Here is a 288,358-nt window from a genome sequence, read left to right on the forward strand (position 1 = left end):
AAGGGGTCAGTCGAAGGACTATGGGCCTGTTTCCCGGATACAGTCCTGCAATAAAAAAGCAAGATCAAAGGAGAATCTCCATTGAAAATGTTTTTTAGTCCAGAATAAGGCTTAATCCGTGTCCGGGAAACCACACCAATATGTTTTGAACTACAAATGCAACTGAAAAGTTAGTGCACTAAATTATGACACCATGAAGTCTACACACTGCTTTACACGTTTGTGAAATCCCTACTACAATCTAATGGGCCACGCATTTGCAGGAAACATCAGGACAGAAGACATGGGAAACTAGAGCCTCATTAAACTTCAATGACATTCTTCATCAATGAGAGATGTTTTCTGGCTATGTTATTGTGCACTGCAGCCTATCCAGGCACGCACACACACACACACACACACACACACACACACACACACACACACACACACACATACACACACACACACACACACACACACACACACACACACACACACACACACACTGAGTGTGCACTGCAGCCTATCCAGGCCTGTTATTGGAGAGTGAGCGCTTACAGTAAACATGCTGGCACACACGTGTGTTATTGTCTGCCTGCAGGACTCAGAGTAGGAACACTGAGTCTCTCCAGGACTGGTTGGATGGCTGCTAGCTAGTCGTTTTTGATGTCTCAGCCAGAACTCTCAGTTCACCATATAGAGCAGAGTGCTGATCTGGGATCAGGTCCTCTCTGTCCATATAATATTATTCATTAGTTTGTTTAGCTGGAATTGAATGTTTGTATCCTGATCACTGTATCTCTCTTTCATCTCTCTCTTTCTGACACGTGGTGATGATGTCACCTACCTGACGTATTCTGGCAGGACAGAGGCGTGATCGTTGATCAGCAGGTCCTTCACCTGGTTCATGATGGCGTACTTCCAGTTGTCCAGCACCTGGGTCAGGTTGGAGCAGATCTTAGTCTGGCTTTTATCTGCTGGAGATGACATGGGAATGTTCATTCACCCCTCAGAAACACAAGGTAGACTTTACTGTACTGTACCACTGGCTGATCATGTCTTGAACATAACAAGCTGTTAGAACACAATATCATTCAATATTTATGGATGTATAGAACATACTGCTTGAAGTGTGCTACATAAGAGACTCTACAAACACATGCAGGAAGTAGATGACATACTAGTGACTGTGTCTGTTCTACTTCACCTCTATCGTTTGTAAATTACGTCTGAGTGTTGGAGTGTGCCCCTGACTATCCGTCAATAAAAAAAATAAAAGGAAATTGTGCTGTCTGGTTTGCTTTATATAAGGAATTTGAAATGATTTATACTTTTACTTTAGATTCTTAAGTACATTTTAGCAATTCCATTTAGTTTTGAGACTTAAGTATTTTTAAAACCAAATACTTTTAGACTTTTACTCAAGTAGTATTATACTGGGTGACCTTTAGTTTTACTTGAGACATTTTCTATTAAGGTATCTTTACTTTTACTCAAGTATGATATTTGGGTACTTTTTCCACCACTGCATACAGGAAGACTACATACCAGTGATTGTGTCTGGGCTGTTTTACTGTACCTCTATCAAAGAGACTCTACACATGCAGGAAGTAGACGACATACTAGTGACAGTGACTGGTCTGCCTTACCTCTATGAAACTACAAATACAGGAAGTAAATGACATACTAGTGCTTGTGTCTGGTCTCCCATACCTCTACCTTTACCAAAGAGTCTTTACACATACAGGAAGTAGATTACATACTAGTGACTGTGTCTGGTCTACCTTACCTCTATCAGACTCTACACATACAGAAAGAAGATTACATACTAGTGACTGTGTCTGTTCTATCTTACCTCTATCAAAGAGACTCTACACATACAGGAAGTAGATTACATACTAGTGACTGTGTCTGGTCTGCCTTACCTCTTTCCCACTCTGATGTCTCCTGCTTCCACTTCTGAGAGACACACAGAGAAAGCAGGGACAGCAGGGCTACAGCCCTCCTCATCGTCATCTTCATCAGAAAAACAAATCAAATGTAATTGGTCACATGCGGCGAATACAACAGTTGTAGACTTTAGAGTGACATGATTACTTATGAGCTCATTCCCAACAACAACTTCGTCATCATCATCAGTCATTCAACCCCTCCACTATGTCCAACAGAGACAAGTCTACATGTGAGGATCTGGAACCAGTGTCACCTCAGGACAACCACTCAGTGACAACAGGTGCAGAACACAGTACAAACATCATACTTGTTTTTATTTGACCTTTATTTAACTAGGCAAGTCAGTTAAGAACAAATTCTTATTTACAATGACAGCCTAGGAACAGAACGACAGATCTTTACCATGTCAGCTCGGGAGTTTGATCTAGCAACCTTTCGGTTCCTGGCCCAATGCTCTAACCACTAGGCTACCTGCCACCACTTCCTGTTAACATCCCATCGTTGATGACTAGATGAGATTGGACCTGGTTCTGTAGACGATTAGTCGGAGTCTTTGTAGTCCAACACTCAGACCCGAGTGGTGATTATTAGAGAATCGTCTGTCTGTGCAAAAGCAGATAAAACACCATCATTATGTGATGGTGTAACTGGAAGTTGTTACTGCAGCTTGGCACAGAATAACCCCCCGTCAGTTAGATGAAGAATCAATATAATATCTGAAGTTGATGTCAGACTGGCATATTATTTACACATTCATTCATTTCAGACGAGTTCATGTTCACATTCCATTTGACCTGCAGATGTCCAGTGGATGATGGTTTCACAATAGAAAACATTTTCCTCTGTAAATACATCTAATATCAATCAATCAATATTGAATATTGATCACTAATATATCTGCTAGTGAATCTGTAGATACTCAATCAATCAATCAATCATTAAACTGTATATATTTTTTACATCAGCCGATTTCACAAAGTACCATACAGAAAACCAGCCTAAAACCCCAAACAGCAGCAATGCAGATGTAGAAGATCCTCTACCTGACTGTGAAGCTGAGCTGTGAGCTGGTTTATCCCCAGACCAGATTAGACCAGACTAGAGCAGACCAGTGTGAGGTAGTAATCCAGTATGACTGAAGCTCTGCAGGAAAACAGGATGTGGACAGCTCTCTAATAAACTCCCTAAACCATCCCCCACCTGCTGGGCTCCTCCCCTTTATAACCAGGACACCACTCTGTAAACACACACACACACACACACACACACACACACACACACACACACACACACACACACACACACACACACACACACACACACACACACACACACACACACACACACACACACACGGAAAGAAAGAAACGCTGGTCTGGAGGTCTGTAGTGTTACAGTGAAATGTAATCTCTAAAGGATGTCTGGAGGTCTGTATTGTTACAGTGAAATGTCATCTCTAAAGGCTGTCTGGAGGTCTGTAGTGTTACAGTGAAATGTAATCTCTAAAGGATGTCTGGAGGTCTGTATTGTTACAGTGAAATGTCATCTCTAAAGGCTGTCTGGAGGTCTGTAGTGTTACAGTGAAATGTCATCTCTAAAGGCTGTCTGGAGGTCTGTAGTGTTACAGTGAAATGTCATCTCTAAAGGCTGTCTGGAGGTCTGTAGTGTTACAGTGAAATGTCATCTCTAAAGGCTGTCTGGAGGTCTGTAGTGTTACAGTGAAATGTCATCTCTAAAGGCTGTCTGGAGGTCTGTAGTGTTACAGTGAAATGGCATCTCTAAAGGCTGTCTGGAGGTCTGTTGTGTTACAGTGAAATGTCATCTCTAAAGGCTGTCTGGAGGTCTGTTGTGTTACAGTGAAATGTCATCTCTAAAAGCTGTCTGGAGGTCTGTATTGTTACAGTGAAATGTCATCTCTAAAGGCTGTCTGGAGGTCTGTAGTGTTATAGTGAAATGTCATCTCTAAAGGCTCTCTGGAGGTCTGTAGTGTTACAGTGAAATGTCATCTCTAAAGGCTGTCTGGAGGTCTGTAGTGTTACAGTGAAATGTCATCTCTAAAGGCTGTCTGGAGGTCTGTAGTGTTACAGTGAAATGTCATCTCTAAAGGCTGTCTGGAGGTCTGTAGTGTTACAGTGAAATGTCATCTCTAAAGGCTGTCTGGAGGTCTGTAGTGTTACAGTGAAATGTCATCTCTAAAGGCTGTCTGGAGGTCTGTAGTGTTACAGTGAAATGTCATCTCTAAAGGCTGTCTGGAGGTCTGTAGTGTTACAGTGAAATGTCATCTCTAAAGGCTGTCTGGAGGTCTGTATTGTTATAGTGAAATGTCATCTCTAAAGGCTGTCTGGAGGTCTGTAGTGTTACAGTGAAATGTCATCTCTAAAGGCTGTCTGGAGGTCTGTAGTGTTACAGTGAAATGACATCTCTAAAGGCTGTCTGGAGGTCTGTTGTGTTACAGTGAAATTACATCTCTAAAGGCTGTCTGGAGGTCTGTAGTGTTACAGTGAAATGTCATCTCTAAAGGCTGTCTGGAGGTCTGTAGTGTTACAGTGAAATGTCATCTCTAAAGGCTGTCTGGAGGTCTGTATTGTTACAGTGAAATGTCATCTCTAAAGGCTGTCTGGAGGTCTGTAGTGTTACAGTGAAATGTCATCTCTAAAGGCTCTCTGGAGGTCTGTAGTGTTATAGTGAAATGACATCTCTAAAGGCTGTCTGGAGGTCTGTATTGTTATAGTGAAATGTCATCTCTAAAGGCTGTCTGGAGGTCTGTAGTGTTACAGTGAAATGTCATCTCTAAAGGCTGTCTGGAGGTCTGTAGTGTTACAGTGAAATGACATCTCTAAAGGCTGTCTGGAGGTCTGTTGTGTTACAGTGAAATTACATCTCTAAAGGCTGTCTGGAGGTCTGTAGTGTTACAGTGAAATGTCATCTCTAAAGGCTGTCTGGAGGTCTGTAGTGTTACAGTGAAATGTCATCTCTAAAGGCTGTCTGGAGGTCTGTATTGTTACAGTGAAATGTCATCTCTAAAGGCTGTCTGGAGGTCTGTAGTGTTACAGTGAAATGTCATCTCTAAAGGCTGTCTGGAGGTCTGTAGTGTTACAGTGAAATGTCATCTCTAAAGGCTGTCTGGAGGTCTGTAGTGTTACAGTGAAATGACATCTCTAAAGGCTGTCTGGAGGTCTGTAGTGTTACAGTGAAATGACATCTCTAAAGGCTGTCTGGAGGTCTGTTGTGTTACAGTGAAATGACATCTCTAAAGGCTGTCTGGAGGTCTGTAGTGTTACAGTGAAATGTCATCTCTAAAGGCTGTCTGGAGGTCTGTAGTGTTACAGTGAAATTACATCTCTAAAGGCTGTCTGGAGGTCTGTTGTGTTACAGTGAAATGTCATCTCTAAAGGCTGTCTGGAGGTCTGTATTGTTATAGTGAAATGTCATCTCTAAAGGCTGTCTGGAGGTCTGTTGTGTTACAGTGAAATGTCATCTCTAAAGGCTGTCTGGAGGTCTGTAGTGTTACAGTGAAATGTCATCTCTAAAGGCTGTCTGGAGGTCTGTTGTGTTACAGTGAAATGTCATCTCTAAAGTCTGGCCCCAGATACAGTGGAGGTATTTGATGTGGAAGCAGCATCCCTCCTCCTCCCCCCTCCTGCTTCCCCCTCCTCCTTCCTCCTCCTCCTCTTCCTCCAGTACTACATTCCTGAAGCCTACAGTAGCCTACAGTAATCATCTGTGGAACATCTGGGCTCTGCCTGCAGCCCGACCAGCTCCGACCCCTCTCTAATACACTTTTCACACTACTGAACTGAACTGAACTGAGCCAAACCAAGCCGAGACAAGCTGAGCGTTAACCCAGTCTTACAACCTGGGAATCACATACACACACTGGCAGCTCATAAAGTTAGAATCAAAACATTATCCAGCCAGTAAACTTAGGAGAATAATACGTTACATCATTGTTTGGGCCGAGTCTGAATCATGTGATGGAGCAATGAAACACGTAACAATTTATTGAAAAAACGACACGTATACACAGTGTTCACAGAAAAGAATACACTTTGTTGCTGTCATGTTGTTGCAGTTTCCATGGTTATACACAGTGTTGCCTCATATTCCAGATGATGTAATAACCTATAGTTCATAACCTATAGTTCAAACCAGATGATTTAATAGACTATAGTTCAATAATGATCCCATGGAGTTAACCTGACATAATGACAGAAACCAGATGATTTAATAGACTATAGTTCAATAAAGATCCCATGGAGTTAACCTGACATAATGACAGAAACCAGATGATGTAATAACCTATAGTTCAATAAAGATCCCATGGAGTTAACCTGACATAATGACAGAAACCAGATGATTTAATAGACTATAGTTCAATAAAGATCCCATGGAGTTAACCTGACATAATGACAGAAACCAGATGATGTAATAAGCTATAGTTCAATAAAGATCCCATGGAGTTAACCTGACATCATGACAGAAACCAGATGATTTAATAGACTATAGTTCAATAAAGATCCCATGGAGTTAACCTGACATAATGACAGAAACCAGATGATTTAATAGACTATAGTTCAATAAAGATCCCATGGAGTTAACCTGACATCATGACAGAAACCAGATGATTTAATAGACTATAGTTCAATAAAGATTCCATGGAGTTAACCTGACATCATGACAGAAACCAGATTATTTAATAGACTATAGTTCAATAAAGATCCCATGGAGTTAACCTGACATCATGACAGAAACCAGATGATTTATTAGACTATAGTTCAATAAAGATCCCATGGAGTTAACCTAACATCATGATAGAAACCAGATGATTTAATAGACTATAGTTCAATAAAGATCCCATGGAGTTAACCTGACATCATTACAGAAACCAGATGATAGACTATAGTTCAATAAAGATCCCATGGAGTTAACCTGACATCATTACAGAAACCAGATGATAGACTATAGTTCAATAAAGATTCCATGGAGTTAACCTGACATCATTACAGAAACCAGATGATAGACTATAGTTCAATAAAGATTCCATGGAATTAAACTCACATCATTACAGAAACCAGATGATAGACTATAATTCAATAAAAATTCCATGGAGTTAACCTGACATCATGACAGAAACCAGATGATTTAATAGACTATAGTTCAATAAAGATCCCATGGAGTTAACCTGACATCATGACAGAAACCAGATGATAGACTATAGTTCAATAAAGATCCCATGGAGTTAACCTGACATCATTAGAGAAACCAGATGATAGACTATAGTTCAATAAAGATCCCATGGAGTTAACCTGACATCATTACAGAAACCAGATGATAGACTATAGTTCAATAAAGATTCTATGGAGTTAACCTGACATCATTACAGAAACCAGATGATAGACTATAGTTCAATAAAGATTCCATGGAGTTAACCTGACATCATTACAGAACCCAGATTATTTAATAGACTATAGTTCAATAAAGATCCCGTGGAGTTAACCTGACATCATGACAGAAACCAGATGGTTTAATAGACTATAGTTCAATAAAGATATCATGGAGTTAACCTGACATCATTACAGAAACCAGATTATTTAATAGACTATAGTTCAATAAAGATCCCGTGGAGTTAACCTGACATCATGACAGAAACCAGTACAGAAACACACAGCTTGTTTATTACTCATGGTAGCATGTGATCATCCTGGCACAGTTATAAATGGATCTAATGATCTTGACATAACATGTTTTTATTCAAACATTAACCAGAAAAACAGAGATTCGTTCCCTCTGGAGCTGTGCTGAGGAGAGGAGAGGAGGAGAGGTGAGGGGGGCGGAGGGGAGGGGAGAGGAGAGGTGAGGAGGGGAGGTGAGGGGGGAGGGGAGAGGAGTGGCAAGGAGGGGAGGGGAGAGAAGAGGAGAGGAGAGAAGAGGAGGGGAGAGGTGAGGAGGGGAGAGGAGAGGAGGAGAGGTGATGGGGAGGAGGGGAGGGGAGGGGAGAGGAGAGGTGAGGAGGGGAGGAAGGGAGGGGAGAGGAGTGGCATGGAGGGGAGGGGAGAGGAGAGAAGAGGATGGGTGGGGAGGGGAGGGGAGAGGTGGGGAGAGGAGAGAAGAGAAGGGGAGAGGTGAGGAGGGGAGAGGAGAGGTGAGGAGAGGAGGGGTGGGGAGGGGAGGGGTGGGGAGGGGAGGGGAGGGGAGAGGTGGGGAGAGGAGAGTCTGTGGCCAGCCAGCCCAGAGTCTGAGCCAGCTGGGTCTGGAGATCCCTGCAGAGCAGAGAGCCATGATGCAGTAACGAGAAGAGATTCATGGCTCCTGTGAGATATACTGTTGGTCTTCTATGTTTCTAGACTCTGAAATGTTACAAACAGGTGTAGGAACTTTCAAGGAGAGAAAAGTAAGAAACAGTTTTGATTAAACTTCTCACCAGATAACAGTATTGATGTATTTGAATCTCACAGACCAATGCTCTCTTTGGGACAGTTGAATGTTGACACTAACCTTTTTTGACACAGGAACCAAAGCACTGACTGGAACCAAAATGTTTGTTCCTAACAGAGACTCAATAAAATAGACCATGTATCAGTGAAACACAGTCTCTATTGAAATAGCAGGGAAGGGGAAACATTTTGCCACCCTACAACATTTTAATAGCAGGGAAGGGAAAACATTTAGCCACCCTACAGCACTTTTAATAGCAGGGAAGGGGAAACATTTTGCCACCCTACAGCACTTTAATAGCAGGGAAGGGGAAACATTTAGCCACCCTACAACATTTTAATAGCAGGGAAGGGGAAACATTTAGCCACCCTACAACATTTTAATAGCAGGGAAGGGGAAACATTTAGCCACCCTACAACATTTTAATAGCAGGGAAGGGGAAACATTTAGCCACCCTACAACATTTTAATAGCAGGGAAGGGGAAACATTTAGCCACCCTACAACACTTTAATAGCAGGGAAGGGGAAACATTTAGCCACCCTACAACACTTTAATAGCAGGGAAGGGGAAACATTTAGCCACCCTACAACACTTTTAATAGCAGGCGGATGGGAAACATTTAACCACCCTACAACATTTTAATAGCAGGGAAGGGAAAACATTTTGCCACCCTACAACATTTTAATAGCAGGGAAGGGGAAACATTTAGCCACCCTACAACACTTTTAATAGCAGGGATGGGAAACATTTAGCCACCCTACAACATTTTAATAGCAGGGATGGGAAACATTTAGCCACCCTACAACATTTTAATAGCAGGGAAGGGGAAACATTTAGCCACCCTACAACATTTTAATAGCAGGGAAGGGGAAACATTTAGCCACCCTACAACACTTTAATAGCAGGGAAGGGGAAACATTTAGCCACCCTACAACACTTTAATAGCAGGGAAGGGGAAACATTTAGCCACCCTACAACACTTTTAATAGCAGGCGGATGGGAAACATTTAACCACCCTACAACATTTTAATAGCAGGGAAGGGAAAACATTTTGCCACCCTACAACATTTTAATAGCAGGGAAGGGGAAACATTTAGCCACCCTACAACACTTTTAATAGCAGGGATGGGAAACATTTAGCCACCCTACAACATTTTAATAGCAGGGATGGGAAACATTTAGCCACCCTACAACATTTTAATAGCAGGGAAGGGGAAACATTTAGCCACCCTACAACATTTTAATAGCAGGGAAGGGGAAACATTTAACCACCCTACAACACTTTAATAGCAGGCGGATGGGAAACATTTAGCCACCCTACAACACTTTAATAGCAGGGAAGGGGAAACATTTAGCCACCCTACAACACTTTAATAGCAGGGAAGGGGAAACATTTAGTCACCCTACAACACTTTTAATAGCAGGGAAGGGGAAACATTTAACCACCCTACAACACTTTTAATAGCAGGCGGATGGGAAACATTTAACCAGCGTCCATCACTTATTACGACCAAAGGTTTACAATCTTATGATGATTTATCACAGAAAAGTGTATTACTGTAAGGTAATGACCAGTGATTACAAGAATAAGCTTTGTTGGTAAAAGCTTTTCAGGTAATTTGCGATCAAAAATATTGCCCCTTTGACTGCATTCAGGTTATTCTACTGGCAGAATATTCCTCTACTGAGAGACCAGAGATGTAGAAACAGATAGAACCCATTCCATGCAGCCACGTGCGGTAGAAATAACCTGATCCCATTTATCACACACACACACACACACGCACGCACGCACACACACACACACACACACACACACACACCAGAGAAAGCTAGGTGCAGGTGAAGGCATTCTACACATCAATATAACTAGATAAGGTGTAGCTGGAGTGAGATTGAGAGGGCCTGAGACGCCCTCTGGAACGGAATTAAATGCATCATGTTTTCTCAAAATGTGAAATTCCTCCAAACATTTAAAGTCTCTTCCTATGGTCAAAATTACAAAAGTTTACATTATATAATGCACAAATATCATCTTTACATCCACCAATCACCCCTACAGAACACCAGAGCCAATGGTGATATACTGAGAGGCTGAAGGCGTTTAAACAGGTTCAAAACAGAGAAACTACTGCTGCCATTCATCTCGTAATATCTGAATATGAAAGTGGGAATACCTGACATCCAGCCAGGAGAACTGGGAATTCACCCTGTTAGCCAGCACAGTACATAACTATGATGAGAGGAGGAGAGAGGAAGAGGGAGAGGGAGAGGGGGAAAGGGAATAGAGAGAGAGAGAAATAGAGTGAGTGAGTGAGAGAGAACGGAACTGTACTGATATGTATTGAAAATGATTCCACACGTCAGAATGTGTGGAAAACAGACTACGCTTCAAAGCTATGCTTATTTATCCACAGATACGACAAGCTAAGACGAGATAAACTAACTGTATACTTCTCCAAAACATTGGCCCTGTTGTCCACTGAGATGGTTCACCTCTAGCTCATAACACATGACGACTGGGTTCTGTCCACTGGCCCTGTGGACCACTGAGATGTACCATACACATGATGACTGGGTTCTGTCCACTGGCCCTGTGGACCACTGAGATGTACCGGACACATGATGACTGGGTTCTGTCCACTGGTCCTGTGGACCACTGAGATGTACCGGACACATGATGACTGGGTTCTGTCCACTGGCCCTGTGGACCACTGAGATGTACCGGACACATGATGACTGGGTTCTGTCCACTGGCCCTGTGGACCACTGAGATGTACCGGACACATGATGACTGGGTTCTGTCCACTGGTTCTGTGGACCACTGAGATGTACCGGACACATGATGACTGGGTTCTGTCCACTGGCCCTGTGGACCACTGAGATGTACCGGAGACATGATGACTGGGTTCTGTCCACTGGTTCTGTGGACCACTGAGATGTACCGGACACATGTTGGAGGCAGGGAGGAGGGAGGTGTGTTGTGTTCCAGTCGAGGACAGACACTGAGACATGTGTGTGAAGGAACATATCCAGACCTGCTGTGGGTGACAGACATGTATTACCTGCTGTTTCAACACTAGTGAGATTTCATGAAGACTTAATAAGGAGAGAAGGGTTATACCATCATTATAACAAAGCATTGCAGCTTATTTCAAAATCATTTACTTTTCCACTCATTTTAACAGCTAGGACAACGTGACTATAACGTATCTATGATCATACAGAAAACCTTCCTTACGCCAAGATACTTCAACTGGTAAATATCATCCCTTACCCCAGGATACTTCAACTGGTAACTATCATCCCTTACCCCAGGATACTTCAACTGGTAAATATCATCCCATACCCCAGGATACTTCAACTGGTAAATATCATCCCTTAACCCAGGATACTTCAACTGGTGACTATCATCCCTTACCCCAGGATACTTCAACTGGTAAATATCATCCCTTACCCCAGGATACTTCAACTGGTGACTATCATCCCTTATCCCAGGATTCTTCAACTGGTAAATATCATTCCTTACCCCAGGATACTTCAACTGGTAAATATCATCCCTTACCCCAGGATACTTCAACTGGTGACTATCATCCCTTACCCCAGGATACTTCAACTGGTAATTATCATCCCTTACCCCAGGATACTTCAACTGGTAAATATCATCCCTTACCCCAGGATACTTCAACTGGTGACTATCATCCCTTTTCCCAGGATACTTCAACTGGTAACTATCATCCCTTACCCCAGGATACTTCAACTGGTAACTATCGTATCTTACCCCAGGATACTTCAACTGGTAACTATCATTCCTTACCCCAGGACACTTCAACTGGTAACTATCGTATCTTTCCCCAGGATACTTCAATTGGTAACTATCATTCCTTACCCCAGGACACTTCAACTGGTAAATATCATCCCTTACCCCAGGATACTTCAACTGGTGACTATCATCCCTTATCCCAGGATACTTCAACTGGTAACTATCATTCCTTACCCCAGGACACTTCAACTGGTAACTATCATTCCTTACCCCAGGACACATCAACTGGTAACTATCGTATCTTACCCCAGGATACTTCAACTGGTAACTATCATTCCTTACCCCAGGACACTTCAACTGGTAACTATCATTCCTTACCCCAGGATACTTCAACTGGTAACTATCGTATCTTTCCCCAGGATACTTCAACTGGTAACTATCATTCCTTACACCAGGATATTTCAACTGGTAACTATCATTCTTTACCCCAGGACACTTCAACTGGTAACTATCGTATCTTACCCCAGGATACTTCAACTGGTAACTATCATCCCATACCCCAGGATACTACAACTGGTAAATATCATTCTTTACCCCAGGATACTTCAATTGGTGACTATCATTCCTTACCCCAGGATATTTCAACTGGTGACTATCATTCCTTACCCCAGGATACTTCAACTGGTGACTATCATTCCTTACCCCAGGATACTTCAACTGGTAACTATCATCCCTTACCCCAGGATACTTCAACTGGTAACTATCGTATCTTACCCCAGGATACTTCCACTGGTAACTATCATTCCTTACCCCAGGATATTTCCACTGGTAACTATCATCCCTTACCCCAGGATACTTCAACTGGTAAATATCATCCCATACCCCAGGATACTACAACTGGTAAATATCATTCTTTACCCCAGGATACTTCAACTGGTGACTATCATTCCTTACCCCAGGATATTTCAACTGGTGACTATCATTCCTTACCCCAGGATACTTCCACTGGTAACTATCATTCCTTACCCCAGGATATTTCCACTGGTAACTATCATCCCTTACCCCAGGATACTTCAACTGGTAACTATCATCCCTTACCCCAGGATACTTCAACTGGTGACTATCGGGATCATAAAGAAAAAGGAGCACTCTGTTGCTGGGTAGATCTGATAGATTTATTGATGGGACAAGTAAACAATCGGCTGATGTTACAGCATGAATCACCTTCATTAGAGCCTATCTATGATCATCAATATGAATGAGGTGTGAGGCACAGGGAGTCCAGCCCTGGTTCTTCCAACCCTGGCCTGAGCTGGTGGTTCTTCCAACCCTGGCCTGCTTGATCCTGAGCAGTAAAACTATAATCCCTTCCAGAGCCCTGGGTGCAGGGCCAGCTCCAGCAGCTTCATCAAGTACCTCCCTACAGCCCAATCCAACACAGCACAGCCCTGAATGGGGAAAGAATGACAGCACAGGACCAAGGTGCCAAGGAGAAGGGGGATATCACACCATCTCTTTCGCTCTCATATTGTTCACTTTACCTTCTCTCCATCTCTCTCTGTCTCTCATCATGCTCCTGTTTGTTGCTGATGGCAAGACATCTCAGTCTAGCTGATGGATATAACAGACTTATAAAACTAGGTCTCAGTCCTGTACTGGAAAACAATATCCTCTGTGTTCTAACTCTGGGGACCCAGGCAGCCTCTGTGTTCTAACTCTGGGGGCCCAGGCAGCCTCTGTGTTCTAACTCTGGGCCCCAGGCAGCCTCTGTGTTCTAACTCTGGGGGCCCAGGCAGCCTCTGTTTTCTAACTCTGGGGGCCCAGGCAGCATCTGTGTTCTAACTCTGGGGACCCAGGCAGCATCTGTGCTCTAACTCTGGGGGCCCAGGCAGCCTCTATGTTCTAAATCTGGGGACCCAGGAAGCCTCTGTGTTCTAACTCTGGGACCCAAGCAACCTCTGTGTTCTAACTCTGGTGGCTAAGAAAGCCTCTGTGCTCTCACTCTGGGGGCTCAGGCAGCATCTGTGCTCTAACTCTCGGGGCCCAGGTCGCCTCTGTGTTCTAACTCTGGGGGCCCAGGCAACATCTTCGCTCTCTTTCTGGGGGCCCAGGCAGCACACGAGAAGACACACAGATCAGCAGAGACCCAGGCCTCTCCTCCTATTCCATATTTGACTATGTTTGACCAGGGCCCAAAGAAGGGAAATGCCAGATTGAGGCCAGATAGAAATGGACACCTGTGACATATGGTGGAGGATTTTCCATAACCCTGGACTAATCCTACACACACAGGAATACACAGTACTACACAGGAAGGGACAATACCACACAAGAAGAGACAGTACTAATCAAATCAAATCAAATTTATTTATATAGCCCTTCGTACATCAGCTGATATCTCAAAGTGCTGTACAGAAACCCAGCCTAAAACCACAAACAGCAAGCAATGCAGGTGTAGAAGCACGGTGGCTAGGAAAAGCTCCCTAGAAAGGCCAAAACCTAGGAAGAAACCTAGAGAGGAACCAGGCTATGAGGGGTGGCCAGTCCTCTTCTGGCTGTGCCGGGTGGATTTTATAACAGAACATGGCCAAGATGTTCAAATGTTCATAAATGACCAGCATGGTCAAATAATAATAATCACAGTAGTTGTTGAGGGTGTAGCAAGTCAGTCCCTCAGGAGTAAATGTCAGTTGGCTTTTCATAGCCAATCATTAAGAGTATCTCTACCGCTCCTGCTGTCTCTGGAGAGTTGAAAACAGCAGGTCTGGGACAGATAGCACGTCCGGTGGACAGGTCAGGGTTCCATAGCCGCAGGCAGAACAGTTGAAACTGGAACAGCAGCAAGGCCAGGTGGACTGGGGACAGAAAGGAGTCATCATGCCAGGTAGTCCTGACGCATGGTCCTAGGGCTCAGGTCCTCCGAGAGAGAGAAAGAAAGAGAGAAGGAGAGAATTAGAGAGAGGATACTTAAATTCACACAGGAATTCACACTTAAATACTACACAGGAAGAGACAGGTCTACACAGGAAGAGACGGTAATACACAGGAAGAGACAGTACTACACAGGAAGAAACATTAATACACAGGAAGAGACAGTACTACACAGGAAGACACATTAATACACAGGAAGAGACAGGTCTACACAGGAAGAGACGGTAATACACAGGAAGAGACAGTACTACACAGGAAGAGACGGTAATACACAGGAAGAGACAGTACTACACAGGAAGAGATAGTACTACACAGGAAGAGACAAAGGAGCTGATCATAGACAACAGGAAAAGGCGGGCCGAACAGGCCCCCATTAACATCGACGGGGCTGTAGTGGAGCGGGTCGAGAGTTTCAAGTTCCTTGATGTCCACATCACCAATGAACTATCATGGACCAAACACACCAAGACAGTTGTGAAGAGTGCATGACAAAACATTTTCCCCCTCAGGAGACTGAAAAGATTTGGCATGGGTCCCCAGATCCTCAAAAAGTTCTATAGCTGCACCATCGAGAGCATCCTGACCGTTTGCATCACCGCCTGGTATGGCAACTGCTCGGCATCTGACCATAAGGCATGACAGAGGGTAGTGCGTACGGCCCAGTATATCACTAGGGCCAAGCTTCCTGCCATCCTGGACCTATATTATAGACAGTGTCAGAGGAAAGCCCATAAAATTGTCATAGACTCCAGTCACCCAAGTCATAGACTGTTTTCTCTGCTACCGCACAGTAAGCGGTACCGGAGCGCCAAGTCTAGGACCAAAAGGCTCCTTAACAGCTTCTAAGACTGCTGAACAATTAATCAAATGTTCACCGGACTATTTCCATTGAAATTAGTTTTGTACACTGCTACTAGTGTTTATTATCTATGCATAGTCACTTCACCCCTACCTACATGTACAAATGACCTCAACTAACCTGTACCCCTGCACAATGACTCGGTACCGGTACCCCCTGTATATAACCTTGTTATTGTGTAACTTTCATTGTGTAACTTTTTATAATTGCATTTTTCTAAATTTTTGTATTTAAAAAAAAAAATATCGCAATCTTTATATATATATATATATTTCAATATTTTATTTTTTTACTTTAGTTTATTTCGTAAATATTTTCTTAACTCTTCTTAAACTCCACTGTTGGGCTTGTAAGTAGCATTTCACAGTAAGGTCTAAGCATTTCACAGTAAGGTCTACACTTGTTGTTGTTGTATTTGGCGCATGTGACAAATAAAGTTTGATTTGATTTGATTTACTACACAGGAAGAGAATTCCTCCTTTGGAGAGAGCAGGTAGGTCAGCTACTGTAATCACCAACAGATTAATTCTCCAATATGATAATGTACAGTCCTGTGTGTGTGTGTGCGTGTGTGTTGGGGAGGGAGAAGAGTCCATATAGTATAGAAATAATTTTTCCCTCGTTCCCAAAGGTCCATTATAAAGAATGGACCACTAGATTGTAGAGTGTGTAAATAATTGAACGTTTTGTTTACAGTCAAATTCTAATTTGTTCACATCGGAAGCATCTGAAGACTAGACTGATTAAATGGTTCAGGTGTTGATGTTGTGAAATATTGCAAACCCTGTTGAAGAGTTGAACAGAGTGAGGAGACCTGTGGGAGCTGCTAATAGAAATCAGTATGGAGTAATGGAGTTGTTTATGTCCTCCTCTGAAGGAGCACTGAGCTGCATAGTGCACACACACACACACACACACACACACACACACACACACACACACACACACACACACACACACACACACACACACACACACACACATGCACACACACACGCGCACACACACACACGCACACGCACACGCACACGCACACGCACACGCACACGCACACGCACACACACACACACACACACACACACACACACACACACACACACCACACACACCACACACACCACACACACACCACACACACACACACACACACACACACACACACACACACACACACACACACACACACACACACACTGCATGGGTTCTGGAGTCAGACAGGTTCCATGCTGAGAGGTGATTAGCTGTTTACCATGTTCATATACAGTTGCTATAACAACACACACCAAAGTCAGCTGTTTACCATGTTCATATACAGTTGCTACAACAACACACCCCAGTCAGCTCTGTAACATGTTCATAGACAGTTGCTATAACAACACACCCCAGTCAGCTATGTAACATGTTCATAGACGGTTGCCATAACAACACACACCAAAGTTAGCCGTTTCGACAGCTCTTGATAGCTGTTTGGACCCCTTCGTTCTATGGGTGGAAAAGTGTGTGACTGTGGTGGTCTCAGTGGAAACTCTCTGTCATTCACTGGCGAGTTGAGCCCGTAATTCCAGTAGAATAATTGTCTTATTAGAGCAGAATGAATCTGGTCACTGTAACTCACGTTCACCTCAAATCATTTATGGTCAATTGGAGGGACAATCTGTTCCAGAAAGAGTATAATCTACGAATTTCATGACTCTAGGTGACTGGCCATGAGGAGGAAGGTGTTGAGTTGTCCAGCCGTCCCAGAACAGCAGAAAACATTTAAAAAGCTGGAAGATCTGCACATATTCCTCTCCTCAGGATATCTACCTCGCCTGCACTGAGATACTCTGAACCAAAACAGGATCCAAAGCAACAAGAAGATCCAAGACAAATAAAGGATGGGAGGCCTGGGAGTAAAACTACAGGAGACCTGGACCTGAGACATACCAGCTACCTACTGGGACAAACCTGGACCTGAGACCAACCAGCTACCTACTGGGACAAACCTGGACCTGAGACCTACCAGCTACCCACTGGGACAAACCTGGACCTGAGACCTACCAGCTACCTACTGGGACAAACCTGGACCTGAGACCTACCAGCTACCTACTGGGACAAACCTGGACCTGAGACCTATCAGCTACCTACTGGGACAAACTTGGACCTGAGACTAACCAGCTACCTACTGGAACAAACCTGGCCTTGGAGCCTGGAGGTGTCAACTCTGAGGTGATGGATGACTGGATCTCAGAGGTGGACTGCAGCACTTCAAATACAATGCTACTCCTGATTCCGATATAAACATGCTTCTGAATACATTAAATACATGAATCCATTGCAGCCCTAGATTGGTGTTGTGGGATTGACAGTGTTAAAAATGTGTAACCACTGATTGACATTGTTCACAATGTGTAACCACTGATTGACAGTGTTAACAATGTGTAACCACTGATTGACAGTGTTAACAATGTGTAACCACTGATTGACAGTGTTAACAATGTGTAACCACTGATTGACATTGTTAACAATGTGTAACCACTGATTGGCAGTGTTAACAATGTGTAACCACTGATTGACAGTGTTAACAATGTGTAATCATTGATTGACAGTGTTAAAAATGTGTAACCACTGATTGACAGTGTTAAAAATGTGTAACCACTGATTGACAGTGTTAACAATGTGTAACCACTGATTGACAGTGTTAACAATGTGTAACCACTGATTGACAGTGTTAACAATGTGTAACCACTGATTGACAGTGTTAAAAATGTGTAACCACTGATTGACAGTGTTAACAATGTGTAACCACTGATTGACAGTGTTAAAAATGTGTAACCACTGATTGACATTGTTCACAATGTGTAACCACTGATTGACAGTGTTAACAATGTGTAACCACTGATTGACAGTGTTAACAATGTGTAACCACTGATTGACAGTGTTAACAATGTGTAACCACTGATTGACATTGTTAACAATGTGTAACCACTGATTGGCAGTGTTAACAATGTGTAACCACTGATTGACAGTGTTAACAATGTGTAATCATTGATTGACAGTGTTAAAAATGTGTAACCACTGATTGACAGTGTTAAAAATGTGTAACCACTGATTGACAGTGTTAACAATGTGTAACCACTGATTGACAGTGTTAACAATGTGTAACCACTGATTGACAGTGTTAACAATGTGTAACCACTGATTGACAGTGTTAAAAATGTGTAACCACTGATTGACAGTGTTAACAATGTGTAATCTCTGATTGACAGTGTTAACAATGTGTAACCACTGATTGACAGTGTTAAAAATGTGTAACCACTGATTGACAGTGTTAACAATGTGTAACCACTGATTGACAGTGTTAACAATGTGTAACCACTGATTGACAGTGTTAACAATGTGTAACCACTGATTGACAGTGTTAAAAATGTGTAACCACTGATTGACAGTGTTAACAATGTGTAATCTCTGATTGACAGTGTTAACAATGTGTAATCACTGATTGACAGTGTTAACAATGTGTAATCACTGATTGACAGTGTTAACAATGTGTAACCACTGATTGACAGTGTTAACAATGTGTAATCTCTGATTGACAGTGTTAACAATGTGTAACCACTGATTGACAGTGTTAACAATGTGTAACCACTGATTGACAGTGTTAACAATGTGTAACCACTGATTGACAGTGTTAAAAATGTGTAACCACTGATTGACAGTGTTAACAATGTGTAATCTCTGATTGACAGTGTTAACAATGTGTAATCACTGATTGACAGTGTTAACAATGTGTAACCACTGATTGACAGTGTTAACAATGTGTAATCTCTGATTGACAGTGTTAACAATGTGTAATCTCTGATTGACAGTGTTAACAATGTGTAACCACTGATTGACAGTGTTAACAATGTGTAATCTCTGATTGACAGTGTTAACATTTACATTTACATTTAAGTCATTTAGCAGACGCTCTTATCCAGAGCGACTTACAAATTGGTGCATTCACCTTATGATATCCAGTGGAACAACCACTTTACAATAGTGCATCTAACTCTTTTAAGGGGGGGGAGGGGGGGGTTAGAAGGATTACTTTATCCTATCCTAGGTATTCCTTAAAGAGGTGGGGTTTCAGGTGTCTCCGGAAGGTGGTGATTGACTCCGCTGACCTGGCGTCGTGAGGGAGTTTGTTCCACCATTGGGGTGCCAGAGCAGCGAACAGTTTTGACTGGGCTGAGCGGGAACTGTACTTCCTCAGAGGTAGGGAGGCGAGCAGGCCAGAGGTGGATGAACGCAGTGCCCTTGTTTGGGTGTAGGGCCTGATCAGAGCCTGAAGGTACGGAGGTGCCGTTCCCCTCACAGCTCCGTAGGCAAGCACCATGGTCTTGTAGCGGATGCGAGCTTCAACTGGAAGCCAGTGGAGAGAGCGGAGGAGCGGGGTGACGTGAGAGAACTTGGGAAAGTTGAACACCAGACGGGCTGCGGCGTTCTGGATGAGTTGTAGGGGTTTAATGGCACAGGCAGGGAGCCCAGCCAACAGCGAGTTGCAGTAATCCAGACGGGAGATGACAAGTGCCTGGATTAGGACCTGCGCCGCTTCCTGCGTGAGGCAGGGTCGTACTCTGCGAATGTTGTAGAGCATGAACCTACAGGAACGGGTCACCGCCTTGATGTTAGTTGAGAACGACAGGGTGTTGTCCAGGATCACGCCAAGGTTCTTAGCACTCTGGGAGGAGGACACAATGGAGTTGTCAACCGTGATGGCGAGATCATGGAACGGGCAGTCCTTCCCCGGGAGGAAGAGCAGCTCCGTCTTGCCGAGGTTCAGCTTGAGGTGGTAATCACTGATTGACAGTGTTAACAATGTGTAACCACTGATTGACAGTGTTCACAACAGAGATAAAGTAGATATGTAAATACTGTGTTGTTGACTGACTGATTATTGAAGCAGAACAACAGAATACCTCTGAGCAGCTCCTGTGGAGGCCATCTACAGTCACTACAAGCTGTTAGGTTAGCACTGCTGCCCCCTGCAGGTGATATGAAGGAAGTGTTACTTCAATTGTACTACTGAAACTGATCACTATCAGTCCTCCAACAGGCCAGGTAGAAGTTCATAGACTTCACATACAGCATCATAATAAATTACTTTCATACACTCTTATACTCCCTCGATCTCTATTATTCAGATGAACTATCTGTTGGGACTGAGTCCAATCTGACCGCCTCTGATAGTTTCATGATTTTGGGGTGGCAGGTAGCCTAGCGTTTAGAGCCAGTAACCAAAAGGTTGCTGGATCGAATCCCCGAGCTGACAAGGTAAAAATCTGTCTTTTGCCCCTGAACAAGGCAGTTAACCCACTGATATCATTTATAGAGGATGCTTTTTATTATGGGCTGGCATATCTAACCAGGCCCAGAGCTTCATAAATGGCACAACACCCACGCACACACACACACACACACACCGGTTTAAGATTGTGACATTATATAGTTTATAGATTTTATAAGAGACTCACATTTTCTGCCAAAGTATATTTTAAAGGAGACAAGGTATTAGAGGTATTTTACTGCATAGAGAGAGAAATAGACCACATCCCTGACCATACTGTTATAAAATGAAACCTTTCCTCCTCCTTACCCTACAGATCCTTAACGAGCTGGAATTGATTTTTGTTGTGTCCAGGGGTGGAATTCAAAAAGTTATTCTGGAAACTCAGCACTGTAAATTAAATAAACATGGGAATTCAACGAAAAAAATATACTAAAAATAATATTTTGTGTCTATATGTGGCTTTGGGATATTGGTTTCCATGCTTTCCCTCCATTTCCACCCCTGGTTGTGTCTAAATGTGGCTTTGGGATATTGGTTTCCATGCTTTCCCTCCATTTCCACCCCTGGTTGTGTCTATATGTGGCTTTGGGATATTGGTTTCCATGCTTTCCCTCCATTTCCACCCCTGGTTGTGTCTATATGTGGCTTTAGGATATTGGTTTCCATGCTTTCCCTCCATTTCCACCCCTGGTTGTGTCTAAATGTGGCTTTAGGATATTGGTTTCCATGCTTTCTCTCCATTTCCACCCCTGGTTGTGTCTATATGTGGCTTTGGGATATTGGTTTCCATGCTTTCCCTCCATTTCCACCCCTGGTTGTGTCTATATGTGGCTTTGGGATATTGGTTTCCATGCTTTCCCTCCATTTCCACCCCTGGTTGTGTCTAAATGTGGCTTTAGGATATTGGTTTCCATGCTTTCTCTCCATTTCCACCCCTGGTTGTGTCTATATGTGGCTTTAGGATATTGGTTTCCATGCGTTCCCTCCATTTCCACCCCTGGTTGTGTCTAAATGTGGCTTTGGGATATTGGTTTCCATGCTTTCTCTCCATTTCCACCCCTGGTTGTGTCTAAATGTGGCTTTAGGATATTGGTTTCCATGCTTTCTCTCCATTTCCACCCCTGGTTGTGTCTATATGTGGCTTTAGGATATTGGTTTCCATGCGTTCCCTCCATTTCCACCCCTGGTTGTGTCTATATGTGGTTTTAGGATATTGGTTTCCATGCTTTCCCTCCATTTCCACCCCTGGTTGTGTCTAAATGTGGCTTTGGGATATTGGTTTCCATGCTTTCCCTCCATTTCCACCCCTGGTTGTGTCTATATGTGTCTTTAGGATATTGGTTTCCATGTTTTCCCTCCATTTCCACCCCTGGTTGTGTCTAAATGTGGCTTTAGGATATTGGTTTCCATGCTTTCTCTCCATTTCCACCCCTGGTTGTGTTTATATGTGTCTTTGGGATATTGGTTTCCATGCTTTCCCTCCATTTCCACCCCTGGTTGTGTCTAAATGTGTCTTTAGGATATTGGTTTCCATGCTTTCCCTCCATTTCCACCCCTGGTTGTGTCTAAATGTGGCTTTGGGATATTGGTTTCCATGCGTTCCCTCCATTTCCACCCCTGGTTGTGTCTATATGTGGCTTTGGGATATTGGTTTCCATGCGTTCCCTCCATTTCCACCCCTGGTTGTGTCTATATGTGGCTTTGGGATATTGGTTTCCATGCTTTCCCTCCATTTCCACCCCTGGTTGTGTCTAAATGTGGCTTTAGGATATTGGTTTCCATGCTTTCTCTCCATTTCCACCCCTGGTTGTGTCTATATGTGGCTTTAGGATATTGGTTTCCATGCGTTCCCTCCATTTCCACCCCTGGTTGTGTCTAAATGTGGCTTTGGGATATTGGTTTCCATGCTTTCTCTCCATTTCCACCCCTGGTTGTGTCTAAATGTGGCTTTAGGATATTGGTTTCCATGCTTTCTCTCCATTTCCACCCCTGGTTGTGTCTATATGTGGCTTTGGGATATTGGTTTCCATGCTTTCCCTCCATTTCCACCCCTGGTTGTGTCTATATGTGGTTTTAGGATATTGGTTTCCATGCTTTCCCTCCATTTCCACCCCTGGTTGTGTCTATATGTGGCTTTGGGATATTGGTTTCCATGCTTTCCCTCCATTTCCACCCCTGGTTGTGTCTAAATGTGGCTTTAGGATATTGGTTTCCATGCGTTCCCTCCATTTCCACCCCTGGTTGTGTTTATATGTGTCTTTGGGATATTGGTTTCCATGCTTTCCCTCCATTCCCACCCCTGGTTGTGTCTATATGTGGCTTTAGGATATTGGTTTCCATGCTTTCCCTCCATTTCCACCCCTGGTTGTGTCTAAATGTGGCTTTGGGATATTGGTTTCCATGCTTTCCCTCCATTTCCACCCCTGGTTGTGTCTATATGTGTCTTTAGGATATTGGTTTCCATGCTTTCCCTCCATTCCCACCCCTGGTTGTGTCTATATGTGGCTTTAGGATATTGGTTTCCATGCTTTCCCTCCATTTCCACCCCTGGTTGTGTCTATATGTGGCTTTAGGATATTGGTTTCCATGCTTTCCCTCCATTTCCACCCCTGGTTGTGTCTATATGTGGCTTTAGGATATTGGTTTCCATGCTTTCCCTCCATTCCCACCCCTGGTTGTGTCTATATGTGGCTTTAGGATATTGGTTTCCATGCTTTCTCTCCATTCCCACCCCTGGTTGTGTCTATATGTGGCTTTAGGATATTGGTTTCCATGCTTTCCCTCCATTTCCACCCCTGGTTGTGTCTATATGTGGCTTTAGGATATTGGTTTCCATGCTTTCCCTCCATTTCCACCCCTGGTTGTGTCTATATGTGGCTTTGGGATATTGGTTTCCATGCTTTCCCTCCATTTCCACCCCTGGTTGTGTCTATATGTGGCTTTGGGATATTGGTTTCCATGCTTTCCCTCCATTTCCACCCCTGGTTGTGTCTATATGTGGCTTTAGGATATTGGTTTCCATGCGTTCCCTCCATTTCCACCCCTGGTTGTGTCTATATGTGACTTTAGGATATTGGTTTCCATGCTTTCCCTCCATTTCCACCCCTGGTTGTGTCTATATGTGACTTTAGGATATTGGTTTCCATGCTTTCCCTCCATTTCCACCCCTGGTTGTGTCTAAATGTGTCTTTAGGATATTGGTTTCCATGCTTTCCCTCCATTTCCACCCCTGGTTGTGTTTATATGTGTCTTTGGGATATTGGTTTCCATGCTTTCCCTCCATTTCCACCCCTGGTTGTGTCTATATGTGACTTTGGGATATTGGTTTCCATGCTTTCCCTCCATTTCCACCCCTGGTTGTGTCTATATGTGACTTTGGGATATTGGTTTCCATGCGTTCCCTCCATTTCCACCCCTGGTTGTGTCTATATGTGACTTTGGGATATTGGTTTCCATGCTTTCCCTCCATTTCCACCCCTGGTTGTGTCTGTATGTGACTTTGGGATATTGGTTTCCATGCGTTCCCTCCATTTCCACCCCTGGTTGTGTCTATATGTTTTATTTATTTTTATTTTATTTCACCTTTATTTAACCAGGTAGGCAAATTGAGAACATGTTCTCATTTACAATTGCGACCTGGCCAAGATAAAGCAAAGCAGTTCGACACATACAACAACACATAGTTACACATGGAGTAAAACAAACATACAGTCAATAATACAGTGAAAAATAAGTCTATATACAATATGAGCAAGTGAGGTGAGATAAGGGAGGTGAAGGCAAACAAAATATATAAATAAATAAACTAAAAATATAAAAAGGCCATGGTGGCGAAGTAAATACAATATAGCAAGTAAAAAAAAATAAAAAAAAAATAAATAAAAAAAGTAGAGATAGTAGAGATAGAAAAAAGTAGAGATAGAAATAATGGGAATAATGGGGTGCAAAGGAGCAAAATAAATAAATAAATAAATACAGTAGGTAAAGAGGTAGTTGTTTGGGCTAAATTATAGATGGGCTATGTACAGGTGCAGTAATCTATGAGCTGCTCTGACAGCTGGTGCTTAAAGCTAGTGAGGGAGATAAGTGTTTACAGTTTCAGAGATTTTTGTAGTTCGTTCCAGTCATTGGCAGCAGAGAACTGGAAGGAGAGGCGGCCAAAGGAAGAATTGGCTTTGGGGGTGACCAGAGAGATATACCTGCTGGAGCGCGTGCTACAGGTAGGTGCTGCTATGGTGACCAGCGAGCTGAGATAAGGGGGGACTTTACCTAGCAGGGTCTTGTAGATGACCTGGAGCCAGTGGGTTTGGCGACGAGTATGAAGCGAGGGCCAGCCAACGAGAGTGTACAGGTCGCAGTGGTGGGTAGTATATGGGGCTTTGGTGACAAAACGGATGGCACTGTGATAGACTGCATCCAATTTATTGAGTAGGGTTTTGGAGGCTATTTTGTAAATGACATCACCGAAGTCGAGGATTGGTAGGATGGTCAGTTTTACAAGGGTATGTTTGGCAGCATGAGTGAAGGATGCTTTGTTGCGGAATAGGAAGCCAATTCTAGATTTAACTTTGGATTGGAGATGTTTGATGTGAGTCTGGAAGGAGAGTTTACAGTCTAACCAGACACCTAGGTATTTGTAGTTGTCCACATATTCTAAGTCAGAGCCATCCAGAGTACTGATGTTGGACAGGCGGGCAGGTGCAGGCAGCGATCGGTTGAAGAGCATGCATTTAGTTTTACTTGTATTTAAGAGCAAATGGAGGCCACGGAAGGAGAGTTGTATGGCATTGAAGCTCGCCTGGAGGGTTGTTAACACAGTGTCAAAAGAAGGGCCAGAAGTATACAGAATAGTGTCGTCTGCGTAGAGATGGATCAGAGAATCACCAGCAGCAAGAGCGACATCATTGATGTATACAGAGAAGAGAGTCGGTCCAAGAATTGAACCCTGTGGCACCCCCATAGAGACTGCCAGAGGCCCGGACAACAGACCCTCCGATTTGACACACTGAACTCGATCAGAGAAGTAGTTGGTGAACCAGGCGAGGCAATCATTAGAGAAACCAAGGCTGTCGAGTCTGCCGATGAGGATGTGGTGATTGACAGAGTCAAAAGCCTTGGCCAGGTCAATGAATACGGCTGCACAGTATTGTTTCCTATCGATGGCGGTTAAGATATCGTTTATGACCTTGAGCGTGGCTGAGGTGCACCCATGACCAGCTCTGAAACCAGATTGCATAGCGGAGAAGGTATGGTGGGATTCGAAATGGTCGGTAATCTGTTTGTTGACTTGGCTTTCGAAGACCTTAGAAAGGCAGGGTAGGATAGATATAGGTCTGTAGCTGTTAGGGTCAAGAGTGTCCCCCCCTTTGAAGAGGGGGATAACCGCAGCTGCTTTCCAATCTTTGGGAATCTCAGATGACACGAAAGAGAGGTTGAAAAGGCTAGTAATAGGGGTGGCAACAATTTCAGCAGATAGTTTTAGAAAGAAAGGGTCCAGATTATCTAGCCCGGCTGATTTGTAAGGGTCCAGATTTTGCAGCTCTTTCAGAACATCAGCTGACTGTATTTGGGAGAAAGAGAAATGGGGAAGGCTTGGGCGAGTAGCAGAGGGGAGGGCAGTGCTGTTGACCGGGGTAGGGGTAGCCAGATGGAAAGCATGGCCAGCCGTAGAAAAATGCTTATTGAAATTCTCAATTATAGTGGATTTGTCGGTGGTGACAGTGTTTCCTATCTTCAGTGCAGTTGGAAGCTGGGAGGAGGTGTTCTTATTCTCCATGGACTTTACAGTGTCCCAGAACTTTTTTGAATTTGTGTTGCAGGAAGCAAATTTCTGCTTGAAAAAGCTAGCCTTGGCTTTTCTAACTGCCTGTGTATATTGGTTTCTAGCTTCCCTGAAAAGTTGCATATCACGGGGGCTGTTCGATGCTAATGCAGAACGCCATAGGATGTTTTTCTGTTGGTTAAGGGCAGTCAGGTCAGGAGAGAACCAAGGGCTATATCTGTTCCTGGTTCTAAATTTCTTGAATGGGGCATGCTTATTCAAGATGGTGAGGAAGGCATTTTTTTTTAAATATCCAGGCATCCTCTACTGACGGGATGAGATCAATATCCTTCCAGGATACCTCGGCCAGGTCGATCAGAAAGGCCTGCTCGCTGAAGTGTTTCAGGGAGCGTTTGACAGTGATGAGTGGAGGTCGTTTGACCGCTGACCCATTACGGATGCAGGCAATGAGGCAGTGATCGCTGAGATCTTGGTTGAAAACAGCAGAGGTGTATTTGGAGGGCAAGTTGGTTAGGATGATATCTATGAGGGTGCCCGTGTTTACGGAATTGGGGTGGTACCTGGTAGGTTCATTGATAATTTGTGTGAGATTGAGGGCATCAAGCTTAGATTGTAGGATGGCTGGGGAGTTAAGCATGTTCCAATTTAGGTCGCCTAGCAGCACGAGCTCTGAAGATAGATGGGGAGGCAATCAGTTCACATATGGTGTCCAGAGCACAGCTGGGGGCAGAGGGTGGTCTATAGCAGGCGGCAACGGTGAGAGACTTGTTTTTAGAGAGGTGGATTTTTAAAAGTAGAAGTTCAAATTGTTTGGGAACAGACCTGGATAGTAAAACAGAACTCTGCAGGCAATCTTTGCAGTAGATTGCAACACCGCCCCCTTTGGCCGTTCTATCTTGTCTGAAAATCTTGTAGTTGGGGATGAAAATGTCAGAATTTTTGGTGGTCTTTCTAAGCCAGGATTCAGACACGGCTAAAACATCCGGGTTGGCAGAGTGTGCTAAAGCGGTGAACAAAACAAACTTAGGGAGGAGGCTTCTAATGTTAACATGCATGAAACCAAGGCTATTACGTTTACAGAAGTCATCAAAAGAGAGCGCCTGGGGAATAGGAGTGGAGCTAGGTACTGCAGGGCCTGGATTCACCTCTACATCACCAGAGGAACAGAGGAGGAGTAGGATAAGGGTACGGCTAAAAGCTATGAGAATTGGTCGTCTAGAACGTCTAGAACAGAGAGTAAAAGGACGTTTCTGGGGGCGATAAAATAGCTTCAAGGAATAATGTACAGACAAAGGTATGGTAGGATGTGAATACAGTGGAGGTAAACCTAGGTATTGAGTGATGATGAGAGAGATATTGTCTCTAGAAACATCATTGAAACCAGGTGATGTCATCGCATATGTGGGTGGTGGAACTGAAAGGTTGGATATGGTATAGTGAGCAGGGCTAGAGGCCCTACAGTGAAATAAGCCAATAAACACTAACCAGAACAGCAATGGACAAGGCATATTTACATTAAGGAGAGGCATGCTTAATCGAGTGATCAATAAGGGTCCAGTGAGTAGAGGTTGGTTGGGGTCACGGCGATCCAGACAGCTGGCCGGGTAGATGGCTATCGGTAGCAAGATAGCATAGGATGGAGGTCTATTTTTAGACACCTCGTGCGTTTCCGTCGGTAGATTAGTGGGGTTCCGTGTCTTGTAGAGGGGATCAATCCAATTGGCAAAATAGATATAGTGACCCAAGAAAAAATAAAAAAAATAAAAAAATAAAAAAATTGTGGCTTTAGGATATTGGTTTCCGTGCTTTCCCTCCATTTCCAGTAGATTTTTGAAGAGACAAGGTATTTAGAGGTATTTTACTGCATAGAGAGAGAAATAGACCACATCCCTAACCATACTGTGATAAAATTAAACCTTTCCTCCTCCCTACCCTACAGATCCTTAACGCGCTGGAATTTATTTTTGTTGTGTCCAGGGGTGGAATTAAAAAAGTTATTCTGGAAACTCAGTACTGTAAAATAAATAACCATGGGAATTCAACTAAAGAATCTACAAAAAATAATATTTTGTGTCTAAATGTGTCTTTGGGATATTGGTTTCCATGCTTTCCCTCCATTCCCACCCCTGGTTGTGTCTATATGTTTTCCCCACTAATGGTTAAGCTTAGGATTGGGGAGGGTAGGCTGATCTTAGATCTGTACCTAAGGGAAATTTCACCCTGGAGTGTAACAGTCATTGAGGCGTGATCTGATTACTTCTTAATCGCCTGCACTGTGACTCTCACATGATGTTGCTGGAATCCCTGGGAGCCCTGGGCTTTATTCATTAGGAACCAAACAAAAGCAACGGTCCAAAACAGGGAGTGTTCTACATGAATTTGACCAATAAGAAACTCTCGTTCCGTTACAAGTTATTTTGCTACAGTGTAGATGAATGAATACACTCTTCTGTCTGTTGGAGCCCTAAGCTAACTACCCACCCACCACACCACACTGCATAGAGCTCTACTGACCTGGCTTCCGCCACCTCAACTCTCTCCCTTTCCCCTCAGACAGTCTCCTCTCCTTTTCTCTCCTCTAGTCTCGTAAACTGACCGGAAGACGGGGAGATCCGCCTCTCACACACTGATTAGCTGAGGACAAGGGGAGAATCGTCCATCACACATTGATTCGTTGAGAGGACAGTGGAAGAATAGTTTCTGAGAGGACAGGAGAATAATATCTTCTGAGAGGACAAGGGAAGAATAGTTTCTGAGAGGACAGGAGAAGAATATCTTCTGAGAGGACAAGGGAAGAATAGTTTCTGAGAGGACAGAGGGAGAACCGTTTCCTGGCTGCTAGGAAGATGAGGAGGTTGCAGTCCATGAGATGGTTTTGTTTTCCCTGGTTGAGGAGAGAGACCTCACAGACTGAGACCAGCCCACTCATACCAAAGGTACAGTAACTGTATGTCCGTCTGACAACCTGTATACTGTTAGTTATGTACTCACTGTACATCATATTGAATAGAGTTTACAGTTCAATGTTGCAAGCATAGAAAAATAAATGAATAAAAGGACATGCAACCTTTAACCCTGTCAGTTTGACGGGTAAAGTCATGCACAAACTCCAATGGCTACCAGTCCACCCATTATGCCATTCTTGACTTGGATGAGGAGACCCGTTCTATAGATTCTAATTCTATGGTTGCAAGTAGGCTAAACCTAAAGACAATGACCACTACAGACTGAACTTGATGAGTTGTTTTTGTCTCAGTGAAATCTCATTGTTTATTGTCTGTCCTGTTTCCTCTTTGAAGACAGACACAGATAGAGAGTTGTCAGGAGTCCTTCAGGGGACTGATGAGAGCAGCACAGAAGAACAGGCTCCAGAACCAGGACCGAATGATGGACCAGAGAACCAGGGTAGAACCAGGGAGGTAAAACCCAGAGCCCGTAGCAGGCCCTTCTCCCTGAGAGACTGTCTTCTCAAGTACCTCCTGTTCTTCAGCAACCTCCTCTTCACGGTGCTAGGCCTGGTGGTCCTGGCCCTGGGACTGTGGGGCCTCATCAACAAGGAATCCTTCGCTCAGGAGAAAATAGGACAGATCAGCACCGACCCCATGCTGGTGTTTGTGATACTGGGCTTGGTGCTGTCTACCCTCTGCCTGTCAGGCTGTGTGGGGGCTCTGAGAGAGAACTGCTGCCTGCTCCAGGTCTTCTCAGCCACCGTGCTGGTCCTGGTAGCAGCCCAGGTCCTAGCGGCCATCGTGGCATACAGCCTGCAGGGACAGATAGAGGGATACCTGAGGTCAGGTATGCTGGCTGCCATGGTACGTTACCAGGATGACCTGGACCTGAGGTTCATCACAGATGAGATCCAGATAGGACTGCAGTGCTGCGGGGCCGACAACTACAGAGACTGGGAGGTCAACATGTGAGTGAGATGTGACTGACCAGACCATTGACATGATGACTTGTGATGACATGGTCCATTGACTGACACACAGCCTTGTGAACTGATGTCTGTCAACGGGGGTTGTTACTATCATTTTGATAGTTTTATTAGTTATGAGCAGGTCTCTCTTGTAAAATAGAGTTCATCTCAGAGAATAACATGTATGAACAAAGATAAAATAAAATGTATAAAATATAAATCTGTCAAAGATGATATGTTACATAACTAGGGTTATTGCTTTTATGTCACATAACATTATCCACGCAGACAATTGAATTGGTTACTGTCCTTGCTTCTCCCCTCCCATGTCCTCCTCCTCCCAGGTACTATAACTGCTCTGCCCCGGGGGTGCTGTCCTGTGGGGTCCCTGCTACCTGCTGTGTGGACCCCCTGGAGAACGGCACCGTGTGGAACTCCCAGTGTGGAGTAGGATCCCAGCAGCTGGATGAGTTCTCTGCTCAGAGCGTCATCTTCCTGGGGGGCTGTCTGGGGGGCATGTCCCGCTGGATAGAGCAGCACACAGGCCTGATAGGAGCCGTGGGTATCGTCCTACTGGGGATTCAGATCATCACTCTGTTCATCACCACACGACTGATGGATAAAATCCAGTGCAGTAAAGCTACAAGTTAATAAGACCTAGTGGAGTAAAGCTACAAGATAACATCTGGTGGAGTAAAGCTACAAGATAATAACATCTAGTGGAGTAAAGCTACAAGATAATAAAATATAGTGGAGTAAAGCTACAAGATAATAACATCTAGTGGAGTAAAGCTACAAGATAACATCTGGTGGAGTAAAGCTACAAGATAATAACATCTAGTGGAGTAAAGCTACAAGATAACATCTGGTGGAGTAAAGCTACAAGATAATAACATCTAGTGGAGTAAAGCTACAAGATAACATCTGGTGGAGTAAAGCTACAAGATAATAACATCTAGTGGAGTAAAGCTACAAGATAATAACATCTAGTGGAGTAAAGCTACAAGATAACATATAGTGGAGTAAAGCTACAAGATAATAACATCTAGTGGAGTAAAGCTACAAGATAACATCTGGTGGAGTAAAGCTACAAGATAATAACATCTAGTGGAGTAAAGCTACAAGATAATAACATCTAGTGGAGTATAGCTACAAGATAACAAATAGTGGAGTAAAGCTACAAGATAATAACATCTAGGGGAGTAAAGCTACAAGATAACATCTAGTGGCGTAAAGCTACAAGATAACATATAGTGGAGTAAAGCTACAAGATAACATATAGTGGAGTAAAGCTACAAGATAATAACATCTAGTTGAGTAAAGCTACACGATAACATATAGCGGAGTAAAGCTACAAGATAACAACATCTAGGGGAGTAAAGCTACAAGATAACATCTAGTGGAGTAAAGCTACAAGATAACATCTAGTGGAGTAAAGCTACAAGATAATAACATATAGTGGACTAAAGCTACAAGATAACATATAGTGGAGTAAAGCTACAAGATAACATCAAGTGGAGTAAAGCTACAAGATAACATATAGTTGAGTAAAGCTATAAGATAATAACATCTAGTGGACTAAAGCTACAAGATAACATATAGTGGAGTAAAGCTACAAGATAACATATAGTGGAGTAAAGCTACAAGATAATAACATCTAGTTGAGTAAAGCTACACGATAACATATAGCGGAGTAAAGCTACAAGATAACATCTAGTAGAGTAAAGCTACAAGATAACATCTAGTAGAGTAAAGCTACAAGATAACATCTAGTGGAGTAAAGCTACAAGATAATAACATCTAGTGGAGTAAAGTTACAAGATAACATATAGTGGAGTAAAGCTACAAGATAACATCTAGTGGAGTAAAGCTACAAGATAATAATATCTAGTTGAGTAAAGCTACAAGATAATAACATCTAGTGGACTAAAGCTACAAGATAACATCTAGTAGAGTAAAGCTACAAGATAACATCTAGTAGAGTAAAGCTACAAGATAATAACATCTAGTGGAGTAAAGCTACAAGATAACATCTAGTGGAGTAAAGCTACAAGATAAGAACATCTAGTGGAGTAAAACTACAAGATAACATCTAGTGGAGTAAAGCTACAAGATAAGAACATCTAGTGGAGTAAAGCTACAAGATAAGAACATCTACTGGAGTAAAGTTACAAGATAACATATAGTGGAGTAAAGCTACAAGATAATAACATATAGTGGAGTAAAGCTACAAGATAATAACATCTAGGGCAGTAAAGCTACAAGATAATAACATATAGGGGAGTAAAGCTACAAGATAACATCTAGTGGAGTAAAGCTACAAGTTAATAACATATAGTGGAGTAAAGCTACAAGATAAGAACATCTACTGGAGTAAAGTTACAAGATAACATATAGCGGAGTAAAGCTACAAGATAACATCTAGTAGAGTAAAGCTACAAGATAACATCTAGTGGAGTAAAGCTACAAGTTAATAACATATAGTGGAGTAAAGCTACAAGATAATAACATCTAGTTGAGTAAAGCTACACGATAACATATAGCGGAGTAAAGCTACAAGATAACAACATCTAGTGGACTAAAGCTACAAGATAACATATAGTGGAGTAAAGCTACAAGATAACATATAGTGGAGTAAAGCTACAAGATAATAACATCTAGTTGAGTAAAGCTACACGATAACATATAGCGGAGTAAAGCTACAAGATAACATCTAGTAGAGTAAAGCTACAAGATAACATCTAGTGGAGTAAAGCTACAAGTTAATAACATATAGTGGAGTAAAGCTACAAGATAATAACATCTAGTGGAGTAAAGCTACATGATAACATCTAGTGGAGTAAAGCTACAAGATAACATCTAGTGGAGTAAAGCTACAAGATAACATATAGTGGAGTAAAGCTACAAGATAACATATAGTGGAGTAAAGCTACAAGATAACATATAGTGGAGTAAAGCTACAAGATAATAACATCTAGTTGAGTAAAGCTACACGATAACATATAGCGGAGTAAAGCTACAAGATAACATCTAGTAGAGTAAAGCTACAAGATAACATCTAGTGGAGTAAAGCTACAAGTTAATAACATATAGTGGAGTAAAGCTACAAGATAATAACATCTAGTGGAGTAAAGCTACATGATAACATCTAGTGGAGTAAAGCTACAAGATAACATCTAGTGGAGTAAAGCTACAAGATAACATATAGTGGAGTAAAGCTACAAGATAACATATAGTGGAGTAAAGCTACAAGATAACATATAGTGGAGTAAAGCTACAAGATAATAACATCTAGTTGAGTAAAGCTACACGATAACATATAGCGGAGTAAAGCTACAAGATAACAACATCTAGTGGACTAAAGCTACAAGATAACATATAGTGGAGTAAAGCTACAAGATAACATATAGTGGAGTAAAGCTACAAGATAATAACATCTAGTTGAGTAAAGCTACACGATAACATATAGCGGAGTAAAGCTACAAGATAACAACATCTAGTGGACTAAAGCTACAAGATAACATATAGTGGAGTAAAGCTACAAGATAACATATAGTGGAGTAAAGCTACAAGATAATAACATCTAGTGGACTAAAGCTACAAGATAACATATAGTGGAGTAAAGCTACAAGATAACATATAGTGGAGTAAAGCTACAAGATAATAACATCTAGTTGAGTAAAGCTACACGATAACATATAGCGGAGTAAAGCTACAAGATAACATCTAGTAGAGTAAAGCTACAAGATAACATCTAGTGGAGTAAAGCTACAAGATAATAACATCTAGTGGAGTAAAGTTACAAGATAACATATAGTGGAGTAAAGCTACAAGATAACATCTAGTGGAGTAAAGCTACAAGATAATAATATCTAGTTGAGTAAAGCTACAAGATAATAACATCTAGTGGACTAAAGCTACAAGATAACATCTAGTAGAGTAAAGCTACAAGATAACATCTAGTAGAGTAAAGCTACAAGATAACATCTAGTGGAGTAAAGCTACAAGATAATAACATCTAGTGGAGTAAAGCTACAAGATAACATCTAGTGGAGTAAAGCTACAAGATAACATGTAGTGGAGTAAAGCTACAAGATAACATGTAGTGGAGTAAAGCTACAAGATAACATGTAGTGGAGTAAAGCTACAAGATAACATATAGTGGAGTAAAGCTACAAGATAATAACATATAGTGGAGTAAAGTTACAAGATAATAACATCTAGTGGAGTAAAGCTACAAGATAACATCTAGTGGAGTAAAGCTACAAGATAACATATAGTGGAGTAAAGCTACAAGATAATAACATATAGTGGAGTAAAGCTACAAGATAATAACATATAGTGGAGTAAAGCTACAAGATAACATCTAGTGGAGTAAAGCTACAAGATAATAACATCTAGTGGAGTAAAGCTACAAGATAACATATAGTGGAGTAAAGCTACAATATAACATATAGTGGAGTAAAGCTACAAGATAACATATAGTGGAGTAAAGCTACAAGATAACATATAGTGGAGTAAAGCTACAAGATAATAACATCTAGTGGAGTAAAGTTACAAGATAACATATAGTGGAGTAAAGCTACAAGATAACATGTAGTGGAGTAAAGCTACAAGATAATAACATATAGTGGAGTAAAGCTACAAGATAACATCTGGTAGAGTAAAGCTACAAGATAATAACATATAGTGGAGTAAAGCTACAAGATAATAACATCTAGTAGAGTAAAGCTACAAGATAACATCCATAATGCAAGCTGGACTCTTATTATCACTATGTACTGATGGATAAAACTGTAACCATGGACATGTATTATTATTATTATACAGTAAATGTCCTGGCTAGTGTGTTAGTGGAACACTACAATGTATTGGCTAGTGTGTTAGAGAAACACTACAATGTATTGGCTAGTGTGTGTGTTGTAATAGTGCAATAGAGCAGTGTTCATTTAGGATTCAGTTAGAATTCAGTTAGGAATTCAACATGAATTTCCATCTACGTTGGAAACAAGTTGAATCTTGTTGTTAAAGACAGGAAGCTGTAATAGTCTAGAATGTGTCTGCCAACAGAGAGATCTTACCAGTACCAAGATGATCCATCCCTGGAATATCATATCCAAACCTGAGGAAAACAATCAACATCACTTTGTTGTTATAGAGCATTATCAGAACGACCAGATCATCAACTGTAAACCATCTAAGTGGTGTCACTGTTGAGGTTGTATGGCTGAACATGAATTGTATCACACTGTATGTTCTAATCATTATTCAAATAATAATTTATTCACCAGTGGTGGCTAGTAGGCAGAGATATCGGAGGATCAGCTCATCGCAATCAATTACATTTCAGCCATTAGAATAAACCTGTACTCCTATATCATCACCCACCAGCCTCCTCTGTTCTCTACCCACAAACACATTGAGTACCACTGAATTACCTTGTAAAGAAATCAAATGAATAGTGCTGGAGTCAGGTGTAGTGGTAACACTGCTGACTAGAATAGTGCTGGAGTCAGGTCTAGTGGTAACACTGCTGACTAGAATAGTGCTGGAGTCAGGTGTAGTGGTAACACTGCTGACTAGAATAGTGCTGGAGTCAGGTCTAGTGGTAACACTGCTGACTAGAATAGTGCTGGAGTCAGGTGTAGTGGTAACACTGCTGACTAGAATAATGCTGGAGTCAGGTCTAGTGGTAACACTGCTGACTAGAATAGTGCTGGAGTCAGGTCTCGTGGTAACACTGCTGACTAGAATAGTGCTGGAGTCAGGTGTAGTGGTAACACTGTTGACTAGAATAGTGCTGGAGTCAGGTCTAGTGGTAACACTGTTGACTAGAATAGTGCTGGAGTCGTGTGTAGTTGTAACACTGTTGACTAGAATAGTGCTGGAGTCGTGTGTAGTGGTAACACTGCTGACTAAAATAGTGCTGGAGTCGTGTGTAGTTGTAACACTGTTGACTAGAATAGTGCTGGAGTCAGGTCTCGTGGTAACACTGCTGACAAGAATAGTGCTGGAGTCGTGTGTAGTTGTAACACTGTTGACTAGAATAGTGCTGGAGTCAGGTCTCGTGGTAACACTGCTGACTCCAGATCACACACAGAACCACTGGAGATGGGGTTACTAATCCTGCCTCAGCCCCCACTCTCTGTATCCCTCTCTACCTTACCACTGTCACTGACCTTAAACAATACAATATAAAATGTATATATGTAAAAAATCTAAATAAATCAGAGATAAAATTAGAAATACATTTGGAAATGTTTAGAAATCTTTATTTTAGAACTAAATCAAATGAATAGTGACTCATCCAATGACCCCCCTCTGGGAATGCTTTTAAACTGGAGAGTGTAACTCTGTGTCACGTTCTTGACCTGTTTTATGTTATTTTTGTATGTGTTTAGTTGGTCAGGGCGTGAGTTGGGGTGGGCATTCTATGTTTTGTGTTTCTATGTTTAGGTCACTTGTAATTAGCCTTATATGGTTCTCAATCAGGGACAGGTGTTTGACGTTTTCCTCTGATTGAGAACCATATATAGGTTGGCTGTTCACACTGTTTGTTTGTGGGTGATTGTCTTCCGTGTCTGTGTCTGTGCACCAAACGGGACTGTTTCGGTTTGTTCGTTCGTTTGATGTAGTCTGTTCCTGTTCGTGAGTTCTTCGTGTATTTATGTAAGTTCCATGTCCAGGTCTGTCTACGTCGTTTTATTATTTTGTAGTGTATTATCAAGTGTTATTTTCGTGTTTCGTCATTTGTTGAATAAACTTCATTATGTATTCACAACCCGCTGCATTTTGGTCCTCCGATCCTTCTCTCCTCTCCTCGTCGGAGGAGGAGGAAGAACTAGACACCCGTTACAGAATCACCCACCAACCTAGGACCAAGCGACGGGGGAGAGCGCAACAGCGAAACCAGGACTCATGGACATGGGAGGAAATATTGGCTGGAAAAGGACCCTGGGCTCAGACAGGAGAGAATCGCCGCTCTCGGGAAGAGAGGGAGGCAGCTAAAGCCCAGGAGCGGTGGTATGAGGAGGCAGCAAGGAGACGTGGCTGGAAACCCGAAAAGCCTGTGAGTAAACCCCAAAAATTTCTTGGGGGGGGGGGCTTAAAGGGAGAGTGGCGAAGTCAGGTAGGAGACCTGCGCCCACTCCCTGTACTTACCATGGAGAGCGAGAGTACGGGCAGACACCGTGTTACACAGTAGAGCGCATGGTGTCTCCTGTACGGGTGCACAGCCCGGTGCGGTACATTCCAGCTCCACGTATCGGCCGGGCTAGATTGAGTATTGAGCCGGATGTCATGAAGCCGGCCCTACATATCTGGCCACCAGTACGTCTCCTCGGGCCGGCTTACATGGCACCAGCCTTACGCATGGTGTCCCCGGTTCGCCTACATAGCCCTGTGCGGGTTATTCCACCTCCCCGCACTGGTCTGGCGATGGGGAGCATACAACCAGGTAAGGTTGGGCAGGCTCAGTGCTCAAGGGAGCCAGTACGCCTGCACATTCCGGTATTTCCGGCGCCACCTCCTCGCTCCAGGCCAGTACCACCAGTGCCTACACCACGCACCAGGCTTCCAGTGCGTATCCAGAGCCCTGTTCCTCCTCCACGCACTCTTCCTGTGGTGCGTGTCTCCAGCCCAGTGCCTCCAGTCCCGGCACCACGCATCAAGCCTCATGTGCGTATCCAGAGCCCTGTACGCACTGATTTTTCTCCCCGCACTCTTTCTGAGGTGCGTGCCCTCAGCCCGGTACCACCAGTCCCGGTACCACGCACCAGTCCTATAGTGCGCTTTGAGAACTCAGTGTGTCCTGTTCCCGCTCCCCGCACTAGCCTGAAGGTGCGTAGCTTTAGCCCGGTACCTCCAGTTCCGGCACCACGCACCAGGCCTACAGTGCGTCTCAGCCGGCCAGAGTCTGCCGTCTGCCCAACGGCGCCTGAACCGCCCGTCTGCCCAACGGCGCCTGAACCGCCCGTCTGCCCAACGGCGCCTGAACTGCCCGTCTGCCCAACGGCGCCTGAACTGCCCGTCTGCCCAACGGCGCCTGAACTGCCCGTCTGCCCAACGGCACCTGAACTGCCCGTCTGCCCAACGCCGTCTGAACTGTCCGTCTGCCCAACGCCGTCTGAACTGTCCGTCTGCCAAGCGCCGCATGAACTGCCCGTCTGTACTGAGCCTTCAAAGCCGCCCGTCTGTACTGAGCCTGCAAAGCCGCCCGTCTGCCATGAGCCTTCAGAGCCATCCGCCAGACAGGAGCCGCTAGAGCCTTCCGCCAGACAGGAGCCGCTAGAGCCTTCCGCCAGACAGGAGCCGCTAGAGCCTTCCGCCAGACAGGATCAGCCAGAGCCTTCCGCCAGACAGGATCAGCCAGAGCCTTCCGCCAGACAGGATCAGCCAGAGCCTTCCGCCAGACAGGAACAGCCAGAGCCTTCCGCCAGACAGGAACAGCCAGAGCCTTCCGCCAGACAGGATCAGCCAGAGCCTTCCGCCAGACAGGATCAGCCAGAGCCGTCAGCGAGCCATGACCAGCCAGAGCCGTCATCCAGCCATGACCAGCCAGAGCCGTCATCCAGCCATGACCAGCCAGAGCCGTCATCCAGCCATGACCAGCCAGAGCCGTCATCCAGCCAGGATCCGCCAGAGCCAGCCTACCAGGTTCCGCCAGAGCCAGCCTACCAGGTTCCGCCAGAGCCAGCCTACCAGGTTCCGCCAGAGCCAGCCTGCCAGGATCCGCCAGAGCCAGCCTGCCAGGATCCGCCAGAGCCAGCCTGCCAGGATCCGCCAGAGCCAGCCTGCCAGGATCCGCCAGAGCCAGCCAGCCAGGATCCGCCAGAGCCAGCCAGCCAGGATCCGCCAGAGCCAGCCAGCCAGGATCCGGCCAGAGCCAGCCAGCCAGGATCCGGCCAGAGCCAGCCAGCCAGGATCCGGCCAGAGCCAGCCAGCCAGGATCCGGCCAGAGCCAGCCAGCCAGGATCCGGCCAGAGCCAGCCAGCCAGGATCCGCCAGAGCCAGCCAGCCAGGATCCGCCAGTCATTCTGGTGTTGCCCCTCAGTCTGGTGTTGCCCCTCATTCTGGTGTTGCCCCTCATTCTGGTGTTGCCCCTCATTCCGGTGTTGCCCCTCATTCCGGTGCTGCTCCTTATCCTGGTGATGCCCCTTAATTTAGGTGGGGTTATTTGGAGGGTGGTCATTGTGAGGTGGATAAAGAAGCGGGGATTTATTATGGTGGGATGGGAACCACGCCCAGAGCCTGAGCCACCACCGTGGACAGATGCCCACCCAGACCCTCCCCTAGACTTTTGGTGGTGCGTCCGGAGTTCGCACCTTGAGGGGGGGGGTTCTGTCACGTTCCTGACCTGTTTTATGTTATTTTTGTATGTGTTTAGTTGGTCAGGGCGTGAGTTGGGGTGGGCATTCTATGTTTTGTGTTTCTATGTTTAGGTCACTTGTAATTAGCCTTATATGGTTCTCAATCAGGGACAGGTGTTTGACGTTTTCCTCTGATTGAGAACCATATATAGGTTGGCTGTTCACACTGTTTGTTTGTGGGTGATTGTCTTCCGTGTCTGTGTCTGTGCACCACACGGGACTGTTTCGGTTTGTTCGTTCGTTTGATGTAGTCTGTTCCTGTTCGTGAGTTCTTCGTGTATTTATGTAAGTTCCATGTCCAGGTCTGTCTACGTCGTTTTATTATTTTGTAGTGTATTATCAAGTGTTATTTTCGTGTTTCGTCATTTGTTGAATAAACTTCATTATGTATTCACAACCCGCTGCATTTTGGTCCTCCGATCCTTCTCTCCTCTCCTCGTCCGAGGAGGAGGAAGAACTAGACACCCGTTACACTCTGTTTGAACTTGGGGGGCCCCTTGGTTGGGGAGCGAGAACAGGTGACTCGGATGGTGCCCAGGTTATTCATGGTTCTGTTGGTCTCTGTGGGGACACTGGGTCTGTAGACTGTCTGTCTGTGGTGGTTTCTGGTTTGGTTACACTGATGAAATGTAGATGAGAAGGGATGTCAGGTATCTTGTATAGTTTGAATAAATACCTATGGCACTTAATATAATTCATTTGGATGAGATGGGGCATCTCAAGAGAACTAATCTGAAAAATGTAAAATAAATAACTAAATATTATCCCTCTCATAGACCTTTAAACTATTCTAAACTAGGCATTCCTTATCACCACTGAACATATAGTAGTGCCACAGACATATGACCCCCCCCCCCCCCCCCCCCCCCCCACACACACACACATACCCCCCCCCCCCCCACACACATACAGTTCTGAGAGGAGATAAAATAACCCCTTAATTTACATGAAGCTATAAATAAGGAGAGGAGGAGGAGGGGAGGGGAAGCAGGTGTGTCCTGGGGGGGAAGGGGAACAACACATCACTGCCTGTAACTCAGTGTCAGATCTAGAACACGTCCCTGGTGAATGACTCTGATAACTAGAGATAGTAGACATGAAACCATCAGCTGTTCTTTGGGTGGGACTGAAACCAGTGGTCTACAGACAGCTGTTCCTGTTGTAAAGTACATGTAGATCTTTCCTCAGTCATTATTGGTGGTCCTATGTCCTCCTCTGCTGTACGTTGACAGAACTGCAGCCTCTGTTCTGATCACTGATGCAGAATATGAAACACAGCCTGACATGACTCTCTCTATATGTTGGACCAATCCTAACTTCCACTTAATAAGGGGATACTTTACCAGCCATTCTAATTTTGGCAATGAGGCCCTTTATATACTTCCCCATAGTCAGATGGACTTGTTCATACCATTTGTATTTCTCTGTGTCCAGTTTGAAGGAAGTTAGTTAGTTTAGTCAGTCAATGTTAACTAGCGTTTCCCATAGACTTCCAGTCATTGTGCGATCTTCATCTGACTCTGGGGAAGAAGATAAAGGACCTCATTGAGTGTTTACTTAGTCATGGATGGATGTCAAAGGGAGACTAAGTGAAGACCAGACCTATACAGTTGTAATAATGCTGAAATGATACTGAGTCCAACATCTAATGTTAATACTAGAGCACAGTCAACTGTTAGGTCATCTATGGTTGGTCAGAATCCTTCTTATGATAATAAACCAGGTAAGGATTCTGGGCTCTTCTGTCTTGGTTGAATTTAATCAGTCATTATCCAGATTCCCCCTCGTTTAGTGCTGCTAACACTGAAACTCATCAACATGCTCAAATACAAACACTTGTTCTTTAGAATGTTCTTTATTTAATATCCACAATACAGCAAAGCTACAACTATTCCTCTATTATACATTAGTAATTCAATTCATTTCACAACAGTAGAGAGGTATAGTCATCATGACAGTGTTTCAGATGTAATGTTTTAGAGAACATGATGCTGGTACAGTGAATGCATCAATAGTAACTTGTCATGAGAAGCAACCCTCAACAACTATTTGACTTTACATTGGTTATTGTCATACTATTCACTGCTGCATTCAGCCCAACTTCAGCCCAATATCATCCATGTGGTTAAGATTTTAACTTCTATATTTAACAGCAAAGCAAGGATCAAAACATCACTTAAACGTTCTAACGAAATAACAGCTGCACTCTTTGTGAAGCTATAACAAACTACCAGTTGTATTGATTGTCTGAAACTATTGATTTACAGACTACAACTAGTCTTTCTGATCTCTTTCTCAGAGAATGTTGACCCCAACGACACTTTACATGTGAACACCAGGTCCTTGTCCCAGTCTGCAGTCTGAATGGTCAGATAGCTGCTGATCTTGAAGGTTTTGTCTGGTTGCTGCTCAGCAGGGCTGGTAGAAACATCTTCTGTCACTGATTCACCATTAGACATCCAGCTGACATCTGCCAACCCCTTGGACTTCTGAGACAGGTTACTAGTCAGACACACCAGTGTTGCTCTGCTGGACTTGAGGTCTTCAGTGGATGGAGGGAACAGAGTCACAGCAGGTGTAGCAAGATCTCCATCTGTAGAAAGTAGTCAACGGATGGGATGAGAAGAAAACACAATGGATAACAGTTTATATTTCAGTACATGTGGGTATCATTACCAATACACCCTGCATTAAGAGCAATTATATAGAGAACTGCTCTTCATGATGTTTACAATGATATTGATAGAAGTCATGATACGGTGTTAAAATGTTATTTTCCATGGATCAGAGAGACAGACACATGTCAGGATACATTATTTATAATATTACTTCACAGTCCTGGAAGACTAACATGCTAAAAGATGAATGAAATGTGCACATTGTTAAAATAAAATAAAAATAATTGAGAAATAAATGTAATTGTTTAAATGTATATTCTGAGAATTTGATCTGGATGAAACCCTTTGAGATGAAATATCTCCTTTACATTGAGTTATACAGACAACAGAAAGACAAGATATTAATGATTAAACATGAACAGAGCAGACCAACCAGAGACATTAACACAGTCATCAAAATGTTTCTGGACTTAAAAGAATTTAAAAGAATTTACAAACAACAGAAAGGATATAAGCAGGTGCTAAATATTAAGTCAGTAAATATAGTTAACATTTTATGAATTAAAACATAAAACATATCTGACCAACACTATATTAGAAACAAAACATATTCAGTAGATTAAAACATTAGAAGGGTACTCACCAGTAACAATGAGCTTGGTTCCTGGTCCGAATACCACAGTGATTCAGTTTGTATACACGGCCGTACAAAAACCTCCTCACTCTCTCTACTGAGAGGACAGGAACTGAAACATCCCTTCAGACAGAGCTTCACTCTCTCTACTGAGAGGACAGGAAATGAAACATCCCATTCAGACAGAGCTTCACTCTCTCTACTGAGAGGACAGGAACTGAAACATCCCATTCAGACAGAGCTTCACTCTCTCTACTGAGAGGACAGTAACTGAAACATCCCATTCAGACAGAGCTTCACTCTCTCTACTGAGAGGACAGGAACTGAAACATCCCATTCAGGCAGAGCTTCACTCTCTCTACTGAGAGGACAGGAACTGAAACATCCCATTCAGACAGAGCTTCACTCTCTCTACTGAGAGGACAGTAACTGAAACATCCCATTCAGACAGAGCTTCACTCTCTCTACTGAGAGGACAGGAACTGAAACATCCCATTCAGACAGAGCTTCACTCTCTCTACTGAGAGGACAGTAACTGAAACATCCCATTCAGACAGAGCTTCACTCTCTCTACTGAGAGGACAGGAACTGAAACATCCCATTCAGACAGAGCTTCACTCTCTCTACTGAGAGGACAGTAACTGAAACATCCCATTCAGACAGAGCTTCACTCTCTCTACTGAGAGGACAGGAACTGAAACATCCCATTCAGACAGAGCTTCACTCTCTCTACTGAGAGGACAGTAACTGAAACATCCCATTCAGACAGAGCTTCACTCTCTCTACTGAGAGGACAGGAACTGAAACATCCCATTCAGACAGAGCTTCACTCTCTCTACTGAGAGGACAGTAACTGAAACATCCCATTCAGACAGAGCTTCACTCTCTCTACTGAGAGGACAGGAACTGAAACATCCCATTCAGACAGAGCTTCACTCTCTCTACTGAGAGGACAGTAACTGAAACATCCCATTCAGACAGAGCTTCACTCTCTCTACTGAGAGGACAGGAACTGAAACATCCCATTCAGACAGAGCTTCACTCTCTCTACTGAGAGGACAGGAACTGAAACATCCCATTCAGACAGAGCTTCACTCTCTCTACTGAGAGGACAGGAACTGAAACATCCCATTCAGACAGAGCTTCACTCTCTCTACTGAGAGGACAGTAACTGAAACATCCCATTCAGACAGAGCTTCACTCTCTCTACTGAGAGGACAGGAACTGAAACATCCCATTCAGACAGAGCTTCACTCTCTCTACTGAGAGGACAGTAACTGAAACATCCCATTCAGACAGAGCTTCACTCTCTCTACTGAGAGGACAGGAACTGAAACATCCCATTCAGACAGAGCTTCACTCTCTCTACTGAGAGGACAGTAACTGAAACATCCCATTCAGACAGAGCTTCACTCTCTCTACTGAGAGGACAGGAACTGAAACATCCCATTCAGACAGAGCTTCACTCTCTCTACTGAGAGGACAGTAACTGAAACATCCCATTCAGACAGAGCTTCACTCTCTCTACTGAGAGGACAGGAACTGAAACATCCCATTCAGACAGAGCTTCACTCTCTCTACTGAGAGGACAGTAACTGAAACATCCCATTCAGACAGAGCTTCACTCTCTCTACTGAGAGGACAGTAACTGAAACACCCATTCAGACAGAGCTTCACTCTCTCTACTGAGAGGACAGGAACTGAAACATCCCATTCAGACAGAGCTTCACTCTCTCTACTGAGAGGACAGGAACTGAAACATCCATTCAGACAGAGCTTCACTCTCTCTACAAACATGTCAGGTTTTTCTAGAGTTCCTCTCTATGAAGTAACAGTATATAGTATAGCATCATATTCTGCTGTTGGTGTCTGGTCCTTTTGAATCCATCAGTTAAAGCAATATCCAGATGATGACGTGTTGACTTGATGATGATGTTCAGACAATGTCTTTGAATGATCCTTTATCTCATTGTAATCAATAATCACTGATTCACTTGAACTGAAACGTCTGATTAATGGCTTGTCCCTCTTTCAGTCAAGAAGCAGAAGTGTTGCAGTCAGAGGTTTTTGTCATTGTGTAAATCACTGTGATACGAACGCTTCAGCAGATTCATCATATGTCTGACAGTAATACACTGCTGAGTCTCCTGCCTGTACCTGTTTAATGATGAACTGATAATCTAAGTCTGAGGTGGATTCAGAGTTGAACCGACTAGAGGAGAAACCTGGCCCATAATATTCAGAAGAACTGTCACCGTAGATAAAGCTCAGAACATATTGAGGAACCCCACCAGGAACCTGTTTATACCAATGGACATAGTTTCCATCAAATCTGCCAATGTTACAGTCCATAGTGACCTCCTCTCCTGTGGTTTTGGTCTGGACAGACGGCTTCTGGGTCAACACAATGACACCATGAACACCTGTTGACACATCACAATCACCATGAGACAAATATATGTAAATATATAAGGTATGACTCAAAGTTAAAAATATAAACGTTAATGAAAACATACATGTTAGAGCAGTGATGAGAGTGCAGAGTGTCCCCAGCATCTTGTCAGAGTGTGGTGTGAACGGCCCTCACTGTCCAGCTGAGAGATGAGCAGGGTTGGAGTGTGAGGAGAGGAGAGGCTGCAGGACCCACCTATAAGGAGACAGACAGGGAGGAACAGAGGGAGGGGCCTCTATATCTCACCCTATCAGCTTCTGTAATGACGGACTTCTGATGAATTTATATTACTGTAACTATTAAATTATCAAAAATATATATATTTTATATTGGACTAACAAAAATCATGTGTGATCATTTTGGTTACACTGAAAAGAGCAGTAATTAGTTTCATGTGAGTTATGTTGGTAAGTTTCCTTAAAATCAGCATGTCATAATATAGATAATAACATCATAATATTATCTGGACCTGATAGTGGGGTTCTGAACTAACAGTACGTCACTAAATGACTGTTGATGTAATATGTCTCTACTGTAAACCAGGGGACTGACTATCATGGAGGTTGTCTGATACATGGAGTCTTCTGTTAGGACTGAACCTTCTGGAATATCACTATCATTCATGCTTTGTGACAACTAGGTGTAATTGTTAATGACAACATTCTAGTAAATGTGTGAAGGGTTTTGTGTAAAACACAAGCATGGAATGTTCTCCTACTGCAGACACACTGGTTCAGGATGACTTGACATTCAGTTAGTGTCTATATTCAGAACATCTGAAAGCAGAAGTGAGTGTGTTTGGTGAGGAGGTTTTTGTCATGGTGTATATCACTGTGATACTTCCTCTTTAACAGAGCTGTCATATGTATGACAATAATACACTGCTGAGTCTGTCTCCTCCACAGTATTAATAATCAAACGATAATCTGATTTAGACTGATGATTAGATGTGAATTTAGGAGAGGAGAAACCAGAGCCATAGGTAGGATCACTATTACCATGGTAGAACCTTATCACGTACTGAGGAACTCCTCCTGGAACCTGTTTATACCAACGAGCAGCACTATTCTGAACAGTCCCCAGGTTACAGTCCAGAGGGGCCGTCTCTCCTTTGCTCACTGTCACAACAGGAGGCTTCTGTGTCACCACAGTCACACCACTGACACCTGGGAAATAAGAAGATGACATGTAGTAAAGAGAAACATACAGACTCATTAATAATAAAACAGGAAGTTAAACCTCCAGGAAGTCAGACTCCTTACATGTTAGAGCAGTGATGAGAGTGCAGAGTGTCCCCAGCATGTTGTCAGTGTGTGGTGTGAACGGCCCTTACTGTCCAGCTGAGAGATGAGCAGGGTTGGAGTGTGAGGAGAGGAGAGGCTGCAGAACCCACCTATAAGGAGACAGACAGGGAGGAGCAGAGGGAGGGGCCTCTATATCTAAGCCTATCAGCAAGCCACGTAGGACCAGAGGGAGGGGCCTCTACAATCACCAGCTACTCTCATAGTTGATTGACATGTCTGGGAGTTAACAGACTTCCGCAGTTCTAATAATACTATTATAATTATTGATCTTTACTCTTAACACACTGACCTACAAGTCACTTTAAATGTGTCCCAACTATTTAAGCAAATGGGCTGTATGACAAACTATCTCAAATATATTCGTTATGCATTTGACCCTCCACCCTCCTCTACCCTCATCACAGCTCCAATATATAATCCATGATGTTTAAATTAATCCCCACATATCCTCTACCCTCCTCCATTATATAATCCATGATGTTTATATTAATCACATATCCTCTACCCTCCTCCATTATATAATCCATGATGTTAATATTAATCACCACATATCCTCTACCCTCCTCCATTATATAATCCATGATGTTTATATTAATCACCACATATCCTCTACCCTCCTCCATTATATAATCCATGATGTTTATATTAATCACCACATATCCTCTATCCTCCTCCATTATATAATCCAGGATGTTTATATTAATCACTACATATCCTCTACCCTCCTCCATTATATAATCCATGATGTTTATATTAATCACTACATATCCTCTGCCCTCCTCCATTATATAATCCAGGATGTTTATATTAATCACTACATATCCTCTGCCCTCCTCCATTATATAATCCAGGATGTTTATATTAATCACTACATATCCTCTGCCCTCCTCCATTATATATGATGCTTATATTAATCACTACATATCCTCTACCCTCCTCCATTATATAATCCATGATGTTTATATTAATCACTACATATCCTCTAACCTCCTCCATTATATATGATGTTTAGATTGATCACTACATATCCTCTATCCTCCTCCATTATATAATCCATGATGTTTATATTAATCACTACATATCCTCTAACCTCCTCCATTATATATGATGTTTAGATTGATCACTACATATCCTCTATCCTCCTCCATTATATAATCCATGATGTTTACATTAATCACCACATATCCTCTACCCTCCTCCATTATATAATCCATGATGTTTATATTAATCACCACATATCCTCTACCCTCCTCCATTATATAATCCATGATGTTTATATTAATCACCACATATCCTCTACCCTCCTCCATTATATAATCCAGGATGTTTATATTAATCACCACATATCCTCTACCCTCCTCCATTTTATAATCCATGATGTTTATATTAATCACCACATATCCTCTACCCTCCATTATATAATCCATGATGTTTATATTAATCACCACATATCCTCTACCCTCCTCCATTATATAATCCAGGATGTTTATATTAATCACCACATATCCTCTACCCTCCTCCATTATATAATCCAGGATGTTTATATTAATCACCACATATCCTCTACCCTCCTCCATTATATAATCCAGGATGTTTATATTAATCACCACATATCCTCTACCCTCCTCCATTATATAATCCATGATGTTTATATTAATCACCACATATCCTCTACCCTCCTCCATTATATAATCCATGATGTTTATATTAATCACCACATATCCTCTACCCTCCTCCATTATATAATCCATGATGTTTATATTAATCACCACATATCCTCTACCCTCCTCCATTATATAATCCATGATGTTTATATTAATCACCACATATCCTCTACCCTCCTCCATTATATAATCCATGATGTTTATATTAATCACCACATATCCTCTCCCCTCCTCCATTATATAATCCATGATGTTTATATTAATCACTACATATCCTCTACCCTCCTCCATTATATATGATGTTTATATTAATCACCACATATCCTCTACCCTCCTCCATTATATAATCCATGATGTTTATATTAATCACTACATATCCTCTAACCTCCTCCATTATATATGATGTTTAGATTAATCACCACATATCCTCTACCCTCCTCCATTATATAATCCATGATGTTTATATTAATCACCACATATCCTCTACCCTCCTCCATTATATAATCCATGATGTTTATATTAATCACCACATATCCTCTACCCTCCTCCATTATATAATCCATGGTTTATATTAATCACCACATATCCTCTACCCTCCTCCATTATATATGATGTTTATATTAATCACCACATATCCTCTACCCTCCTCCATTATATAATCCATGATGTTTATATTAATCACCACATATCCTCTACCCTCCTCCATTATATAATCCATGATGTTTATATTAATCACCACATATCCTCTACCCTCCTCCATTATATATGATGTTTATATTAATCACCACATATCCTCTACCCTCCTCCATTATATAATCTAGGATGTTTATATTAATCACTACATATCCTCTGCCCTCCTCCATTATATATGATGCTTATATTAATCACTACATATCCTCTGCCCTCCTCCATTATATAATCCATGGTTTATATTAATCCCCACATATCCTCTACCCTCCTCCATTATATATGATGTTTATATTAATCACCACATATCCTCTACCCTCCTCCATTATATAATCCATGATGTTTATATTAATCACCACATATCCTCTGACCTCCTCCATTATATATGATGTTTATATTAATCACCACATATCCTCTACCCTCCTCCATTATATAATCCATGATGTTTATATTAATCCCCACATATCCTCTACCCTCCTCCATTATATAATCCATGATGTTTATATTAATCACTACATATCCTCTACCCTCCTCCATTATATAATCCATGATGTTTATATTAATCCCCACATATCCTCTACCCTCCTCCATTATATAATCCATGATGTTTATATTAATCACCACATATCCTCTACCCTCCTCCATTATATAATCCATGATGTTTATTTTAATCACCACATATCCTCTACCCTCCTCCATTATATAATCCAGGATGTTTATTTTAATCACCACATATCCTCTACCCTCCTCCATTATATAATCCATGATGTTTATTTTAATCACCACATATCCTCTACCCTCCTCCATTATATAATCCATGATGTTTATATTAATCCCCACATATCCTCTACCCTCCTCCATTATATAATCCATGATGTTTATATTAATCACTACATATCCTCTACCCTCCTCCATTATATAATCCATGATGTTTATATTAATCCCCACATATACTCTACCCTCCTCCATTATATAATCCATGAAGTTTATATTAATCACCACATATCCTCTACCCTCCTCCATTATATAATCCATGATGTTTATTTTAATCACCACATATCCTCTACCCTCCTACCTTTTTATAAAATGTTTATATTAATTGAAAACAGAAAGAAAAATGCAGCACACTGCTGCTCATGCTCCCAGGTGATTTTATTATAACAACGTTTCGACCCTTATGTCTTCATCAGGCATCCATATCCCCGGTGGGGGTGGAAGGTCCTATATATAGGGGCAGTACTCAGTGACATCACTTCCTGAAACAGGAGGTACAAAAAATATAACATATGTTCACAGTCCTAAACATTCAATGTATAAAAATATATGATCGTACACAAGGAATGTGATCAATATTTACAGTAGTATATGTATACATACACATACAGTATTAGGATAATATTTGGATAAAATAACATCATTTTGACATTTTCAAACTATAAAAATGGTTTCAAGTCAAACTCCTCGTTAAGGCCAAGAAGAGACAGTGTGTTGAGCCTGTGGATCCAGAAAGATTCCCTTTGAAGAAGTTTCCTCTCGTTGTCCCCTCCCCTGCCTGACATCTTCACCATTTCTATTCCAAATGTATCTCAGAGAACTAATAGAATGTCCAGCTTGTACAACCAGATTTTCTGTCTCACCTGTCCGTATATTGCAGCGGTGTTCAATGATCCGTGTCTTAAGGCTTCTACGGGTTTACCCTATGTAAGACAGACCACGAGGATATGTCAACATGTAAATAACATTGGTGGACATGCAGGTAATCAGGCCTTTGATCTTAAATCTCTGTCCTGTGCAGGGGTGGGTAAATGAGTTGCATGTGTAGGTGAAGCTGCATTGAGCACATTGGCAACATTTGTAATTACCCTCCGGAAACTTGTCCAAGAAAGTTTCCCTTTTCTCTGGTGGATAATCAGATTTGACCACAATGTCTCTCACGTTAGGCAGTCTTTTAAGGACCAAACGTGGGGGATATTTAAAAATGAGTTTCAATTGTGGGTCAGTATCAATAATGTACCAGTGCTTCCTGATAATGTCCTTAATGCCTTCCCCAATGGTGAGTATTGGGTGAAGCATGATGGGACATGTTCTGCTTTTTCTTGAACTTTTGGTTGAAGGCTTTCCAACTGTGTTAGTCCTTCAAAACAATCATTGACATGTATTACCCAATTGTCTTTGTACCCCCTTTCCTCAAACCTTTGTGTGAGGTCCGTGGTCTGTTTCTTTTAAGAGGCATCAGATCTGCACATTCTTCTGATACGGCTGAATTGACTTATAGGGAGACTTTTAATAAGTGGATGTGGATGAAAGCTGTCACCTCTAAGGAGGGTATTCCTGTCCGTAGGTTTCCTATAGAGATCTGCAGAGAGGGAGGTTTTATCCTTAATAACCATCACATCAGGAAAACGGATTTGTGAAAGGTCACAGTTAATGATGAAACAAAGGTGTTCATTCATGGAGTTTAGATAAGCATGGAATTCCAAGAGTTCTTCCTGGGTCCCTGTATAGACCATGAAAATGTCATCCAAATATCTCCAAATAAGGAGAATGTTTGCAAGAAAGGGGTTAAGGCAGGGGTGTCAAACTCATTCCACGGAGGGCCGAGTGTCTGCAGGTTTTTGGTTTTTCCTTTCAATAAAGCCCTAGACAACCAGGTGTGGGGAGTTCCTAACTAATTAGTGATGTTAATTCATCAATCAAGTACAAGGGAGGAGCGAAAACCCGCAGACACTCGGCCCTCCGTGGAATGAGTTTGACACCTGTGGGTTAAGGTCTGGATTCAGCACCACATGTTTTCAAACATTCCTAGATATAGGTTAACATAATTAGAAGCCATAGTGCTCCCCGTCGCTGTCCCTTTGGTCTGAAGGAAAAAGTCTCCTCTGAAGAGAAAATAGTTGGAGGTTAGCAGCAGTTCAGCCAAGTTCACAATACAATTGGTGCTGGGTAGAGCATTAGGAGGACGCTCACTGAGGTAGAACAGGAGGACCTCTAGGCCGCCCTGATGGGCGATGTTAGTATATAGACTGGTAACATCAAAAGTATACAGAATATACTTTTTCAGGAATAGGGTCCACAGATTTCAAAATATTAATAAAATCAATAGATTCTCTGACATACGTGGGGAGCGAGATCAACCAGGGTTTCACAAAATGGTAGAGATATTCTCTGTCAGAGATCCGTTACCACTGACAATGGGCCTGCCTGGTATAGGTGGAGTCACGCTTTTGTGAATTTTGGGGAGAGCGTACTTTATAGGGCCCTGGTCAAAGTAGTGCACTGTAAAGGGAATAGAGTGCCATTTGGGATGCAATATCAGTTTCAGCCCCCCCTTCTCCCCCCCCACACACACACAGTTCTGAGAGGAGATAAAATAAGCCCTTCATTTACATGAAGCTATAAATAAGGAGAGGAGGAGGGGAGGGGAAGCAGGTGTGTCCTGGGGGAGCAACGCATCACTGCCTGTAACTCAGTGTCAGATCTAGAACACGTCCCTGGTGAATGACTCTGATAACTAGAGATACTAGACATGAAACTATCAGCTGGTCTTTGGGTGGGACTGAAACCAGTGGTCTACAGACAGCTGTTCCTGTTGTAAAGTACATGTAGATCTTTCCTCAGTCATTATTGGTGGTCCTATGTCCTCCTCTGCTGTACGTTGACAGAACTGCAGCTTATATTATGGTCACTGATGCAGAATGTGAAACACAGCATGACATGACACTATGTGGTATTATACCGTAATAACTTCTATTAAACACTACCACTCATTGAACTATTGAGTTGCTAAGCCGCCCCACTAAAATCAGCATGCAATCCATATCAACTCCTACCCCCCTACCCATAGACACAGGCATATCAACTCCTACCCCCCTACCCATAGACACAGGCATATCAACTCCTAGCCCCCTACCCATAGACACAGGCATATCAACTCCTACCCCCCTACCCATAGACACAGGCATATCAACTCCTAGCCCCCTACCCATAGACACAGGCATATCAACTCCTACCCCCCTACCCATAGACACAGGCATATCAACTCCTACCCCCCTACCCATAGACACAGGCATATCAACTCCTACCCCCCTACCCATAGACACATGCATATCAACTCCTAGCCCCTTACCCATAGACACAAGTCTATCAACTCCTACCCCCCTACCCATAGACACATGCATATCTGAGAGGATTGAATAGGTGTCAGTAAATATGGCAGGTGTTGGGTGGGTAAGCACATGTTGTCTTCGTACTGCATTTGGAGATAGTGGCTCGGGGGCGACTGTACTCTCTGTTGGGTCCGGAGACCAAGGCTATGGAGACCTACATGGAGGACTCCCTGGCTGCAGGGTGCATCCTTCTGTCTCCCCCGCCGGCGCAGGGCTCTTCTTTGTGGAGAAGGACAAAACCCTGTGCCCGTGCATGGACTCCAGGTGGACATGGTCTCCGACCGGGGTCCTCAGTTCTCGTCCCGGTTCTGGAAGGCGTTCTGCACACTCATTGGGTCGTTGACCAGCCTGTCCTCCGGGTTCCAGTCCAACGGCCAGTCGGGGCAAGCCAATCAAAACCTGGAGACCAGTCTTCTGAATTGTGTACCATTGATGTAGTACTTCCTTGCATTGTACAAAAGGGCTTCACTGTTTTAAAGGCACTTTTATTATTTTTAACAAATGTGTTATTTAAATTTTTACCAGTGATTGCTGCTGTGAAGATGTGTAATAAATTCACATTAGAAAAGTCCATAGTTTAATTAATTACAACAGTGAAACACACCAATCGTAGCCTCCTGTACCAGAGTTGTATTCATGAGAACCAGTCCAAGCCTCCTGTACCAGAGTTGTATTGATTAGGACCAGTCCAAGCCTCCGGTACCAGGTTATATTGATTAGGACCAGTCCAAGCCTCCTGTACCAGAGTTGTATTGATTAGGACCAGTCCAAGCCTCCTGTACCAGAGTTGTATTGATTAGGACCAGTCCAAGCCTCCTGTACCAGAGTTGTATTGATTAGGACCAGTCCAAGCCTCCGGTACCAGGTTATATTGATTAGGACCAGTCCAAGCTTCCTGTACCAGAGTTGTATTTATTAGGACCAGTCCAAGCCTCCTGTACCAGAGTTGTATTCATTAGGACCAGTCCAAGCCTCCTGTACCAGAGTTGTATTCATTAGGACCAGTCCAAGCCTCCTGTACCAGAGTTGTATTCATTAGGACCAGTCCAAGCCTCCTGTACCAGAGTTGTATTGATTAGGACCAGTCCAAGCCTCCGGTACCAGAGTTGTATTCATTACGACCAGTCCAAGCCTCCTGTACCAGGTTATATTGATTAGGACCAGTCCAAGCCTCCTGTACCAGAGTTGTATTGATTAGGACCAGTCCAAGCCTCCTGTACCAGAGTTGTATTCATTACGACCAGTCCAAGCCTCCTGTACCAGGTTATATTGATTCGAACCAGTCCAAGCTTAGCTCCCGAATGGCACAGCGGTCTAAGGCACTGCATCTCAGTGCTAGAGGGGTCACTACAGATCCTGGTTCGATCCTGGGCTGTAATCACACTGTATACAATTATTAGACAATCAACGAATGACAGTGACAGGTATACGAAGACGACAATCATCAGTCTGTTGTCCTTTGCTCCAATGGGTTGAAAAAAGTATAGTAAAGTATATATCTAGATAAGTGATAACACTCTCTCAAATATAATTATTACAACACTTAGTTTTCATGAGGGTGGAAACAAGTACCAGATCTTCATCACTCACTGATAAGGTAAATGGTTTGGTCAAACTCTCACTCTCCCTAGTATGGAGTTAACTGGGGCTGAACCTGGACATCTCTCTCTCCCTAGAGTAGAGATAACTGGGGCTGAACCTGGATATCTCTCTCTCCCTAGAGTAGAGATAACTGGGACTGAAGCTGGACATCTCTCTCTCCCTAGAGTAGAGATAACTTGGGCTGAACCTGGATATCTCTCTCTCCCTAGAGTAGAGATAACTGGGGCTGAACCTGGATATCTCTCTCTCCCTAGAATAGAGATAACTGGGACTGAAGCTGGACATCTCTCTCTCCCTAGAGTAGAGATAACTTGGGCTGAACCTGGACATTTCTCTCTCCCTAGTATAGAGATAACTGGGGATGAACCTGGACATCTCTCTCTCCCGAGAGTAGAGATAACTGGGGCTGAACCTGGACATCTCTCTCTCCCTAGAGTAGAGATAACTGGGGCTGAACCTGGACATCTCTCTCCCGATAATAGAGATAACTGGGGATGAACCTGGGAGTTTCTTTCTCCCTAGAATTGAGATAACTGGGGCTGAACCTGGACATCTCTCTCTCCCTAGAGTAGAAATAACTTAGGATGAACCTGGACATCTCTCTCTCCCTAGAATAGAGATAACTGGGGATGAACCTGGACATCTCTCTCTCCCTAGAATAGAGATAACTGGGACTGAAGCTGGACATCTCTCTCTCCCTAGAATAGAGATAACTGGGGCTGAACCTGGACATTTCTCTCTCCCTAGTATAGAGATAACTGGGGATGAACCTGGTCATCTCTCTCTCCCTAGAGTAGAGATAACTGGGGCTGAACCTGGTCATCTCTCTCTCCCTAGAATAGAGTTAACTGGGGCTGAACCTGGACATGTCTCTCTCCCTAGAATAGAGATAATTGGGGCTGAACTTGGACATGTCTCTCTCCCTAGAATAGAGATAATTGGGGCTGAACCTGGACAATGTTCTGGTTTACAATAGTTTGTCATTTGTTTGTGATGTTCTAATCATAAACTGGGGAAAACAATCAAAGATACCAAGTTTTGGATTCCTCCAGTTCCATGGTTATCTACTGTTATCTGAACAGACTAGTGGATATTATAATGACAGAATATTGGATATTATAATGACAGAATATTGGATATTATAATGACAGAATAGTGCATATTATAATGACACAATAGTGGATATTATAATGATAGAATAGTGAATAATATAATGACAGAATAGTGGATATTATAATACTGGAATAGTGGATATTATAATGACAGATAGTGGATATTATAATGACAGATTAGTGGATATTTTAATGACAGAATAGTGGATATTATAATGACAGAATAGTGAATATTATAATGACAGAATAGTGGATATTATAATGACAGAATAGTGGATATTATAATGACAGAATAGTGAATATTATAATGACAGAATAATGGATATTATAATGACAGAATAGTGGATATTATAATGACAGAATAGTGGATATTATAATGACAGAATAGTGAATATTATAATGACAGAATAGTGAAAATTATAATGACAGAATAGTGAAAATTATAATGACAGAATAGTGAATATTATAATGACAGAATAGTGAATATTATAATGACAGAATAGTGGATATTATAATGACATAATAGGGGATATTATAATGACAGACTAGTGGATATTATAATACTGGAATAGTGGATATTATAATGACAGATAGTGGATATTATAATTACAGATTAGTGGATATTATAATGACAGAATAGTGGATATTATAATGACAGAATAGTAAATATTATAATGACAGAATAGTGAATATTATAATGACAGAATAGTGGATATGATAATGACAGAATAGTGGAAATTATAATGACAGAATAGTGAATATTATAATGACAGAATAGTGGATATTATAATGACAGAATAGTGGATATTATAATGACAGAATAGTGTATATTATAGTAACAGAATAGTGAATATTATAATGACAGAATAGTGTATATTATAATGACAGAATAGTGTGTATTATAATGACAGAATAGTGTGTATTATAGTAACAGAATAGTGAATATTATAATGACAGAATAGTGGATATTATAATGACAGAATAGTGAATATTATAGTAACAGAATAGTGTATATTATAATGACAGAATAGTGGATATTATAATGACAGAATAGTGTATATTATAGTAACAGAATAGTGAATATTATAATGACAGAATAGTGGATATTATAATGACAGAATAGTGAATATTATAATGACAGAATAGTGAATATTATAATGACAGAATAGTGTATATTATAATGACAGAATAGTGTGTATTATAATGTGAATACTGAATACACAGTATCACTTCCTGAAGCTGCTTGCTGCAACGTAACAAGAGTGTGTATTTACCCAGGAGTCATCATTGTACACAAACAGAAACCTAGCAGGCAAAAAATAAATGTGAATGTTTCTGTCTTTCTGGTCCTGACGAGAAAATATTAAATGTCGGGGGAGGTTCTCTTCTGTCCTGTTGAACCAATCCAGTAACTGTGGAGGAGGAGTTAAGATGTTGTGATGTTAACGTCCAAAACCGGAAGTCACGTCACAGGATCTCTTTCCATTTCCCCTGAATGTTTCTGACCCCACAGAGGGTGTTGTACCAGAGACGACAGAGAAAGGAGATTCACTAAAAACACACCACTTCAATACAGCTACGACCCCATTGAAGTTGACATTTTACACAGTTAAGGTGTGTGTGTGTGTGTGATCATAACAGCTTCCTTTTCATCTGAATAACACCCTTCTCTATGTACTGAACACAACCCCTATTACTGTACTCCATTTACTGTACTGTCATATTCTGATCAATATTAAAACATTTACACCTCTCTTCTTTCATCTGGTTGATTAACCTTTATTAGTCACATCTGTCACATGTACATTTCATTCAGTGGAATTTAGTTGATACAGAAACATGATTGTTGTGTCAAGAATTTAACATATTAACTTTTTACAGACAACAATATTTACAAACACCAAGAAGACCAATAACAACAAGATCAGTGATTTCTAAATGAAAACAGTTTTTACAACAGTGTGGTGATTCATTCTATTAATGAAGGACTCTAGTTGACAATGTCTGTCAACTTCAATGGTGTGTATTCATGAATATTTACTATCATATGTTTACACACTAGAGAGATATTCTACATTGTTGCTCCAGTGTGTCTTACTGAACATGACCAGGATTAGAGTGAAACATCATGTTGTGTTTGACACAGGGACCACCTGACACAGGGACACTGAGGAGTCTTCAAACCAAACCCTAAACCCTGGATAGAGGGGCTCAGTGAATGTAGTGTGGAAAGTGTGCAGGTGGGTCAGTGAGTCAGAGGAGACTCTGTAGAAGGACAGAGTGCCGGCTGGCCAGTCCAGATACACTCCTACTCTGTGGGGGCTGGAGGGGGGGACGTCTATGGTAGTGGGATTATTGTTGTGCCAGGCTTTGTAACTGTTGTAAGAGCAGAACAGACTCCAGGACTTGTCATTCCATCCAATCAGACAGTCCATACCCCCTCCTCTCCTGCTGATTCCTTTATATGTCACTCCTATAATTGCCACACTCCCACTCCACTCTACCTCCCAGTAACAGCGCCCAGTCAGACCCTCTCTACACAGCACCTGTCCACAGTCCTCAAATCTCTCTAGGTGATCAGGATACGGCTGCTTCTCCCTCCTCCATGTCACCTTTGTGTTTTCCTCAGACAGAGAGAGGTGTATGTTTACTGTGTTTGGGTCCAGTGTGAGATCACAGGCATCTGATGGATGAAACCAGACACAATATTAGAAATCATCATCATTCACATTAGAATGTTAACTCACTTTTCACTAATTAATTTAATGTAGATGTTTCTAGGTATCAAAAGGAGAAGTTAAGGTAACTTGAGATCATATGTGATACTGTATGGTAATATAAAACACACTTATTCCCATTGATTACTCACACACACACACACACACACACACACACACACACACACACACACACACACACACACACACACACACACACACACACACACACACACACACACACACACACACACACACACACACACACACTTCTTATGTAGCACAAACACGGCACACACATACACAGACACACACATTGTCAAAGCAACTCTTTCTAAATGTTGGTGTCCCTGATTTCTGCTTCTGTAGAACTACAGCTTATATTTAATATGACCAAGTAAGTAATGATGGTGGTCTTTGACTTGAATTAAGACTTATTCTTAGTCATATTCTTCACAGCAGTAAACACTCACAATTTCTAAGCCCAGGTTTCATTGTGTACTCTCCACCATATTCCACACTGTATAGAGGTAAGCAGAACAGACAGTTATTGAGTGGTACACGTGAACGCACACACACACACACACACACACACACACACACACACACACACACACACACACACACACACACACACACACACACACACACACACACACACACACACACACACACACACACACACACACACACACACACACACTTTTGTCCAATTGGTGTCTTAACTAGCCTGATAACTAAAACATGTCTGATATGAACATTGACATAAACCCTCTACATACTTGAGTTTCTCCAGTCTGCAGTGTGGATCCTCCAGTCCAGCAGAGAGCAGTCTGACTCCTGAGTCTCCTGGGTGATTGTAGCTCAGATCCAGCTCTCTCAGGTGTGAGGGGTTTGACTTCAGAGCTGAGACCAGAGAAGCACAGCCTTCCTCTGTGACTAGACAGAATGACAGCCTGAAAAGAGTAACAGCACTTTAAAATCACACTGCTATTATTTTTCAACATATTCAGATACATCTGTGTCCTGAAACCTGCCATACGAATTCATAAATGACAAATGATCAAATTGTTGCTTGTAGAGACACAATGTAAAGTACAAATATTTGAGTAGACTGACCAGACCAGTTTAAAAAGTAGTTTCAGTCCAAAGACAGACAGTGAGGTATCAGATTATGATTGTATTGAGTCCACACCAAATCTATTTTGACAATGAACCTAACATTTTAAATGTGGCTCTATAATCCAGAATTTGGGATTTGATATCAACTTTTCCGATGGGGTGACAGTATATATAAACATATAAATAAATATATAACAGTATATAATGTCACATTTAAATTCAGAGTGTTTTCATACATACATACATACATACATACATGTCACCTTTTATTTGACAGTATTGTCATACATATCTATTGAACCGTTTCAGAATAAAAGCACTTTATGTATCTAGTCCCCCCATTTGAAGAAGTCAGAAGTATTCTGACCAATTCACTCATAGTGTATTAAAGTAGTCGAAAGTTTAGTATTTGTTCCCAAACTCATTGGCTGCATTAGCAGTTTGTTTTGGTTGTGTTTTGGGTTATGTTTTGCCCAATAGTAACTGAATGGTGGATGATGACTGGATTAATCTTCCGTCTAAGTGAGTAGATAACATGTTTCTAGACACTACTAAAATAATCCTGATGATTCCATGATTAAGAAAAATCATTAATCAATCCTGAAAAATGATGAGTGAAAAGTTACAGAGGATTCAACAAAACAGTTAACCTCTCAACATTCCCAATAACAGAGGGGGCATGATATTTGTTCCTCTGTAACTTGGTCATTCATCATCATTCACGATTAATTCATTATTCATAATCATGGTAGTATCCACATGAATGTAGAAGTGTTCAGAAACATCTTCTATTCTTACATACAGTACAAGTGCAGTGACTCTAAAATGACAGGACTTTATTCACCATTTAGTTTCTATTGGGAAAAACACAATCCAAAACACAACCAAAACAAACTGCATATGCATTCAACAAGTTAGTAGAATCACAAGCTTGATGTAATCACTGCAGGCAAAGAATATTTGACCAAATGCTTAACTTTTGAATAGTTTAATACACTATAAGTGAATTTGTCCAAATAATTACGACTTCTTCAAATAGAAGAATCCCAGATAAAGTGCTTTAATTTCTAAAGGGTAAAACAGATATGTATGAATACACTCATATAAAAAGGTAACATTCTGTAATGTCACCTAATATGAAACATTCTAATTTATATCAAATCCAAAATGCTGGAGCATAGCGCTTAATTTTAAACTGTAAGCTTCACTGTCCAAACACATATGGTGTGGACTAGGTGTGCCTGGTAAACACATGTGGATCTGGTGAACAGTTATCACTTGTTGACCAACTACAGGAATACTGACCTCAGAGTCTCCAGTTGACAGTGGGGATTCCCCAGTCCAGCAGAGAGCAGGTTCACTCCTGAATTGTTCAGGTCATTGTTACTCAGATCCAGCTCTCTCAGGTGTGAGGGGTTTGACTTCAGAGCTGAGACCAGAGAAGCACAGCCTTCCTCTGTGACTCCACATCCTGACAGCCTGCAAAGAGTAAAATCAATTAAAAATCGCAATGCTATTATTTGGTGGTGAATGGAGTGGCAGTATATTTTTTACAACATTTTAAATGGATGTATCATTATGAAACATTTCTAATAATCAAAGTACTGCTTGTAGAGAGAAGTATAAAACACAAATATTTGAGTAGACAGACCAGACCAGTTAACAACGCAGTATCAGTCAAAATACAGAAAGTCAGGTATCAGATTTAGATTGTTTTGAGTATACAGTCCAAACCATATCTAGTTTGACAGTGAAGCAAACATTTTGATTTGGCTCTATAATCCAGCATTTTGGATTGGAGATCAAATGTTTCATATGAGGTGACAGTATATAATGTCACCTTTTATTTGAGGATATTTTCATACATATCTTTTTCACAGTTTAGAAATTAAAGCACTTTATGTATCTAGTCCCCCCATTTGAAGAAGTCATAACTATTCTGACCAATTCACTCATAGTGTATTAAAGTCGTCAAAAGTTTAGTATTTGGCCCAAACTCGTGGGTTGCATTTGCAGTTTGTTTTGGTTGGGTTTTGGGTTATGTTTTGACCAATAGTAACTGAATGGTGGATGATGACTGGATTAATCATCTGTCTAAATGAGTAGATAACATGTTTCTAAACACTACTAAAATAATTTGATGATGCCATGATTAAGAAAATCATGTATGAATCATGAATAATAATGAGTGAGAGTTTTACAGAGGCTACAACAAAACATGCTAACCTCTCACCATTACCCTCAAATAAAAGGTAACACACTGTACTGTCGCCTAATATGAAACATTCTATGTCATATCCAAAATGCTGGAGCATAGCGACAAATGTAAAACTGTAAGCTTCACTGTCCAAACACATATGGTGTGGACTAGGTGTGCCTGGTAAACAAATGTGGATCTGGTGAACAGTTATCACTTGTTGACCAACTACAGGAATACTGACCTCAGAGTCTCCAGTTTACAGTGTGGATTCCCCAGTCCAGCAGAGAGAAGCTTCACTCCTGAATCCTTCAGGTCATTGTTACTCAGATCCAGCTCTCTCAGGTGTGAGGGGTTTGACTTCAGAGCTGAGACCAGAGAAGCACAGCCTTCCTCTGTGACTCCACAGCCTGACAGCCTGACAGAGAGATCATCATGATGTCACAAACACACTGTTAATTTAACACCAGTAGTGTAGAAGGAGAATGGTTAATTCTCTCAAACAACATATAGATTCATCTTCCTTCTACCACAAATGTATGGTCATATTGTTATAGTTATGTGAACATCAATGCATTGATTCAAAATGTTTTTCAATCTAGTTTTTCAATATCAGTTCTCTAAACGGAATATTTCTTCCTGATGATTGGTACTTAAATGTCATGTTTGTACTCACAGAGCAGCTCTGGAGGCTTTGATCACTGGCAGCAGCCTCAGAAGACCTTCCTCTGATCTGGAGTATTTCTTCATGTCAAACACATCCACCTCCTTCTCTGATGTCAGCAACACAAAGACCAGAGCTGACCACTGTGCAGGTGAGAGTTTGGCTTTTGAGACACTTCCTGATCTCAGGTAGCTTTGGATCTCCTCCACTAGAGAATGGTCATTCAGTTCATTCAGACAGTGGAACAGATTGATGCACCTCTCTGGAGAGGGATTCTCCCTGATCTTCTCCTTGATGTACTTGACTGTTTCTTCATGGCTCTGTGAGCTGCTTCTTGTCTTTGTCAGTAGACCTCGTAAGTGCTTGTGATTGGACTCCAGTGAGAGGCCCAGAAGGAAGCGGAGGAAAAGGTCCAGGTTTCCTGTCTCACTTTGTAAGGCTTTATCCACAGCACTCTTGTAGAAAGCAACTTCAGGCTTATCTCTGAACAGTGCAGTAAAGTTACTGGAAGTTGATTGCGGTTTGGCCATTAGATTCTCATTGTTGTTGATGAATGAGAGGAACACATACACAGCAGCCAGAAACTCCTGAATGCTCAGATGCACGAAGCAGTACACCTTGTCCTGGTACAGCCCACATTCCTCTTTAAAGAGCTGTGTGCACAATCCTGAGTACACTGAGGCTTCATTGACATCAATGCCAGCCTCTTTCAGGTCTTCTTCATAGAAAATCAGATTGTGATTCAGAAGCTGTTGAAAAGCCAGCTTTCCCAGTGACAGAATGCTCTCTTTATTCCAGTCAGGACCTGCCTCTTCTTTCCCAAGATACTTTTCATTCTTCCATTTGGTATGAAACACCACAAGGTGTGTGTACATCTCAGTCAGAGTCTTGGGCATCTCTTCTCTCTTATGTTTCAGCATGTGTTCAAGGACTATTGCAGAAATCCAACAGAAGACTGGAATGTGGCACATGATGTGGAGGCTCCTTGATGTCTTTATGTGTGAGATGATTCTGCTGGCCAGATCCTTATCACTGAATCTCTTCCTGAAGTACTCCTCCTTCTGTGGGTCATTGAACCCTCGTACCTCTGTCACCTGGTCAACACACCCTGAAGGGATCTTATTGGCTGCTGCAGGTCGGGTAGTTATCCAGAGGAGAGCAGAGGGAAGCAGATTTCCCTTGATGAGATTTGTCAGCAGAACATCCACAGAGGTTGACTTTGTGACGTCACAACAGATCTTGTTCTTCTGGAAGTCTAGGGGCAGTCGGCACTCATCCAGACCATCAAAGATGAACAGAACGTTGTACTTGTCGTAGTTGGAGATTCTTGAGTCTTTGGTTTCCATTGAGAAGTGATTGAGAAGATCAATCAAAGTGTGTTTTTCCCCTTTCATCAAATTCAGCTCCCGAAAAGGGAATGAAAATACAAATTGGACATCCTGATTTGCTTTTCCTTCAGCCCAGTCCAGAATGAACTTCTGCACAGAGACTGTTTTTCCAATGCCAGCGACTCCCTTTGTCAGCACAGTTCTGATAAGTTTGTCTTGTCCAGTTAACGGTTTGAAGATGTCGTTACATTTAATTGCAGTCTCTGGTCTTACTTGTTTCCTGGTTGTTGTCTCAATCTGTCTCAACTCATGTTCATTATTGACCTCTCCTGTTCCACCCTCTGTGATGTAGAGCTCTGTGTAGATCTTATTGAGAAGTGTTGGGTTTCCTTGTTTAGCGATCCCCTCAAATATACATTGAAACTTCTTCTTTAGATTAGATTTGAGTTCACGTTGGCAAATCACATCAAGCTCTACTGAATCTAAAAATAACACAGAGGATATTAATATTACGTCTGTTTTAATGCCTACAGTATTGTAGGACGGTGTTATAGTGTTGTACATTATAATAATGTATTCTCTTAACTGTCTGTATAAATGTGTAAATGTTTTCATAATGCATTACACACTGGAGTGATTGATTATATTATTATTGGTATTATTTATGGTATTATTCATGTTGTCTCTCTCTCTCTCCTCTGTCTCTCCTCTTCACTGTCTCTCTCCTCTTCTCTGTGTCTAAAATAATCAACACAACACATTCCGCTGCTACTTGATGAGGTCACTAGGTGTTGTGTTAAGGCTGTTACAATATCATTGAGTTACACAGCTACTTTAGCTGTACTTTATCTACAGTTTTTAAATGTTTGTTATAAAACAGCATTTATCGTGAGGCAGACAACTCTTACTTTTCTCCAGTGTGTCAGCAAGCTCCTTCTGGTTCATTTTCCTCAGGATGTGCAGTGTGATCTTCAGAGCCCCCTCTCTGGCACTGCTCTCCTGCTGCTCATCTTCAGCATCCACCATTTCCATATCCTGCTTCTGAAACTCAAAGCCTTCTGGGAGTTCTGGACTAAGAATCCTCTTGAACATCTTCAGCTCGTTCTTCACAAATGTCATAATATTCTCTTCAAGCAACTGAGATAAATTAAGTCATTAAGTTAAGCAAGATAATAAATGCTTTCTCATTGACATATTAATGAATGATTTACAGATCAACTTTACTTGAGGTAAACAAAAACAAATGTACATAAAAGGACCACATACACTGAATATGGAGGCCAGGTCTGTTTGATGACTCTGGGAAGACTGACCACTGAGAATCTCTGACTCTGATCTCTCCTGTTGGTAACTGTGGACAAAACATGATATTACATCTCCTCATCCAGGGAGGTCTCTCTCTCTCTCTCAAACACACACGCACGCACACACACACACAGGAAGGGAATGTTGTTTTTGTTTAATATTGTTATATGACTATGAAAATGCGAAAAAGGATTAGAATATGGATTATGAAAACAACTAAAATAAATGGGAGAAGAGAATTTACTAGAGACAGTGTTGTTTAACTCATTGACCATGACCCATGAGTTCTTCTTACCTTTGTTCAGTAGAAAAGTCTCCCTCTCTAAACGTTATAGGAGGAAACATAGACCGGTCACTCTTCATGGACATACAGCTGGGTACAGGGGAGGCTGGTCTCTTGCGCTTGATTGGGCTTCAACACAACAGAGACAAACATTTCTTCTCTCATCTACTCTGAACTCAGATAGGGAAAAATAAGAAGTTTCATTCCATTTTCAGAAATGTTGGTAAATTTGCTTTTATTGCTTTAAAGAAATTATGAAAGATATTGTTGTGTTTTTTCACTAGCTAATTATGGCATTCAATGACAGACATGAGTTTGTTTAAAATCTATCACTTGATGGTTTCATTTCAGAGAGACAAATAATCATGTTTTTAAGCTATTAAATGCTATATCAAATCAAATGTATTGGTCACATACACATGGTTAGTAGATGTTATTGCGAGTGTAGTGAAATGCTTGTGCTTCTAGCTCCGACAGTGCAGCAGTATCTAACATGTAATATCTAACAATTCCACGTCGACCACGGAGAAGGAGAGCCCACAGTCCATGGTAGCTGGCCGCGTCGGTGTCTCTGTGTTATCCTCAAAATGGGCGAAGAAGGTGTTTAGCTTGTCCGGCAGCAAGACGTCGGTGTCCGATATGGGGCTGGTTTTCCTTGTGTAGTCTGTGATTGACTGTAAACCCTGCCACATACGTCTCGTGTCTGAGCCGTTGTATCGCGACTACACTTTGTCTCGATATTAAGGTTTTCCCTGTTTGATTGCCTTGCGGAGGGAACGACTACTCTGTTTGTATTCTGCCATATTCGCCGTCACCTTGCCATGGTTAAATGCGGTGCTTCCTGCTTTCAGTTTTGTGTGAATGCTGCCATCAATCCACAGTTTCTGGTTAGGGTAGGTTTTAATAGTCACACTGGGTACAACATCTCCTATACACTTCTTGATGAAATCAGTAACCGTCTCAGTGTACACGTCAGTACTATTCTCGGAAGCTACCCGGAACATATCCCAGTCCACGTGATCAAAACAATCTTGAAGCGTGGATTCCGATTGGTCAGACCAGCACTGAATAGTCCTTGCACGGGTGCTTCCTGTTTGAGTTTCTGACTTTAGGAAGGGAGGAGCAAAATGGAGTTGTGGTCAGATTTGCCGAAAGGAGGGCGGGGGAGGGCCTTGTACGCATCCCGGAAGTTAGAGTAGCAATGGTTCAGTGTTTTTCCAGCGTGAATGCTAAAGTCAATATGCTGATAGAATTTAGGCATCCTTTTCCTCAAATTTGCTTTGTTAAAATCCCCAGCTACAATAAATGCTGCCACAGGATATATGGTTTTCAGTTTGCATAAAGTCCAGTGAAGTTCCTTGAGGGCCGTTGTGGTATTGGCTTGAGCAGGGATATACACGGCTGTGACAATAACCGAAGAGAATTCTCTTGGGAAATAATACGGTCGGCATTTGATTGTGAGGAATTCTAGGTCAGGTGAACAAAAGGACTTGAGTTCCTGTATGTTGTTACAATTACACCATGAGTCATTAGTCATGAAACATACACCCCCTTCTTCTTCTTCCCGGAGAGATGTTTATTTCTGTCATTGCGATGCACTGAGAATCCAGGTGACTGTGACAGTATATCCCGATAGAGCCATGTTTCCGTGAAACAGAGTATGTTACAATTCCTGATGTCTCTCCGGAAAGCAACTCTTCCGCTGATCCTGTCAACTTTGTTATCTAGGGACTGGACATTAGCAAGTAATATACTCGGAAGCGGTGGGTGGTGTGCGCGTCTCCTAAGTCTGACTAGAAGACCGCTCCGGCTCCCTCCTCTACGGCGGCGTTGTTTTGGGTCGGCCTCTGTTATCAATTCAAATGCCCTGGGTGGTGGTGCGGACAAAGGATCTGCTTCGGGAAAGTCATATTCCTGGTCGTAGTGCTGGTAAGTTGACGCCGCTCTGATATCCAATAGTTCTTCCCAGCTGTATGTAATAACACATACGATTTTCTGGGCTAACAATGTAAGAAATATTACATAATAAACGAAATACTGCAAAGTGTCCTAAGGACTAGAAGCAAGGCAGCCCTCTTTGTCGGCGGCATTTTTTTCTTTCTGTTGGTCTGTAATTTGTCTCAATATATTTCATTATGTGTAGCCTAACATGTGTGCAATGATGTGCCAAATCTGTGATGTAGTGCATTTTTATTGTGTAAGTGTCAGAAAAAGCCGCCTCAATATTTGCAGCTGTAGGTGTTAATATCTCTCTAGGTGCTGATCCGTCGTCAGTATTTTTAACAAATTATAAATCCTCTTAAGACTAGGGGGCGATGTTTTCGCTTTTGGCTAAAAAGGTGTACCCATTTGAAACTGCCTATTTCTCAGCCCCCGAAACTAGAATATGCATATAATAGTCAGATTAGGATTAGAAAACACTCTGAAGTTTCCAAAACTGTACATTTTTTGTCTGTGAGTTAAACAGAACTGATATTGCAGGCTAAAACCTGAGGAAAATCCAACCAGGAAGTGCCCCTGTTCTTGAGACCTCTCTGTTCCCATGCATCCCTATTGCCCATATAAAGGGATATATACCAGACTTCTTTTTCTATGTCTTCCCTAAGGTGTCAACAGCCTTTAGACATAGTTTCAGGCTTTTATTTTGAAGGATTAGCGTGAACGACCACATTGCGTAAGTGGATAGGTGGGGGCTCTCCGAGTGATTTTTGCGCAAAAGAGAAAGGCAGCCATTGTTACTCTCGGTCCTAGTGAAAAGCCAACTGTCCCGGTTGATATAGTATCGAATAGATATTTGAAAAACACCCTGAGGATGGATTATAAACTACGTTTGACATGTTTCTGTGGACATTATGGGTATAATTTTGAATTTTTTCCGGCGTTGTCGCGACCGCTCTTTCCGGTGGATTCCTGGGCTTAACGCATCAAACTAACGGAGGTATTTGGATATAAAAAAATATCTTTATGGAACAAAAGGAACATTTGCTGTCTAACTGGGAGTCTCGTGAGTGAAAACATCCGAAGATCATCAAAGGTAAACGATTAATTTGATTGCTTTTCTGATTTTCGTGACCAAGTTACCTGACGCTAGGTGTACTTATTGTTTTGTCGAGCGATCGATAAACTTACACAAACGCTTGTATTGCTTTCGCTGTAAAGCATAATTTCAAAATCTGAGACGACAGATGGATTAACAAAAGGCTAAGCTGTGTTTTGCAATATTGCACTTGTGATTTCATGAAATTATATTTTATTATATACCTGTCGCGCTAGGCTAGGCTATGCTAGTCAGCGTTTCTGATGACAAATATCCCGGATCCGGGATGGGGAGTCCAGAGAGGTTTTAAGGAAAGATTTGAATGTACAAAGCTGATCTGAGAGCAGCGCTCCCTTCCTTTCAATCCTATCAGTTTCGACACATGCTCCAAAGAGACACATAACGACTGTTTACTCTTGATGATGTTTTGGGAAAAGCATGTAACATCTTCGGCAGTTGTAGGAAAGATGCATCTTTAAAACACTCGTAAGTCTAAATTCCATCACTATCTGGAAACTGTCCCCAGAGAGACTTATAGTACAGTTGCCATATCTTCATTTGATATTCTGTTGTGAAAGAAATGTTCCTGCACTGCAGGAAAAAACATAAATGTGATAAAAATGTGGATATCGCGTTTTGGAAAAAAACATAATAAATTCTTAAACAATATTGTCATCTCACCTCTTAACTTTGATCTCATGTTCCCCAGAGAGACTCATTTTAGAGACAGGGCCCCCCTCCTCTCTCTCTCCAGAGAGACTCATTTTAGAACACGGACCCCTAAACAGAGATCCAGCATGTTGGTTGTGGTTAACACAGTGACAACTAATTCTTGAATGTCAATTGTTCTCATTTATGAGTTATCTCTTTGAGAAATAAAACATTTACAAACAGGCATATAGAAACCGTCATGTGAATTATCTCTTTGAGAAATAAAACATTTACAAACAGGCATATAGAAACCGTCATGTGAATTATCTCTTTGAGAAATAAAACATTTACAAACAGGCATATAGAAACCGTCATGTGATTTAATGCATCACATGAACATCTAGTTGATTGATATCTATTCTCCATGGTAACTGTCATTAATAATAATAATAATGTGTCACTGTTTGTCACACACACACACAGAGAGGGAATGTTGTGTTTGTTTAATATTGTTTTAGGACTAAGAAAATCGAAAAAAGTATTTTCCTATAGATTATTATAACAACAAAAATAAATGGGAAAATGGGAGAGGAGAAATGACTAGAGACAGTGTTGTTTAACTCACTGACCATGACCCATGAGTTCTTCTTACCTTTGATCAGTAGAAAAGTCTCCCTCTCTAAACATTAAAGGAGGAACCATAGACCGGTCACTCTTCATGGACATACAGCTGGGTACAGGGGAAGCTGGTCTCTCCTGCTTGATTGGGCTTCAACACAACAGAGACAAACATTCCTTCTCTCATTTACTCTGAACTCAGATAGGGAAAAATAAGAAGTTTCATTCCAAAACGCAATATATCCATTGTCAGAAATGTTGGGATATTTGATTTTATTGCTTAAAGAAATGATGAAAAAGATTGTTGTGTTTTTTCACTAGCTAATCATGGAATTCAATGACAGACACGTGTTTGTTTAATATCTATGGTTTCATTTCAGAACGACAAATAATTGTGTGTTTGTTTTCCAAAATGCTATATATCTGTCTCACTCTCAGAGAAATAAGTTGTACTGCTAGGTTTTACACAGTTAAAATGTAACAAATAGCTACATGTATAATAAAGAACTGTACAAATCATACATTTGTGACATCAGCATAATATTTATTTTTTATAATTCAATACAGTAATATAAGATCTGTATGTAAAACATATACTTTTGAATTTAGCAAATGTTTTTATCCATGGCCCGGTTTCACAAAAGCTTCTCAAGGCTAAGTTCATCATTAGAATCTTTGAAGGATCATTGTTAAAACTCTGAGCTGTTTCCCAAAACCATCATTATTAACGATGCACTTGAAAATGCTCAAAATCTAACGCCTGCCTCAGACCACTCGTAGAACAGCTGAGTCTTTAGATGCTTCTCCCCCTCCAGCATCATTTTATACACAGAAGATCTCTGCTAAAAATAGATTCACATGGTTAATCCGTCTCTCTTTGATCGCTGATAATTTCAGAACAAAGTTGACTACAAATACAAAGTTACAAATGTCTTTGTAATTGATACAAACAAGCGACATATGAAAGTATGCTTCAAATAAAAGCCCAGATGACTGCATTAAAATATTAACAGTAGTTTATAGGCCTATTTCAATCATATTGAAATACATTTAATGTTCAATCAATGGAGTTATATTGCCACTTGTAGACTACTGTCAGTAATTTGTCAATATATTTCATGCCTAACATTTGCGCAATGATGTGCCAAATCTGTGATTTAGTGCATTTTTATTGGATAAGCATTAGAATAAGGCGCCTCAATATTTTCAGGCGTAGGTGGTAATGTCTCTCTAGGAGCTGATCCATTGTCAGTATTGTGAACTAATTATAATGTTAAGAAAATATTTGAACGCAGAAAGTTGATCTGAGAGCAGGGCTCCCTTACTTTCGATCCTCTACATAACAACATGCTCCAACGAAGCACTTAGAAATCGTTCTCTCTACGTTGTGAGTGGAAAATGTATGTTACATCTTCAGCTGTTGTAGGAAAGATGCATCTTAAAACACTCGTAAACCTAAATTCCATCGCTATCGGGAAACTGGGTCCAGAGTGACTTACAATACAGTTATCGTACTGTCGTGTATTCAAGCTTTAAAAAGGCTTCTATAGTTTGTAATTTTCACTTAAAAAATGTCCAGCTTGATTTGCCCTAATGAAGAAAGGTACCAACCCCTACAAAACATATTAATGAATTATAATCCACATAATTTTCCTGCTGTGAGAAACTGGGTCAAATTAAGATATGACATCTGTAAGTGCATTCGTTTTATATACAAGACACGAACATTCTATTCAAGCTAAACAATGGATATATAGCGTTTTAAAAAATAGCAATATTGAAGGTACCCATAAGCAATCATTTATGATGAAAAAACTAAAGTGAATAAATTGTGGCTATAGTATTTTGGATATAAACTTAATTATTCTTAAACAAAATTGTCATCTCACCTCTTAGCTTTGGTGTCATGTTCCCCAGAGTGACTCATTTCAGAGGCAGGGTCCCCCTCCTCTCTCTCCCCACAGAGACTCATTTCAGAGGCAGGGTCCCCCTCCTCTCTCTCCCCGGAGAGACTCATTTCAGAGGCAGGGTCCCCCTCCTCTCTCTCCCCAGAGAGACTCATTTCAGAGGCAGGGTCCCCCTCCTCTCTCTCCCCAGAGAGACTCATTTTAGAGCACTGACCCCTAAACAGAGATCCAGCATGTTGGTTGTGGTTCACACAGTGACAATTAATTATTGAATGTCAATTGGTTTCTATTTTAATCATTCTCTCTTTGAAATAAAACATTTACTGACAGACATATCGAAACAGTCAGGCGATTCAATGCAAGCACATGAACATGTAGTTGTGACATCTCTTCTCCATGGTAACTGTCAATGAACTAATAATAAGTCACTGTTTGTAACTTCTTGTCAATAGGGGGGCGCTGTTTTCACTTTGGAAAGAATCGTGCCCAATTTAAACGGCCTCGTACTCTATTCTAGATCATACAATATGCATATTATTATTACTATTGGATAGAAAACACTCTCAAGTTTCTAAAACTGTTTGAATTATATCTGTGAGTAAAACAGAACTCATTTGGCAGCAAACTTCCATACAGGAAGTGAAAAATCTGAAAACGAGGCTCTGTTTCAGGGCCTGACTATTCAACTGGCTTTTATTTATCGATATGCATGCACTTCATACGCCTTCCACTAGATGTCAACAGGCAGTGGAAGGTGGAATGGGGTGTCTAGCTTGATCTGAGGTCGAACAAGAGCTTTTGGAGTGACAGGTCCGGTATTTTACTTTGTCCTCGAAGGCGCGCAGGGGAGCTCGACATTGTCTTCTGAAAAGCGTTCGGTATACACGGCGAATATCTCCGGCTCTGATTTTATTTGATACATATGATAATAACATCATAAAGTAGGTTTTTTTCAACCCAGTTTTATCAGTTTATTCAACGTTTATTGGGACTTTTGGAGTTTTCCGTTCTTTGCGCCAAGAGAGGGTGGGAATGTTAGCAACCTTGGCTAGCATTGTGGCGCGAATTCGACAGAAGAAATGGACATTCTAAAACCAAACAACGATTTATTCTGGACCAAGGACTCCTTGTACAACATTCTGATGGAAGCTCAGCAAAAGTAAGAAAACATTTATGATGTTATTTCGTATTTCTGTGTAAAATATTGACTCCTATTCTCCGCCGTGTTGGTTAGTGCTGTCTCACAATAACGCAAGCTGTATGTTATGGTAAAGTTATTTTAAAAAATCTAACACAGCGGTTGCATTAAGAACCAGTGTATCTTTCATTTGCCATACAACAAGTATTTTTATGTAAAGTTTATGATGAGTTCTTTGGTCAGATTAGGTGAGTGTCCAAAATATCTCTGGACATTCTGGGAAAATGTTGCTACGTATTCACAATGTATAATCAGGATTTGAAGCTCTAAATATGCACATTTTCGAACAAAACATAAATGTATTGTATAACATGATGTTATAAGACTGTCATCTGATGAAGTTGTCCAAAGGTTAGTGATTAATTTTATATCTTTTGCTGGTTTTTGCGAAAGCTACCTTTGCGGTGAATAAATGTGTTTGTGTGTTTGGCTATTGTGGTAAGCTAATATAATTCTATATTGTGTTTTCGCTGTAAAACACTTAAAAAATCGAAAATATTGGCTGGATTCACAAGATGTTTATCTTTCATTTGCTGTACACCATGTAGTTTTCATAAATGTTTTATGATGAGAATTTATGTATTTCACGTTGCTCTCTGTAATTATTCTGGCTGCTTTGGTGCTATTTTTGATGGTAGCTGCAATGTAAAACTATGATTTATACCTCAAATATGCACATTTTCGAACAAAACATAAATGTATTGTATAACATGTTATAAGTCTGTCATCTGATGAAGTTGTTTCTTGGTTAGTGACTAACTTTATCTCTATTTTGTCAGTTTTGTGAAAGCTACCTATGCGGTGGAAACATGGTGAAAATATGCGGTTGTGTGTTTGGCTATTGTGGTTAGCTAATAGAAATACATATTGTGTTTTCGCTGTAAAACATTTTAAAAATCGGAAATGATGGCTGGATTCACAAGATGTTTATCTTTCATTTGCTGTATTGGACTTGTGATTTCATGAAAATTATATTATATGATATCCCTGTCCCGTTAGGCTAGGCTATGCTAGTCTAGCTATGCTAGATGAGGAGGATCCCGGATCCGGGAGAGAGAAGTGGTAGAGGTTTTAAGGTAGTTCTAGACAGTGCAGCAACACAAGGCCATGTCTCACACTTATTTTTATTCATTAAAAGTAGGCTATTTATTGTCTTTCAATCTGTTCTTTTCTAAACGTATCTTAGAATGTAGACAGAAGGGCTAAAACAGGTATGATTGATCTGGGGGGAATCATCGATCCAATTGGAACGTTTTTTTGCAACAAGTAAGATATTATATATTATGTAAAGTAATAAAATGTATAATAGCGGTTTGTTAGTGATATGCAGATCGAGGTCTATACCTCAGCTATAGCCTACATATCCTAGATGACCAGCCTAAACCTGTTCAGATTAGTTCACATAACGTTATAGGCCTGCCAGTAGCAGGACAGAGAATGTACAGTATATCTACAAAAGTATGTGGACACCCCTTCAAATTAGTAGAATTGGCTATTTCAGCTACAGCCGTTGCTGACAGGTGTATAAGATCGAGCACACAGCCATGCAATCTCCATAGACAAACATTGGCAGTAGAATGGCCTTACTGAAGACCTCAGTGACTTTCAACGTGGCACCGTCGTAGGATAGCACCTTTCCAACTAGTCAGTTCATCAAATTTCTGCCCTGCTAGAGCTGCCCCGGTCAACTGTAAGTGCTGTTATTGTGAAGTGGAAACTTCTAGGAGCAACAACAGCTCAGCCGTATTGTGGTAGGCCACACAAGATCACAGAACGGGACCACCGAGTGCTGAAGCTCGTAATAATTGCCTGTCCTCGGTTTCAACACTCACTACCCAGTTCCAAACTGTGTCTGGAAGCAACATCAGCACAAGAACTGTTCGTCATGAAATGGGAGGTTCATGAAATTTGTTTCCATGGCCGAGCAGCCGCACACAAGCTTAAGATCACCATGCACAATGACAAGCATCGGCTGGAGTGGTGTAAAGCTCGCCGCCATTGGACTCTGGAGCAGTGGAAACGCGTTCTCTGGAGTGATGAATCACGCTTCACCATCTGGCAGTCCAATAAATCTGGGTTTGCCAGATGCCAGGAGAACGCTACTTGCCCAAATGCATAGTCCCAACTGAAAAGTTTGGTGGATGAGGTATAATTGTCTGGGGTGGTTTTTCATAGTTCAGGCTCGTCTCCTTTGTTCCAGTGAAGGGAAATCTTAACGCTACAGCATACAATGACATTGTAGACGATTCTGTGCTTCCAACTTTGTGACAACAGTTTGCAGAAGGCCGTTTTCTGTTTCAGCATGAAAATGTTCCTCGCACAAAGCGAGGTCCATACAGAAATGGCTGGTTGAGATCGGTGTGGAAGAACTTGACTGGCCTGCACAGAGCCCTGATCTCAACCCTATCAAACACCTTAAGGATGAATTGGAACGCCGACTGCGACACAGGCCTAATAGCCCAACATCAATGCCCCGCCTCCCTAATGCTCATTTTTGCGTGATTTATACTCTCTCTCCCAGATTTTCAAGGGCCAGCGAGAGCTCACCGGACACCACCGGAACCACAACGCTTTCCAGGGCTTGGGCCCTTCTCTTGGGGCGAACCCATTCCAGGGTGCCCTGCCCTTCACAAAGAAAAGAGAACTCTCCCCAGGGCTCCTGCCAGCTTCTCCGGGATCGGTCACGTTACCGGAGTGTAAGCTTCGTGGCACCCTGGAAGTAGTTTGAGGTCAGTAGGTCACAAATGTTTGAAAGTTTGAAAAATGAATGTAAAAACGTGTGAGATGAAAATGGACAAACTAAAGGGTGTGCAATGTGTAGGCCCACTGATTGCACATTCTGAACCTTGTTTGAAGTCAGTAGGTCACATGACCAAGGAGCTATTGAAATGTAACATTTTGAAAAATTTATTTAAAATCATGTGAGATGAAAATGGACAAACTAAAGGGTGTGCAATATAGAAGGGTAGTCAGTGGACATTCTGGACCTTGTTTGAGTCAAGTAGGGCACATGACCAAGGAGCGATTAAAATTCGAATGTAAAAAAAGTTTGTACTTTGTTTATGCTCCCTAACTGAATCAGCTAGGAATACAAAATGCTGTTCACATTTCCACATGTTTATTAGCTTTGGCAATTTAATGTCCAAATCGTGAAAATAAGACCTGTGTAATGTTGTGCGCAATTTTTCCAACATCATGGCACTTATTTGGAGTCTGTGGCTCTAGTGGCTTGAAAGCTATTGAGGTTTGAAAGTGTAACGGATGTGAAATGGCTAGCTAGTTAGCGGGTACGCGCTACTAGCATTTCAATCAGTTACGTCACTTGCTCTGAGACTTAAGTAGGGTTTCCCCTTGCTCTGCAAGGGCCGTGGCCTTTGTGGAGCGGTGGGTAACGATGCTTCGTGGGCGACCGTTGTTGATGTGTGCAGAGAGTCCCTGGTTCGCGCCCGTGTCGGGGCGAGAGGAAGTACTAAAGTTATACTGTGACATTGATGCTGTTGACCCGGATCACTGGTTGCTGCGGAAAAGGAGGAGGTTGAAAAGGGGGTGAGTGTAACGGATGTGAAATGGCTAGCTAGTTAGCGGGTACGCGCTACTAGCATTTCAATCAGTTACGTCACTTGCTCTGAGACTTAAGTAGGGTTTCCCCTTGCTCTGCAAGGGCCGCGGCTTTTGTGGAGCGATGGGTAACGACGCTTCGTGGGTGACTGTTGTTGACGTGTGCAGAGGGTCCCTGGTTCGCGCCCGTGTCGAGGGGACGGTTTAAAGTTATACTGTTACAAAAGCACGAATATCCGTTGAATATCCAACGTGAAACTGTCTTTACCTCGGTGGCTCAGAGGCGAGACTTCAGGGAATGCTTCACGGTTTAACTCCTTTATATAACAACAGTAAACAGAATGTGGCACTAACAGTCAGTTGCATGAAGCCCATGCCATTGCACCAAATGTTGCTCCTCCAAAATGTGAATCACTGGTGGCCTTTAATAATTGTAAGCATGCCTACAAACCAAACAGGTTTTAATTTGAAGAATGTTCATTTGTATGCCTCAAATATTAAACTGTTTTAAATATTTGATGACAAGTTGAATCAGGTGTGTAAATACTGAGTAGGAACAAAAAAAAACTAAGATAAACATAAAACCCTATAATTGAAAAGCTCCTCCACCATCTTTACCAGACGTTTGACTGATAACATGTAGGTCTACTGATTAGTTTCCACTTGAAAACTGCTGTCTGTCAGCAACTCAGCTCAAGTAGCAGTTCTACTCACTAGTAATATCTAATTCCATGTATTAATTATCTTACTCTGTCCGTTAGAATAGATTATTGTTCAGAAATACTTACTTTATTTTGTACTTCTCTGCATATAGTGTTTTCTGCTCATTCGTCTCAAAATGGATCCAGTACAAAATAACAACTTTACTTTCTGTTTCAATCAGCTATCCCCCCACTCTATTAATAGTGTTGTATTCGTATCTTCCACTAGATGACACTAAACACATGCTGTAACTAGACTTTACAACAGTATGTTTTCGGTTTCTTGGTCCTGGTGACTTCTGGTCCCCTATTCATACAGGTGTCTAAGAGGAGGAGTGCTGATATAGGATCCGGTCACCCCTCTCTGTAACGGCTTTCTTCCTGGGATGAAGGAGAGGACCAAAATGCAGCGCAGTTAGTGTTCAACATGTTTAATAAAGAATGACAATAACGTGAACACTATACAAACTACAAAATAACAAACGTGAAAGCCGAGACAGTCCTATCTGGTGCAGAACACAAACACAGAGACAGGAAACAACCACCCACAATCCCCAACACAAAACAAGCCACCTATATATGATTCTCAATCAGGGACAACGATTCACAGCTGTCTCTGATTGAGAACCATATTAGGCTGGACACAGAAACAGACGAACTAGACACACAACATAGAATTCCCACCCAGCTCACGCCCTGACCAACACCAAACAAGCAAAACACATAAGAACTCTGGTCAGGACGTTACAGTACCCCCCCCCCCCTGAGGTGTGGACTCCGAACGCACCCCTAAAACTCAAGGGGAGGGTCTGGGTGGGCATCTGTCCGCGGTGGCGGCTCCGGCGGTGGACGAGGACACCACTCCACCACTGTCTTTGTCCCCTACCTTAGCGTCCTTTGAGTGGCGACCCTCGCCCACGACCTTGGCCTAAGAATCCTCCCTAAGGCCCCCACATGATTTAGGAGGTAGCTCAGGACAGAGAGGTAGCTCAGGACAGAGAGGTAGCTCAGGACAGAGAGGTAGCTCAGGACAGAGAGGTAGCTCAGGACAGAGGGGCAGCTCCGGACTGAAGGGCAGCTCCGGACAGAGAGGCAGCTCTGGACTGGAGGGCAGCTCATGACTGGAGGGCAGCTCATGACTGGAAGGCAGCTCATGACTGGAAGGCAGCTCATGACTGGAGGGCAGCTCATGACTGGAGGGCAGCTCATGACTGGAGGGCAGCTCATGACTGGCTGGCGGCTCTGGCAGCTCCTGACTGGCTGGCGGCTCTGGCAGCTCCTGACTGGCTGGCGGCTCTGGCAGCTCCTGACTGGCTGGCGGCTCTGGCAGCTCCTGACTGGCTGGCGGCTCTGGCAGCTCCTGACTGGCTGGCGGCTCTGGCAGCTCCTGACTGGCTGGCGGCTCTGGCTGCTCCTGACTGGCTGGCGGCTCTGGCGGCTCCTGACTGGCTGGCGGCCCTGGCGGCTCCTGACTGGTTGACGGCTCTGGCGGCTCCTGACTGACGGACGGCTCTAGCGGCTCCTGACTGACGAACGGCTCTGACGGCTCGGGACAGACGGGCAGCTCTAATGGCTCGGGACAGACGGATGGCTCAGATGGCGCTGGGCAGACGGATGGCTCAGATGGCGCTGGGCAGACGGATGGCTCAGATGGCGCTGGGCAGACGGATGGCTCAGATGGCGCTGGGCATACGGATGGCTCAGATGGCGCTGGGTAGACGGATGGCTCAGATGGCGCTAAGATAATTCAAATGCTGTATTGGACTTGTTAATGTGTGAAAGTTAAATATTTCTAAAAAATATATTTTGAATTTCGCGCCCTGCACTTGAGCTGGCTGTTGTCATAAGTGTACCGGCACCGCCCTGCAGCCTGAAGAAGTTAAAAATGTTAAGGCACTTACTTTGATAGAAATGCAGCCTGGATTTGAACCAGGGTGTCTGTAGTGATGCCTCTAGCACTGAGATGCTGTTCCTTAGACCGCTGCGCCACTTGGGAGTCATAAGGCCAGGGTAGCTTCAAAATACAACAAAAGCTAATACTTCTCTGACGCAATTAGCATTGTTTTACAGAGCTAATAGAAGAATGTAGCTAGCAACATAAACACGATTGAAAATAACACAATAAAGGTTATGAAATGAGTAACGTTACCTCGCGTGTCCGCGGTTATAAGGAATATACACAAATGTATTATGCTCCATACATACAGTGAGCTGCAGTAGAAATGGTATAACACGACATACAGAAACTATTATATCGTAATAAGGCATTACTTTGATAGAAACACAGTCTGGATTTGAACCTAGCTTCTTTGGGATAGGGGGCAGTATTTTCATGTCCGGATAAAAAGCGTGCCCAAAGTAAACTGCCTGTTACCTGGCCCAGAAGCTAGGATATGCATATAATTGGTAGAGTTAGGTAGAAAACACTCTAAAGTTTCTAAAACTGTTACATTTTTGTTTGTGAGTATAACAGAACTGATATGGCAGGCGAAACTCAGAGGAAAAACCAACCCTTCCCCCCAGAAAATTCAGCTTACCACTATTTTCAATGGCTAGTACTATAATTATAAGCCCAAGTCCTCCCAGTTCCCAGGGCTTCCACTAGATGTCAACAGTCTTTAGAAAGAGTTTCAGGCTGGTTTTTGGAAAAATGACCCAGTAGTTTTTCTAGGTGGCTCCCATTTTGGCTGTATTGTTTCCAAGCGCATGGAAGAAAGCGCGTTCATTCTTATTTGTCTCCGGTAATGAACATACTATTCTCCGTCTTAAATTTTATAGTTTATTTGCGTATTAAGATACCCAAGGTTTGATTATAAACGTTGTTTGACTTGTTTGGAAAAGTTTATTAGTAACGTTTGGGATTCATTTTGTATGCATTTTGATGGAGGGAAACCGTTGGATTATTGACTGAAGCACGCCAGCTAAACTGAGATTTATTGGATATTAAGAAGGACATTATCGAACAAAAGGACCATTTGTGATGTAACTGGGACCTTTTGGAGTGCCAACAGAAGAAGATAATCAAAGGTAAGGCATTTTTTATATTGCTATTTCTGACTTTCGTGTCGCACCTGCCTGGTTGAAATATGTTTTTCATGTGTTGGTATGCGGGGCGCTGTCCTCAGATAATCGCATGGTTTGCTTTCGATGTAAAGCCTTTTTGAAATCTGACATGGCGGCTGTATTAACCTTTACAGCCCCAGCGTTCCGCTAGCGGAACTCCTCCCACATTCCACTGAAAAGGCAGAGCGCGAAATTCAAAAAATATTTTTTAGAAATATTTAACTTTCACACATTAACAAGTCCAATACAGCTAATGAAAGATACACATCTTGTGAATCCAGCCAACATGCCCGATTTTTTTTATGTTTTACAGGGAAAACACAATATATATTTATGTTAGCTCACCAACAAATAGAAAAAAGCACAGACATTTTTCACAGCACAGGTAGCATGCACAAAATCAACCAAACTAACCTAGAACAAACCAAAGAAACCAAGAAACAACTTAATCAGATGACAGTCTTATAACATGTTATACAATAAATCTATGTTTTGTTCGAAAAATGTGCATATTTCAGGTATAAATCATAGTTTACATTGCGGCTACGATCAGAAATTGCACCGAAAGCAGCCAGAATAATTACAGACACCAACGTGACATACCGAAATACTCATCATAAAACATTTCTGAAAAATACATGGTGTATAGCAAATGAAAGACAAAGATCTTGTGAATACAGCCAATATTTCCGATTTTTTAAGTGTTTTACAGCGAAAACACAATATAGCATAATATTAGCTTACTACAATAGCCTACCACACTACCGCATTCATTCATCAAGGCACGTTAGCGATAGCAATAGGCACGTTAGCGTTAGCGAATAAACCAGCAAAAGATATTACATTTCACTAACCTTCATAAACCTTCCTCAGATGACAGTCCTATAACATCAGGTTATACATACACTTATGTTTTGTTCGAAAATGTGCATATTTAGAGCTGAAATCCGTGGTTATACAACGTAGCATAACGTAGCATAACGTGCTAACGTAGCATCTTTTTCCCAGAATGTGCGGATATTTCTATTAGACTCTCACCTATTCTGACCAAATAGCTATTCATAAACATTACAAAAAAATACATGTTGTATAGGAAACGATAGATCCATTAGTTCTTAATGCAATCGCAGTGTTAGAATTCTAAAAATATCTTCATTACGACATAAGACTTAGTTATGGTAAGGGAATAACCAAAACCTGAGCGCAAAGCTACTAGTACACAGTTCGACAGATATATATGAAATAGCATCACAAAATGGTTCCTACTTTTGCTGATCTTCTATCAGAATGTTGTACCTTTGGTCCTTTGTCCAGAACCGTCTTTGTTTGGATTCAGAACGTTCTTTTTCCCTCTTGAATTAGCAAGCACACTGGCCATGCGGCGCTAAGCTCTCCAACGTCAACAAAGTCAAACAACGCAACACAACTAACGTCCCGAATAAATGTCAATAATCTAATGAAACTATATTGAAAAAACATACTTTAGGATGATATTGTAACATGTATCAAATAAAATCAAAGCCGGAGATCATATTCGTCCATAACGACTGCTTTCCAGTAGGCAATAACAGGTCCCTCCACGCGCCTTGCAGAAAACAGAAAATGGGGGACACGTTGTTCCAAGAGGGCTCATTCAACGTCAGACAGAGATAATCAACTCATTTTTCCTCTCACTTCCTCTTGACATCCGGGTGAAGGTGTATGACGTGCACGTATAGTCATACGTATAATGCCCATTTATAGGCAGTCACTTGAACAGAACATAGATTTCAGACTTTCCACTTCCTGGTCACAAAGTGTGCTGCCAAATGAGTACCCACAGACAAAATTCAAACGGTTTTAGAAACTAGAGAGTGTTTTCTATCCAATAGTAATAATAATATGCATATTGTACGAGCAAGAATTGAGTACGAGGCCGTTTAAATTGGATACGATTTTCCCCCAAAGTGAAAACAGCGCCCTCTGGTCCTCATCAGGTTAACAACAAGTTAAGCTTTATTTTAAAGTATTACACTTGTGATTTTATGAAAGTAAAATATTTATAGTAATTTAATTTGAATTTGGCGCTCTGCAATTTCACCAGATGTTGTCGAGGTGTCCCGCTAGCGGCACGCCTTTCCCAAACAGGCTAGCTACATAAGCACGATTGAATAAAACGCCATAATGGTTATGAAATGAGTAACGTTACCTCGCGTGTCAGCGGTTATAAGGAAAATACACATAAATATTATGCTCCAGTAGAAACGACATAACACGACATGCACTTACTTTGATAGAAACACACACATTTCCAAAGTTATTATTGGTAACGAAAACAACTATGACTGTGATGCAGGCAACAGAAGGGGAATGTGAACACGTGTGTGCAGGACGGGAGATGAGCAAATGTCTGCAGACTTGAACTGCACAAACAATTGGGAAGTGCTTGCGGAATTTTGTTCCGGGGTCAGAAATGTCAAAAAAATTAATTGGTCCGCAAAAGTAAAAATGACTACTTTTATATGAATGAATGAGGCGGAACTCACCTAATTTCAACCTGTTCTTAGAAAATAAAAAACTTGTTAAAAAATAATTTGAAATTGATAAGCTGGAAACTAAAAACAGGCTGCGTGCCTTGGTTTGAGGGCAGCGCGGATTAAACGTACTGTTGTGTAACAATCACATGCTGGAATGGAGAGAACGTTCTAACATCACGTGCATAAAAAACTCACGCTGGGGCGACCGTTAGAGATATTTCGAACTCACGCATGAAAGGTTAAAAAGCTGTGTTAGACAGAATTACCTACACATACTGACCAGCTCAAATATACAGAAGCGTGCTATATGGCAGACCAATCCGAACTCATCTCTCGGCATGTCCAGCCCGCTCATTATCTCAGCAAAACACGGCTAGCAGGAAGGTCACTGCCTTTTTCTGTGGCTAAACCAACTAGGGTCATAATTTTAACCATTTTATTCGTATTTACAGATGGCATACAAGTTTGTTATGAAGGCACATGAAAGTTCAAATGTTCCAGAAGGCATTTCTGCAAAAAACACATTTTGATTCAATGAATGATGGAGCTGAGTTTGCCTTTTATTCCCCAAAATGTCATTTAAGGTCATCCAAAGCTTTTTACTATCATTCTTTATATAATTTATATTTTCATAGTATAGTGCATCTTTATTAGGTTAGTCACATGATTCTTAATTTGCCATACCTTTTGCGTCATCACTCTCAACCATACATTTTTTAATTCCTCGTCAATTCAAGGGGATTTAACAGTTTTTACAGTAACTTTCTTAATGGGTGCATGCTTATTAGTAACTGGATTAAGCAATTTCATAAATATGTCAAGTGCAGCTTCTGGTTGCTCCTCATCACACAGCACAGACCAGCAAATATTCTTTACATCATCAACATATGAATCACTACAAAACCTATTGTATGAACTCTTATACACTATATTAGGCCCAGCCTTTGGAACTTTGGTTTTCCTAGATATGGTTACTATATTGTGATCACTACATCCTATGGATTTTGGATACTGCTGATTGGTTCAAACGCATTAAGAAGGAAAGAAATTCCACAAATTAACTTTCAACAAGGCACACGTTAATTGAAATAAAATATGTATACTCTATATATATTTTTTTTAAATCAATATTATTTTCATTAACCCTACCACCCCTCCCCTAATTGGAGTAAACTAATGGACAACAGCTCTTAGGCTTATACACATTTTACGGACACAGTATATTTGACAATAGTTATAATTTGTTTGTTTTTAGTCCCACCGTTCAGCTTCATTCAACCCTTCCCATCTATCTCTGAACACCATCCAGTTTTGGTCTCTATTTGCCATATAGCATTCAACTGTGATGTTTCAGAAAAGTTCTGAACCTTTCTATTCTCATAGATTCTACATATTGTACATTAAAGATAAAAAATGTTGCTAAGAGTAATATTATATTATTGATCGATAGACGTTTTTAAATCATCCAGCAGTGCTATTTGCAGAGTTAGCTCCAGGTAAATGTAGCTCCAGGTAAATGTTACAATTCTTCAGCCATTCCTGAACCTGCGACCAAAAACAAGCTACATATGGACAGTACCAAAACAAATGATCTAATGATTCTGTCTCTTCGCAGCAAAATCTGCAGAGCTGGGAGGATTGTATCCCTCGTATATATGACATTCTTTTGGTTGCAAGAATTTTGCATAATCATTTAAATTGAAAACTCTAAGTTTTGAATCCAGCGTTGTTTTGTGCCACAAAATCAGTACATCGAAAATCTCTTCCCAAATATTTTGCAATATATATGGCACAGCTGTCAATTTTTTGGTCCTGAAATGAAACTGGTATACTTTTTTTATTTATCACAATCATCTTTAACTAATTTTGGTCTTTCATGTAGGGCTGAAAGACAAGTTCCTTACTTTTTCCCCCTTCCACTTGTCTCTTCCATTTTTGCAGTATTGCTGCAATTAGTTGGATGTCATTTTGAGTAGAGCACACATTTCCATATACTTTTGTTAGCTGTATGTGTGACATAACTCCACCAGTCCTATTCATTTTTAAACATTTTTTCCCATTTCTTTTTTTTAATCAATTAGTATATTTGAGTTTAACCATAATATTTGTTGTAATATTTGTTCTGTGTTTTCTGGTGGATTAAAAAAGAAATTGCAACCAACTTTCTTTGGCTTGTTTTAAAAATAGCAATATTTTGGAGATTATTTAATTTTCAAATAACCGAAAATCAGAAGTTGTAATCTGAATAAAGGGAAAAAGACCATAATTGTACATGGGGTGAGACATTCTTGCTAATCTGCTAGACAAACAGTTCGAAAGTAACTTTCTGCCTTCCCAATACCTTCCCCCATGTCTCATATTCACTGTTATCTTTCTACCTTCCCAATACTTTCCTCCATGTCTCATATTCACTGTTATCTTTCTACCTTCCCAATACCTTCCCCCATGTCTCATATTCACTGTTATCTTTCTACCTTCCCAATACCTTCCCCCATGTCTCATATTCACTGTTATCTTTCTGCCTTCCCAATACCTTCCTCCATGTCTCATATTCACTGTTATCTTTCTACCTTCCCAATACCTTCCTCCATGTCTCATATTCACTGTTATCTTTCTGCCTTCCTCCATGTCTCATATTCACTGTTATCTTTCTACCTGCCCAATACTTTCCTCCATGTCTCATATTCACTGTTATCTTTCTACCTTCCCAATACTTTCCTCCATGTCTCTGATTGCTTTGTCTGTATGTGTGTGAGATGTAGCCTAATGGTTTATTTTAAGTGTTCACTTTTCATTTAACTATCTCATAGACTAGGACCAAGAGGCACGGAGAGGCAGCCTTTAGTTATTATGCCCCCAGCCTCTGGAATATCCTGCCAGAGAACCTGAGGGGGGCCGACACTGTGGACATACAGAAAAGGGATGTTTTTCCTTAGGGTGCTTCTTAGTCATTAATTCTGTGTCATTATTTCATTTTTATCTTATGTTCGTTGTGTAGTAAATATTGTTTTTCCCTGTAAAGCACTTTGCATTGCTTTCCATGTCTAAAATGTGATGTATAAATACAGTTTGATTTGAAGTCATTGAGATATTTTCTCTTCTGCTGAGAGAGCACCTTCCTGATGACGAGCGCTCTGTATATTGTTATACGGATGAAGCCTGAGCTAGCTTTAGAAAACCAATATATGTAGCTGCATCATAGTATATCCCTCAGGCTACGTTCAGGTTTCCGCATCAACAGCCGAGTCGTAGGCTATTACCTGTTTCGTTGCATAAACATTGCATAAACAGTTTACTCTGAATGCTGTACAACATGACCTAAACGAGTTCCGTTGCAAAGTGTTTTGCTACGGTGGGCACCAATGAATACACCCAACCTGTTTTGAGGAAGTGTAAGTTATTGTCAGTCTTTCCACAATATTTGTTAGTCTCTCTTTCACACAAAATACCTTCCTGAGTGAAAACAGTAGATTAGAAAGGGAAAATGTTTGTTAATTGGCTATCATCAACTACATGAATACACAACAATATCATCAACTATATGAATACACATAACAACATCATCAACTATATGAATACACATAACAACATCATCAACTATATGAATACACACAACAATATCATCAACTATGTGAATATGCATAACAATATCATCAACTATATGAATACACATAACAACATCATCAACTATATGAATACACATAACAATATCATCAACTATATGAATACACACAACAATATCATCAACTATGTGAATATGCATAACAATATCATCAACTATATGAATACACATAACATTATCATCAACTATATGAATACACATAACATTATCATCAACTATATGAATACACATAACAATATCATCAACTATATGAATACACACAACAATATCATCAACTATGTGAATATGCATAACAATATCATCAACTATATGAATACACATAACAACATCATCAACTATATGAATACACATAACAATATCATCAACTATATGAATACACATAACAATATCATCAACTATATGAATACACATAACAATATCATCAACTATATGAATACACATTACAACATCATCAACTATATGAATACACATTACAACATCATCAACTATATGAATACACATAACATCATCAACTATATGAATACACATAACATCATCAACTATATGAATACACATAACATCATCAACTATATGAATACACATAACAATATCATCAACTATATGAATACACATAACAATATCATCAACTATATGAATACACACAACACTATTATCAACTATATGAATACACATAACATTATCATCAACTATATGAATACACATAACAATATCATCAACTATATGAATACACACAACATTATCATCAACTATATGAATACACACAACACTATCATCAACTATATGAATACACACAACATTATCATCAACTATATGAATACACATAACAATATCATCAACTATATGAATACACATAACAATATCATCAACTATATGAATACACACAACAATATCATCAACTATATGAATACACATAACAATATCATCAACTATATGAATACACATAACAATATCATCAACTATATGAATACACATAACAATATCATCAACTATATGAATACACACAACATTATCATCAACTATATGAATACACATAACAATATCATTGTTATGACTCCCTGTTGTATCTACTCTCTACTGACTCCCTGTTAAATCTACTGACCCACTGTTGTATCTACTCTCTGCTGACTCCCTGTTGTATCTACTCTCTACTGAATCACTGTTGTATCTACTCTCTACTGACTCCCTGTTGTATCTGCTGACTCCCTGGTGTATCTTCTGACTTCCTGTTGTATCTACTCTCTACTGACCATGTGTTGTATCTACTGACTCCCTGTTGCATCTTCTGACCCCCTCTCTCTACTGACTCCCTGTTGTATCTACTTTCTACTGACTCCCTGTTGTATCTGCTGACTCCCTGGTGTATCTTCTGACTTCCTGTTGTATCTACTCTCTACTGACCATGTGTTGTATCTACTGACTCCCTGTTGTATCTACTCTCTACTGACTCCCTGTTGTATCTACTCTCTACTGACTCCCTGTTGTATCTACCATCTACTGACTCCCTGTTGTATCTACTCTCTACTGACTCCCTGTTGTATCTACTCTCTACTGACCATGTGTTGTATCTGCTGACTCCCTGGTGTATCTTCTGACTCCCTGTTGTATCTACTCTCTACTGACCATGTGTTGTATCTACTGACTCCCTGTTGTATCTACTCTCTACTGACTCCCTGTTGTATCTACTCTCTACTGACCATGTGTTGTATCTGCTGACTCCCTGGTGTATCTTCTGACTCCCTGTTGTATCTACTCTCTACTGACTATGTGTTGTATCTACTTTCTCCCTGTTGCATCTTCTGACTCCCTCTCTCTACTGACTCCCTGTTGTAGCTACTGACTCCCTGTTGTATCTTCTGACTCCCTGTTGTATCTTCTGACTCCCTGGTGTATCTTCTGACTCCCTGTTGTATCTACTCTCTACTGACTATGTGTTGTATCTACTTTCTCCCTGTTGCATCTTCTGACTCCCTCTCTCTACTGACTCCCTGTTGTAGCTACTGACTCCCTGTTGTATCTTCTGACTCCCTGTTGTATCTTCTGACTCCCTGTTGTATCTTCTGACTCCCTGTTGTATCTACTATCTACTGAATCCCTATTGTATCTACTCTCTACTGACTTCCTCTCACTACAGACTTCCTCTCACTACAGACAACCTCTTCCCACTGACTACCTGTCTCTACAGACTACCTGTCTCTACAGACTACCTCTCTCTACTGACTTCCTCTCACTACAGACTTCCTCTCACTACAGACTTCCTCTCACTACAGACTTCCTCTCACTACAGACAACCTCTTCCCACTGACTACCTCTTTCTACTGACTACCTCTTTCTACGGACTACCTCTCTCTACTGACTACCTCTCTCTACTGACTCCCTCTCTTCCTTTCTCCTGTCCCATTTTCTCTAACTCTATATCCTCCCATGTTGAATTGGTATACTGTAATTACTTCTCCACCATGGCCTATTTATTGCCTTACCTCCCTTATCTTACCTCATTTGCACACACTGTATATATACTTTTTTTCTACTGTATTATTGACTGTATGTTTTGTTTATTCCATGTGTAACTCTGTGTTGTTGTATGTGTCGAACTGCTTTGCTTTATTCTTGCCCAGGTCGCAGTTGTAAATGAGAACTTGTTCTCAACTAGCCTACCTGGTTAAATAAAGGTGAAAAAATAATAATAATCTGTCATTGTGAGACTGACATTAGTGTCTTTCTGAAGGAAGAGACATCCTTGATTTAAACATTGGTTAGTTTTAGGTGAAGATAAGACTTCTCACAGGTCCTAAACTATCCAGTCAGCTTTTCCGTTGCCTCAAACTAGTGACTACACTTAGAAAAAAAGGAGCTATCTAGAACCTAAAAGGGTTCTTTGGCTGTCCCGATAGGATAACCCTTTGAAGAAACATTTTTGGTTCCAGGTAGAACCCTTTTGGTTTAAGATAGAACCCTTTTGGGTTCCATGTTGAATCCTTTGCACAGAGTGTTCTACATGGAACCCAAAAAGGGTTCCACCTGCAACCAAAAATGGCTCCCCTATAGGGACAGCCGAAGAATCATTTTGGAAACCTTTTTCTAAGAGTTTAGTGACATCCTCGACTTTTATCAGAAGAGAGACATTTCCAAGAAACGTGTGTGTGTGTGTGTGTATGTGTGTGTGTGTGTGTGTGTGTGTGTGTGTGTGTGTGTGTGTGTGTGTGTGTGTGTGTGTGTGTGTGTGTGTGTGTGTATGTGTATGTGTGTGGGTTGAATTGGCTTTCATTGTGGCTATACAGTAGATTCTCAAACAACAGGATGTGGAACGTCTCTTACCAGAACATAATCATTTCCCAGAAACGTGTGAGTGTGAACATGCATTTACGCAGGTGTTAATGTTGCTGTGGAGGCGAAGTATGTGCCAAAACACAAAGAACTTTAAGGAAACATTTCTGACAAAACATTTTAATTGCATATCTGAAGAAGTGCAAGCTATTGTTAATCACTGCCAGGCACTTTCCCCACTGCACTAAAAACTGCGATGGTGAAACGCCTTCTGAAGAAAAGTCATCTAGATACTGTACTTCAGCTCTAAGCAGTTTTAGGCCTATCTCCATTTCATTCTTTAGCAAAATTCTGGACCACTTGGTTTTCAACAGCTAAATTATTTTTTAAGTGCCAACTCTATTTTTGAAAAATTCCAGTCTGGTTTTCATGCCCACCACTGCACAGAGACAGCCTTATTTAAAATGGTAAATGATAGCCTCTACGCTACGGGATCGATGTCCACCCCCAAGGGACGGTTGCACATACACTGCTTCCATCTAGTGGCCAACATTTTATTGCGCCTAAACCACATTGTGGCCTTTCTCTTGCATTTCAAAGATAATGATTAAAAAAATATGCATGTTTTTTTTCTATGTATTATCTTTTACCAGATCTAATGTGTTATATTCTTCGACATTAATTTCACATTTCCACAAACTTCAAAGTGTTTTATTTCAAATGGTATCAAGAATATGCATATCCTTGCTTCAGGTCCTGAGCTACAGGCAGTTAGATTTGGGTATGTCAGGTTAGGTGAAAATTGAAAAAAAGCGTCTGATCCTTAAGAGGTTTAATGCGCAGTGCCAAGCAGAGATGAATTGGGTCCCCTTCCAATCTCAGGGCCGACACCAACCCCAAGGCCACTGAGCGGATGGGCTCATTGTGCTTTATAAAAACAACCTTCGCTGCAGATTGTCAGCTATTGTAACTCAAAACTAAGGTTTTACGTTTTGTCCATCAATGATTTCACTTTGAACAGTGTTGTTTGAGGGCAGTTGCTTACCAAAACTGTCTAGTTCACTTTTACTATCTGCAAAAACATGCCTTCTGAGTTGTAAAGGGGTGGCCAGCCACATGAGTTTTAAAAGTCTCCCATGACAACAACAACTATCCCATTGACTATATCCAGTAGTAGTTTCTTACTGTTCTAGTTATGACATCACAACATAGGTATGCTACTACAATAAAGGCATAAGCCATAATCAAGGGGTATATATCATTTGAAAATGCAAACAAAATTGTCTTGAACTTGTTGCCTAATAGCACCATTTTGAAAAACACTAAAAAGGTTATGTAGATGGAGTTGAAAGGTTTTTGTTTACTGTAAGATATTACAAGCAAATTATGTATTACTTCCCAAAGTCAAATACCCTCAGAAGTCTACTGTGGTAGAGTGAGCACAATCTTGCTCTATGCTGCTAATGGTGAGAATGGGCAATTTCCGGAAAAAGCATGAATTTGAACTTTGGCCTTCTATGATGAACATGCACACTCAGTCTCAGTTGAAATTGTCAAAATTCATCATTGAAAGGGTCGCGTATTACACAGTCCGATGTGTGGTTCTGATTCACCACTGAAAGGGTCGTGTATCACACAGTCCGATGTGTGGTTCTGATTCACCACTGAAAGGGTCGTGTATCACACAGTCCGATGTGTGGTTCTGATTCACCACTGAAAGGGTTGTGTATCACACAGTACAATGTGTGGTTCTGATTCACCACTGAAAGGGTCGTGTATCACACAGTCCGATGTGTGGTTCTGATTCACCACTGAAAGGGTCGTGTATCACACAGTCCGATGTGTGGTTCTGATTCACCACTGAAAGGGTTGTGTATCACACAGTACAATGTGTGGTTCTGATTCACCACTGAAAGGGTCGTGTATCACACAGTCCGATGTGTGGTTCTGATTCACCACTGAAAGGGTTGTGTATCACACAGTCCGATGTGTGGTTCTGATTCACCACTGACAGGGTCACGTATCACACAGTCCAATGTGTGGTTCTGATTCACCACTGAAAGAGTCGCGTATCACACAGTCCGATGTGTGGTTCTGATTCACCACTGAAAGAGTTGTGTATCACACAGTCCAATGTGTGGTTCTGATTCACCACTGAAAGAGTTGCGTATCACACAGTACAATGTGTGGTTCTGATTCACCACTGAAAGAGTTGCGTATCACACAGTACAATGTGTGGTTCTGATTCACCACTGAAAGAGTTGCGTATCACACAGTACAATGTGTGGTTCTGATTCACCACTGAAACCTATTCTGTCATTATAATTCTGGATGTTTTTTTTTACCTCAATCCACAAAATCTTCACTCAATCTGGTTGACTTTTATCAAGGTGACCAATGAAGGAACAGTATCAAAGATGGTGGATAAATGAAGATGTCTTACTCGTTTACCATTGAAGGGGATCTCCCATAGGCACCAATATGATAGCAGCTGGGTCTGCTTAGTTGATTGACTGTGTAATAGATACAGTGGGGTCCCAAATTATTCACACCCTTGATAAAGATGAACAATAACGACTGTATAAAATAAATCATCCAAATACTGAGCTATATTTTAGGCAAAACAATCGGGAAATTATTTTATACTAATACAATTTCTCAGAGAAATACATTTTATTTAACAAGTAATATGTTTTTTCTTCATAAAGGTAGGGGTCAAAATTATTCACACCCTTAAAGATTATTTTAAATAAAGTAGTCAAAAGTTTAGTATTCCTAGCACTCAATGAGTACATCAAGCTTGTGACTCTACAAACTTGTTGGATGCATTTGCAGTTCGTTTTGGATGTTTTAGATATTTTTAAATGGTATATAATGTATTGTGTCATTTTGGAGTCACTTTTATTGTAAATAAGAATATAATATGTTTCTGAACATGTCTACATTAATATGGATGCTACCATGATTACGGATAATCCTGAATGAATTGTGAATAATGATGAATGTGAAAGTTCATACCCCCAAGACATGCTAACCTCTCACCATTACAATAGCAGGGGAGGTCAGCATGTCTTGGGGGTATGATCTTTGATCCTCTTGACTTCATCACTCATCATTATTTACAATTCATTTAGGACTATCTGCACACACATACACGCTACCTATACCTACCGGCAGGCCCGATGAGCCCTAAAAATCATGTGACATAGCCGACCCTCCCTTAAGGAGAGGAGGAAACATGATATAGACCTATACCCTATAGAACACATCCTTAAGGAGAGAAGGATACATGATATAGACCTATACCATATAGAACACATCCTTAAGGAGAGAAGGATACATGATATAGACCTATACCCTATAGAACACATCCTTAAGGAGAGAAGGATACATGATATAGACCTATAGCCTATAGAACACTTTGTGTAGATTGGTTCTATGTGATTGTTGTTTGATATTGATTTTAGTCCTGAATGTCTACTGTTCACTTTCTTCAACTTGATGAGATAGTATAGGCCCACTGTATTCAGGGGTCAGTGAGACAGGGACTTGCAATCCAATGCATGCCCAAAGCCCACCATTACATTGGCACCCACATGGGACCGGCCGTCACAACAACAGTGTGATGAAGGACGGGGAAGAATCTGTCCATGAGGAGGATATATCAACATATAGCAAAGTATATAGCACAGCCCAGCCCCATCTTGGCCTGTTAGCAGGGTATATAGGTTCCATCCCCATCTTGTCCTGCTATAAGGCTCTATAGGTTCCAGACCCATCTTGTCCTGCTAACAGGCTCTATAGGTTCCATCCCCATCTTGTCCTGCTAACAGACTCTATAGGTTCCAGACCCATGTTGTCCTGCTAACAGGCTCTATAGGTTCCAGCCCCATCTTGTCCTGCTAACAGGCTCTATAGGTTCCAGCCCCATCTTGTCCTGCTAACAGGCTCTATAGGTTCCAGACCCTTCCTTCAGTCTTATGAATGTCTAATGAAGCTTAATCTTGTTTTTCTAAAACCTGTGTTTTTGTGGTGGTGTTTTGACCTCAGACATCGGACCATACCGGCTTACTGAAGATGGTGGGTTAAACACTACTCTGTACAGTATTGGCCCCACCTGTTGGGTGGTTTAAGGTTTATTACTTTGTTCAGAAATAGGGTGTCCCTACTATGCTGGGTCGGCTTATTAGAGTCTATTGACGCACCGGTGCATCAATCTAAGTAACATAATGAAAACATCCCCATCAAAATGCATCAGTTTAAGTCAGACAATGAGACATCCCGAATACTGGTCTTCTCACAAAAACATATGTAGCTTCCGAACAACTTGGTCTAGATGAGACCCTCATAAACACGATGGTGTCTACCGTTTTGCACTACAACCCCCACGGGACTGTATCACGGGACTCGTTCAAAGGTGACCGGTAACGGTTTAAAAATGTAATAGAGGTAGTTTTGTGTCTTTACGGCCCCCACAAGCCCCATGGGACTCGTCTGAAGTAGGTATCGTCGAAGTGCCAACTTCTGTTTGTAGCGTCCAAAACGTATTATTTTTGGACTGTCTTTTTTTGCCATTTCTGAATAAGTTATTTAATGTGTTTCTATGGGCTATAGTAGTAAATGCCAAATTCAAAATGTTATCAAATAATTTTGTTATATTGGTTTTTGATACCTAGAGTGGTTCTACAATTCAGACATAATATTATGATAACATAATAGTGGATATTATAATGACAGAATAGTGGATATTATAAAGACAGAAAAGTGGATATTATAATGACAGAATAGTGGATATTATAATGACACAATAGTGGATATTATAAAGACAGAATAGTGGATATTATAATAACATAATAGTGGATATTATAATAACATAATAGTGGATATTATAAGGACAGAAAAGTTGATATTATAAGGTGTTACATCTGCTCCTGCCATGCCCTCTACTGCTCATCCTGTGTCTCCTTGACCTGCCATCACTCCCCCAGTACTCTCTCCATCTCCCTCTCTCTCTCTGTGTGTGTGTGTGTGTGTGTGTGTGTGTGTGATTGTGTGGGCAGAGACAGGTGTGCTGGAGTCAGAGCTGATCCCCACCAGCTGCAACCTGTTCCATAATCAAGACCTCTACAAATACTCAGCTCTCCCACTTCCACGCTGCCAGATCGTAATCTCTGCTCAGTCAGTCTACGCTTCTAGCCGTTTGTTGCTGTTAGATCCTGTTATGCTGTTGTGCCTGTTTTCCTTGCCTGATGCTGTTTTCCACCCACTCTGACTCTGGTCCCTGTCTCCAATTCCACGTCTCGTCAACCTGCTACTCTGTCCTGGATTCCCCACTCGACTACTCCCTTGGATTCCCCTCCGGACCTGCTTACCCTGTCCCAACCCCTCTCGCTCCAGCCTCAGCCTCCGCACCTGGTTTCTTTCATCCCGTCCGAACTTCCCCTGGCCTGCACTCCATCTTCCCCCTGTGTTTCAATAAATACCTTGGTTACTTCATCCCAGTCTCCTCGTCTGAGTCTGCTCTTGGGTTCCCCTGTTCCACTCTGTTTAACATAAGGACCGAATTATGAATATTATAATGACAGAATAGTGGATATTATAAGGACAATAGTCGCTATTATTATGTGAATAGTAAATGCACGGTGAAAGCAATGTCCCGGTAGGCAGCAACCATATTACTTTGACCAGTACTAAAAACATATATCATACAGTACTAAAAACATATAATGATTAGTGTGTGTGATCATCAAAGCTTACTTTTCGACTGAATAAGACCCATTTCCATGTACTGAACACAACCTATAATATGGCACTCCATTTACTGTACTGTCATACAGTAAACCTCTCTTCCTTTATTTGTTTGATTAACCTTTATCAGTCAAATCTGTCACATGTACATTTAATTCAGTGGATTGACACAGGGACCACCTGACACAGGTACACTGAACAGTCAACACAAACATAAAACCCTGGATAGAGGGGCTCAGTAAAAGTAGTGTGGAATGTGTACAGGTGGGTCAGTGTGTCAGAGGAGACTCTGTAGAAGGACAGAGTGCTGGCTGGCCAGTCCAGATACACTCCTACTCTGTGGGAGCTGGAGGAGGGGACATCTATGGTAGTGTGATTATAATTGTGCCAGGCTGTGTAACCGTCAGAGCAGTACAGACTCCAGGACTTTAATCCAATAATACAGTCCTTACCCCCTACTCTCCTGCTGATTCCTTTATATGTCACGCCTATACCAGCCCCTCTCCCACTCCACTCCACCCTCTCTACTGTGTTTGGGTCCAGTGTGAGATCACAGGCATCTGATGGTTGAAACCAGACAATATTAGAAATCATCATTCACATTAGAATGTTAACTCACTTTTCACTAATTCATTTGGAATTACCTGGATTTGATCTTCATCTAAGTCACAACAACAGACATACACAGTGTGCTTAAACTAATAACACACAAATTATTGTATGTTTCTTGTCTATATTGAATAGATCATTTAAACATTCACAGTGTAGGTTGGAAAAAGTTTGTGAACCCCCTAGGCTAATGACTTCTCCATAAGCTAATTGGAGTCAGGAGTCAGCTAACCTGGAGTCCAATCAATGAGACGAGATTGGAGATGTTGGTTAGAGCTGACTTGCCCTATAAAAAACACTCACACAATTTGAGTTTGCTATTCACAAGAAGCATTGCCTGATGTGAGCTATGCCTCGAACAAAAGAGATCTCAGAAGACCTAAGATTAAGAATTGTTGATTTGCATAAAGCTAGAAAGGGTTACAAAATAATCTCTAAAAGCCTTGAAAATTTGTCTAAAAATGGAGAAAGTTCAACACTGTTGCTACTCTCCCTAGGAGTGGTCGTCCAGCAGAATGCTTAATGAGGTTAAGAAGAATCCTAGCGTGTCAGGTAAAGACTTACAGAAATCTCTGGAACATGCTAACATCTCTGTTGTCAATGATCAGTCAATCTGTAAAACACTAAATAAGAATAGTGTTTATGGGAGGACATCACGGAAGAAGCCACTGCTGTCCAAAACAAACATTGCTGCACGTCTGAAGTTCGCAAAAGAGCACCTGGATGTTCCACAGCTTTTGGCAAAATATTCTGTGGACAGATTAAACAAAAAGTGTTGTTTCGAAGGAACACACAACACTATGTGTGGAGAAAAAAAAGGCACAGCACACCAACATCAAAACCTCATCCCAACTGTAAAGTATGGTGGAGGGAGCATCAGACATCCCAAGAATATTGCTGAACTGAAAAAGTTTTGTAAAGAGGAACTGTCCAAAATTCCTCCTGACTGTTGTGCAGGTCTGATCCGCAACAACAGAAAATGTTTGGTTGAGGTTATTGCTGCCAAAGGAGGGTCAACCAGTTATTGAATCCACAAATGTTTCCCCACCCTGCACTGTGAATGTTTACACGGTATGTTCAATAAAGACATGAAAACATATAATTGTTTGTGTCTTATTAGTTTAACCTGTCTAGGACAGGGGTTCCGCTAGCGGAACTCCGCCCACATTCCACTGAAAAGGCAGCGCGCGAAATTCATTTTTTTTTTGTAGAAATATTTAACTTTCACACATTAACAAGTCCAATACAGCAAATGAAAGATAAACATCTTGTGAATCCAGCCAACATGTCCGATTTGTTTTATGTTTTACAGCGAAAACACCACGTATATTTATGTTAGCTCACCACCAAATACAAAAAAGCACAGACATTTCTTTCACAGCACAGGTAGCTTGCACAAAACCAACCAAACTAACCAAGAACCAACCAAACTAACCAAGAAACAACTTCATCAGATTACAGTCTTATAACATGTTATACAATAAATCTATGTTTTGTTCGAAAAATGTGCATATTTCAGGTATAAATCATAGTTTTACATTGCAGCTACCATCACATATAGCACCGAAGCAGCCAGAGTAATTACAGAGACCAACGTGTAATACCTAAATACTCATCACAAAACATTTATGAAAAATACATGGTGTACAGCAAATGAAAGACAAACATCTTGTGAATCCAGCCAATATTTCAGATTTTTTAAGTGTTTTACAGCGAAAACACAATATAGCATTATATTAGCTTACCACAATAGCCAAAAACACAACCCATTTATCAGCAGCAAAAGTTAGCGATCGCAAAAAAACAGCAAAAGATATATAATTTTTCACTAACCTTGACAAGCTTCATCAGATGACGGTCCTATAACATCAGGTTATACATACACTTATGTTTTGTTCGAAAATGTGCATATTTAGAGCTGAAATCCGTGGTTATACATTGTGAAAACGTAGCAACTTTTTTCCAGAATTTCCGGATATATTTCTGACACTCACCTATTCTGACCAAATAACTCATCATAAACTTTACTAAAAAATACATGTTGTACAGCAAATGATAGATACACTAGTTCTTAATGCAATCGGCCGTGTTAGAATTCTAAAAATAACTTTAGTACGACATACAGCTTACGTTATAGCGAGACAGCGCCCAAAATCTGGGCGGAAAATAATACTAAACATTTTCGACAAAAATACGAAATAACATCATAAATGGGTCCTACTTTTGCTGAGCTTCCATCAGAATCTTGTACAAGGGGTCCTTTGTCCAGAATAATAATTCAAGGCGGCATAGAGAAATTAACATTCAATTCTCTAGCAACATCTCTGTTGGACATTCCTGCAGTCAGCATGCCCATTAAACGTTCCCTCAAAACTTCAGACATCTCTGGCATTGTGTTGTGACAAAACATTTTACAGTGGCCTTTTAATTGTCCCCAGTACAATGTGTACCTTTGTATTGATCATGCTGTTTAATCAGCTTCTTGACATGCCACACCTGTCAGGATTATCTTGGCAAAGGAGAAATGTATGGAACATTTCTGGGATCTTTTATTTCAGCTCATGAAACATGGGACCAACACTTTACATTTTGCCTTCATATTTTTATTCAGTGTATTTACAGAAATAAACTGGCCCAAACTGGTGTGTGTGTGTGTCTGGGTGTATGTGTGTGTCAAATCAAAATGTATTTGTCAAATGCTCCGAAAACAACAGGTGTAGACCTTACAATGAAATGCTTACTGTAATTACAAGCCCTTAATCAACAACGCAGTTAAGAAAAATAAATGTTAAGTCTCTTTTTTTTAAAGTAACAAATAATTAAAGAGCAGCAGTAAAATAACAATAGCGTGGCTATATGCAGGGTGTATCGGTACAGAGTCAATGTGCGGGGGCACCGGTTAGTCGAGGTAATTGAGGTAATATGTACATGTAGGTAGAGTTAAAGTGACTATGCATAGTTAATAAACAGAGAGTAGCAGCTGTGTAAAAGAGGGGGGGATGCAAATAGTCTGGTTAGCCATATGATTAGCTGTTCAGGAGCCTTATGGCTTGGGGGTAGAAGCTGTTAAGAAATCTTTTAGACTGAGCATTTTCCATACCAGGCAGTGATGCAACCAGTCAGGATGCTCTCGATGGTGCAGCTGTAGAACTTTCTGAGGATTTGAGGACCCATGCCAAATCGTTTCAGTCTCCTGAGGGGTAATATGCTTTGTCAGGGCCTCTTCACGACTGTCTTGGTGTGTTTGGACCATTCTAGTTGGTTGGCGATGTGGACACCAAGGAACGTGATGCTCTCAACCTGCTCCACTACAGCCCCGTCGATGAGAATGGAGGCGTGCTCGGTCCTCCTTTTCCTGTAGTCCACAATCCTCTCCTTTTCTTGATCACGTTGAGGGAGAGGTTGTTGTCCTGGCACCACACGGCCAGGTCTCTGACCTCCTCCCTATAGGCTGTCTCATCGTTGTCGGTGATCAGGCCTACCACTGTTGTGTCATCAGCAAACTTAATGATGGTGTTGGAGTTGTGCCTGGCCATGCAGTCAAGAGTGAACAGGGAGTACAGGAGGGGACTGAGCACGCACCCCTGCATGGCCCCCGTGTTGAGGATCAGCGTGGCGGATGTGTTGTTACCTACCCTTACCACCTGGAGGCAGAGGGAGGATCCAGTTGCAGAGGGAGGTGTTTAGTCCCAGAGTCCTTAGCTTAGTGATGAGCTTTGAGGGCACTATGGTGTTGAACGCTGAGCTCTAGTCAATGAATAGTATTCTCACATAGGTGTTCCTTTTGTCCAGGTGAGAAAGGGCAGTGTGGAGTGTAATAGAGATTGCATCATCTGTGGATCTGTTGGGGTTGGTCAGCGCATGCTTGGAGTACACGTCCTGGTAATCCGTCTGGCCCTGAGGCCTTGTGAATGTTGACCTGTTTAAAGGTTTTACTTACCTACGGAGAGCGTGATCACACAGTCATCCAAAACAGCTGATGCTCTCAGTGTGTGTGTGTGTCCAGTATGTGTGTGTATGTCCAGTGTGTGTGCGTGTCCAGTGTGTGTATGTGCAGTGTGTGTGTGTGTGAGTGTCCAGTGTGTGTGGACGTGCATTAAAATAAATATTAAACAAACAAAAATTTGACCAACTGGGGACATTTTGTTGGTCCCACGAGGTCAAATGCAATTTCTACGGGGTTTAGGGTAAGGTTATACTTAGTGTTAGGGTTAGAATTAGTTTTAGGGTAAGCTGCTAGGGTTAGGGCTAAGGTTAGAATTAAGGTAAGAGTACAGGCTAGGGTTAAGGTTATGATTAGGGTAGGAGTACAGGTTAGGGTTAAGGTTCAAGGGTTAGGGAAAATAGGATTTTGGGACGGAATGTTGTGTCCCCACAATGTTAGCTGTACAGACTGTGTGTGTGTGTGTGTGTGTGTGTCCAGTGTGTGTGTGTCCAGTGTGTATGTGTGTCCAGTTTGTGTATGAGTGTTTGTGTGTGTGTGTGTGTGTGTCCAGTTTGTGTGTGTGTGTGTGTGTGTGTGTGTGTGTGTGTGTGTGTGTGTGTGTGTGTGTGTGTGTGTGTGTGTGTGTGTGTGTGTGTGTCTGCATCTGAACCGTTCTCTCAGGTTTCAGGATCACAGAAAGAGACACACAGAGTTACCATAGTTTCTATTTACAGGAATAAACTGGATCAAACGGGTGTGTTACTCCATGTATTTAAATGTCATATTCTGTTCAAACATAAAAAACGTGATTAGAGTGAAACATCATGTGTTTGACACAGGGACCACCTGACACAGGGAAACAGAGGTGTCATCACACCAAAACCTAAACCCTGGATAGAGGGGCTCGGTGAATGTGGTGTGGAATGTGTAAAGGTGGGTCAGTGTGTCAGAGGAGACTCTGTAGAAGGACAGAGTGCCGGCTGGCCAGTCCAGATACACTCCTACTCTGTGGGATCTGGAGGAGGGGACATTTATGGTAGTGGGATCATGATTGTGCCTGGCATAGTAACTGTTCTCAGAGCAGTACAGACTCCAGGACTTGTCATTCCATCCAAGCCCACAGTCCTTACCCCTTCCTCTCCTGCTGATTCCTTTATATGTCATTCCTATAACAGCCTCTTTCCCACTCCACTCTGCCTCCCAGTAACAGCGCCCAGTCAGACCCTCTCTACACAACACCTGTTCCCAGTCTTGAAATCTCTCTTTGTGATCAGGATACGTCTGTTCCTCTCTCCTACGTGTCACCTTTCTGTTCTCCTCAGACAGAGAGAGGAGTCTGTTTACTGTGTTTGGGTCCAGTGTGAGATCACAGGCATCTGATGGATGAAACCAGACACAATATTAGGAATCATCATCATTCACTTTTCACTAATTAATTTAATGTAGATGTTTCTAGGTATCAAAGGAGAAGTTAAGGTAACTTGAGACTTGTTGAATGATCAAATGTTATACTGTATGATAATCTAAAACACACTTATTCCCATTAATTACACACACATATTCATCATGAACACACACATTTCTAATGTAAAACGAACACATACACAGACACGCAACTCTTTCTAAACTCTGGTGTCCCTGATTTCTGCTTCTGTAGAACTACAGCGTAAATCTAATATGACTAAGTAAGTAATGATGGTGGTCTTTGACTTATCTTGAATTAAGACTTATTCTTAGTCATATTTATAGATCGGCAGGTAAGGGTGCTCTCGAGCGGCTAGATGTTCTTTACCATTTGGCCATCAGATTTGCCACCAATGCTCCTTATAGGACACATCACTGCACTCTATACTCTGTAAACTGGTCATCTCTGTATACCCGTTGCAAGACCCACTGGTTGATGCTTATTTATAAAACCCTCTCAGGCCTCACTCCCCTTATCTGACAGACAGTGCCTTGCAAAAGTATTCACCCCTCTTGGCGTTTTTCCTATTTTGTTGCATTTCAACCTGTTTAATTAAATAGATTTTTATTTGGATTTCATGTAATGGACATACACAAAATAGTCCAAAATGAAATGAAAAAAAATACTTGTGAATTCACCCCCTTTGCTATGAAACCAATAAATAAGATCTGGTGCAACCAATTACCTTCAGAAGTCACATAATTAGTTAAATAAAGTCCACCTGTGTGCAATCTAAGTGTCACTTGATCTGTCACATGATCTCAGTATATATATATACATCTGTTCTGAAAGGCCCCAGAGTCTACAACATCACTAAGCAAGGGGCACCACCAAGCACTATGAAGACCAAGGAGCTCTCCAAACAGGTCAGGGACATAATTGTGTAGAAGTACAGATCAGGGTTGGGTTCTAAAAAAAGATTCTACACTTTGAACATCCCACGGAGCAACATTAAATCCATTATAAAAAAATTGAAAGAATATGGCACCACAACAAACCTGCCAAGACAGGGCCGCCCACCAAAACTCACAGACCAGGCAAGGAGGGCATTAATAATCAGAGAGGCAACAAAGAGACTAAAGATAACCCTGAAGGGGCTGCAAAGCTCCACAGCGGAGATTGGAGTATCTGTCCATAGGACCACTTTAAGCCGTACACTCCACAGAGCTGGGCTTTACAGAAGAGTTTCCAGAAATAGCCATTGCTTAAAGAAAGAAATAAGCAAACACATTTGGTGTTCGCCAAAAGGCATGTGGGAGACTCACCAAACATATGAAAAAAGGTACTCTGGTCAGATAAGACTAAAATATAGTTTTTTGGCCATCGAGGAAAACGCCATGTCTGGCGCAAACCCAACACCTCTCATCACCCCAAGAACAACATCCCCACAATGAAGCATGGTGGTGGCAGCATCATGCTGTGGGGATGTTTTTCATCGGCAGGGACTGGGAAACTGGTCAGAATTGAAGGAATGATGGATGGCACTAAATACAGGGAAATTCTTGAGGGAAACCTGTTTCAGTCTTCCAGAGATTTGAGACTGGGACGGAGGTTCATCTTCCAGCAGGACAATGACCCTAGGCATACTACTAAAGCAACACTCGAGGGGTTTAAGGGGAAACATTTAAATGTCTTGGAATGGCCTAGTCAAAGCCCAGATCTCAATCCAATTGAGAATCTGTGGTGTGACTTAAAGACTGCTGTACACCAGCGGAACCCATCTAACTTGAAGGAGCTGGAGCAGTTTTGCCTTGAAGAATGGGCAAAAATCCCAGTGGCTAAATGTGCCAAGCTTACCCCAAGAGACATGCAGCTGTAATTGCTGCAAAAGGTGTCTCTACAAAGTATTGACTTTGGGGGGGTGAATAGTTAAGCACACTTAAGTTTTGTTTTCTTGTCTTATTTCTTGTTTCACCCCCAAAAATATTTTGCATCTTCAAAGTGGTAGGCATGTTGTGTAAATCAAATGATACAAACCCCCCAAAAATCTATTTTAATTCCAGGTTGTAAGGCAACAAAGTAGGAAAAATGCCAAGAGGGTGAATACTTTCGCAAGCCACTGTCTCTGCTGCAGCCCTCATCCTCTACATACAACACCTGTTCTGCCAGTCACATTCTGTTAAAGGTCCCCAAAGCACACACATCCCTGGGTCGCACGTCTTTTCAGTTCGCTGCAGCCAGCGAACTCTCGTCGTGATGTGTTTTGTCCTATATTTAATTGTATTTGTTTTTATTTTTAATACCAGCCCCGTCCCCGCAGGAGGCCTTTTTCCTTTTGGTAGGTCGTCATTGTAAATGACAATTTGTTCTTAACTGACTTTCCTAGTTAAATAAAGGTTCAATAAAAATAAAATATTCTTCACAGCAGTCAATACTCACATTTTCTAAGCCCTGGTTTCATTGTGAACTCTCCAACATGTTCCACACTGTAGCGGTAAGCAGAAGAACAGACAGTCATTGAGTGATACACGTGAACTCACACTCACACACACACACACACACACACACACACACACACACACACACACACACACACACACACACACACACACACACACACACACACACACACACACACACACACACACACACACACACACACACACACACACACACACACACACACACACACACACATAATATAACTTTGTCCAAGTGGTGGTAAGAATGTTTGTCTTAACTAGACTGATAACTCAAACATGTCTGATATGAACATTGACGTAAACCCTCTACATACTTGAGTTTCTCCAGTCTGCAGTGTGGATCCTCCAGTCCAGCAGAGAGCAGTCTGACTCCTGAGTCTCCTGGGTGATTGTAGCTCAGATCCAGCTCTCTCAGGTGTGAGGGATTTGACTTCAGAGCTGAGACCAGAGAAGCACAGCCTTCCTCTGTGACTAGACACCATGACAGCCTGCAAAGAGTAAAATCATATTAAAAACACACTGCTATACTTTAGTGGTGAAAATAGTGGCAGTATATTTTTTCAACATATTCAGATATACAGTGGGAAGAAAAAGTATGTGAACCCTACCTTGATTTCTGCATAAATTGGTCATAATTTGATCTGATCTTCATCTAAGTCACAACAATAGACAAACACAGTCTGCTTAAACTAATAAGACACAAACAATTATGCATTTTCATGTCTTAATTGAACACACCGTGTAAACATTCACAGTGCAGGGTGGGAAAGGTATGTGAACCCTTGGATTTAATAACTGGTTGACCCTCTTTTGGCAGCAATAACCTCAACCAAATGTTTTCTGTAAAGGTGGATCAGACCTGCACAACGGGTTTTGGGTTGTTGTCCTGTTGCATCACCCAACTTCTGTTGAGCTTCAATTGGTGGACAGATAGCCTTACATTCTTCTTCAAAATGTCTTGATAAACTTGGGAATTCATTTTTCCATTGATGATAGCAAGCTGTCCAGGCCCTGAGGCAGCAAAGCAGCCCCAAACAATGATGCTCCCTCCACCATACTTAACAGTTGGGATTAGGTTTTGATGTTGGTGTGCTGTGCCTTTTATTCTCCACACATAGTGTTGTGTGTTCCTTCCAAGCAACTCAACTTTAGTTTAATCTGTCCAGAGAATATTTTGCCAGTAGTGCTGTGGAACATCCAGGTGCTCTTTTGTGAACTTCAGACGTGCAGCGATGTTTGTTTTGGACAGCAATGGCTTCTTCCGTGGTGTCCTCCCATGAACACAATTCTTGTTAGTGTTTTACGTATATTGTAGACTCGTCAACAGAGATGTTAGCATGATCAGAGATTTCTGTAAGTCTTTAGCTGACACTCTAGGATTCTTCTTAACCTCATTGAGCATTCTGCACTGTGCTCTTGCAGTCATCTTTGCTGGACGGCCACTCTTAGGGAAAGTAGCAACAGTGCTGAACATTCTCCATTTATAGACAATTTGTCTTACCGTGGACTGATGAACATCAAGGCTTTTAGCGATACTTTTGTAACCCTTTCCAGCTTTATTCAAGTGTTGGATTCGACAGTTTTAACATTGAGATGTTAAAGACATGATAGATCAGACGCATCGTATATTAAGGAGATCTGTAGAAAGACAGAGTGGCTGTGGAATGTGCTGGGTGAACGGGAGGAGCTCAAAGGATTGCTATAGGGGAGGCAGATGGACATCTATGGACTAGAAGGAAGGGTTGAGGTCAGATCCCCTGAAGGGAGTAATAAAGGTTTACTACCCTTTTCCTGTGGAACCATAAGATGTAAGGATTGGAGAGAAGGAGGATTGTCTTATATATCGGGATGGGGGTAGTGTTGGGTTGTTTGAATACAGCTGTACAGAACCTTAAGGAAGAATTCAACTTGGTTAAAGCTTCTCTAGTGTCTGTGAGTCATTTACTCAGAAAAATAAGAACCTAACACAAGTCAACAATTCTCAAGGCAGCTCTAACCAACATCTCCAATCTCGTCTCATTGATTGGACTCCAGGTTAGCTGACTCCTAACTCCAATTAGCTTTTGGTGAAGTCATTTGCCTAGGGGTTCACATACTTTTTCCAACCTACACTGTGAATGTTTAAATGATGTATTCAATATAGACAAGAAAAATGCAATAATTTGTGTGTTATTAGTTTAAGCAGACTGTGTTTGTCTATTGTTGTGACTTAGATGAAGATCAGATCAAATTGTATGATGAATTTATGCAGAAATCCAGGTAATTCCAAAGGGTTCACATACTTTTTCTTGCCACTGTATCAGTTTCCTGAAACCTGCCATATCTATTCAAAAATGAATGTATCATTATTAGAAATGACATATTATCAAAGTATTGCTTGTAGAGAGAAAAATATAAAGTACAAATATTTCAGTAGACAGACCAGACCAGTTTCAAAAAAGACAGACAGTGAGGTATTAGATGTATATTGTATGAAGTATATCGTCCACACCATATGTATTTTGACATTGAAGCTAACATTTTAAATTTGACTCTATACTCCAGAATTTTGTATTTTAGATCAAATGTTTCATGTGAAGTGACAGTATATAATGTCATCTTAAATTTGAGGGTATTTTCATACATATCCATTTCACACAACCAAATCAAGCTTAATGTAGTCATTGTGTGCAAGGAATATGGGGCCAAATACTACACTTTGACCATTTTAATATCCCTTTAAGTGAATTTGTCCTAATGATTATTACCTCTTCAAACGGGAGAACTAGATACATGAAGTGCTTTCGTTTCTAAACGGTGAAACAGATATGTATGAAAATAACCTCAAATAAAAAGTGACATTTTGTACTGTCGCCTAATATGAAACAATCTCAAATCCAAAATGCTGGAGCATAGCGCCTAATTTTAAAACTGTAAGCTTCATTGTCCAAACACATATGGTGTGGACTGGTAAACACATGTGGATCTGGTGAACAGTTATCACTTGTTGACAGCTACAGGAATACTGACCTCAGGGTCTCCAGTTTACAGTTGGGATTCCCCAGTCCAGCAGAGAGCAGCTTCACTCCTGAATCCTTCAGGTCATTGTTACTCAGATCCAGAACTCTCAGGTGTGAGGGGTTTGACCTCAGAGCTGAGACCAGAGAAGTACAGCCTTCCTCTATGACTCCACAGCCTGACAGCCTGCAAAGAGTAAAATAATTTTAAAACCACACTGCTATTCTTTGATGGTGAAAATAGTGGCAGTATATTTTTTCTATTAGTGTCCTGTAACCTGCCATATATATTAATACATGAATGTATCATGATTAAAAATGACAAATTATCTAAATATTGTTTGTAGAGAGAAAAATGTATAGTACAAATATGTGAGAAGACAGACCAGACCAGTTTAAAAAGCAGTATCCGTCAAAAGACAGACAGTGAGGTATCAGATTTAGATTGTATTGAGTATACAGTCTACACTATATCTATTTTGACAGTGAAGCAACATTTTCAATTTGGCTCTATACTCCAGCATTTTAGATTTGAGATCAAATGTTTCATATGAGGTGACATTGATGCATTTGCAGTTTGTTTTGGGTGTGTTTTGGGTGTGTTTTTCCCAATAGTAACTGAATGGTGGATGATGACTGGAGCAATTACATTTCTAAATGAGTAGATAACATGTTTTGAAACACTACTAAAATAATCCTGATTCCATGATTAAGAAAACCATGAATGAATCATGAATAATGAGTGAGAGTTACAGAGTTACAGAGGCTACAATAAAAGATGCTAATGTCACATCTACTCCCGCTCCTCCCCTTCGGCATTGCCGGTATACTAACCACCGGTCCTGGGATCCATCATTACGTACACCTGGCATCCATCATTACGTGCACCTGCAGATCATTATGAGACTCACCCGGACTCCATTACCTTCCTGATTACCTCCCCTTTATCTGTCACTCCCTTGGGTTCCTTCCTCAGTTGGTATTGTTCCTGTGTTCAGGCATTATCGCCACTGTTATGTTCTCGTTTCACGTTTGTTGTTTTACTAAAACATTTCACCTGCACCTGCTTCTCGACTCACAGCGTCAACGTTAGAGCTAACCTCTCACCATTACCCTGAAATTAAAGGTGCCATTCTGTACTGTCGCCTAAAATGAACAATCCAAAATTCTGGAGCATGTATGATCTTCATGCCTTTTTAACTTTTTCTTTCATCATTATTCACAATTAATTTCTAAATGGTGAAACAGATATGTATGAATAGCCTCAAATAAAAGGTGACATTCTGTAATGTCGTCTAATATGAAACATTCCATCTTAAATCCAAAATGCTGGAGCATAGCGCCAAATTTAAAACTGTAAGCTTCACTGTTCAAACACATATGGTGTGGACTATGTGTGTCTGGTAAATACATCTGGATCAAGTGAACAGTTATCACTTGTCGACTAACTACAGGAATACTGACCTCAGGGTCTCCAGTTTACAGTGGGGACTCTCCAGTCCAGCAGAGAGAAGTTTCACTCCTGAATCCTTCAGGTCATTGTTACTCAGGTCCAGCTCTCTCAGCAGTGAGGGGTTTGACTTCAGAGCTGAGACCAGAGAAGCACAGCCTTCCTCTGTGACTAGACAGCCTGACAGCCTGCAAAGAGTAAAATCATTTCAAATTACACTGATATTCTGTGGTGGTGAAAATACAGTGGCAGTATAATGTTTCCACATTTTCAGATATATATGGCAGGTTTAATGGACATATCATTATTAGAAAAGGCAAATTATCAAAGTATTGCTTGTAGAGAGAAAAATATAAAGTACCAATACTTGAGTAGACTGACCAACCCAGTTTATAATAAAGCAGAATCAGTCAAAAGACAGACAGTGAAGTATCAGATGTAGATTGTATTGAGTACACAGTCCACACCATATACATTTAGACAGTGAAGCCAACATTTAAAATTTGGCTCTATAATCCAGCATTTTAGATTTGAGATGAAATGTTTCATATCAGGTGACATTAAAGCATTTGCAGTTTATTTTGGTTGGTTTATGTTTTGCCCAACTATAACTGAATGGCGGATGATGACTGGAGTAATTTTCCTTCAAAATGAGTAGATAACATGTTTCTAAATACTACAAAATGTATCCTGATGATGCCATGATCAAGAAAATCACGAATGAATCATTAATAATAATGACTGAGAAAGTTACAGAGGCTACAATAAAACATGCTAACCTCTCACCATTACCAATAACAGGAGAGGTCGGCATTTTGGGTGTATGATCTTCATGCCTTTAACTTTTTCATTCATCATTATTCACAATTAATTTCTAAATGGTGAAACAGATATGTCTGAATACCCTCATAAAAGGTGACATTCTGTACTGTCGCCTAATATGAAACATTCCATCTTAAATCCAAAATGCTGGAGCATAGCGCCAAATTTAAAACTGTAAGCTTCACTGTCCAAACACATATGGTGTGGACTATGTGCGCCTGGTAAATACATGTGGATCAAGTGAACAGTTATCACTTGTCGACCAACTACAGGAATACTGACCTCAGAGTCTCCAGTTTACAGTGGGGACTCTCCAGTCCAGCAGAGAGGAGCTTCACTCCTGAATCCTTCAGATCATTGTTACTCAGATCCAGCTCTCTCAGGTATGAGGGAACTGAGCTGAGAACTGAGGGCAACACTTCACAGGATGTGTCTGTGAGTTTACAGCCAGTGAGTCTGCCAAAACAGAAGAAATACAATGACAGACAGGTTGTATTCAAATGTTACGCTTAGCTTTCCCTGCTTACACTGTAACCTGTGCACAAATAATGTGTTGGGTTTGACCTCAGAGCTGAGACCAGAGAAGCACAGCCTTCTTATGTGACCAGACAGCCTGACAGACTACAGAGAGTAAAATCATTTCAAATTACACTGCTATTCTTTGGTGGTGAAAATAAAGTGCCAGTATTTTTTCCCACATTTTCAGATATATCTATATGTCCTGAAACCTGTCATAAATATTCATAAATAAATGTATCATTATTAAAAATGACAAATGATCAAAGTACTGCTTGTAGAGAGAAAAATGTATAGTACAAATATTTGATTAGACTGACAAGACCAGTTTAAAAAGCAGTATCCGTCAAAGACAGACAGTGGGGTATCAGATTTAGATTGTATTGAGTATACAGTCCACACCATCTATTTTGACAGTGAAGCCAACATTTTAAATGTGACTCTGTACTCCAGCATTTTAGATTTGAGATCAAATATTTTATATGACGTGACATTGATGCGTTTGCAGTTTATTTTGGTTGTGTTTTGGGTTATGTTTTGCACAATAGTAAATGAATGGTGGATGATGACTGGAGTAATTTTACTTCTAAATGAGTAGATAATGTGTTTCTAAACATTACTAAATTCATCCTGATGCCATGATTAAGTAAATCATGAATGAATCATGAATAATAATGAGTAAGAAAGTTAGAGGCTACAAAAAAACCTGCTAACCTCTCACTATTACCAACAACAGGAGAGGTTGGCTTTTTGGGTGTATGATCTTTATACCTTTTTAACTTTTTCATTCATCATTATTCACAATTCATTTATAAACGGTGAAAACAGATATGTATGAATACCCTCAAATAAAAGGTGACATTCTGTACTGTCGCCTAATATGAAACATTCCATCTTAAATCCAAAATGCTGGAGCATAGCGCCAAATTTAAAACTGTAAGCTTCACTGTCCAAACAAATATGATGTGGACTATGTGCGCCTGGTAAACACGTGTGGATCTGGTGAACAGTTATCACTTGTTGACCAACTACAGGAATACTGACCTCAGAGTCTCCAGTTTACAATGGGGATTTCCCAGTCCAGCAGAGAGAAGCTTCACTCCTGAATCCTTCAGGTCATTGTTACTCAGATCCAGCTCTCTCAGGTGTGAGGGGTTTGACCTCAGAGCTGAGACCAGAGAAGTACAGCCTTCCTCTGTGACTCCACAGCCTGACAGCCTGACAGAGAGACCATCATGACTTCACAAACACACTGACATTTCTTAGGACTAGGCCCCTTTTTTCTCAATTTCCACCAGAATAACATATCCAAAGTAAACTGCCTGTTGCTCAGGCCCTGAAGCCAGGAAAAGCATATACTTGTTACCATTGGGGGAAAAAACACTTTGAAGGTTGTAGAAATGTTAAAATAATGTAGGAGAATATAACAAAATAGATATGGTAGGAGAAAATCCAAAGAAGAACCACCTGGAAATGTTTTTTTTTTGTAGACAATGCTCTTCCAATGGCAAGTATAAGGGCATACTCAATTCTATCTCCCAGGATGCAATTTCCATGGCTTCCACAGGGTGTCAGCAGTCTATGTTCATGGTTTCAGGCTTGTAACTTCCAAAATGAATAAGAAATATAAGTTTTAGTCCTGGGACACAGTCCTGGAAATTCGTGTTCGCCATGAAGACAAGACGCACCTGCTAAAATCGGTTTCCTATTGAACATACTTCTTTCCGTAAGAAATATTATAGTTTGATTACATTTTAGGGTATCTGAGGAGTTAATAGAAACCTATTTTGATTGTTGAAACAAATTTTAGGGGTAGATTTTCGGAATCTTTCTCTGCATGTTGAACGAGTGGATTACTCAAATCGATGGCGCCAACTAAACAGACTTTTTGGGAAACAAAGAAGGATTTTATCTAACAAAACGACACTACATGTTATAGCTGGGACCCTTTGGATGACAAATCAGAGGAAGATAATAATGACTGAGAAAGTTACAGAGGCTACAATAAAACATGCTAACCTCTCACCATTACCAATAACAGGAGAGGTCGGCATTTTGGGTGTAGGATCTTCATGTCTTTTTAACTTTTTCATTCATCATTATTCACAATTAATTTCATAAATAGTGAAACAGATATGTCTGAATACCCTCATAAAAGGTGACATTCTGTACTGTCGCCTAATATGAAACATTCTATCTTAAATCCAAAATGCTGGAGCATAGCACAAAATTTAAAACTGTAAGCTTCACTGTCCAAACACATATGGTGTGGACTATGTGTGCCTGGTAAATACATGTGGATCAAGTGAACAGTTATCACTTCTTGACAGCTACAGGAATACTGACCTCAGAGTCTCCAGTTTACAGTGGGGATTCTCCAGTCCATCAGAGAGCAGCTTCACTCCTGAATCCTTCAGGTCATTGTTACTCAGATCCAGAACTCTCAGGTGTGAGGGGTTTGACCTCAAAGCTGAGACCAGAGAAGCACAGCCTTCCTCTGTGACTAGACAGCCTGACAGCCTGCAAAGAGTAAAATAATTTTAAAACCACACTGCTATTCTTTGAAGGTGAAAACAGTGGCAGGATATTTTTTCCACATTTTCAGAAATCAGTGTCCTGTAACCTGTCATAATTATTAATAGATGAATGTATCATTATTAAAAATGACAAATGATCAAAGTACTGCTTGTAGAGAGAAAAATGTATAGTACAAATATTTGATTAGACTGACAAGACCAGTTTAAAAAGCAGTATCCGTCAAAGACAGACAGTGGGGTATCAGATTTAGATTGTATTGAGTATACAGTCCACACCATCTATTTTGACAGTGAAGCCAACATTTTAAATATGACTCTGTACTCCAGCATTTTAGATTTAAGATCAAATATTTCATATGACGTGACATTGATGCATTTGCAGTTTATTTTGGTTGTGTTTTGCCCAATAGTAACTGAATGGTGGATGATGACTGGACTAATTTTACTTCTAACTTAGTAGATAACATGTTTCTAAATACTACTAAATTCATCCTGATGCCATGATTAAGTAAATCATGAATGAATAAAAATGAGTAAGAAAGTTAGAGGCTACAATAAAACATGCTAACCTCTCACTATTACCAACAACAGAAGAGGTTGGCTTTTTGGGTGTATGATCTTTATACCTTTTTTACTTTTTCATTCATCATTATTCACAATTCATTTATAAACGGTGAAACAGATATGTATGAATAACCTCAAATAAAAGGTGACATTCTGTACTGTCGCCTAATATGAAACATTCCATCTTAAATCCAAAATGCTGGAGCATAGCACCAAATTTAAAACAGCTTCACTGTCCAAACACATATGGTGTGGACTATGTGTGCCTGGTAAATACATCTGGATCTAGTGAACAGTTATCACTTGTTGACCAACTACAGGAATACTGACCTCAAAGTCTCCAGTTTACAGTGGGGATTCCCCAGTCCAGCAGAGAGAAGCTTCACTCCTGAATTCTTCAGGTCATTGTCACTCAGATCCAGTTCTCTCAGGTGTGAGGGGTTTGACCTCAGAGCTGAGACCAGAGAAGCACAGCCTTCCTCTGTGACTCCACAGCCTGACAGCCTGCAAAGAGATCATCATGACTTCACTAACACACTGTTAATTTAACACCAGTGGTGTAGAAGGACAATGTCAGATGCATTTGGTTTATTCTCTCAAACAACATATTAATTAATCTTCTGTCTCCTAGAAATGTATGGTCATATTGTTGTACTAATGTGAACATCAATGCATTTATTCAATATGTTTTTCAATATAATGTTATATGTTATATACATATTATAATACATATTTTTTCCTTATGATTAGTACTTAAATGTCTTTTTATGTACTCACAAAGCAACTCTGGAGGCTTTGATCACTGGCAGCAGCCTCAGAAGACTTTCCTCTGATCTGGAGTATTTCTTCAGGTCAAACACATCCAGCTCCTTTTCTGAAGTCAACAACACAAAGACCAGAGCTGACCACTGTGCAGGTGACAGTTTGACTTCTGAGATACTTCCTGAGCTCAGGTAGCTTTGGATCTCCTCCACTAGAGAATGGTCATTCAGTTCATTCAGACAGTGGAACAGATTGATGCACCTCTCTGGAGAGGGATTCTCCCTGATTTTCTTTTTGATATACTTGACTGTTTCTTCATGACCCTGTGAGCTGCTTCTTGTCTTTGTCAGTATACTTCGTAAGTGCTTCTGATTGGACTCCAGTGAGAGGCCCAGAAGGAAGCGGAGGAAAAGGTCCAGGTTTCCAGTCTCACTTTGTAAGGCTTTATCCACAGCACTCTTGTAGGAAGTAACTTCAGGCTTGTCTCTGAACAGCGCAAAAAAGCAGCTGCACATTGATTGCGGTTTGGCCATTAGATTCTCATCGTTGTTGATGAATGAGACGAACACATATACAGCAGCCAGAAACTCCTGAATGCTCAGATGCACGAAGCAGTACACCTTGTCCTGGTACAGCCCACATTCCTCTTTAAAGAGCTGTGTGCACAATCCTGAGTACATTGAGGCTTCATTGAAGTCAATGCCAGCCTCTTTCAGGTCTTCTTCATAGAAAATCAGATTGTGATTCAGAAGCTGTTGAAAAGCCAGCTTTCCAAGTGACAGAATGCTCTCTTTATTCCAGTCAGGACCTGCCTCTTCTTTCCCAAGATACTTTTCATTCTTCTGTTTGGTATGAAACTCCAGAAGGTGTGTGTACATCTCAGTCAGAGTCTTGGGCATCTCTTCTCTCTTATGTTTCAGCATGTGTTCAAGGACTATTGCAGAAATCCAACAGAAGACTGGAATGTGGCACATGATGTGGAGGCTCCTTGATGTCTTTATGTGTGAGATGATTCTGCTGGCCAGATCCTCATCACTGAATCTCTTCCTGAAGTACTCCTCCTTCTGTGGGTCATTGAACCCTCGTACCTCTGTCACCTGGTCAACACACCCTGAAGGGATCTTATTGGCTGCTGCAGGTCGGGTAGTTATCCAGAGGAGAGCAGAGGGAAGCAGATTTCCCTTGATGAGATTTGTCAGCAGAACGTCCACTGAAGTTGACTTTGTGACGTCACAACAGATCTTGTTCTTCTGGAAGTCGAGGGGCAGTCGGCATTCATCCAGACCATCAAAGATGAACAGAACTTTGTACTTGTCGTAGTTGGCGATTCTTGATTCTTTGGTTTCCATTGAGAAGTGATTGAGAAGTTCAATCAAAGTGTGTTTTTCTCCTTTCATCAAATTCAGCTCCCGAAAAGGGAATGAAAATACAAATTGGACATCCTGATTTGCTTTTCCTTCAGCCCAGTCCAGAATGAACTTCTGCACAGAGACGGTTTTTCCAATGCCAGCGACTCCCTTTGTCAGCACAGTTCTGATAAGTTTGTCTTGTCCAGTTAAGGGTTTGAAGATGTCGTTACATTTGATTGCAGTTTCTGGTCTTGCTTGTTTCCTGGTTGTTGTCTCAATCTGTCTCAGCTCATGTTCATGATTGACCTCTCCTGTTCCACCCTCTGTGATGTAGAGCTCTGTGTAGATCTTATTGAGAAGTGTTGGGTTTCCTTGTTTAGCGATCCCCTCAAATACACATTGAAACTTCTTCTTTAGATTAGATTTGAGTTCACGTTGGCAAATCACATCAAGCTCTACTGAATCGAAAAATAACACAGAGGATATTAATATTACGTCTGTTTTAATGCCTACAGTATTTTAGGACTGTGTTTTAAAGTTTAAATAATAATAACTGCCTGTATAAATGTGTAAATGTTTTCATAATGCATTACACGCTGATTTGACTGATTCTATTATTATTGGTATTATTTATGTTCTTTCTCCAACACATCCCTGCTGCTACTTGATGAGGTCACTAGGTGTTGTGTTAAGGCTGCTACAATATCATTGAGTTACACAGCTACTTTAGCTGTACTTTATCTACAGCTTTTAAGTGTTTGTTATTAAACAGCATTCAACATGAGGCAGACAGCTCTTACTTTTCTCCATTGTGTCAGCAAGCTCCTTCTGGTTCATTTTCCTCGGGACGTCCATGTTCACAATAGGGTCACTGAACACACGCACACACACACACACACACACACACACACACACACACACACACACACACACACACACACACACACACACACACACACACACAGGTAATGTTGTGTTTGTTTAATATTGCTTTAGGACTATGTAAATGGAAAAAGGATTAGCCTATGGATTATGAAAACATCAAAATAAATGAGAAAATGGGAGAGGAGAAATGACTAGAGACAGTGTTGTTTAACTCACTGACCATGACCCAGGAGTTATTCTTACCTTCGTTCAGTAGAAAAGTCTCCCTGTCTAAAATATATAGGAGGTTCCATAGACCGGTCACTCTTCATAGACACACAGCTGGGTACAGAGGAGGCTGGTCCCTTCTGCTTGATTGGGCTTCAACACAACAGAGACAAACATTACATCTCTCTGAGCTCAGATGGTGAAACATAAGAAGAGTTTAATCCCAAAATGCAATATATCTATTTTCAGAAATGTTTGTAAATTAGCTTTAATTGTTTAAATACATTATTAAACCCCTTCAAGGCTACATAACGGCCTCTAAAGTTTGTAATTTCCACTTAAAAATGTTGCCCTAATGAAATCAACACGTACAAAAAATGTCCCCTTAATTATAATCCACATAATAATTGCTGTTGCTGCAGGATTATGACAAACTGGGTCAAATTAAGATGTCATCTGTGTGACAAACTGGGTGTCACGCTCGTCGAAATGACAGGACCAAGGTGCAGCGTGGGTGAGCGTACATTTTTCCTTTATTATGCAAATGTCGCCAACAAAACAATAATACCACAAAAACGACCGTGAAGCTACGTAAGGCTATACGTGCACAAACTAAGATAACTACCCACAACCACCAAAAGGAAAAAAGGCTGCCTAAGTATGATTCCCAATCAGAGACAACGATAGACAGCTGTCCCTGATTGAGAACCATACCCGGCCAAAACATAGAAACCAACAACATAGAATGCCCACCCCAAATCACACCCTGACCTAACCAAATAGAGAAATAAAACGGCTCTCTAAGGTCAGGGCGTGACACTGGGTCAAATTAAGATGTCATCTGAAAATGCACTTAAGGTATCTAGGTGAGACAATCAAGATCGAATCCCCGAGCTGACAAGGTAAAAAACTGTCGTTCTGCCCCTGAACAAGGCAGTTAACCCACTGTTCTCAGGCGTCAATGAAAATAAGAATTTGTTCTTAACTGACTTGCCTAGTTAAATTAAAGTAAAATAAAAAATTAAAATAAACATCCCAGTCAAATATACAGGATACGAACAATCCATTCCAACTAAACAATGGATATATAGCATTTTGCAACAAAAAAAAAAACATTTTCAATCAATTCTAAAATCTAGAACAGTTATTTTGAGCAATAATTTCTGATGAAAAAACACAAATGTGAAAAAAATGTGTATATAACGTTTTGAAATATGAATTCTTAAACAAAATTGTCATCTCACCTCTTAGCTTTGGTGTCATGTTCCCCAGAGAGATGCATTTTAGAGGCAGGGCCACCCTCCTCTCTCTCCCCAGAGAGACTCATTTTAGAGGCAGGGCCACCTTCCTCCCTCTCTCCAGAGAGACTCATTTTAGAGGCATGGCCCCTCTCCCCTCTGAGAGACTCATTTTAGAGCACTGACACCTAAACAGAGACCCAGCATGTTGCTTGTTGTTAACACAGTGACAACTAATTCTTGAATGTCAATTGTTCTCTTTTATTCATTATCTCTTAGAAATGAAACATTTACTAACAGACACATACAAACAGTCCAGTGATTTAATGCAATTACTTTTTATAGCCCAATGACTACTCAAAACCCACCCACAAGGCCTGAAAACGAGTCCAAAAAAATAGCCCCTGATAGGCTTTCATCTTAGTTCCAATAGCCTACTGTAGCCTAGATAAGATGTAGGCAAGATGTAAACTGAACGATTTAGCAGCTGGCTTAGTTCAAATAGTCAGATTAATTTATTTAACATGAATAGCAAGGCGATTTCAAGGTAAAAAGTGGTTATGTTGCAGAGTAGCCTTGGGCTCCTGAGTGGTGCAGCGGTCTAAGGCACTGCATCTCAGTGCAAGAGGCATCTCTACAGTCCCTAGTTTGAATCCAGGCTGTATCACATCCAGCTGTGATTGGGAGTCACATAGGGTGGTGCACAATTGGCCCAGCCTCGTCCGGGTTTGGCTGGGGTAGGCCCTCATTGTAAATAATAATAATGTGTTACTAACTGACTTGCCTGGTTAAATATACTTTTTTTTTTTTACTTGAAATTGTAAAACAAAAAAACTTCAAGTCGCCTTGCTACTCATGTTAAATAAATGAATGCTGAAATAGGCTACTGAGGATGGGGTCGTAATTACTGAATCAAATATGAATAATATGGATATGAACTGAATAGGCCTATGCTTGTCAACAACATTCAGGTAATTTTTTTCTTCCTGTATTCTAATCTGACTGACCGTTATCTTCAATCTAATGCATTCCAGCATCTGTTCAGCAACTGCGGTAGAACTGTGAGCATGGTCACATTGTGATAACTTGTTCAGAAATACTTAGAAATACTTACTTAATTTTTAAATCTCTCCAAATAGTGTTTTCTCGTGTCTTCTCAAAATGGATCCTGTACAAAATAACACATTTCCTTTCTGTTTCAGTTCAGTCACACCCTGATAATAAAGTGTTTAATTGGTATATTCCACAAGATGGCAGTAAACACCTGCTGTAACTGGACTTTACAACAGTGACCATGTCACACCCTAATATCCCGTTATAATTCAGATACTAAAGTATTCTGTTTTTGAGTTGACGCATAAAAACATCATATCCCGTTTACAATAACCCCAAAAAGGTTGTCTCTCGGTAATGAGAAACCCGGATATGATGCCTGGGAAATGCTGATCTTAGACGGGATACTGTGGCATGTCAACACATACTGTTTACTGTTGTTTTTCACAGCGAGCGCAGGTTATATCATTTATCATATGTGTTGTGTGACGATGCTTTCATCTGATTGTCAAACAAATCACTTCAAAAAGTAGGCTACCTGTGCAGTTTGATCCACCATAATAATTTATTTTGCTGATACTCTGTACTTGACCGTATAGCCTACTGGCTACTTTCGCCCCTAATTTAGATACGGTCCTGCTTATAATTTTTAACATTTGATATGCCATTTGTTTGTCAACTAGATACAGGCAGCTTCTCTTCTGTCATAACTTGTTGCCCTAGAAGACTAAAGTAGTGCTCAGAGGAATAATGTTGTACATTGATAGAATGAATGCATTATTAACCTAGTTAACCCTCCTGCTGTGTTCCGGTCGAAATGGACCGATTTACAAGTTCTCTCTGATGTAGTTAATTCAATCTGATTGTCATAAGGTTCCATGACTTTGTCCACACAGGGCATCTGAACACACAAAATACATTTTGATGATTTTCATTACATTTTGGGTGTTTATTTAACTTTTGTACACCTGTGGTGTTCCCGGCACATGCCCATTCATCAGATGGACACACTTCCTCTCCCAGACACCCACATGCATGTGTTTTTGAGCACACACACACACACACATGCACACCTCACTCCCCTGTGTGGCTTCCATGGCATCCCCCACGGGAACCTTTCCCCAATAGAATCTTTCCCCCACGGGAACCCCACCTGTTGGCATTCTCACAAACAATCGCAACATTGTTTCAATAATATATAGAACCTTTCTCGCAGCTCTGGTATATAAAGCTTTTTTGAGGCCTTGCTCACAATTCATTCTGTGGCAGATCAATGACCAAGCAATATACTGTATGTGAGGCTCTTGATCATATCTTTGATCATGGCACTGGTGAGGAGGAGAGAGTCCTTGTTAAACTTTGACACAAAGTAGTATGTGATAAATAGCACAATATGTTTCATCTGAGTATTTGTTATAGTCAAAATAATCCATACATTATGCTTTTTTTCTCAAAAACGAGTTGTCTGAGCTCAGGTCAATGAGGCCTACAGGCCATAAAGAGCAAATAGAAGTGCAAAACTTGTAATGTTCACAATAACTTAGGCTGATAAACAGATCTAACACATCATTAGGTGATAATATGTGTATCATTATGGATTTATAATCAGCTAAAATGGGGCGGTCATTTTGGACCGGGAACACGATCAATTAACATGAAACGAGCACAACAGGAGGGTTAAATAGAAATCTGTTCGATAGGGAGAGATTGAATATGCTACGTGGCTGGTTTTCGTTTTGTAGTTCGTGATTGTCTGTAGTCCTCTTGTGATGATTTAGATGATAACTTTAATAGCAAATTAAGTGCAACCATTGATGACATACTTCCAGTAAAGTTGAAAAAGGCCTTTTGGGAAACTAATCAATTAAAGTGAGGAAACTAATCAATTAAAGAGAAATTGCAGGAAGGCAGAGGGGAAGTGGAGAAAGTCAACGTTGCAGGTCCATTATGATATTCTGAGAGAGCAACTTGGCATGTATAACAAGGCAAATAGAAATGCCAGATGGACACATTTTTCTTACTTGGTCACTACTAACCTTGTCGGTTATGTTTACTAAGTGAAATTCAAAGTTTTCTACATTGTTGACCCCAAGTGACGGTGAAACTGAATTCTGCGGACTGCGGATTGTGCCGTTACGCACCACAGATATGTAAAAAAAACAAAAACAAAAAACATATTTGCATTAGAAAATGTATAGTTTTTGCTCCATTCTTAACAGTTTATTTGTGTATTTTTAATGGAACTTTTCATGACTACCTATTTTTCTTCTTTCAGGCTGAGTGCATGATGTGAGAGTAGAGCTCTGCCAGTGTGAGCTGGAAGCAGTGTCATTGGTCAGGTACATGAGCCAGAAGCAGTGTCATTGGTCAGGTACATGATCCAGAAGCAGTGTCATTGGTCAGGTACATGAGCCAGAAGCAGTGTCATTGGTCAGGTACATGAGCCAAAAGCAGTGTCATTGGTCAGGTACATGCTCTGGCCTTGCACACCCAGCCAGCCTCAGACTGCAGTGGTCTGCTCACTACTCAAGAAGATAACCAGCCTGCAGCTTGAGAGTGGTGTTTCACTGAGGGCCATATGCCTCATAACTAAATTCCTGTTTTGATAAACAGATCTGTCATAGAAACCATCTGCTCCTTAATTTTTTTTTACATAATGTTGCTGCTACCGTCTCTTATGACAGAAAATAACTTCTGGACATCAGAACAGCGATTACTCACCACGAAATGGAATAAACTTTTTCCTTTAACTAGTCCGACATGAAGGACATACTGCTTTCCCGGGAACAAATCCCTGTCATTTGAATGAAAAGAAAACTGAGAAAAAGGGGGTGGAGGTTGTGCTGCCTTCTGAGAATTCGTAGCCGATCGAATAAACCCCCACTGCCATCCATTCTATTGGCGAACGTGCAATCATTGGAAAATAAAATTGATGACCTACGAGCAAGATTAAACTACCAACGGGACATTAAAAACTGTAATATCTTATGTTTCACTGAGTCGTGGCTGAACGATGACATAATTAACATACAGCTGTCGGGTTATACACAGTATCGGTAGGATAGAACAGCGGCATCTGGGAAGACAAGGGGTGGTGGTCTATGTACGTATATTTGTAAACAACAGCTGGTGCACGATATCTAAGGAAGTCTCAAGGTTTTGCTCGCCTGAGGTAGAGTATCTCATGAAAAGCTGTAGACCACAATATCTACCGAGAGAGTTTTCATCTGTATTTTTCGTAGTTGTCTGCATACCACCACAGATTGATGCTGGCACTAAGACCTCACTCAATTAGCTGTATACCGCCGTAAGCAAACAGGAATACGCTCATCCAGAAGCGGCGCTCCTAGTGGCCGGGGACTTTAATGCAGGGTAACTTAAATCCTAATGTCTATCAGCATGTTAAATGTGCAACCAGAGGGGAAAAACTCTAGACCACCACACATAGAGATGCTTACAAAGCTCTCCCTCGCCCTCCATTTTGCAAATCTGACCATAATTCTATCCTCCTGATTCCTGCTAACAAGCAAAAATTAAAGCAGGAAGCACCAGTGACACGGTCAATAGAAAAGTGGTCAGATGAAGCAGATGCTAAGCTACAAGACTGTTTAGCTAGCACAGACTGGAATATGTTCCGGGATTCTTCCAAAGGCATTGAGGAGTACACCACAGTCATTGGCTTCATCAATAAGTGCATCGATGAAGTCGTCCACACAGTGACTGTAAGTACACACCTCAACCAGAAGCCATGGATTACAGGGAACATCCACACTGAACTAAAGGGTAGAGCTGCTGCTTTCAAGGAGCGGGTCTCTAACCCGGAAGCTTATAAGAAATCTTGCTATGCCCTCAGACGAACCATCAAACAGGCAAAGCGTCAATACAGGACTAAGATCGAATTGTACTACACCGGCTCTGATGCTCGTCGGATGTGGCAGGGCTTGCAAACCATTACAGACTACAAAGGGAAGCACAGCCGAGAGATGCCCAGTGACACGAGCCTACCAGACGAGCTAAACTAGTTATATGTTTGCTTCGAGGCAAATAACACTGAAACATGCATGAGAGCACCAGCTGTTCTGGAAGACTGTCTGATCACGCTCTCAGCAGCCGATGTGAGTAAGACCTTTAAACGGACGGATTACCAGCACGTGTACTGCGAGCATGCGCTGACCAACTGGCAAGTGTCTTCACTGACATGTTCAACCTCTCCCTGTCCGAGTCTGTAATACCAACATGTTTTAAGCAGACCCCCATAGTGCCTGTGCCCAAGGACACTAAGGTTACCTGCCTAAATGACTACCGACCCGTAGCACTCACGCCTGTTGCCATGAAGTGCTTTGAAAGGCTGGTCATGGCTCACATCAACACCATTATCCCAGAAACCCTAGACCCACTCCAATTTGCATACCGCCCCAACAAATCCACAGATGATGCAACTGGATCCTGGACTTCCTGACGGGCCTCCCCCAGGTGATAAGGGTAGGTAATGTCGGGTTCACCTAGGGATCATGAAAAGGGTTGTATCAAAATGTTTGATGTATTAGAATAATTTATTATTCTTATGTTGTATTAATAGAAGGGGAGGGGTTACATTTATAGGGTCCTAGACTACAGATTAACAATATATATATATTCATTGTAGAGGTTTAGTATTCCACAATTGTTTTTTAGTTCTCTCTCTCTTTCTTATAAAAAGGCCCCTCTGAGAATGTGTGACTGTGAAGAAGAAGCTATGCAGGGGAGTGGAGGAGATAAGACTAGTCAAACATTCCACAATAAAGCAACTTTGGGGAGTGGACCTTTACTGCTAAGTTTCAGATAACACTAAAAGCCATTGTTTATATAGCTTGGTAGCCAGGGTTTTGGTCTCAGGAGTAAAAAGGTAATGACGTAGGTAGTGACATCACCAGGCTAGACTGAGGGTGTAACAAAACAACTTTTTGTTTGATGCAGAACTTACTCGGAAACATGCGTGCTATGTTCCTGATTGTCAACTTCCGTCTGCAATTGCATTAATAAAGGTTTTGAATGATTTAATTAAATATATTGTCATAATGCTAATTTCACCAGTGATTGACAAGGACGAAAGGAACGAACCCTAACATTAACAACACATCCGCCACTCTTATCCTCAACACGTTAGCCCCTCAGGGGTGCGTGCTCAGTCCCCTCCTGTACTCCCTGTTCACTCATGACTGCATGGCCAGGCACAACTCCAACACCATCATTAAGTTTGCCGATGACACAACAGTGGTAGGCCTGATCACCGACAACGACGAGCCAGCCTATAGTGAGGAAGTAAGAGACCTGGCCGTGTGGTGCCAGGACAACAACCTCTCCCTCAACATGATCAAGACAAAGGAGATGATTGTTGACTACAGGAAAAAGAGGACCAAGCACGCCCCCATTCTCATTGACGGGGCTGTAGTGGAGCAGGTTGAGAGCTTCAACTTCCTTGGTGTCCACGTCACCAACAAACTAACATGGTCCAAGCACACCAAGACAGTCGTGAAGAGGGCACGACAAAACCTATTCCCCCTCAGGAGATTGAAAAGATTTGGCATGGGTCCTCAGATCCTCAAAATGTTCTACAGCTGCACCATCGAGAGCATCCTGACTGGTTGCATCACTGCCTGGTATGGCAACTGCTCGGCCTCCGACCGTAAGGCACCACAGAGGGTAGTGCGTACAGTCCAGTACATCACTGGGGCCAAGCTTCCTGCCATCCAGGACCTCTATACCAGGTGGTGTCAGAGGAAGGCCCTAAAAATTGTCAAAGACTCCAGCCACCCTAGTCCTAGACTGGATTCTCTGGAGAGAATCTTCAGTCTGCTGCTAGAATGGAGGTTCCTCTGTGGCCTGATGACAAATATGCAGGTAACATCAACATTAGGAACAAGTCAACTTATATTGTTTTTAAATGTATTTTCTTTAACCTTTATTTAACCAGGAAGGGCTCATTGAGATTTAAAATCTCTTTTTCAAGAGTGTCCTGGCCAAGATAGGCAGTGTGTGTGTGTGTGTGTGTGTGTGTGGTGCATCTGAACCGTTCTCCCAGGGTTCAGGATCACAGAAAGAGACAGACACAGAGTTACCATGGTTATTATTTACAGGAATAAACTGGTCCAAACTGATGTGTTATTCCACGTATTTAAACATCATATTCTGATCAAACATAAAACACATGGTTAGAGTGAAACATCATGTTGTGTTTGACACAGGGACCACCTGACACAGGGACACTGAGGAGTCATCACAAACACTAAACCCTGGATAGAGGGGCTCAGTGAATATGGTGTGGAATGTGTAACGGTGGGTCAGTGTGTCAGAGGAGACTCTGTAGAAGGACAGAGTGCCGGCTGGCCAGTCCAGATACACTCCTACTCTGTGGGGGCTGGAGGGGGGGACGTCTATGGTAGTGGGATTATTATTGTGATAGGCTTTGTAACTGTTGTAAGAGCAGAACAGACTCCAGGACTTGTCATTCCATCCAATCAGACAGTCCATACCCCCTCCTCTCCTGCTGATTCCTTTATATGTCACTCCTATAATTGCCACACTCCCACTCCACTCTACCTCCCAGTAACAGTGCCCAGTCAGACCCTCTCTACACAGCACATGTTCACAGTCCTCAAATTTCTCTATGTGATCAGGATACGGCTGCTTCTTCAATAGTTTTACAAGAACAAAAAGATACAAATAAGTACAGTTCTAAAAGCAAAATAACTACTTCAATGAATAACCCAAATGAATCAACCAAAATATCCTTCAGTCAGTGTCTCAACTCTTCAAACAGCAGCTATGGACAAGTATGTCACACAAAGTATACCATTTTAAATAAAATAACATTAAATAAATAATTAGTAAGTGTACTGTCATGTACTAAAAACTGAAAAATACTAAACAAAAGAACAAATATCATACTATACACCAGGGGTTCTCAAACAGGGGTCCATGGACCCCTAGGGGTCCCTGGTGTAATTGAAAGGGGTCCGTGAAATCAAAAAGTGTAATGAACGTATTCAGTACCACAAGGTTTCCAGTAACTTTACATATAATATAGAGGGGGTGGAGGTCCCTGAGGACCGCTCAAAACCTTGCCTGCCTTGCCTCAAAATATGCAGGGGTTCCAGTACCCCCAAAAAGGTTGAGAACCACTGCTATACACACTACTGAACAAAAGAACTGAACATATGTTTGTGGGTTTCAATGGATCCAACAAATTGCTGGCAGATATTTTCCCTCTTGAGACTGTCCAGCCTGTCTTTATGTACATTACAGACAACTACGCCGTTCAGTCTCTCTTGGCCCATGCTAGCCCGTAGCCAAGTCTTTAACCTGCGGAGTGCACTGAAACTCCTCTCAGCCTCACATGAAGACACTGGCACCACAAACAAAATTCTGATCAGCACCTCAACTTGGTCAAACAACCCCCGCACCTCCACTGGAAGCCTCCTGAGGACCTCTGCTGCCTCTCCACTGCTGCTACAGGGGTATTTGTTGTGAAAGAGAGGGATCTGCACTGAAAGAGAATCTATGTTCACCTCTGGGTACTGATCTAGAGACTCATCCAACTCCCCCGTGAGAAGCGCTCTTTCCAACTTTTGCAGGACGTTTAGACTGTCCTGGTCAAAACGGTCGCCAAACTGAACCTCCACACCATCCAACACTTTAAAGAATTCTGCCCTATAGTGATCCACTGCTTTGCCAGCAAATCGTCTTGAGTGCGTCTCAATGGATTCAATAGAGTCAATCAATGTTGTTGCTTTCTCATACAGTCAACGGTAGCTTTCGTCATTTCTCTTCCCCTAAGAGATGACCGCACACACTCGACTGCAGCCTGCATACCAGAGACAGTCTGAGTTTTCTTCTGCAGTGAAATGTTTAGACATTCAAGCTCTCCAAGAACAGCAGAGGCAAGTGTGAGGCCCAACACAGTCTTGCCTTTGCTGAAGTGCTCGAACAAGCCACTGGCAGTTAAAGCTGTCTTGGATGCAGATTTTGCCATCTCCTCTAGGCTGCTTAGTACCTGCTCATACTGCCCTAGCACAGCTCTAATAGCAGTATTCAGCACAGTCCACCTTGTTGGACATATGGGTTTCAGGGTGGTCAGATTTGTATCTTTGGACGTGACAATTGATTCAAACATGCTCTTAAACTTTCCTGACTGGCCATAGAGGACACCTAACTGATGGACCCAAGAGAGGGAATCCCGGATCAGTGGGGGGCTGAGCAACCAGCCTGTGTAATCAGATTTACTGTGTGCTCCACAATGTACATAGAGGGCTAATGGCTGCTGCCTCCTCACAATTGCCTGTGCACCTGTGTATTTTCCTGCCATGTTTGAGGCACCATCGTAACTCTGCCCACGTAAGCCAGACATGGGCAAATTGAGCCTCAACAACACATCAGTTGCCACTTCCGCAATGCCCTCGCCTGTTGTCTCCGACACCCTGTATAGCCCAATAAACTCCTTGTGAGGGACAAGGTCATGGTCAACATAACGCAGACAGACACTCTCCTGTTCAGCACCAGAGACATCTTGAGTACCATCAACAATTACTGAAAATTGTACAAATCGGAAGAGACCTAATCTCAGCTGCAATGGCTCGAATGACTGTATTGGCCATGATGTTCAGAATTTCATTCCGTGCTTTGGGGCCTTTGTACATTGTGGTACGCTCTGTTAACCACTTCAGTAAAATGGGATCATCCTCTTCTGCCCTAAGTTTCAAAAGCTGGTATAAATTCCCACTGTCATCCGTGTGGCCTCTAAAGGCTTGTCCCTGTCTTACTACATGCCGCACCGAACTAACAATTTTCATCAAGCAATACCTTGCGTCCTCCTGCTGTTTACCCCACGCGCTGGATAACTGGACACTGATTGGATTTAGCTGGTGTGCTGTTACAGTTACAAAGTGGCGGTGGGTTTGGCAGTTTTGATGTGCTGTGAATTTTTCAATGGCTTTTCTCCAGTTCCTAAATCCTGCACTAATGAAGGCAGCATATGCTCTTTGGCCAAAAGATGGATGGTTTGAAAACCCTTGGCTCCAGTGAAAACACAACACTCCTTTTATTGATGGATTATAATGTAGCCAGGGGAAATCGCGAAACTATCTCTTGAAACGCAACACTCTGTTGGCAAGAGTTTCGGTTCTATAAATTGTGGGTGTGGCTGATATAGTTTTGTGCCATCACTGAGGTAATTGGAAAATGCTGTGCCACTGTCCCCTATACTGGTGCTGCTGGCAACAAGGGTGACACCTGGTCCTGCCGTGGCTGTGACATTGTTCTCTGAAGTCTCTCTCCCTGGCTCTTTCCCTTTCACCACCCTCAATGACTCACAGTCTGTCTCCTAGAAAAGAAATAAGGTGTTTGCCGTACTCGTAACTACCGGTACCCAAAACTACACAATTAATCACAACAGCAATACCATTGCCTTAAACAAATCTTAGTTCAGTCACCAGTTTAAGTTGAGAGTGGGGGTATCCATGGCATTTTCCAATTATGTCCCTATTTACAAAAAACTAAATTGAGAACCTTTCATAATGTTGCCAAACACAGACTCAACAAACTTACCTGAGACTCCCTGTCTCTGCCAGTCTGTCCCTGCATATCTGTCCCCAACTCTGCTGTCTGTGTGCCATCTGTTGCCTGCTCTGCCTAATGACATCATTGTGAAACATTTCCATTAGCATTTCACTTCTTTCTTATGAACATTTTATCAACTAGTCTTTGAGATATTAGGCTACTAGGGTTCTTACTTTGCGTTTTGGTGTACTGAAAAATACTCTGATCTGCCATTTTTCTACCTGGCTGGCTGGCCACACACACACACAGTGTGTAGGTTATTTACAGGAGGAGATGGGCTTCGATCATCTTATCTTCTATCATTCTATATGTGCTTCGATCTAAAAGGTAACTAGCAAATGTTTAATGGATTGCAGTGACAAGAGTTGACAGCTGTATGAGTTCACCATTTACACAACATATGCTGCAACCTTTCGTAATTTTAATATAGTTTGTTTCATATTGGCTGGCTTCCAACAATTGCTGAATTTGAAAAGCTAGCGAGCACCAATTCCGTTTCTGTGGTGTTTGCTATAATCTTTGCTACCTGGTTAAATAAAGGTGAAATAAAATTAAAATAAAAAAGTTCACTAGCGACAATTTAGCTTTTGCAACGAGACCATTAAATATATTTAAGACAATGGTAGAAGAGAGTGTAGTTCTGTTCTGTTCAGTTTGGACTTCAGTTTATCGCTAACCTTATCGCAGGGACTTTGAAGCACTCCAGCTGCATGCTGATCTTGGAATAAACTGACGATAGCAAAGTTTCAATCTTTGACGATGCCAAATAAATGGAATAGGTACTAGCTAACATGATGGTTAATGTTTACTTTAGTTTGCGTGCTAGCTCTGTAAATTCAGCTAGTGTGTGTGAACCCTGCCAACATAAAAAAAAAAAATGATATGGCCGATTGACTAGATAAACCTCACGTCAGTTACGTGCATTGAGTGCCTTTCACACAGTAGATACGAACCCTATTTTACCTTGCAAGCTGAGGAACTGGCAGTGGATCAAACCATTGTGAGGAAAAGGGCGGGGGTCGCAATCTTTTGAAACTTAAAAACGCGCTATTAAGTGTCTATAATCAGCATAGGTGCTTTCATTGCGTATTATTAATATTATTGAAATTACATAGTTATGTTAACAGTGATATATTGGGGGGGACAAATCATATTTTTCCCAGGATGGGGGGGTCGTGTCCCCCCCCGTCCCCCCTGGGATTTCCGCCTATGCTTTATACACAAAGATTCCAAAATTCTATACCAAAATTACCAATTTTTCTGATTGAATTTAATTATCTTATTAAAACATTAACCCTAGTGAATAACAACAAGAATAACATCTTCATGAATCATTATAATCAGATATTTTCAGAATGAATATAATTGCACTTAAATTGTTTATTTTTTGTATTTTATTTTATTGATATTTATTGTATGTTTGAGTATTGTTAATACCTGTGTTTGGTTTGCTAGACATGTTTGATGTAGCAATGTAAGTTGATTTTTGTATTATGAATTAAAAAATAATAAAAATAAAATAAAAATACTTACTCAGAATACATATCATAGTGTTACAGTACGTGCTGTTGACAACCTACCCCGAACTCAAACAGGAACATGGATTTTGTGAAATCTGTTGTGAATGTATAGTAATGTTTTTACAATTGTATAACTGCCTTCATTTTACTGGACCTCATAAAGAGTAGCTGCTGCAGCTAAAGGGGATCCACAATAAATACAAATACAAACCCAATGCACCATGATAACACATGCATCAACTTGTTTTGACATATCACATGGGATATGACAGTTCCTGATTCTGAGATACTGTAAATCAACAGACCTTGAGAGGAGATAAAAGAACATCTGTTGATCTATTTCACAGGTTTCTGGTGGTTTCTAAGCATTCTACATGTGTTGGGGAAGGAGGGTGGGATCTCCCCAGAGCATCTAATTACATCAATCATGTCTTGCCATGCATGTGATATGAGATAATGTTATGTACCATGCAAATATACATTGCCTAAGGCTGCAGTGCTATACTCCATGGAGACAGTGTTCATTGTTCATTTTACATGATGGATATATGCTACTCCATTTCATACAATCAATCATCAATCAGTACAATTTATTTATAAAGCCCTTTTTACATCAGCATATGTCACAAAGTGCTTATTCAGACACCCAGCCTAAAACCCCAAATAGCATGCAATGCAGATTTAGAAGCACGGTGGCTATGAAAAACTCCCTAGAAAAGCCGGAACCTAGGAAGAAACCTAGAGAGGAACCAGGCTCTGAGGGGTGGCTAGTCCTCTTCTGGCTGTGCCGGTGGAGATTATAAGCGTACATGGCCATTAAGGCCAGATTGTTCTTCAAGTACTGTAGTTCAAAGTTCTTCATAGATGACCAGCAGGGTCAAAAAATAATGTGGTTATAGAGGGTGCAACAGGTCAGCACCTCGGGAGTAAATGTCAGTTGACTTTTCATAGCCGAACATTCAGAGGTCGAGACAGCAGGTGTGGTAGAGAGAGAGAGGGAGAGAGAGAAAGAGGTGGGGGAGAGGGAGAGAGCGAAGATTGAAACAGCAGGTCCGTGACAAGGTATCACGTCCGGAGAACACACATGCCTCTTCAAGTGATACATGATGTTTGGCTGTGCTGTGTGAAGTGTTATCTTATGGGTTTGGTGATTGTGCTGTGTGAAGCCGTATTCTGCATTGCATCATGGAATGTGATGTGAAATCCCTGGGCCTATGGCTGTTGAAGCTACTCCACTGCACTGCTGCTGTGAGCAGGAGTGGGAGAGAAGCCATGCTTTTATTAGACTCTTGTTCTGTCACTCATTCTCCTGCCTCTCCATCTCAAAGGCTGCCAAATATTTTGAAGAGTGGTTAAAGATGTGGCTGTGTGCACACACACTCAGACTCCAACTCTATTTATAGGTTTGTCTTATTCCAGAATACACCCATAATTGTGATTCACACAGTATGGTTCTATGTTTTCCACTCTGTGATTAAAAGTAGTTCTCAGAATAGAGCATTTTTGAATTGACCAAAGCCCTTCTCCCCCGATTGCTCAGTTTGGCCAGGCGGCCAGCTCTAGGAAGAGTCTTGGTGGTTCCAAACTTCTTCCGTTTAAGAATGATGGAGGCCACTGTGTTCTTGGTGACCTTCAATATTGCAGAAATGTTTTGGTACCCTTCACCAGATCTGTGCCTTGACACAATCATGTCTCTACGGACAATTCCTTCGACCTCATGGCTTGATTTTTGCTCTGACATACACTGTCAACCGCTGGACCTTATATATTCAACATACAGATAACATCTCAGAGGGTTGATCTAGCTGCAGATAGCTAATTCTCCTCTATGTGTTTTCCCCTTGCTGCTAATAAGCTCTTATCAATCTAACTAAATGAATAGAGAACATCTGGTTATCTGACGGTCTATGCAGCAACTATTGTATTAGAGACAAGCTCTGGGTATTATATTTTACTAGACAAGTCAGTTAAGAACAAATTCTTATTTACAATGACAGCAGGTTAACTGCCTTGTTCAGGGGCAGAATGACAGATTTTTACCTTGTCAGCTCAGGGATTTGATCTAGCAACCTTTCGGTTACTGCCCCAACGCTCTAACCACAAGGCTACTTGCCACCCCAAGTCCTGCCAACTCAAAAACTGCACAATAAATGTGTAACCAAGGGGGAACTAGCACATTTCTCTGAGAAAAGCTGCTTCAGTGCTACCAATCATCCAAAACACTTGAAACTCTTGTAAAATAATTTGCATTTATTTGATCAAATAGACTTTGAAAGGGTAAACATGCAGAAATTCCTCTTGTCAAAAGTCTTGCTGTTACAAAAGTAGTTGTTCATGCAGCGTAACAGGTTACAGGTTCTTCTTGGTGAAGCAACTGAATGACTTCATCATTGCTGAAAAGACCCTGACAATCAAGGATCGTTTTTTGATAGGCTGAGATATGGAGGGAGAAACCTCTCCAACTGGAGCTAGAAACACAAGAGAAATGGATGGGGTAAGAGAGAAAGAGAAATTGAGCGAGAGAGAGAGAGAGAAATACAGTATAATAACGTTGAAAAATAACAGTGCTATGAGTTTGGTAGGCATACTCTATGTTTCTAACACACACCTAAACAAAACTACAAGCTATAGCAGAGCTCTAAAACATCCTTACCTATGCAATGTCCATCAGTAGAGGGAATCTCAGTCTGTTCCTGGACTGAATGGCAGTCCTTTTTGTTTCCTCTCTTGGAACGCTAACAGAGAAAGGTAAAGAAAATGGTACAGAGAATAAATAAATAAATGGAACACTTCTGAATCCAAGGCAACAATTTAGTGATGAATAAAACATATTTATCACATGTATTTGTCTTATCATAGCCACATCAATAACATCAGCACCTAACTGGAACAAAAAGAAAATGCTAACTCCCTGCTATACCTTGAAGTTGATCCTGAGTTTGGTCATTGAAAAGCAAAGGAAGCTCCTTCTTGCTTTCTGCTCAGCCCCCCTCTCTGTCTCAGCCTGGTCTGATGGGTTTGTTGCAGCAGAAGCAGGTCTTGACGCCTCCTTGCATCCCTGTACCAGCTGCTGGGTCAAGGACTTTACCAGGAGTCTGTCAAATGCAGGGTCCTGGGAGGAAATAGCTGCTTGCAGGGTGTTATAAGAGCCAAACTCCTCCATGAGGTTTTTATGTACACCTCTGAACACCCTGTGGATGTGCAGGTTCTGGGAATATGCCTGTGTCCTGGAGAATCTGGATGCAGCACAGAACTCAGACAGGACTTGTCTGATGAGTTGCTGAGATGTGTCTGTCATGTCTGCTGTCTGTTGGGAGGGTCCATCTAGGGCTGAGGGTCTGATCTTCGATAGCAACCGTATCACCAGTATGGTGACCAAACACATGACATCATCTTTGCTGGAGTCCATCAAGTACTGCAGTAGGAATGCAGTGGCACTGCTGATGTCCGGGGTGATTAAGAGCTCCCTCAGATGGCCAGAGCTGCTGGGGATGCACACCTCCTTCTCTTCAATGTCAATCCCATCTCCCTTTGGTACCAAAGAGGTTCCCTTGCTGGTGAAAGACGGAGTGGATGATCGAAAAGAGGCTTTAGCACTCGGTGGTCGGCTGCTGTCAGTCATTGGACTGTTACGATGCAGGGGTTCATCTGTGTGTGCCATCATCTTTGTCTTTGGGTCAGTTGTAGAAATCTCTGGCATTTTAGAGTCCCTGATGTCGATGCAGGAGCTCCTGACTATGGGGCAGGTCAGATCAAAGGGCACTTCGTCAGGGATGGGAGTGCCAGGGAGGTTGATCTCTAACTCACACTCTGACCTAGGACCCTTTGAAGAGCTGGACAAGGAACTACGACCCTTTAAAGAAGTGGACAAAGATGAACAGCTTCTAGGGATGTCTTGGCAGACTTCTTCACTGTCATCCTCACTTTTCTCAACCTCCTTCAGCACAGTTCCTACCATATCGTTGATCTGAAGGAGCTCCCTGGAATCCTTCATTCGCCCTAAGTTTGAGATTTCACTCTGGATAGCAACCAGAATTTCCCCAAGGGTCTCTTTGGAAGAAGCATTTTCTGTCCTTTCGGATCCGGATGGCTTCAGCCCTGTGAAGAAATCCTTAAGTGTGTTCTTCATACTGACGCAGATGGTCTTAGCTGTTGACCAAAGCTTCTCCTCTGATATTTTAACACTCAATTCAGTATCATCCAGTTGGGAGCCCCCGTGGGAGCACTGCGAAACTTTCCCACTTCTTTCCAGTAGCACAGTGCCAGTGGACTCATTTTTCTGGAAAATAGTCGCCATTCCTTTGACAAAGGTTTCCACTAATCCAGAGGCTGTATTTTGAGAGGACATGGAGGCAATCTCTGATGGCGAGCTAGATGATAAGCCAGCCTGCGGACTTTTCTGAAGACCAGTATGGCTGATCTGTGTGATAAAGGAATGACTGGATCTCATCAGCACTTTACTCACTGCCTCTTCTGCCTGAGTCTGAAAGTCATTGCTAGAGAGCTTCTTAATGCTCTGAATCAGACTAGTAGAGGACTGTGTGATTCTGACACTCTCTTCTGAGCTCAGTTGAGAACATTGAGTACTCACACTCAAGTCTTCATTGGGTGAGGGTGACTGGGAAATAGTATAGTCATCAAGCTCTGATAGGACACCATCAACAAACCAACAAGCCTCTAGGGACTCATCAGATGAACTGACAACGTCCAAGGATTTACTCTCCACTTTTGATAACTCTGACTTGTAGATGGAAAAAACACTGCTAAGAACTTCTTGAGTACTGGTATCCAGATTGGAGAGACAGAGAGCTGGTATTGGTTGGCTCTCACTATGAACTCTACTAAGTTTGGTGCTGGGTAACTGGACCTCAACAGTTGAAACAGTTGCCTTTTGCAGGGTGTCTGAATACTCCTGAAGAGAAGCGTCCTTAGCCACACCTTCTTCTCGAGCGGATAGAGTTAAAAGGTCCCTCAGCTTTGCTCGTATAAGGCCGTAGAGTGTGCGGGCTGGAGAGAAGGTTATCTTCTGTGAAGACCCTGTTTTGTGGTCATTTACAGGAACTGGCCAATCAACTGCTTCACATGTGCCTTCAAATGATGCTATCGTCTCCATGCCTCCCACAAATGCCTTAACAATCACTGTGGCAGTGGAGGTTACAGATGTCAGGGCTGTAGAACTGGTATTCAGGGGTGCTTCAGTAAGGCTAGGAGCAGCACTAGAAGGCCTAGAGGAAGGAGCCATGCCAGAAGAGCTGCTGACTTTCCTTGTAAGGATGGTGCTCACCGCCTTGAGGGCTTTAGACTGAAAGTCGGGGCTAGAGAGGGTCTGAAGCTTTCTGGCCACCACACTGGTAGAGGATCCAGTCTCTTTGAGAAAGTGAGTGGTTCCTTCTTTCCCAGATGGACACTCAACATCAAGGTCACATTGAAGATTGGTCAGAAATTTAGACCCCAAGATTGTCATCTTCTTGGCCAGATCCAAGAGGATGTCGAAGTTCTGTGCCATTTTGTCCATTGTGCCGACAATGGCATCCAGCACATCATCGGTCACAGGGTCCATGAGGGGCTCGATAAACCCTACCCACTCTGGCTCAGACGTTTTGCTCTGTAGCTCGGCCAGGATCTGCACCGAGGCTACCCGAATGACCTCCTTGCCTGCTGCTATGTCCTGACTGTCCATAGGGGGGCAACTCCCCGAGCTGGCCTGAATGGCCACTGAGAGGCCAGAGTTAAGCTGGTGTACTACCTCCCCCACGATAGCACAGCTCAACTCGGAGGAGCTGGAGGAGGTGGGGTTGGAGTGACCCTCAACCAGGGATATCAGGAGGCTCTCTTCCGTTACCCCAAAAAGAGCCTTCAGAGGCTCCTCCATGAGGGGAGCCTCTCTAGTTGCAGGCAAGCTCTGCAATGAGGTCTGGGACCTTGAAGATAAACACACAATCACCACTTATGCCATGCAAATGTGACCAACTGGTATCTTATCTGGGTCATTAGTGAGCCTGAAAACCAAATTAGAGCAATGATGGTTTACTTCTCATACCATCCTAGTTCTAGAAGCCTAAAGCCAACTGACACATTTGTGTTTATAAAGCCAACTGATTTTTATGTTTATACGACATCAGAATATGACTAATTCTGAAAGGCATGTACCTGATCTATTTATTCATAGATTACTTTATGGCTTACCCAGTTACAAATTACTTTCACCTGGACCCACCCCCTCAGGGGCAACATTTCTGACCAGAACTTAAAACTACAAGGTATGACTTCCAAGTTAATAATTTATGATAAGTATGGGTCAGGTCTTGAAATTATTAAGTTCAAATATTGCTGTGAACATACCTCTTAGGCGACCAGCATGATGATGAGGTTCTGCGAGTGGATTTTTGGCGGCACCCTGCACTGCCATTCCTCCTCCTCTCCTTAGTCCAGTAGTTCATCTCCCTGATCAGCAGCCTTTTCTCTCTCTCATCCAGACTGCCTAAGGAATCCTCAGACCCTGTCAGAGAGCACTGGGATTCTGGGGAGGTTGCCCCACTCCTCAGGTTCACCCCCATGATACGAGCTAGCGCTGGTAGGAGAATGCGGAGGGCTGTCTGGGTCACGACCTTAACAATCTTCAGACACAGCATGGAGAGCTGCTCGAATGTCAGCTATGACCAACAAACAGAGTAATGTTTTTGCCAATCAACCAATTCCATGACACCATTCCCTATATATATATATATATATATAGTGCACAACTTTTGTTATAGTGCAATAACTTACGTTATTTTTCATGCCATGCTGAATCACTCTCCATTGGCTAGAGAAAAGAAAAGAAAGGAAACATATTTTAGCTGCACACTGGTGTTGAGTTAGTGGAGTCACTAGATAGCCATGTTAGGGATAATAAAAGTGTATTTAATTAAGCTATTAGCAAGTATATGAATCATTTTGTTCTTGATTTACAGCAAGAGTTAGGGGTGTGGTTACAGTGATGTTAGGGTTAGGTGTAGTGTTTAAAATCCCATTTGTGGTTAGAAGGTGAACTATGACTATAAATTCAGATAAGTTGTATGTGAGGTTGGAAAAAGACATGGAACTTGCTCATCAGTTAGACTCCTCAGGAAAGAGAGGAGGATTGGGGCACAGCATGTCCCAATCTTGAGAGAAGGCATTAGAGTCCTCTGAGCCTCCTTCTCCAGCTGCTCAATGATAGATCCCCTTTCCCGGAAACCACACCCGGGTGTCTGAGAAGACTCTGGGAAACCGCAAAGAGAAATCTAAAGTTGAATCTGAACTTTATTCCTAATTTCCTTCACCTTTAGTGATTTGATTGCACTGGACAGGTAAAAGCACATCTCTGCGGGCCTCCACTATATTGCTTTCACCTATATAGATACTATCTTCTCAGATCAGTGCTGATGAATTTGAACACAACCTGCACCCAACATGAAGTAATCTCGGACCTGCACCAATGCTGCTGTCCTCCTCCACGGAAGTCTTCTTGGCACGGCCACTGGACTTACGTTTAGCCTACATGACAACAGATTATAGGTCTCATAGCAGATCTAAGGTCAGTGTAGTGTCTCCTAATGCTTTAAGGTTAGGATTTAGTGATAGTAAACTAATCCTAGATCTGTGCCTAAGTAGGCAGAGGATGTGTAAAGGACAGCATATTTCTTACCTTGCCTCCTGTCCTGTTCTTGTTGGTCTCATGTGTCTCTGTTTCATCCTTCATATTCTCCACAACTTTATTTTGGTCATCCGGATGATCCTCCCAATTCACGTTCTGGTGGATAAATGAGAGGTCAATATCAGTCCTAGGTTGTGACTTTATGAAACAAATGATTCTCTCCTATTTCAAATAAAACGGCAATAGTGGTCAGATTTCAGTCCATGGATCAAACCAGTGACACCTATGGTGTGGTAGTGACCTACTATATTGTTATTAATTTCTCCTCTAAACTCAAAATAGGCTAAATGAACCATACCTTGCTGTCGTCTGACATGATGTGTAGCTTATTGTTGTTGGCTGTTTAGAGCTAATACTAATACTTCCTTTGAAAAAACGTCAGTGAACCATCGGCAGACAACTGAAGTGAATATGAAGGTCCTTGAATTATGCCAAAGCATTGTTGAATAATCGATTCCGATTGGCCGAAGCCAGGACATTCTTCAAAGATGTCATACACACATGATGTCACAATTAGGCCTAAGTCTAATGTTGTCAATGTCATTAGAAAACAGATCATAGCTTGTCAAAGTTCTGCCAAACGAAAATATTTGTAAGTGCACGTTGTTGCATTTAATTTATGGTTTATCAAGCATCCTCATTCATCGCCATGCACAAACACGTAACTCGCTGCAATCCATTAGCTATAATTCTGAGGTTGCAAAGCTGCAAAACTAGGACATGCAATAAATGATAACCACTTGCACAATAATTTAAAATCAATGACGTTCTAGGGGGCTTTAACTATTTCAGCACTATTGTCCGCTGCATAGTGCTGACACGTTTCTAGGCGTCAGGGGACCGTGCCATGGTGCTGAAATGTTTCGAGTCTGGGCAGCACCTGAGACCGCGGCATGGTGCTGAAATGGAGCAGGGCTCAGTTCTATGGGTATCTCATGCGGATTTTCCTGCTAGCCTATGTATAACGATACTATAATTACATTATTTTCATCCATCCGTCAACACAAATGGCATGTCAACGTTTCCCAAATAATAATGCAATGAAGCCAAGCCGAGATGTATGATTCTTCATCCAGAGGAAGAAGCACCACTGTATCATCTAAAACCTTCAGAGAGATCCCTTAAAACTGCAGTATAAATTCTCCACAGCTGTTATGGTAGCTAGGTCATTTAGCAAGACATGGACGAATCCAACACATAGCGTTTCTACTGAGGTGACTGACTGTCATGTTGCTAGTTCTAATGACGCTATTAAAACAAGAATAGTTATTTGTAATTGCTCTGGGAGCTAGTTATTGCAGAGCCCAGCTACACATCCTGCTTGCTGGGCTCATTATGGACAGCCAATGAGCAGTTCAGGTGAAAAAGTCCTCCAGATCTGATCCCTAAAGCATACATGCTACTAGGAAACTGTAGCAACCTGCCGGCCTGGACAATCCTCCATGACACTAATGCTACACGCGCAGTATGGTATGCTAACATCCCACAACAATTACCCAATTTAATTACTTGCCTAAACTTCTAATCATACATATTTTCTAATATCAACCACGGTTTCTGCACTTAAGGCAGACTTGCTATTAGAACAAGATGGAATTAGGAAAACTCTAAAGCTCGTTAAACGTAGGCTAAAATTAACCTTACCTGGCTGTCTTCAGCCATTATGTGTAGTCCGTTAATTAAGGGTCTGCGCCTCTAATACTGTAGCTGTTCTGATAGGCTACTGTAGCTGCTCTGTAACTGTTTAACTAGTCTAATCTAATCTATCCGTTGAAAACCCGTCAGTGAACCGTCCTCAAACACAATGAACTGATGTCAATATGGAAATTAACCTTCACATAAAGATATCAAATACATGACGTCAGATATGCCTAGATGTAACAGTATAACTTTAAACCGTCCCCTCGCCCCGACACGGGCGCGAACCAGGGACCCTCTGCACACATCAACAACTGACACCCACGAAGCGTCGTTACCCATCGCTCCACAAAGGCCGCGGCCCTTGCAGAGCAAGGTGCAACACTACTTCTAGGTTTCAGAGCAAGTGACGTAACTGATTGAAACGCTACTAGCGCGTACCCGCTAACTAGCTAGCCATTTCACATCCGTTACATAGAGATATTGTTGACTTAATCAGAATACAGGATGGAGGCCAAGATGGCGTCGCTGTGAGAGGGAGTGTTTTCTCGCTCTTCAAAGCAATATTGAGGGTTAGGTGGTTAACAGTCAAATATTGGCTATTAATATTGAAAGAAACTAACTATTACTTTTTGTATGGACATGGGATAAGTTTAGAGTTAGTTTTTGTCAAGTTGAATGGGAAGAACACGACAGAAAGACAAAAGTAGACGAAATATCCAAGTCTCGCAGAAGACGGCTGACATGCTAGCTAGCCACAACGAGAACCAGAGCAGCATGGATACACAAGAAGCCGCGAACTCAAGCAAGAGAAAGAACAAAACTGACCAGGATGAAATCCTTGCAACCTCTTTACCTCAGACCCCAAGTAAAAATCCACCGGTGAAAAAAGTAAAAGAAAACATTTCCATGTCGGAACTTTTCTCTGCAATCCAGTCCCTGTCTACTAAACAAGACGCCACACTCTCCAAAGTGTCCCTCATAGAGCGGGCTACAAAAGAAACATCAAAGACGATCGATAATTTGTCAGAAACTGTCAATCAACTACACAAAATTGTGAGCGAGAACAAGGATAAGATAACGTTCCTAGAGAATGAGCTGAAGAAAATGCAATCCAAAAATAATGAGCTGTGTGAGAATGTAGCTGAACTTCAAAGGTACTCTCGCAGGTGGAATCTGAAAATCCAAGGTGTAAAAGAGGTAGAGGGAGAGGATATTAGAGAAGTAGTCATTAATATCCTGGGAAAAGTGGCACCATGCATCAAAGACAGGCTAAGAGACGTGATTGATGTGGTCCATCGACTTGGGAAACGAAGATCTGATGGACCCCCTCGCAATATCATCTTGCGCTTAACTATGCGCCATTACAGGGACATCATATGGAAAATGGCCAAGGGGAACAAGTTTCTGGACGAGAAGAAACTCTGCATCAAAGAAGCTCTGATACCGCAGGATCAGGCTGCCAGAGAGAAACTGTGGCCTCTTATACAGAAGGCGCGACAAGAGTTGAAAGAAGGCGGGGTTCAAGGGCCCACACGCGTTTATCGAAGGAAGAATGATTACTCGGTAACTCTGTTGACATTAACCAAATTGGAACTGTGAGTACTACCATGAGTACAGTTAATGTACTGCCAATTATACATGTACCGTTCGAACTACAACTGATGAACACTTGCCAAGAAAAGGAAGTAAATAGATTTGTTATTCTGTTAACCACCGCTACCTCAGCTGAGCGTAGTTTTCCTCTCAAGGTTCACTGTTTGTTTTATTGTTCACGTTAATACTTGTTATCTAATTTGTGTTCTTTCTTTTTTAATGCAGGAGTTCGTTTTCAATTCACTCAATATCGTTAGTCTGAATGCTAGGGGTTTGAGAAATCCTACAAAAAGGAAAGCTTTATTTTTATACTGTAAACGCAGTAACTCAGATTTTGTCCTTCTTCAGGAAACTCATTCGGGTGAAAGTGATTTGAAATGTTGGAAAGCACAATGGGGAGATATGGCCTATTTCAGTCATGGATCAAATCATTCTGCTGGTGTTTTGACACTTATTCACAAGTTTAAAGGTGACATTCTAGAATCCACATCTTCACAAGACGGCAGATGGGTCATAGTAACTGTTAAACTTGACAATGCTATTTTCATCATCTGTAATGTATACGGACATAACTCACATGCTCCTAATAAGACCCTTTTTACCCAATTTACCAGGAAAGTACAGGATTTAAGCAACAAATACTCAGAGGCTTTTCTAAGTATTTCAGGAGATTTTAATGTAACACCTGATGCATCTGCTGATCGTTCTCCTCCTAGAACGAGTCAAAACCCTCAAAATAGTAACATTATTATTACATTATGCAAGGATCTCTGTGTTGAGAATGCCTGGCGTTATTTCAATCCGGATGCTAAGGGTTATACCTGGACCAACAAAACTATGTCACGTAAATCTAGAATAGATTTATTCTAATTTCCCCTTTTTTGTTACAATTTGTTATAGATGTAGATCATCAGTTGGCTCCCTTTTCTGATCATCACTTGATTTCCCTGAATTTACAAGCTACTAAAAAATCTAAAGGTACTCGAGGATATTGGAAATTAAACAATGCACTTCTTAAAGATACTGCTCTCATTGAAAACATCAAATCATTAACTAAAGATATTTTTGAAAGAAAAGACTTGGGTCATGGAAGTAGATGGGAATTTTTCAAATATAAAGTCAGAGTGGTAGCCATTAAACGCGCCAAAGAGCTGATGCAATTAAAGAACCATAGAGAAAAGGAGATGATGAGCAAGCTTGACAGTTTTCTAAAGAAAGATAATCTATCTGAACAATTAACAATGTTTTATGCAAAGATCTCATTACAATATCATCATTTGTCAATTCCTTTTATGAAAACCTTTACAGCTCTCAATTTCAGGAAGATGGTTGTGAAAGCTACATTTGCCACATTCAGAATTATGTCCCTGTAATTGAGGATGATTTCCACTCAGTTTGCGATTCACCTGTGTCAATTGGAGAAATTAGAGAGGCTCTGAATTCAATGAAAAAAGGGAAATCACCTGGCCCCGGTGCCTGTCAGTTGAATTCTATAGACAGTTTTGGGAGTTGCTAGAAGACCCGATTTTCAATATGTTTCAAGATTTCATTAAATATGGGGAAATGGTCTCCACTATGAAACAGGGCCTTATTTCATTGATTCCGAAGCCTGATAAAGACCCTTCTCTCATTGACAATTGGAGACCAATTACTTTATTAAATGTTGATTACAAATTGATTGCTCTGGTTTATGCCAAAAGATTAAAGAAAGGAATAGATACCATTATAAATGACACTCAAACAGGATTTATGAAGGGCCGTCACATAAGCTCTAACATTAGTTTAGTCTTGGACCTTATAGATTAGTCAGATGCAATTGACTCAGATGCGGTTGTCCTATTTCTGGACTTCTGTAAAGCCTTTGACACAATTGAACATGAATTTCTCTTTTACTTTTTGGATTTGGGGAAAATGTTATTAAAGTAATTCGCATGTTTTACAAAGATATAAATAGTTCTGTGCTACTAAACCTTAATACTTCCAAAAGATTTAGTATCAACAGAAGTGTATGACAGGGATGCCCAATTTTGCCATTTTTATTCATTTTGGTTGTGGAACTTCTATCTCTAGATATTCTGAATGATGCAAATTTGTATGGCTTAACCATTTTTAACAAAGAAATCAATATTTCCCAACTGGCTGATGATACTACTCTTTTCTTAAGAGACAAAGACCAGGTCGCACATGCCCTTAATGCTATAACTGCATTTTCTATTGCATCAGGATTAATGCTGAATGTTTCTAAATGTGAAATCTTATGTTTATTTGACTCTGATCATAAAGAAATTGAAAATATTCCTGTAAAGGACTGTGTTAAATATTTAGGAATATAATCTGTCAAAAAACCACTTAGTCAGACAACATTTGAATTTCTCTCCTAAAATTAAGAGAACTAAAAATATATTTAATAATTGGCTACAAAGAGATCTTTCTATACTTGGGAGAGTACTTCTGTCCAAGGCAGAGGGACTGTCTCGTTTTGTGTACCCCTCATTATCGTTATGTGTAAATCCGGCTACTTGAAAGAGATCAATAAGACCTTTCTTGACTTCATCTGGAAAAATAAGTCTCACAAACTAAAAAAATCTGTCCTTTCTAACAAAAGAGCTGAAGGCGGTCTAGAAGTGTTGGATTTTGTTGACATAAATAACACTTTCAAGATAAACTGGTTGAAAAAAATGTTTGATCGATACTGATTCAATATGGTATTTCTGTTATTCTGGTGAATGAGGACCCAAAAGCGACTTAACAGAAACAGAGTCTTTATTCCAGTCTTAAACAAAAACGATACTCCTGGATATTATCTTAGGTAAATACAAAACAGGAAAACTGAAATCCTCTCGTCAGTAGAGAGGAACGACTGGAGACGCGACCACAGACTGCAGGTCGCTTCGGGAAGGCACAGGCCGTAGCTGACAGACACCTGCTCACACGCAGCATCTGAAGAAGGCAAAAACACGACAGGGCGGAACAAGGACACAGAACAGCAAACATCAAACAAGGATCCGACAAGGACAGAAGCGGAAAACAGAGGGAGAAATAGGGACTCTAATCAGAGGGCAAAATAGGGGACAGGTGTGAAAGAGTAAATGAGGTAGTTAGGAGAATGAGGAACAGCTGGGAGCAGGAACGGAACGATAGAGAGAGAGAGCGAGAGAGGGAGAGAGGGAGGGGGAGAGAGAGGGATAGAAAGAGGGAAAGAACCTAATAAGACCAGCAGAGGGAAACGAATAGAAGGGAAGCACAGGGACAAGACATGATAATCAATGACAAAACATGACAGTACCCCCCCACTCACCGAGCGCCTCCTGGCGCACTCGAGGAGGAACCCTGGCGGCAACGGAGGAAATCATCAATCAACGAACGGTCCAGCACGTCCCGAGATGGAACCCAACTCCTCTCCTCAGGACCGTAACCCTCCCAATCCACTAAGTACTGGTGACCACGTCCCCGAGAACGCATGTCCATGATCTTCCGTACCTTGTAAATAGGTGCGCCCTCGACAAGGACGGGGGGGGGGGAGGGAAGACGAACGGGGGCGCGAAGAAAAGGCTTGACACAGGAGACATGGAAGACAGGGTGGACGCGACGAAGATGTCGCGGAAGAAGCAGTCGCACAGCGACAGGATTGACGACCTGAGAGACACGGAACGGACCAATGAACCGCGGAGTCAACTTGCGAGAAGCTGTCGTAAGGGGAAGGTTACGAGTGGAAAGCCACACTCTCTGACCGCGACAATACCTAGGACTCTTAATCCTACGTTTATTGGCGGCTCTCACAGTCTGCGCCCTGTAACGGCAAAGTGCAGACCTGACCCTCCTCCAGGTGCGCTCACAACGTTGGACAAAAGCCTGAGCGGAGGGAACGCTGGACTCGGCGAGCTGGGACGAGAACAGAGGAGGCTGGTACCCAAGACTACTCTGAAACGGAGATAGCCCGGTAGCAGACGAAGGAAACGAGTTGTGAGCGTATTCTGCCCAGGGGAGCTGTTCTGCCCAAGACGCAGGGTTTCGAAAAGAAAGGCTGCGTAATATGCGACCAATCGTCTGATTGGCCCTTTCTGCTTGACCGTTAGACTGGGGATGAAACCCGGAAGAGAGACTGACGGAAGCACCAATCAAACGACAGAACTCCCTCCAAAACTGTGACGTGAATTGCGGGCCTCTGTCTGAAACGGCGTCTAACGGGAGGCCATGAATTCTGAACACATTCTCAATGATGATTTGTGCCGTCTCCTTAGCGGAAGGAAGCTTAACGAGGGGAATGAAATGTGCCGCCTTAGAGAACCTATCGACAACCGTAAGAATCACAGTCTTCCCCGCAGACGAAGGCAGACCGGTAATAAAGTCTAAGGCGATGTGAGACCATGGTCGAGAAGGAATGGGAAGCGGTCTGAGACGACCGGCAGGAGGAGAGTTACCTGACTTAGTCTGCGCGCAGTCCGAACAAGCAGCCACGAAACGGCGCGTGTCACGCTCCTGAGTAGGCCACCAAAACCGCTGGCGAATAGAAGCAAGCGTACCCCGAACGCCGGGGTGGCCAGCTAACTTGGCAGAGTGAGCCCACTGAAGAACAGCCAGACGAGTAGAGACAGGAACGAACAGAAGGTTACTAGGACAAGCGCGCGGCGACGCAGTGTGAGTGAGTGCTTGCTTTACCTGTCTCTCAATTCCCCAGACAGTCAACCCGACAACACGCCCCTCAGGGAGAATCCCCTCGGGGTCGGTAGAAGCCACAGAAGAACTAAAGAGACGGGATAAGGCATCAGGCTTGGTGTTCTTATTTCCCGGGCGATAAGAAATCACGAACTCGAAACGAGCGAAAAACAACGCCCAACGAGCTTGACGTGCATTAAGTCGTTTGGCAGAACGGATGTACTCAAGGTTCTTATGGTCAGTCCAAACGACAAAAGGGACGGTCGCCCCCTCCAACCACTGTCGCCATTCGCCTAGGGCTAAGCGGATGGCGAGCAGTTCGCGGTTACCCACATCATAGTTGCGTTCCGATGGCGACAGGCGATGAGAAAAATAAGCGCAAGGATGGACCTTATCGTCAGAATGGAAGCGCTGGGACAGAATGGCTCCCACGCCCACCTCTGAAGCGTCAACCTCGACAATAAATTGTTTAGTGACGTCAGGAGTAACAAGGATAGGAGCGGATGTAAAACGCTTCTTGAGGAGATCAAAAGCTCCCTGGGCGGAACCGGACCACTTAAAGCACGTCTTGACAGAAGTCAGAGCTGTGAGAGGAGCAGCCACTTGACCGAAATTACGAATGAAACGCCGATAGAAATTAGCGAAACCGAGAAAACGCTGCAACTCGACACGTGACTTAGGAACGGGCCAATCGCTGACAGCCTGGACCTTAGCGGGATCCATCTGAATGCCTTCAGCGGAAATAACAGAACCGAGAAATGTGACAGAGGAGACATGAAAGGCGCACTTCTCAGCCTTCACGTAGAGACAATTCTCTAAAAGGCGCTGGAGTACACGTCGAACGTGCTGAACATGAATCTCGAGTGACGGTGAAAAAATCAGGATATCGTCAAGGTAAACGAAAACAAAGATGTTCAGCATGTCTCTCAGTACATCATTAACTAATGCCTGAAAGACAGCTGGAGCATTAGCGAGACCGAACGGCAGAACCCGGTATTCAAAATGCCCTAACGGAGTGTTAAACGCCGTTTTCCACTCGTCCCCCTCTCTGATGCGCACGAGATGGTAAGCGTTACGAAGGTCCAACTTAGTAAAGAACCTGGCTCCCTGCAGAATCTCGAAGGCTGACGACATAAGGGGAAGCGGATAACGATTCTTAACCGTTATGTCATTCAGCCCTCGATAATCCACGCAGGGGCGCAGAGTACCGTCCTTCTTCTTAACAAAAAAAAACCCCGCTCCGGCGGGAGGGGAAGAAGGCACCACGGTACCGGCGTCGAGAGAAACAGACAGATAATCCTCGAGAGCCTTACGTTCGGGAGCCGACAGAGAGTATAGTCTACCCCGAGGGGGAGTGGTTCCCGGAAGGAGATCAATACAACAATCATACGACCGGTGAGGAGGAAGGGAGTTGGCTCTGGACCGACTGAAGACCGTGCGCAGATCATGATATTCCTCCGGCACTCCTGTCAAATCACCAGGTTCCTCCTGAGAAGAGGGGACAGAAGAAACAGGAGGGATAGCAGACATTAAACACTTCACATGACAAGAAACGTTCCAGGATAGGATAGAATTACTAGACCAATTAATAGAAGGATTATGACATACTAGCCAGGGATGACCCAAAACAACAGGTGTAAAAGGTGAACGAAAAATCAAAAAGGAAATGGTCTCACTGTGGTTACCAGATACTGTGAGGGTTAAAGGTAGTGTCTCACATCTGATACTGGGGAGAAGACTACCATCTAAGGCGAACATGGGCGTGGGCTTCCCTAACTGTCTGAGAGGAATGTCATGTTTCCGAGCCCATGCTTCGTCCATAAAACAACCCTCAGCCCCAGAGTCTATCAAGGCACTGCAGGAAGCAGCCGAACCAGACCAGCGTAGATGGACCAACAAGGTAGTACAGGATCTTGATGGAGAGACCTGAGTAGTAGCGCTCACCAGTAGCCCTCCGCTTACTGATGAGCTCTGGCTTTTACTGGACATGAAATAACAAAATGTCCAGCAGAACCGCAATAGAGGCAAAGGCGGTTGGTGATTCTCCGTTCCCTCTCCTTAGTCGAGATGCGAATACCTCCCAGCTGCATGGGCTCAGTCTCTGAGCCGGTGGGAGGAGATGGTTGAGATGCGGAGAGGGGGAACACCGTTAACGCGAGCTCTCCTCCACGAGCTCGGTGACGAAGATCTACCCGTCGTTCTATGCGGATGGCGAGTGCAATCAAAGAGTCCACGCTGGAAGGAACCTCCCGGGAGAGAATCTCATCTTTAACCTCAGCGTGGAGTCCCTCCAGAAAACGAGCGAGCAACGCCGGCTCGTTCCAGTCACTGGAGGCAGCAAGAGTGCGAAACTCTATAGAGTAATCCGTTATGGATCGATCACCTTGACATAGGGAAGCCAGGGCCCTGGAAGCCTCCTTCCCAAAAACTGAACGATCAAAAACCCGTATCATCTCCTCTTTAAAGTTCTGATAATCGTTAGTACACTCAGCCCTTGCCTCCCAGATAGCTGTGCCCCACTCCCGAGCCCGACCAGTAAGGAGTGATATGACGTAGGCGATCCGAGCTCTCTCTCTTGAGTATGTGTTGGGCTGGAGAGAGAACACAATATCGCACTGGGTGAGAAAGGAGCGGCACTCAGTGGGCTGCCCAGAGTAACATGGTGGGTTATTAACCCTAGGTTCCGGAGACTCGGAAGACCAGGAAGTAGCAGGTGGCACGAGACGAAGACTCTGAAACTGTCCTGAGAGGTTGGAGACCTGAGCGGCCAGGGTCTCAACGGCATGACGAGCAGCAGACAATTCCTGCTCGTGTCTGCCGAGCATTGCTCCCTGGATCTCGATGGCAGTGTTGCGAGAATCCGTAGTCGCTGGGTCCATTCTTGGTCGGATCCTTCTGTTATGCTGGTGAATGAGGACCCAAAAGCGACTTAACAGAAACAGAGTCTTTATTCCAGTCTTAAACAAAAACGATACTCCTGGATATTATCTTAGGTAAATACAAAACAGGAAAACTGAAATCCTCTCGTCAGTAGAGAGGAACGACTGGAGACGCGACCACAGACTGCAGGTCGCTTCGGGAAGGCACAGGCCGTAGCTGACATAGACACCTGCTCACACGCAGCATCTGAAGAAGGCAAAAACACGACAGGGCGGAACAAGGACACAGAACAGCAAACATCAAACAAGGATCCGACAAGGACAGAAGCGGAAAACAGAGGGAGAAATAGGGACTCTAATCAGAGGGCAAAATAGGGGACAGGTGTGAAAGAGTAAATGAGGTAGTTAGGAGAATGAGGAACAGCTGGGAGCAGGAACGGAACGATAGAGAGAGAGAGCGAGAGAGGGAGAGAGGGAGGGGGAGAGAGAGGGATAGAAAGAGGGAAAGAACCTAATAAGACCAGCAGAGGGAAACGAATAGAAGGGAAGCACAGGGACAAGACATGATAATCAATGACAAAACATGACAATTTCATTCCAAATAATGTGTTTAATAAATTGTGAGGACTTCAATTTTTACTGAAATGTAATTATATTCCTGAAAGATTACCTGCTAAATTGGCTAGGTTTCACCAACAAGCTTTACTGGCCTGGAAAATATGTTTCCTGCACAATTTTTCCCTCATAAAGCTTTTTTGTGGAATAATTCAGACATAACTGTAAGGAATAAGTCATTGTTCTACCCCAGCTGGCATGAGAGGAATATTGACTTTGTTCTTGATATTTTCGACAACAAGGGTAATATTCTCACATATGAACAATTTATAACATTGAAAGAGTTTCCAATACCTTTCAGAGAGTTTATTTCTGTGATCAAAGCCGTTCCCAGTGGTCTAACTACACTTATGAAAAGTCATCTTAATTTTGGGAATGATCACAAAGTTTATCCAGAACTCAGATTGGAAGGCGTGGGCTTACTTGAGAGATCTTGTTGTAATAAATATATAAGACAAATTCTTCATTCACAAAACCAACTTACGCCGAGAGGAAAGTTTTTCTGGAACATGCTTATTCCTGACATTGTCTGGAAAAATGCATGGTTAAGGCCTTACAAATACTGTATACCAAACAAAGTTAAGGAAGTGCACTTCAAAATTTTACATAAGATATATCCATGTAATTCTATGATTTCCAAATTTGTGGCTATTGATGATATCTGCGTTTTCTGTGAAAAAGGTGAGAATCTGTCTCACTTGTTCTTTGAATGTAAATTTGTGTCAGAATTTTGGGAAAACCTTGCAAAGTACTTATTTACCATTATGAACACTGCCTATATTTTTAACATAAAATATATATGTTACTATTGCAATGATAACAAAACCACTGAAATGATTGTTATTTTTTTAAATTCTTGTTGCCAAATACTTTATACACAAAACAAAGATTCCAAAATTCTATACCAAAATGACCATTTTTCTGATTATCTTATCTTAATTATATTATTAAAACATTAACCCTAGTGAATAACAACAAGAATAACATCTTCATGAATCATTATAATAAGATCTTTTCAGAGTGAATATAATTGCACTTAAATTGTTTATTTTTTGTATTTTATTTTATTGATATGTTTTGTATGTTTGAGTATTGTTAATACCTGTGTTTGGTTTGCTAGACATGTTTGATGTAGCAATATAAGTTGATTTTTGTATTATGAATTAATAAATAATAAAAATAAAAATACTTAATGAGAATACATATGATAGTGTTACAGTACGTGCTGTTGACAACCTACCCCGAACTCAAACAGGAACATGGATTTTGTGAAATCTGTTGTGAATGTATAGTAATGTTTTTACAATTGTATACCTGCCTTCATTTTACTGGACCCCATAAAGAGTAGCTGCTGCAGCTAAAGGGGATCCACAATAAATACAAATACAAACCCAATGCACCATGATAACACATGCATCAACTTGTTTTGACATATCACATGGGATATGACAGTTCCTGATTCTGAGATACTGTAAATCAACAGACCTTGAGAGGAGATAAAAGAACATCTGTTGATCTATTTCACAGGTTTCTGGTGGTTTCTAAGCATTCTACATGTGTTGGGGAAGGAGGGTGGGATCTCCCCAGAGCATCTAATTACATCAGTCATGTCTTGCCATGCATGTGATATGAGATAATGTTATGTACCATGCAAATATACATTGCCTAAGGCTGCAGTGCTATACTCCATGGAGACAGTGTTCATTGTTCATTTTACATGATGGATATATGCTACTCCATTTCATACAATCAATCATCAATCAGTACAATTTATTTATAAAGCCCTTTTTACATCAGCAGATGTCACAAAGTGCTTATTCAGCCTAAAACCCCAAATAGCATGCAATGCAGATTTAGCAGCACGGTGGCTATGAAAATCTCCCTAGAAAAGCCGGAACCTAGGAAGAAACCTAGAGAGGAACCAGGCTCTGAGGGGTGGCTAGTCCTCTTCTGGCTGTGCCGGTGGAGATTATAAGCGTACATGGCCATTAAGGCCAGATTGTTCTTCAAGTACTGTAGTTCAAAGTTCTTCATAGATGACCAGCAGGGTCAAAAAATAATGTGGTTATAGAGGGTGCAACAGGTCAGCACCTCAGGAGTAAATGTCAGTTGGCTTTTCATAGCCGAACATTCAGAGGTCGAGACAGCAGGTGTGGTAGAGAGGGAGAGAGAGAAAGAGAAAGAGGTGGGAGAGAGAGAGAGAGAGCGAAGATCGAAACAGCAGGTCCGTGACAAGGTATCACGTCCGGAGAACACACATGCCTCTTCATGTGATACATGATGTTTGGCTGTGCTGTGTGAAGTGTTATCTTATGGGTTTGGTGATTTTTCTGTGTGAAGCCGTATTCTGCATTGCATCATGGAATGTGATGTGAAATCCCTGGGCCTATGGCTGTTGAAGCTACTCCACTGCACTGCTGCTGTGAGCAGGAGTGGGAGAGAAGCCATGCTTTTATTAGACTCTTGTTCTGTCACTCATTCTCCTGCCTCTCCGTCTCAAAGGCTGCCAAATATTTTGAAGAGTGGTTAAAGATGTGGCTGTGTGCACACACACTCAGACTCCAACTCTATTTATAGGTTTGTCTTATTCCAGAATACACCCATAATCAATATTGCAGAAATGTTTTGGTACCCTTCACCAGATTTGTGCCTTGACACAACCATGTCTCTACGGACAATTCCTTCGACCTCATGGCTTGATTTTTGCTCTGACATACACTGTCAACTGCTGGACCTTATATATTCAACATACAGATAACATCTCAGAGGGTTGATCTAGCTGCAGATAGCTAATTCTCCTCTATGTGTTTTCCCCTTGCTGCTAATAAGCTCTTATCAATCTAACTAAATGAATAGAGAACATCTGGTTATCTGACGGTCTATGCAGCAACTATTGTATTAGAGACAAGCTCTGGGTATTATATTTTACTAGACAAGTCAGTTAAGAACAATTTCTTATTTACAATGACAGCAGGTTAACTGCCTTGTTCAGGGGCAAAATGACAGATTTTTACCTTGTCAGCTCAGGGATTTGATCTAGCAACCTTTCGGTTACTGGCCCAACGCTCTAACCACAAGGCTACTTGCCACCCCAAGTCCTGCCAACTCAAAAACTGCACAATAAATGTGTAACCAAGGGGGAACTAGCACATTTCTCTGAGAAAAGCTGCTTCAGTGCTACCAATCATCCAAAACACTTGAAACTCTTGTAAAATAATTTGCATTTATTTGATCAAATAGACTTTGAAAGGGTAAACATGCAGAAATTCCTCTTGTCAAAAGTCTTGCTGTTACAAAAGTAGTTCTTCATGCAGCGTAACAGGTTACAGGTTCTTCTTGGTGAAGCACCTGAATGGCTTCATCATTGCTGAAAAGACCCTGACAATCAAGGATCGTTTTTTGATAGGCTGAGATATGGAGGGAGAAACCTCTCCAACTGGAGCTAGAAACACAAGAGAAATGGATGGGGTAAGAGAGAAAGAGAAATTGAGCGAGAGCGAGAGAGAGAGAGAAATACAGTATAATAACGTTGAAAAATAACAGTGCTATGAGTTTGGTAGGCATACTCTATGTTTCTAACACACACCTAAACAAAACCACAAGCTATAGCAGAGCTCTAAAACATCCTTACCTATGCAATGTCCATCAGTAGAGGGAATCTCAGTCTGTTCCTGGACTGAATGGCAGTCCTTTTTGTTTCCTCTCTTGGAACGCTAACAGGAGAAAGGTAAAGAAAATGGTACAGAGAATAAATTAATAAATGGAACACTTCTGAATCCAAGGCAACAATTTAGTGATGAATAAAACATATTTATCACATGTATTTGTCTTATCATAGCCACATCAATAACATCAGCACCTAACTGGAACAAAAAAAAATGCTAACTCCCTGCTATACCTTGAAGTTGATCCTGAGTTTGGTCATTGAAAAGCAAAGGAAGCTCCTTCTTGCTTTCTGCTCAGCCCCCCTCTCTGTCTCAGCCTGGTCTGATGGGTTTGTTGCAGCAGAAGCTGGTCTTGACGCCTCCTTGCATCCCTGTACCAGCTGCTGGGTCAAGGACTTTACCAGGACTCTGTCAAATGCAGGGTCCTGGGAGGAAATAGCTGCTTGCAGGGTGTTATAAGAGCCAAACTCCTCCATGAGGTTTTTATGTACACCTCTGAACACCCTGTGGATGTGCAGGTTCTGGGAATATGCCTGTGTCCTGGAGAATCTGGATGCAGCACAGAACTCAGACAGGACTTGTCTGATGAGTTGCTGAGATGTTTCTATCATGTCTGCTGCCTGTTGGGAGGGTCCATCTAGGGCTGAGAGTCTGATCTTCGATAGCAACCGTATCACCAGTATAGAGACCAAACACATGACATCATCTTTGCTGGAGTCCATCAAGTACTGCAGTAGGAATGCAGTGACACTGCTGATGTCCGGGGTGATTAAGAGCTCCCTCAGATGGCCAGAGCTGCTGGGGATGCACACCTCCTTCTCTTCAATGTCAATCCCATCTCCCTTTGGTACCAAAGAGGTTCCCTTGCTGGTGAAAGACGGAGTGGATGATCGAAAAGAGGCTTTAGCACTCGGTGGTCGGCTGCTGTCAGTCATTGGACTGTTACGATGCAGGGGTTCATCTGTGTGTGCCATCATCTTTGTCTTTGTGTCACTTGTAGAAATCTCTGGCATTTTAGAGTCCCTGATGTCGATGCAGGAGCTCCTGACTATGGGGCAGGTCAGATCAAAGGGCACTTCGTCAGGGATGGGAGTGCCAGGGAGGTTGATCTCTAACTCACACTCTGACCTAGGACCCTTTGAAGAGCTGGACAAGGAACTACGACCCTTTAAAGAAGTGGACAAAGATGAACAGCTTCTAGGGATGTCTTGGCAGACTTCTTCACTGTCATCCTCACTTTTCTCAACCTCCTTCAGCACAGTTCCTACCATATCGTTGATCTGAAGGAGCTCCCTGGAATCCTTCATTCGCCCTAAGTTTGAGATTTCACTCTGGATAGCAACCAGGATTTCCCCAAGGGTCTCTTTGGAAGAAGCATTTTCTGTCCTTTCGGATCCGGATGGCTTCAGCCCTGTGAAGAAATCCTTAAGTGTGTTCTTCATACTGACGCAGATGGTCTTAGCTGTTGACCAAAGCTTCTCCTCTGATATTTGAACACTCAATTCAGTATCATCCAGTTGGGAGCCCCCGTGGGAGCACTGTAAAACTTTCCCACTTCTTTCCAGTAGCACAGTGCCAGTGGACTCATTTTTCTGGAAAATAGTCGCCATTCCTTTGACAAAGGTTTCCACTAATCCAGAGGCTGTATTTTGAGAGGACATGGAGGCAATCTCTGATGGCGAGCTAGATGATAAGCCAGCCTGCGGACTTTTCTGAAGACCAGTATGGCTGATCTGTGTGATAAAGGAATGACTGGATCTCATCAGCACTTTACTCACTGCCTCTTCTGCCTGAGTCTGAAAGTCATTGCTAGAGAGCTTCTTAATGCTCTGAATCAGACTAGTAGAGGACTGTGTGATTCTGACACTCTCTTCTGAGCTCAGTTGAGAACATTGAGTACTCACACTCAAGTCTTCATTGGGTGAGGGTGACTGGGAAATAGTATAGTCATCAAGCTCTGATAGGACACCATCAACAATCCAACAAGCCTCTAGGGACTCATCAGATGAACTGACAACGTCCAAGGATTTACTCTCCACTTTTGATAACTCTGACTTGTAGATGGAAAAAACACTGCTAAGAACTTCTTGAGTACTGGTATCCAGATTGGAGAGACAGAGAGCTGATATTGGTTGGCTCTCACTATGAACTCTACTAAGTTTGGTGCTGGGTAACTGGACCTCAACAGTTGAAACAGTTGCCTTTTCCAGGGTGTCTAAAGACTCCTGAAGAGAAGCGTCCTTAGCCACACCTTCTTCTCGAGCGGATAGAGTTAAAAGGTCCCTCAGCTTTGCTCGTATAAGGCCGTAGAGTGTGCGGGCTGGAGAGAAGGTTATCTTCTGTGAAGACCCTGTTTTGTGGTCATTTACAGGAACTGGCCAATCAACTGCTTCACATGTGCCTTCAAATGATGCTATCGTCTCCATGCCTCCCACAAATGCCTTAACAATCACTGTGGCAGTGGAGGTTACAGATGTCAGGGCAGTAAGGCTAGGAGCAGCACTAGAAGGCCTAGAGGAAGGAGCCATGCCAGAAGAGCTGCTGACTTTCCTTGTAAGGATGGTGCTCACCGCCTTGAGGGCTTTAGACTGTAAGTCGGGGCTGGAGAGGGTCTGAAGCTTTCTGGCCACCACACTGGTAGAGGATCCAGTCTCTTTGAGAATGTGAGTGGTTCCTTCTTTCCCAGATGGACACTCAACATCAAGGTCACATTGAAGATTGGTCAGAAATTTAGACCCCAAGATTGTCATCTTCTTGGCCAGATCCAAGAGGATGTTGAAGTTCTGTGCCATTTTGTCCATTGTGCCGACAATGGCATCCAGCACATCATCGGTCACAGGGTCCATGAGGGGCTCGATAAACCCTACCCACTCTGGCTCAGACGTTTTGCTCTGTAGCTCGGCCAGGATCTGCACCGAGGCTACCCGAATGACCTCCTTGCCTGCTGCTATGTCCTGACTGTCCATAGGGGGGCAACTCCCCGAGCTGGCCTGAATGGCCACTGAGAGGCCAGAGTTAAGCTGGTGTACTACCTCCCCCACGATAGCACAGCTCAACTCGGAGGAGCTGGAGGAGGTGGGGTTGGAGTGACCCTCAACCAGGGATATCAGGAGGCTCTCTTCCGTTACCCCAAAAAGAGCCTTCAGAGGCTCCTCCATGAGGGGAGCCTCTCTAGTTGCAGGCAAGCTCTGCAATGAGGTCTGGGACCTTGAAGATAAACACACAATCACCACTTATGCCATGCAAATGTGACCAACTGGTATCTTATCTGGGTCATTAGTGAGCCTGAAAACCAAATTAGAGCAATGATGGTTTACTTCTCATACCATCGTAGTTCTAGAAGCCTAAAACCAACTGACACAATTTTTTGCCTGATTTTTATGTTTATACGACATCAGAATATGACTAATTCTGAAAGGCATGTACCTGATCTATTTATTCATAGATTACTTTATGGCTTACCCAGTTAAAAATGACTTTCACCTGGACCCACCCCCTCAGGACCCACCCCCTCTGGACCCAACCCCACCTGGACCCACCCCCTCATGATAAGTATGGGTCAGGTCTTGAAATTATTAAGTTCAAATATTGCTGTGAACATACCTCTTAGGCGACCAGCACGATGATGAGGTTCTGCGAGTGGGTTTTTGGCAGCACCCTGCACTGCCATTCCTCCTCCTCTCCTTAGTCCAGTAGTTCATCTCACTGATCAGCAGCCTTTTCTCTCTCTCATCCAGACTGCCTAAGGAATCTTCAGACCCTGTCAGAGAGCACTGGGATTCTGGGGAGGTTGCCCCACTCCTCAGGTTCACCCCCATGATACGAGCTAGCGCTGGTAGGAGAATGCGGAGGGCTGTCTGGGTCACGACCTTAACAATCTTCAGACACAGCATGGAGAGCTGCTCGAATGTCAGCTAGGACCAACAAACAGAGTAATGTTTTTGCCAATCAACCAATTCCATGACACCATTCCCTATATATATATATATATATAGTGCACAACTTTTGACCAGAACCTTATGTGGAGAGACTTACGTTATTTTTCATGCCATGCTGAATCACTCTCCATTGGCTAGAGAAAAGAAAAGAAAGGAAACATATTTTAGCTGCACACTGGTGTTGAGTTAGTGGAGTCACTAGATAGCCATGTTAGGGATAATAAAAGTGTATTTAATTAAGCTATTAGCAAGTACATGAGTCATTTTGTTCTTGATTTACAGCAAGAGTTAGGGGTGTGGTTACAGTGATGTTAGGGTTAGGTGTAGTGTTTAAAATCCCATTTGTGGTTAGAAGGTGCACTATGACTATAAATTCAGATAAGTTGTATGTGAGGTTGGAAAAAGACATGGAACTTGCTCATCAGTTAGACTCCTCAGGAAAGAGAGGAGGATTGGGGCACAGCATGTCCCAATCTTGAGAGAAGGCATTAGAGTCCTCTGAGCCTCCTTCTCCAGCTGCTCAATGATAGATCCCCTTTCCCGGAAACCACACCCGGGTGTCTGAGAAGACTCTGGGAAACCGCAAAGAGAAATCTAAAGTTGAATCTGAACTTTATTCCTAATTTCCTTCACCTTTAGTGATTTGATTGCACTGGACAGGTAAAAGCACATCTCTCTGCGGGCCTCCACTATATTGCTTTCACCTATATAGATACTATCTTCTCAGATCAGTGCTGATGAATTTGAACACAACCTGCACCCAACATTAAGTAATCTCGGACCTGCACCAATGCTGCTGTCCTCCTCCACGGAAGTCTTCTTGGCACGGCCACTGGACTTACGTTTAGCCTACATGACAACAGATTATAGGTCTCATAGCAGATCTAAGGTCAGTGTAGTGTCTCCTAATGCTTTAAGGTTAGGATTTAGTGATAGTAAACTAATCCTAGATCTGTGCCTAAGTAGGCAGAGGATGTGTAAAGGACAGCATATTTCTTACCTTGCCTGTGGTTCTTGTTGTGTGGTTCTTGTTGGTCTCATGTGTCTCTGTTTCATCCTTCATATTCTCCACAACTTTATTTTGGTCATCCGAATGATCCTCCCATTTCACGTTCTGGTGGATAAATGAGAGGTCAATATCAGTCCTAGGTTGTGACTTTATGAAACAAATGATTCTCTCCTATTTCAAACAAAACGGCAATAGTGGTCAGATTTCAGTCCATGGATCAAACCAGTGACACCTATTGCTGTCGTAGTGACCTACTATATTGTTAGTAATTTCTCCTCTAAACTCAAAATAGGCTAAATGAACCATACCTTGCTGTCGTCTGACATGATGTGTAGCTTATTGTTGTAGGCTGTTTAGAGGTAATACTAGTACTTCCTTTGAAAAAACGTCAGTGAACACTCGGCAGACAACTGAAGTGAATATGAACGTCCTTGAATTATGCCAAAGCATTGTTGAATACTCGATTCCGATTGGCTGAAGCCAGGGCATTCTTCAAAGATGTCATACACACATGATGTCACAATTAGGCCTAAGTCTAATGTCTATATGAATTGTCAATGTCATTAGAAAACAGATCATAGCTTGTCAAAGTTCTGCCAAACGAAAATATTTGTAAGTGCACGTTGTTGCATTTAATTTATGGTTTATCAAGCATCCTCATTCATCACCATGCACAAACACGTAACTCGCTGCAATCCATTAGCTATAAATCTGAGGTTGCAAAGCTGCAAAACTAGGACATGCAATAAATTATAACCACTTGCACTTACAATAATTTAAAATCAATGACGTTCTAGGGGGCTTTAACTATTTTAGCACTATTGTCCGCTGCATAGTGCTGACAAGTTTCTAGGCGTCAGGGGACCGTGCCATGGTGCTGAAATGTTTCGAGTCTGGGCAGCACCTGAGACCGCGGCATGGTGCTGAAATGGAGCAGGGCTCAGTTCTATGGGTATTTCATGCGGATTTTCCTGCTAGCCTATGTATAACGATACTATAATTACATTATTTTCATCCATCCGTCAACACAAATGGCATGTCAACGTTTCCCAAATAATAATGCAAAGAAGCCAAGCCGAGATGTATGATTCTTCATCCAGAGGACGAAGCACCACTGTATCATCTAAAACCTTCAGAGAGATCCCTTAAAACTGCAGTATAAATTCTCCACAGCTGTTATGGTAGCTAGGTCATTCAGCAAGACATGGACGAATCCAACACATAGCGTTTCTACTGAGGTGACTGACTGTCATGTTGCTAGTTCTAATGACGCTATTAAAACAAGAATAGTTATTTGTAATTGCTCTGGGAGCCAGTTATTGCAGAGCCCAGCTACACATCCTGCTTGCTGGGCTCATTATGGACAGCCAATGAGCAGTTCAGGTGAAAAAGTCATCCAGATCTGATCCCTAAAGCATACATGCTACTAGGAAACTGTAGCAACCTGCCGGCCTGCACAATCCTCCATGGCACTAATGCTACACGCGCAGTATGGTATGCTAACATCCCACAACAATTACCCAATTGAATTACTTGCCTAAACTTCCAATCATACATATTTTCTAATATCAACCACGGTTTCTGCACTTAAGGCAGACTTGCTATTAGAACAAGATGGAATTAGGAAAACTCTAAAGCTCGTTAAACGTAGGCTAAAATTAACCTTACCTGGCTGTCTTCAGCCATTATGTGTAGTCCGTTGATTAAGGGTCTGCGCCTCTAATACTGTAGCTGTTCTGATAGGCTACTGTAGCTGCTCTTTAACTTAAACTAGTCTAATCTAATCTATCCGTTGAAAACCCGTCAGTGAACCGTCCTCAAACACAATGAACTGATGTCAATATGGAAATTAACCTTCACATAAAGATATCAAATACATGACGTCAGATATGCCTAGAGGTATTGTTGACTTAATCAGAATACAGGATGGAGGCCAAGATGGCGTCGCTGTGAGAGGGAGTGTTTTCTCGCTCTTCAAAGCAATATTGAGGGTTAGGTGGTTAACAGTCAAATATTGGCTATTAATATTGAAAGAAACTAATTATCACTTTTTTTATGGACATGGGATAAGTTTAGAGTTAGTTTTTGTCAAGTTGAATGGGAAGAACACGACAGAAAGACAAAAATAGACGAAATATCCAAGTCTCGCAGAAGACGGCTGACATGCTAGCTAGCCACAACGAGAACCAGAGCAGCATGGATACACAAGAAGCCGCGAACTCAAGCAAGAGAAAGAACAAAACTGACCAGGATGAAATCCTTGCAACCTCTTTACCTCAGACCCCAAGTAAAAATCCACCAGTGAAAAAAGTAAAAGAAAACATTTCCATGTCGGAACTTTTCTCTGCAATCCAGTCCCTGTCTACTAAACAAGACGCCACGCTCTCCAAAGTGTCCCTCATAGAGCGGGCTACAGAAGAAACATCAAAGACGATCGATAATTTGTCAGAAACTGTCAAATCAACTACACAAAATTGTGAGCGAGAACAAGGATAAGATAACGTTCCTAGAGAATGAGCTGAAGAAAATGCAATCCAAAAATAATGAGTTGTGTGAGAATGTAGCTGAACTTCAAAGGTACTCTCGCAGGTGGAATCTGAAAATCCAAGGTGTAAAAGAGGTAGAGGGAGAGGATATTAGAGAAGTAGTCATTAATATCCTGGGAAAAGTGGCACCATGCATCAAAGACAGGCTAAGAGACGTGATTGATGTGGTACATCGACTTGGGAAACGAAGATCTGATGGACCCCCTCGCAATATCATCTTGCGCTTAACTATGCGCCATTACAGGGACATCATATGGAAAATGGCCACGGGGAACAAGTTTCTGGACGAGAAGAAACTCCGCATCACAGAAGCCCTGATACCGCAGGATCCGGCTGCCAGAGAGAAACGGTGGCCGCTGATACAGAACGCGCGACAAGAGTTGAAAGAAGGCGGGGTTCAAGGGCCCACACGCGTTTATCGAAGGAAGAATGATTACTGGGTAACTCTGTTGACATTAACCAAATTGGAACTGTGAGTACTACCATGAGTACAGTTAATGTACTGCCAATTATACATGTACCGTTCGAACTACAACTGATGAACACTTGCCAAGAAAAGGAAGTAATTAGATTTGTTATTCTGTTAACCACCGCTACCTCAGCTGAGCGTAGTTTTCCTCTCAACGTTCACTGTTTGTTTTATTGTTCACGTTAATACTTGTTATCTAATTTGTGTTCTTTCTTTTTTAATGCAGGAGTTCGTTTTCAATTCACTCAATATCGTTAGTCTGAATGCTAGGGGTTTGAGAAATCCTACAAAAAGGAAAGCTTTATTTTTATACTGTAAACGCAGTAACGCAGATTTTGTCCTTCTTCAGGAAACTCATTCGGGTGAAAGTGATTTGAAATTTTGGAAAGCACAATGGGGAGATATGGCCTATTTCAGTCATGGATCAAATCATCTTGCTTGTGTTTTGACACTTATTCACAAGTTTAAAGGTGACATTCTAGAATCCACATCTTCACAAGACGGCAGATGGGTCATAGTAACTGTTAAACTTGACAATGCTGTGTTCATCATCTGTAATGTATACGGACATAACTCACATGCTCCTAATAAGACCCTTTTTACCCAATTTACCAGGAAAGTACAGGATTTAAGCAACAAATACTCCGAGGCTTTTCTAATTTTTTCAGGAGATTTTAATGAAACACCTGATGCATCTGCTGATCGTTTTCCTCCTAGAACGAGTCAAAACCCTCAAAATAGTAACATTATTATTACATTATGAAACGATCTCTGTGTTGAGGATGCCTGGCGTTATTTCAATCCGGATGCTAAGGCTTATACCTGAACCAACAAAACTATGTCACATAAATCTAGAATAGATTTATTCTAATTTCCCCTTTTTTGTTACAATTTGTTATAGATGTAGATCATCAGTTGGCTCCCTTTTCTGATCATCACTTGATTTCCCTGAATTTACAAGCTACTAAAAAATCAAAAGATACTGGAGGATATTGGAAATTAAACAATACACTTCTTAAAGATACTCATTGAAAACATCAAATCATTAGCTAAAGATATTTTTGCAAGAAAGGACTTGGGTCATGGAAGTAGATGGGAATTTTTCAAATATAAAGTCAGAGTGGTAGCCATTAAACACGCCAAAGAGCTGATGCAATTAAAGAACCATAGAGAAAAGGAGATGATGAGCAAGCTTGACAGTTTTCTAAAGAAAGATAATCTATCTGAAGAATTAACAATGTTTTATGCAAAGATCTCATTACAATATCATCATTTGTCAATTCCTTTTATGAAAACCTTTACAGCTCTCAATTTCAGGAAGATGGTTGTGAAAGTTACATTTGCCACATTCAGAATTGTGTCCCGGTAATTGAGGATGATTTCCACTCAGTTTGCGATTCACCTGTGTCAATTGGAGAAATTAGAGAGGCTCTGAATTCAATGAAAAAAGGGAAATCACCTGGCCCCGATGGCCTGTCAGTTGAATTCTATAGACAGTTTTGGGAGTTGCTAGAAGACCCGATTTTCAATATGTTTCGAGATTGCATTAAAAATGGGGAAATGGTCTCCACTATGAAACAGGGCCTTATTTCATTGATTCCGAAGCCTGATAAAGACCCTTCTCTCATTGACAATTGGAGACCAATTACTTTATTAAATGTTGATTACAAATTGATTGCTCTGGTTTACGCCAAAAGATTAAAGAAAGGAATAGATACCATTATAAATGAGACTCAAACAGGATTTATGAAGGGCCGTCACATAAACTCTAACATTCGTTTAGTCTTGGACCTTATAGATTATTCAGATGCAATTGACTCAGATGTGGTTGTCCTATTTCTGGACTTCTGTAAAGCCTTTGACACAATTGAACATGAATTTCTCTTTTACTTTTTGGATTTGGTGTAAATTCTATTAAAGTAATTCGCATGTTTTACAAAGATATAAATAGTTCTGTGCTACTTAACCTTAATACTTCCAAAAGATTTAGTATCAACAGAAGTGTACGACAGGGATGCCCAATTTCGCCATTTTTATTCATTTTGGTTGTGGAACTTCTATCTCTAGATATTCTGAATGATGCAAATTTGTATGGCTTAACCATTTTTAACAAAGAAATCAAAATTTTCCAACTGGCTGATGATACTACTCTTTTCTTAAGAGACAAAGACCAGGTCGCACATGCCCTTAATGCTATAACTGCATTTTCTATTGCATCAGGATTAATGCTGAATGTTTCTAAATGTGAAATCTTATGTTTATTTGACTCTGATGATAAAGAAATTGATAATATTCCTGTAAAGGACTGTGTTAAATATTTAGGAATACATCTGTCAAAAAACCACTTAGTCAGACAACATTTGAATTTCCCTCCTAAAATTAAGAGAACTAAAAATATATTTAATAATTGGCTACAAAGAGATCTTTCTATACTTGGGAGAGTACTTCTGTCCAAGGCAGAGGGACTGTCTCGTTTTGTGTACCCCTCATTATCGTTATGTGTAAATCCAGCTACTTGTAAAGAGATCAATAAGACCTTTCTTGACTTCATCTGGAAAAATAAGTCTCACAAACTAAAAAAATCTGTCCTTTCTAACAAAAGAGCAGAAGGCGGGCTAGAAGTGTTGGATTTTGTTGACATAAATAACACTTTCAAGATAAACTGGTTGAAAAAATGTTTGATCGATACTGATTCAATATGGTATTTCATTCCAAATAATGTGTTTAATAAATTGGGAGGACTTCAATTTTTACTGAAATGTAATTATATTCCTGAAAGATTACCTGCTAAATTGGCTAGGTTTCACCAACAAGCTTTAATGGCCTGGAAAATATGTTTTCTGCACAATTTTTCCCCTCATAAAGCTCTTTTGTGGAATATTTCAGACATAACTGTAAGGAATAAGTCATTGTTCTACCCCAGCTGGCATGAGAGGAATATTGACTTTGTTCTTGATATTTTCGACAACAAGGGTAATATTCTCACATATGAACAATTTATAACATTGAAAGAGTTTCCAATACCTTTCAGAGAGTTTATTTCTGTGATCAAAGCCGTTCCCAGTGGTCTAACTACACTTATGAAAAGTCATCTTAATTTTGGGAATGATCACAAAGTTTATCCAGAACTCAGATTAGAAGGCTTGGGCTTAAAATATATAATATGTTACTATTGCAATGATAACAAAACCACTGAAATTATTGTTATTGTTGCCAATAACTTTATACACAAACAAAGATTCCAAAATTCTATACCAAAATTACCAAATTTTCTGATTGAATTTAATTATCTTATTAAAACATTAACTCTAGTGAATAACAACAAGAATAACATCTTCATGAATCATTATAATAAGATCTTTTCAGAGTGAATATAATTGCACTTAAATTGTTTATTTTTTGTATTTTATTGATATTTTTTGTATGTTTGAGTATTGTTAATACCTGTGTTTGGTTTGCTAGACATGTTTGATGTAGCAGAGTAAGTTGATTTTTGTATTATGAATTAAAAAATAATAAAAATACTTAATGAGAATACATATCATAGTGTTACAGTACGTGCTGTTGACAACCTACCCCGAACTCAAACAGGAACATGGATTTTGTGAAATCTGTTGTGAATGTATAGTAATGTTTTCACAATTGTATAACTGCCTTCATTTTACTGGACCCCATAAAGAGTAGCTGCTGCAGCTAAAGGGGATCCACAATAAGTACAAATACAAACCCAATGCACCATGATAACACATGCATCAACTTGTTTAGACATATCACATGGGATATGACAGTTCCTGATTCTGAGATACTGTAAATCAACAGACCTTGAGAGGAGATAAAAGAACATCTGTTGATCTATTTCACAGGTTTCTGGTGGTTTCTAAGCATTCTACATGTGTTGGGGAAGGAGGGTGGGATCTCCCCAGAGCATCTAATTACATCAATCATGTCTTGCCATGCATGTGATATGAGATAATGTTATGTACCATGCAAATATACATTGCCTAAGGCTGCAGTGCTATACTCCATGGAGACAGTGTTCATTGTTCATTTTACATGATGGATATATGCTCCTCCATTTCATACAATCAATCATCAATCAGTACAATTTATTTATAAAGCCCTTTTTACATCAGCAGATGTCACAAAGTGCTTATTCAGACACCCAGCCTAAAACCCCAAATAGCATGCAATGCAGATTTAGAAGCATGGTGGCTATGAAAAACTCCCTAGAAAAGCCGGAACCTAGGAAGAAACCTAGAGAGGAACCAGGCTCTGAGGGGTGGCTAGTCCTCTTCTGGCTGTGCCGGTGGAGATTATAAGCGTACATGGCCATTAAGGCCAGATTGTTCTTCAAGTACTGTAATTCAAAGTTCTTCATAGATGACCAGCAGGGTCAAGAAATAATGTGGTTATAGAGGGTGCAACAGGTCAGCACCTCAGGAGTAAATGTCAGTTGGCTTTGCATAGCCAAACATTCAGAGGTCGAGACAGCAGAGAGAGAGAGGGAGAAAGAGGTGGGGGAGAGGGAGAGAGAGCGAAGATCGAAACAGCAGGTCCGTGACAAGGTATCATGTCCGGAGAACACACATAACTCTTCAAGTGATACATGATGTTTGGCTGTGCTGTGTGAAGTGTTATCTTATGGGTTTGGTGATTGTTCTGTGTGAAGCCGTATTCTGCATTGCATCATGGAATGTGATGTGAAATCCCTGGGCCTATGGCTGTTGAAGCTACTCCACTGCACTGCTGCTGTGAGCAGGAGTGGGAGAGAAGCCATGCTTTTATTAGACTCTTGTTCTGTCACTCATTCTCCTGCCTCTCCATCTCAAAGGCTGACAAATATTTTGAAGAGTGGTTAAAGGGGTGGCTGTGTGCACACACACTCAGACTCCAACTCTATCTATAGGTTTGTCTTATTCCAGAATACACCCATAATTGTGATTCACACAGTATGGTTCTATGTTTTCCACTCTGTGATTAAAAGTAGTTCTCAGAATAGAGCATTTTTGAATTGACCAAAGCCCTTCTCCCCCGATTGCTCAGTTTGGCCAGGCGGCCAGCTCTAGGAAGAGTCTTGGTGGTTCCGAACTTCTTCCGTTTAAGAATGATGGAGGCCACTGTGTTCTTGGGGACCTTCAATATTGCAGAAATGTTTTGGTACCCTTCACCAGATCTGTGCCTTGACACAATCATGTCTCTACGGACAATTCCTTCGACCTCATGGCTTGATTTTTGCTCTTACATACACTGTCAACTGCTGGACCTTATATATTCAACATACAGATAACATCTCAGAGGGTTGATCTAGCTGCAGATAGTTAATTCTCCTCTGTGTTTTCCCCTTGCTGCTAATAAGCTCTTATCAATCTAACTAAATGAATAGAGAACATCTGGTTATCTGACGGTCTATGCAGCAACTATTGTATTAGAGACAAGCTCTGGTTATTATATTTTACTACACAAGTCAGTTAAGAACAAATTCTTATTTACAATGACAGCAGGTTAACTGCCTTGTTCAGAATGACAGATTTTTACCTTGTCAGCTCGGATTTGATCTAGCAACCTTTCGGTTACTGGCCCAACGCTCTAACCACAAGGCTACTTGCCACACCAAGTCCTGCCAACTCAAAAACTGCACAATAAATGTGTAACCAAGGGGGAACTAGCACATTTCTCTGAGAAAAGCTGCTTCAGTGCTACCAATCATCCAAAACACTTGAAACTCTTGTAAAATAATTTGCATTTATTTGATCAAATAGACTTTGAAAGGGTAAACATGCAGAAATTCCTCTTGTCAAAAGTCTTGCTGTTCCAAAAGTAGTTGTTCATGCAGCGTAACAGGTTACAGGTTCTTCTGGGTGAAGCACCTGAATGGCTTCATCATTGCTGAAAAGACCCTGACAATCAAGGATCGTTTTTTGATAGGCTGAGATATGGAGGGAGAAACCTCTCCAACTGGAGCTAGAAACACAAGAGAAATGGATGGGGTAAGAGAGAAAGAGAAATTGAGCGAGAGAGAGAAATACAGTATAATAACGTTGAAAAATAACAGTGCTATGAGTTTGGTAGGCATACTCTATGTTTCTAACACACACCTAAACAAAACTACAAGCTATAGCAGAGCTCTAAAACATCCTTACCTATGCAATGTCCATCAGTAGAGGGAATCTCAGTCTGTTCCTGGACTGAATGGCAGTCCTTTTTGTTTCCTCTCTTGGAACGCTAACAGGAGAAAGGTAAAGAAAATGGTACAGAGAATAAATAAATAAATGGAACACTTCTGAATCCAAGGCAACAATTTAGTGATGAATAAAACATATTTATCACATGTATTTGTCTTATCATAGCCACATCAATAACATCAGCACCTAACTGGAAAGAAAAAAAATGCTAACTCCCTGCTATACCTTGAAGTTGATCCTGAGTTTGGTCATTGAAAAGCAAAGGAAGCTCCTTCTTGCTTTCTGCTCAGCCCCCCTCTCTGTCTCAGCCTGGTCTGATGGGTTTGTTGCAGCAGAAGCTGGTCTTGACGCCTCCTTGCATCCCTGTACCAGCTGCTGGGTCAAGGACTTTACCAGGACTCTGTCAAATGCAGAGTCCTGGGAGGAAATAGCTGCTTGCAGGGTGTTATAAGAGCCAAACTCCTCCATGAGGTTTTTATGTACACCTCTGAACACCCTGTGGATGTGCAGGTTCTGGGAATATGCCTGTGTCCTGGAGAATCTGGATGCAGCACAGAACTCAGACAGGACTTGTCTGATGAGTTGCTGAGATGTTTCTGTCATGTCTGCTGCCTGTTGGGAGGGTCCATCTAGGGCTGAGGGTCTGATCTTCGATAGCAACCGTATCACCAGTATGGAGACCAAACACATGACATCATCTTTGCTGGAGTCCATCAAGTACTGCAGTAGGAATGCAGTGGCACTGCTGATGTCCGGGGTGATTAAGAGCTCTCTCAGATGGCCAGAGCTGCTGGGGATGCACACCTCCTTCTCTTCAATGTCAATCCCATCTCCCTTTGGTACCAAAGAGGTTCCCTTGCTGGTGAAAGACGGAGTGGATGATCGAAAAGAGGCTTTAGCCCTCGGTGGTCGGCTGCTGTCAGTCATTGGACTGTTACGATGCAGGGGTTCATCTGTGTGTGCCATCATCTTTGTCTTTAGGTCACTTGTAGAAATCTCTGGCATTTTAGAGTCCCTGATGTCGATGCAGGAGCTCCTGACTATGGGGCAGGTCAGATCAAAAGGCACTTTGTCAGGGATGGGAGTGCCAGGGAGGTTGATCTCTAACTCACACTCTGACCTAGGACCCTTTGAAGAGCTGGACAAGGAACTACGACCCTTTAAAGAAGTGGACAAAGATGAACAGGTTCTAGGGATGTCTTGGCAGACTTCTTCACTGTCATCCTCACTTTTCTCAACCTCCTTCAGCACAGTTCCTACCATATCGTTGATCTGAAGGAGCTCCCTGGAATCCTTCATTCGCCCTAAGTTTGAGATTTCACTCTGGATAGCAACCAGGATTTCCCCAAGGGTCTCTTTGGAAGAAGCATTTTCTGTCCTTTCGGATCCGGATGGCTTCAGCCCTGTGAAGAAATCTTTAAGTGTGTTCTTCATACTGACGCAGATGGTCTTAGCTGTTGACCAAAGCTTCTCCTCTGATATTTTAACACTCAATTCAGTATCATCCAGTTGGGAGCCCCCGTGGGAGCACTGCGAAACTTTCCCACTTCTTTCCAGTAGCACAGTGCCAGTGGACTCATTTTTCTGGAAAATAGTCGCCATTCCTTTGACAAAGGTTTCCACTAATCCAGAGGCTGTATTTTGAGAGGACATGGAGGCAATCTCTGATGGCGAGCTAGATGATAAGCCAGCCTGCGGACTTTTCTGAAGACCAGTATGGCTGATCTGTGTGATAAAGGAATGACTGGATCTCATCAGCACTTTACTCACTGCCTCTTCTGCCTGAGTCTGAAAGTCATTGCTAGAGAGCTTCTTAATGCTCTGAATCAGACTAGTAGAGGACTGTGTGATTCTGACACTCTCTTCTGAGCTCAGTTGAGAACATTGAGTACTCACACTCAAGTCTTCATTGGGTGAGGGTGACTGGGAAATAGTATAGTCATCAAGCTCTGATAGGACACCATCAACAAACCAACAAGCCTCTAGGGACTCAGATGAACTGACAACGTCCAAGGATTTACTCTCCACTTTTGATAACTCTGACTCGTAGATGGAAAAAACACTGCTAAGAACTTCTTGAGTACTGGTATCCAGATTGGAGAGACAGAGAGCTGATATTGGTTGGCTCTCACTGGGAACTCTACTAAGTTTGGTGCTGGGTAACTGGACCTCAACAGTTGAAACAGTTGCCTTTTCCAGGGTGTCTGAAGACTCCTGAAGAGAAGCATTCCTTAGCCACACCTTCTTCTCGAGCGGATAGAGTTAAAAGGTCCCTCAGCTTTGCTCGTATAAGGCCGTAGAGTGTGCGGGCCGGAGAGAAGGTTATCTTCTGTGAAGACCCTGTTTTGTGGTCATTTACAGGAACTGGCCAATCAACTGCTTCACATGTGCCTTCAAATGATGCTATCGTCTCCATGCCTCCCACAAATGCCTTAACAATCACTGTGGCAGTGGAGGTTACAGATGTCAGGGCTGTAGAGCTGGTATTCAGGGGTGCTTCAGTAAGGCTAGGAGCAGCACTAGAAGGCCTAGAGGAAGGAGCCATGCCAGAAGAGCTGCTGACTTTCCTTGTAAGGATAGTGCTCACCGCCTTGAGGGCTTTAGACTGAAAGTCGGGGCTAGAGAGGGTCTGAAGCTTTCTGGCCACCACACTGGTAGAGGATCCAGTCTCTTTGAGAAAGTGAGTGGTTTCTTCTTTCCCAGATGGACACTCAACATCAAGGTCACATTGAAGATTGGTCAGAAATTTAGACCCCAAGATTGTCATCTTCTTGGCCAGATCCAAGAGGATGTTGAAGTCCTGTGCCATTTTGTCCATTGTGCCGACAATGGCATCCAGCACATCATCGGTCACAGGGTCCATGAGGGGCTCGATAAACCCTACCCACTCTGGCTCAGACGTTTTGCTCTGTAGCTCGGCCAGGATCTGCACCGAGGCTACCCGAATGACCTCCTTGCCTGTTGCTATGTCCTGACTGTCCATAGGGGGGCAACTCCCCGAGCTGGCCTGAATGGCCACTGAGAGGCCAGAGTTAAGCTGGTGTACTACCTCCCCCACGATAGCACAGCTCAACTCGGAGGAGCTGGAGGAGGTGGGGTTGGAGTGACCCTCAACCAGGGATATCAGGAGGCTCTCTTCCGTTACCCCAAAAAGAGCCTTCAGAGGCTCCTCCATGAGGGGAGCCTCTCTAGTTGCAGGCAAGCTCTGCAATGAGGTCTGGGACCTTGAAGATAAACACACAATCACCACTTATGCCATGCAAATGTGACCAACTGGTATCTTATCTGGGTCATTAGTGAGCCTGAAAACCAAATTAGAGCAATGATGGTTTACTTCTCATACCATCCTAGTTCTAGAAGCCTAAAGCCAACTGACACAATTTTTGCCTGATTTTTATGTTTATACGACATCAGAATATGACTACTTCTGAAAGGCATGTACCTGATCTATTTATTCATAGATTACTTTATGGCTTACCCAGTTAAAAATTACTTTCACCTGGACCCACCCCCTCAGGGGCAGCATTTCTGACCAGAACTTAAAACTACAAGGTATGAATTCCAAGTTAATCATTTATGATAAGTATGGGTCAGGTCTTGAAATGATTAAGTTCAAATATTGCTGTGAACATACCTCTTAGGCGACCAGCATGATGATGAGGTTCTGCGAGTGGATTTTTGGCGGCACCCTGCACTGCCATTCCTCCTCCTCTCCTTAGTCCAGAAGTTCATCCCACTGATCAGCAGCCTTTTCTCTCTCTCATCCAGACTGCCTAAGGAATCCTCAGACCCTGTCAGAGAGCACTGGGATTCTGGGGAGGTTGCCCCACTCCTCAGGTTCACCCCCATGATACGAGCTAGCGCTGGTAGGAGAATGCGGAGGGCTGTCTGGGTCACGACCTTAACAATCTTCAGACACAGCATGGAGAGCTGCTCGAATGTCAGCTATGACCAACAAACAGAATAATGTTTTTGCCAATCAACCAATTCCATGACACCATTCCCTATATATATATAGTGCACAACTTTTGACCAGAACCTTATGTGGAGAGACTTACGTTATTTTTCATGCCATGCTGAATCACTCTCCATTGGCTAGAGAAAAGAAAAGAAAGGAAACATATTTTAGCTGCACACTGGTGTTGAGTTAGTGGAGTCACTAGATAGCCATGTTAGGGATAATAAAAGTGTATTTAATTAAGCTATTAGCAAGTACATGAGTCATTTTGTTCTTGATTTACAGCAAGAGTTAGGGTTGTGGTTACAGTGATGTTAGGGTTAGGTGTAGTGTTTAAAATCCCATTTGTGGTTAGAAGGTGCACTATGACTATAAATTCAGATAAGTTGTATGTGAGGTTGGAAAAAGACATGGAACTTGCTCATCAGTTAGACTCCTCAGGAAATAGAGGAGGATTGGGGCACAGCATGTCCCAATCTTGAGAGAAGGCATTAGAGTCCTCTGAGCCTCCTTCTCCAGCTGCTCAATGATAGATCCCCTTTCCCGGAAACCACACCCGGGTGTCTGAGAAGACTCTGGGAAACCGCAAAGAGAAATCTAAAGTTGAATCTGAACTTTATTCCTCATTTCCTTCACCTTTAGTGATTTGATTGCACTGGACAGGTAAAAGCACATCTCTCTGCGGGCCTCCACTATATTGCTTTCACCTATATAGATACTATCTTCTCAGATCAGTGCTGATGAATTTGAACACAACCTGCACCCAACATTAAGTAATCTCGGACCTGCACCAATGCTGCTGTCCTCCTCCACGGAAGTCTTCTTGGCACGGCCACTGGACTTACGTTTAGCCTACATGACAACAGATTATAGGTCTCATAGCAGATCTAAGGTCAGTGTAGTGTCTCCTAATGCTTTAAGGTTAGGATTTAGTGATAGTAAACTAATCCTAGATCTGTGCCTAAGTAGGCAGAGGATGTGTAAAGGACAGCATATTTCTTACCTTGCCTCCTGTCCTGTTCTTGTTGGTCTCATGTGTCTCTGTTTCATCCTTCATATTCTCCACAACTTTATTTTGGTCATCCGGGTGATCCTCACATTTCACGTTCTGGTGGATAAATGAGAGGTCAATATCAGTCCTAGGTTGTGACTTTATGAAACAAATGATTCTCTCCTATTTCAAACAAAACGGCAATAGTGGTCAGATTTCAGTCCATGGATCAAACCAGTGACACCTATTGCTGTGGTAGTGACCTACTATATTGTTAGTAATTTCTCCTCTAAACTCAAAATAGGCTAAATGAACCATACCTTGCTGTCGTCTGACATGATGTGTAGCTTATTGTTGTAGGCTGTTTAGAGGTAATACTAATACTTCCTTTGAAAAAACGTCAGTGAACCATCGGCAGACAACTGAAGTGAATATGAACGTCCTTGAATTATGCCAAAGCATTGTTGAATACTCGATTCCGATTGGCTGAAGCCAGGGCATTCTTCAAAGATGTCATACACACATGATGTCACAATTAGGCCTAAGTCTAATGTCTATATGAATTGTCAATGTCATTAGAAAACAGATCATAGCTTGTCAAAGTTCTGCCAAACGAAAATATTTGTAAGTGCACGTTGTTGCATTTAATTTATGGTTTATCAAGCATCCTCATTCATCACCATGCACAAACACGTAACTCCCTGCAATCCATTAGCTATAATTCTGAGGTTGCAAAGCTGCAAAACTAGGACATGCAATAAATTATAACAACTTGCACTTACAATAATTTAAAATCAATGACGTTCTAGGGGGCTTTAACTATTTTAGCACTATTGTCCGCTGCATAGTGCTGACACGTTTCTAGGCGTCAGGGGACCGGGCCATGGTGCTGAAATGTTTCGAGTCTGGGCAGCACCTGAGACCGCGGCATGGTGCTGAAATGGAGCACGGCTCAGTTCTATGGGTATCTCATGCGGATTTTCCTGCTAGCCTATGTATAACGATACTATAATTACATTATTTTCATCCATCCGTCAACACAAATGGCATGTCAACGTTTCCCAAATAATAATGCAATGAAGCCAAGCCGAGATGTATGATTCTTCATCCAGAGGACGAAGCACCACTGTATCATCTAAAACCTTCAGAGAGATCCCTTAAAACTGCAGTATAAATTCTCCACAGCTGTTATGGTAGCTAGGTCATTTAGCAAGACATGGACGAATCCAACACATAGCGTTTCTACTGAGGTGACTGACTGTCATGTTGCTAGTTCTAATGACGCTATTAAAACAAGAATAGTTATTTGTAATTGCTCTGGGAGCTAGTTATTGCAGAGCCCAGCTACACATCCTGCTTGCTGGGCTCATTATGGACAGCCAATGAGCAGTTCAGGTGAAAAAGTCATCCAGATCTGATCCCTAAAGCATACATGCTACTAGGAAACTGTAGCAACCTGCCGGCCTGCACAATCCTCCATGGCACTAATGCTACACGCGCAGTATGGTATGCTAACATCCCACAACAATTACCCAATTTAATTACTTGCCTAAACTTCCAGTCATACATATTTTCTAATATCAACCACGGTTTCTGCACTTAAGGCAGACTTACTATTAGAACAAGATGGAATTAGGAAAACTCTAAAGCTCTTAAACGGAGGCTAAAATTAACCTTACCTGGCTGTCTTCAGCCATCATGTATAGTCCGTTGATTAAGGGTCTGCGCCTCTAATACTGTAGCTGTTCTGATAGGCTACTCTAGCTGCTCTGTAACTGTTAAACTAGTCTAATCTAATCTATCCGTTGAAAACCCGTCAGTGAACCGTCCTCAAACACAATGAACTGATGTCAATATGGAAATTAACCTTCACATAAAGATATCAAATACATGACGTCAGATATGCCTAGAGGTATTGTTGACCTAATCAGAATACAGGATGGAGGCCAAGATGGCGTCGCTGTGAGAGGGAGTGTTTTCTCGCTCTTCAAAGCAATATTGAGGGTTAGGTGGTTAACAGTCAAATATTGGCTATTAATATTGAAAGAAACTAACTATCACTTTTTTTATGGACATGGGATAAGTTTAGAGTTAGTTTTTGTCAAGTTGAATGGGAAGAACACGACAGAAAGACAAAAGTAGACGAAATATCCAAGTCTCGCAGAAGACGGCTGACATGCTAGCTAGCCACAACGAGAACCAGAGCAGCATGGATACACAAGAAGCCGCGAACTCAAGCAAGAGAAAGAACAAAACTGACCAGGATGAAATCCTTGCAACCTCTTTACCTCAGACCCCAAGTAAAAATCCACCGGTGAAAAAAGTAAAAGAAAACATTTCCATGTCGGTAACTTTTCTCTGCAATCCAGTCCCTGTCTACTAAACAAGACGCCACGCTCTCCAAAGTGTCCCTCATAGAGCGGGCTACAGAAGAAACATCAAAGACGATCGATAATTTGTCAGAAACTGTCAATCAACTACACAAAATTGTGAGCGAGAACAAGGATAAGAAAACGTTCCTAGAGAATGAGCTGAAGAAAATGCAATCCAAAAATAATGAGCTGTGTGAGAATGTAGCTGAAAGGTACTCTCGCAGGTGGAATCTGAAAATCCAAGGTGTAAAAGAGGTAGAGGGAGAGGATATTAGAGAAGTAGTCATTAATATCCTGGGAAAAGTGGCACCATGCATCAAAGACAGGCTAAGAGACGTGATTGATGTGGTACATGGGAAACGAAGATCTGATGGACCCCCTCGCAATATCATCTTGCGCTTAACTATGCGCCATTACAGGGACATCATATGGAAAATGGCCAAGGGGAACAAGTTTCTGGAGGAGAAGAAGCTCTGATACCGCAGGATCAGGCTGCCAGAGAGAAACTGGCCACTTATACAGAAGGCACGACAAGAGGGAAAGAAGGCGGGGTTCAAGGGCCCACACGCGTTTATCGAAGGAAGAATGATTACTGGGTAACTCTGTTGACATTAACCAAATTGGAACTGTGAGTACTACCATGAGTACAGTTAATGTACTGCCAATTATACATGTACCGTTCGAACTACAACTGATGAACACTTGCCAAGAAAAGGAAGTAAATAGATTTGTTATTCTGTTAACCACCGCTACCTCAGCTGAGCGTAGTTTTCCGTCGGAGTAATCCTCTCAAGGTTCACTGTTTGTTTTATTGTTCACGTTAATACTTGTTATCTAATTTGTGTTCTTTCTTTTTTAATGCAGGAGTTCGTTTTCAATTCACTCAATATCGTTAGTCTGAATGCTAGGGGTTTGAGAAATCCTACAAAAAGGAAAGCTTTATTTTTATACTGTAAACGCAGTAACTCAGATTTTGTCCTTCTTCAGGAAACTCATTCGGGTGAAAGTGATTTGAAATGTTGGAAAGCACAATGGGGAGATATGGCCTATTTCAGTCATGGATCAAATCATCTTGCTTGTGTTTTGACACTTATTCACAAGTTTAAAGGTGACATTCTAGAATCCACATCTTCACAAGACGGCAGATGGGTCATAGTAACTGTTAAACTTGACAATGCTGTTTTCATAATCTGTAATGTATACGGACGTAACTCACATGCTCCTAATAAGACCCCTTTTACCCAATTTACCAGGAAAGTACAGGATTTAAGCAACAAATACTCCGAGGCTTTTCTAATTATTTCAGGAGATTTTAATGAAACACCTGATGCATCTGCTGATCATTTTCCTCCTAGAACGAGTCAAAACCCTCAAAATAGTAACATTATTATTACATTATGCAAGGATCTCTGTGTTGAGGATGCCTGGCGTTATTTCAATCCGGATGCTAAGGGTTATACCTGGACCAACAAAACTATGTCACGTAAATCTAGAACAGATGTATTCCTAATTTCCCCTTTTTTGTTACAATTTGTTATAGATGTAGATCATCAGTTGGCTCCCTTTTCTGATCATCACTTGATTTCCCTGAATTTACAAGCTACTAAAAAATCTAAAGGTACTCGAGGATATTGGAAATGAAACAATGCACTTCTTAAAGATGCTGATCTCATTGAAAACATCAAATCATCAGATAAAGATATTTTTGCAAGAAAAGACTTGGGTCATGGAAGTAGATGGGAATTTTTCAAATATAAAGTCAGAGTGGTAGCCATTAAACGCGCCAAAGAGCTGATGCAATTAAAGAACCATAGAGAAAAGGAGATGATGAGCAAGCTTGACAGTTTTCTAAAGAAAGATAATCTATCTGAAGAATTAACAATGTTTTATGCAAAGATCTCATTACAATATCATCATTTGTCAATTCCTTTTATGAAAACCTTTACAGCTCTCAATTTCAGGAAGATGGTTGTGAAAGTTACATTTGCCACATTCAGAATTGTGTCCCGGTAATTGAGGATGATTTCCACTCAGTTTGCGATTCACCTGTGTCAATTGGAGAAATTAGAGAGGCTCTGAATTCAATGAAAAAAGGGAAATCACCTGGCCCCGATGGCCTGTCAGTTGAATTCTATAGACAGTTTTGGGAGTTGCTAGAAGACCCGATTTTCAATATGTTTCGAGATTGCATTAAAAATGGGGAAATGGTCTCCACTATGAAACAGGGCCTTATTTCATTGATTCCGAAGCCTGATAAAGACCCTTCTCTCATTGACAATTGGAGACCAATTACTTTATTAAATGTTGATTACAAATTGATTGCTCTGGTTTACGCCAAAAGATTAAAGAAAGGAATAGATACCATTATAAATGAGACTCAAACAGGATTTATGAAGGGCCGTCACATAAACTCTAACATTCGTTTAGTCTTGGACCTTATAGATTATTCAGATGCAATTGACTCAGATGTGGTTGTCCTATTTCTGGACTTCTGTAAAGCCTTTGACACAATTGAACATGAATTTCTCTTTTACTTTTTGGATTTGGTGTAAATTCTATTAAAGTAATTCGCATGTTTTACAAAGATATAAATAGTTCTGTGCTACTTAACCTTAATACTTCCAAAAGATTTAGTATCAACAGAAGTGTACGACAGGGATGCCCAATTTCGCCATTTTTATTCATTTTGGTTGTGGAACTTCTATCTCTAGATATTCTGAATGATGCAAATTTGTATGGCTTAACCATTTTTAACAAAGAAATCAAAATTTTCCAACTGGCTGATGATACTACTCTTTTCTTAAGAGACAAAGACCAGGTCGCATATGCCCTTAATGCTATAACTGCATTTTCTATTGCATCAGGATTAATGCTGAATGTTTCTAAATGTGAAATCTTATGTTTATTTGACTCTGATGATAAAGAAATGGATAATATTCCTGTAAAGGACTGTGTTAAATATTTAGGAATACATCTGTCAAAAAACCACTTAGTCAGACAACATTTGAATTTCCCTCCTAAAATTAAGAGAACTAAAAATATATTTAATAATTGGCTACAAAGAGATCTTTCTATACTTGGGAGAGTACTTCTGTCCAAGGCAGAGGGACTGTCTCGTTTTGTGTACCCCTCATTATCGTTATGTGTAAATCCAGCTACTTGTAAAGAGATCAATAAGACCTTTCTTGACTTCATCTGGAAAAATAAGTCTCACAAACTAAAAAAATCTGTCCTTTCTAACAAAAGAGCAGAAGGCGGGCTAGAAGTGTTGGATTTTGTTGACATAAATAACACTTTCAAGATAAACTGGTTGAAAAAATGTTTGATCGATACTGATTCAATATGGTATTTCATTCCAAATAATGTGTTTAATAAATTGGGAGGACTTCAATTTTTACTGAAATGTAATTATATTCCTGAAAGATTACCTGCTAAATTGGCTAGGTTTCACCAACAAGCTTTAATGGCCTGGAAAATATGTTTTCTGCACAATTTTTCCCCTCATAAAGCTCTTTTGTGGAATATTTCAGACATAACTGTAAGGAATAAGTCATTGTTCTACCCCAGCTGGCATGAGAGGAATATTGACTTTGTTCTTGATATTTTCGACAACAAGGGTAATATTCTCACATATGAACAATTTATAACATTGAAAGAGTTTCCAATACCTTTCAGAGAGTTTATTTCTGTGATCAAAGCCGTTCCCAGTGGTCTAACTACACTTATGAAAAGTCATCTTTATTTTGGGAATGATCACAAAGTTTATCCAGAACTCAGATTGGAAGGCTTGGGCTTAAAATATATAATATGTTACTATTGCAATGATAACAAAACCACTGAAATTATTGTTATTGTTGCCAATAACTTTATACACAAACAAAGATTCCAAAATTCTATACCAAAATTACCAAATTTTCTGATTGAATTTAATTATCTTATTAAAACATTAACCCTAGTGAATAACAACAAGAATAACATCTTCATGAATCATTATAATAAGATCTTTTCAGAGTGAATATAATTGCACTTAAATTGTTTATTTTTTTGTATTTTATTGATATTTTTTGTATGTTTGAGTATTGTTAATACCTGTGTTTGGTTTGCTAGACATGTTTGATGTAGCAGAGTAAGTTGATTTTTGTATTATGAATTAAAAAATAATAAAAATACTTAATGAGAATACATATCATAGTGTTACAGTACGTGCTGTTGACAACCTACCCCGAACTCAAACAGGAACATGGATTTTGTGAAATCTGTTGTGAATGTATAGTAATGTTTTTACAATTGTATAACTGCCTTCATTTTACTGGATCCCATAAAGAGTAGCTGCTGCAGCTAAAGGGGATCCACAATAAGTACAAATACAAACCCAATGCACCATGATAACACATGCATCAACTTGTTTTGACATATCACATGGGATATGACAGTTCCTGATTCTGAGATACTGTAAATCAACAGACCTTGAGAGGAGATAAAAGAACATCTGTTGATCTATTTCACAGGTTTCTGGTGGTTTCTAAGCATTCTACATGTGTTGGGGAAGGAGGGTGGGATCTCTCCAGAGCATCTAATTACATCAATCATGTCTTGCCATGCATGTGATATGAGATAATGTTATGTACCATGCAAATATACATTCCCTAAGGCTGCAGTGCTATACTCCATGGAGACAGTGTTCATTGTTCATTTTACATGATGGATATATGCTCCTCCATTTCATACAATCAATCATCAATCAGTACAATTTATTTATAAAGCCCTTTTTACATCAGCAAATGTCACAAAGTGCTTATTCAGACACCCAGCCTAAAACCCCAAATAGCATGCAATGCAGATTTAGAAGCACGGTGGCTATGAAAAACTCCCTAGAAAAGCCGGAACCTAGGAAGAAACCTAGAGAGGAACCAGGCTCTGAGGGGTGGCTAGTCCTCTTCTGGCTGTGCCGGTGGAGATTATAAGCGTACATGGCCATTAAGGCCAGATTGTTCTTCAAGTACTGTAGTTCAAAGTTCTTCATAGATGACCAGCAGGGTCAAGAAATAATGTGGCTATAGAGGGTGCAACAGGTCAGCACCTCAGGAGTAAATGTCAGTTGGCTTTTCATAGCCAAACATTCAGAGGTCGAGACAGCAGAGAGAGAGAGGGAGAAAGAGGTGGGGGAGAGGGAGAGAGAGCGAAGATCGAAACAGCAGGTCCGTGACAAGGTATCATGTCCGGAGAACACACATAACTCTTCAAGTGATACATGATGTTTGGCTGTGCTGTGTGAAGTGTTATCTTATGGGTTTGGTCATTGTTCTGTGTGAAGCCGTATTCTGCATTGCATCATGGAATGTGATGTGAAATCCCTGGGCCTATGGCTGTTGAAGCTACTCCACTGCACTGCTGCTGTGAGCAGGAGTGGGAGAGAAGCCATGCTTTTATTAGACTCTTGTTCTGTCACTCATTCTCCTGCCTCTCCATCTCAAAGGCTGACAAATATTTTGAAGAGTGGTTAAAGAGGTGGCTGTGTGCACACACACTCAGACTCCAACTCTATCTATAGGTTTGTCTTATTCCAGAATACACCCATAATTGTGATTCACACAGTATGGTTCTATGTTTTCCACTCTGTGATTAAAAGTAGTTCTCAGAATAGAGCATTTTTGAATTGACCAAAGCCCTTCTCCCCCGATTGCTCAGTTTGGCCAGGCGGCCAGCTCTAGGAAGAGTCTTGGTGGTTCCGAACTTCTTCCGTTTAAGAATGATGGAGGCCACTGTGTTCTTGGGGACCTTCAATATTGCAGAAATGTTTTGGTACCCTTCACCAGATCTGTGCCTTGACACAATTATGTCTCTACGGACAATTCCTTCGACCTCATGGCTTGATTTTTGCTCTGACATACACTGTCAACTGCTGGACCTTATATATTCAACATACAGATAACATCTCAGAGGGTTGATCTAGCTGCAGATAGTTAATTCTCCTCTATGTGTTTTCCCCTTGCTGCTAATAAGCTCTTATCAATCTAACTAAATGAATAGAGAACATCTGGTTATCTGACGGTCTATGCAGCAACTATTGTATTAGAGACAAGCTCTGGTTATTATATTTTACTACACAAGTCAGTTAAGAACAAATTCTTATTTACAATGACAGCAGGTTAACTGCCTTGTTCAGGGGCAGAATGACAGAATTTTACCTTGTCAGCTCAGGGATTTGATCTAGCAACCTTTCGGTTACTGGCCCAACGCTCTAACCACAAGGCTACTTGCCACCCCAAGTCCTGCCAACTCAAAAACTGCACAATAAATGTGTAACCAAGGGGGAACTAGCACATTTCTCTGAGAAAAGCTGCTTCAGTGCTACCAATCATCCAAAACACTTGAAACTCTTGTAAAATAATTTGCATTTATTTGATCAAATAGACTTTGAAAGGGTAAACATGCAGAAATTCCTCTTGTCAAAAGTCTTGCTGTTCCAAAAGTAGTTGTTCATGCAGCGTAACAGGTTACAGGTTCTTCTTGGTGAAGCGCCTGAATGGCTTCATCATTGCTGAAAAGACCCTGACAATCAAGGATCGTTTTTTGATAGGCTGAGATATGGAGGGAGAAACCTCTCCAACTGGAGCTAGAAACACAAGAGAAATGGAAGGGGTAAGAGAGAAAGAGAAATTGAGCGAGAGAGAGAGAGAGAGAGAGAGAGAGAAATACAGTATAATAACGTTGAAAAATAACAGTACTATGAGTTTGGTAGGCATACTCTATGTTTCTAACACACACCTAAACAAAACTACAAGCTATAGCAGAGCTCTAAAACATCCTTACCTATGCAATGTCCATCAGTAGAGGGAATCTCAGTCTGTTCCTGGACTGAATGGCAGTCCTTTTTGTTTCCTCTCTTGGAACGCTAACAGGAGAAAGGTAAAGAAAATGGTACAGAGAATAAATAAATAAATGGAACAATTTTGAATCCAAGGCAACAATTTAGTGATGAATAAAACATATTTATCGCATGTATTTGTCTTATCATAGCCACATCAATAACATCAGCACCTAACTGGAACAAAAAAAAAATGCTAACTCCCTGCTATACCTTGAAGTTGATCCTGAGTTTGGTCATTGAAAAGCAAAGGAATCTCCTTCTTGCTTTCTGCTCAGCCCCCCTCTCTGTCTCAGCCTGGTCTGATGGGTTTGTTGCAGCAGAAGCTGGTCTTGACGCCTCCTTGCATCCCTGTACCAGCTGCTGGGTCAAGGACTTTACCAGGACTCTGTCAAATGCAGGGTCCTGGGAGGAAATAGCTGCTTGCAGGGTGTTATAAGAGCCAAACTCCTCCATGAGGTTTTTATGTACACCTCTGAACACCCTGTGGATGTGCAGGTTCTGGGAATATGCCTGTGTCCTGGAGAATCTGGATGCAGCACAGAACTCAGACAGGACTTGTCTGATGAGTTGCTGAGATGTTTCTGTCATGTCTGCTGCCTGTTGGGAGGGTCCATCTAGGGCTGAGGGTCTGATCTTCGATAGCAACCGTATCACCAGTATGGTGACCAAACACATGACATCATCTTTGCTGGAGTCCATCAAGTACTGCAGTAGGAATGCAGTGGTACTGCTGATGTCCGGGGTGATTAAGAGCTCTCTCAGATGGCCAGAGCTGCTGGGGATGCACACCTCCTTCTCTTCAATGTCAATCCCATCTCCCTTTGGTACCAAAGAGGTTCCCTTGCTGGTGAAAGACGGAGTGGATGATCGAAAAGAGGCTTTAGCACTCGGTGGTCGGCTGCTGTCAGTCATTGGACTGTTACGATACAGGGGTTTATCTGTGTGTGCCATCATCTTTGTCTTTAGGTCACTTGTAGAAATCTCTGGCATTTTAGAGTCCCTGATGTCGATGCAGGAGCTCCTGACTATGGGGCAGGTCAGATCAAAAGGCACTTCGTCAGGGATGGGAGTGCCAGGGAGGTTGATCTCTAACTCACACTCTGACCTAGGACCCTTTGAAGAGCTGGACAAGGAACTACGACCCTTTAAAGAAGTGGACAAAGATGAACAGCTTCTAGGGATGTCTTGGCAGACTTCTTCACTGTCATCCTCACTTTTCTCAACCTCCTTCAGCACAGTTCCTACCATATCGTTGATCTGAAGGAGCTCCCTGGAATCCTTCATTCGCCCTAAGTTTGAGATTTCACTCTGGATAGCAACCAGGATTTCCCCAAGGGTCTCTTTGGAAGAAGCATTTTCTGTCCTTTCGGATCCGGATGGCTTCAGCCCTGTGAAGAAATCCTTAAGTGTGTTCTTCATACTGACGCAGATGGTCTTAGCTGTTGACCAGAGCTTCTCCTCTGATATTTTAACACTCAATTCAGTATCATCCAGTTGGGAGCCCCCGTGGGAGCACTGCGAAACTTTCCCACTTCTTTCCAGTAGCACAGTGCCAGTGGACTCATTTTTCTGGAAAATAGTCGCCATTCCTTTGACAAAGGTTTCCACTAATCCAGAGGCTGTATTTTGAGAGGACATGGAGGCAATCTCTGATGGCGAGCTAGATGATAAGCCAGCCTGCGGACTTTTCTGAAGACCAGTATGGCTGATCTGTGTGATAAAGGAATGACTGGATCTCATCAGCACTTTACTCACTGCCTCTTCTGCCTGAGTCTGAAAGTCATTGCTAGAGAGCTTCTTAATGCTCTGAATCAGACTAGTAGAGGACTGTGTGATTCTGACACTCTCTTCTGAGCTCAGTTGAGAACATTGAGTACTCACACTCAAGTCTTCATTGGGTGAGGGTGACTGGGAAATAGTATAGTCATCAAGCTCTGATAGGACACCATCAACAATCCAACAAGCCTCTAGGGACTCATCAGATGAACTGACAATGTCCAAGGATTTACTCTCCACTTTTGATAACTCTGACTTGTAGATGGAAAAAACACTGCTAAGAACTTCTTGAGTACTGGTATCCAGATTGGAGAGACAGAGGGCTGATATTGGTTGGCTCTCACTGGGAACTCTACTAAGTTTGGTGCTGGGTAACTGGACCTCAACAGTTGAAACAGTTGCCTTTTCCAGGGTGTCTGAAGACTCCTGAAGAGAAGCGTCCTTAGCCACACCTTCTTCTCGAGCGGATAGAATTAAAAGGTCCCTCAGCTTTGCTCGTATAAGGCCGTAGAGTGTGCGGGCTGGAGAGAAGGTTATCTTCTGTGAAGACCCTGTTTTGTGGTCATTTACAGGAACTGGCCAATCAGCTGCTTCACATGTGTCTTCAAATGATGCTATCGTCTCCATGCCTCCCACAAATGCCTTAACAATCACTGTGGCAGTGGAGGTTACAGATGTCAGGGCTGTAGAGCTGGTATTCAGGGGTGCTTCAGTAAGGCTAGTAGCAGCACTAGAAGGCCTAGAGGAAGGAGCCATGCCAGAAGAGCTGCTGACTTTCCTTGTAAGGATGTTGCTCACCGCCTTGAGGGCTTTAGACTGAAAGTCGGGGCTAGAGAGGGTCTGAAGCTTTCTGGCCACCACACTGGTAGAGGATCCAGTCTCTTTGAGAAAGTGAGTGGTTCCTTCTTTCCCAGATGGACACTCAACATCAAGGTCACATTGAAGATTGGTCAGAAATTTAGACCCCAAGATTGTCATCTTCTTGGCCAGATCCAAGAGGATGTTGAAGTTCTGTGCCATTTTGTCCATTGTGCCGACAATGGCATCCAGCACATCATCGGTCACAGGGTCCATGAGGGGCTCGATAAACCCTACCCACTCTGACTCAGACGTTTTGCTCTGTAGCTCGGCCAGGATCTGCACCGAGGCTACCCGAATGACCTCCTTGCCTGCTGCTATGTCCTGACTGTCCATAGGGGGGCAACTCCCCGAGCTGGCCTGAATGGCCACTGAGAGGCCAGAGTTAAGCTGGTGTACTACCTCCCCCACGATAGCACAGCTCAACTCGGAGGAGCTGGAGGAGGTGGGGTTGGAGTGACCCTCAACCAGGGATATCAGGAGGCTCTCTTCCGTTACCCCAAAAAGAGCCTTCAGAGGCTCCTCCATGAGGGGAGCCTCTCTAGTTGCAGGCAAGCTCTGCAATGAGGTCTGGGACCTTGAAGATAAACACACAATCACCACTTATGCCATGCAAATGTGACCAACTGGTATCTTATCTGGGTCATTAGTGAGCCTGAAAACCAAATTAGAGCAATGATGGTTTACTTCTCATACCATCGTAGTTCTAGAAGCCTAAAGCCAACTGACACAATTTTTTGTCTGATTTTTATGTTTATACGACATCAGAATATGACTACTTCTGAAAGGCATGTACCTGATCTATTTATTCATAGATTACTTTATGGCTTACCCAGTTAAAAATTACTTTCACCTGGACCCACCCCCTCAGGGGCAACATTTCTGACCAGAACTTAAAACTACAAGGTATGAATTCCAAGTAAATCATTTATGATAAGTATGGGTCAGGTCTTGAAATTATTAAGTTCAAATATTGCTGTGAACATACCTCTTAGGCGACCAGCATGATGATGAGGTTCTGCGAGTGGATTTTTGGCGGCACCCTGCACTGCCATTCCTCCTCCTCTCCTTAGTCCAGAAGTTCATCCCACTGATCAGCAGCCTTTTCTCTCTCTCATCCAGACTGCCTAAGGAATCCTCAGACCCTGTCAGAGAGCACTGGGATTCTGGGGAGGTTGCCCCACTCCTCAGGTTCACCCCCATGATACGAGCTAGCGCTGGTAGGAGAATGCGGAGGGCTGTCTGGGTCACGACCTTAACAATCTTCAGACACAGCATGGAGAGCTGCTCGAATGTCAGCTATGACCAACAAACAGAGTAATGTTTTTGCCAATCAACCAATTCCATGACACCATTCCCTATATATATATATAGTGCACAACTTTTGACCAGAACCTTATGTGGAGAGACTTACGTTATTTTTCATGCCATGCTGAATCACTCTCCATTGGCTTGAGAAAAGAAAAGAAAGGACACATATTTTAGCTGCACACTGGTGTTGAGTTAGTGGAGTCACTAGATAGCCATGTTAGGGATAATAAAAGTGTATTTAATTAAGCTATTAGCAAGTATATGAGTCATTTTGTTCTTGATTTACAGCAAGAGTTAGGGGTGTGGTTACAGTGATGTTAGGGTTAGGTGTAGTGTTTAAAAGCCTATTTGTGGTTAGAAGGTGCACTATGACTACAAATTCAGATAAGTTGTATGTGAGGTTGGAAAAAGACATGGAACTTGCTCATCAGTTAGACTCCTCAGGAAAGAGAGGAGGATTGGGGCACAGCATGTCCCAATCTTGAGAGAAGGCATTAGAGTCCTCTGAGCCTCCTTCTCCAGCTGCTCAATGATAGATCCCCTTTCCCGGAAACCACACCCGGGTGTCTGAGAAGACTCTGGGAAACCGCAAAGAGAAATCTAAAGTTGAATCTGAACTTTATTCCTAATTTCCTTCACCTTTAGTGATTTGATTGCACTGGACAGGTAAAAGCACATCTCTCTGCGGGCCTCCACTATATTGCTTTCACCTATATAGATACTATCTTCTCAGATCAGTGCTGATGAATTTGAACACAACCTGCACCCAACATTAAGTAATCTCGGACCTGCACCAATGCTGCTGTCCTCCTCCACGGAAGTCTTCTTGGCACGGCCACTGGACTTACGTTTAGCCTACATGACAACAGATTATAGGTCTCATAGCAGATCTAAGGTCAGTGTAGTGTCTCCTAATGCTTTAAGGTTAGGATTTAGTGATAGGCACAGATCTAGGATTAGTTTACTAAGTAGGCAGAGGATGTGTAAAGGACAGCATATTTCTTACCTTGCCTCCTGTCCTGTTCTTGTTGTTCTCATGTGTCTCTGTTTCATCCTTCATATTCTCCACAACTTTATTTTGGTCATCCGGGTGATCCTCACATTTCACGTTCTGGTGGATAAATGAGAGGTCAATATCAGTCCTAGGTTGTGACTTTATGAAACAAATGATTCTCTCCTATTTCAAACAAAACGGCAATAGTGGTCAGATTTCAGTCCATGGATCAAACCAGTGACACCTATTGCTGTGGTAGTGACCTACTATATTGTTAGTAATTTCTCCTCTAAACTCAAAATAGGCTAAATGAACCATACCTTGCTGTCGTCTGACATGATGTGTAGCTTATTCTTGTAGGATGTTTAGAGGTAATACTAATACTTCCTTTGAAAAAACGTCAGTGAACCATCGGCAGACAACTGAAGTGAATATGAACGTCCTTGAATTATGCCAAAGCATTGTTGAATACTCGATTCCGATTGGCTGAAGCCAGGGCATTCTTCAAAGATGTCATACACACATGATGTCACAATTAGGCCTAAGTCTAATGTCTATATGAATTGTCAATGTCATTAGAAAACAGATCATAGCTTGTCAAAGTTCTGCCAAACGAAAATATTTGTAAGTGCACGTTGTTGCGTTTCATTTATGGTTTATCAAGCATCCTCATTCATCGCCATGCACAAACACGTAACTCGCTGCAATCCATTAGCTATAATTCTGAGGTTGCAAAGCTGCAAAACTAGGACATGCAATAAATTATAACCACTTGCACTTACAATAATTTAAAATCAATGACGTTCTAGGGGGCTTTACCTATTTCAGCACTATTGTCCGCTGCATAGTGCTGACACGTTTCTAGGCGTCAGGGGACCGTGCCATGGTGCTGAAATGTTTCGAGTCTGGGCAGCACCTGAGACCGCCGCATGGTGCTGAAAAGGAGCACGGCTCAGTTCTATGGGTATCTCATGCATAGGCGGAAATCCCAGGGGGGATGGGGCCACACGACCCCCCCATCCTGGGAAAAATATAATTTGTCCCCCCCAATATATCACTGTTAACATAACTATGTAATTTCAATAATATTAATAATACGCAATTAAAGCACTTATGCTGATTATAGACACTTAATAGCGCGTTTTTAAATTTCAAAAGATTGCGACCCCCGCCCTTTTCCTCACAATGGTTTGATCCACTGCCAGTTCCTCAGCTTGCAAGGTAAAAGATAGTTCGTATCTACTGTGTGAAAGGCACTCAATGCACGTAACTGACGTGAGGTTTATCTAGTCAATCGGCCATAGCAATGTTTTTTTTATGTTGGCAGGGTTCACACACACTAGCTGAATTTGCAGAGCTAGCACGCAAACTAAAGCAAACGTTAACCATCATGCTAGCTAGTACCTATTCCATTTATGTGGCGTCGTCAAAGATGGAATCTTTGCCATCGTCAGTTTATTCCAAGATCAGCATGCAGCTGGAGTGCTTCAAAGTCCCTGCGATAAGGTTAGCGATAAAAAAGTCCAAACTGAACAGAACTACACTCTCTTCTACCATTGTCTTAAATATATTTAATGGTCTAGTTGCAAAAGCTAAATTGTCGCTAGTGAACTTTTTTATTTTTATTTTATTTCACCTTTATTTAACCAGGTAGCAAAGATTATAGCAAACACCACAGAAACGGAATTGGTGCTCGCTAGCTCTGCAAATTCAGCTATTGTTGGAAGCCAGCCAATATGAAACAAACTATATTAAAATTACGAAAGGTTGCAGCATATGTTGTGTAAATGGTGAACTCATACAGCTGTCAACTTGTCACTGCAATCCGTTAAACATTTGCTAGTTACCCTTTAGATCAAAGCACATATAGAATGGTAGAAGATAAGATGATAAGATGATAGAAGCCCATCTCCTACTGTAAATAACCTACACTGTGTGTGTAGCCAGCCAGCCAGGTAGACAAATGGCAGAAAAAAGACGGACATCAGAGTATTTTTCAGTACACCACAACGCAAAGTAAGAACCCTAGAAGCCTAATATCTCAAAGACTAGTTGATAAAATGTTCATAAGACAGAAGTGAAATGCTAATGGAAATGTTTCACAATGATGTCATTAGGCAGAGCAGGCAACAGATGGCACACAGACAGCAGAGTTGAGGACAGATATGCAGGGACAGACTGGCAGAGACAGGGAGTCTCAGGTAAGTTTGTTGAGTCTTTGTTTGGCAACATTATGAAAGGTTCTCAAATATTTTTTTTGTAAATAGGGACATAATTGGAAAATGCCATGGATACCCCGACTCTCAACTTAAACTGGTGACTGAACTAAGATTTGTTTAAGGCAATGGTATTGATGTTGTGATTAATTGTGTAGTTTTGGGTACCGGTAGTTAGGAGTACAGCAAACACCTTATTTCTTTTCTAGGAGACAGACTGTGAGTCAGTGAGGGTGGTGAAAGAGAAAGAGCCAGGGAGAGAGACTTCAGAGAACAATGTCACAGCCACGGCAGGACCAGGTGTCACCCTTGTTGCCAGCAGCACCAGTATAGGGGACAGTGGCACAGCATTGTCCAGTTACCTCAGTGATGGTACAAAACTATATCAGCCACACCCACAATTTATAGAACCGCAAACTCTTGCCAACAGAGTGCTGACGTTTCAAGAGAGATGGTTTCGCGATTTCCCCTGGCTACATTATAATCCATCAATAAAAGGAGTGTTGTGTTTTCACTGGAGCCAAGGGTTTTCAAGACAGCCATCTTTTGGCAAAGAGCAGATGCTGCCTTCATTAGTGCAGGATTTAGGAACTGGAGAAAAGCCATTGAAAAATTCACAGCACATCAAAACTGCCAAACCCACCGCCACTTTGTAATTGTAACAGCACACCAGCTAAATCCAATCAGTGTCCAGTTATCCAGCGCGTGGGGTAAACAGCAGGAGGACGCAAGGTATTGCTTGATGAAAATTGTTAGTTCGGTGCGGCATGTAGTAAGACAGGGACAAGCCTTTAGAGGCTACACGGATGACAGTGGGAATTTATACCAGCTTTTGAAACTTAGGGCAGAAGAGGATGATCCCATTTTACTGAAGTGGTTAACAGAGCGTACCACAATGTACAAAGGCCCCAAAGCACGGAATGAAATTCTGAACATCATGGCCAATACAGTCATTCGAGCCATTGCAGCTGAGATTCGGTCTCTTCCGATTGTACAATTTTCAGTAATTGTTGATGGTACTCAAGATGTCTCTGGTGCTGAACAGGAGAGTGTCTGTCTGCGTTATGTTGACCATGACCTTGTCCCTCACAAGGAGTTTATTGGGCTATACAGGGTGTCGGAGACAACAGGCGAGGGCATTGCGGAAGTGGCAACTGATGTGTTGTTGAGGCTCAATTTGCCCATGTCTGGCTTACGTGGGCAGAGTTACGATGGTGCCTCAAACATGGCAGGAAAATACACAGGTGCACAGGCAATTGTGAGGAGGCAGCAGCCATTAGCCCTCTATGTCCATTGTGGAGCACACAGTAAATCTGATTACACAGGCTGGCTGCTCAGCCCCCCACTGATCCGGGATTCCCTTTCTTGGGTCCATCAGTTAGGTGTCCTCTATGGCCAGTCAGGAAAGTTTAAGAGCATGTTTGAATCAATTGTCACGTCCAAAGATACAAATCTGACCACCCTGAAACCCATATGTCCAACAAGGTGGACTGTGCTGAATACTGCTATTAGAGCTGTGCTAGGGAAGTATGAGCAGGTACTAAGCAGCCTAGAGGAGATGGCAAAATCTGCATCCAAGACAGCTTCAACTGCCAGTGGCTTATTCGAGTACTTCAGCAAAGGCAAGACTGTGTTGGGCCTCACACTTGCCTCTGCTGTTCTTGGAGAGCTTGAATGTCTAAACATTTCACTGCAGAAGAAAACTCAGACTGTCTCTGGTATGCAGGCTGCAGTCGAGTGTGTGCGGTCATCTCTTAGGGGCAAGAGAAATGACGAAAGCTACCGTTGACTGTATGAGAAAGCAACAACATTGATTGATTCTATTGAATCCATTGAGACGCACTCAAGACGATTTGCTGGCAAAGCAGTGGATCACTATAGTGCAGAATTTATTTAAGTGTTGGATGGTGTGGAGGTTCAGTTTGGCGACCGTTTTGACCAGGACAGTCTAAACGTCCTGCAAAAGTTGGAAAGAGCGCTTCTCACGGGGGAGTTGGATGAGTCTCTAGATCAGTACCCAGAGGTGAACATAGATTCTCTTTCAGTGCAGATCCCTCTCTTTCACAACAAATACCCCTGTAGCAGCAGTGGAGAGGCAGCAGAGGTCCTCAGGAGGCTTCCAGTGGAGGTGCGGGGGTTGTTTGACCAAGTTGAGGTGCTGATCAGAATTTTGTCTGTGGTGCCAGTGTCTTCATGTGAGGCTGAGAGGAGTTTCAGTGCACTCCGCAGGTTAAAGACTTGGCTACGGGCTAGCATGGGCCAAGAGAGACTGAACGGCGTAGTTGTCTGTAATGTACATAAAGACAGGCTGGACAGTCTCGAGGGAAAATATCTGCCAGCAATTTGTTGGATCCATTGAAACCCGCAAACATGTTCAGTTCTTTTGTTCAGTAATGTGTATAGCAGTGGTTCTCAACCTTTTTTGGGGTACTGGAACCCCTGCATATTTTGAGGCAAGGCAGGCAAGGTTTTGAGCGGTCCTCAGGGACCTCCACCCCCTCTATATTATATGTAAAGTTACTGGAAACCTTGTGGTACTGAATACGTTCATTACACTTTTTGATTTCACGGACCCCTTTCAATTACACCAGGGACCCCTGTTTGAGAACCCCTGGTGTATAGTATGATATTTGTTCTTCTGTTTAGTAGTTTTCAGTTTTTAGTACATGACTACACTTACTAATTATTTATTTAATGTTATTTTATTTAAAATGGCATACTTTGTGGCATACTTTGTGTGACATACTTGTCCATAGCTGCTGTTCGAAGAGTTGAGACACTGACTGCTTTTAGACCCAGCATGACAAACAATTATTAGTGCCTGACTTTGAGCACTTGCACTGGGCCTCCATTGAGTCTCCATGTGTCAAGCAGTACAGAGAAACACCCTCTAGATGACAGCAGAGGCTCTTGGATCCACCCTGTCTAACCATCAGTTTAGTGACCTTGTTCTATCAATATGTCCATACCATTTCACAAATGATTTGAGGTCAAGACCAGCAATGTCCCATTGGGCTCAACAAAGCCGAGAGTGAGGTTCTAGAAAGAGGACTGACTTTCATACAAACTCCTAAACAGGTGGACTGTGGGGTGCTCCGGAGGGATCTACACGTCTATCATAGAAGATTGAAGTTATAAGATCATTTTGAATATGAAACAGATTTTCTTCATATACTATTTCCAAACCCCTCACATTGGAAACCTCAGTTGGAGTCAGTGTCAGAAACTATACAGACTCTTATACGTAGGGATGTGGCTTCCTTTTCACAATTCAGAACCAGACCTGTACATCACTTTAACTTTACAAATCAACTAAATCAAGCTCTCAAAACATTGAACAGCAATCAGAATTTAGTGATTAAACCAGCAGATAAGGGGGCTCAGATTGTTCAAATGGATAAAGTGCAATATCTTCTTGAAGCAAATTGAAAGTAGGATCATGTTAAACACTATGTTCCATTGCCCCATCGATATCGATATCTATATATTTGTTGGGACAGATACTCCAAGGCAGTTTTACTTACTGTCTAAAATACATATCTCCTGAGACGTGGGCGGTTCCCTCCAAAAGTTCCTTTCGGCTGACCAATAGTAAGTGATTGTGTCTCAGAATCTTACTGTGTTGGTGAATATATTGACTTTTATATCAACCCTCTATCCCAGAAACACCCCAGCTATGTTAACAATATTTATGAATTTGTCAACAGGCTGAAGGGTTTCAAGATTCCAGGAAATGCTTTTTTATTCTATATTGATATTCATTCTTTGTACACAAACATTGATACCAAATTATTTATTTTATTTTAAATGTAACCTTTATTTAACTAGGCAAGCCAGTTAAGAACAAATTATTGTTTACAATGACAGCTTACACCGGCCAAACCTGCACGACACTGGGCCAATTGTGCGCCACCCTATGGTACTCCCAATCACGGCCGGTTGTGATACAGCCTGGAACCGTATCGGGTGTCTGTATTGACACCTCTAGAAATGAGATGCAGTGCCTTAGACCGCTCTGCCACTCGGGAGCTCAAAAATTAGGTCTACAGGCAGTCCCAATGACTTTCAGAGGTATCCTAGAGGGGGTGATTTTGATAGTTTTCCTACTACAACAAGAGGCTAAATGGATCCACCTCTTAGATACTGTGTGGCCAGGTGCCACAAAGAGGGACCTCTGAAAATTACAATTGGCTCAGAACAGGGCAGCATGGCTGGCCCTTACATGTACACGGAGAGCTAACATTAATATCCATGTCAATCTCCTGGCTCAAAGTGGAGGAGAGATTGACTTCATCACTGCTTGTTTTTGTAAGAAGTGTTGACATGCTGAATGTACACTCATGGACACTCATGCATACCCCACAAGACATGCCACAAGAGGTCTCTTCACAATACCCAAGTAAAGAACAGACTATTAGAGGCACACAGTACTACATAGAGCCATGACCTCAAGGAACTCTATTCCACATTGGGGAACTGATGCAAGCAGTAGAATCAGATTTTAAAAACTGGTTAAAAAAAACAGGGGGAACTGTGAAGCGACACACACAGGAACAGACACACACACGCACTAGCACACGGACTCTACACACACACTGCATTGTAATATTGTTGTATGCTGGTATTATGCATTTTGTATTGTAGATACAGTATGTAGTGGTGTAATAATGTCATATGATGTACTGTTTTATATATTTTTTTATATGTAATGTAAGTGACAACCGCCATGTCTTTGTGAAACGCAGAGTAGGTGAACGGATGATCTCTGCATGTGTGGTTCCCACCATGAACCATGGAGGAGGAGGTGTGATGGTGTGGGGGTGCTTTGCTGGTGACACTGTCTGTGAATTATTTAGAATTCAATGCACACATAACCAGCATGGCTACCACAGCATTCTGCAGTGATACGCCATCCCTTCTGGTCTGCGCTTAGTGGGACTATCATTTGTTTTTCAACAGGACAATGACCCAACACACCTCCAGGCTGTGTAAGGGCTATTTGACCAAGAAGGAGAGTGATGGAGTGCTGCATCAGATGACCTGGCCTCCACAATCACCCAGCCTCAACCCAATTGAGATGGTTTGGGATGAGTTGGACAGCAGAGTGAAGGAAAAACAGCCAACAAGTGCTCAGCATTTGTGGGAACTCCTTCAAGACTATTGGAAAAGCATTCCAGATGAAGCTAGTTGCCAAGAGTGTGCAAAGCTGTCATCAAGGCACAGGGTGGCAACTTTGAAGAAAATAAAATATATTTTGATTTGTTAAACACTTTTTGGGTTACTACATGATTCCATATGTGTTATTTCGTAGTTTTGATGACTTCACTATTATTCTACAATGTAGAAAGAACCCTTGAATGAGTAGGTGTGTCCAGTGATGCCAAATCATTTTCAGGGGAAGTTGCTAGAGGCAGATTGATTTGTTGATAAAAGTTGCTAAATGACATTGTGATGTCATTGCATGATGGCGTCATTGCGTAGAATACACAATAACGTTACTCAAATATACTGGCCATCTGGGTGACAAATATGATTTGACATTTGTTAGTTTAGATTTGTTTATTTATTATCACATATTTTTGTTTGTAAAAGTAATATAAACACAACACATTACATATGATCAGATCGTTTTATTTTTTAACACAACATACAATTATTGAACAATTACACATTACACATTATTGAACAATTACATTTTATTTATTTTATTTTTAGCTACTAAACCTACACATTCTGAACAATTATAGTTTTAAGCAGTGTATTGGTAGTTAGTTAAACCTAACTGATCAACAATTATAGGTACAAGCTAATAACACTATAATACTACTGTTAATAGTCAGATACCTGGAAGGACAAGGGATTCACTATAATACTACTGTTAATAGTCAGATACCTGGAAGGACAAGGGATTCACTATAATACTACTGTTAATAGTCAGATACCTGGAAGGACAAGGGATTCACTATAATACTACTGTTAATAGTGTAACACCTGGAAGGACAAGGGATTCACTATAATACTACTGTTAATAGTGTAACACCTGGAACGACAAGGGATTCACTATAATACTACTGTTAATAGTCAGATACCTGGAAGGACAAGGGATTCACTATAATACTACTGTTAATAGTCAGATACCTGGAAGGACAAGGGATTCACTATAATACTACTGTTAATAGTGTAACACCTGGAAGGACAAGGGATTCACTATAATACTACTGTTAATAGTCTAACACCTGGAAGGACAAGGGATTCACTATAATACTACTGTTAATAGTGTAACACCTGGAAGGACAAGGGATTCACTATAATACTACTGTTAATAGTGTAACACCTGGAAGGACAAGGGATTCACTATAATACTACTGTTAATAGTCAGATACCTGGAAGGACAAGGGATTCACTATAATACTACTGTTAATAGTGTAACACCTGGAAGGACAAGGGATTCACTATAATACTACTGTTAATAGTGTAACACCTGGAAGGACAAGGGATTCACTATAATACTACTGTTAATAGTCAGATACCTGGAAGGACAAGGGATTCACTATAATACTACTGTTAATAGTCAGATACCTGGAAGGACAAGGGATTCACTATAATACTACTGTTAATAGTGTAACACCTGGAAGGACAAGGGATTCACTATAATACTACTGTTAATAGTGTAACACCTGGAAGGACAAGGGATTCACTATAATACTACTGTTAATAGTGTAATACCTGGAAGGACAAGGGATTCACTATAATACTACTGTTAATAGTCAGATACCTGGAAGGACAAGGGATTCACTATAATACTACTGTTAATAGTGTAATACCTGGAAGGACAAGGGATTCACTATAATACTACTGTTAATAGTGTAACACCTGGAAGGACAAGGGATTCACTATAATACTACTGTTAATAGTGTAACACCTGGAAGGACAAGGGATTCACTATAATACTACTGTTAATAGTCAGATACCTGGAAGGACAAGGGATTCACTATAATACTACTGTTAATAGTCAGATACCTGGAAGGACAGGGGATTCACTATAATACTACTGTTAATAGTGTAATACCTGGAAGGACAAGGGATTCACTATAATACTACTGTTAATAGTGTAATACCTGGAAGGACAAGGGATTCACTATAATACTACTGTTAATAGTCAGATACCTGGAAGGACAAGGGATTCACTATAATACTACTGTTAATAGTCAGATACCTGGAAGGACAGGGGATTCACTATAATACTACTGTTAATAGTGTAACACCTGGAAGGATATGTGGATATGGGCCCAGTATCCTGTTTCAGGTCAGTTCTACCTTTCTATCTGAACATGGAATGTTCTGAACATCCTGAAATCATAGCTTCATACCAGACTTGGGTAAAAGACTCAATGTACATTTTTGTAGGTGAACTTGATTTCTACTGATCTTTGCACCTTTCGGACTAATCCATTATATTTAAACAATAACTTGTAGTGGTGTGACAGTCACACTCTGACTCCAGCTAGTGGTATCCTCACAGAGTTATATAGGGGGATCCCTGGCCACCTGCCATGTCATATCAACAAATATGGTTGAGGGTTCAGATCTTGTATCATTGGGTTTACTCAGGTGCTGCAGTACAGGAAGTGTTCTGGAGCTCTTTCTACACTGAGGACAGTCATAGTCTCCTGAAGGAGCAGGTTTCTCCCAGTATCTGGTGATGCACTGTCTGCAGAACCTGTGTCCACAGGTGATAGAGACTGGATCCCTCAACACCCGCTGACACACTGCACATCTGGACTGATCCTCTGGCAGAGTAGAACATCCACTACAGAGATAAAGGAGAGAGAGACTTGTAGATGTTAATACTGATCCTCTAACAGAGTAGACCATCCACTACAGAGTACTACAGAGTACAGCTGGGTACTGGAGACTCTACTCTCTGGGTCTGGATGGAGCCTCTGACAGCTGGGTACTGGAGACTCTACTCTCTGGGTCTCGTTGGAGCCTCTGGCAGCTGGGTACTGGAGACTCTACTCTCTGGGTCTGGTTGGAGCCTCTGACAGCTGGGTACTGGAGACTCTACTCTCTGGGTCTGGTTGGAGCCTCTGACAGCTGGGTACTGGAGACTCTACTCTGGGTCTGGTTGGAGCCTCTGACAGCTGGGTACTGGAGAATCTACTCTCTGGGTCTGGATGGAGCCTCTGACAGCTGGGTACTGGAGACTCTACTCTCTGGGTCTGGTTGGAGCCTCTGGCAGCTGGGTACTGGAGACTCTACTCTCTGGGTCTGGTTGGAGCCTCTGACAGCTGGGTACTGGAGACTCTACTCTCTGGGTCTGGATGGAGCCTCTGACAGCTGGGTACTGGAGACTCTACTCTCTGGGTCTGGATGGAGCCTCTGACAGCTGGGTACTGGAGACTACTCTCTGGGTCTGGTTGGAGCCTCTGACAGCTGGGTACTGGAGACTCTACTCTCTGGGTCTGGTTGGAGCCTCTGACAGCTGGGTACTGGAGACTCTACTCTCTGGGTCTGGTTAGAGCCTCTGACAGCTGGGTACTGGAGACTCTACTCTGGGTCTGGTTGGAGCCTCTGACAGCTGGGTACTGGAGACTCTACTCTCTGGGTCTGGATGGAGCCTCTGACAGCTGGGTACTGGAGACTCTACTCTCTGGGTCTGGTTGGAGCCTCTGACAGCTGGGTACTGGAGACTCTACTCTCTGGGTCTGGATGGAGCCTCTGACAGCTGGGTACTGGAGACTCTACTCTCTGGGTCTGGTTGGAGCCTCTGACAGCTGGGTACTGGAGACTATTCTCTGGGTCTGGTTGGAGCTTCTGACAGCTGGGTACTGGAGACTATTCTCTGGGTCTGGTTGGAGCCTCTGACAGCTGGGTACTGGAGAATCTACTCTCTGGGTCTGGTTGGAGCCTCTGACAGCTGGGTACTGGAGACTCTACTCTCTGGGTCTGGATGGAGCCTCTGACAGCTGGGTACTGGAGACTCTACTCTCTGGGTCTGGATGGAGCCTCTGACAGCTGGGTACTGGAGACTCTACTCTCTGGGTCTGGTTGGAGCCTCTGACAGCTGGGTACTGGAGACTCTACTCTCTGGGTCTGGTTGGAGCCTCTGACAGCTGGGTACTGGAGAATCTACTCTCTGGGTCTGGATGGAGCCTCTGACAGCTGGGTACTGGAGACTCTACTCTCTGGGTCTGGATGGAGCCTCTGACAGCTGGGTACTGGAGACTCTACTCTCTGGGTCTGGATGGAGCCTCTGACAGCTGGGTACTGGAGACTCTACTCTCTGGGTCTGGATGGAGCCTCTGACAGCTGGGTACTGGAGACTCTACTCTCTGGGTCTGGTTGGAGCCTCTGGCAGCTGGGTACTGGAGACTCTACTCTCTGGGTCTGGTTGGAGCCTCTGACAGCTGGGTACTGGAGACTCTACTCTCTGGGTCTGGATGGAGCCTCTGACAGCTGGGTACTGGAGACTCTACTCTCTGGGTCTGGATGGAGCCTCTGACAGCTGGGTACTGGAGACTCTACTCTCTGGGTCTGGTTGGAGCCTCTGACAGCTGGGTACTGGAGACTCTACTCTCTGGGTCTGGTTGGAGCCTCTGACAGCTGGGTACTGGAGAATCTACTCTCTGGGTCTGGATGGAGCCTCTGACAGCTGGGTACTGGAGACTACTCTCTGGGTCTGGATGGAGCCTCTGACAGCTGGGTACTGGAGACTCTACTCTCTGGGTCTGGATGGAGCCTCTGACAGCTGGGTACTGGAGACTCTACTCTCTGGGTCTGGTTAGAGCCTCTGACAGCTGGGTACTGGAGACTCTACTCTGGGTCTGGTTGGAGCCTCTGACAGCTGGGTACTGGAGACTCTACTCTCTGGGTCTGGATGGAGCCTCTGACAGCTGGGTACTGGAGACTATTCTCTGGGTCTGGTTGGAGCTTCTGACAGCTGGGTACTGGAGACTATTCTCTGGGTCTGGTTGGAGCCTCTGACAGCTGGGTACTGGAGAATCTACTCTCTGGGTCTGGTTGGAGCCTCTGACAGCTGGGTACTGAAGACTATTGTCTTGGTCTGGTTGGAGCCTCTGGACTTATCAAATGTTTATCAATGCTGGAAGAGTGATCAGATAAATAATGGGTAACATTGTAGTATTTCATACAGTAATGCTGATCAGTAGTATTATTAAACCCCATAGTATTTCATACAGTAATGATCATCAGTAGTATTATTAAACCCCATAGTATTTCATACAGTAATGATCATCAGTAGTATTATTTAACCCCATAGTATTTCATACAGTAATGATCATCAGTAGTATTATTTAACCCCATAGTATTTCTGATAAAATAATTTATAAGGTTAAAGATAAATGATTAAATAATTCTACCCGGAAACTTAACCATTAGGGATTAGAGGTTATGTAGCATGGATAAGGAGTAATTAAAAGTATTAAACATAAATCCAACTAGGTTGGACTGGGAGAGAGGGGAATGTGTGTGTATGCCTAAGAAAACACCTACAACAATTAAACTGTGTTTGAACCGACCCGGCTATAACTCTGAGAACGTACGATAGGACAGGGAACACCCCTCCAGGTTTTCTTTATCTGGGGGGGACTGGAACTGACAACTGGGGTTAGAGACAGACAGCGACAGAGACATTAAATACTCATGATCTTTGACCTCCCATATCTTCAGAATTTTTTCACAGAAATTGGCATATGATTTAGGCATTAAAATACATTCATAAAGGCCTTGACCATTTGAAATAATATAATTTAAATGTACAGTGTATGATATACTTCTTAAAACAACTACAGGTGACATTATTGTGGTCACGTGGTCCAGTGTAAACGACCACTCCAACACTAAACATGTAAAAAATCTATGTTATTATAGTTTAACATGGTTATTATTTACAGGAAAAAACTGTCTCAAACTGGTGTGTGTGTGTTACTTCATGTAATTAAATGTCATATTCTTATCAAACACAAAACATTCAGAACTGCTGTTCTTTCATCTGCTTTATTAACCTTTTTTAGTCAAATCTGTCACATATACATTTCATTCAGTGGAATTGAGTTTATGCAGATACATGATTGTTGTGTCAAGAATTTGACAAAGAAACATTCTACAGACAACAATATTTACAAACACCAAGAAGACCAATAACAACAAGATCAGTGATTCTAAATGAAACCAGTTTTTACAACACAGTGTGGTGATTCATTCTATTAATGAAACCAGTTTTTACAACACAGTGAGGTGATTCATTCTATTAATGAAACCAGTTTTAACAACACAGTGTGGTGATTCATTCTATTAATGAAACCAGTTTTAACAACACAGTGAGGTGATTCATTCTATTAATGAAACCAGTTTTTACAACACAGTGTGGTGATTCATTCTATTAATGAAACCAGTTTTTACAACACAGTGAGGTGATTCATTCTATTAATGAAACCAGTTTTTACAACACAGTGTGGTGATTCATTCTATTAATGAAACCAGTTTTAACAACACAGTGTGGTGATTCATTCTATTAATGAAACCAGTTTTAACAACACAGTGTGGTGATTCATTCTATTAATGAAACCAGTTTTAACAACACAGTGTGGTGATTCATTCTATTAATGAAACCAGTTTTTACAACACAGTGAGGTGATTCATTCTATTAATGAAACCAGTTTTAACAACACAGTGTGGTGATTCATTCTATTAATGAAACCAGTTTTAACAACACAGTGTGGTGATTCATTCTATTAATGAAACCAGTTTTAACAACACAGTGTGGTGATTCATTCTATTAATGAAACCAGTTTTAACAACACAGTGTGGTGATTCATTCTATTAATGAAACCAGTTTTAACAACACAGTGTGGTGATTCATTCTATTAATGAAACCAGTTTTAACAACACAGTGTGGTGATTCATTCTATTAATGAAACCAGTTTTTACAACACAGTGTGGTGATTCATTCTATTAATGAAGGACTCTAGTTGACAATGTCTGTCAACTTCAATGGTGTGTATTCATGAATATTTACTATCATATGTTTACACACCAGAGAGATATTCTACATTGTTGCTCCAGTGTGTCTTACTGAACATGACCAGGATTAGAGTGAAACATCATGTTGTGTTTGACACAGGGACCACCTGACACAGGAACACTGAGGCGGCATCAAACCAAACATGAAATCCTGGATAGAGGGGCTCAGTGAATGTGGTGTAGAATGTGTACAGGTGGGTCAGTGAGTCAGAGGAGACTCTGTAGAAGGACAGAGTGCCGGCTGGCCAGTCCAGATACACTCCTACTCTGTGGGAGCTGGAGGACGGGACATCTATGGTAGTGGGTTTATCATTGTGCCAGGCAACAAAACTGTTGACAGAGTAGAACAGACTCCAGGACTTGTCATTCCATCCAATCCCACTGTCATTACCACTTCCTTTCCTGCTGATTCCTTTATATGTCACTCCTATGTAAGCCCCTCTCCCACTCCACTGTGCCTCCCAGTAACAGCGCCCAGTCAGACCCTCTCTACACAGCACCTGTTTCCAGTCAAATCTCTCTCGGTGATCAGGATACGGCTGCTCCTCTCTCCTCCATGTCACCTTTGTGTTTTCCTCAGACAGAGAGAGGTGTCTGTTTACTGTGTTTGGGTCCAGTGTGAGATCACAGGCATCTGATGGATGAAACCAGACACATTATTAGAAATCATCAGCATGAACACACACATTTCTAATGTAACACGAACAGGCCACAAACATACACAGACACACACACATTGTCAAAGCAACACTTTCTAAACTCTGGTGTCCCTGATTTCTGCTTCTGTAGAACTACAGCTTATATTTAATATGACCAAGTAAGTAATGATGGTGGTCTTTGACTGACTTAACTTGAATTAAGACTTATTCATAGTCATATTCTTCACAGCAGTCAACACTCACATTTTCTAAGTCCAAGTTTCATTGTGTACTCTCCACCATGTTCCACACTGTAGCGTTAAGCAGAAGAACATTGTATTGAGTGATACGTATTTTATTGAGAGATACATGTGAACTCATTCACGCACGCACGCACGCACACACACACGCACACAAACACACACATAGCATATAACTTCGTCCAAGTGGTAGTAAGAATTTTTGTCTTAACTAGCCTGATAACTCAAACATGTCTGATATGAACATTGACATAAATCCTCTACATACTTGAGTTTCTCCAGTCTGCAGTGTGGATCCTCCAGTCCAGCAGAGAGCAGTCTGACTCCTGAGTCTCCTGGATGATTGTAGCTCAGATCCAGCTCTCTCAGGTATGAGGGGTTTGACCTCAGAACTGAGACCAGAGAAGCACAGCCTTCCTCTGTGACTAGACAGCCTGACAGCCTGCAAAGAGTAAAATCATTTAAAAATAACACTGCTATTCTATGTTGGTGAAAATAGTGGCAGTATATTTTTTCAACATATAAAGATGTATCATTGTCCTGAAACCTGCTATATGTATTCATAATTGGATGTACTGTATACGATAAAAAAATTGAAATGATCAAAGTATTGCTTGTAGAGACAAAATGTATATTACAAATATTTGAGTAGACAGACCAGACCAGTTTACAACGCAGTATCAGTCAAAAGACAGACAGTGAGGTATCAGATTTAGATTGTATTGAGTATACAGTCCAAACCATATCTAGTTTGACAGTGAAGCTAACATTTTGATTTGGCTCTATAATCCAGCATTTTGGATTGGAGATCAAATGTTTCATATGAGGTGACAGTATATAATGTCACCTTTTATTTGAGGGTATTTTCATACATATCTGTTTCACCGTTTAGAAATAAAGCACGTTATGTATCTAGTCTCCCCATTTGAAGAAGTCATAACTATTCTGACCAATTCACTTATAGTGTATTAAAGTAGTAAAAAGTTTAGTATTTGGTTCCAAACTCGTTGGTTGCATTTGCAGTTTGTTTTGGTTGTGTTTTAGGTTATGTTTTGCCCAATAGTAACTGAATGGTGGATGATGACAGGAGTAATTTTCTTTCTAAGTGAGTAGATAACCTGTTCATAAACACTACTAAATTAATTGTAATGATGCCATGATTAAGAAAAATCATGAATGAATCATGAAAAATGATGAGTGAGGAAGTTACTGAGGCTACAACAAAACATGCTAACCTCTCACCATTACCAATAACAGAGGCTACAACAAAACATGCTAACCTCTCACCATTACCAATAACAGAGGGGGTATGACCTTTGTGCCTCTGTAACTTTCTCATTATACATCATTCACGATTCATTCATGATTATTCATGATTATTCATAATCATGGTAGCATCCACATGAATGTAGACGTGTTCAGAAACATCTTCTATTCTTACTTACAATACAAGTGAAGTGACTCCAAAATGACGTTATTCACCATTGATTTTCTATTGGAAAACACAACCAAAACAAACATCGAATCAATTCAACAAGTGTGTAGAGTAACAAGCTTGATGTAATCACCGTGGGCAAGGAATATGGGACCAAATACTAAACTTTTGGCTACTTAAATACACTATAAGTGAATTTGTCCAAATAATTACAACTTTTTCAAATGGGAGAACTACATACATAAAGTGCTTTCACTTCTAAACGGTTAAACAGATATGTATGAATACCTTTAAATAAAAGTTGGCATTCTGTACTGTGGCCTAATATGAAGCATTCAATCTGAAATTCAAAATGCTGGAACATAGGGCCAAATGTAAAACTGTATTTGTATGTATTATGGATCCCCATTAGCTGCCAAAGCAGCAGCTCCTCTTCCTGGGGTCCAGCAAAATTAAGGCAGTTTATACAATTTTAAAAACATTACAATATATTCACAGATTTCACATCACACTGTGTGCTCTCAGGCCCCTACTCCACCACTACCACATATCTACATATCTACCGTATAGTATGTTATCGTGTGTGTGTGTGTGTGTGTGTGTGTGTGTGTGTGTGTGTGTGTGTGTGTGTGTGTGTGTGTGTGTGTGTGTGTGTGTGTGTGTGTGTGTGTGTGTGTGTGTGTGTGTGTGTGTAAACTTCACTGTCCAAGCACATATGGTGTGGACTATGTGTGCCTGGTAAACACATGTGGATCTGGTGAACAGTTACCATTTGTTGACCAAATACAGGAATACTGACCTCAGAATCTCCAGTTTACAGTGGGGATTCCCCAGTCCAGCTGAGAGAAGCTTCAATCCTGAATCCTTCAGGTCATTGTTACTTAGATCCAGCTCTCTCAGTTGTGACGAGTTTGACCTCAGAGCTGAGACCAGAGAAGCACAGCCTTCCTCTGTGACTCCACAGCCTGACAGCCTGCAAAGATTCAAATCAATGTTAAAAGCATACTGCTATTCTTTAACTGTGAAAATAGAGGCAGTATATTTTTCAACATGTTCAGATACAGTTTATCAGTGTCCTGAAACCTGCCATATCTATTCATAAAGATGGCGCCGATGGAGATGGCAGTATCGCGGCTAGCTCTCAAGCAACTCTGCCGTATTTTGTTTATGTACTATTGTTTACGTTATTAGCTCAGGAATTGTTTTGTGTTATTATTTACTGCCGGGAAGAACTATTGGATATTAGAGCGGCGGTAACTCAACAGAACTACGACCTCCCTGGAGCGGATCCTTTGTTTACTTTCCCGAGAGCAATCGAGTTTATTCCAGAGGCTGACCCAAAACAACGCCGGCGAGGTACTCGAGGCAGTCTTCTGGTCCGACTCAGGAAACGTGCACACCACCCACCGCTCCCGAGTATTTTACTAGATAATGTTCAATCTCTGGATAATAAATTGATGAGCTCAAGGTGAGAGTTGCTTTTCAGAGAGACACCAGGGATTGTAATATACTCTGCTTCACGGAAAGATGGCTCTCAAGATATTCTGTCTGACTCCATAAAGCCAGTTGGGTTCTCAAAGCATCGTGCCGACAGGAATAAACATCTCTCCGGGAAGCAGAAGGGTGGAGGTATATGTTTTATGACTAATGACTTATGGTGTAACTGTGATAACATACAGGAACTGAAGTCCTTCTATTCACCCGACCTGGAATATCTCAGAATTAAATGCCGACCGTACTATCTCCCGAGATAATTTTTGTCAATAATAGCCACAGCGGTCTATATCCCCCCCAAGCGGATATCACGACGGCTCTCAAAGAGCTTCACTGGACTTTATGCAAACTGGAAACCACATATCCTGAGGCTGCATTTATTGTAGCTGGGGATTTTAACAAAGCAAATTTGAGGAAAAGGCTTGTGAAATTCTATCAACATACTTATTGCTGTACTCGCTCTGCTAAAACCCTCGACCATTGCTATACTACCTTCCAGAATGCATATAAGGCCCTCCCCCGCCCTCCATTCGGCAAATCGGACCACGATTCCATCTTGCTACTCCCCTCCTATAGGCAGAAACTCAAACAAAAAGTACCTGTGTTAAGGACTATTCAACGCTGGTCTGACAAATCGGAATCCACGCTTCAAGATTGTTTTGATCACGCGGACTGGGATATGTTCAGAGTAGCTTCAGAATATCGACACATATACCGATACGGTGAATGAGTGTAACAAGAAGTGCATCGGAGATGTTGTACCCACTGTGACTATTAAAACCTACCCTAACTAGAAACCTTGGATAGACGGGAGCATTCGCGAAAAACTGACCAGGGCAAGAAGACTGGGAATATGGAAGAACACAAACAATGTAGTTGTTCCCTCCGCAAAGCAATCAAGCAGGATAAACATCGGTATAGGAACAAAGTTGAGTCTCAGTTCAACAACTCAGAGTCTACAGTGGCAGGGTCTACAGACAATCACGGATTACAAAAGGAAAACCAGCCACGTCGCGGACACCGACGTCTTGCTTCCGGACAGGCTGAACACCTTCTTCGCTTGCTCGCTTTCTTTAAATTTATTTTTATTTCACCTGTATTTAACCAGGTAGGCCAGTTGAGAACAAGTTCTCATTTACAACTGCGACCTGGCCAAGATAAAGCAAAGCAGTGTGACAAAAACAAACGACACAGAGTTACACATGGGATAAACACCGAACAAATGTACAGTCAATAACACAATAGAAAAATCTGTATACAGTGTGTGCAAATGAAGTAAGGAGGTAAGGCACAAAATAGGCCAATAGTGGTGAGGTAATTACAATTTAGCAATTTACACTGGAGTGATATATGTGCAGATGAGGATTCTGCAAGTAGAAATACTGGTGTGCAAAAGAGCAGAAAAAAACAAAACAAATATGGGGATGAGGTAGGTAGTTGATTGGATGGATGGGCTATTTACAGATGGGCTGTGTACTGCTGCAGCGATCTGTAAGCTGCTCTGGCAGCTGACGCTTAAAGTTAGTGAGGGAGATATGTCTCCAACTTCAGTGATTTTTGCAATTCGTTCCAGTCATTGGCAGCAGAGAACTGGAAGGAAAGGCAGCGTTGGCTTTGGGGATGATCAGTGAAATATACCTGCTGGAGCGCGTGCTACGGGTGGGTATTGCTATGGTGACCAGTGAGCTGAGATAAGGCGGAGCTATACCTAGCAAAGACTTATAGATGACCTGGAGCCAGTGGGTTTGGCGACGAATATGTAGCGAGGACCAGCCAACGAGAGCATATAGGTTGCAGTGGTGGGTAGTATATGGGGCTTTGGTGACAAAACGGATGCCACTGTGATAGACTGCATCCAATTTGCTAAGTAGAGTGTTGGAGGCTAATTTGTAAATTACATCGCCGAAGTCAAGGATTGGTAGGATAGTCAGTTTTAGGAGGGTAAGTTTGGCAGCATGAGTGAAGGAGGCTTTGTTGCAAAATAGGAAGCCGATTCCAGATTTAACTTTGGATTGGAGATGCTTAATGTGCGTCTGGAAGGAGAGTTTACAGTCTAGCCAGATACCTACAGATGAAGTCGGAAACATTTAAACAAAATTTTTCACAATTCCTGACATTTAATCCTAATAAGAATTCCCTGTCTTGGGTCAGTTAGGATCACCACTTTATTTTAAGAATGTGAAATGTCAGGTAGCCTTCAGATAGCCTTCCACAAGCATCCCACAATAAATTTTGGCCCATTCCTCCTGACAGAGCTGGTGTAACTGAGGCAGGTAAAGTGGGGAGAACAAGTATTTGATATTTTGCAGGTTTTCCTACTTAAAAAGCATGTAGAGGTCTGTAATTTTTATCATAGGTACACTTCAACTGTGAGAGACGGAATCTAAAACAAAAATCCATAAAGTCACATTGTATGATTTTTAAGTAATTAATTTGCATTTTATTGCATGACATAAGTATTTGATACATCAGAAAAGCAGAACTTAATATTTGGTACAGAAACCTTTGTTTGCAATTACAGAGATCATACGTTTCGTGTAGTTCTTGACCAGGTTTGCACACACTGCAGCAGGGATGTTGGCCCACTCCTCCATTCAGATCTTCTCCAGATCCTTCAGGTTTCGGGGCTGTCGCTGGGCAATACGGACGTTCAGCTCCCTCCAAAGATTTTCTATTGGGTTCAGGTCTGGAGACTGGCTAGGCCACTCCAGGACTTTGAGATGCTTCTTACGGAGCCACTCCTTAGTTGCCCTGGCTGTGTGTTTCGGGTCGTTGTCATGCTGGAAGACCCAGCCACGACCCATCTTCAATGCTCTTACTGAGGGAAGGAGGTTGTTGGCCAAGATCTCGCGATACATGGCCCCATCCATCCTCCCCTCAATACGGTGCAGTCGTCCTGTCCCCTTTGCAGAAAAGCATCCCCAAAGAATGATGTTTCCACCTCCATGCTTCACAGTTGGGATGGTGTTCTTGGGGTTGTACTCATCCTTCTTCTTCCTCCAAACACACCGAGTGGAGTTTAGACCAAAAAGCTCTATTTTTGTCTCATCAGACCACATGACCTTCACTCATTACCTGTATTAACTGCACCTGTTTGAACTCGTTACCTGTATAAAAGACACCTATCCACACACTCAATCAAACAGACTCCAACCTCTCCACAATGGCCAAGACCAGAGAGCTGTGTAATTTGGTTGGCGCGTTATGTTCAGTAATACACAGGCTCGAGCAGTCACGACGGGGCAGACGAAAATTCCAAATAGTATCAGTAAAGTTCGTAGAAACATGTCAAACGTTTTTTTATAATCAATCCTCAGGTTGTTTTTACAATAAATAATTGATCATATTTCAACCGGACCGTAGCTTTTTCAATAGGAGAGAGAGAGAAAATGTCTGCTCCAAGCTGTTGCGCATACAAAACTCTGCTGGCACCCAGCCATCCACTGATACGATGTGATCGTTCTCGCTCATTTTCCAGAATAAAAGCCTGAAACTATGTCTAAAGACTGTTCACACCATGTGGAAGCCATAGGGAAAGGAATCTGGTTGATATCCCTTTAAACGGAGGGAAGGCATGCAATGGAACAGGGAGATTCGTTTCTCTTAGGCACTTCCTGGTTGGATTTTCCTCAGGTTTTCGCCTGCAATATCAGTTCTGTTATACTCTAGAGTGTTTTCTATCCTAATCTGACAATTATATGCACATTCTAGCTTCTGGGGCTGAGAAATAGGCAGTTTCATTTGGGTACGTTTTTCATTTCTAGCCACGTCCTCAGAGCATGCACAGACCAGCTGGCTGGTGTGTTTACAGATATATTCAATCAATCCCTATCCCAGTCTGTTGTCCCCACTTCAAGATGGCCACCATTGTCCCTGTACCTAAAAAAGCTAAAGTAATTGAACTAAATGACTATCGCCCCAAAGCACTAACCTCTGTCATCATGAAGTGCTTTGAGAGACTAAAGGATCATATCACCTCCACCTTACCTGCCACCCTGGACCCTCTTCAATTTGCTTACCGCCGCAATAGATCCACAGACGATGCAATCTCCACCACACTGCACACTGCCCTGTCCCATCTGGACAAGAGGCATACCTATGTAAGAATGCTGTTCATTGACTATAGCTCAGCATTCAACACCATAGTACCCTCCAAGCTCATCATCAAGCTCGAGGCCCTGGGTCTTGAGCAGAGGGAGCACCTCGATGGGAACGCAGTGGAGAAGGTAGAAAGCTTCAAGTTCCTTGGTGTACACATCACTGACAAACTGAAATGGTCCACCCACACAGACAGTGTGATGAAGAAGGAGCAACAGCGCCTCTTCAACCTCAGGAGGCTAAAGAAATTTGGCTTAACACCTAAAACCCTCACAAACTTTTACAGATGCACAATTGAGAGCATCCTGTCGGGCTGTATCACCGCCTGGTACGGCAACTGCACCTCCCACAATCGCAAAGCTCTCCAGAGGGTGGTGCGGTCTGCCCAAAGCATTACCGGGGGCAATCTTCCCGCCCTTCTGGACACCTACAGCACCCAATGCCATAGGAAGGCCAGAAAGATCATCAAGGACATCAGCCATCCGAGCCACTGCCTGTTCGCCACGCTATCATCCAGAAGGAGAGGTCAGTACAGGTGCATCAAAGCTGGGACCGAGAGACTGAAAAACAGCCTCTATCTCAAGGCCATCAGACTGCTAAACAGCCATCACTAGCACATCAGGGAGTGGCAGCCTATAGACATAGATTAGGAATCACTGACCACTTTAAGGAAATGAAACACTAGCCACTTTAATAATGTCTTCGTATCATGCATTACTCATCTCATATGTGTAAACTGTACTCTATACTATTCTACAGTATCTTAGTCACTTTAATTGTTTGTAAATATTGCATCACCCATCTCATATGCTATACTGTATTTTATACTATGCCACTGTATCTCAGTCCAATGCTGCTCTGACATATGTATATATTCGTAATCCATTCCATATTTAGACCTACCTGTATTTTAGGTATATGTTGTAATACTGTTAGATATTACTTGTTAGAAATGACTGTACTGCCGGAGCTAAAAGCACAAGCATTTCACTACACCCGCAATAACATCTGCTAAACACGTGTATATGACCAATAACATTTGATTTGATTTAAATGGATGTATCATTACTAGACATTACAAATGATCAAAGTATTGCTTGTATTTCATATTTCTCTGACCAGACCAGTTTAAAAGCAGTATCAGTCAAAAGACTGAGGTATCAGATTTAGATTGTATTGAGTACACAGTCCACACTAAGGCTGTTTCCGACAAAAAATATATATTTGTCGACCAAAAGTCGTTTGTTCTTTCAATCAATGATTGAGACGGGAGTGACAGGAGTGCTCCAAACAAGACAATTACTAAATTGACAAAACTCATAAATGGAATGAAATAAACCAGAACTTTTTCTCACAAGTATAGCATAGGTTGTGCACTATGCAAAAAATGTGTCCACTCCGACAATGAGAAGGGGAAGACTGAAATAATAATATTGAATATAGTAAAATAAATTACCATAACCACAGTAACAAACATTGTAGATTAGAAATGATAAGAATTAACAGGTAAATGTACTACTGGTGATATATGTAATGGGGAATTGATTGACACTAACAATCAAATTGTTATCACTTGTTGACCAAATACAAGAATACTGACCTCAAAGTCTCCAGTTTACAGTAAGGATTCCCCAGTCCAGCAGAGAGCAGCTTCACTCCTGAATCCTTCAGGTCATTGTTACTCAGATCCAGCTCTCTCAGGTGTGAGGGGTTTGACCTCAGAGCTGAGACCAGAGAAGCACAGCCTTTCTCTTTGACTCCACAGCCTGACAGCCTGACAAAGAGATCATCATAATTTCACAAACACACTGTTAATTTAATACCAGTAGTGTAGAAGGACAATGGCAGACGCATTTGGTTTATTCTCTCAAACAACATATAGATTTATCTTCCGTCTCCTAGAATTATATGGTCATAAATTTTATACTAATGTGAATATCAATGCATTGATTCAATATGTTTTTTAATATAATATTATACACATATTATAACAAATTTTTCTCTAAACTGAATATTTCTTCCTGATGATTAGTACTGAAATGTCATTTTATGTACTCACAGAGCAGCTCTGGAGGCTTTGACCACTGGCAGCAGCCTCAGAAGACCTTCCTCTGATCTGAGGTATTTCTTCAGGTCAAACACATCCAGCTCTTTTTCTGAAGTCAGCAACACAAAGACCAGAGCTGACCACTGTGCAGGTGACAGTTTTGCTTCTGAAAGACTTCCTGATCTCAGGTATCTTTGGATCTCCTCCACTAGAGAATGGTCATTCAGTTCATTCAGACAGTGGAACAGATTGATGCACCTCTCTGGAGAGGGATTCTCCCTGATCTTCTCCTTGATGTACTTGACTGTTTCTTCATGGCTCTGTGAGCTGCTTCTTGTCTTTGTCAGTAGACCTCGTAAGAGCTTCTGATTGGACTCCAGTGAGAGGCCCAGAAGGAAGCGGAGGAAAAGGTCCAGGTTTCCCGTCTCACTTTGTAATGCTTTATCCACAGCACTCTTGTAGGAAGTAACTTCAGGCTTGTCTCTGAACAGCGCAAAAACATTTCTGGACATTGATTGCGGTTTGGCCATTAGATTCTCATTGTTGTTGATGAATGAGAACAACACATATACAGCAGCCAGAAACTCCTGAATGCTCAGATGCACGAAGCAGTACACCTTGTCCTGGTACAGCCCACATTCCTCTTTAAAGAGCTGTGTGCACAATCCTGAGTACACTGAGGCTTCATTGGCCTCAATGCCAGCCCTTTTCAGGTCTTCTTGATAGAAAATCAGATTGCCCTTGACAAGCTGTTGAAAAGCCAGTTTTCCCAGTGACAGAATGCTCTCTTTATTCCAGTGTGGACCTGTCTCTTCTTTCCCAAGATACTTCTCATTCTTCTGTTTGGTATGAAACTCCAGAAGGTGTGTGTACATCTCAGTCAGAGTCTTGGGCATCTCTTCTCTCTTATGTTTCAGCATGTGTTCAAGGACTGTTGCAGAAATCCAACAGAAGACTGGAATGTGGCACATGATGTGGAGGCTCCTTGATGCCTTTATGTGTGAGATGATTCTGCTGGCCAGGTCCTCATCATCACTGAATCTCTTTCTGAAGTATTCTTCCTTCTGTGGGTCATTGAACCCTCGTACCTCTGTCACCTGGTCAACACACCCTGAAGGGATCTTATTGGCTGCTGCAGGTCGGGTAGTTATCCAGAGGAGAGCAGAGGGAAGCAGATTTCCCTTGATGAGATTTGTCAGCAGAACATCCACAGAGGTTGACTTTGTGACGTCACAACAGATCTTGTTCTTCTTGAAGTCTAGGGGCAGTCGGCACTCATCCAGACCATCAAAGATGAACAGAACTTTGTACTTGTTGTAGTTGGAGATTCTTGATTCTTTGGTTTCCATTGAGAAGTGATTGAGAAGTTCAATCAAAGTGTGTTTTTCCCCTTTCATCAAATTCAGCTCCCGAAAAGGGAATGAAAATACAAATTGAACATCCTGATTTTCTTTTCCTTCAGCCCAGTCCAGAATGAACTTCTGCACAGAGACTGTTTTTCCAATGCCAGCGACTCCCTTTGTCAGCACAGTTCTGATAAGTTTGTCTTGTCCAGTTAAGGGTTTGAAGATGTCGTTACATTTGATTGCAGTCTCTGGTCTTGCTTGTTTCCTGGTTGTTGTCTCAATCTGTCTCAACTCATGTTCATTATTGACCTCTCCTGTTCCACCCTCTGTCATGTAGGGCTCTGTGTAGATCTTATTGAGAAGTGTTGGGTTTCCTTGTTTAGCGATTCCCTCAAAAACACATTGAAACTTCTTCTTTAGATTAGACTTGAGTTCACGTTGACAAATCACAGCAAGCTCATCTGAATGAAGAAATAACACAACACAGAGGATATTAATATTAGGTCTGTTTTAATGCCTACATTATTGTAGGACTGTGTTATGAAGTTGTAAAATCATAATAATCGATTCTCTTAACCTCCTGTATAAATGTGTAAATGTTTTCATAATGCAGTGCTCCCTGGTTTAACTGATTATATAATTATTGCTGGTATTATTAATGTTGTCTCTCCTCTCTCTCTCTCTCTCTCCTTTGTCTCTCTTCTCTTCCCTCTGTCTAAATTAATCAACACAACACATCCATGCTGTTACTTGACGAGGTCACTAGGTGTTGTGTTAACCCATTTGTTCCCAATACTAATATAAACTAGATCTACAACTGCATATCTTAGCCCAAAGACCCATACGAACCAGGTCTACACCTGTGGCTATGTCCCAATGCTCTCATAAACCAGGTCTACCCTAGTGAAAGAGACACTAAACAAATATTTGTTAAATTATTACACTAATTTAGTTTATGGGTCTATACATAGCAAATTCCCCCTGAAATAACAAAATCACCAATATAAACATATGTAAAGGCTAATGGATAATGTTAAAATCAATAGTAACATCATCTTGATCTAGTATATCCATTCCCCAAATCAATTTCGGCTGAGAATTTTTTTTGTATCTTTATATCTAGTTTCCTGCAATTCTACACATTTTGCTATCATATTTTATGTTCTATGTATAATTTGATATGTTTTGGGGGCCCCTAGAGGTCAGGGGCTTCTTGATGAGGTCACTAGGTCTTGTGGTTATGATGCTACAATATAATTGAGTTACACAGCTACTTTAGCTGTACTTTAGCTACAACTTTTAAATGTTTGTTATAAAACAGCATTCAACATGAGGCAGACAGCTCTTACTTTTATACAGTGCGTCTCTGGCACTGCTCTCCTGCTTCTCATCTTCAGCGTCCACCACTTCCTCATCCTGCTTCTGACTCTCAAAGCCTTGTAGGAGTTCTGGACTAAGAATCCTCTTGAACATCTTCATCTCGTTCTTCACAAAAGATCTCTCCCGTTGGTTTCTGTGGTCAAAACATGAGATTACATCTCCTCATCCAGCACACACACTCACAAACAAACACACACACAGACACACAAACACACTCAGGGAGGGAATGTTATGTTTGTTTAATATTTTGGATCCACTTTACATGCCGTGCAGGTTATAAGGCCTTCATAAACGTCTCACAAATCATCTATAACCGTATGTCATGCTCTATAAAGTGTTCATGGCATAACTGTGTGACATAACCACCAATGTCAAATGTGACATAACCCACTATGTCAAATAGGATATAAACACGTGTTTCATAAAAGGTGGCATAAGCATCGCTTAATAAAGGCTTTATAAATCAGGATAGTGAGTTCTATTCCCGCGATCACTTTAAGGTTGGAACTAACATGCAGTACCTCCAGCAGGAAGGGAGGCAAGAACCATTGCAGTATGTCCGCCAGCTCAGGAACAAGCTACACTACTCAAAGCCCTGTGTAACGTTCAGCACATTGCTGGACTTTTTAAAACTTAATGTATGTGTATTGTTAAAAAAATGTAAAAATAAAATGTATGGTTTAAACATATCTTTAATGTTTATTTATTTTAGTTGTTAGTGAATTTCCCTAAGGGTTATTACATTCGTGTTTACATCATTAAGCCTTTATGTATGTGTTATGAATGACCAAATGTGTCTGACTTTATAGTAAGTACAGCATCATATGATAAAGCATTTATGAATATGTTATGAATGATTAAAGGTGTCTCACTACAAACAAAGTATTACAGGACACTACATAAAGTGTCAATAAGCATGTTATTAATGTTCTGCTGATTTATGACGGTTCTCTGATGATCCACAGGTTACAGTAGGGTGTGAGAGGTATCTAAATGGGTTGATGGACCTGCAAAGCTTGCATTTGTGTCTGTTTGTGGATGTGTCTGTGTCAGAGCCAAGATGATTTAGAGTATTCCAACCTGGGAAAGGGGATACCTATTCAGTTGCACAACTGAATGCTTTCAACTGAAATGTGTCTTCCGCATTTAACCCAAACCCTCTGAATCAGAGAGGTGCCGGGGGCTGCCTAATCGACATCCACGTCTTCGGCACCCGGGGAACAGTGGGTTAACTGCCTTGCTCAGGGGCAGAACGACAGGTTTTTACCTTGTCAGCTCTGGGATTTGATCCAGCAACCAAAGCTGTAACCACTAGGCTACCTGCCGCCTCGAGACTACCACACCAGGTATTACTCTTCTGTTCCCATGGAGACTATGGCTTGATTACAACCTGTTACAATGGTGCCAACATTTTGTGGCTGATCTTTCAGCGGGGGAGTGGGTGAATGTGTCAAAGACCTGACTGAGCCCAGTACTGCACGGTTTGGCTCGTTTTTGTTGTGTGCATGTTTGTGCACTGAGGAACATGTGACTTGGTTCCAGAAGAAAGACACCTTCATTTATTTTTAGGTTGGAGGCTTTCATCAAGGTAAGTGTTTCTTGGTGTAATGTCTTCCACAGGCTATTACACAGCACATACACTGACCATACAAAACATTAAGAACTCTTTCCATGACATAGACTTACCAGGTAAATCCAGGTGAAAGGTATGATCCCATATTGAGGTCACTTGTTAAATCCACTTCAATCAGTGTAGATGAAGGGAACGGAGACAGGTTAACGGATTTTTAAGCCTTGAGACAATTGAGAAATGGATTGTGTATGTGTGCCATTCAGAGGGTGAATGGGCAAGACAAAAGACTTAAGTGCCTTTGAATGGGGTATGGTAGTAGGTGCCAGGTACACTGGTTTATATGTCAACAACTGCAACGCTGCTGGGTTTTTCACGCTCAACAGTGTCATGACTCTCTCCTTGGTGAGGATCAAAGGTGCCAGATCAGCTTGGATAATGGCTGACAGATAGCCGGTTTTGACACCTTAACACACGGTCATAAATTGTGTGCCGCAAAAAGGTCTTTCTTGCCTGCAGTATTGGGAAAGGAATGTGCTGTGTGTAGAGAGAGACTCTTTCCGCCAAAATCTTTTTTTTATTTTAAAAAAAGGTAAACATTGGAACATTTTTCCTGACTTCTGAATGTTCGTAATGTTCAGTGGGGAGCTAAAGAATAATCATGTCATATTGTTTATTATTTTGTGACGTCATTAAAACGAAATAACTAACTCTGAAAGGGTACGCAGTCTACCTGTCAAGTTTACATCTAAATGTTGTATAAAATATATGATTAAGTACTTTTGTACTTTTGTGAAGATAGCAATGTGATTTTAGCCTTCTAATGAGATAATTGTTTTTATATAAACTTTTGCCCAGTCAGTAACCATGCCCAAGTCAGCACAGACATTGTGTCGGCGTGATGGAACGCCCCCTTTTTACCCGAGTATAAAAGCCTTCGTAACAAAATTTACATCGGACCAGCTGATGTGAAGTGCAAGCTCAATGTTACAAACGGTTGAACCTCTACAGACCAGGAAACGTGAGATGTTAGTCCACACGTTTGAAATGGTGAGAAACTCTGAAACTCTCAATCTCTACACAAGAAGAAACTCACTAGACCGTATCATTACCAGTCTGCAGCTGGCATGTAAAGAAGTCTAGAACATTTACTATAGGCACAAGGTGGGAAGGACAATCCCTCTCAGACAACCGTTGGTACATCTGAAGTACTCGAAGACAAGCCGAGTCTCACACCGAAGTGGGATTGGACATTCAAACCCTTTTTGAGAAAGTGGTTCAACAGAGAGACGACGATCAAGGACAGCTACGCGTAAATACTGTATATACAGTGGGGCAAAAAAGTATTTAGTCAGCCACCAATTGTGCAAGTTCTCCCACTTAAAAAGATGAGAGAGGCCTGTAATTTTCATCATAGGTACACTTCAACTATGACAGACAAAATGAGAAAAAAAAATCCAGAAAATCACATTGTAGGATTTTTTATGAATTTATTTGCATATTATGGTGGAAAATAAGTATTTGGTCACCTACAAACAAGCAAGATTTCTGGCTCTCACAGACCTTCTTTAAGAGGCTCCTCTGTCCTCCACTCGTTACCTGTATTAATGGCACCTGTTTGAACTTGTTATCAGTATAAAAGACACCTGTCCACAACCTCAAACAGTCACACTCCAAACTCCACTATGGCCAAGACCAAAGAGCTGTCAAAGGACACCAGAAACAAAATTGTAGACCTGCACCAGGCTGGGAAGACTGAATCTGCAATAGGTAAGCAGCTTGGTTTGAAGAAATCAACTGTGGGAGCAATTATTAGGAAATGGAAGACATACAAGAGCACTGATAATCTCCCTCGATCTGGGGCTCCACGCAAGATCTCACCCCGTGGGGTCAAAATGATCACAAGAACGGTGAGCAAAAATCCCAGAACCACACGGGGGGACCTAGTGAATGACCTGCAGAGAGCTGGGACCAAAGTAACAAAGCCTACCATCAGCAAGGGCATTGAAGATGAAACGTGGCTGGGTCTTTCAGCATGACAATGATCCCAAACACACCGCCCGGGCAACGAAGGAGTGGCTTCGTAAGAAGCATTTCAAGGTCCTGGAGTGGCCTAGCCAGTCTCCAGATCTCAACCACATAGAAAATCTTTGGAGGGAGTTGAAAGTCCGTGTTGCCCAGCAACAGCCCCAAAACATCACTGCTCTAGAGGAGATCTGCATGGAGGAATGGGCCAAAATACCAGCAACAGTGTGTGAAAACCTTGTGAAGACTTACAGAAAACGTTTGACCTCTGTCATTGCCAACAAAGGGTATATAACAAAGTATTGAGATAAACTTTTGTTATTGACCAAATACTTATTTTCCACCATAATTTTCATAATTAAAAATCCTACAATGTGATTTTCTGGATTTTTTCCCCCTCATTTTGTCTGTCATAGTTGAAGTGTACCTATGATGAAAATTACAGGCCTCTCATCTTTTTAAGTGGGAGAACTTGCACAATTGGTGGCTGACTAAATACTTTTTTGCCACACTGTACGTTGCATTTCTTATCCGAATGAGCGGTGGTTAGGGTGCTAAGTATTCTTATTTCCATGAGCGTAGTTTCCAAATGTAACAACAATAGTTTGAATCTCTGTCTCTCCCTTTCCCTCTCTTTCTGACCCCTCCCCTTTTTATAACCAAGCAGTCATGCTGTTGTTAGTCCAGTATGGACCTGTTTTCATTGTATTTCATTGTGGTTATGTCACATTTGACATTGGTGGTTATGTCACACAGTTATGCCACATTTATGAACCCTTTATAAAGAATGACATACGGTTATAGATGCTGTGTAACATATTCATGTAGTGCTTATGAAGAAGGCATTATGAAGGCATTATAAGCTACACGTGATTTAAAGTGGGAACAATATGGTGTTAGGACTATGAAAATTGATCAAAAGGACAAGCCTATGGATAATGAAAGCAACAAAAATGTATGGGAAAATGGGAGAGGAGAAATGACTAGAGACAGTGCTGTTTAACTCACTGACCATGACCCATAAGCTCGTTACCTTTTTTCAGGAGAAAAATATCCCTTTTTGAAGTCTATAGGTAGTCCCATAGACCGGTCACTGTTCATGGACACACAGCTGTCTGTTCTCTCCTGCTTGATTGGGCTTCAACACAACAGAGACAAACATTACTACAGTCTCTCATTTACTCTGAACTCAGTACACAAAAACTATTTAATCCATTTTAAAATAAGGCTGTAAAGTAACAAAATTTGAAAAAAGTAAAGGGGGTCTGAATATTTTCCGATATATATATATATATATACACTGCTCAAAAAAATAAAGGGAACACTTAAAGAACACAATGTAACTCCAAGTCAATCACACTTCTGTGAAATCAAAATGTCCCCTTAGGAAGCAACACTGATTGACAATAAATTTCACATGCTGTTGTGCAAATGGAATAGACAACAGGTGGAAATTATAGGCAATTAGCAAGACACCCCCAATAAAGGAGTGGTTCTGCAGGTGGTGACCACAGACCACTTCTCAGTTCCTATGCTTCCTGGCTGATGTTTTGGTCACTTTTGAATGCTGGCGGTGCTTTCACTCTAGTGGTAGCATGAGACGGAGTCTACAACCCACACAAGTGGCTCAGGTAGTGCAGCTCATCCAGGATGGCACATCAATGCGAGCTGTGGCAAGAAGGTTTGCTGTGTCTGTCAGCGTAGTGTCCAGAGCATGGAGGCGCTACCAGGAGACATGCCAGTACATCAGGAGACGTGGAGGAGGCCGTAGGAGGGCAACAACCCAGCAGCAGGACCGCTACCTCCGCCTTTGTGCAAGGAGGAGCACTGCCAGAGCCCTGCAAAATGACCTCCAGCAGGCCACAAATGTGCATGTGTCTGCTCAAACGGTCAGAAACAGACTCCATGAGGGTGGTATGAGCGCCCGACGTCCACAGGTGGGGGTTGTGCTTACAGCCCAACACCGTGCAGGACGTTTGGCATTTGCCAGAGAACACCAAGATTGGCAAATTCGCCACTGGCGCCCTGTGCTCTTCACAGATGAAAGCAGGTTCACACTGAGCACATGTGACAGACGTGACAGTCTGGAGACGCCGTGGAGAACGTTCTGCTGCCTGCAACACCCTCCAGCATGACCGGTTTGGCGGTGGGTCAGTCATGGCGTGGGGTGGCATTTCTTTGGGGGGCCGCACAGCCCTCCATGGGCTCGCCAGAGGTAGCCTGACTGCCATTAGGTACCGAGATGAGATCCTCAGACCCCTTGTGAGACCATATGCTGGTGCGGTTGGCCCTGGGTTCCTCCTAATACAAGACAATGCTAGACCTCATGTGGCTGGAGTGTGTCAGCAGTTCCTGCAAGAGGAAGGCATTGATGCTATGGACTGGCCCGCCCGTTCCCCAGACCTGAATCCAATTGAGCACATCTGGGACATCATGTCTCGCTCCATCCACCAACGCCACGTTGCACCACAGACTGTCCAGGAGTTGGCGGATGCTTTAGTCCAGGTCTGGGAGGAGATCCCTCAGGAGACCATCCGCCACCTCATCAGGAGCATGTCCAGGCGTTGTAGGGAGGTCATACAGGCACGTGGAGGCCACACACACTACTGAGCCTCATTTTGACTTGTTTTAAGGACATTACATAAAAGTTGGATCAGCCTGTAGTGTGGTTTTCCACTTTAATTTTGAGTGTGACTCCAAATCCAGACCTCCATGGGTTGATAAATTTGATTTCCATTGATAATTTTTGTGTGATTTTGTTGTCAGCACATTCAACTATGTAAAGAAAAAAGTATTTAATAAGAATAGTTCATTCATTCAGATCTAGGATGTGTTATTTTAGTGTTCCCTTTATTTTTTTGAACAGTGTATATATATATATATATGGATATATAGCGTTTAGGGAAAAAAACATATACATATATATATACATATTTCAAATCTATTAATTAAACATCTGCGAACAGTAATATTGAAGGTATAAATACGCAATCATTTCTGATGGATTTTTTGGGGGGATATAGTTTTTTGGAAATAAACAATTAATAATGAATACATTGTCATCTCACCTCTTAGCTTTGGTGTCATGTTCCCCAGAGAGACTCGTTTTAGAGACAGGGCCCCCCTCTTTCTCCACAGAGAGACTCATTTTAGAGCACTGACCACTAAACAGAGATCCAACATGTTGGTTGTGGTTAACACAGTGACAACTAATTCTTGAATGTCAATTGTTCTCTTTCATTCATTATATCTTTGAGAAATACAACATTTACTAACAGACATATCGAAACAGTCAGGCGATTTAATGCAAGCACATGAACATGTAGTTGTGACATCTCTTCTCCATGGTAACTGTCAATGAACTAATAATAAGTCACTGTTTGTTAAGGTAGTTCTAGACAGTGCAGCAACACAAGGCCATGTCTCACACTTATTTTTATTCATTAAAAGTAGGCTATTTATTGTCTTTCAATCGGTCCTTTTCTAAACGTATCTGAGAATGTAAACAGAAGGGCTAAAATGGGCATGATTGATCCATTCAGAAAGAGATTTTATATTATGTAAAGTAGGCTAGGTTATGATGTATAATAGCGGTTTGTTAGTGATATGCAGATGGAAGTCTATACCTCGGTTATAGCTACATATCATAGATGACCAACCTGTTCAGATCAGTCCACATAACATTATAGGCATAACAGTACAAGGACAGAGAATGTAGCCTAGGCCTGATATTGTTCAAAACATTTCCAACGGAGGCCATCAGGTCGGTATGGATGATAAGCAGTTGTGTATTTCTTTTTAGATGAGGGAGAGCAACAAATATGTAAATGACGTTATAATTTCCTCAATCAAAGTTTGTCAGGACAGATGTAGCCTATTGAATAGCGTATCATTACAGGGCTCTCCAACCCTGTTCCTGGAGCTACCCTCCTGTAGGGTCTCACACCAACCCAGTGGCGGATTTAGGTATAGGCGACATGGACATCCGCCCAGAGCGGTATCTTGATGGGGGCAGCACGGGGCGCCCGCACCAACAACAAAATATATAATAATAATAATAAATATTCGGAATGGTGACATTTGCGTGATCGGTTTTCTATCGCTCATTTGCACGTCAAGTCAATGATATCATGTCCCCGTGTGGGACTGTGGGTCAATTAACCTTGTCGGAGTGGGCATCCTGATTCTAGTTTGTGAGCTAGGCAGGCTACTGCCTGGGAAGGTCTCCCACTCAGAAGTATGAGATGTGAAGGGGGACGGGGGTAGGTTGACCTCAGGTCTCCCCACTGGAAGCCCGAGGTAGGGGGACGGGGGTAGGTTGACCTTAGGTCTCCCCACTGGAAGCCCGAGGTAGGGGGACGGGGGTAGGTTGACCTCAGGTCTCCCCACTGGAAGCCCGAGGTAGGGGGACGGGGGTAGGTTGACCTCAGGCCTCCCCACTGGAAGCCCGAGGTAGGGGGACGGGGGTAGGTTGACCTCAGGTCTCCCCACTGGAAGCCCGAGGTAGGGGGACGGGGTAGGTTGACCTCAGGTCTCCCCACTGGAAGCCCGAGGTAGGGGGACGGGGGTAGGTTGACCTCAGGTCTCCCCACTGGAAGCCCGAGGTAGGGGGACGGGGGTAGGTTGACCTCAGGTCTCCCCACTGGAAGCCCGAGGTAGGGGGACGGGGGTAGGTTGACCTCAGGTCTCCCCACTGGAAGCCCGAGGGAGCCATAGAACCGCCACTGCTCCAACCCCAAATGTAACTAACCTGATTCATCTTATAAACTAATTATTTAAATCAAGTGCGCTAGTTTTGAGTTGGAATGAAAACCTACAGAAGGGTAGCTCTCCAGGAACAGGATTTGAGAGTGCTGTTACAGAATATGCATAAAATACATCCTACAATTGCACGTCTGCCTATGCCCGCAAGAGAATGTAAAAAAATGCTTTTATATTTGTAATACCCTCAAACACCAAGTCAGGCATAACTCATTTCAAAATAGGCCATCATCACTGTCAATCATGAATGATAATTCTTCACGTTTTACTGGTGAAATTGCATCTGAATAACAATTATTTGATTGATCTCAGTTACAATGGAATAGCCTATCCATTTCGATCTTCTTGAATTACTGTTTCGAGAGATAATTAGAGCAGATTGTGTTCACAAAGTATAAGTCTTTGTATTTTGTTTCAATCAAAGCATATATCCTGGCTAGTGGCTCTGTTGAGTTTTGGCGCATGAGAGTATTTTTCAGCTTCAGCTAACCATTCTAAAATCTTAATAGAAATTAGGTGTTTGTGTTGTATCCGCGACGTTATAGACCTACTATATTATTATAGTCGGTTATGTTACGTAAAATACAAATGAATCGCTATGTGATTTTGCAAGACATTGATTCAGCTTTGATCTAACTTGATTAAACGAGCACCATTGTGAGTAGTGATAATCTTCTATTTGTAGTAACAATAATAATAATAATGAGTAGGACTATTAGGCATAGACAATCGATCTTGATGAATGTTATTTTAAATGATTGGATCGCCATTCGTGGATCTAAAAGTACTGCGCTAAATAAACTTTGATTCGATTAGCTTGAACACATGTTTACAATATTCCTTATTGCAGAATAAAATAAAACAGATAAGTTAACCATCTATTCATATAATACATTTGCATAGATTTAAATCATTAAATCAATTGACCAAGTAGTGAACATAAGTCATTACGTAGAATTGCAGGAAATTCGTTTTAAAACAGCCATTACAATCAAGCTTTTGGTGTGGTGCATTCACGCATCTCAATAAACTATAACCTCAATGCATTATTACTTCCAACTTGCCCCAATTCACATTTCCAATTTCCCACGCTGACATACCAAGGTAGAACCGGCCCTGCATCTCAAACAATAGCCAATTTAAGCTAAATATCCCAAGCAGGGCTACAGCAACTTCCAGAGGGTCAGGCTCTTGGGCTTTGCGGTGGCCACCCTAGTGTGGGTGTCCTCGGCAGAACAGCGTCACTATAACCAAGTGGTCACATATCGTTCTGGGTTCCACTGCACAAGAGGGGGACGGTGGAGTTTTATAAACATCAAGGCAGACACGGTGATTTTAGTTTTTTTTTTTACTGCAATTGGCCAAAGTTGTCAAGCCTCCAACGGGCCTCTGCAATGCACACACGTAGCCTACAGTTCTTTATCATTCTCGCCAACGCGAGAGAGAAGACAAGGAAGAGACAACCATTTACCTACCTCTAGGCTGCAACATATTTATTGGTTTGTCATGCTATCGTTTTTCATGGATTTTGTGTGCTAATTAAATATCATTTATTTAGAATTTATACGATTTATTTTTTCGTGTATTCTCAAATGTAAAGAAAATTTTAGGTAGCCTCTAGACTTACCAGAGTCTGCTTCTTTCAATACATTTATCAGACATCTAATGTTGCCGAGAAATGTGCGCCACAGTTTCAACAGCCATTTTGTAGATGCGTTAGGCTCCAAATTGACTTTCAATTTCATATCAGGAAACAGTGTTGCCAACTAATTTTCAGGGGAAGTTGCTAGAGGCAGATTTGTTGCTAAAAGTTGCTAAAATGACATTGTGACGTTATGGCGTCATTACGTAATAACGTAAAACTGCGTCATTGCGTAGAATACACAATAACGTTACTCAAATTGACTGGCCATCTGGGCGACAAATATGATTTGACATTTGTTAGTTTAGATTTGTTTATTTATTATCACATATTTTTATTTGTAAAAGTAATATAAACACAACACATTTCATATGATCAGATAGTTTTATTTTTTAACACAACACATTGAATTATTGAACAATTACACATTACACATTAATGAACAATTACATTTTATTTATTTTATTTTTAACTACTAAACCTACACATTCTGAACAATTATAGTTTTAAGCAGTGTATTGGTAGTTAGTTAACATGCTACCTAACTGATCAACAATTATAGGTACAAGCTAATAACAAGGTATATATGTTATCTTATTGAACAAGCAACTTAACTCAAATAATGATATGTGCGCTAGGCATCTCTCTCCAGCTCTCTCCAGGTTGTTGTGCTGCTTGGCTGGTTAGCTGCTCAATGGTTTCCTCCAGATATTGCCACTGTTCTTGCTCACACTGCAGTGCACACTGCCACTATCAGCTGTGTGTCTCCGCCAGTTCCAAAAAGTCCACTCCTTGCTTACGTACTGTAAATATGATGAATCATAGATTGGCAAGGAAATCATCTTCACTGTCCAACTGCATTAACACAGAGCTGGAACCAGCAGAAGAGGATGGAGTGGCCTTAAAGCTGTATGCTGCTGTGGTGGCAAACTGCAGAACTTCACTTGGTAGTTTATGCTGGTAACAGGTATCACCAGCCAGCTTCAGTCCATACCGCACCAGGAGTATGGAGTTGAGAGTGCAGTGACATTCTGTTTCTTAACTTTGACTTGACCACACTCATTTGGCTGAACAGCCGTTCAACCTCCTCATTTGAGTTTGGCAAGGAGAGGACATCGAGTGTAGCTTTGCACAGTTCTTCAAATGGATTTGACCCAGAAGAGTCTGTTTAGTTATTCACTTCACTCCAAAACAGTTGAGTCCCACCTAAACAGATGGCTAGCTGCTAGCTGTTTCTCCATTGGGAAACAATTTTATCAATTGTTTGGGGCTGGTATCCCAGAAGCTCAGCTACTTTAATAATTTCAGTGGTGCCTTTATTGTGCTTTAGCGTTTCCTTAACACTGAACAAGGCCATGTGTCGCAAGGCTTCAAGGTTGTCTGGGAGCCTTGCTTGCAGCTCCTTGCTTAAAGCAACAATGTAGTTGATGCACTGTCTCCGAATGACCTTTTGTCCTCTGGCGCAAGACTGAGTTGGTACACCGTGCTCTCGAAAAGGTACCCAAGGTATGGTGATGGACTGAGATGTCCATCAATGGCATCCTTCAGGACATCAATATTTGCCATAGGGTTAACTACTCTGCTGCAAATTGATGTTAAGAGGTGTACCAGATTGTCCAAAAGCTGCATTCTTCAAGTTCTGTTAAATTGGTTATTGAGCCTTTCTGGACAACAATTTTCAAGTGTTGCCATAGATTTTCAAGTAGATTTAAGTCAAAACTGTAACTTGCCACTCACGAACATTCCAATGTTTTAGGTTATTGTCCTGCTGAAAGGTGAATTCATTTCTGGTTGAAAGAAGACTGAACCAGGTTTTCATTTAGGACTTTGCCTGTGCTTAGCTCCATAGATTTATTTTTTATCCTGAAAAACTCCCCAGTCCTTAACGATTACAAGCATACCCATAACATGATGCAGCCACCACTATGCTTGAAAATATGGAAAGCAGTAATCAGAAATGTGTTGTATTAGATTTGCCCCAAACATAACACTTTGTATTCAGGACGAAGTTAATTGTTTTGCCACATTTTGTGCAGTATTACTTTAGTGACTTTTTGCAAACAGGATGCATGTTTTGGAATATTTATTTTCTGTTCAGGCTTCCATCTTTTTGCTGTCAAATAGGTTAGTATTGTGGTGTAACAACGTTGTTGATTCATCCTCTGTTTTTATCCTATCACAGCCGCTAAACTCTGTAACTCTTTTAAAGTTGCAACTGACCTCATGTTGGAATCCCTGAGCAGTTTTCTTCCTCTCCGGCAACTGAGTTAGGAAGGACGCCTGTATCTTTGTATTGACTGGTTGTATTGATACACCATCCAAAGTGTAATTAGTAACTTCACCACGCTCAAAGGGATATTCTACAGTATGTCTGCTTTTAAAAAATATTTTTACCCATCTGCCAATAGGTGGCCTTTGTGAAGCGTTGGAAAACTTACCTGGTCTTTATGGTTGAATCTGTGTTTAAAATTCACTGCTCGACTGAGGGACCTTACAGATAATTGTATGTGTGGGGTACAAAGATGAGGTAGTCGTTCAAAAATAATGTTAAACACTTGCACACAGAATCAATGCAACTTATGTGACTTGTTAAGCAATATAATTTTTTACTCCTGTGCTTATTTAGGCTTGCCATAACAAAGGGGTTGAATACTAATTGACTCAAGACATTTCAGATGTTCATTTTTAATCATTCCACTTTGACATTATTATCGGAAGACTCGCAAGGTTTTGTCTCTGGGTTTAGAAAGTCTGTGGTTATATGATTTCCTGACAATGATGATTATTTCTAATAATGTGTCTGGTTTCATCCATCAGATGCCTGTGCTCTCACACTGGACCCAAACACAGTAAACAGACTCCTCTCTCTGTCTGAGGAGAACAGAAAGGTGACATGTAGGAGAGAGAAGCAGCTATACCCTGATCACCCAGAGAGATTTGAATACCGTGGACAGGTGCTGTGCAAAGATGGTCTGACTGGGCGCTGTTACTGGGATGTAGAGAGGAGTGGGAGTTTGGCTGATAGGAGTGTGGCTGATAGGAGTGACATATAAAGGAATCAGCCGGAGAGGATGGGTAAGGACTGTGTTATTGGATCCAATGACAAGTTCTGGAGTCTGTTCTGCTCTGACAACAGTTACACTGCCTGGCACAATTATAATCACACTACCATAAACATCCCCCCTCCAGCTCCCACGGAGTAGGAGTGTATCTGGACTGGCCAGCTGGCACTGTGTCCTTCTACAGAGTCTCCTCTGACACACTGACCCACCGTTACACATTCCACACCACATTCACTGAGCCCCTCTATCCAGGGGTTCATGTTTGGGATGATGACTCCTCAGTGTTCCTGTGTCAAACACAACATGATGTTTCACTCTAATCATGTGTTTTATGTTTGATCAGAATATGACATTAAAATACATGGAGTAACACACACACACCAGTTTGGGCCAGTTTATTCCTATAAATAATAACCTCTGTGTCTGTCTCTTTCTGTGATGCTGAGAACGGTTCAGATGCACCACACACACACACACTGGAGGCAACATGTAAAGTGTTGGTCCCATGTTTCATGAGCTGAAATAAAAAATCCCAGAAATGTTCCATATGCACAAAAAGCTTATAAGTTTTACATCCCTTTTAGTGAACATTTCTCCTTTGCCAAGATAATCCATCCACCTGACAGGTGTGACATTTCAAGATGCTGATTAAACTGCATGATCATTACACAGATGCACCTTGTGCTGGGGACAATAAAAGGCCACTCTGAAATGTGCAGTTTTGTCACATAATACAATGCCATAGATGTCTCAAGTTTTGATGGAGTGTGCAATTGGCATGCTGACTGCAGGAATGTCCAGCAGAGCTGTTGCTAGAGAATTGAATGTTAATTTCTCTAAGCAGCCTTAAACGTTGTTTTAGAGAATTTGGCAGTACTTCCAACAGGCCTAAAATCCGCAGACCACGTGTATGCCATCATGTGGGCGAGCGGTTTGCTGATGTCAACATTGTGAACAGAGTGCCCCATGGTGGCGGTGAGGTTATGGTATGGTCCGGCATAAGTTATGGACAACGAACACAAGTGCATTTTATCGATCGCAATTTGAATGCACAGAGATATCGTGATGAGATCCCATTGTCGTGCCATTCATCCGCCACCATCCCCTCATGTTTCAGCATGACAATGCACAGCCCCATGTCGCAAGGATCTGTACACAATTTCTGTAAGCTGAAAAAAAACTGTTCTTCCATGGGCTGAGTACTCACCAGACATTTCACCCATTGAGCAGGTTTGGAATGCTCTGGATAGACGTGTATGACAGCGTGTTCCAATTCCCACCTATATCCAGCAACTTTGCTGAAGACGAGTGGGACAACATTCCACAGGCCACAATCAACAGCCTGATCAACTTTATGCAAAGAAGATGTGTTGTGCTGCATGATGCAAATGGTGGTCACTCCAGATACTGACTGGTTTTCTGATCCACGCTCCTAATTTTTTTATAAGGTATCTGTGACCAAGAAATGCATATCTGTATTCTCAGTCATGATTTCAATTGACAGACTTTCTTATCTGAACTGTAACTCAGTAAAATCTTTGAAATTGTTGCATTTATATTTTAGTTCAGTTTAAATAAAGGTTAAAAAAATGAAATAAATGTAAAACATAGAATGATAGTGTGGTGTCCCACAGGGCAAGGATGTCAATTCAACATCAATGTGTGGGGGGTTGAACACAACCCCTATTACTGTACTACATTTACTGTACTGTCATATTCATATTCAATATTAAAACATTTACAACATTTACACTTTCATCTGTTTGATTAACCTTTATTATTCAAATATGTTACATGTACATTTCATTCAGTGGAATTGAGTTTATACAGAAACAAGATTATTGTGTCAAGAATTTTACAAATAAACATTCTACAGACATCAATGTGTACAAACACCAAGAAGCCTAAAAACAACAAGATTTCTAAAGGAAAAACGTTTTTACAACACAGTGTGGTGATTAATTCTATTAATGAATGACTCTAGTTGACAATGTCTGTCAACTTCAATGGTGTCTATTCATGAATATTTACAATCATATCTTTACACACTAGAGAGATATTCTACATTGTTGCTCCAGTGTGTCTTACTGAACATGACCAGGATTAGAGTGAAACATCATGTTGTGTTTGACACAGGAACACTGAGGAGTCATGCCAAACATAAAACCCTGGATAGAGGGGCTCAGTGAATGTGTTGTGGAATGTGTACAGGTGGGTCAGTGTGTCAAAGGAGATTCTGAAGAAGGACAGAGTGCCGGCTAGACAGTCCAGATACAATGCTACTCTGCGGGAGTTGGAGGAGGGGACATCTATGGTAGTGGGATTATTATTGTGCCAGGCTCTGTAACTGTTGTCAGAGCAGAACAGACTCCAGGACTTTTCATTATATCCAATCAGACAGTCCTTAACCCTTCCTTTTCTGCTTATTCCTTTATATGTCACTCCTATATCAGCCCCACTCCCACTCCACTCTACCTCCCAGTAACAGCGCCCAGTCAGACCCTCTCTACACAGCACCTGTCCATGGTCTGTAAATCTCTCTGGGTGATCAGGATATGTTTTCTCCACTCTCCTCCATGTCACCTTTCTGTTCTCCTCAGACAGAGAGAGGTGTCTGTTTACGGTGTTTGGGTCCAGTGTGAGATCACAGGCATCTGATGGATGAAACCAGACACAATAATATTATTAGAAATCATCATCAATCACATTAGAATATTCACTCACTTGTCTCCTATTCATTTATGTACAGTGCCTTGCATAAGTATTCACCCCCATTAGACTTTTCCACATTTTCTTGTGTTATAAGCTGGAATTAAATGTTACATTTTTTTATCAACAATCTACTCAAAATACTCTGTAATTTCAAAGTGGAAGAACAATTCATATTTTTTAATTTAATTAAGATTAATAAAAAATATTGTCAAGTAGATGCATATAGTATTCACCACCATTAGTTCAGGAGTAAAATGTGGCTTAACAAATCATATAATAAATGATATGGACTCACTCTGTGTGAAATAATAGGGGTAGACATAATGTTTCAATGACTAACCCTTCCTCTGTCCCACATACATACAGCATATGTCCCTCAGTTAACTATTGAATTTCAAGCACAGATTAAACTTCAAAGAGCAGGGAGCTTTTCGAAAGCCTCATAAAGAAGGGCAGTGATTGGTAGACGGGTAACAATAAAAATCTGACATCTCTTTAAGCATAGTCAAGTTAATAATTACGCTGTAGATTACATTACATCCTGACTGATGGCAGCCCATTCTTGCATAATCAATGCTTGGAGGTTGTCAGAATTTGTGGGTTTTTGTTTGTCCACCCGCCTCTTGAGGATTGACCACAAGTTCTCAATGGGATTAAGGTCTGGGGAGTTTCCTGGCCATGGACCCAAGAAATATCAATGTTTTATTCCCTGAGCCACTTAGTTATCACTTTTGCCTTATGGCAAGGTGTTCCATCATGCTGGAAAAGGCATTGTTCGTCACCAAACTGTTCCTGGATGGTTGGGAGAAGTTGCTCTCGGAGGATGTGTTGGTACCGTTCTTTATTCATGGCTGTGTTCTTAGGCAAAATTGTGAGTGAGCCCACTCCCTTGGCTGAGAAGCAACCCCACACATGAATGGTCTCAGGATGCTTTACTGTTGGCATGACACAGGACTGATGGTAGCACTCACCTTGTCTTCTCCGGACAAGCTTTTTTCCGGATGCCCCAAACAATCGTAAAGGGGATTCATCAGAGAAAGTGACTTTATCCCAGTCCTCAGCAGTCCAATCCCTGTACCTTTTGCAGAATATCAGTCTGTCCCTGATGTTTTTCCTGGAGAGAAGTGGCTTCTTTGCTGCCCTTCTTGACACCAGGCCATCCTCCAAAAGTCTTCGCCTCATTGTGCGTGCAGATGCACTCACACCTGCCTGCTACCATTCCTGAGAAAGCTCTGTACTGGTGGTGCCCCGATCCCGCAGCTGAATCAACTTTAGGAGACGGTCCTGGCACTTGCTGGATTTTCTTGGGCACCCTGAAGCCGCCTTCACAACAATTGAACCACTCTCCTTGAAGTTCTTGATGAGCCGATAAATGGTTGATTTAGGTGCAATCTTACTGGCAGCAATATCCTTGCCTGTGAAGCCCATTTTGTGCAAAGCAATGATGACGGCACGTGTTTCCTTGCAGGTAACCATCGTTGACAGAAGAAGAACAATGATTCCAAGCACCACCCTCCGTTTGAAGCTTCCAGTCTGTTATTCGAACTCAATCAGCATGACAGAGTGATCTCCAGCCTTGTCCTCGTCAACACTCACACCTATGTTAACGAGAGAATCACTGACATGAGGTCAGCTGGTCCTTTTGTGGCAGGGCTGAAATGCAGTGGAAATGTTTTTGGGGGATTCAGTTAATTTGCCTGGCAAAGAGGGACTTTGCAATTAATTGCAATTCATCTGATCACTCTTCATAACATTCTGGAGTATATGCAAATTGCCGTCATACAAACTGGGGCAGCAGACTTTGTGAAAATTAATATTTGTGTCATTCTCAAAACTTTTGGCCACGACTGTATCCTTATATGCATGTTCTTAAGATTATTTTAGGAATTATGTAAAATTATGGATTTTGAATTTGTAAATACATGTTTGAGTATCATCAAGGCATATATAGACATTTAGACATGACAATGATGAATACATATAATTAAAACTTCCAAATAGTAAAAAAAGATATATATTTTTTGTGAAATGTTATATAAAATACCTGAGGCACAATTTCTGTAATTTCCTTTTCACCTAAAATAGCACATTTTATGACATGGAGGTAATGACATTTATGGTCTCAGCCACTATTAGATCTTGTTTTCAGACAGAGTGAAGAAAAGATTCAGATAGATAAAAAGCAGTTTCAGGAGGAGTCATTTTCAAAAACATTTAAAACATTCCCGTATTTGCAAAATCAACCTTTTCTTGTTTGTTATTGGTGTATGTGCCTTATTATAGGTAAGGCAAACCCATTTTCATGATTAATGGTAGATCAAAATAAAGAAATCATATCATGTTTTTGGACTCATTCAGCAGTTTTTACCTAATTAAGTAGAATACTTTTGGAAATAATTTTGAAATTTCCAATAATATTCCTAAAACATAAGTCGAAAATTACATTAAGTTGCTTCCTGTTGACAATAACTTTTGATAAACATTGTTTTGAATAATCAATAAAGAGTTTGTGATATATTGAAAACCTAAACTTAAAAATGTATTACCTACACATACATGTACCATAATAGTAAAAATATTACATGTATTTTTTTATCAAGCACCTTATTGTCACGCCCTGATCTGTTTTCACCTGTCCTTGTGCTTGTCTCCACCCCCCTCCAGGTGTCGCCCATTTTCCCCATTATCCCCTGGATACTCATACCTGTGTTTTCTGTCTGTCTGTGCGAGTTCGTTTACTTCCTCAAACCTACCAGCGGTTTTCCCCCTAGCTCCTGCCGTGGCTATTTTCCTAGTTTTGTCCTTTCTGCCTGCCCTGACCCTGCCTGCCGTCCTGTACCTTTGCCCTCTACTCTGGATTACTGACCTCTGCCTGACCTGAGCCTGCCTGCCGTCCGGTACATTTTCTTGCCTGTGATCAAATTAATAAACTTTTTTGTAACTTCGTCATTGTCTGCACCTGTGTCTTACCTTCAAACGTGATACCTTATAAACTGCATATGCATAAAAAATACTATTTTGACAAGTGGCAATTAATCAATAATATTGATTAGGGGAGAAATCAGGTTGTATGAGCTGTTGTAACTAACACAACTCAAAAACCACATGGAAATATTGTTTACTTTACTAGTTAGAGGACAACCCGCTGAAGACATTTTGGAGTGACGCATTTGGAATTGGAGGTGTGGCCAAAACGGAAAGAGAAACGCAACACTTATTTGTCAATCACTCATATTGATATCACGTTGAAATCAATACAATTAGAGGGGGAAGTCGGGTTGCACGTCCTGTTCAAACTAACCTTAATACATAACCATACGGAATCTGTGAATAATATGTATATCACTGGTTAGAGGACAACATGTAGAAGACAGACAGCTACATTTTGGATTGTTGCATTTGGTTTCAAGTTGGTTGCCAACGCGGAAAGGTAAATGCAACCCTATTTTGTTAATCACTCATATTGATATCAATTTGAAATCAATAGAGCAGTGGCAAACATTTGGGTTGTATACATCGTTTAAACTAACACTATTCAGGCCATACTGAATCTGAAAATAATACTCATATTACTGTTTAGAAGAGAATTTGCTGAAGACAGTCATCAAAATGTTTAAATGTCGAATGGAAATTTTGAGAGGCTGCCGAAACTGGGAAGGAAACAAATCAATTGCTTTGTTATTTAACTTCAACAAATCAATTGCTTTGTTATTTAACTTCAACAAATCACGACCCGCCAAAGTGACAAGGGTTGGCTGTTATTTGAGTGATAGTTTGACTCTCAAATCTATGTATTGGTGTGAGGCCAACAACTTTTATACAGAGAGCAGCCTCAAAATTTTCCCTCCCATTTGAGTTTGAAAATTATAGTAAAGTCCAAAGACAGCTGGTGCAAAGAATCTGCAATACAAAACCAATGATATTGATCTGTTTTAAGCACTTGATTTTGTGTCTTTGTGATTACTATAAACATTTAAACTACCATCACTAATCTGAGGTAAAACAATGTGTAATTACCCTCAATCAATGTGATTAAAATGTGAGGTTGTGTAATGCACTAACACATACTGTCCATGTACAGGAAATTAGCGCAATATAAAATGATCGAATATGTACAAATACATCATCATTTCAATTTAGAATGATAGTGTACACATATTACTCACAAGTTGAATAATTTACAGAGTATGGTATTGATATTATTCTAGTCATTGTTATGTGAGACCACGGTATATGGATAATACAATTGGATAATACAGCTTTATTATAAAATCTCACAGCTAAATATGGCACAGAAACATGAAAATGTATGTTAAACTGCAATCAAGATTAATTAAAGACCAATAAACTGAGGAACAGCCTCTCTCCCGTGTCTCCAGAGCACAATCTCCATATCTTTGCCTACTCGAACCAGTAATAATTCCCTGAGGTTCTCAACCGCTTCAACACACCATCACAATATGGGAGTGACTCAATCCTATCAGATTTTGGAACCAGTCCAATTCAACTCCTATGGGATTCTGTTTTATAAGATATAATTCTATAGGATAGGTAAAAAAAATCTGGTAGGATTTTCTTTTGGATTCTGATAAGAATGTTTTATTGGAATCCTTTAGGATTTTTTGGACTAGGGTTATTCTGATTAATCACACACACACACATGTACTGTATGCATGCATGAACACACAGGGCCGTGCACATACCTTTCAGGGGGCAGGTACTCAAAATTTAAAAAACAGCTTATATTTAATATGACCAAGTAAGTGATGATGGTGGTCTTTGACTTTGACTTAACTTGAATAAGGATCGAACACTTTTTTTATTTAAATCACCTAAAATGACATACCCAAATCTAACTGCCTGTAGCTCAGGACCTGAAGCAAGGATATGCATATTCTTGATACCATTTGAAAGGAAACACTTTGAAGGTTGTGGAAATGTGAAATTAATGTAGGAGAATATAACACATTAAATCTGGTAAAAGATAATACAAAGAAAAAAACGTTTTTTTTTCTTCGTTTTTTCCCCCGTCATCTTTGAAATGCAAGAGAAAGGCCATTATCTGACTTAGGACTCTAGGCACAATTTAGATTTTGGTCACTAGATGGCAGCAGTGTTTTAACTGATCCAATGAACCATTGCATTTCTGTTCAAAATGTTGTATCAGGTCTGCCCAAATGTGCCAGTTGGTCAATATATACATTTTCAAGTACATAACTGCGCACTCTCCTCAAACAATTTCATGGTATGTTTTCACTGTAATAGCTACTGTAAATTGGACAGTGCAGTTAGATTATAAGATACGTCTATGCCCTGGGAAATGTTCTTGTTACTTACAACATCATGCTAATCACATTAGCGCACATTAGCTCAAGCGTCCCGAGGGTGGGACACCGATCTGTAGAGATCCTCAAGACGATAAGACTTATACTTAGTAACATTCTTCACAGCAGTCAACACTTACATTTTATAAGCCCAGGTTTCATTCTGTACTCTCCACCATGTTCCACACTGTAGCGGTAAGCAGATGAACAGACAGTCATTGAGTGATACATGTGAACTCACACACACACACACACACACACACACACACACACACACACACACACACACACACACACACACACACACACACACACACACACACACACAGTCAGCATATAACTTTGTCCAAGGGGTGGTAAGAATATTAATCTTACATACTTGATTTTCTCCCGTCTGCGGTGTGGATCCTCCAGTCCCGCAGAGAACAGTCGGACTCCTGAGTCTCCTGGGTGATTGTTACTCAGGTCCAGCTCTCTCGTGTTAGAGGGGTTTGACCTCAGAGTTGAGACGAGAGAAGCACAGCCTTCCTCTGTGACTCCACAGCTTGACAGCCTGACAGAAAGATAATCATAATTTCACAAACACACTGTTAATTTAACACCAGTAGTGTAGAAGGACAATGGCAGATGCATTTGGTTTATACTCTCAAACAACAAAACAACATATACAGTAGATTCATCTTCCATCTCCTAGAATTATATACATATATTATTATAATATATATCTGCCCCCTCTCAGAGAAATTAGTAATACTGCTAGGTTTTACAGAGTCAAATGTAACAAATAACTGCATGTTTAATAAAGAACTGTACAAATTATAAATTTGTCACATCAATATTACAAATATAATTTAACAAAACATGTAATACAGTAATATGAGATCTGTATGTAAAATATTTACATTTTAGTCATTTAGCATACATGAATAAAACATCTGAGAACAGTAATATTGAAGACACCCAGAAGCAATCATTTCTGACGAAAGAACACAAATGTGTCTTTTGGAAATAAACGTGTCATCTCACCTCTTAGCTTTGGTGTCATGTTCCCCAGAGAGACTCATTTTAGAGGCAGGGCCCCTCTCTCTCTCCACAGAGAGACTCATTTTAGAGCACTGAACCCTGTATTAACATATGCAGCCTGAGAAACAAGGTACATGAAGTCAATAACTTGCTTGTAAGAGATGACATTCATATTCTGACTATCTCTGAAACTCACCTAGATTATATCTTTAATGATACAGTGGTAGCAATACATGGTTATAACATTTACTAAAAAGACAGAAAGGCCTATATAAAGAACCACATTCCTGTAAAGCTTAGAGAAGATCTAATGTTAAATACTGTTGAAGTAATATGGCTTCAGGTTCATCTACCTCACCTAAAGCCCATTCCTGTGGGAAGCTGCTATAGACCACCAAGTGCTAACAGTCAGTATCTGGATAATATGTGTGAAATGCTTGATAACGTATGTGATATCAATGAGAAGTATATTTCCTAGGTGATTTAAATATTGACTGGCTCTCATCAAGCTGCTCACTCAATAACAAACTTCAAACTGTAACCAGTGCCTGCAACCTGGATCAGGTTGTCAGTCAACCTACCAGGGTAGTTACAAACAACACAGGAATGAAATCAACATGTATTGATCACATCTTTACTAATGCTGCGGAATTGTGATTTAAAGCAGTATCCAAATCCATAGGATGTAGTGATCACAATATAATATCCATATCTAGGAAAACCAAAGTTCCAAAGGCTGGGCCTAATATAGTGTATAAGAGGTCATACAATAAGTTTTGTAGTTCGATTCATATGCTGATGATGTAAAGAATATGTGCTGGTCTGTGTTGTGTAATGAGGAGCAAACAGACGCTGCACTTGACACATTTATGAAATGGATTATTCCAGTTACTAATAAGCACGCACCCATTAATACTAACATACTAATTAATACTAATTAATACTAACATAGATAGGGCTCTAACTCCTCTAGCTCCACAATGAAATAGGGTGCAGGCCAGGCAGCAGGCTGTTAGCCAACCTGCCAGCTTAGTGGAGTCTGCCAATAGCACAGTCAGTGTAGTCAGCTCAGCCATCCCCATTGAGACTGTGTCTGTGCCTCGACCTAGGTTGGGCAAAACTAAACATGGCGGTGTTCGCCTTAGCAATCTCACTAGGATAAAGACCTCCTCCATTCCTGCCATTATTGAAAGAGATCGTGATACCTCACATCTCAAAATCGGGTTACTTAATGTTAGATCCCTCACTTCAAAGGCAATTATAGTCAATGAACTAATCACTGATCATAATCTTGATGTGATTGGCCTGACTGAAACATGGCTTAAGCCTGATGAATTTACTGTGTTAAATGAGGCCTCACCTCCTGGTTACACTAGTGACCATATCCCCCGTGCATCCCGCAAAGGCGGAGGTGTTGCTAACATTTACGATAGCAAATTTCAATTTACAAAAAAAAAAATGACGTTTTCGTCTTTTGAGCTTCTAGTCATGAAATCTATGCAGCCTACTCAATCACTTTTTATAGCTACTGTTTATAGGCCTCCTGGGCCATATACAGCGTTCCTCTCTGAGTTCCCTGAATTCCTATCAGACCTTGTAGTCATAGCAGATCATATTCTAATTTTTGGTGATTTTAATATTCATATGGAGAAGTCCACAGACCCACTCCAAAAGTCTTTCGGAGCCATCATCGACTCAGTGGGTTTTGTCCAACATGTCTCTGGACCTACTCACTGCCACAGTCATACTCTGGACCTAGTTTTGTCCCATGGAATAAATGTTGTAGATCTTAATATTTTTCCTCATAATCCTGGACTGTCGGACCACCATTTTATTACGTTTGCAATCGCAACAAATAATCTGCTCAGACCCCAACCAAGGAGCATCAAAAGTCGTGCTATAAATTCTCAGACAACACAAAAATTCCTTGACGCCCTTCCAGACTCCTTCTGCCTACCCAAGGACGTCAGAGGACAAAAATCAGTTAACCACCTAACTGAGGAACTCAATTTAACCTTGCGCAATACCCTAGATGCAGTTGCACCCCTAAAAACGAAAAACATTTGTCATAAGAAACTAGCTCCCTGGTATACAGAAAATACCCGAGCTTTGAAGCAAGCTTCCAGAAAATTGGAACGGAAATGGCGCCACACCAAACTGGAAGTCTTCCGACTAGCTTGGAAAGACAGTACCGTGCAGTACCGAAGAGCCCTCACTGCTGCTCGATCATCCTACTTTTCCAACTTAATTGAGGAAAATAAGAACAATCCAAAATTTCTTTTTGATACTGTTGCAAAGCTAACTAAAAAGCAGCATTCCCCAAGAGAGGATGGCTTTCACTTCAGCAGTAATAAATTCATGAACTTCTTTGAGGAAAAAATCATGATCATTAGAAAGCAAATTACGGACTCCTCTTTAAATCTGCATATTCCTCCAGGGCTTAGCTGTCCTGGATCTGCACAGCTCTGCCAGGGCCTGGGATCGGGAGAGACACTTAAGTGTTTTAGTACTATATCTCTTGACACAATGATGAAAATAATCATGGCCTCTAAACCTTCAAGCTGCATACTGGATCCTATTCCTACTAAACTACTGAAAGAGCTGCTTCCTGTGCTTGGCCCTCCTATGTTGAACATAATAAACGGCTCTCTATCCACCGGATGTGTACCAAACTCACTAAAAGTGGCAGTAATAAAGCCTCTCTTGAAAAAGCCAAACCTTGACCCGGAAAATATAAAAAACTATCGGCCTATATCGAATCTTCCATTCCTCTCAAAAATTTTAGAAAAAGCTGTTGCGCAGCAACTCACTGCCTTCCTGAAGACAAACAATGTATACGAAATGCTTCAGTCTGGTTTTAGACCCCATCATAGCACTGAGACTGCACTTGTGAAGGTGGTAAATGACCTTTTAATGGCGTCAGACCGAGGCTCTGCATCTGTCCTCGTGCTACTAGACCTTAGTGCTGCCTTTGACACCATCGATCACCACATTCTTTTGGAGAGACTGGAAACCCAAATTGGTCTACACGGACAAGTTCTGGCCTGGTTTAGATCTTACCTGTCGGAAAGATATCAGTTTGTCTCTGTGAATGGTTTGTCCTCTGACAAATCAACTGTACATTTCGGTGTTCCACAAGGTTCCGTTTTAGGACCACTATTGTTTTCACTATATATTTTACCTCTTGGGGATGTTATTCGAAAACATAATGTTAACTTTCACTGCTATGCGGATGACACACAGCTGTACATTTCAATGAAACATGGTGAAGCCCCAAAATTGCCCTCGCTAGAAGCCTGTGTTTCAGACATAAGGAAGTGGATGGCTGCAAACTTTCTACTTTTAAACTCGGACAAAACAGAGATGCTTGTTCTAGGTCCCAAGAAACAAAGAGATCTTCTGTTAAATCTGACAATTAATCTTGATGGTTGTAAAGTCGTCTCAAATAAAACTGTGAAGGACCTCGGCGTTACTCTTGACCCTGATCTCTCTTTTGACGAACATATCAAGACTGTTTCAAGAACAGCTTTTTTCCATCTACGTAACATTGCAAAAATCAGAAATTTTCTGTCCAAAAATGATGCAGAAAAATTAATCCATGCATTTGTTACTTCTAGGTTAGACTACTGCAATGCTCTACTTTCCGGCTACCCGGATAAAGCACTAAATAAACTTCAGTTAGTGCTAAATACGGCTGCTAGAATCCTGACTAGAACCAAGAAATTTGATCATATTACTCCAGTGCTAGCTTCCCTACACTGGCTTCCTGTTAAGGCAAGGGCTGATTTCAAGGTTTTACTGTTAACCTATAAAGCGTTACATGGGCTTGCTCCTACCTATCTTTCCGAGTTGGTCCTGCCGTACATACCTATACGTACGCTACGGTCACAAGACGCAGGCCTCCTAATTGTCCCTAGAATTTCTAAGCAAACAGCGGGAGGCAGGGCTTTCTCCTATAGATCTCCATTTTTATGGAACGGTCTGCCTACCCATGTGAGAGACGCAGACTCGGTCTCAACCTTTAAGTCTTTACTGAAGACTTATCTCTTCAGTAGGTCATATGATTGAGTGTAGTCTGGCCCAGGAGTGTGAAGGTGAACGGAAAGGCTCTGGAGCAACGAACCGCCCTTGCTGTCTCTGCCTGGCCGGTTCCCCTCTCTCCACTGGGATTCTCTGCCTCTAACCCTATTACAGGGGCTGAGTCACTGGCTTACTGGTGCTCTTTCATGCCGTCCCTGGGAGGGGTGCGTCACTTGAGTGGGTTGAGTTACTGACGTGATCTTCCTGTCTGGGTTGGCTCCCCCCCCTTGGTTTGTGCTGTGGTGGAGATCTTTGTGGGCTATACTCGGCCTTGTCTCAGGATTGTAAGTTGGTGGTTGAAGATATCCCTCTAGTGGTGTGGGGGCTGTGCTTTGGCAAAGTGGGTGGGGTTATATCCTTCCTGTTTGGCCCTGTCCGGGGGTTTCTTCTGATGGGGCCACAGTGTCTCCTGACCCCTCCTGTCTCAGCCTCCAGTATTTATGCTGCAGTAGTTTATGTGTCGGGGGGCTAGGGTCAGTTGGTTATACCTGGAGTACTTCTCCTATCTTATCCAGTGTCCTGTGTGAATTTAAGTATGCTCTCTCTAATTCTCTCGTTCTCTCTTTCTTTCTCTCTCTCGGAGAACCTGAGCCCTAGGACCATACGTCACGGCAAACCGGGCATGATGACTCCTTGCTGTCCCCAGTCCGCCTGGCCTTGCTGCTATTCCAGTTTCAACTGTTCTGCCTGCGGTTATGGAACCCCTACCTGTCCCAGACCTGCTGTTTTCAACTCTTAATGATCGGCTATGAAAAGCCAACTGACATTTATTCCTGATTATTATTTGACCATGCTTGTCATTTATGAACATTTTGAAAATCTTGGCTCTCTCTAATTCTCTCCTTCTCTCTTTCTTTCTTTCTCTCGGAGGACCTGAGCCCTAGGACCATACGTCAGGACTACCGGGCATGATGACTCCTTGCTGTCCCCAGTACACCTGGCCTTGCTGCTATTCCAGTTTCAACTGTTCTGCCTGCGGTTATGGAACCGCCACCTGTCCCAGACCTGCTATTTTCAACTCTTAATGATCGGCTATGAAAAGCCAACTGAAAATTATTCATGATTATTATTTGACCATGCTTGTCACTTATGAACATTTTGAACATCTTGGCATAGTTCTGTTATAATCTCCACCCGGCACAGCCAGAAGAGGACTGGCCACCCCTCATAGCCTGGTTCCTCTCTAGGTTTCTTCCTAGGTTTTGGCCTTTCTAGGGAGTTTTTCCTAGCCACCGTGCTTCTACACCTGCATTGCTTGCTGTTTGGGGTTTTAGGCTGGGTTTCTGTACAGCACTTCGAGATATTAGCTGATGTACGAAGGGCTATATAAAATAAACTTGATTTGATTTGATTTGATTTAATAAAATTACTGTAAAAACTGTTAAATCCCAGTGGATTGATGAGGAATTTAAAAATGGTATGGTTGAGAGGGATGAGGTAAAAGGTATGGCAAATAAGTCTGGCAAACTTTCTGCAAATTAAGAAATCATGTGACTAAGCTAAATAAAAATAAACAATACTATGAAACAAAGATAAGTGATATAAAGAATGATAGTAAAAAGCTTTGGAGCACCTTAAATGAAATTTTGGGTAAAAAAGCAAACTCGGCTCCATCATTCATTGAATCAGATGGCTCATTTATAACAAAACCAACTGATATTGGCAATTACTTTAACGACTTTTTCATTTGCAAGATAAGCAAACTTAGGGATGACATGCCAGCAACAAACGCTGACACTACACATCCAATTATATCAAGCCAAATTATGAAGGATAAGAATTGTACTTTTGAATTTCGTAAAGTCAGTGTGGAAGAGGCTAAACAATTATTGTTGTCTATCAATAATGACAATCTGGATGGAAAATTACTGAGGATAATAGCGGATGATATTGCCACTCCTATTTGCCACATCTTCAATTTAAGCCTACTAGAAAGTGTGTGCCCTCAGACCTGGAGGGAAGCTAAAGTCATTCCGCTCCCTAATAATAGCAAAGCCCCCTTTACTGGCTCAAATAGCCGACCAATCAGTCTGTTACCAACCCTTAGTAAACTTCTGGAAAAAATGGTGTTTGACCAGATACAGTGCTATTTTACAGTAAACAAATAGACAGACTTTCAGCATATAGGGAAGGACACTCAACAAGCACAGCGCTTACACAAATGGCTGATGATTGACTGAAAGAAATTGATGATAAAATGATTGTCGGGGCTATCTTGTTAGACTTCAGTGCAGCTTTTGACATTATCGATCATAGTCTGCTGCTGGAAAAACATATGTGTTATGGCTTTGCACCTCATGTTGTATTGTGGATATAGAGTTACTTGTCTAACAGAACACAAAGGGTGTTCTTTAATGGAAGCCTCTCAAACATAATCCAGGTAGAAGCAGGGATTCCCCAGGGTAGCTGTTTAGGACCTTTGCTTTTTTCAATCTTTACTAACGACATGCCACTGGCTTTGAGTAAGGCCAGTGTGTCTATGTATGCGGATGACTCAACACTATTCACTTCAGCTACTACAGCGACTGAAATGACTGCAACACTTAACAAAGAGCTGCAGTTAGTTTCGGAATGGGTAGCAAGGAATAAGTTAGAAGTAAATATTTCCAAAACTAAAAGCGTTGTATTTGGTACAAATCATTCACTAAACCCTAAACCTCAAATTAATCTTGTAATGAATAACGTGGAAATTGAGCAAGTTGAGGTGACTAAACTGCTTGGAGTAACGCTGGACTGTAATCTGTCATGGTCAAAACATATTGAAACAACAGTAGCTAAGATGGGGAGAAGTCTGTCTATAATGAAGTGCTGCTCTGCCTTCTTAACAACACTATCAACAAGGCAGGTCCTACAGGCCCTGGTTTTGTCGCACCTGGACTACTGTTAAGTAGTGTGGTCAGGTGCCACAAAGAGGGACTTGGAAAAATTGCAGTTGGCTCAGAACAGGGCAGCAGGGCTGGCACTTAAAAGTACACAGAGAGATAACATTAATGACATGCATGTCAATCTCTCATGGCTCAAAGTGGAAGAGAGATTGACTTCATCATTACTTGTTTTTGTAAGAGGTGTTGACATGCTGAAGGTACCAAGCTGTCTGTTTAAAATACTAGCACACAGCTCGGACACCCATGCACACCCCACAAGACATGCCACCAGAGGTCTCTTCACAGTCCCCAAGATCAGAACAAACAATGGGAGTGGCACAGTACTACATAGAGCCATGACTACATGGAACTCAATTCCACATCAGGTAACTGATGCAAGCAGTAGAATCAGATTTAAAAAGCAGGTAAAAATACACCTTACGGAAGAGCGGGGACATGTCTCAAACTTATTTGTATTCATTAAAAGTAGGCTTGTTATTGTCTTTCAATCTGTAATTTTTTCTTTCTAAACATATCTGAGAATGTAGACAGAAGGGCTAAAATGGGCATGATTGATCTGGGGGGAAAAGTGATCCATAAAGAAAGGTTTTTTGCAACAAGTAAGAGATTTTATATTATGTAAAGTAGGCTAGGTTATATTGTATAATAGCGGTTTGTTAGTGATATGCAGATCAAGGTCTATACCTCAGCTATAGCCTACAAATCCTAGATGACCAGCCTAAACATGTTCAGATCAGTTCACATAACGTTATAAGCCTACCAGTAGCAGGACAGAGCATGTAGCCTAGGCCTGATATTTTTCACATTTCCAACAGAGACTATCAGGTCGGTCAGCATGATAGGTGATGATATCTCAAACCTACTCTGTCTATTGAATGTCTGACGTCGACCTAACTTTATAATAGTTCTATGTGGCCTAGACTTACCAGAGTCTGACCGTCTTTCCTTCAAATCAACACATTTATCCGACTTATAATGTTGTCGAGAAATGTGCACCACAGTTTCAACAGCCATTGTGTAACTGCGTAGGCTACAAACTTACTTTCACGTTGATATGAGGAAATCACTTAACCTCTGATGGTCACTGGTGTAGACGTCTGTTTTCTTGCAGATGAGGTAGCCTCTCATAGGGAACTCATTCAACCAGCCTTAACAACAGTAAATAAAATAAATCAAAATGTCAAACAAGAATCATGTCCTCCTGATATTTTTATTTATTTTTATTTAGCTAGGCAAGTCAGTTAAGAACAAATTCTTATTTACAATGACTGCCTACCCCGGCATCCCCTAACCCGGACGACGCTGGGCCAATTGTGCGCCGCCCTATGGGACTCCTGATCACGTCCGGTTGTTATACAGCCCGGGATCGAACCAGGGTCTGCAGTGAGATGCAGCTGCGCCACTCGGGAGCCCCATGTACATTAAAGACAGGTGCAATAAAGACAGGTACATTGCTACAGATATAGGATCTTAATTTGAGCCAGTTTGCTACAGCAGGAAAATAATCCTTCCAGCAACAGAAAATTGTATTTATTTTGTGGATTATAATGAATGGACATTTTTAAAGTGGAAACGTGGAAATTACAAACTTCAGAAGCCCTTTTAAACCTCAAACACACTAGAAGTTTTGAATGTCCTGTGTTGTAGGAAAGTTATCCTGCAACAGTGTCAGGTTTTGGCCAGGACTGTTCTGGTTTTGTCACTAGATGTCCCCATTGCACCTTTTTTGAACCTTTTGTTTTTTCCTTGCTCTTTTATTGTTTGCACCTGTAGGTCGTTCCCTTGTTTGTATTTAAACCCTGTGTGTTCCTCAGTTCTTTGCTCAGTGTTTGTAAGTTAGCACCCAGCCCCAGCCCAAGCCTTGTTCTGTATATATATTTCTCTTATTGGATTTTCCAGAGGTTCTCTGGTTTAGTTCTTGTGTGTATTTTTGAGTAGTTTTTGGAGGTTTGTTTTTCTCTGCTGTTTGACTGTCCAACGTCACGAAGCTGCTCTGGTTCAGCAAGAGGCCTTACTGGCTGGACATTCTCAAATTCTGTCGGAGATGATGACTTCCATAAAACAGATTTCTGATCAACTTTCTCCTGCAACCGCTTCTGCTCCAGTTTATCAGATTCAAGTGCCCGTGGCAGTTAACCCCCTGGCTGAACCTCGTCTGCCGCCTCCCCAACGGTTCTCAGGTGATCCGAGTGTTTGTAAGGGGTTTTTCACCCAATGTTCTCTCTCCTTCGAGCTGCAACCCTCGTCGTTTCCCACCGACCGGTCCAAGATAGCATATATCATCACCCTGCTGTCGGAAAAAGCCCTAGCCTGGGCTACTGCTGTGTGGGATGCCCAAAGTCCCTGCTGTGCCAGCTACTCTACCTTTGCTGAAGAATTCAAGCGAGTGTTTCAAGATCCCACCAGCGGTCCTGACTCAGTCAAACAGCTCCTGACTCTCAGCCAAGGTCGGCGCAGCGTGACGGACTATGCCATCCAGTTCCGCACGGTGGCAGCAGCGAGTGGCTGGAACGACGAGGCGCTCACAGTGTGCTTTTTGAAGGGTCTTTCCGACACCATCCAAGATGAACTGGCCACTCGGGAACCACCGGACAACCTCGAGTCCCTGATCAAGTTGGCTTCACGCATAGACCAGCGTCTGAGAGAGAGAGCTCAACCGTAGATCTCTCACCCTAGCTCCTATCGGTCCCAGCTCCGAGTCTCCACCTTTATCCTCGCTGACTCCACCGGAACCCATGCAGGCTGGACGCATCTCCCAGGCTGAGAGAGACCGCCGGATAAGGGAGCGATGCTGTCTATATTGCGGCAAACCGGGCCATTTCCTCTCCACGTGTCCCGGGCTCCAGGGAAAACGCACTCTCCCGTGCAGGCCTGGGAGGACTGTAACGGGAAACATAACCTCCTCCCATCCATCGAACTCCCGCCTGCTCATTCCAGTTACCCTTTCCTGGGACAACCACGAGCTTCCCCTTCAAGCCTTGGTAGACTCTGGAGCCGCAGGTAACTTCATGGATGGTGTCTGGGCGAAGGAGAATGGCGTTCCCTCTGAACCTCTAAGTGACCCCATAAGGGTTACTACGTTGGATGGAAGCCCTTTGGGATCTGGACTTGTCACTCGTGTCACTACCCCCTTGCGACTGTCAGTTTCCCAACACCAGGAAGTGATGAACTTTCATCTGACCTCGTGTTCCGAATTCCCTCTCGTCCTTGGATACCCCTGGCTTCACAGCCATAACCCTCACATCGACTGGTCTGTGGGCACTATCAAGCAGTGGGGTCCTACGTGCCAAGCCACTTGTATCTTCCCAAGTTCCCCGAGTTCCCCTCCCGAGTCTCTAGAATCCATCGACCTGTCCCGAGTTCCTGAGTGTTACCATGACCTCAAACCGGTATTTAGCAAACAGAGGGCCACCAAACTACCACCCCATAGACCTTACGATTGCCCCATCGACCTGTTTCCGGGCACCTGCCCCCCCAGGGGTCGGATCTTTTCCCTATCTCCTCCCGAACGAGCTGCTATGGATACCTACATCAAGGACGCTCTGGCAGCAGGCCTCATGCGGCCATCCACCTCGCCGGCAGGAGCAGGGTTTTTCTTTGTGGCCAAAAAAGACGGTGGATTACGTCCTTGCATCGACTACCGGGGACTTAATGCCATAACCGTCCGTAACCGCTACCCCTTATGGCCACAGCCTTTGAGCTGCTCCAGGAAGCAGTGGTCTTCACTAAGCTGGACCTACGGAACGCATACCATCTTGTGCGGATCAAACCCGGTGACGAGTGGAAGACCGCTTTCAACACGCCTACTGGTCACTACGAATACTTGGTGATGCCCTTCGGCCTGACCAACGCCCCGGCTGTGTTCTTAGCGCTCATAAACGATGTGCTTAGGGATATGCTTAACATTTTCGTGTTTGTTTACTTGGATGACATCCTCATCTTTTCGAGCTCCCTTCAAGAACACACTAAGCATGTCAGACAAGTGCTCAAACGCCTCCTAGACAGCCATTTGTACGTTAAGCCGGAGAAGTGTGAATTCCATTCCTCTCGAGTACAATTCCTGGGATTTGTAGTGGAACCCGGTCGAGTCCAGATGGACCCCAAGAAGGTAGGGGCGGTAGCGGATTGGCCCACCCCCAAGTCCGTTAAGGAAGTTCAGCGTTTCCTGGGCTTCACCAACTTTTACCGCAAGTTCATCAAGAACTTCAGCTCGGTGGCAGCCCCTCTCTCAGCTGTAACCAAGGGTGGCAACACAAGGTTTCTGTGGGGAAGAGAAGCTGAGACGGCCTTCCAAGGACTCAAGCAGCGCATCCTCTCTGCTCCCATCCTGACACTACCGACGGCGGATGAACCTTTTGTGGTGGAGGTAGACGCATCAGAGGTTGGTGTTGGAGCTGTCCTGTCTCAGAGGGGTGAAGACAAGAGGCTTCATCCTTGCGCCTTCTTCTCTCACCGGCTTACCCCGGCCGAGAGGAATTACGATGTGGGGGATCGTGAACTCCTAGCGGTTAAGATGGCATTGAAGGAATGGAGACACTGGCTCGAGGGGGCTTCTCAACCATTTCAAGTGCTTACGGACCACAAAAATCTGGAGTATATCCAGCAGGCGAAGCGGTTGAACTCCAGACAAGCTCGATGGTCTCTTTTCTTCAGCCGATTCCAGTTTATCCTCACCTATAGACCCGGGTCGAAGAATCTCAAACCGGACGCCTTGTCACGTATCTACTCTCCTGCCATTCGAGAAGATACTGACATGACTGTCCTTCCTGCCGCTAAGATCGTGGCTCCGATCTCGTGGCAAGTGGAGGATACCGTGAAACAAGCTCAAGCCATCGAACCGGGTCCTGGAGGAGGTCCTGCCAATCGGTTGTTTGTTCCCAAGGCAGCAAGGTCCCAAGTCCTTCTGTGGGGGCACTCCTCTCGCCTCACCTGTCACCCGGGCGTAGGTCGCACCTTGGAGTTCATCCAGCGTAAGTTCTGGTGGCCCACCATAAAAGAAGACGTTGCCACTTTCGTCAAGGCCTGTTCCGTGTGCTGCCAGGGCAAATCTTCTCACCTCCGCCCTCAAGGACTCCTTCACCCTTTATCTATTCCCCACCGACCCTGGTCCCATATCTCGTTGGACTTTATTACTGGCCTTCCTCCGTCCCATGGTAATACTACGATCCTAGTCATCATCGACAGGTTTTCTAAGGCGGCCAGGTTTGTTCCCTTGACCAAATTACCTTCTGCCAAGGAAACGGCTGAGTTGGTGATTAACCATGTGTTCCGAGTCTTTGGCATTCCGCAAGATGTGGTTTCCGACAGAGGTCCACAGTTCGCCTCTAGGTTTTGGAAGGCCTTCTGCCAACTCATAGGGGCCACGGCCAGTCTTTCTTCAGGGTACCATCCGGAGTCCAACGGCCAAACTGAGAGGATGAATCAAGAGCTGGAAACCACCCTCAGATGTATGGTCTCCAACAACCCATCCACATGGTCATCCTTCATTGTTTGGGCCGAGTACGCGCACAACACCTTGTGCTCCTCCTCCACTGGTATGTCTCCGCATGAGTGTCAGTTTGGCTATGCTCCGCTATTGTTCCCGGACCAGGAGGCAGAAGTCAGAGTGCCTTCAGCCTTGAGGTTCATCAGACGCTGTCGGCTTACGTGGAAGAAGGCCCGTCTTAATCTTCTGCGTGCCTCACAGCAGTACCAGCGACAAGCCAACAGACGTCGCCGTCCCGGTCCTACCCTGTACCCCGGCCAGAGAGTATGGCTCTCAACAAAGGACTTACCGCTACGGGTGGAGTCTCGCAAGCTGTCCCAGAGATTCATCGGTCCCTTTAAGATTGCCAGGAGAGTCAATCCCGTTACTTTTCGCCTGCACTTACCCAGATCCCTTAAGATCAATCCAACATTTCACATTTCTTTATTAAAACCTGTTGTTTTTTCTCCCCTTATCCCGGCAGGCAGACCTCCCCCTCCGCCCCGTGTCATCGGAGGCCAGTCGGCTTATACCGTCCACCGGATACTGGATTCCCGCCGGGTGCAGCGGTCCTGGCAGTATCTGGTGGACTGGGAAGGCTACGGTCCCGAGGAGCGCTCCTGGGTTCCTGCCAAGGACATAATGGACCCTGACCTCATTCGTCAGTTCAGGGCCCTCCACCCTGAGAAGGCTGGTAGGAACGTCAGGAGCCGTTCCTAGGAGGGGGATTCTGTCAGGTTTTGGCCAGGACTGTTCTGGTTTTGTCACTAGATGTCCCCATTGCACCTTTTTTGAACCTTTTGTTTTTTCCTTGCTCTTTTATTGTTTGCACCTGTAGGTCGTTCCCTTGTTTGTATTTAAACCCTGTGTGTTCCTCAGTTCTTTGCTCAGTGTTTGTAAGTTAGCACCCAGCCCCAGCCCAAGCCTTGTTCTGTATATATATTTCTCTTATTGGATTTTCCAGAGGTTCTCTGGTTTAGTTCTTGTGTGTATTTTTGAGTAGTTTTTGGAGGTTTGTTTTTCTCTGCTGTTTTTACCACTTTGTGGAGTTTCTTTTGCATTTTTGAGGATTTCCATTTTGTGCCTCTTGGCTTTATTTTTGGACATTGTGGATTTAGATTCTTTGCCTGAAGTTTTTGTTCTTTTATTAAACCACCATCTCTAGAACTACTGTGTCTGCCTCATCTTCTGGGTTCTGCTGATTATTAGTGACTGTTTCTCGCACCGGGTCCTGACAAACAGGGTGATCAAATTAAGATCCTACATCTGTACAGAGATTATGTCTTCATCTAAACCAAGGCAATTTTAGTTATTATTAGCAATGAAGTTGCAGCTGTCATCTGCTGTAAACCTGTGATGAACAGTTTCCTTCCCTGTGCTGTGGCCCTCACCATCTGGCCATCTGTTCCATAGAAACTAAAGGACTATACACTCTATGCTGCACACCACATCAAACCATCTCTGAACTGGACACTAAATAACTGCACTATACTGCAGTATACTACTCTGTTCATTTTTCTTAGATATTTTTATACTGATACTGTAAATGTGTACATCCACTTTATACCCACTGTACTGTATATGTGTATGTTTTTTCTCTCTTTCTTTTTCTCTCTTTCTTTCTCTCGGAGGACCTGAGCCCTAGGACCATGCCTCAGGACTACCTGGCATGATGACTCCTTGCTGTCCCCAGTCCACCTGGTCATGTTGCTGCTCCAGTTCCAACTGTTCTGCCTGCGGCTATGGAACCCTGACCTGTTTACTGGACGTACTACGTTGTTCCAGGCCTTTGTTTTCAACTCTCTAGAGACAGCAAGAGCAGGAGAGATACTATGAATGATCGGCTATGAAAAGCCAGCTGACATTTACTCCTGAGGTGCTGACCTGTTGCACCCTCTACAACCACTGTGATTATTATTATATGACCCTGCTGGTCATCTATGAACATTTGAACATCTTGGCCGTGTTCTGTTATAATCTCCACCCGGCACAGCCAGAAGAGGACTGGCCACCCCTCATAGCCTGGTTCCTCTCTAGGTTTCTTCCTAGGTTCTGGCCTTTCTAGGGAGTACTTCCTAGCCACCGTGCTTCTACACCTGCATTGCTTTCTGTTTGGGGTTTTAGGCTGGGTTTCTGTACAGCACTTTGAGATATCAGCTGATGTAAGAAGGGCTTTATAAATACATTTGATTGATATATCCATAGTTCATTCTCGTATATCTCTATGCTCACTCTACATAGGTGTCTATAATGTTGTACGTAAACTTTGTGTAAACTCCTCTGTCTGTGTTATGTCTCTAAATGTTGTCTATTACGAGCAGCAACATATCACCAAGTACAATTCTGAGTACAGATGTAGGATCTTAATTTGATCACCCTGTTGCAATTACAATTACAATTAAATCCATTTTAATTCCAGGTTGTAATACAATAAAATGTGGAAAGTCTAGGGGTATTGAATTTGACTTGGAAGGGCATCACAACCAGAACATGTCAAGTCATTGAGATATTTTCCATTCTGCTGAGAGAGCACCTTCCTGATGACTAGCACTCTGTATATTTTTATGGATGAGGCCTGAGCTAGAATGTGAAGCTAACTGAAGCTGGCTAGCTTTAGAAAACCAGCATATCTAGCTTGTATCATAGTACACCCCTCAGGCTACATTCAGGTTTCAGCATCAGGCAGGCATCAACAACCGAGCCATTGGCTAGTACCTGGGTCTTATTCATTAGTTTACACTGCGGCCTACAGTTTTGCAACATAGCTTAAACGGTTTACTCCGAACACTGTACAACGTGACCAAAGGTTTTGGTACGGTGGGAACTAATGAATACACACAACATGTTTTGAGGAAGTGTAAGTTGTTGTTAGTCTTTCCACAATATTTATTTGTCTCTTTTGCACACAAAATACCTTCCTGAGTGAAAAGAGATAACAGTAGATTAGAAAGAAAAAATGTTTGTTTGTCGCTTGTTGTGTTTTAAGCCTGTTTCGAGAAGACAAGCCTATAGGCCTATGATACAGTAGGAGACCACCCTGGGGAACACAGATGGGCACGGAATGAATTCACCCCCAGCATTCTCATTTACATCAAATACATTTTAAAACCTCTTCGGGCTAGGGGTCAGTATTTTCACGTCCAATGAAAAGCGTGCCCAAAGTAAACTGCCTGCTACCCAGAGGACAAACCATCCAGGATTTTTTTTTTTGAGGTGACAGTGTTTTCAATGGGTTTTCTATGCACTTGCTTGCAGTTCCTATCGCTTCCACTGGATGTCAACAGTCTTTAGAAATTGGTTGATGTTTTTCCTTTGAGAAATGAAGAAGTAGCCATTTCCTATCTGGGTGGATAGCCAAGTGTGCTGTTGTGGTTGGGGCACAAAACCTGAAAGCTCGCTCCACATTGTTTTTATCCGCTATTGAACGCAGTTTATCCCGTCTTAAATTTTATCGATTATTTACCTAAAGTTGTATTAGGAAAGTTGCTTGAAATGTTTGGACCAAGATTACAGGTAACTTATTAGATATTTTGTAGTCATGTTGTGCAAGTTGGAACCGGTGTTTTTCTGAATTAAACGCGCCAAATAAATTGACATTTTGGAGATATAACGACGGAATTTATTGAACAAAAGGACCATTTATGATGTTTATGGGACATATTGGAGTGCCAACAGAAGAAGATCTTCAAAGTTAAGGCATGAATTATATCGTTATTTCTGAGTTTTGTGTCGTGCCTGGTGGGTTGAAATATGATTGTCATGTGTTTGTTTGATGGGGTGCTGTCCTCAGATAATAGCATGGTTTGCTTTTGCCTTTTGCCTGAAATCTTTTTTTTTTTTCGCGCTCTGCAATTTCACCGGATGTTGTCGAAGCGTTCCGCTAGCGAAACCCCTAGCCGTAAAAGGTTTTAAGGGGAGTAGGCCTATTATAACACTCTGTCCACAAAAATATTATCAACTATATGAACACACATAACAACATCATCAACTATATGAATACACATAACAATATCATCAACTATATGAATACAAAACAATATCATAATCTATTTGAATACAAAACAATATCATCAACTATATAAATACACATAACAATATCATCAACTACATGAATACACATAACAATATCATCAACTATGTGAAAACACATAACAATATCATCAACTATATGAATACACATAACAATATCATCATATATTTGAATACACATAATCATATCATCATCTATATGAATACACATAACAATATCATCAACTATATGAACACACACAACAATCATCGTCTTACCTTTTATCTCTATCTCAACAGAAGCAGAGTCGAAAGTTACTTTCATTTGTTCAACTCATCTAGCGAGGAGGTTCTGCCTCCTCGGTAGATGGGATCCTTGGGACGACCCTACCCTAAACTTAACCCTAACCTTAACCTTAACCCATAGCCTTAACCTGACCATTACTGGTTGGATACAAGATTTTAGGCCTACACTGGCTGCATCCTCTATTCCCAGTATAGTGCACTGTACTCTATACTGACTCCCTGTTGTACCTACTTTCTACTGACTCCCTGTTGTATCTACTCTCTACTGACTCCCTGTTGTATCTACTCTCTACTGACTCCCTGTTGTATCTACTCTCTACTGACTCCCTGTTGTATCTACTGACTCCCTGTTGTATCTACTGACTCCCTGTTGTATCTACTGACTCCCTGTTGTATCTACTCTCTACTGACTCCCTGTTGTATCTACTGACTCCCTCGGTCAGGACCGATGTCTGCCAACTGTGCACCTCTGTTATAAACCATTAGGCTATATCTCACACACACACACACACACACACACACACACACACACACACACACACACACACACACACACACACACACACACACACACACACACACACACACACACACACACACACACAAGGGTTATGTGAAATCTAAGTGGTAGTCTGTCAGTGAGGGTCAGAGATCCAGAGACAGCTAATGGGAAGGCAGAGAGATACTAGTAAATAATGCATTAATTTACTGTTGAATATTCTCAGTTAACTGCACAAAGGCAAACTGGAAAATGCATTCACTTTGGGCTCCCTCACAAAAGTATCACAAAGCCAAACAGGAAGTTAAATAAGTCACAAGGTTGTGCTAACCACAGTTGTGTTGCAAAAGTCTCTACAACCCACCCCACTCTTTCCCATCGGTCTAGAGAACTAAACCTGTGGTTTAATGTAGAGACATGTAGATACAACATAAGCCTACTAAGCATTTAACAAACTGTCTAGAATGTTGGCAAGCAAAAAGAACAGAAACAAGATGTGGTACTTTCAAGTTCTCTTTTACCAGAGCAGAGACGTTTCCGAGAAATGTGTGGGTGTGTAGCAGAGGAGGCTGGTGGGTAAAGCTATAGGAGGACGGGCTCATTGTAATGTCTAGAATGGAATAGATAAATTATGTGTTTGATACCATTCAATTTATTCCATTACATTCTTTACAATGAGCCCATCCTCCTATAGCACCACCACAAGCCTCCTCTGGTGTGTACGTGCAAGTATGCAGGGGTCCATGTTGGAGGCAAATTGTGTAAAAAAAAAAACTTTAAAAGGTCCAATGCAGCCGATTTTACCTCAATATCAAATAATTTCTGCTGAACAAGTAAGTACTTTACTATGATTTCTGTTAAATAAAATAGTTTGTAAAAAATGCTTCTCTTAGCAAAGAACAATTTCTCGAGTAATTATTTTGCTAGGATTGAATGGGAGTGGTCTGAGATGGAAGGGGAAAACTGAAAACTAGTTGTTATTGGCAGAGGTGTGGAACTCTCTTTCTTATTGGTCTATTGAGTGTACCCTCAACAGGAGCATTTATGTTGTTTTTTTTTCTTTAATCTTATCTTTTCATCATTAAATGATATATTGTCCAAGCTCACCTCTCTCAGTACTATGTCCGAGATCTGGTATACACCCGTGCCCACTACCTCTCAGATCATTGTCAGAAGGTGAGTGTAGCTGGTGCATGAAGTCAGGCGCAGGAAAGCAAAATGAGTGAGCAACGTACTTTACTCAACTCTCATCTACAAAGGCCTGGAAGGCCTGGAAAATCTCATCTACAAAGGCCTGGAAGACTGATGGAGCATTCATCAACCCGTACGGCATGACGAGGTACTCATAGTGCCCTGAGGTCGTACTGAATGCCGTCTTCCACTCGTCTCCCTCCCGGATACGCACCAGGTTGTAAGCGCTCCTGAGATCTAGTTTGGTGAAGAAGCGCGCCCCGTGCATTGACTCAATCGCTGTGGCGATGACCGGTAGCGGGTAACTGTACCTCACCGTGATCTGGTTGATACCTCGATAGTCAATAGACGAGCGCAGACCTCCCTCCTTCTTCGCAAAAAAGAAACTCGAGGAGGCGGGTGAAGTGGAGGACCGAATGTACCCCTGACGCAGGGATTCAGAGACATATGTTTCCATAGCCTCCGTCTCCGCCTGTGACAGGGGATACATGTGACTCCTGGGAAGTGCAGCGTCTACCAGGAGATCTATCACACAATGCCCCCGTCGATGGGGTGGTAATTGAGTTGCATTATTTTTGGAGAAGGCGAGAATGCGCACCGTGGAGACCTGGTCTGGACTTTCCACCGTAGTAGCACATACGGAAACCCCTAAACACCTCCCCCAGCCCTCTCACGACCACCCTGTGAGAGCCCCCCGTTGCCAAGAAATAGTGGGGTCATGACAAGCTAACCAGGGTAGGCCTAGCACCACGGGAAACGCAGGAGAGTCAATGAGGAAGAGACTGATTCTCTCCCTGTGACCCCCCTGCGTCACCATACCCAGAGGAGGGTTGGCCTCCCTAATCAACCCTGACCCTAATGGTTGACTGTCTAAGGCGTGAACAAGGAAGGGCACAGCCACGGGAACAATGGGGATCCCTTAACTAAAGGCGAATGATCTGTCTATAAAATTCCCAGCCGCGCCTGAATCGACGAGCGCCTTATGCTGGGAATGCGGGGAAAACTCAGGAAAAGTAACATACAAAAACATGTGTGCAACAGAGGGCTCTGGGTGAGAATGGTGCCGGCTCACCTGGGATGACGCCAGAGTGCTCTGCCTGCTGCATCGATTCCCAGAGGAACCAACCCGGCACCGAAAGGCAGTGTGGTGGCCGCAGAGGAACCTCATCCAGTCTCCCTACGGACAGCACCTCCCAGCTCCATGGGCACCGGAGCGGTGGTGCTGGGGGACGGAACTGACAGAACCCGATCTGGACGTCCGCGGGTGGCCAGCAGGTTATCCAGCTGAATGGACAGGTCCACCAGCTGGTCAAGGGGGGGGGGGGTGGTGTCCCTGCAGGCCAACTCCCGACGGACGTCCTCGCGCAAACTGCAGCCATAGCGGTCGATCAGGGCCCTATCGTTCCATCCCGCGCCAGCGGCCAGGGTACGACAATCCATGGCAAACTCCTGGGCACTCCTCGTCCCCTGTCTCAGATGGAAGAGACGCTCCTCGAAATGGCCCAGCGCCGCATCTCCTTCTCCCACACGGCGTTGGCCCACTCCAAGGCTTGCCCAGAGAGGCACGAGACAAGGGCGGACACCTTCTCACGGCCTGAAGGAGCCGGGTGGACAGTTGCCAGGTAGAGGTCGAGCTGCAACAGGAAACCCTGGCAGCCTGCAGCCGTCCCGTCGTACTCCCGGGGAAGGGCGAGTCGAATCCCACTGGGACCGGGTGAAGGGGGGACGAGTAGTGGAGACCCCGGTTGTGCTGGTGGAGACGCTGGAGGAACTCCCTGTGTTTCCCAGCGGTCCATGGTTTGGACAACGCGGTCCATTGCGGCGCCGAGATGGTGGAGCATCGCCGCGTGCTCCCGGATGCGCTCCTCCACCCCTATTCCAGGGGCACCTGCTCCTGCTGACTCCATATGTTGTAGTGTGGGATTCTGTAGCGGGGTGCGTAATTGGCGGCAGAGAAGTCAGACGCAGGAGAGCAGAACTGGGTAATAACCGGAGATTTATTAAGCAAAACCAACGACATCCAGAACAACAAGAATACATGGGCACAAAATAACCTGTTGTGCGCTCACGGGGAACGTGCACAAGCACTACAATAAACAATCACACACAAGGACATGGGGGGAACAGAGGGTTAAATACACAACAAGTAAATGAGGGAATTGAAACCAGGTGTGTGGAAAAACAAGACAAAACAAATGGAAAATTAAAAGTGGATCGACGATGGCTAGAAGACCGGCGACGCCGACCTCCAAGCACCGCCCGAACAGGGAGAGGACCCGACTTCGGCGGAAGTCGTGACAGATAGTGCTTTACTTTGAGTCTAAGGACTGCCAGTCTAAATTTGGGTCTCTCTCAAGTAAAATTATTTCTTTGTGAACAGGTCCTAAGATCTGTGGTTCGTAATGTAAGTTGAGAGGGGTGTATCTTGGCTAGGAAAGATCTTTGTACTTTTCTGTTGACACTTTCAATGGTTCATTAGAGATAGCGCATCATTGAAAGTCAAAGGCTATTGCAAAGCTCTTATTATTAAAGATGTAGTTTAAGTATAACTCTGATTGGTGTGTGAAGTTTGTAACTCTCCTCATTTGGTAAAGCAGAAATATGCCACCACAAGGTATTTTTGTTTTCTTTTGTTTTACCATGTCATCAGAATTTTTATAATTAAATCGTATCAATACATAGAGATTGATGGACGATACTGTACAATTAATTGCATACAAAGCTCATAGTCTTTTTTTTGCGTTAACACCCAAGGATGAAAATGAAGGAGACGGGCATGGAGATCAGCATCACATGGGCATAGAATGGAGTGGATGAACTCTTCCCTGTTCAAGTCAATATGTTTTTAGGTTTCGTGGAACATAAGAGTGATCATTTCTCAGTGAGTGATCACATATCCTGGACTGATGTATATTGACGTATTGATTTGAGAATGTTTCAGTATGTTTATAACTGTAGATGTGCATTAGAAGTCGTGACTAGTGTTTTATGGGTTAGATGGAATGATATATGTGGAAATGTATCTGTAGCAGGAGGCGAGGTACACGTGAGGCCTGTGTTTGAGACAGAATGTTTACATAGGGCTGTTAAGTGGGATGGCAAGACTACGGTTTGCAACTGCACATGGGGACAGAGATCGTACTTTTTGGAGAAATGTCCTCTGGTCTGATGAAACAAAAATAGAACTGTTTGGCCATAATGACCATCGTTATGTTTGGAGGAATAAGGGGGAGGCTTGCAAGCCGAAGAACACCATCCCAACTGTTAAGCAGGGGGTGCCAGCATCATGTTGTGGGGGTGCTTTGCTACAGGAGGGACTGGTGCACTTCACAAAATAGATGGCATCATGAGGTAGGAAAATTATGTGGATATATTGAAGCAACATCTCAAGACATCAGTCAGGAATTTAAAGCTTGGTCGCATATGGGTCTTCCAAATGGACAATGACCCCAAGCATACTTCCAAAGTTGTCAAAATGGCATAAGGACAACAAAGTCAAGGTATTGGAGTGCCCATCACAAAGCCCTGATCTCAATCCTATAGAAAATGTGTGGGCAGGCAGAACTGAAAAAGCGTGTGCGAGCAAGGAGGCCTACAAACCTGACTCAGTTACACCAGCTCTGTCAGGAGGAATGGGCCAAAATTCACCCAACTTACTGTGGGAAGCTTGTGGAAGGCTACCCGAAACGTTTGACTCAAGTTAAACAATTTAAAGGCAATACTAACAGATACTAATTGAGTGTATGTAAACTTCTGACCCACTGGGAATGTGATGAAAGAAATAAAATCTGAAATAAATAATTCGCTCTACTATTATTCTGACATTTCACATTCTTAAAATAAAGTGGTTGTCACGACTTCCGCCGAAGTTGGTCCCTCTCCTTGTTCGGGCGGCTTTCGGCGGTTGACGTCACCCGTTTTCTAGTCACCACCGATCCACGTTTCATTTTCGATTTGTTTTGTCTTCATTATACACACCCGTTTTCCTTTCCAATATCATTGTTCCCTATTTAACCCTCTGGTTTCCCCCTTGGTTTTGTGCGTGTTTGTTATTGTCAAATTGTCTCGTTTTGTGACCTGGATTATTTGTCTCCTTCATGTAATATTGTTTTTGCGTAAAGTTACGGTTATTACTCATCTCTGTGTCCTGCGCCTGACTGCGCCTTACCCGCATCACCTAGACTTTTGACAGTGGTGATCCTAACTGACCTAAGACAGGGAATTTTTACTAGGATTAAATGTCAGGAATTGTGAAAAACTGAGTTTAAATGTATTTGGCTAAGGTGTATGTAAACTTCCGACTTCAACTGTATATCCTAGAAGAGTCACACCCTGATCTGTTCCACCTGTCTTTGTGTTTGTTTCCACCCCCCTCCAGGTGTCGCCATCTTCCCCATTATCCCCAGTGTATTTATACCTGTGTTCTCTGTCTGTTGCCGGTTCGATTTGTTCGTCAAATTTACCAGCGTTTTCCCCCTGCTCCTGTTTTCTAGTTTTCCCGGTTTTTCGACCTTTCTGCCTGCCCTGACCCTGAGCCTGCCGTTCTGTACCTTGTCACACCACATTGGATTATTGACCTCTGCCTGCCCTGACCCCGAGACTGCCTGCTGTTCTGTACCTTAGGGACTCTGATCTGGATTACTGACCCCTGCCTGCCCTTGATCTGTCGTTTTGCCTGCCCCCTGTTCTAGTAATAAACGTGTTTTACTTTGACACTGTATGCTTCTGGGTCTTCTCCTAAAACGTGATAGACTGCTTACAGGGTAAAGGCGTCAGCAGGCTTCAGTTCGTCTGGCGCCTAGCTGAACTCAGCTAGCCGAACTGAACAAAAATATCGGCAACAGTACTGTTTGTCCATTTTGAGATGCCGTAACCAGTATACACCTCCTCAAAATAGTCAGATTTGTTCTAAGATACTCTAACTCAAGAAATCTGTCATTCATATTGAAATTTTTTCAGAGGAGATCTTAGTCATGCAATTGTCCATCTAAAGATGTTTGGTGCAGTATTTCTCAATGAAAACTCTTGCATGAAAATGAGTCATCTCTCGTTGAATGACAACAAAGACTTTATTGAAAAATCCCTACTGTTGACCAATCACCAACGAAGAGGCGTAGACTAAGGCTCAAAACTTCTGCTTGCATCCAGAAAAATGTTGTGCCTGAACAGCCTAAAAAACACTCACCAACGTCCAAAACAAACAACGTCACAAAATGTCATCATAATATATGCACAAACTCTTTCAAACTATTTTGGCTGGGAAGCATGCGGACGCCTTAAGAAAACCAAGTCATTTTATAGTTTGGGTGAACTACCCTTTAAAAGTGAAATCTCTGTATCAGAGTCTCCATACAGACAATGTTATTGAGTGTGTGTGTCCTCTTAATCAGTGACAGTGATGTTATTGTGTTGGCGTCCATCAACCAGTGATATCTGTGTATCAGTGATATACATGTGTATAGCTTGTTCTTGGTCACAGCCTCCTGCTCTCCAGCTGGAAGTCCGCTTTCTGTTTCTGTTTCTCCATCATTGTCTCCAGCTCTGTAGATGTGTGGACATCCTAATAGAAATGGAGAGAGAGACCGAGAAAGAAAGGAAGAAATACAGTCTGTTAAGGAGCTAGTAGTTACTTTGCTAACGTTAGGGAGCTAGTAGTTACTTTGCTGACGTTAGGGAGCTAGTAGTTACTTTGCTGACGTTAGGGAGCTAGTAGTTACTTTGCTAACGTTAAGGAGCTAGTAGAGTTACTTTGCTGACGTTAGGGAGCTAGTAGTTACTTTGCTAACGTTAAGGAGCTAGTAGAGTTACTTTGCTAACGTTAAGGAGCTAGTAGAGTTACTTTGCTAACGTTAGGGAGTTAGTAGAGTTATTTGCTGACGTTAAGGAGCTAGTAGAGTTACTTTGCTAACGTTAAGGAGCTAGTAGAGTTACTTTGCTAACGTTAAGGAGCTAGTAGTTACTTTGCTAACATTAAGGAGCTAGTAGAGTTATTTGCTAACGTTAAGGAGCTAGTAGAGTTACTTTGCTAACATTAGGGAGTTAGTAGAGTTATTTGCTAACGTTAAGGAGCTAGTAGAGTTACTTTGCTAACGTTAGGGAGCTAGTAGTTACTTTGCTAACGTTAAGGAGCTAGTAGAGTTACTTTGCTAACGTTAGGGAGCTAGTAGTTACTTTGCTAACGTTAAGGAGCTAGTAGAGTTACTTTGCTAACGTTAAGGAGCTAGTAGAGTTACTTTGCTGACGTTAGGGAGTTAGTAGAGTTATTTGCTGACGTTAAGGAGCTAGTAGAGTTACTTTGCTAACGTTAAGGAGCTAGTAGAGTTACTTTGCTAACGTTAAGGAGCTAGTAGAATTACTTTGCTAACGTTAAGGAGCTAGTAGAGTTACTTTGCTGACGTTAGGGAGCTAGTAGAGTTACTTGCTAACGTTAGCCTCTTGTCTGTAGCAAAGCACAGTAATGAAAGGTCAAGTCACTACTGGTTGGTCAGATTATAAAATGTGAGTGAACTACTCTCACTTCCAGTGAGAAAGTATGTGCTGTGATATTGTAGTGAAACCAGGGGGTAGCCCATACTGGGACTCCAACCCAAGTCCAGCCAACACCTAGCAACCTCGTCAAGAGGTAACGGTCATTACCCCCTTCCTTCTGGAGAGTGTATCCCCACGCTTCTCTTTACCAAGTCCCTCATGTGTACACACCTCTCCGATGGAGGTGCCTTCCTTGAGTCATCCCCCTTCTGACATGTAGTCCTGGCCACAGTGTAGCAAATTCAGGGGTAGACCTAACCAGGACGCAAACCCTGGTCCAGTGACTGTCAAGCTAACACCCTAACCATTACACCAAGAGGTCTGAACCTCTTGAGGAAGTCTCTAGGTGTTGGATTAGGTTCTACAATATATTGGTTAGATTCCAAAATGGAAAATGACTCACTTCACTCCCTTCATTAAAAAAACAGGAAGTATAGACCTTTTAACATAACTTGACATTTTAAACAACCTTGTCCATCCAACAATATATTGTATGAGATTAATGTGTTACACATCTAACACCAGTCCATCACTAGAAGTATTAATGCATCTGCACCCAGAAACTTCCAGAGACTCCCAGTCACGCTGAATAGGAAAGAGGAGAGAGAGAGAGGAGGGAGGGAAGAGGAGAGAGAGGGAGAGAAGGAGGGAGAGAAGAAGAGAGAGAGGGAGAGAAGGAGGGAGGGAAGGAGAGAGAAAGGGAGAGGAGGTAGGGAAGAGGAGAGAGAGGAGAGAAGGAGGGAGAGAAGAGGAGAGAGAAAAAAGCATGGGAACCAAAGATCTATCTATAATGTGAGTTGCGTCAACCAGAAGAGAAGGATGGGAACCAAGGATCTATAATGTGAGAGTTGTGTCAACCAGAAGAGAAGGATGGGAACCAAGGATCTAAAATGTGAGAGTTGTGTCAACCAGAAGAGAAGGATGGGAACGAAGGATCTATAATGTGAGAGTTGTGTCAACCAGAAGAGAAGGATGGGAACCAAGGATCTATAATGTGAGAGTTGTGTCAACCAGAAGAGAAGGATGGGAACCAAGGATCTATAATGTGAGAGTTGTGTCAACCAGAAGAGAAGGATGGGAACCAAGGATCTATAATGTGAGTTGTGTCAACCAGAAGAGAAGGATGGGAACCAAGGATCTATAATGTGAGAGTTGTGTCAACCAGAAGAGAAGGAAGACAGAGGGAAAGGAGAAATAAGAGGAGTACTGAGGAAGTGATGTGTTTTGATACAACACTATAAGAGTTGTGATGAGAATTGGGTGAGAATGGGGTTGCCAGTCAATGGGGCTGCCAGTGACTGAGGCTGCCAGTCAATGGGGCTGCCAGTCAATGGGGTTACCAATCAATGGGGTTACCAATCAATGGGGTTGCCAGTCAATGGTGTTGCCAGTCAATGGTGTTGCCAGTCAATAGGGTTGCTTGTACCTCCAGTAAAGCCTTCTGCACCATCATCTGGCTGTACACTCTGGCACCCTCCTCTGGTGAAAACATACGCAGGTCCTCTTTACTCAGGGCAAAGAGCTCAGCACCAGTGAGTCTCCCCAGCAGTGTTACTGTCCTGAATGGAGAGAGATAGGGGAGAGTAAGGTGGTCAGAAGTGTTACTGTCCTGAATAGAGAGAGAGATAGGGGAGAGTAAGGTGGTCAGAAGTGTTACTGTCCTGAATAGAGAGAGATATAGGGGAGAGTAAGGTGGTCAGAAGTGTTACTGTCCTGAATAGAGAGAGAGATAGGGCAGAGTAAGGTGGTCAGAAGTGTTACTGTCCTGAATAGAGAGAGAGATAGGGCAGAGTAAGGTGGTCAGAAGTGTTACTGTCCTGAATAGAAAGAGAGATAGGGCAGAGTAAGGTGGTCAGAAGTGTTACTGTCCTGAATAGAGAGAGAGATAGGGCAGAGTAAGGTGGTCAGAAGTGTTACTGTCCTGAATAGAAAGAGAGATAGGGCAGAGTAAGGTGGTCAGAAGTGTTACTGTCCTGAATAGAGAGAGAGATAGGGCAGAGTAAGGTGGTCAGAAGTGTTACTGTCCTGAATAGAGAGAGAGATAGGGCAGAGTAAGGTGGTCAGAAGTGTTACTGTCCTGAATAGAGAGAGAGATAGGGCAGAGTAAGGTAAGGTGGTCTTCATTATGGCCATGCTAGAAAGGATAGACGTGTGACAGAAATATAGTGTATATCAAGTATACTGCAGTAGACTGAACTAGCTCCACTACACCCACTCACGGCTCAGTGAAGCCCTTCCCTCTCAGCCAGCCCTCTACCTCAGCAGGAGGGGAGTGGTAGTCCAGGGGGGCCGAGGTGTCTGTGGTGCGGGGGATCACTAGGGGACGGATGGAGCCCGCCCTGCCGTTGGCCAGCCGCTGGAGGAGCTCATCGTTCACCATAAAGCCTGTGTACAGGGGTCACACACACATTTAACGTCAGTTAAGAATGTGAACATTCTGTATACACACACTGTTACAAGCATGTTCTCACTTATAAACATGTACTCTATCACAAACACACACACACACACACACATTGACTTGGAACGCACAGCTTTGGGGTTAGATATTACATTGACTTGGACTACATTTACATTGTAGTCATTTAACCCATTTTATCCAGAGGAATCTAGAGTGGGTGGATATTATCAGGAGGCTTATCAACATCATACAGAACACGGCGGTATAACACAACCACTAAACCTTTAGAAGTAGCCAGCCGGCCTGCAGTGCTATGAACAGAAAACACAGAGTGCCTGATAAGAGTAGTGCTATTCTGAATCCCAAATGGCACCCTATTCCCTATATAGTGCACTATTTCTGGTATTGAATTGTAAAAAAGGAGTAGTGCACTATATAGGGAATAGGATTGTTAAAACAGCCACACATTCAGATTTAGTATTTCTCTATGCACCTCTAGTTTGTCCCTTTATTTAGAATGCCTGACAGCTCATCAGTCAATCACCCCTAACTTTCTACCCAATCAGAGACATTCTCTTCCACCTGTTAGTTGTAAGTCCCGCCTCCAGCCAGTGAGTTGCAGTGATGGAAAGTTTGGCTCTTTTTACTGACTCGGATCTTTCAGACTCGTTCAGTCAAAAGAACAAATGTTTCGACTCATTTTGTTCATTTGAGTCAGTAATGCCCAGAGCATGAAGGACCCCCTACCGGCGAACGATGAACTGAAAACTCAAAAAAGTAATGATTCTACAAGCCTCTCATTCACATGTTGTTCACCATAAGGGGCTTATTAGAGCTGTGTGACTGAGACATGTCAAAGGTTTAAAACATATATGTTTATTGATTGCTAAACATACAAATAAAAATAAAAACATTCTTGATATATTTGAAACGAGGTCTAGTTGTGGGCGCAACCGGACTAGATTGTGAACGACTCTTGGACTAGATTGTGAACGACTCTTGGACTAGATTGTGAACGACTCTTGGACTAGATTGTGAACGACTCTTGGACTAGATTGAGAACGACTCATGGCGGAATGTATTGCTTGACTGCCGTGAGGGTGATAAGCACAATGTGGTTCGTGAACTGCAGCCCCTAAACGATTCATTCTCCAGTTTGGGTTTGTAGAGCAGAGGTTGTTTTGGTTCTACTAAGGTAGGTCCATCATACCATTCAATAATCAATGATTTGCCTTCATTTCTGCACCATGAGATCAATGATCAGTTCTAAACATGTCTGTTTCTTCTCTATGCTCATGATTTATTTCCCTGAGGACATGATGACAGACAGTTGGTGGTCGGAGGACATCTCTGGAGCCGCTGAGCCGGAGGAGTGTGTATTAATCCTGCTGTAGGACTCATTGCGGCCAGTACTAGCAGGTCAAACAAACGACTAAAATAAACGAGTCGCAAAAAAAAAAAATCATGACTCTCGAGTCAGTAAAAGTGGTCGTTCAAAAATAACTAATCGTTATTCAACTGCACATCAATAGTGAGTTGTGGTGAAGACAGAGAACATATAGTTTGTGAGTTCTCCTTAGAAGTATCAAGACAAGTTCCAAGTTGCACCATGTTTAGCTGTATTTGTGCTGCATAAAACAAGTGAGGATTACCAGTACATGGTGTCTATGACATGCTGTCTGTCAGGGGATAAAGTCATGTGGTGCCTTTATAGTGTTTATGAGATAATCATCATTGCTAGCTAAGTAGCCAGTTAGTATAGACTACAGTTAGCCAGGATAACTAGATACCTTTTTATGTGTCATGAACTCTGAGTATTTCAGTTACATTATGTCTATAAGACAGTCATATCTTTGTTACAGCAGTTACATTATGTCTATAAGTATAAGACAGTCATATCTTTGTTACAGCAGTTACATTATGTCTATAAGACAGACATATCTTTATTATAGTAGTTACATTATGTCTATAAGACAGACATATCTTTATTATAGTGATTACATTATGTCTAAAAGACAGACATATTTGTTCCAGTAGTTATATTATGTCTATAAGACAGTCATATCTTTGTAACAGCAGTTACATTATGTCTAAAAGACAGACATATTTGTTACAGCAGTTACATTATGTCTGTAAGACAGTCATATCTTTGTTACAGCAGCTACATTCTATGCAGAGTTAGTGTTATACTGTACAGCCTCCTCACTACTGCAGCAGCTTATTAGTCATGTATAGCATGTTGAGTTGGGTTAGCGAGCTATGAAGAGCTAACATGGCTGTCATAGAATGTTGTAGAGTCATGTAAATGAAGATCTAACATGGCTGTCATAGAATGTTGTAGTGTCATGTAAATGAAGAGTTAACATGGCTGTCATAGAATGTTGTAGTGTCATGTAAATGAAGAGCTAACATGGCTGTCATAGAATGTTGTAGAGTCATGTAAATGAAGAGCTAACATGGCTGTCATAGAATGTTGTAGAGTCATGTAAATGAAGAGCTAACATGGCTGTCATAGAATGTTGTAGTGTCATGTAAATGAAGAGCTAACATGGCTGTCATAGAATGTTGTAGAGTCATGTAAATGCATCATAATGCAGAAACATCATTGGCCAAACTATTTAACTTCTTATGGCTGCAGGGGCAGTATTGAGTAGCTTGGATGAAAAGGTGCCCAGAGTAAACTGCCTGCTCCTCAGTCCTAGTTGCTAATATATGCATATTATTATTAGTATTGGATAGAAAACACTTTGAAGTTTCTAAAACTGTTTGAATGATGTCTGTGAGTATAACATAACTCATATGGCAGGCAAAAACCTGAGAAAAAAATCCAACCAGGAAGTGGGAAATCTGAGGTTTGTAGGTTTTCAACTCATCGCCTATTGAATACACAGTGGGATATGGGTCAGTTTGCACTTCCTACGGCTTCCACTAGATGTCAACAGTCTTTAGAACCTTGTCTGATGCTTCTACTGTGTAGTGGGGCCGAAGGAGAGGGGAATGAGTAAGGTCTGCCATGAGCTGACCACGCTCTGCGCGTTCACATGTGAGGGAGCTCTGTTCCATCGCACTTCTGAAGACAATGGAATTATCCGGTTGGAACATTATTGAAGATTTATGTTAAAAACATCCTAAAGATTGATTCAATACATCGTTTGACATGTTTCTACTGACTGTTACGGAACTTTTTGACATTTCGTCTGCTTTTAGTGAACGCGCTTCGTGACTTTGGATGTGTTTACCAAACACGCTAACAAAAGTAGCTATTTGGACATAAATGATGGACATTTCCGAACAAAACGAACATTTCTTGTGGAAGTGGGAGTCCTGGGAGTGCATTCCGACGAAGATCAGCAAAGGTAAGTGAAGATTTATAATGCTATTTATGACTCCACAATTTGGCGGGTAACTGTATGGCTTACTTTTGTGGCTGAACGAAATACTTGTGAAATACTTGTATGCTTGAGGAATTTTAATTATGAGATTTCTGTTGTTTGAATTTGGCGCCCTGCACTTTCACTGGCTGTTGTCATATCGATCCCGTTAACGGGATTGCAGCCCTAAGAAGTTTTTAAATACATGGAGGAAAGTGTGTCAACGGTCAGAGGGAGGAATGTGTACCTGGAGGTGGGTGGTGACTGACCACTATAGACCACCAAACCACAGGCTTACCTTTGTCCCCTGTCATGGTGGAGGGGGACATGCTTTGAGGACGGCGGGGCACGGCGAGGAGGTTGGCCCCTTCTCTGCTGGAGGGGGTGTAGGAGAAGTGCCTTGTAGGGGCGAAGGGCATCTTCTGTCAAACAGAGACAGGAACACACAGGGTAACTCAGATGAGTCGGTGAGTATATGTCTATTACTGTCTGGCTCTGGCGTTCCGCCAGCGGAACTCCTCCCACATTCCACTGAAAAGGCAGAGCGCGAAATTCAAAATATATATTTTTGAAATATTTAACTTTCACACATTAACAAGTCCAATACAGCAAATGAAAGGTACACATCTTGTGAATCCAGCCAACATGTCCGATTTTTAAAATGTTTTACAGCGAAAACAGCACGTATATTTATGTTAGCTCACCACCAAATACAAAAAAGGACAGACATTTTTCACAGCACAGGTAGCATGCACAAAGCCAACCTAACTAACCAAGAACCAACCAACCAAACTAACCAACAAACAACTTCATCAGATGACAGTCTTATAACATGTTATTCAATAAATCTATGTTTTGTTCGAAAAATGTGCATATTTCAGGTATAAATCATAGTTTACATTGCAGCTACAATCAGAAATTGCACCGAAAGCAGCCATAATAATTACAGACACCAACGTCAAATACCTAAATACTCATCATAAAACATTTCTGAAAAATACATGGTGTACAGCAAATGAAAGACAGGCATCTTGTGATTCCAGACAATATTTCCGATTTCTTAAGTGTTTTACAGCGAAAACACAATATAGCATTATATTAGCTTACCACAATAGCCAGAAACACAAGCCATTCCCCAGTAGTAAAAGTTAGCGATCGTGACAAACCAGCAAAAGATATATAATTTTTGACTAACCTTGATAAGCTTCATCAGATGACAGTCCTATAACATCAGGTTATACATACACTTATGTTTTGTTCAAAAATGTGCATATTTAGAGCTGAAATCAGTGGTTATACATTGTGCTAACGTAGCATCTTTTTCCCACAACGTCCGGATATTTTTCTGACACTTTTTCTGACACACATATTCTGACCAAATGACTATTCATAAACATAACTAAAAAATACATGTTGTATAGGAAATGATAGATACACTAGTTCTTAATGCAATCGCCGTGTTAGAATTCTAAAAATAACTTAATTACGACATCCAGCTTAGGTATAGCGAGAGAGTACCCAAAAGCTGGGCGCAAACGACTAGCACAACATGTTCGACAGATATATGAAATAGCATCATAAAATGGGTCCTACTTTTGCTGATCTTTCATCAGAATGTTGTACAAGGGGTCCTTTGTCGGGAACAATCGTTGTTTGGATTTAGAACGGCCTTTTTCCCTCTCGATTTAGCAAGCACACTTGCCAAGTGGCGCGAATCTCTCCATGTCAACAAACGGAAGAGAACGGAACACGACAAAACTCCCGAAAAAAATTCAATAATCTGATTAAACTATATTGAAAAAACATACATTACGATGATATTGTCACATGTATCAAATAAAATCAAAGCCGGAGATATTAGTCGTCCATAACGGCAGCTTATCAGAAGGCAAATCCAGGTCTCTGCTCGCGCTCTCCAGAAAACAGGAAACTGGTGACACGTCATGCCAAGAGCTATGATTCGAGTCCAGATCAAGTTACACACTCAATTTCTTCTCTCACTGCTTGTCGACATCTAGTGGAAGACGTATGAAGTGCATCTAAACTAATAAATATCAAGGACTTTAATAGGCAGCCCCTAGAAGAGTGCATCGATTTCAGATTTTCCACTTCCTGTCAGGAAGTTTGCTGCAAAAGGAGTTCTGTTTTACTCACAGATATAATTCAAACGGTTTTAGAAACTAGAGAGTGTTTTCTATCCAATAGTAATAATAATATGCATATTGTACGAGCAAGAATTGAGTACGAGGCCGTTTAAATTGTGCACGATTTTCCCCCAAAGTGAAAACAGCGCCCTCTGTCCTCAACAGTTCAGCTCAGTTCAGACACAACAGCCGAGACGAGACGGTTTTATGCCATTTTAGAACGAAATTAGCTTGATCTGTTGTAGTTTTAGAACGTCTCATGTCGTCTGCTGTAATTTACAAGATTCAACACCTCAAATCTTAGCTAAAGACGAAACGGATCCGTTTAGCCAATCAGAAAACAGTGTGCTGACATTCTGTGTTTAGCCAAGCAGCTAGCTAGCTAACCAAGCAGACCACTAGCTAGCTAACCAAGCAGACCACTAGCTAACTAACCAAGCAGACCACTAGCTAGCTAACCTAGCAGACCACTAGCTAGCTAGCCAAGCAGCTAACTAGCTAGCTAACCAAGCAGACCACTAGCTAGCTAACCAAGCAGACCACTAGCTAGCTAACCAAGCAGACCACTAGCTAGCTAACCAAGCAGACCACTAGCTAGCTAACCTAGCAGACCACTAGCTAGCTAGCCAAGCAGCTAACCAAGCAGACCACTAGCTAGCTAACAAAGCAGACCACTAGCTAGCTAACCAAGCAGACCACTAGCTAGCTAACCAAGCAGACCACTAGCTAGCTAACCAAGCAGACCACTAGCTAACTAACCAAGCAGACCACTAGCTAGCTAACCAAGCAGACCACTAGCTAGCTAACCAAGCAGACCACTAGCTAGCTAACCAAGCAGACCACTAGCTAGCTAACCAAGCAGACCACTAGCTAGCTAACCAAGTAGACCACTAGCTAGCTAACCAAGCAGACCACTAGCTAGCTAACCAAGCAGACCACTAGCTAGCTAACCAAGCAGACCACTAGCTAGCTTGCTGATATTTATCTGACAAGTCACAAAGTGTGTATTTCATGATACTTGTTTGCTACAACAAATGGGGACTTTGTATCAAAGTTGTATCACATCATTGTAAAGAGGCACCGTTAGTGTGGAAACGGTGTCAACCGTGTGTATTTGCGTGTGTGTGTGTGTGTGTGTGTGTGTGTGTGCGTGCGTGCGTGCGTGCGTGCGTCCATTACCTTGGACTGTCTGAGTGCCACTGGGCTATCCCTATGGTTGTTGTTGAGGGCAGACAGAGGCTCCAGAATGTTGAAGGGAACAAACCCAATCTGGTCAAAGTTATTGCGGCATTTCCACCAACGCTTTGACGACTCAATCACCTAAAAGAGAGAGGATTTGTGTTAGGATTTTTATTTACAATATGGAATTGTGATTCACTTGTTGTTATAAATAATGTGTTCGCTCAATGTGTTCATGGCCATGTAAGATATAGTGAATCAAGACAATACATCTCTATGTGTTCATGGCCATGTGAGATATACTGAATCAAGACAATACATCTCTATGTGTTCTTGGCCATGTGAGATATACTGAATCAAGACAATACATCTCTATGTGTTCATGGCCATGTGAGATATAGTGAATCAAGACAATACATCTCTATGTGTTCTTGGCCATGTGAGATATACTGAATCAAGACAATACATCTCTATGTGTTCATGGCCATGTGAGATATACTGAATCAAGACAATACATCTCTATGTGTTCTTGGCCATGTGAGATATACTGAATCAAGACAATACATCTCTATGTGTTCATGGCCATGTGAGATATAGTGAATCAAGACAATACATCTCTATGTGTTCATGGCCATGTGAGATATACTGAATCAAGACAATACATCTCTATGTGTTCATGGCCATGTGAGATATACTGAATCAAGACAATACATCTCTATGTGTTCATGGCCATGTGAGATATACTGAATCAAGACAATAAAGCTCACAGAATGGAATAAATTTGTGAGAACTTTTTAAGTAATCAGGATAATTCAATACATGTGAACTTCTGTAAATTATAGTTGAGTGACACAAGTAGACCCTATGGGATCTGGTCAAAGGAAGCACACTATATAGGGAGTAGGGTCTTGTTTGGGACTCAGACAGTATTTAACATGCAGTTCACACGTTATTATAGTGTTGTCATGTAGTACAAACATTCTAGAATAAAAACCTCCAGAGTTTCTCCCTGCAGCACGGAGAGTTCACTGCTGTTCCTGGCAACAAAGCCGTAGCTGCAGCTGAACATCCTCTCGCCCTCAGGTGGAAGTTCACTGCCATCTCTGGAGGAGAAACAGACAGTCCTGGGGTCAATCTGTTGTATCAGACAGTCCTAGGGTCAATCTGTTGTATCAGACAGTCCTAGGGTCAATCTCAGTTGTATCAGACAGTCCTAGGGTCAATCTGTTGTATCAGACAGTCCTAGGGTCAATCTCAGTTGTATCAGACAGTCCTAGGGTCAATCTCAGTTGTATCAGACAGTCCTAGGGTCAATCTGTTGTATCAGACAGTCCTAGGGTCAATCTGTTGTATCAGACAGTCCTAGGGTCAATCTGTTGTATCAGACAGTCCTAGGGTCAATCTCAGTTGCATCAGACAGTCCTAGGGTCAATCTCAGTTGTGTCCGACAGTACTAGGGTCAATATGTTGTATCAGACAGTCCTAGGGTCAATCTGTTGTATCAGACAGTCCTAGGGTCAATCTGTTGTATCAGACAGTCCTAGGGTCAATCTGTTGTATCAGACAGTCCTAGGGTCAATCTCAGTTGTATCAGACAGTCCTAGGGTCAATCTCAGTTGTATCAGACAGTCCTAGGGTCAATCTGTTGTATCAGACAGTCCTAGGGTCAATCTGTTGTATCAGACAGTCCTAGGGTCAATCTCAGTTGTATCAGACAGTCCTAGGGTCAATCTGTTGTATCAGACAGTCCTAGGGTCAATCTGTTGTATCAGACAGTCCTAGGGTCAATCTCAGTTGTATCAGACAGTCCTAGGGTCAATCTCAGTTGTATCAGACAGTCCTAGGGTCAATCTGTTGTATCAGACAGTCCTAGGGTCAATCTCAGTTGTATCAGACAGTCCTAGGGTCAATCTCAGTTGTATCAGACAGTCCTAGGGTCAATCTGTTGTATCAGACAGTCCTAGGGTCAATCTGTTGTATCAGACAGTCCTAGGGTCAATCTGTTGTATCAGACAGTCCTAGGGTCAATCTCAGTTGCATCAGACAGTCCTAGGGTCAATCTCAGTTGTGTCCGACAGTACTAGGGTCAATATGTTGTATCAGACAGTCCTAGGGTCAATCTGTTGTATCAGACAGTCCTAGGGTCAATCTGTTGTATCAGACAGTCCTAGGGTCAATCTGTTGTATCAGACAGTCCTAGGGTCAATCTCAGTTGTATCAGACAGTCCTAGGGTCAATCTCAGTTGTATCAGACAGTCCTAGGGTCAATCTGTTGTATCAGACAGTCCTAGGGTCAATCTGTTGTATCAGACAGTCCTAGGGTCAATCTCAGTTGTATCAGACAGTCCTAGGGTCAATCTCAGTTGTATCAGACGGTCCTAGGGTCAATCTCAGTTGTGTCAGACAGTCCTAGGGTCAATCTCAGTTGTATCAGACGGTCCTAGGGTCAATCTCAGTTGTATCAGACAGTCCTAGGGTCAATATCAGTTGTATCAGACAGTCCTAGGGTCAATCTCAGTTGTATCAGACAGTCCTAGGGTCAATCTCAGTTGCATCAGACAGTCCTAGGGTCAATCTCAGTTGTATCAGACAGTCCTAGGGTCAATCTCAGTTGTATCAGACAGTCCTAGGGTCAATCTCAGTTGTATCAGACAGTCCTAGGGTCAATCTCGGTTGTATCAGACAGTCCTAGGGTCAATCTCAGGTGTATCAGACAGTCCTAGGGTCAATCTCAGTTGTATCAGACAGTCCTAGGGTCAATCTGTTGTATCAGACAGTCCTAGGGTCAATCTGTTGTATCAGACAGTCCTAGGGTCAATCTGTTGTATCAGACAGTCCTAGGGTCAATCTGTTGTATCAGACAGTCCTAGGGTCAATCTCAGTTGTATCAGACAGTCCTAGGGTCAATCTCAGTTGTATCAGACAGTCCTAGGGTCAATCTCAGTTGTATCAGACAGTCCTAGGGTCAATCTGTTGTATCAGACAGTCCTAGGGTCAATCTCAGTTGTATCAGACAGTCCCAGGGTCAATCTCAGTTGTATCAGACAGTCCTAGGGTCAATCTCAGTTGCATCAGACAGTCCTAGGGTCAATCTCAGTTGCATCAGACAGTCCTAGGGTCAATCTCAGTTGTATCAGACAGTCCTAGGGTCAATCTCAGTTGTATCAGACAGTCCTAGGGTCAATCTCAGTTGTATCAGACAGTCCTAGGGTCAATCTCAGTTGCATCAGACAGTCCTAGGGTCAATCTCAGTTGTATCAGACAGTCCTAGGGTCAATCTCAGTTGTATCAGACAGTCCTAGGGTCAATCTCGGTTGTATCATACAGTCCTAGGGTCAATCTCGGTTGTATCAGACAGTCCTAGGGTCAATCTCGGTTGTATCAGACAGTCCTAGGGTCAATCTCGGTTGTATCAGACAGTCCTAGGGTCAATCTCAGTTGTATCAGACAGTCCTAGGGTCAATCCCAATTGTATCAGACAGTCCTAGGGTCAATCTCGGTTGTATCAGACAGTCCTAGGGTCAATCTCGGTTGTATCAGACAGTCCTAGGGTCAATCTCAGTTGTATCAGACAGTCCTAGGGTCAATCTCAGTTGCATCAGACAGTCCTAGGGTCAATCCCAATTGTATCAGACAGTCCTAGGGTCAATCTCGGTTGTATCAGACAGTCCTAGGGTCAATCTCGGTTGTATCAGACAGTCCTAGGGTCAATCTCGGTTGTATCAGACAGTCCTAGGGTCAATCTCGGTTGTATCAGACAGTCCTAGGGTCAATCTCGGTTGTATCAGACAGTCCTAGGGTCCATCTCGGTTGTATCAGACAGTCCTAGGGTCAATCTCGGTTGTATCAGACAGTCCTAGGGTCAATCTCGGTTGTATCAGACAGTCCTAGGGTCAATCTCAGTTGTATCAGACAGTCCTAGGGTCAATCTCGGTTGTATCAGACAGTCCTAGGGTCAATCCCAGTTGTATCAGACAGTCCTAGGGTCAATCTCAGTTGTATCAGACAGTCCTAGGGTCAATCCCAGTTGTATCAGACAGTCCTAGGGACAATCTCAGTTGTATCAGACAGCCCTAGGGTGGATCTAAATTGTATTTCCTTGATTCCTCAAATCCAATCTCCTCGCCAACTTCTCAGCCGTATTGGATTAGAAGGTTGACGGTCTCTCCCCTCTAAACCTAATTGAGAATCGAGGAAAGAAGAATTTGCCACCCTTCTGCCAAAGCATGCACTTGCCCACTCCCTATCATGGAGTTAAATATTGGCTTGGTCTAAGCATTGCCTGGACTGAGTTTCCAACATTGGTAAATCCATAATGGGGAATGTGCACATGAAGAGAAGGGTGTAGATTAACGAAACTCCCATTTAACTGTGTGATCAGTTTGTGTTACCTGTCATCTCTCACACACAGCGATGTTGTTTCTTTGTAATATTGAGGGTGTATTGAAAAACACCCCTCTGTTTTATGGACACAGGAAGTTATTGGATCCAAGCACTCCATCATAAAGCTTAGTGAAAGGTGAAAGGCTAAAGATGCCATAATCAGTGGTGAAACTGTGTTTGCCCATGTTGTGAACTGTGTGAATCAGTAAACAAAAAGCATTACAGCAGTTATTGTGGATCTCAGAAACGTACGATTCGTCAGTGTGCTGGACTGAGCTGGGTCCTTCCTCAGCCTGACCAGGAGGGTCCTAAATTAGGGAAGGAAAAAGAAGAAATAATTACATAATTAAATCTAATCAATTAAAATCTAATTAGGATGACATACAGTTCTGCTAGCCAATGCTAAAGTAAGTATACCTCTACACTGTATTGAAGAGCATCCTGTTTGTGCTGTGACTTGATTGGGTCCTCCCAAAGTTTACCTTCTGGGTCAAAGGCCTTAGGCTGCCATCCATCCAGAAAGACAGGTGAGTATGGAGGGACAGACTCAACAAGCTGGGAGCTGGGAGAGAAAGAGGTCAAAGGTCAGGACTTATCTTGAGCCTTGTCAATGGATGGCAATGTGCATATGAACTACACACAAACATACAGATGCCGTATCTTAATTTGATCATCCTGTTTTTGCAGGAATTTTCCTGCACAGCAGGAAATGCAAACATGTGGTGTATTCAAGGTCTAAAAAGGCTTCTAAAGTTTGTATTTTCCACTTTAAATGTCAGACTTGCACTAATGAAAAATGTATCAAACCCTACAAAAAATGTCCATTAACTATAATCCACACAACAATTCACATTTCCTGTTGCTGCAGGATTATTTTCCTGCTGTGTGAAACAGGCTCAAATTAAGATACGGCATCTGTACATCAATAAGCACAGATATCATATGCAGTACATACACACACACACACACACACACACCAGTTTCCCCTGTAGTTCAGTTGGTAGAGCATGGTGCTTGTAACACCAGTATAGTGGGTTTTATTCCCGGGACCACTCATACGTAAGATGTATGCACGAATGACTGGTAGTCGGTTTAGATAAAAGCGTCTGCTAAATAGCATATATGATTATATTACCAGTGTAAGGTCCAGTTAAGCCCTAGGGAGGTCCAGAGCTCCTTCTCGTCGTCGGTCAGGTGCTTCTGCAGTAGAGACACAGCACCACTGGTCAGGGCTGGACTGACCACAGTCGCCCCCATCTCTGGCCCACCAGTAGTCTTCACCATCTGAGACCAGAGAGAGAGAGACATGAATTGATCTCAGACTTAACACTGATGCCTCCATCCCAACATCTGTCCGCCTGGGACGGACAGAGAGAGACAGACAGACAGAGACAGACAGATAGATAATTATACAGTATCACCACAGATAGGACAATGAACCAGATATTTCACCGGATGAATGTGAGCATCTGCTTGGCGTTTCCACTCACTACCAGTGACAACTATCATTGTCCTATCTGTGGTGATACTGTAAGCCCTATTTTCCGGCAGTGGGAGAAGATTTTGGCCGACATTCTGCTAATTTTATCAGTGTCCTAATTCAGATAGCATTGCTGGTTAGGTATCCTGTGGCTGTGCTGATGAGGAGTGAACATCTAGCCTGGCCCCAGGTCTGTTGGTACTGCATTGTCAGCGACCAATGGAGTTGGCTATACAGAACACTCAGATCTGGGATCAGGCCAGTAAATACCTACCAAGACCAGTGGACTGATCTGGGACCAGGCTAGTAAGTGAATATATCTGTAGTGAATATATCTGGAACCAGGCTAGTAAATACATACCAGGCCCAGTGGACTGATCTGGGACCAGGCTAGTAAATACATACCAGGCCCAGGGGAATAAAGACGTGATGCACCAGCTCCCCAGAAGAGGGCTCTGTGATGGACGACTTCAGGCGGTCCTGAAAGCAAAATAATCTAATAATAATATATGCTATTTATCCAAAGCAACTTACAGTCCCGCTGCATATATTTGATGTACGGGTGGTCCCGGGAATGGAAGCCTGCCGTTGCCAGCACCATGCTCTACTAACTGAGCTACAGATAGTAAAACGGAGGAAAGTACTGAGCTTCTTTTTTTAAAGGGAAAACAGAGATCCAATCTGTATTTTTATTACATGATAGGACAGATGTAGGAACATATTGGGAGATAGACAGAGGGCAGACAGATGTAGGAACATATTGGGAGATAGACAGAGGGCAGACAGATGTAGGAACATATTGGGAGATAGACAGAGGCCAGACAGATGTAGGAACATATTGGGAGACAGGCAGAGGGCAGACAGATGTAGGAACCGATTGGGAGATAGGCAGAAGGCAGACAGATGTAGGAACATATTGGGAGATAGACAGAGGGCAGACAGATGTAGGAACATATTGGGAGACAGGCAGAGGGCAGACAGATGTAGGAACATATTGGGAGATAGACAGAGGGCAGACAGATGTAGGAACAGATTGGGAGATAGGCAGAGGGCAGACAGATGTAGGAACATATTGGGAGATAGACAGAGGGCAGACAGATGTAGGAACATATTGGGAGATAGCCAGAGGGCAGACAGATGTAAGGATGCTGGAACCCCGTCTCCAAGGGGACATGTGTTGTCCAGAGTCCAGAAGGTTACCACTACACCCCGGAGTACACTGAGGTGAGAAAATTAGAAAGAAATTAGCCTTACATACCAAAGATTGATTTTGTGTGACAGAGAGGGACAATAGTCAGAAACAAATGCCTCTGTTATTCCACTACATGGGCTCACCAGCAGACAGAAGGAGTACTTGACTTTCTGAAAAATGTCAACAAACTCCTCCGTAGGTGGAGGGCAGGCTTTCAGGGTCAGCAAATCATCTGCACACAAAACACAAAACAATCAACTACTACGATGGGGATTCATCAATGAAATAACATGTAAGAATAGTACCCAGAATGCACAACTTTATTCATTTCACTAGACCCTTCCTCCCGTTTATCGCTTCTTGAGGTGCCACTGTACAGTTCCACTAGCCAATGCTACAGTAATTATACCTCTACACTGTATCGAAGAGCATCCTGTTGGTGCTGTGACTGGATTGGGTCCTGAGATTAATGATATGTGCCCATTGATTCTTGAAGAATATAACTTATAAATGCCTCATGAGCCATACCCCGTCAGAACCCAAAATAAAAACGTGTTTTGTTTACTCCAATGTTTGTAAACAATGCAATTGTAAACAAACACCGTATAGCCAAAAAACATGGCTAAAGCTATTATTTTGGTCTCATCTATTTTTGAGCGTTGAGTGTGGTTACATTTCTCCAGACCCATCCGACAGCTGTTTACCACCTTTAATAACTCTCTCTCTCTCTCTCTCTCACCATCCTGCTTCTCTTTCTTCTTGCTTTTTCTGCTCTTCCTCTTCCTCTGGTTGAGGATGCTCTGAGCCTCAGCAGCCTGCTGCAGGCGGCCCATGAAGCGCTCCACGTCATCAATGCAGTGGTTTAGGATCTCCTGAAGGAGGAACACATCCCAGATAAACCAGACACATCAATGCAGTGGTTTAGGATCTCCTGAAGGAGGAACACATCCCAGATAAACCAGACACATCAATGCAGTGGTTTAGGATCTCCTGAAGGAGGAACACATCCCAGATAAACCAGACACATCAATGCAGTGGTTTAGGGAGAGCAGCCATGCACACACACACAAACACACACAAAGACACACAGACACACACACACACACACACCTGCACATGCACACACACGCACACACACACACACACACACACACACAGACACACACACGCACACACACCTGCACATGCACACACACGCACACACACACACACACACACAAACACACACAAAGACACACAGACACACACACGCACACACACAAAGACACACGCACACACACATGAACACACAAATACAGATACATACCACCTCTCTCTCTGCATGTTCTCGAGATGTGTGTTTTGGCTCACTACTGGCCCCCTTCACTGACGAGAGATATAACATAGATGTCAGTTTAAACAACACACACATGCACACACACACAAATACAGTGCACACACATACACACACCTTTGAACTCCTTTGCGTAGCCATGGGAAGGAAGTTGACCATCATGGGGCATGACTCTAACACCTGATGGCTTCCTAGGACGTACTGGGGGTGGTGTCCCAGACATCTGAGGGGGAGAGAGAGAGAGAGAGAGAGAGTGTAATGGTGATGCCATCAAGAGGTCTTCCTGGAGTTTTTGTTTTTTGTTATATTCCTTAAGACGTCAGCATGCTTCAGTTCGTCTGGCGGCTAGCCCGAGTGTGCTTGCATACTTCCTTAAACAATTATAGACTACCACCATGTGATTCAGAAGGTACAGTACAACCATAGACTACCACCATGTGATTCAGAAGACAGTACAACCATAGACTACCACCATGTGGTTCAGAAGACAGTACAACCATAGACTACCACCATGTGATTCAGAAGGTACAGTACAACCATAGACTACCACCATGTGATTCAGAAGATACAGTACAACCATAGACTACCCCCATGTGATTCAGAAGACAGTACAACCATAGACTACCACCATGTGGTTCAGAAGGTACAGTACAACCATAGACTACCACCATGTGGTTCAGAAGGTACAGTACAACCATAGACTACCACCATGTGATTTAGAAGACAGTACAACCATAGACTACCACCATGTGATTCAGAAGGTACAGTACAACCATAGACTACCCCCATGTGATTCAGAAGGTACAGTACAACCATAGACTACCACCATGTGGTTCAGAAGACAGTACAACCATAGACTACCACCATGTGATTCAGAAGGTACAGTACAACCATAGACTACCACCATGTGGTTCAGAAGGTACAGTACAACCATAGACTACCACCATGTGATTCAGAAGGTACAGTACAACCATAGACTACCACCATGTGGTTCAGAAGACAGTACAACCATAGACTACCACCATGTGGTTCAGAAGGTACAGTACAACCATAGACTACCACCATGTGGTTCAGAAGACAGTACAACCATAGACTACCACCATGTGATTCAGAAGGTACAGTACAACCATAGACTACCACCATGTGATTCAGAAGACAGTACAACCATAGACTACCACCATGTGGTTCAGAAGACAGTACAACCATAGACTACCACCATGTGATTCAGAAGGTACAGTACAACCATAGACTACCACCATGTGATTCAGAAGGTACAGTACAACCATAGACTACCACCATGTGGTTCAGAAGGTACAGTACAACCATAGACTACCACCATGTGGTTCAGAAGACAGTACAACCATAGACTACCACCATGTGATTCAGAAGTTACAGTACAACCATAGACTACCACCATGTGATTCAGAAGGTACAGTACAACCATAGACTACCACCATGTGATTCAGAAGACAGTACAACCATAGACTACCACCATGTGATTCAGAAGACAGTACAACCATAGACTACCACCATGTGATTCAGAAGACAGTACAACCATAGACTACCACCATGTGATTCAGAAGGTACAGTACAACCATAGACTACCACCATGTGGTTCAGAAGATACAGTACAACCATAGACTACCACCATGTGATTCAGAAGGTACAGTACAACCATAGACTACCACCATGTGGTTCAGAAGACAGTACAACCATAGACTACCACCATGTGGTTCAGAAGACAGTACAACCATAGACTACCACCATGTGATTCAGAAGATACAGTACAACCATAGACTACCACCATGTGGTTCAGAAGGTACAGTACAACCATAGACTACCACCATGTGGTTCAGAAGACAGTACAACCATAGACTACCACCATGTGGTTCAGAAGGTACAGTACAACCATAGACTACCACCATGTGATTCAGAAGGTACAGTACAACCATAGACTACCACCATGTGATTCAGAAGACAGTACAACCATAGACTACCACCATGTGATTCAGAAGACAGTACAACCATAGACTACCACCATGTGGTTCAGAAGACAGTACAACCATAGACTACCACCATGTGATTCAGAAGGTACAGTACAACCATAGACTACCACCATGTGGTTCAGAAGGTACAGTACAACCATAGACTACCACCATGTGGTTCAGAAGGTACAGTACAACCATAGACTACCACCATGTGGTTCAGAAGGTACAGTACAACCATAGACTACCACCATGTGGTTCAGAAGGTACAGTACAACCATAGACTACCACCATGTGATTCAGAAGGTACAGTACAACCATAGACTACCACCATGTGATTCAGAAGACAGTACAACCATAGACTACCACCATGTGGTTCAGAAGACAGTACAACCATAGACTACCACCATGTGGTTCAGAAGGTACAGTACAACCATAGACTACCACCATGTGGTTCAGAAGACAGTACAACCATAGACTACCACCATGTGGTTCAGAAGACAGTACAACCATAGACTACCACCATGTGATTCAGAAGGTACAGTACAACCATAGACTACCACCATGTGGTTCAGAAGGTACAGTACAACCATAGACTACCACCATGTGATTCAGAAGATACAGTACAACCATAGACTACCACCATGTGATTTAGAAGACAGTACAACCATAGACTACCACCATGTGGTTCAGAAGGTACAGTACAACCATAGACTACCACCATGTGATTCAGAAGGTACAGTACAACCATAGACTACCACCATGTGGTTCAGAAGACAGTACAACCATAGACTACCACCATGTGGTTCAGAAGACAGTACAACCATAGACTACCACCATGTGGTTCAGAAGGTACAGTACAACCATAGACTACCACCATGTGGTTCAGAAGACAGTACAACCATAGACTACCACCATGTGGTTCAGAAGGTACAGTACAACCATAGACTACCACCATGTGGTTCAGAAGGTACAGTACAACCATAGACTACCACCATGTGATTCAGAAGGTACAGTACAACCATAGACTACCACCATGTGATTCAGAAGACAGTACAACCATAGACTACCACCATGTGGTTCAGAAGACAGTACAACCATAGACTACCACCATGTGGTTCAGAAGGTACAGTACAACCATAGACTACCACCATGTGATTCAGAAGACAGTACAACCATAGACTACCACCATGTGATTCAGAAGACAGTACAACCATAGACTACCACCATGTGATTCAGAAGACAGTACAACCATAGACTACCACCATGTGATTCAGAAGGTACAGTACAACCATAGACTACCACCATGTGATTCAGAAGGTACAGTACAACCATAGACTACCACCATGTGGTTCAGAAGTTACAGTACAACCATAGACTACCACCATGTGATTCAGAAGACAGTACAACCATAGACTACCACCATGTGATTCAGAAGGTACAGTACAACCATAGACAACCACCATGTGATTCAGAAGGTACAGTACAACCATAGACTACCACCATGTGATTCAGAAGGTACAGTACAACCATAGACTACCACCATGTGGTTCAGAAGACAGTACAACCATAGACTACCACCATGTGGTTCAGAAGGTACAGTACAACCATAGACTACCACCATGTGGTTCAGAAGACAGTACAACCATAGACTACCACCATGTGATTCAGAAGGTACAGTACAACCATAGACTACCACCATGTGATTCAGAAGACAGTACAACCATAGACTACCACCATGTGGTTCAGAAGACAGTACAACCATAGACTACCACCATGTGATTCAGAAGGTACAGTACAACCATAGACTACCACCATGTGATTCAGAAGGTACAGTACAACCATAGACTACCACCATGTGGTTCAGAAGGTACAGTACAACCATAGACTACCACCATGTGGTTCAGAAGACAGTACAACCATAGACTACCACCATGTGATTCAGAAGTTACAGTACAACCATAGACTACCACCATGTGATTCAGAAGGTACAGTACAACCATAGACTACCACCATGTGATTCAGAAGACAGTACAACCATAGACTACCACCATGTGATTCAGAAGACAGTACAACCATAGACTACCACCATGTGATTCAGAAGACAGTACAACCATAGACTACCACCATGTGATTCAGAAGGTACAGTACAACCATAGACTACCACCATGTGGTTCAGAAGATACAGTACAACCATAGACTACCACCATGTGATTCAGAAGGTACAGTACAACCATAGACTACCACCATGTGGTTCAGAAGACAGTACAACCATAGACTACCACCATGTGGTTCAGAAGACAGTACAACCATAGACTACCACCATGTGATTCAGAAGATACAGTACAACCATAGACTACCACCATGTGGTTCAGAAGGTACAGTACAACCATAGACTACCACCATGTGGTTCAGAAGACAGTACAACCATAGACTACCACCATGTGGTTCAGAAGGTACAGTACAACCATAGACTACCACCATGTGATTCAGAAGGTACAGTACAACCATAGACTACCACCATGTGATTCAGAAGACAGTACAACCATAGACTACCACCATGTGATTCAGAAGACAGTACAACCATAGACTACCACCATGTGGTTCAGAAGACAGTACAACCATAGACTACCACCATGTGATTCAGAAGGTACAGTACAACCATAGACTACCACCATGTGGTTCAGAAGGTACAGTACAACCATAGACTACCACCATGTGGTTCAGAAGGTACAGTACAACCATAGACTACCACCATGTGGTTCAGAAGGTACAGTACAACCATAGACTACCACCATGTGGTTCAGAAGGTACAGTACAACCATAGACTACCACCATGTGATTCAGAAGGTACAGTACAACCATAGACTACCACCATGTGATTCAGAAGACAGTACAACCATAGACTACCACCATGTGGTTCAGAAGACAGTACAACCATAGACTACCACCATGTGGTTCAGAAGGTACAGTACAACCATAGACTACCACCATATGGTTCAGAAGACAGTACAACCATAGACTACCACCATGTGGTTCAGAAGACAGTACAACCATAGACTACCACCATGTGATTCAGAAGGTACAGTACAACCATAGACTACCACCATGTGGTTCAGAAGGTACAGTACAACCATAGACTACCACCATGTGATTCAGAAGATACAGTACAACCATAGACTACCACCATGTGATTTAGAAGACAGTACAACCATAGACTACCACCATGTGGTTCAGAAGGTACAGTACAACCATAGACTACCACCATGTGATTCAGAAGGTACAGTACAACCATAGACTACCACCATGTGGTTCAGAAGACAGTACAACCATAGACTACCACCATGTGGTTCAGAAGACAGTACAACCATAGACTACCACCATGTGGTTCAGAAGGTACAGTACAACCATAGACTACCACCATGTGGTTCAGAAGACAGTACAACCATAGACTACCACCATGTGGTTCAGAAGGTACAGTACAACCATAGACTACCACCATGTGGTTCAGAAGGTACAGTACAACCATAGACTACCACCATGTGATTCAGAAGGTACAGTACAACCATAGACTACCACCATGTGATTCAGAAGACAGTACAACCATAGACTACCACCATGTGGTTCAGAAGACAGTACAACCATAGACTACCACCATGTGGTTCAGAAGGTACAGTACAACCATAGACTACCACCATGTGATTCAGAAGACAGTACAACCATAGACTACCACCATGTGATTCAGAAGACAGTACAACCATAGACTACCACCATGTGATTCAGAAGACAGTACAACCATAGACTACCACCATGTGATTCAGAAGGTACAGTACAACCATAGACTACCACCATGTGATTCAGAAGGTACAGTACAACCATAGACTACCACCATGTGGTTCAGAAGTTACAGTACAACCATAGACTACCACCATGTGATTCAGAAGACAGTACAACCATAGACTACCACCATGTGATTCAGAAGGTACAGTACAACCATAGACAACCACCATGTGATTCAGAAGGTACAGTACAACCATAGACTACCACCATGTGATTCAGAAGGTACAGTACAACCATAGACAACCACCATGTGATTCAGAAGACAGTACAACCATAGACTACCACCATGTGATTCAGAAGGTACAGTACAACCATAGACTACCACCATGTGATTCAGAAGGTACAGTACAACCATAGACTACCACCATGTGGTTCAGAAGATACAGTACAACCATAGACAACCACCATGTGATTCAGAAGACAGTACAACCATAGACTACCACCATGTGGTTCAGAAGACAGTACAACCATAGACTACCACCATGTGGTTCAGAAGGTACAGTACAACCATAGACAACCACCATGTGATTCAGAAGACAGTACAACCATAGACTACCACCATGTGATTCAGAAGGTACAGTACAACCATAGACTACCACCATGTGATTCAGAAGGTACAGTACAACCATAGACTACCCCCATGTGATTCAGAAGGTACAGTACAACCATAGACTACCACCATGTGGTTCAGAAGACAGTACAACCATAGACTACCACCATGTGGTTCAGAAGACAGTACAACCATAGACTACCACCATGTGATTCAGAAGTTACAGTACAACCATAGACTACCACCATGTGATTCAGAAGGTACAGTACAACCATAGACTACCACCATGTGGTTCAGAAGGTACAGTACAACCATAGACTACCACCATGTGGTTCAGAAGACAGTACAACCATAGACTACCACCATGTGATTCAGAAGGTACAGTACAACCATAGACTACCACCATGTGATTCAGAAGACAGTACAACCATAGACTACCACCATGTGGTTCAGAAGGTACAGTACAACCATAGACTACCACCATGTGATTCAGAAGGTACAGTACAACCATAGACTACCACCATGTGGTTCAGAAGGTACAGTACAACCATAGACTACCACCATGTGGTTCAGAAGACAGTACAACCATAGACTACCACCATGTGATTCAGAAGTTACAGTACAACCATAGACTACCACCATGTGATTCAGAAGGTACAGTACAACCATAGACTACCACCATGTGATTCAGAAGGTACAGTACAACCATAGACTACCACCATGTGGTTCAGAAGATACAGTACAACCATAGACTACCACCATGTGATTCAGAAGCTACAGTACAACCATAGACTACCACCATGTGGTTCAGAAGACAGTACAACCATAGACTACCACCATGTGGTTCAGAAGACAGTACAACCATAGACTACCACCATGTGGTTCAGAAGGTACAGTACAACCATAGACTACCACCATGTGATTCAGAAGGTACAGTACAACCATAGACTACCACCATGTGGTTCAGAAGGTACAGTACAACCATAGACTACCCCCATGTGATTCAGAAGACAGTACAACCATAGACTACCACCATGTGATTCAGCAGGTACAGTACAACCATAGACTACCACCATGTGATTCAGAAGACAGTACAACCATAGACTACCACCATGTGGTTCAGAAGACAGTACAACCATAGACTACCACCATGTGGTTCAGAAGGTACAGTACAACCATAGACTACCACCATGTGGTTCAGAAGACAGTACAACCATAGACTACCACCATGTGGTTCAGAAGACAGTACAACCATAGACTACCACCATGTGATTCAGAAGGTACAGTACAACCATAGACTACCACCATGTGGTTCAGAAGGTACAGTACAACCATAGACTACCACCATGTGATTCAGAAGATACAGTACAACCATAGACTACCACCATGTGATTTAGAAGACAGTACAACCATAGACTACCACCATGTGGTTCAGAAGGTACAGTACAACCATAGACTACCACCATGTGGTTCAGAAGGTACAGTACAACCATAGACTACCACCATGTGGTTCAGAAGGTACAGTACAACCATAGACTACCACCATGTGATTCAGAAGATACAGTACAACCATAGACTACCACCATGTGATTCAGAAGGTACAGTACAACCATAGACTACCACCATGTGGTTCAGAAGGTACAGTACAACCATAGACTACCACCATGTGATTCAGAAGGTACAGTACAACCATAGACTACCACCATGTGGTTCAGAAGGTACAGTACAACCATAGACTACCACCATGTGATTCAGAAGGTACAGTACAACCATAGACTACCACCATGTGATTCAGAAGACAGTACAACCATAGACTACCACCATGTGATTCAGAAGACAGTACAACCATAGACTACCACCATGTGATTCAGAAGTTACAGTACAACCATAGACTACCACCATGTGATTCAGAAGACAGTACAACCATAGACTACCACCATGTGATTCAGAAGACAGTACAACCATAGACTACCACCATGTGATTCAGAAGATACAGTACAACCATAGACTACCACCATGTGGTTCAGAAGATACAGTACAACCATAGACTACCACCATGTGGTTCAGAAGGTACAGTACAACCATAGACTACCACCATGTGATTCAGAAGGTACAGTACAACCATAGACTACCACCATGTGGTTCAGAAGGTACAGTACAACCATAGACTACCACCATGTGGTTCAGAAGACAGTACAACCATAGACTACCACCATGTGGTTCAGAAGACAGTACAACCATAGACTACCACCATGTGATTCAGAAGGTACAGTACAACCATAGACTACCACCATGTGATTCAGAAGACAGTACAACCATAGACTACCACCATGTGGTTCAGAAGACAGTACAACCATAGACTACCACCATGTGGTTCAGAAGACAGTACAACCATAGACTACCACCATGTGGTTCAGAAGGTACAGTACAACCATAGACTACCACCATGTGATTCAGAAGACAGTACAACCATAGACTACCACCATGTGGTTCAGAAGGTACAGTACAACCATAGACTACCACCATGTGGTTCAGAAGGTACAGTACAACCATAGACTACCACCATGTGATTCAGAAGGTACAGTACAACCATAGACTACCACCATGTGATTTAGAAGGTACAGTACAACCATAGACTACCACCATGTGATTCAGAAGACAGTACAACCATAGACTACCACCATGTGATTCAGAAGACAGTACAACCATAGACTACCACCATGTGATTCAGAAGTTACAGTACAACCATAGACTACCACCATGTGGTTCAGAAGACAGTACAACCATAGACTACCACCATGTGGTTCAGAAGTTACAGTACAACCATAGACTACCACCATGTGATTCAGAAGGTACAGTACAACCACGAGGGGGGAATTCACCAACCGATTTCACTAACTGCCCCGTCATATCTCACCACCAGGGGGCAGCAGTGTAACTGCCCAGTCATATCTCACCAACAGGGGGCAGCAGAGTAACTGCCCCGTCAGATCTCACTAACAGGGGGCAGCAATGTAACTGCCTCGTCAGATCTCACCAACAGGGGGCAGCAGAGTAACTGTCCCGTCAGATCTCACCACCAGGGGGCAGCAGTGTAACTGCCTCGTCAGATCTCACCAACAGGGGGCAGCAGAGTAACTGCCCCGTCAGTTCTCACTAACAGGGGGCAGCAGAGTAACTGCCTCGTCAGATCTCACCAACAAGGGGCAGCAGAGTAACTGCCTCGTCAGATCTCACCAACAGGGGGCAGCAGAGTAACTGCCCCGTCATATCTCACCACCAGGGGGCAGCAGTGTAACTGCCCAGTCATATCTCACCAACAGGGGGCAGCAGAGTAACTGGCCCGTCAGATCTCACTAACAGGGGGCAGCAGAGTAACTGCCCCGTCAGATCTCACTAACAGGGGGCAGCAATGTAACTGCCTCGTCAGATCTCACCAACAGGGGGCAGCAGAGTAACTGCCCCGTCAGATCTCACCACCAGGGGGCAGCAGTGTAACTGCCTCGTCAGATCTCACTAACAGGGGGCAGCAGAGTAACTGCCTCGTCAGATCTCACCAACAAGGGGCAGCAGAGTAACTGCCTCGTCAGATCTCACCAACAGGGGGCAGCAGAGTAACTGCCTCGTCAGATCTCACCAACAGGGGGCAGCAGAGTAACTACCCCGTCAGATCTCACCAACAGGGGGCAGCAGAGTAACTGCCCCGTCAGATCTCACTAACAGGGGCAGCAGAGTAACTGCCTCGTCAGATCTCACCAACAAGGGGCAGCAGAGTAACTGCCTCGTCAGATCTCACCAACAGGGGGCAGCAGAGTAACTACCCCGTCAGATCTCACTAACAGGGGGCAGCAGAGTAACTGCCCCGTCAGATCTCACCAACAGGGGGCAGCAGAGTAACTGCCCAGTCAGATCTCACTAACAGGGGGCAGCAATGTAACTGCCTCGTCAGATCTCACTAACAGGGGCCAGAAGAGTAACTGCCCCGTCAGATCTCACTAACAGGGGCCAGAAGAGTAACTGCCCCGTCAGATCTCACCAACAGGGGGCAGCAGAGTAACTGCCCCGTCAGATCTCACCAACAGGGGGCAGCAGAGTAACTGCCTCGTCAGATCTCACCAACAGGGGCCAGAAGAGTAACTGCCCCGTCAGATCTCACTAACAGGGGCCAGAAGAGTAACTGCCCCGTCAGATCTCACCAACAGGGGGCAGCAGAGTAACTGCCCCGTCAGATCTCACCAACAGGGGGCAGCAGAGTAACTGCCTCGTCAGATCTCACCAACAGGGGACAGAAGAGTAACTGCCCCGTCAGATCTCACTAACAGGGGCCAGAAGAGTAACTGCCCCGTCAGATCTCACCAACAGGGGGCAGCAGAGTAACTACCCCGTCAGAATACAAAAGGTAGAAAAGTTAAGAAGAGGAATACAGGGGGTCGTCTTATGACAACACAACTCTTAACAGAGACATACATAACGCTTTGGACATTACAAATATATTGCTGAGAGTC

The 288,358-nt window shown here is 42.2% G+C and overlaps 5 protein-coding genes and 1 long non-coding RNA gene across 6 annotated transcripts in view; 1 reads left to right on the forward strand and 5 right to left on the reverse strand.

Annotated features, from left to right (window-relative positions):
• Positions 1-29,863: 29,863 nt before the first annotated feature.
• On the forward strand, positions 29,864-31,584 carry LOC120044149 (tetraspanin-10-like). The gene is made up of 3 exons (XM_038988732.1): positions 29,864-29,953; positions 30,317-30,933; positions 31,278-31,584. The coding sequence occupies exons 1-3, from the start codon at positions 29,864-29,866 to the stop codon at positions 31,582-31,584; spliced, it is 1,014 nt and encodes a 337-aa protein (XP_038844660.1).
• A 10,876-nt stretch (positions 31,585-42,460) lies between these two features.
• LOC120044724 (immunoglobulin lambda-1 light chain-like) lies at positions 42,461-46,373 on the reverse strand. The gene is made up of 4 exons (XM_038989402.1): positions 46,070-46,373; positions 45,637-45,976; positions 43,563-43,597; positions 42,461-42,894 (listed from the first exon to the last, which is right to left on the reverse strand). Exons 1-4 carry the CDS (start codon positions 46,107-46,109, stop codon positions 42,563-42,565), a joined length of 747 nt encoding a protein of 248 aa, XP_038845330.1. The 5' UTR covers positions 46,110-46,373; the 3' UTR covers positions 42,461-42,562.
• Positions 46,374-58,506: 12,133 nt separating this feature from the next.
• Positions 58,507-59,768, reverse strand: LOC120043784 (stonustoxin subunit beta-like). Its single transcript, XM_038988345.1, has 2 exons — positions 59,731-59,768; positions 58,507-59,223 (listed from the first exon to the last, which is right to left on the reverse strand). The coding sequence occupies exons 1-2, from the start codon at positions 59,750-59,752 to the stop codon at positions 58,667-58,669; spliced, it is 579 nt and encodes a 192-aa protein (XP_038844273.1). The 5' UTR covers positions 59,753-59,768; the 3' UTR covers positions 58,507-58,666.
• A 273-nt stretch (positions 59,769-60,041) lies between these two features.
• LOC120044151 (ribonuclease inhibitor-like) lies at positions 60,042-223,076 on the reverse strand (the record flags this gene model as incomplete). The annotated part of the gene is made up of 15 exons (XM_038988733.1): positions 222,899-223,076; positions 219,579-219,674; positions 217,544-217,648; positions 212,885-213,048; positions 208,493-208,569; positions 201,384-201,535; positions 113,677-113,850; positions 112,592-112,765; positions 111,290-111,463; positions 110,012-110,185; positions 108,922-109,095; positions 104,776-104,949; positions 62,821-62,994; positions 61,685-61,858; positions 60,042-60,213 (listed from the first exon to the last, which is right to left on the reverse strand). Coding segments are annotated over exons 1-15 (2,193 nt in total), but the record flags the coding sequence as incomplete, so codon positions are not given.
• On the reverse strand, positions 132,337-132,987 carry LOC120043788. The gene is made up of 3 exons (XR_005476512.1): positions 132,875-132,987; positions 132,608-132,689; positions 132,337-132,422 (listed from the first exon to the last, which is right to left on the reverse strand). It is a non-coding gene; the product is annotated as an uncharacterized LOC120043788 (long non-coding RNA).
• Positions 223,077-258,539: 35,463 nt separating the features above from the next.
• The window catches only part of eps8l1a (eps8 like 1a), a 32,260-nt gene continuing 2,441 nt past the window's right edge, over positions 258,540-288,358 (reverse strand). Inside the window, exons 2-15 of the mRNA XM_038988348.1 lie at positions 277,596-277,701; positions 277,452-277,510; positions 276,885-277,017; positions 276,289-276,377; positions 275,359-275,433; positions 274,609-274,757; positions 273,891-274,035; positions 273,726-273,781; positions 270,085-270,193; positions 269,091-269,231; positions 266,066-266,189; positions 262,215-262,380; positions 261,422-261,554; positions 258,540-259,027 (exon numbers count right to left, since the gene is read on the reverse strand). Of these exons, the coding sequence (XP_038844276.1) occupies positions 258,941-259,027; positions 261,422-261,554; positions 262,215-262,380; positions 266,066-266,189; positions 269,091-269,231; positions 270,085-270,193; positions 273,726-273,781; positions 273,891-274,035; positions 274,609-274,757; positions 275,359-275,433; positions 276,289-276,377; positions 276,885-277,017; positions 277,452-277,510; positions 277,596-277,701 (1,572 nt within the window). The 3' untranslated portion in view covers positions 258,540-258,940. The remainder of the gene's footprint in view (positions 259,028-261,421; positions 261,555-262,214; positions 262,381-266,065; positions 266,190-269,090; positions 269,232-270,084; positions 270,194-273,725; positions 273,782-273,890; positions 274,036-274,608; positions 274,758-275,358; positions 275,434-276,288; positions 276,378-276,884; positions 277,018-277,451; positions 277,511-277,595; positions 277,702-288,358) is intronic.

The sequence above is a fragment of the Salvelinus namaycush genome, chromosome 3 (assembly GCF_016432855.1).
Source record: "Salvelinus namaycush isolate Seneca chromosome 3, SaNama_1.0, whole genome shotgun sequence".
NCBI classification, from domain to species: Eukaryota; Metazoa; Chordata; class Actinopteri; order Salmoniformes; family Salmonidae; genus Salvelinus; species Salvelinus namaycush.

Bases quoted from the DNA above. Each gene is read 5' to 3' on its own strand.
- LOC120044724 (XM_038989402.1), bottom strand. From the start codon at position 46,109: ATGCTGGGGACACTCTGCACTCTCATCACTGCTCTAACAT. The intron at 45,977-46,069 runs GTATGTTTTCAT...ATGTGTCAACAG, and splicing joins TCTCATCACTGCTCTAACAT to GTGTTCATGGTGTCATTGTG. The intron at 42,895-43,562 runs GTGAGTACCCTT...TACTTTCTACAG, and splicing joins AACCAAGCTCATTGTTACTG to ATGGAGATCTTGCTACACCT.
- LOC120044149 (XM_038988732.1), top strand. From the start codon at position 29,864: ATGAGGAGGTTGCAGTCCATGAGATGGTTTTGTTTTCCCTGGTTGAGG. The intron at 29,954-30,316 runs GTACAGTAACTG...TCCTCTTTGAAG, and splicing joins CCAGCCCACTCATACCAAAG to ACAGACACAGATAGAGAGTT. The intron at 30,934-31,277 runs GTGAGTGAGATG...TCCTCCTCCCAG, and splicing joins AGAGACTGGGAGGTCAACAT to GTACTATAACTGCTCTGCCC.
- LOC120043784 (XM_038988345.1), bottom strand. From the start codon at position 59,752: ATGAAACCTGGGCTTAGAAATT. The intron at 59,224-59,730 runs GTGAGTGTTTAC...TTCATCCATCAG, and splicing joins GAAACCTGGGCTTAGAAATT to ATGCCTGTGATCTCACACTG.